The sequence below is a fragment of the Copadichromis virginalis genome, linkage group LG1, assembly GCF_057382275.1.
Source record: "Copadichromis virginalis isolate Kocher_CV1m ecotype Utaka linkage group LG1, C_Virginalis_male_GT1.1, whole genome shotgun sequence".
NCBI classification, from domain to species: Eukaryota; Metazoa; Chordata; class Actinopteri; order Cichliformes; family Cichlidae; genus Copadichromis; species Copadichromis virginalis.
Genome location: NC_140618.1, coordinates 28,373,527 through 28,658,739, shown reverse-complemented (window position 1 = coordinate 28,658,739; position 285,213 = coordinate 28,373,527). Strand labels below are relative to the sequence as shown.

Genomic DNA, 285,213 nt, shown 5'->3' with positions numbered 1-285,213 from the left:
GAGCACTTCTGTAATCTGGTGGAATGGGAGATTCTCGTCACTGATCTGCAGCAACTGCGTGAAACTGTCATGTCAAGATGGACGAACATTTCTGAGGAATGTTTCAGGCACTTTCTTGAAACTCTGTTGAATCTGTGAATTTGTTCTGAAGGAAGAACCTTCTACTAGCGAGATATTATTAATGAAATAGCTGCTGAGTGTACAGCCCTGTGTTCCTTCATGTCTCTGAGTGTCTGTTGTTTTCCCCTGTCTCTATTTACGCATGTTTGTTTTTTAGTTGTTGTTTTTTTCTTGTATTTTGTTGTTGAATTTGAAGGTTTGTTCTGTGTTTTTTTCATCTTTCCATCTGTTTGCTATTTATTCCTGCTGTCTACTATTTATGTTTTATTCTGGCACAGTCAGTGTGGTTCACCTACAATTTCATTGTACATGTACAATAACAATAAAGGGCTATTCTATTCTATTCTATCTTTCTCCAAGGCTTGCATTTGGGTTTTCTATATCACCAGAACCTCATGAAATAATTGGTCACTAAGGTTACACGGCTTGGTTATAGTCTATGATTTGTCCCACACAGTAGTAGTAGCCATTTCCAGGGCTGAATAATAAAGCCAACATGGATGTGCAAAAAAACCAGTTCATTCAGTGGCCAATTGAAGCTGCCTCCCATAGACTCTCAAGTTTAATAAAATAAAATGTGTTCCTTCAAAATAAAACAAAATAAAATAAAATAACAACAGCAGAGTCTGGTTCAGATCCTGCCTTTTTTTGCTGGAGGGGGGCTCATATCAGCATATTTGAACCATTTGAACCTGTGTTGTTTGGTGTTGTTGCCTTTTCACACCAATTCGCAGGGATTGATACCTGTCTCATGTCTATGGCTGCAGCCTGATAACTCATCTGGTCACTTAAGATACCAAAAACCAACAAGGCAGTGGACACAATTCTAAAATTAATGCTTCAAACTGTGGAGACCATAACACAAGTAGGTAGCATCACTTTTGTTTTGTTGGTACGGATCGGGCTATAAGTAACAGTTTCAGTCTCTGAAGAATGTGGTGGTTATCCATTCAACTATTTTCTTAACTGTTTATCCAGTTCGTGGTCACAGGGGTTTGGAAACTATCCTAGCTGTCACAGGACCAAAGGCAGTTTACACCCTGGACTGATCGCTAGTCCATCACTGGGCTAACATTGAGCCAAATTGTTTTCAGAGAATACACATTTTAGAAGACTCAATAATCGGAATAAGTCTGTGTAGTGAAAAGCCTTTTTTTTTCTGCCGTTTGTTGACTTACTTCAATAACAGTTCAACTCTGTCCACTCTGATTGTATTTCATAGCTCGGTGCCCTTTTCCCCTGTCTCAGTATGTCCCCTCTCCCTGCTGGTGCTTATATAAGAGGCTAATAAATAAAATAGAAATACAATACCCTACCCTCACTACAGGATCCTCAAACACTCACAAACACTCACACATGACACTGGCCCAGAGACCGCTGCAGGGGTCTTAACACTAACATTTCCCTTATGCACAAGCAGGTGTGTGTTATTCACACACACACACAAACACAACTGTAACAATCCCGTATCATCTGGGTTCTTTTTTTTTTTCTTCTGACCTTAACGATTTGGGTCAGCCTGTTCTGTCGAAGGATCGTGATTTAATCTGTAAACAACGGGTTACCTTCAACTGTGAGCTGCTGCGTATGCAGATTACACTTGAGCTTTTCCAAATGAAAAAAAAAACAGAGAAAACTTAAGAAAAGCAAGGTGACCCTTTGTGTTACAGATTCTCTTCAGTCAGAGTCACTTTTCTCCCTCATTAAACACAAAAAGTAGTGCACCATCGATAAATGCACCAGTATCCCGAGTAGCTCTCTCCCTACTGCTGTCTGGCATGGATAGATGTTAGTGTTCATACAAGCAAAGCATGGTTAACAACAGGTTTAGCTGCAAAGATCTGACCTGTGTGTTTCATACAGACAAGTACAGATGTAGTCATACACATGCTTATAGCATGGGCTGCTCACAGTGATTTAAACTATATACTAAGTTTTGTAACAGAACTTCATACCACTAATCACTTCATCATCTTTGGAACTATCTTTTAGGCAACATCTGGGCAGAACATCTGGGCCATAGCCCAAAACGGGAAACCACCAAACCAAGCTAAACATTTTTTATTGTAGCAACAAATACTGCAGATATAACTAAGTAAAACATCACACAAGTGCTGCTCACACATTTGCTCATCTATATTAACATCCTATGATGTGGTTGTGTATGAGAAAATGCATTTTGAGCAAAATTGAGACATTGAACACTTTTTGACATTTGAGCTACATTTTTTTGATGAGTAACTGTTTCATTTAAGTCCTAAATGTCAGCTTTTTTAAATGTAGGTAGTTTTATCAAGTAAACATGAGTTCAGCTATCATCTTTGGTTGTTTCATATGCGAGAAAGAGTTAGCATTGGATGTGTGATTATCAGCTGACATGTAGACACAAATGGGTCAAATTCATATAGAAAATACAGTATTGTGCAAAAAACAAACAAACCAAAGTTTTAAAAGGTACAATAAAAAACTAAGTACCCACTTATTGCTTCCATAGAAATATACCAGGTCAGTAGCATGTGAAATACATCTGAAAAATCACAGAACTTCTGGTACAATGTTTTTTGCGCACATGAGAACAAAGTGGAAAAATGTTTCACCACAATGCGCAGCACTATATTTGGCAAAAACAAACACAGCACAATCACCTCACACCAACTTTCAAGCACAGCGTTGGAGGGCTGATGATCTGGGTTTCTTTTGCAGTCACATGACCTGGCCACCTGCTGTCATTTAAACCACAATGAACTCCTCTGTGTACCAAAGTATTCTGGAGTTGAAGGTGAAGCCATCTGTCTGACAGCTAAAGCTTTGCTCATGCAACAGGACAATGGTCCCAAGAAAAACAGCAAATCTACACCAGAATGACTGAAAAATAAAAGAGTCAAGGTGCTACAGCAGCCTAGTCCAGACCTCGACCTACTTGAAATACTCTGGCAGGACTGTGCATAAGCGAATGCCTGAAAACCTCAATGAACTGAAGCAACGCAGTAAAGAGGAGTTGTCCAAAATTCCTCCTCAATGTGAAAGATGAACAAAGTAATGCAGTAGATGTTTACTCCAAGCCCATCAGCAGATCATACATTTAAGCGGATAAAATAGAAAAGACTTAAAGCTAATGAAAGAATGCATGGCTTGCCCACCAGGGAGAACGAGAGGAAAATTAAGAGAGAGAGAGCTTAGGTATGTTATGGAAGAGAGTGGAGGAAGGGAGAAAGGTGCTGAGGTCAGGTGTGGGCAGAGAGCTCGCCCAGTCTCCCTAGCCTGCAGTATTTCAGAGCCCGCTGCGACTCACTGCACAGTACATTCTGCCCCTGACCTTCAGTTATCTAACCACCCTGACAGCACCAAGCCAAGCCAAGCAAACTCTCTGTCTTTCTCTCTTCCCTCTTGACTCATCCGTTGTCTACCCTCTATCTTACCGCCATGATTTTGATAAGCTAAAGCATGCAGAGTGGGATGACAGATGCCTAATGTACCATCTCTACATTTGCACACACTAGTTGATTGGTTATCTTAGTCTAGTATAATCTGAATTGCCTAGAAACCAGTTTGATTTTACTTTTAAGTTTGGAAGAACAAAAGTTTTGATGAAACTTTTTTTCCTGCAGCTGAACCACCCACAGCTTTTCATAACTGTCATAGTAACAGATATTTAGGAGTCCCTGAAGAGATCTGAAATACTTACTTTGTCACACACTGCGTCATGCATTCGATAGCTTTAAATTAATGTCACAATAACGCGATGTCCTCAATCCTGTGACACAACGCTGTAGCTTTAAAGCATCAGAGAAAACGATGTCAGCAGCACGCAGCACCAAGGGTAATATTTAGATTCCACTTTGGACACTTTAATATAAATGTCTGCTTTGATTGGTTGGTGACTGATGGTCTGGTCTTTGTTATCTTTATCGTTACTGGACTGCTGTTATGAAATCACCCCACAGTGAACTTCAGAGAGAAGTAAGATGAGCAATGAGCTTGCTTCTGCTGAGTGAGACTTTTTGTCTGTCCAAAACAGCCTCCCCGATAGAGCGGGAATTATTAAATCAGGTTGCGATTCCAGGTATCACTCTTAGGACCTGACCTCTGTGTCAGCCGTCAGAACGCTCTAACCTCTCCGTTCCTCCGTGTCATTCCCTCATTTTTATCATCCAGGATTTTCAGGAACTTCTTAAAACACTCTCACCCTCGTAACCCGTATCAGACTCTCCCAGCCTTTGTTTGAGCGGGTAAATAAACTGGCAGGAAGAGCAGAGATCACATGTGTGCCAAATAGATGCATCCACTTGTCCATCCGCCCTTTTTTCCATGACTGCAAATCATTATCACCATGGATACTTCCACAAATAGAGCATCAGTTGAATAAGAGCACCCAGTGCATTACGGAGAAGCCAAACACACACACACACACACACACACACACACACACACACACAAAACAGCACATGTATGACTTTAGAAAATGCTGAGTTACAGTTATTTCCCAACCCTTATCCTTTTATCCAAAACAAAAAACCTTAAATGTTTATTTACATCAAGGTGGCTTGTTTGTAGTTCATATAAGGAGGGCACACTTTTGTCTGTTTTAATACCTGGACTACACATATTTATCATACCTTCCGTTAGGAGACAATGATCTATCCTGCTGGGTAGCCCCTTTTAAGGGCCCCTTTACATATTCAGTCTGACCTACTTTTATTCCCCTCAGCTGTGACACAGCGGATAAGAATATTATACAATTCCCCAACGGCTCGTATCAGAACAAATGACCAGACATCCTCCAGCTTCTGTCTCCTCAGGGGCACCAGACAGGGATGCCCACTCTCCCCTTCACTTTTTGCAATTTTTATCGAACCTCTAGCAGCAGCATTTAGACAGGCTACAACAATTAAGGGCATAAAATGTAAGAACATAGAACATAAAATCAGTCTCTATGCGGATGATGTGTTGCTTTTTCTGCAAAACACACAAACCAACCTCTCTGAGGTAATTACTTTAATAAACTGGTTTTCAAGAGTTTCAGATTATTCAATTAACTGGCCAAAATCTACAGTTCTCCCCATTAACTGCTCCTTCCATAATTCTTCCTCTGCCCCACTGCAATCCGGAAATATTAAATATTTAGGTATTAATGTCTCTCCTAAGCTTTCAGACTTAACTAAACTAAACCACATCCCACTTCTAAAGAAAGTAGAAGGCGATCTGACTAGATGGAAATCTTTACCCATATCACTCATGGGAAGGGTCGCCACTATAAAAATGATGATCTTGCCAAAAATAAATTACTTATTTTTGATGATCCCTAACAAACCATCACAAGATTGGTTCAGATCTCTGGATTCATATATTTCCAAATTCCTTTGGAAAGATAAACCCCCGCGTATTAGCTTAAAAACGCTACAAAGAACCAAGGATAGAGGAGGATTAGATCTGCCTAATTTTCACCAATACTTCTTAGCCAACAGGCTTCAGTTCATCTCAGAATGGTTAAAACATACCTTCTTAGTTGAGCCCTGGCTAGATGTTGAACAGGCACTATGCAAGGATCTAGAGATTTCAGACCTACCATTTATTAGCTCAAACATCAAAAGACATGAATGCTTTAAAAGTATCAACATCAGCTTTTCTCTAACAGCATGGTGGGAGTTTCTAAAAATAACGGAGTGTTCATTAATCCCATGCAAACGTACACCTATCTGGAATAACCCTGACATATTACAAAACAATAATATGATTAATTTCACAGAATGGAGTTGTAAAGGAATTAAATACTTAGAACATATATTAGAGGGAACAGAATTTATTCCATTTGACAGACTAGTTGAACAATATGGGATCAACAGGACAAGGTTTTTAGAATATCAACAAATTAAATCCATAGTAAAAAAGAAATTTAACCTCAGTCAAGTTGAATTACAAACACCACTAAGTGCGGCACATTTTCTTACTCTTAAATCCCCCAAATTATTATCTAAAATATACAGAACACTTTCTAAATTAGATGAATCAATATCCCTTCCTACTGCAAAGTGGGAAGCAGATTTATCAGTCAACCTAGACCAAAACTTCTGGTCTCAGATTTGCTTAAAAACTTTTAAATTAATTAAAAATCCCAGTCTGCAATTAATACAATACAAAATACTTCATAGAGTGCACTATACAGGTCATCGGATGTTCAAGATGGGCTTTACATCTTCCAACAACTGCTCACACTGTCAAGGCAATACACCAGACAATTACATCCACGCTCTTTGGTTCTGTCCACCAGTGCAAAAGTTTTGGCGCGAGATATGTGAAGACTTATCAAAGTGTCTGAAATGTAACATTCCAACTTCCCCCTTAGTGTGTCTACTGGGCAGCTTAGATAATGTCACTTCAGAAAAGAATATCGCCCATATGGTTTTCACTGCCCTATGCATAGCCAAGAAAACAGTCCTCATGAACTGGAAAAATAAAAATAATCTTAATTCTAACCAATATAGAAATTATCTATTAGATTACATTAGTCTTGATACAGCCTCTGCCACCACATCAGATCAATTGCTCTGGGCCCCTTTTATCAGCTCCATCACCTAGTGGGGGTGGGGGGTCATAGTTTGGTCCCGCCTTCACTGTTGTGATTGGTGAGGGGGTAGGGACAGGCTTAGGGCGTCGGGGGGTTCCCCGGAGGCATCTTCCTTGGGGGGCTCAACCCGGGGTAGCGGTCACGTCCGGTTGGGGGCTCTGTTGGCTCTCAGGTGACTGTTTCCTCGCGGCTGCGTGCAGCGGGGCTAGGGGAGGGTCTGTGCTGACGGACGTGGGTTACTGACCTGGCAACCTGGCTGCCCCTGGGTGGGTCCGGGATGGGCGTGAGGTTCTGGGGGCGCTCCGTCTCTGGGCTGGGGCCCGGGCCGGGCCTCGGGGGCTTGGGTCCTGGTTGGTGTGTTGCCGGGGTTGTGGGCGGGTGGGTGCATGGGGGCCCGGCCCTGGAGCAGGGTGCCGCCGGTGCGTCGAGCCGCCTGGGGGGCTCTTCAACTGGTGGGGGGGATGGTCACATCTTGCAGGAGCTTTCTTCTCTTCAGGAACTCTCTGCAGGAGGGGGAGATACAGGAGAGGTGGAGGAAGATCTCAGCCTGGGCGTTTACCGTCTTATGTAGTCTGGAAGATGTGTGGATGGTGGGGTGGGTGCAGTTTTCTCTGTGGTGGGGTTGGGTGGACTGTCCAGGGCTCTGTGGAGCCGGAGGGCGCTACTGCACTGGGCCCCGGTCTGATGGGCCTGGGCCCCCCTTCCCTGGCGGGTCGCGAAGGGTGGGAGTGCCTACTGGGGTCAGCGGGGGAGCTGGCCCCAGGGAGGGGTTACCTGCCCCTCCCTTCCTTCCCTCCCCATCTCCAGCTGCCTCCCTCTTCCCGCTCCTCCACAACCACCCACACATGCAGGGCCTTGGAGTGGGGGTATGTCACCAGGGTGCAGAGGAGGCTACCCCCCCCCTGTCCCCTTCTGGCTGCCTCTGCCTCAATTTTATCCCACAACTTAGACATTCACATTATTCACACTCTCATTACACATACATATAGGATCTTGGGGGTGGGCACAATCACGGAGTCCAAATTACCATCAGGGTGTATACCTCACCCCTGACGTCGTTGCCCACCTCTCAATTTTAAATACACTTAGACATTGAGGGCTAGCAGGAGGGACTATGCGCTTACCTGCTGTTCCTTGGCAGGTAGCTCCATGCCCTCCTGGGTTTTAATTGCACCTTAGAACACATATGCATCAACACTACAATGAGCGGGTGGAGGGAGGTTTGGAGTCTTCTCCCACCCCCATTCTCTGCGGCCTGCTGGAGCGGGAGGGCTAGTAGGAGGAGTTGGCCGTCCGACTGCGGTCTGGGGTGTGGGGCCTCCCTGCTGCTGCGGAGTCGGGGTGGTCTGCCTCTCCCCACCGCAGGGAAAAGGGTAACACCACCTGGGTCTGGGTGCAATTCCCCCCTCCAGGGGCAAGGGTACCTAGACCCGGTTTGTAGAGTACGCTTGGGGAGTGTGATTGTGTGTACAGCGTCTCTTTATGTCTGTCTCCACGTCGGTTGAGTGTGGAGTAAGTGCATATGAGAGCATGAGGGTGGGAATGGATGTTTGTGTCTGTGTGTGCCTGTATGTCTGTGTCTATATGTCAGGTTGGGTATCAGACGCCACCTCTCTGGGGACACCTCAGGCCCTCCAAGGTTTGGAGGCCTATCTCCACCCACCACCACTTCCCCTGCCGGTGGCGGACTCCCTCAGGTGTCGGTGTGTTGGTGGTTCTTTGTGTCTGGGGGTGGGCGTCCGGGTACACACCGGCTCACTCCTTGGCGGCCGCTTGTCGGGGCCTGGGGCCTGGGGCTCGCTCGGGCCCCTTTGGAGGTGGGGTGCCCCCGGCCTCTCGGCCTGGGGCTCGGTCACTCAGGCACAGCTGGGGGCCGGCGGAGCTCACGGGCGCGTCACTGCAACTCCCCCTGACTTCTGCTCCGCGGCTGCTGGGCGAGCCCTCATCTGGGACTCTCCTCAGCTCTTACTGGAACAGTGGCGCGGCTGCCCCTCTGTTGGTCTTCCATGGTCTCTTGTGTTCTGGGAGCCTCTGGATGTCTGGAGTTTTGATCTCCTCCATACCCGCTTCACACCCTGGAGGACGGGGCTGTGGCCCCCCCACACTCCCTAGCAGATCATTACATGGAGAAACCTTTGGAATGCAAGCATGCTGATCCACACAGGTATGCACACATGGGTATTCACAGACGCGGACTAAAGCTTTCTTGGCTGCTGCCTCAAAGCACACTGTGCGCTGTCTATCTTGCGTGCTGCACAATATCGTTTATTATTTAGTAAATATTGATATCTATGACTAGCTAGTTTATTGTGATGGTGCTTTGTTTTCTCTATTATTATGTTGCTCTTTATTGTTTGCTGTCTCCTCTGTTTGTTTTTTTTGTTTGTTTTTTTTTTTTTTTCTCCATACAGGTGACCCAGGAGTTCTTTTTTTTTTTCTCTCTCTTCCCCCCCCCCCCCCCCCCTTCTCACCGTCTCTTCTCCCCTTTGGTTTTCTTTCTTTTCTCTCCCCCTCTTTCTCTCATTCATTCCCCCTGTCCTATTTATTTAAAAAAAAATGAACTGAAGCTCTGCCATCACGTAATGTCGCATACTGCTGTTTCTGATGTCATTTAAAAAAAAAAAAAAAAAAAAAAAAAAAAAAAAAAAGGTGGCTTGTTTGTAGTTCATATAAGGAGGGCACACTTTTGTCTGTTTTAATACCTGGACTACACATATTTATCATACCTTCCGTTAGGAGACAATGATCTATCCTGCTGGGTAGCCCCTTTTAAGGGCCCCTTTACATATTCAGTCTGACCTACTTTTATTCCCCTCAGCTGTGACACAGCGGATAAGTGTGGACACAAGTACATAGCTGGGTCGCTGAAGTGGACAAACTGGGTTAAAATTGAGGTGGAAAAAAGAAAAGAACTTCAAAAGATAATTGGACCAATAACATCAGGATGGTGTTTGTTGGAGTAATGCACTGTCATTCTAGTAATACAGAATGAAATGAGACTGTTTCCCTTGTTTGAGTACTGCAGTCAATTTGAAAGCAAATGAATCTAATGGTCCTGGAGTCCTTCATTTTGCACTTTCACCTGTTAATCTTAATTGTTTCCATGAAGATAGCAACAGGTCTAAAGATCCTAATCAGTGTCGATGCCAGTTTGTTCCGTAACAGCAGGAGGCTGACCTGCAAATGGCTGCAGGGAGCGCAGCCTGTGGTAAAGCTTTAATCAGTTAAGAGGATTGATCTGTGAGGTTACATACCTTTGTGAAGGGATTTTCTCTTTCACCATCATATTAGTGCTCTCGGGTCATTACAACAGGACTCACACATACATACAAGTTCATGAAATCTACATTTTAGCATCATGTTAAAAAGATAGATTTTTGTAGAAGAAACATCTCAAATAGTTTCATGAAATCTGGACATGTGGATTTTTGCTGGTTTGCACAACAGCAACAAAACGGCACAATATCTTCATTAACATGTTAATAGAATTTTAAAAAGAAGCACTGATTATAGTGTATGCCATTTATGGGACATGAAAGGGGACTGGCTGAGTGACTAACAAATGCAAGCAAGCTCTGGTCTCTGTCTTACTTGAGGAATCCTCGAGGCAAGCCTGAAGCGGAAGAGCAGCACGTTTTGCAGAGGGCTCAGTTTCCACTATTACTTTTTGCTTAACTTGATGTTCACATTTATGTAACAAGCACTTGAAAGCAACACAGAAGCCTTGTTTTCTATTTATAACTGTTAGTGTCATTGTCAGTGTGAACCAGGACCAGGATGTGCTGGTCGTTGAACTGTGCAGAAAGCGTAACCTTTCACGTTCTTAAAAAAACCTTTTTCTTTGCCTTTTTCGTTCATGATTATTTAAACAACCACAAATGCTGCAGGTCGCCACCCGTGTGACCTCTTATGGACTCTTACAATGTGTTGCAAATGGGAAATTGTTAAAAATAGCTATACTGTATACTGTTTGTGGTTGCAATTCTTAGAAAAGATATGGCAGCCACACCTTTTATTTCATTGTCTACAATAGACAAACAATTTATTTAATTTTTTTCCTTCAGTCCTAAAATGATTTTTTTTCTTTGTCGTGTTTGCTCACTAAAAGTGCCAGTACTACCCAGCAACTCCTGTGTCAGCACTTCTTTCTCTTGGCTGGTTACCAGATTAATCAGACAGACCACATTCTTGCCAGCAATGACATGTCTCCTTGGCTAAAAACCCTGTCGTTCACCCCCCCCAGTCTGTGCCAGTCTGCCCAAGTCTGTCTGACAGGTTGGTAATTATACTTCACTTTATTGTCTTTCCATGTTCTCATGGTATGCTTCTGCCTAGAGAGAGGGCCTAACGCCGTGCTGTAGTAGACAAAGCTATCGAATCTGTGTGGCCACATTTTTTTGGGAGAGAGAGGATGGAGTTATCTGCAAGTACCCACGCCCAAGCCAAAGACAGAGAATTCAGACCAAAGACAGAGATGAATGTCCTTGTTACAGCTACTGTATGATTTCTGATGTGTTTCTGTTGGTCCAATAAAAGTGTCATGATCCTGGGTCCTTTTGACCCAGCGTTTTGTGTTTTCTCTTCGCGATTTTGGTTCTGTTCTCTAATTGGTGTTTACCCTGTTCCCCCCCGTGTGTTCCTGTTTTATTGTGAAGGTCTGCGTCTTATGTGAGTGTTTTCAGTTTGCCTCCCTGGTCTCGTCATGTTAATCACTCCCAGCTGTGTCTCCCACCTGTGTGTAATCTCCCTGTGTTCTCTGAGTGTATTTAAGTTGTATTTTCTGTCTTGGTAATCGCTGGTTCGTCTGTGTTGTTTCCCCTCGGTCTCCCCGCGTCTCCCCGTATGTATTTCTCCGGACCTCCCTGCATCCTCATTCTGGTTTGTCTTATTAGTTTACCCAGTTTAGGTTTCCGGTTTCATGTTTTGTCGCCACCGCTGTTTGTACTCACACCCCTGTAAATAAACACTCATCTGCACCAGAGCTGCCGCATTTTGGGTCCTATTTCATATTCCACACGGCTTGCCCCGGCAAACCGTGACAAAAAGATGATTCAAGCAGGGTGCCAATGCAAATATATGACTTACCACGTAAGAACAGCAATGACTGTAAAGTGGAATTCATGGTAGTGAATTTGTGTGCATTTCTGTGGGTATTTGGCTACACAAAATGAAGGATTATGGGGAAATGCATAGCCTGATGAATGTGAATTCTGAAAGTTGAATGCTGATTGGTTAAAAAATGAACTGGAACACTGACTAACACACAAAAAAGCATCAAAGACAAAAAAGCAGGAAATGAAATGCTGTCCTGCCTGTTCTGAAAGTGCTTTTTTAACTTCTTTAACAGGATATGAGTTTAATATAAGTTTGTGTGGGGATGTATAGTGTATAGTGCTTTCTCTGTAAAGGTCAGTGTGTAGGTATAATACACTTTGCATTAGACATGATGGTGAGGACTTAGATGTTGTTGGTAAAGTAGACTGCTTACAGCTTTTAGCTCTGTTTCCAGCTAAATCGACAAACTGGACATTCTGTAAGAACGAGGATGCTTGTCTACAAGCAAAGAGCAGCGCACAGACATGGTGTGCTCACATCAGTCTCTGTTGTCTTTCATCATTCGCTCCCTCAGGCCCTCATTAGTACTCCTGAGGATATGTTTGCTTAACACTCTGGTAAATGGTCTCGTTACACTGCGTAATCTGCTGGTGTTATTGTTAAATAACAGATGCAGCCAAAATCCCACTTGTACCTCATGTATGTTCAAGTATTGTGGACGTGTTGGGCTAAAGAAATGTGTTGTAATGGTCTTCCTATTCATTTAAAATATTTTCTTTGCTTTTGCTTTATGCAAACAGTTTCCTGCAAAATATGTTAATTAACATGACGTTTTGTTAGAGCAGACATGAAAAAGATGCTCAAAGATGGTGAAAAAAGGGCCAGTTCCTCATTTCTTTTCTGTGCATAGTAATGAAGTCTGTCTCTAGGTCACAGACTCTCACACTCTCCTCCCACACAAGCATTATAGCAAGGTAATAGTTGTTTGCAAGAGCAGAGAAGCAGAGCTGTGCTAAAGAAGTCTCAGGCCTTCACATAAACCTAAAGACAGGCTGTCATCGGCCTTTTGATGAAAGACTGAATCTCAACGCATCACCCGAAGCAATTTGCATGTGTACCTCAAAGTGTAGAAAGTGATGATCGTTCCCTTCTTGGATTTCTCGTCTGTGTCTGTTTCAGCTTTCTACACAAAACGCTGCTGCCACCTTACATCACATACTTTTGTTGCCTTCCTCTCCTCTGCACAGCCTACAGAATTCAGCTGCTCATGCATGATTAAGGCCAGTTATGCAATGAAACAAAGATGGATGGATTTCGTGCACTTGGTTGGGGTTTTTACCTTTCTGTGTGGAGTTTGCATGTTGTCCTTGTGCCTGAGTGGGTTTTCTTTAGATTAAACCCATCCATGTTAGCTAACTTGCAATTATCAATTACAATCTAAAATTGATCTAAAATTGCTTAGCAGTGGCCATGTGCTTCTCTGTGCTATAAAGAAATGTGCAGGACGTGCCCCACTATGCCCAATGTCAGAAGGGATATCCTCTGACCCCCAACTGGATTAAAAAAAACAACAAAAAAACCCAAAATCATTGTACTGATGGCAAAAAAAATAAAATATTGGATTTGGATTACTTAATAAAATCCTATCCTAGAACAAATGTGATGTTACCTCTGTCTGATAACTAAAGTTTACATAACAGTACTTCCCACCAGAAAATACAATGATGTTGCCCGGGTTGCCTTTTTCATTGCTATCATTACTATCATTTTTATACAACAATTGTTATTATTGTTATTTTACACAGATTATACCAACAAGATTTAAATGTTAACAAGGAGCATTTTGAGAGCACAAACCTGCTCACTGTCTGGGCAGTGTTTACTTTTAAGCCAATAGTATTGTAATTTTTATGTATTCATTTTGCTTTCTTTATTGTTTTTAAAGCAGTTTGCCATGTAGGAGTAAGTGATGAATAATTACTGATTTGTAGGTAACTGGATATAACTATCTTGGTCTTATTCTATAGTATTATCCTACAGCAGGTTTCTAACTAACCAGGTAGCTTGTATTATCCTGACAATACTTTCTTTAAAAATATAACACATAAACTCCTTGCTGGAGGTAATTAGTAGCTTTAATAGCTTTCTATTCGTTTACTAATTTATTTAACCCTTGGGGAGAACCAGACTAGCTGTGTTCCTCTGCATCTCTGCTTAGCTAAGCTATCAAACTGCTGGCATGAGCCTCACACTATAACCACAATGATTTGAGTGATACTGATCTTCTTATCTAACGCTAGAAAAAATATTTTTTTAAAAAGACTTGATGCCCTTGGAAAGGCAGGATTTCCTTATTTATTAATTTTTTTTCTATAAAACCACCTGAGCTTCTTTGCAGGTACGCAAAACCTCACAATTTAAATGTGGACAAATAGAGAGAAAGTATTTATAATGTGTCTGCATTGCCTGAGGGTCTGTGGATGGATTTACCACGGATGATGGAATCAGTCCTCACTTGCCACTTCAGCATTTGATTTGTCTGTGGCACTTGATTTATCCACAAAGTCACCCATTCATTAGCAGCTATATATAGAACACATCCAGGCATGCATGACTGCATACCGCACATTCACATAGCAAAAGCCTCTCTATTGATCTGTCCGTCATTACCGGGGCATTTACGTCAGTGGAGGTTCGCTCATTTCAACAGAAAGAGAAATGGTTCTGGTGAATAGAGGGGAGCACTGCAGGGTAGGCAGGGCACTCGCTGTCGTCTGGCATTATGTAACTACTGGACTATCCTATAGCCCATCTAACCCAAATCTACTGCAAACTCATATGAGCTTTTAAATGGATTTTTGGGTGAAGTCTGCACTGCCTGATGGCCTCATGTAATCCTCCCTGATAAGAATAAGGCAGACAAGGGTCCAACAGAAGAACCCTAATCCTTTTTAGTGTTTCCAGAATCACTAAAAACTGCTGTAATCAAACCTATACTGAAAAAGGACAATCTTGACAAGACACAAATGAACAACTACAGGCCGATCTCAAATCTCCCGTTTTTAAGTAAGATCATTGAAAAAGCAGTTTCTCAACAGCTCAGTTACTTCTTAAAACAGAATAATTGCTACGATGCCTTCCAGTCAGGTTTTAGACAGAACCACAGCACTGAAACCGCTCTGACCAAAGTGTTTAATGACATATGTCTGAATACAGACAGTGGAAAAATGTCAGTCCTAGTTTTACTGGATCTCAGTGCAGCATTTGATACAGTTGACCACAACATATTACTCAAACGACTGGAGAACTGGGCAGGTCTTTCAGGAACTGTACTAAACTGGTTCAAAACATACGTAGAAAACAGGAAATACTTTGTATCAATAGGTAACTTCACATCTGAGCAGACAAGTATCACATGTGGAGTTCCCCAAGGTTCCATCTTGGGACCCCTTCTGTTTAACATCTACATGCTCCCACTGGCACAGATTATAAACAACAACAAAATAAACTATCACAGCTATGCAGATGACACACAAATATATATCACAATGTCACCAGGAGACCGAGGCCCTGTACAGGCTCTTGGTAAATGCATTGAGGAAATCAATGACTGGTTGTGCCACAATTTTCTCCAGCTAAACAAAAACAAAACTGAGGTAATAGTCTTTGGCGCCAAAGAAAAACGATTACAGGTCACCAGAGAACTTCAATCTATACATCTAAAAACCACAAACCAGGCGAGAAATTTGGGTGTAGTGATGGATGCAGACCTAAACTTAGAAAAACACATTAAGACAATAACAAAGTCAGCTTACTATCACCTCAAGAATATATCAAGGATAAAAGATCTGATGTCTCAACAGGACCTGGAAAAACTAGTCCATGCATTCATCTTTAGTAGGCTTGATTACTGTAACAGCATCTTTACAGGTCTACCTAAAAAATCAGTCAGACAACTACAGCTCATTCAGAACTCTGCTGCTCGAGTCCTCACTAAGACCAAAAAAGTGGACCACATCAGTCCAGCTCTGAGGTCCTTACACTGGCTGCCTGTCCGTCAGAGGATAGACTTTAAAGTTCTGATGCTGGCCTATAAAGCTCTGAATGGTTTAGGACCAAAATACATCAATGACCTCCTGACCCAGTATGAACCATCCAGATCCCTCAGGTCATCTGGATCCGGTCTTTTATCAGTTCCCAGAGTCAGAACCAGACACGGAGAAGCTGCATTCAGCTTTTATGCTCCTTATATCTGGAACAAACTCCCAGAAAGCCTCAGATCAGCTGAAACACTCAGTTTATTTAAATCCAGGTTGAAGACTCACCTATTCTCAGCTGCATTTGAATAAAGCACCAAATCCACACTTTAAGCTTAAATTTCAAAACTTACATTTAACTACTGATTTTATCTACTGTTCTGATTTTATCTGTTTTGATTTTATATACTGTTTTGTTTGTTTGTTTGTTTGTTTGTTTGTTTGTTTGTTTGTTTGTTTGTTTGCTTGTTTTAATCAATTTTAAATCATGCTTTTTATTTGTTCTTGTTTCTAATGTCTCTGTAAAGCACTTTGAATCACCTTGTTGTTGAATTGTGCTATACAAATAAACTTGCCTTGCCTTGCCTTGCCTTTTTCACTTGTATTTCTTTAATTATGCAATATATTCCTCAGCAGTGCAGAGGAACAGAGATGAACTGAACTGCAATGACCTATCCACTGAAAAACCTTGCACCAAGCTTTCAGCCCACACTAGGGTGTACTGTGGAGCATGTAGTGCAGCTAAGAAAATATATACGCATGTAAAGCACACTCTCAAGGCTCTAAATTACCCAATGAGCACACACCTCAGTTGGTCCAAGAGCTGTGGCATTCCATGGTACAGGATTACATGTTATTGCAAAACAAACCCGAGTTCAGTGTCCTCTGATAGAGAGGGATGAAGTGCAATCGACCTGAAACAACAGCAAGGTGTTTTTCCACCTTCCGGTCACATCGTGCCATAGTAGAGCAAGTTAATAATTGATGATTTACACAGGCCAATCAATCAGATGTCACAGACGTGCCTGTTGTGGCTAACCCTTATCCTTTCAAGCCTGTGTTTACGGACAAGCTCATATTGACTTTCAAACCCCAGCATATCCTTGGAGGATTTGTCTCAGACAAGGACCCCTAAGCATTTTCTTGCAGCACTGGGCCTGTGATGTCATCCCAGCGATGCGATTGGCCAATCCCAGCAGAGGAATGTGAAACCCTTTTATCCAATAATTTGTATTCGAAGGTGGGATGATGCCAGTGACAGCCTAGCTAGGTGAGGCCAAGATTGGCCAGACGGGCTTCCCATTAACCCTGCCCCCCCCCAATGCTACATCGATCCGCAGATCCGCAGTGACAGACACACAGAGCCAAAGCAGGGGGGCTCAGAAAGCGGGGCGGTAAGAGCAGCTGCAGCGTTATTCACTGACAGCGAGGTGTGATTATATGCTAGTAATCTCAACGCTTTGGTTGGCTTCATAGCCCAGTATTGCTTCTCAACAACACACCAGCCACTCTGCCATGCCCCTGAATTTTGAGATATTATAAGAGAGGGTTTAGTTGATGGGAAAGCTGAAGTGAGATTCAGGCTCATCTGGGATCAGTCTTTAAAGAATGCTGGTGTGACAGAGGAAGCCAATTAATCCCATGCCCATCGCTGCTGTGACCCCGATGTGTGATAAGAAGCTTGATGCTGCGGCTGCCGAGGATTTGAGAGAGCTGCTAAAGTCAGACAATGGAAATGTGTGTGTGATGGAAAGTCAGAGAGGAAAGATGAGGATGATCTTATGTAATTATTCAAAATTAAGTCTTCTAACTGCACCATAACCCCTTTGGGCATAAATAAGCATAAACACATTTTAGATAAGACAAGACAAGACAAGACAAGACAAGACAAGATAGACGAGTTTAGAAAATCATCTGATTCAGCTTGTAAACGTGAAAAAATCACACTGAAGGAGATGAATGCAGAAGTTCGAGACAGGAGAGAGTTACTGATGGCACAGGATGTCCTTGGTCTTATTTTAAACCCAAATATTATGAGTAATAAGACCTTGTAGACAGTAAAAAGACAGTGACGGGACAAAGGTGTGTGGTTGTATCATTATCACACATCGAGATGTCTGATATTAAACGCAGCTTTTTCATTTGCAGGTGTGTCATACTTCATATGGTTATCATAGTCCAGCTCTCCCTCAGTCTTCTGTGGACAGCATGCTCTTATCTCGGCTTTATGATCTCCTTCAGGATTTGTTCTGGCACTGCTGTGGCGTAAAACATGGTCAGCATCTGACTTTGACCTTGTTTGCTAATCTTTACGCTTTTATTGCCATGAAAAGAAAAAAAAAAAAAAACTTTCCACTCAAGTGTCATCAAACATTTAGCAACTTACCTTGAAATGAACCTCGTCTCAGGTTTATGGTGTACTCAGAATCCCGGCTCATTTAGAGGAATTATTTTAATCTATTAATAATCAACATGCTCTTGCTCAATACAGCGGTTACTCTTTTATTTGCTTTTGATTACTATTATGCAATAATATCCTGCCATACGGCTTCAGATGTTTGGACAGTGGCTTTTAATAATCTGTCTCACCTGAACCTGTTGAATACATTCAAACACATAAGCAGTGAATGCTTTCTGCATTAGTGCTGTTAAGAAACTTCCAGATTCCAGGGCCTCTGATCCTCTTACATCACCGCCAAACACCCAGTTTTATCTCTGACCCCATAACAAACAAATCCAATCACATCAAGCACACAGAACACACAATACGCACAGTGTACCTGCCAGATCACTTAATCATTTCACTTCAGAGTATCCCAAGAATGTACTATTTGTCATTTCTCTGGCGGGCGAGGAGCAGACAAAACAGGTTATATCACATCAGAGAACGGACGGCTCATACCCCCAGCAATCCTGCGTGTGAGGATTCTCCACTCACAGATGGTGAGAGAAAAAGAAAAGGAAAGGCAGATGGTCTTTTCCTCTCCTCGCATTTCATCGCACTTTTTGCTTCCAAAAATACAGCACTGAAAAGATGCTGATAAAAAAAACAAAACGATTACACATTTATGATCTGCAGACACGCAGTTCTAGTTTCTGACTTATTTAAAATCTATCTTTTGTGGAAAGCAGAGATTTCATTCTGACACACTTTTTGGTCATGCGGTTGATACGATGAATGAAATTTGTGTTAATTTAAAAATCACTAGAGATATCATTCTGCAATCTTTTAATTTCAAAGCTGATTTGATACTGAAGACACGCTTCACATGGTGTGGTCTCATCTTAGAATTGAACCACGAAATAAAAAGAACAGCCTGATTCATGCTAGTGGTGGTGGCACTATTGTGTCTTGCGTAATCGTACTGTCACATCCCACTAACAATCTCCGGCTGGAGTAAATCGTTTGAACAGCTGGATGAGAACTCATCTGTCCTTGACATGAACTTAAGTGTCGTTAAATATGCTCCTTTAATCCAGACTGAAGACAGACCGACAGTTCACAAACACTTGGATTTTCTAGCGTCAGTGGATTATTATTTTTATTGTTCAGTTTTATATAAACATACTTTTTTTATTGTGCCCTCATGTGGTTTTAAGTTGAAGTTTTTTCCTTTTAAATTCAAAAAAGTGCATTTGTTGACTTGTTCTGTGTTGTTTTGTTTTTTTTACAGCACCCCAAAACTACCTGTATGCATGAAATGTGCTTTTTCAATACAGCTGGCTGCTTTACCTTTGAGCAGCAGTGCAGCAGTGAAGTTCAGTTTAATTTAAACACAACAAGCTTTGGAAATAAAGTGATACACGAAAGGAAAAAAAAAGGTTTTAAAACACAGAACTACCTGTTCTGTCAAGATATGCAAGTCATGCCATTGCATAAACACATTTGCCCCTTGCACTGGAGACACAATGACAAACACTTCACAGCCTCTTTCACAACACTGTGAAATACCAGACTATAGCTGCTGTACACGTCCTGTGGTCATATGGTCATTTACAAGGGTGCGGGAGTTGAAACTCCTTTGTGAGCCGTTCTGCACCTTAGTTTGAGCTCCGGTGAGGCAGACTGTTATATAACAGAGGACACTGTAGTGAAAAGCATCAGAGATTAGTGCTGGTCAGTCTACCGAGAGCAGGACTTATTGCTTCTGTAAGCTGCGCTATGTAACGGTTTTTCACTGCACTCAGGCAGGGTAATCAGTGATTAATTAATCAACGCTGTTTATCAAGTGAGCGCAGCATTGCTCGCGCAGGCAATGCTCATGGCAGCGCACAAGTTTGCAGCATAAGCACTACACTCCATTGATTAATTCCTCGCAAACAAGTGACGATTTAGAAAGCAAAATATAGGCAAACAACCCCTAACCCACAGCTTGACCTCATGCTCTCACATGCATATTTTGATAACATACAGCTGGTCCAGACTCTGCAACGGTCTGGTTTGGATATCAAACAAATGTGCATGCACGTATTTCCTTACAGTCCAAACATACCAGCCTGTCAAGACACCAGGACGTGCTGCACGACAAGTAGACAGGACAGAGGAAGGAGCACCGCCAAAAAGTAGCAGACCTGGGGAGATGCTGTGATTAGGCAGAGAACAGACACAGGTTTCAGGGAAGGCAAAACCAGATTTGTGGGGCAAGAGAAAAACTGGAAATGATTTTTCCTGTAGAATCAGCAGAGACTGATGTCTGGCATTTGTAAATTCACAAGTTCACGAACACCCTTACTGAAACAGACAATGAAAGAGAGCAATAAACCCAGAGGACATCCAAGGATGCACCACATGCCCACACATAAAAGGGTCTCTTTGTGCAGATGTATCTAGTCTGGTTGTCTGCAAACAATGACTTGATAGTCAAGGTTTGAAATGTGTGACCAAAAACTGTTTTCTCCCATTTAAGCAAATTGATTTTTTTTTTTAAGAAAAAAAAAGACAAATAACTCCTGAGTGTCTTGCCTAGAAGCAACAGTTTATTTCAGGACAGGCTACAGATAATTAACTCTTTTTCTTTTTACAAAATACAAGTGAGCAGGTCTGAAAATAACAGGGATTTTTTTTAAGAATGAGAAAAGAGTAAGAAAAGTGGCAGAGAGAGAGAGACAGAGAAAGGTGGATTCGGTGTGTCTGACACACTGCTCTGTCTAAGGCCAAGCCATACACAGTGCAGTCTCCTCCCCTCTCCGGCTTGGCCTATATTAACTTTCCATGGAGCTCCACCTCACAACCAGAGGCACATGGAGTAGGATAACACACCGCCAAGGCTCTGAGAATACATTCACACACATATAAACAGACGGTGGAGTGCACTGGGTCTTTCAAGCTTTCTGCCTTTCGGACTAGGAGTGACGGACATAAAACATACTCTTCTGAATGGACTATTGACTCAGGCACCATGTTGCTCCATTCGTCACTGGAGAATTTCAGCCATGGTAAGAGATCAGAAGATTTTTTCTTTCATAAAGGAATGAGCAAGCTTGAGAGTGACAAGAGCTGAGGACATTTTAGTTTTTGTGCAGACTTTGTATAAATGAAGAACAGGTTCAACATAATAAAACAGGGGATGCATGCAGGAGGATAGCAATGTCCAGAAATGGAGCTGAGATAAACTCAGATACTCTTTAAAGGTGAAAGTGTGTGTTTTAGTAAGAGACTCTTACCACTGTTGCAAGCAGGTTGACAGCATGTGCACACACTCATTTTCCATACATGAGACACTCTGTGCGCAGCAAACAACACTGATGGACTGCAATAGTGCTGTGTTTGTGTTGGGCCAATGATTAAAAGACTGGCAGAAACAGAAGTAAATTAAAAACATCTCAGTCTGACGTTTCGGTGTAAGACTTGGAGAAACAGTTCTCTTATATCTCATGATAAAAGAGAGGAAGCCCGGAGCACAGAGTGTAATGACCCTGCGGAGATATATCATTAATAACTGAAATGTAAGTAACAGAAGTCCGGATCTTCTGTCTCCAACGTGATCAAAACGTGAGGGCAGGGTCTCATGAAAGACACAATATGTGACTTTATCTTCTGACCTCCATTCTTGGCTCTATACAACAGAGAAAAGAGTACTCGTGGGGGTGAGGGACAACATATCGCACACAATCAGTGAGTTAAGTGCAAAAGGACTAGATGTCAGTAAAGAGAAGTTCTCTCTTTCTGATTTCTACCTGATCAGCTCAAAGGAAGTGACTTGGAGCAAAGACAGTGAAGCTGCTACCTGAACATTTGCATCACTTTTTACAAGCACACTCAATGCAATTTCTAAAGGCAGTTTCATTCATCTTTTCTAGAAAAGCCGCTTATAAATAATAGATTTACCAAACCAACAAATAATAAATAAATAAATACACCTCAGCTAGGTCTTTATGCTTTTAAAATATAGCTGATAAAAGTACGTAATTACATAGCTCTACGTCTTTGGGAGCATTAATGGACGGGGTAACATATAGCCCAATCGTAATCTGATGTTCAGAGCAGCGGTGAACTATATCATGTCTTTTCCCAACATTTCTCTCTCTCAGTCGCATCACGTTCCGGCAGCATGTAGTTTCTCTCTCCATCGCAGAGCCCACCCCGGCCCGTAAGAGCCAGCCGCATTGTCGGACACATGGGCACTCACATGGTCTGCATGCGGATGCTGATGTAGACTTCTGCGGCTATGATGCTCCTTCCTGCACACCCACCCGTTCCCTCTCCATCCCTCCATTCACAGCATCCACAGAGAGGGAGGACCGGGCGCTCCGCGGGACCATCCGTAGAATGAGGGAATCAAATCAGTGCCGTATTTGATTTCTTCACTTCTTTTCCTCGGGATGTGTAATCCTCGCGGAGATCTGATGTGACGTGATGTCGGGCCGCTAAAAGAGAAACACCCTGTCGGTGCCAAAGGGAGTAAATCCGCATGGCGCATGTGAGTGACCTGTCCGGGTTTTTTTTTTTTTTAAGTCACTGACAAGACCACTACTGCGCGTCACTAAAAATAAATAAATAAAATGAAACAAAAAGCTAGAAAACAGCTTCGTTTTGCAAAGAAAAGACAAATAATACCATTCGTACTATTGATGCTGCCTTGAGTAAAATTTAACAATGGTTGGAAAATAGAGGGATGACGCTTTCTCAACAGAAATTCTGAGAGGCAATAAATAGGCAATGATTTTCTATTTGGAGGACAACTCAAATTTTAAATGTAAAATACTAAAGAGCAAAGTGTAAGCAAATGATGCACTGAGGTGTTTCAACTAAAATGAACAGCTGTATCTGCTCTGCAGGTTATAATGCAGTATTTCCACCCCCCAGATTTCCAGATAGGAGATCAAATAGGCTGGGTAAAGAATGTTCTTCCTGGTCCATTATCTTGTGGCATCCTCATTTTACGTTGCATAATAGAGCAAGTGACAAAAAACAAAACAAAACAAAAAACTCTTTCTAGAGGTTTGTTACTTCTGGGGGTTGGTCTATTATAAAATGGCCTGCAGTTACGGCTGGTTGAACTTTGCATGCATCAAGAGGTGATAATGAGGTAAGTGATGGTGAGGTTGCCTGTGGTACAGTGCTGCTATCACTTGGACTATAAACACAAACACTGAGTTGGAATGAACTCCAACTTCAAATGTTTTGAATGATTCCTGCTGTATTCAAGTACTGCTCGAAGCATACAGCTCCACCTATAAATATAGATACAGATATATCTGACTGTCAAAGTTTTGGGCTGGAAACAATAGATTATTTTTTGTGTTTTTATTTTTATTTCTTTTTAACCAATTCAATCACCAGTTGCTGACATTTCAGCTGCTTACCAACTTAATTGTTCATTACACTGCTAAAATATCAATACATGTATTATGAGTAATATGACACAGTTGTGTTTCTGTGATAATAAAAATGATCAGAAACATGAGGTGATTAATTCATGATTTTTAGAAAGAATGCAAATGATCTAAGTTAAACTTCATTATTTATGAAGCAGTGCCAACTCACTGCATGTTCTTGTCTGAATAATGAACCCAGTGAACCCAGAGTGGGGTTAGGGTATTAGAACTAGAGATAATTACAGTACTCTATCAATGTAATAGTGGGTTGATAATAATTTTAAAAATAAATCAGGAATATTTATTTGTAAATAACTGCTAGTATGCAACTAAAAGCTGGGGAAAACAACAAATAAGTAAAAATAAATTGTTTGTTGAAGACTCGTAGTCGTAGTAGACATCTTTCCGACAGTCAGTGAAGGTGGCCTTGTGACGTCGCTGCTGCCTTTCTCTACCTAGCCTAAATGGCGATTGCAACAGATCCGCATAGCACCGGGAGCGGATCGCAGTCAAACCTCGTCTGGGTTTGATTAAAACTATAGCCCGCCTAATGCAACAAACAAGGACCGTGAGTAACATGTTATATATAGATTCTGATTATTATGTACATGTTATGTTGGATTCGCTGTTATTCGAGCCGTTTAATCGACGTCGGCTTTGTGCTGCTTAGCGCTAGGAAAGCTGTACCACGTAGTCAGAAGCCTCCGCCAACAACGATCCCTTTGTTCGCGCTGTCGGCACATTTCTCGCTGGCTTGATGTTTTTTTTAAGTATATAAAATGAGTGATGTAGTGAGATATGTTTTCCACATATAATTTAGCTCATGTTAACGTCAAAGGGTGGTCGTGGTTATGTTCTAAATTAGATCAACGGCGGTCTCTCGCTTGCTTGCCGTTACTCTGCCATTCTTCGCTTTTTTTTTTCTCCCCCGCGAGCTAGTCAACAGAGACCGGGCGAGGGCCAAAAGTAGGCGCTGTGAACACGGTTATTCGTCTTTAATGTGTAGTATTCGTGTACTCTCGTGGATACTGATCTTCGTGAAGCTTCTAAATGTTATCTCTTTAATTTTAACGATACCTAGAAAACCGGACTAGCAGGCGCGTCACTGGAGCGGGGGAGGGGTTAGCTTCTCGTAATGTCACCGCGTTCAAAAGCCGGCCGAGCGAGGCAGCTTGTTGCTTAATGGAAATCCCTAACACATGTCAGCCTTACAGAGTGAGACATCTTCATAGAAGACGGAAACAATGTGTCAAATGATGGGCTCAAACCCAGTTTGCTCTGGCACAATACATGTGTTCTCACACTTATTTTTTGTTTTGTTTTTCTTTGTCTTTCAGGTTATATCCAAGTAAAATGGAGGATAGTTTTGATTGCGACTGTGGCGAGCTAGAGCCACCTGATCATTGAGGCTGAGGAATTACTTTAGAGACTTAAAGGCCAGACTCATTTCAATTTTTATAGACGACGTGAATTGACAGGAAAACTACACAGACAGATCTATACATATATTTACAAAGGAAAAAAAGAAAGAAAGAAAGAAAAGAATTAGCAGTGCGTTTACTCACATGAAGCTGCTCAGGACCAGTCATACACTGAATGTATTTGCACTGTGAGGATGCAATTACGTGCTTTTATAGTTTAAGATCGTGCCAGTGCGCTTTAATTTGCCTCAAAGACCATTCCATTTGCCGTCTGCAAACACTAGTTTACTTAGAGCTGTTCATTTAAATATATCCACACATTCAGGATTGGAGGATGAATTCAACTTTAAAATTTTCTCTCCTTACTCAAAATGGAAGGAAACTTTGACTACACATTAAAACCTTGCATCTGACAGTGACAGCTAGAGGGGGTGACTTGGTAGTCGTCTGTACAGGGGTCAGCGGAACCTTTGAAGCAAGGGGGGGGGCGGGGATTCCTCTGTTAAGTGCGAAAATTGGGCTTGAAACGGGCCAGAGGATTAACATTAGAGATAGCAGAAGCTTGGTGTAGAAGCCCACAAAAACAAAAAGTCATGGCAGAGAAGTTTGAGTCATTGATGAACATCCACGGCTTTGACCTGGGTTCTCGCTACATGGACTTGAAGCCTCTGGGCTATGGAGGGAATGGCCTCGTGTTCTCAGCAGTTGACACTGACTGTGACAAGCGTGTAGCCGTGAAGAAAATTATCTTGACTGACCCCCAGAGCGTCAAGCACGCCCTCCGGGAAATCAAGATTATCAGACGCCTCGACCATGACAACATTGTCAAGGTATGTTGGGAGGTTCAAAGTTTAAAAAAAAAGAGAAAACGTTGCTATCTTTTTTTTATCTGGCTGTGACAGAAAATGAAAAGACTTCATGATCAACACATACCCTCCTTTTTATGGAACTAGGTGTTTGAGACGTTGGGCCCCAGCGGTCGCAGGCTAACAGAGGATGTGGTGTCTCTTACGGAGGTCAACTCGGTCTACATTGTGCAAGAGTACATGGAGACTGATTTGTGTCAGCTACTGGAGAGGGGCCTTCTCTCAGAGGATCACGCCCGGCTCTTCATGTACCAGCTCCTCAGGGGCCTTAAATACATCCACTCTGCCAATGTGCTGCACCGTGACCTCAAGCCTGCCAACCTGTTTGTCAACACGGAGGACCTGGTACTTAAAATCGGGGACTTTGGACTGGCACGCATTATGGACCCTCACTACTCTCACAAGGTAAGACCAATTGCAGAGTTTTGCTGGTCTGCTGTGGTTTATGATGGGTGGTTATAATGCAGCACAGGCTACAGCGCAAAGCAGAACAAATATAGCAGCGCTGGTGAACTCTTTGCCCATATACGAGTGCTCTGCTGCTCTGACACGAGATGTTTATTGCCCAGTAATGTGGTACTCCCCAGGGTGACGCAGTTTTTTGAGCAGGAAGTGAGCTAGAAAGGATGTGGTTCCTTGAGGTAAGGCCTCGCCTTCCCTTCTCATAAGTGAGGGTTGAAAACAAAGCCGTGGGAAACATTTTTTTCCATTATGTAAAAGTATAGACGATAAGAATTGGAGATTAGTTTGTGATAATGTGGCTTAATTAAGACGTGCTACAATAGGATCTCCAGCGGAGGGTGGGTGTGTGTGTGTGTGTGTGTGTGGGGGGGGTGTAATGTTTTCACAATGACACAAAACCGGAAGAGTTCAACGTTGCGCCTCCATCAGCTTTTAGAGAAAACTGACGAAGGCTTGAGGCTGCAAAAATTTGTTGTGGACATCCTGCTCTTAAAAAATAAAAATTGAGGATTTGTTACATCTGAAAGGAGGATGCTTTGCATGAGTTCTCTTTGCATGAGGTCATTGCTCCAATAAGCAAATTCTCATGCATGAGACTTTTAGAAGTGAAGACATTTGTGTCCCTTGCTGTTTTCTTTGTTCATGGCTTTTCACTGGTTTCTGAAAGATGCTTACTGTAAACACGTGCTTAGAAAGCCAAATGCTGGCACGCCATCTGTTGAATGCACACATTTTAATGCTTTCTATAAAACCACCTTTGTTCTGTGAAGCAATGTAATTGTAGCATTAAAGAAGCTGTTTCTGTCTTCAGTGTGAGAAGAGTATAGATCAGCCTGTGTAATTGCAGCCACGTGGGAGGCCTGTGTAGCTCTTGTGTGTTGCTGTCACCTTTATAAAGGGATGAGGAAATTCCAGTTGATGGCCATATGGTGGTGTAATGTGAGGAAATCTAGGTTGGGAAGCCTGTCCCTCCCTCTGTGTCTCTGCCCGGATCTTCTTGAGGCGCTAAGGTGGTCAGATGCTTGCATGTGTCTCGGATTAGTCACAGAAGGGAAATGGGGCTCAAGTGATGGGTGATCTCACTGGATGGTACTGTCTCATTCATATCCATTACTCATCCAGGCTCCTGCCACACAATGCATCCCTCGAAATAGACTTACGCACCCTTGTTTACCATAACTGGCTTAATTGCCAGTTAAATACGAAAACTGCGTTTTGGTCATGTAGTCACATTTTCAGCTCTGACTGTTTTCATATGAGTCATGTCTTTTGAGACAGTATGTCACTGCGCACTAGGAAGAGTAAGGTAATAGTTGCTGGGAAGGAATGAGAGCTTCACAGTTTAGTGTCTGTAGCAGGCCAGATGCTTTAGAGAAGTTTTTATTTTTTCCCTCCTTAAGCTGCTTGCCTGGGGTCAGAGCTCAAAGATGTACTGCAGCAGATTACTGCTGCTCAAAGATGGAAACGCTATAGTCAGATTGACTAACTGGTTTTCCATGAAGCTCTCCTTACTGTGTTTTTGTTTGTTTTGTTTTTGTTTTGGGGTTTTTCATTGTTTTTGTGATAATAGCTGTACCAAGGGGCAAAGTTAAGCTAGTATCTTTACCAACCACCTTTTTATGGCTCCTAGACTCATTTAAAGTGAGTGTCTAAGAACAAATGAGGCGTGTTTAAAAATGAACTTGGCACCCCCAGATAACACACCAGTGGCACAGCGTGAAGGTGTTAAAAAAACAGTTGGTTTTACTGTTGACCACATGCCACATTCACTGGGGGGCAAATGCTCTTTCACGACCACCCTCTACTTAGAGCATAGGGTCCGAGACGCAGTGCTGGAGTGCAATGTATTTGAATAACATCATTTCTAAAAAAAAAACAGCTCTATTTTTCAAGTGAACTTCAGTTTCTAGTTTAGCTTCGGTAATGTGATCTTGGATTCATGCATCAGTGGTGCATTCACCAGGCGTTTGTTTAATCCTTTCCTCCCACGCTTTTTCTTTCTTATAATGCCTTGGCTAAAAGACATCAACAGCTCATGGTTCCCTTTAGGCTTTTAATAATCCTGCATAGCTTTGTTTTAAGCACAACTACCTGTTTCTGTGGGGAAACAGTTTCTGTCTCTGTGAGCTTTGAGGTCTCGCCTAATAGTGGCTCATACTCAAGAATGACAAAAATTCACGTGTACTCATCCAACTTTTCCAACCCCAGTTCCCCTCCTTTTCCCAGCCAGCCCTTTGTCTCATTGTGGGAGCCTTGCTCAGAGCCTTATTTGAAGCTGATCTAAAGCCTGCGTTCGCTTTCAGTCTTGTCCCAAACTTTAGCTAGAGACTAAGCTGAACCAAAAGTCAGTCAAAGAAGCTTTTAACAGTTTTAAACAAGAATTGCTGAGGCTTTAACAATTTTTACTGTGTGTCTAAGTTAAGCAGTTTGAGTGTGTCAAAAATACATTCTCTAGAAGTGACATCCAGTCTAGTCTTCGCTATTCTTGTGATTTATCACTGAGAGATCGTTTGGCTTGGCAAACCATTTAAAGGTTTGTCTTTTTATGACGCCTAGAAAAAAGTGGCAAACTTGTCAGACATTCGCATAATTTTGTGCTGTGGAAACAGTTGTTTGCATGTTGCCTGTCAGACTATTGAATATTGAAAAAGTGTGATCTTGTGCTTGCCTGTGGTTTGGTATAATTTTCAGTAATTTGAGATGCTATAGAGGTGATAGCCGTGACGTTGTTAGGAATGTTATAAAAGACCTTCACAAGGTTTGTTTCTGCCACACATTCATCAAAGTGAACAATTCTAAGCCACAGCTGCAATAAAAAGCATACTTGACCCAGTTATTTAGCTACCACTGGGCCTGTCTGGTGCCAGACTTTACAAGATTCAGAATAAATGCAGCAAAGTTGACTTCAGGCTCAATGAGTTTTAGAGAGCTGGTTTTGATTATTCCACGCTGTACTTTCTTGATTTTAAACAGTAGTTTAATCTTGTTCTGCAGCAAGCAGATGTATCACAAATTATTCAGAGAAGCCAAAGATCCAGATGGAAATGTTTTTTTTTTTCTTATTTATTAGGCGCACATCCTCCTCATTTAGTACTTGACAGTTGAACTCGGAAGTGAATCTGTATTGGCAACAAAATTGATTACTTATTTTTTGGTCAACAGCTTTATCCTGGATTGGGAGGTGGGGGAGGATCTTTCTGATTCTCCAGAAGCCACCTTTACTGACATCTGGTTAAACCTGCTTGAGGTTGCTCTGACTAACCACAGCCTGTCACATGGAGAGGCCTAGTTGTGAATCATTAAATGTCAGCCTGAGCTGTTGTAGATCCAGTAGTGAAGTTATTCACCAGCTGCTGCTGGAGGTACTGACATTGTTAATGCTTTAAAGCTTTATGGTGAATGGTCCGCTTGAAAATCTGTAAAAGAATTGAGCTGGAAGGTTCACCTAATGCACTTTATGCACTTAGCTGGTAGGCAAACTTTAATCTGTTCCTTTTAGTTCAGAGTCCATTACGCATTGTCCTTACTCTCTGCAATGACTCTTTCAAGCTAACCTAATTTACATTCTCTGTTAAGCTGGTTGTGTGTGTTTCTCCCCCGTAAACACAATCTCACAGGTCGGCTTTACCAGCTGCTTCTCAGAATGGGTTCTGGTCCCAGTCACTAGGTATGACCTGTCTATGTGCCAGACTATCTCTTAATTCCCCCCACCTCTTTACAATCTTTATAGGTCCCATCAAAACAAGGGCTTGCAGGCACTTAAGGATAGGATGACATCAAGTATTTGTGGCTAAATTTGGGCAGAAATGGGAGCCTCCCACAGTGGTGAGCAGTCCATTTTGGTCCCACAAACTACCACTCCATGTGGGGGGGAAAAAAGAGCGCAGCAAGGGTGTTGTTTTACCACTCCCCCTCCCCCCATTGAGTGTGTAGACACACATACAGAGGTCAGCTTCCTTTATGCTTGGTGCCCTCCTGGCCTTGTGACTAGTCAGGCACTGTTTGAGTGCAGGTTAGTGGCAGTGGGGTATTATCCTGCTCAGACTGCTGACATGGCCTGCTCTCCCCTCTTTTCATTGGTCTCTTCTTTTTTGGGCGGGGGGTCTTTGTATGCTGTGTGGTGTACGTGACCAGCACAGAGTACGGCTGTTAAGGAGATGGCACAGGGCTCTGAATGTTTAGCACAGACTTGCAGGATAGTGTCACATCTCCTGTTACCTGTATTGTGTGGCAAACGTGGAGGTACATGAAACAAGGGTAATCATAGCTTTAGAGCTGGGCGATATGAGATTTTTTCATATCACGATATGTTTTTTTTTTTCATTTCAGGCGATAACGATATCTATCACGATATAAGCCAAATAACTATATTTGTAAGATTTAAATGTGCCGTTGCTCACAAGTAAAATGTGAAATAATCAGCAGCTTGTTTTTATTTAAATATTTATTTCCCATAATAAGTTCAACAGGGTAGATGTACTTAAGGAACATGAGACTTTTTCAGATAAATAAAGGCAAATATTGCAAACTACACAAAAGGCAGCCGCTAAAGCGTTTAAGTTTCAAAATAGAACAAACAAAACAGACTAAATTGTCAATTCCACTTAGAAACAAAATATTAATTCTAAAAATAAATCTTAGTTTGTTTTACAGAAGAACAGACAAAACTGACTAACTTTTGTCAATATCAAATAAACTGAGAACTAAAAGGAAATTCTCAATCTCTCCTTGTTGTATAGCTTAGCTTTTCAAACAGTTTTAACAGTTACTTTAGTCTGACAAAAGCCGAATGACGAATTAGCGCTTCCAGTCAGAGACTGAGGCTACGTCCACACGTACACGGGTATTTTTGAAAACGGAGATTTTTCGTTTTCGTTTTAAAAAATAATCCCGTCCACACATAAAGGCAGAAATGAAGGAAAACGCTGCTATGAACATGCCAAAGCAGCAGGTGGCGCTAGATTCCTAACCGTGCAGAAATGTTGGCCAATCAGAAGTCTAGAAGCCTCGGTGGGAAGAAGTAAACAAAGCTGGGGCATAGAAGCAGAACCGAGTCGTATGTGTGGACGGACAGTAACTGTGTGTATATGTAAGCATTTAAACACTGCAGAGAGTAGAATTAACAGTATTGTAGAAATTCATTTCACCGAAACAATAACGTGGCGCACAGTGTGACGCATGCACCAGTTTATTGTATTTCCAGACTTGCTTTCGGCACAATTTACAGTGCACGCTACTCTGTTTTTTGTCAGACTTGAAATAGCCGAAATACCGTCACACTACGGAACTTCTATGGCTCTTCCGTTTGACAATCCCCCCGGCATTGGAACCATCATCTGTTTTCTCTTCGGTCACGCTCGGTTGATTTTTCTAGTCGGCACACTCATTTCCTCCATTACGCGCTGGCTCCATTACCCGCTGGCTGCTTCCCAAACAAACACACGTGCGGCTTGGCACTTGTGCTGTACGTAACAAGTCACGCGACGTGACGCTGCGGCTGTGATTGGTTCGGCTCTGCGCTACTTAATTTGGATTGGCTGACCTTTTATTTATTTATTTATTTTTGAGGACAAGAGCGGCGAGGTCTATCGCGATAGCTTAATTTCTCTATCGAGTAAAAGTTATATCGCGATACATGTCGTTATCGTTCTATCGCCCAGCTCTACATAGCTTTTATTGTGAATCACTGCAGACTTATGAGCATCTTACCTCTGAATGAAAACAAACTGAAAGTAACTTGTCACTCATAAAAAAATAATAATAACAATAATAATAATGATAATGCTGCACTATTTCCAGTACTGTAATGTATTTTTTAGAGGGTTACAATTAATGTCTGGTTTCCCACCACGACAGGGCCATCTCTCTGAAGGTCTTGTCACAAAGTGGTACAGATCTCCTCGCCTGCTGCTCTCTCCTAACAACTACACCAAAGCCATCGACATGTGGGCTGCTGGCTGCATCTTTGCTGAGATGCTCACAGGGAAAACCCTGTTTGCAGGTAAATGTTGACTCAGTTTGTTATGTCAGACTCACTCCTCACACCTTGTGTAAAATCAGTCTTTAAGGTGGCTCAAGTGACAGAGTTAAATGTCAAGTATAGGTGTGATGACACACATGCTAATTTTGTTTGTTAAACACATGGTAAACCAGACAGTCTGGTTTGACTTTGCGTATTCAGCCGGTGCAGGGAGAGACTGTTCTTGTTAAAACAGCCTTGAGCTGACCACAAGGCAAATGAAATCTCAATTCCCATGATCTGAAGCAGATCATGGGAATCGAGGCTGCCTCACTCAAACAACCTCAGTCATGCAGAAGTTGAGTCATGGGTTCTCTTCTAAAAAACTCCATAATATTTCTGTTTGCTGTTTCAGGAGCTCACGAACTGGAACAGATGCAGCTGATCCTGGAGTCAATCCCTGTACTACGAGACGAAGACCGCCAGGAGCTCCATAGCGTAATTCCCGTCTTTATCCGCAATGACATGACCAAGCCTCACACACCATTGGCCAAACTGCTGCCTGATGTCAGTCCGCAGGGTAAGTACCACTTTAATTAATCAGAAGTACTTGGAGCCTTATGAAGTGCTTGTGAACCCAGGGTCATGGTCGTGTACTTCATAGATCACATCTCGTATTTCCAGCTTGATAATCTCATTGTCCTTCTCCTTTACAGCCCTTGATTTCCTGGAGAAGATCCTGACCTTTAACCCCATGGATCGTCTGACTGCGGAAGAGGCCCTGGCACACCCCTATATGGCTGACTACTCCTTCCCCCTGGATGAGCCTGTGTCTCTGCACCCCTTTCACATTGAGGATGAGGTAGATGATATCCTGCTCATGGACCAGAGCCACAGCCACACTTGTGACAGGTGTGCCTTCTCACTTATTTCCCTCTCACATATTCTCTTGGGATTAACTTCAGCGGAATTTGTTTTGCTGTGCTTGCTGCAAGTGAGCAGCTCTCACTGTTTGACTAGAGTTTATTTGCAAACTTAGTCTGTATATGACTGTTGCTAATGAAGTCTTTCTATTTCTTTATCCATTAGGTATCATGAGAGCCAGTTCTCAGAAGCTGACTGGCACTTGCACAGCACCCATGACCCAGACGAAGTTCAGGTTGACCCAAGGGCACTCTCCGATGTAACGGACGAAGAGGTCGTCCAGGTGAGTTATTTTTGACAAACGCTTCAAACCTACTATCAAAACTATTTTCACTGCTTTTTCAGAACCTTAAGGGTGATTAATTCTGGGCAAGGAAGCAAGTATTGGATTGATCTTAAAGCGGTATACATCAATAAAAGCCTTAAGGCCGGGTTCCCATTCATAGATTGAGCTTTATTGCTAACATAAATAAACATTATTTCAGAGGCGGCCTTCCTTGAATTTTACATGTATTTTTGTTTGGATAGGCTTAATCCATGTCTGAAAAAAGCTAGGTGCAAGAGAGCTCATTCCTTACTAATATAAATTGGATTTAAATCAGTACTGACTTAAATGATCAGATTCTGAAAGGTAGCTGTTGTCTTTTTCTAGGTGGATCCTCGTAAATATGCTGATGGAGATCGAGAGAAGTTCCTGGACGAGCCGTCCTTCGACTACTCAACCCCATTCCCACTAGAGAGATCTTGGCAGGATGACCACCACGAGAACAAATACTGTGACTTGCAGTGTAGCCACACCTGTAACTACAAGGCTGTGTCGCCCTCCTACCTGGACAACCTCATCTGGAGAGACAGTGAAGTCAACCACTACTACGAACCCAAGCTTATCATCGACCTCTCCAACTGGAAGGAGCAGCAGAGCAAGGAGAAGGCAGACCGCAAGTCCAAGAGCAAATGCGAGAAGAACGGGCTGGTAAAGGCTCAGATCGCATTAAAGGAGGCAGAGAAGAGCCCTGTAGAGAAGGACAAAGTGCAAGAGAAACACCAGACGGAAAAGCCTCAGAGCCAGCAGAACCAAGGCTTTGACTTTGACTCCTTCATTGCCAGCACCATCAAGCTGAGCCTGCAGCCGGAGCCCTGTCAGGAGGTGACCCTGCTCAACGATGTGGGGCTCCTGAATGAGGTGGGCCTCCTGAACGAGCTCAACTTTTCTGTCTCCCAGCTCGAGGCTCCTCGCTCAACCTCTATGTCCAAGTCCATAAGTCAGGAGAAGGAGGAGAAGTGCCTGGTAAATCTCGCCCAGCTAGGTGGCGGAGGGCTGGGAGTGGTCGGCGGGGACTGCGTCTGGCCTGCTCGCCCCTGGGAGAGCTCTGGGGACACGGTCGGAGAGAATGACATTTTGATAGACGAAGCGTGCTGGGACATTGGCAAAGAGGACCACCTCCAGAAGGAAAGCCCTTACACCAGCTACCTGGACCACCTGTTCAGCAGGAGGGAAGAAGCCGTCTCCGAGACTGCCAGCCCGCAGATTGGGTCCCCGGTGGTGAGAGAGCTAGACGAGAGCTTCCTTGACAGAAGCACGGAGATTGTGCTCAATATGCAGCTGGACTCTCTGGCCCTTCCTGGCTTTGACAGCACTGATGAACTGCCTCTAAAATCCATCCAGGCGTCCCTCACCCCCTGCGCTGTCAAATGCTCCCCACAAATTGCCCACAAAACGTACAGCAGCATCTTCAAACATCTTAATTAAGGAAATGTATATCTTCCTCACAGTGCAAAATCTAGGCAGTTTTGTTTTTATGTTGCTTTTTTTTTTTTAAATAATATGGTATACTGTACTTGAATCATTTCATACCTTTTTTTTGTTATTATTATGTTTGTTTGTTTGTTTTTTTAAAGAGTCGAAAAGGGTGATTTTATTTAAAGAGTTTTGATCATCACTCTGAGCCTTGATCACCAGGCCTTCATGGGTTAATGTCTACACCCTCATTGCTATACTGGCATGTCAGTCGCACATTTAAGTACTGTAGATGAAAGAGGAGCGGGAAAGAAGTATCTAGAGGAGGGAGGATGAGGTAGAGAGGATTTAAGAGATGAAGTTTGGCCGTTCTGGGTGTGACATAAAGAAGGAAGGTAGACGCTAACATTGCTGTGGGGTTTTAAAGTGCTCTCAAACAGCCTTTCCTGGGGTGGGGTGTCTTGTTCGTCATGTTTTTTTTGTTTTTCCTTCTTTTTAAAATATTCTTTGACCTTCTGACATTTTTTTTTTTTCCCTGAAGAAAGCTTCCTTGAAAACCCTTTCATACTGTAAATCTGACACATGATGCCAGCAGCAACCATTATCGTAGGCGTTAATGTAAATGTGTTATCTACCTCAAGGTAACAGCCGCGAGAGACACTCGAAGCCGCACTAGTGCTTTACACACATGACCATCCTCATACCATGAAATGAAGTGGTCGCGTAGATGAAATCTGTCTCACTTTAGCAATTAACATAGTGAGGTGTTTCAGTAATCATTTATTTATTTCTAGCAAAATGTGCGCTATTTATTTTATCAAAATGTGTTATTTCAATGTGATTATTGAAGATTTGAGGAGTTGGGCAGACTTCCATTTTCATTTTTGGCACTATACGGGCGTGCAAGTGTTCTTTTGTTTTAAGGTAGGATGCATATTCATGTGTTATGTTGAAGTCGAGGCTTTCCATTTTCCATCAATACTGTTCTAATGGATATCTTTTTTTTTTCTTTTTTTTAAAAAATGGGTGCGTTTTGTCTTTAGTGGAGAAAAAAATTATTTTATGGTTTAAAGAAGCGCCTAAAAGTCTTAATTTTTTTTTTATCCAAATGTAAAAAAAATAAAATAAAATTAAAGTTGCGTGCATGGAGGCAGGAGAAAGGTACAGTTAATGGTGAGTATAATGTACGTCAGTTTTAATTGTACTTTTTTGTTTTTTGTTTGTTAAATTTCTATGTACTTTTTCCAGGCAAGCATGATGAAATTAGGTTAAGGTGTAGCATGTAGAACACTTACGGACTTTTTTTGTAATCATTGGTTCCCCTGTTCTACAAAATATCTCAATAAAAATTATTGGCAGAGAGTTTAGCCTCCTCTTCCTTGTTCTTGATCGGGGATTGGCCCCGTCATAAACCTGGTCCTTGGAGAAGACGTGCCGCCAAATCTACGTGCCACTTTTAAAGTCCAAGTAAGCAGACTGGATTTCACTGGAAGTGCTGGGGACACGGGATTTGAATCACCAGCTAAATGTAGCTCTGGTTGAGACCACCATATTTCAAAGCTGCCAACTTGGTTTCCACCTGCTTCTCATATAAAATGCTACAGAGAAGCGAGCAGGATTACACGACAAGTACTTTTCCATTCTACAGTCCTGTTCTCTAACACCGACGCAGCATAACTACATTTCCAAACTTCCTGTTAGGGAACAACTTCACGAGATGAAATCGGACTGTGGAGAAATAATAGGTTTTTGTAGGGTGTGGTGACATTGTCAAAGTCACTCTGACAGTTCATTTTCACATCAATCGTGCAGGATCGTAGGGTTGTTTGGATTTTTGGGGGGTGGGTGTACTAAAATGTGCAAAGACAAGCTTGTCTGGCTCACATTAAAGGCAGTGATTCTAAGTGAGGTAGAGCCAGTTTTAATCAACCAGTGGGCTGATTGGGATGCTTTGGTTCATATTCTTGGATGGCATGATTTTGTCTTAAAGCCAAATCTTTCTAAACAAGTTAGTACTTGTGCTCGAGAATGGGCATTTCTCTTTTAGCATTGGAAAATGTTTTAGTCGCTAAACACGGTTGTCTACAGTTTGTAGTCATCCATTTTCTTAACTGCTTATGATGTCCAGGATCACAGTGGAGCTGAGGCCTATCCCAGCTACATGGCGCAAAAGGCAGGGTACTTCCAGTTTATCGAAGAGCTGAAAACGGAGACGATTCACATCTTAATTAAACTACCTGGAGAGATTCTGTGTAGGCACGGGGACTGGGAGAAACTCCGGACCCCGCCTGGAGATCCTCTTGCTGTGACAGCGCCTCCCAGTTTTTATTCATTTATTCTCTGGCAGTAGAAACGCTTTGTTCTCCAAAACATGGCAGCATTAATCCACTGTGTATGTCATCACATGCAGAACAGTTTATCTAGTTGTCAAAATCTGCCAATGCCACTCCGTGCCAAGTCATGAACATGAACATTGTAAAAAACATTTATAGAACTTGAGCGCAACAGTTGGATGAACATATCACAGGGAAACAGCCTGTCTGTGATAGGGGAAGAGGAGTGTGGTGGTGTAGCGAAGGACAGATAACCGACGCGAGGGATGCTGCGTAAACGGCGGTTCTTCCTCCGTTACACTGCAGAGGGACAGCACTGGGTGTGAGGCTGATTGAGTGACAGGCTGTCCCGTGATACCCGGCACTGTTACGTTACTGTAATACACTATTGCACACACATAATCCCTGTGGTTTGTTCTCAAAGTGTGTGTTTTTGATGTTCGTGGTCTATATAAGTTATGTGCAGTGCTTGTGTTGCTAGTTTACAGTACTGAGTCACCCTTAGAGGGTAAAAGAGCCCCTCCCAGGTCACAGTACACACCAATGCTCTTTCTCTTTATAAAACTTGAAATCCCCATTTGAACATTTTTAAATGTGATCCACAAAGTGAAGTGAAGCATATAAAGTCTGGTCACGCAGAAGCTGTTTTACCCAGTTAAGCACGTCTCTAACCCAGAGCTCACGAGCCTCTGGCTGACTCTTGGCTAGAATGCGTTTGTTTTGAGTGGCAAGGCTTCTCTTAATATGTTACTGTTTGCCCATTGAGGGCAAACTGCTTTAATACTGCCTTACAGTGTGCACAGTCCTCTGAGCAGGCAAGAGTCTTTATTTTAAAGTAATTTAAAGTAATATTAGAGAGTGAGGGGGGGGGGGGAATCGTGGTACAAAGGTTGGAACCCGTTGTCCCTCAGTAATCAGCTACAGCTGGGCTTGGATTTTTCACCGCAGCTACTTCGTGCTGCGAAAAAATTAGGCCAGCTCTGTCTTGTTTTTCTGCCTTCCTAGTAACGACACAAGACGCGGCCACTGTGATTAAACCCTGCTTGAATACTGAGATGAAAGCCAACACCTGATTTGCATCAAGTGCAAGAGTAAGAGGCGTGCCCAACAACCAAATGTAGGCCAAACACTCTGAAGAAAGCACTCTTTCCGCCACATCAGCACGTATTCCACATCTTCCCTCTGCAGTATTTTTTTTCTTTTTACTGCAGCTTCATATTTGCCTAGATTTATGTGTCGATCCTCTGTTGTCATTCCCCACCCGAGGTCTTCCTCATGCCCTGGGCCTGTCAGGTGCCACCAGGTTAAAAATAAAATCCAGCAGCACCAGGATAAGCAGCTCAACTCACCATCAATCAGCTGACAGTAGCTTACCACATCGCCTCCTAATTCAAGGTTATGAATGCTATTCTCTTTCCTGGGAAGCCAATTAAAACTCCTAGATGAGGAACTGCTTAAGCTTCCACAGAATTTCCTTCAACGGCGAGCCCTAAAATACCTCGTGTAAAAGCGGTGACCTGCTTGGCACTGGCTGCAGGTTTTGCACTCGGGCTGAACAAACGTGGGGACAAAGCTTCCGGCAGTTATCTGCCACAAATCGAGACTGCTCATTATGGCTGCACGGTGTCAGGATGTGTGTCCATATTCAGACCAGAGCTGTGCTGAGCACCGGTCACTAAAGTTAGAACACAAAGTGCCTTTATAAATATAGACGTCGCCACTTTGAAAGCTTCGACTCTGGCCAAAATTACAGCCTGTCCCGACCACTGATATCAATGTGTCGTTTCTAAGCTTTGACATCACAGTTACAGATTCTCCTCAAACTGGGAGACACTGTATAGTGGAGGGGAACGAATATTTGCAGTACTTCTGACTTGAATCATGCACTTTATATTAATACATTCCAGCTTGGCTGCTTCTCCAGTAATGGAAATTAAAGCAGTCATTGTGTGGCTGGGAGGGCAGGGGGGGAGACACGAACCCTTTTCTGGCCTCCTAAAGGAGAAACGTGCTGGAGAGACTGCTGGATGCACAGCAGCCAGTCTTTCAGTGTTGTTTAAAACTTGAAATCCAAACTGTAGAAAAAGTCACAGTACGCAAAATAAAAGTCGTTTTCATACTCGTCGTTTTAAGAAGAGAACGAAAACGCGCCGGCACTCACTTTAGGACTTGAAGCACTTTTGGGGCCGCTGTGATAAACAACAGCAGCTAACATCATAATAATGTGCCCTTAATCAGAGAAAAACAATCTAAAAACCTGTTGATATTCACAGAGTCCTCGTCACAAAATGTTCCCTGTGCCTGCAGAGTAGCAACAGCTGTTCCCAGTGAAGCCCATTTATTACACAGGGACGACCAATTTAGCTGAAGAGGGTCCATTATGAAACAATTTTCTTTTGTGTGCATGTGTGTGTGCATAAGCAACGGAAAGGACAAAAATATGACATTTTGTGGTGTTATACAATCAACATGTTCCATTTTACTAAGTTAGATTGTAGTAATAAAGTGATTTATTAGGACCAAAGTGCTTCTTGAAACTAGTCTGCCACTACTGAAATGCTTCCCAACACTTACTTGGGCAATTATGCTGAAGCTTGATCTAAATGAACTTTAATTTCAAGCATGTATTCTGAGTAGAAACAGCTTAAACAGGTTTGCAGACTTTGGCCCACAAATAAGGTTTTAAATATATCCGTGTTCTTTTTGGAGACCATCTTTGCTGTTGCACAGTTCTCCCATAAGATAAGATAAGATAAGATAAGATAACTCTTTATTGTCATTGCACAGTCATACATAGTACAGTAGTACAATGAAATTGGAAAAACTGTCCTACGTCGGCACTACATATAACACAACACGACACGATATGACACATCACAACGTAACAAACAACACAACACAGTATATTAACTTAGTATAAAAAAGAAGAATAAGTGTATGTGTATTGCACACTGTTATTATTGCACATTAATTATTATTGCACCTTGTTATAAATATAAATATTATTGTTATCGTTTTAAACATTGTTACCTCCCCCTAAAAAGTCCAGGGAGGTATCCAGTCAGGTCAGCTATTTACATTGATCAGGGCTATTGCCCTGTTGTAAAAGCTGTCCTTGAGTCTATTTGTTCGGGACCTCAGCAGCCTGAACCTCCTGCCAGACGGCAGCAGCTTAAACACCCGGTGTCCTGGGTGTGTGCAGTCCCGTAGGATGCTGCGTGCCCTCTTGAGACAGCGAGTGCTGTACAGGTCCTTCAGGGAGGGAAGAGGATGTCCAATGATTTTTTGGGCCATGTTGATGACCCTCTGGAGTGCCTTTCTGTGTGCTGTGGTGCAGCTGGAGAACCACACACCGATGCAATATGTCAGCACACTTTCAATGGAGCAGCGGTAGAAGACGGTCAGCAGCTCCTTCTTCAGGTCCATTTTTCTGAGGATTCTCAGAAAGTGGAGACGCTGTTGGGCCTTCTTTAAGACCGCAGAGGTGTTAGAGCTCCATTGGAGGTCTGTGTCTATGTGCACACCCAGAAACTTGAAACTGGAGACCCTTTCCACGCACTCCCCGTTGATGCTGACAGGCTGCAGCTCGGACTTCCTCCTTCTGAAGTCAACTACCAGTTCTTTTGTTTTGGTGGTATTGAGGTCCAGGTTGTTGTCTGCACACCAATCTGACAGCCTCTGAACTTCAGCTCTGTATGCAGTCTCATCTCCCCCTGAGATGAGCCCCACCACAGTGGTATCATCTGCAAACTTGATGACTGTGTTGTCTGGGTGGGAACTAACACAGTCATGTGTGTACAGAGTGTACAGTAGGGGACTCAGTACACAGCCTTGTGGAGAGCCGGTGTTGAGGCTGAGGGCTGAGGAAAGATGAGGCCCCACTCTAACTCTCTGTACACGGTCTGAGAGGAAGTCTCTGATCCAGCGGCAGGTGGTGGAAGGAAGTCCAATTTCCAGCAGTTTATCTATTAGTCTGTCCGGGAGTATCGTATTGAAAGCAGAGATCCCAGTGTTGGATTCTTTAGGTGCCATCATGCTCTCTCCCTCCCTCTCTTTGTTATAATATCTCTGACATGCATTCTGGGGAGAGTTTCCTCACTTCCCTCTCAGCGTGTCTGCAAGGAAAACAAAAAGAGTCCCTGAGAAGGAATCACCTGCTGTGTGCAGGACTAAAGGTTCAGGTCTCAGAAAGTCTACAGATTCTCACTGTGTCGACTGTTCGTTCATAATCAATTATTACGGCGATGCTTTAGATGAGGTACGCTGAGTCATAGATGCAACGTTTGTGTTATATGCACACCCTCTTCTGGCTGGTGCTACTTTAAGGTACCTATGAAATTTAGACCACTGTTATGGAGCAGTGTTAGCACAGCGCCCTTGGTATGTTTTTTCTTTCTTAGAATTGTGTAAAGAATAAACAATTCTGATTAATTACACAATCACTAATTATAAACTGTTTATGATATTTAATGGAATATTGCACTCCTGTGTTTCAATGGCACATTGTGTTATGCAAGTACATAATGTTAGATGGCTAGTTGATCATTAAACCATTGGGCTGAATGGTTTATGATTACAGTCTCCGAATAGCCGCAAAACTACCTCCTTCTGTTCACACTGCAGGTCTTAATGCTCAATTCCGATTTTTTGATCAAATCCGATTTTTTTGTTTGCTTGTTCACACTACAAATAAAATGTGACAGCAAACGCGCTCTAGCGTGAACCCTCAAAGCGGCCTGCATGCGCAAAAGAAGACGTCACACACAACGCGCTCTGTTTAGACCCAGACCAAACACTATTGTTTGACTGATGGCCTTAATATGAAACACTTGTTTCAGACTTTACGTTTTCCAATTTTGCTTTAAGTTATAAAGTTATGTTGTTATTTACATTTGGCCTAATAATGATCCTTATTGCTGTTTTAGAGGAGCGGTGCTTCAAAGGATAGTTGCAGATTTCTGTCAGAATCTGCAGATTATACAGTACAAATAAAATGTTCACGTTTCCACAACGCTGTCTTTCCAACAGTTTCACTAACATCTAGACTGGATGGCCAGGAAGCGTTCACGATGTCTTCTCGGGCGCTGATAATAGGCGTCTGTCTTGTGTCAGTGACGTAAAAGACGGATTTAATGCGACATGACCATTCACACAGCAGTCGCTTTCTAAAACATCAGATATGTATCAGATTCAGTACCACATACGAAAGTGACCCAGGTCGGATTTGAAAATATTGGAGTTTTTGCTGTTCACACTGTCATACCATGATCGGATATGAGTCGCATAGGGTCAAAAAAGTCAGATTTGATGCGCTTTCGCCTGCAGTGTGAACGTGGCCTTAGAGTGCTAAGAACTTTTCCTTTTATTTGTCAGCCTCAGACATGGCACTGGTTTTTGCAGCTCTGTCTCTGCTGACTCTCTGACTGCCGTTCTGTTGAAAACATAAATATTGTGCAGGCCTCCCTCGTGCTCTCACCCATGTACACATGACCCGTTGGGTTGTTCTGTGGTGTCCAGCTTTGGGGCGTTGTGGTCTGGGGACTCCATGGATTGGGTTTGTTCCAAAGCATCCCACTGATGCTTTGCATTGACATCTGAGATGTTTGGAAGCTGGGTCAACGCTGTCCAGCTGGGCAAGGCTGCTGCCATCAGGGAGCATGATTACCAAAACACTGCACACTCAGTCAAAGAGACAGGGCCCAAAGTTCCCCAGAAGAACATTGCACTGTAAGAGGATAATGACTGTTATTCAAGTCATCTGTCAATGGTTTTAATATTGTGACTCCATTAGGAATTCATTGTTATTTAAACAATTTCTAATCAATATATTGTTCCATTAGACAATAATAAATGTGCTTTTCTATCAAAAAAGGATCTTTTGAAGTGATCCCAAGCCTTTGACCAGTAATGGCAGATCTGTATTTATGTGGCTGAGCATGACTGAGAAAAAAAATGAAAGTGAAAGCGTGAGTCAGAGAAAGAGGGGGAGAGAGAGTCTTATCAGTCCTCATTTTCCACACAGTGGCCAGTTTTCCAAGCAGGGCTAAAGAAAAAAACCCCAAAAACCTGCACACATTCCTGCCATAATAATGAGTCCTTATTTTTTCCAAAACAATGTTGACCTTGTCCAGGAAGTGGACTTTTTTCCACTGCGGTGTCATTACAGACACACAGAGAGCTCAGTTTACAACAGAGGTACACAGCTGATGCGTATCTCGGCAGCAGACTGCCACGCACATTACACTGTATTGTCTGACTGAAGCTCAGCATAATGCATTTTCCACCACAGAAGGCACAAAAGAGTACTACTTAAACATGCATACACGCTTACGCGTCCGTGTGTGTGTGTCTGTGTGTGTGTGCATGTTATAAAACCTACCAGGGTACACCTGCACTTTACAGAAAAACGTAGCGATGCAGTGTTCTCTGCTGATTCATCCAGAAAAAAGAAAGACAGAAAAGAAAAAAATGAGGAAGCATCACAAATTATGTTTCACCTCCAGTGTTTACGTAATTTTGCTTCTGGTAAATATTTCCATCCGATCGTGACCTGAGTCGTTCTCACGCCAGTTTTCTTAAATTAGACCGAGGATCATCATCATCAGTTTTACTGCCTTCTTATTGACTGAGGCATAAACACATCTTCTTTCATAACAACGTCAAAGGACTGTGCCTAACTATTTCTGTAATTATTATTATAATTATTAATAAATCTTTAATTTAAACAGGTATTCTCAATGAAATCAAGATGTCTTTTTTTCCAAAGAGAGCTGTTTACAAAAAACTGAAAAAGTGAGACAAACACATGTTAAAATGACACAACAGCAATTAAGAAAAACACGGGCGAGAGTAGCCACAGATAAATACATGTAATCTTTTAGATTATCTTTAGACAGTTTGTTACCAACAGCTTGTTGCCAAAACCCCCTCAAAAAACAGATATTTTGCTCTCATTCTTCTATTTTAGTCCATGAGGAATGTCAAAGATAACACAGTCTGGCAGACATGAAATTTGCCGAAAACTTGGCAAGTGTTAGCATGGCATCCTAAAAAAAATCTGAGGAAGTACTGAGAACTATCTGCAGCAGAAGAACTGAAAATCATGTCCTTAATAAATAGAGAAAATGTGGGAAACACCAGATATCTCACCAGGATGTGAGAGATGCATCTGGCTCTTCAGCTGATCCGTCTACTGTTCACTGAAGCCTCGCCAGAAATCATCATGTCATTCTTAAAGAAGGGAAACAGGAAGAAAAGTTGGAGTTATGGCAAATTACACATGAACTGACTGAAAATGTGGTGGCAACAGGTCTTATTGGGGGATGTCTGGAGGTCAGGAGAGAGGTATGACAGAAAACTGATGGAATTATGATCACAGAAAAGTGCTGTCAGATGATCCCAGATCCACCATGCAGTAGAAAAATCACACAGTAAACACTATCAGTTGTGGACTGGCCTCCCCAGAGCCTGGACCTCGACATTACTGAAGCAGTGTGTGATCGTGTTGAGAGAAAGTAGAACAAAAGGCAGTTAAAATCCAAAAAAGATGGAGCCCTACCAATTATTGACTTTCAAGATTGTACAAACTCAAACTCAAAAACAAAGAATACATTTTCTCTTTTTCTAGTCTAATCTAAAATGAGTCAGGTGCAAGCAGGGATTTGATTCCTACAAATATTTAACTCATGTAACTAGAAATTAAAAGATCTCAAAATGAATCTACAGTATAAGTGATGTTGGACATGGGCATGTGTGAAAGAGAACTAGCCTGTCATTTTCAAATGAAGAGACAACTCTGGATCATATTTACTTGGTTTAAAATCTGTGTTCATGTATTTTGCAGACAACAGAAGAGTTTCCAGAAACACGATGTGCAGGGTAGCTGATTTTCTGACCTGTCTTCAATCACAAACAGAACAAAGGAGAAGCAGAATGGGGGCAGGAATAATGTCTTCAGAAGATAATTTAAGGATTTGAGTGGTATTACGATGCAAACTATTGCCTATCTTCAAACTCCTACATGAAATAAAATCATCACCTTTTGGGGGAGTATTTTCTACTCGGTGTGTGGGAGACTTGAAGTGGACACTTCAGACTGAAACACATTTTGTAAACAGTGGTTATTTGATTATGTTTCTTTGGGTCTAAATGAATTAGAAATTAGACAAAGCTCAAAGAGTGTGCTGAAGGAGAGACGATGCCCTTTGATATTAATGGATTAACATATTTTAAGCGTAAAGTGGATGTGATTTATGCAAGAGAGCTTCCCGAGCCCTCGAGGTAATTGTGCGATTCTTCCACCCCCGGTGACAGAAGGCAGGGTATTATCACGACACTCGGCATATACTTTAGATCCGCTGTGGAAAAACACCTTTAAAATTCATCTCATGAGTTAGAATTATGCAGTTTTCCTACAAAAAAAAAAAGAAATGTGCCACTTTCTCAGAAAGAATGACGTCATTATAATTTTACAGAGGCTACAGGTAAAAAAATCAGGCGAGCTTTAATCAGAAAGCAGGATTGCCGTGAAATGAACGCGGGCATTCGTGAGGCTCGTGTTTGCAATTTAGATAGAGATGCGACACCCTCTTCGTTTTCGTCCTCTCTGCCAAATTTATCTGCATTTCACAGCCAGATCGCTTGTGATATTATCTGTGATTAGGGTTTCGAGCAGATTATCTGTTCACATATGGCGAATGTTGGATCAGCTCTAACGAAGGCAAATACGTGTTTTGTCAAAACACAAAATGTTGGCTGAGTAATTTGGCTGGAAGTGAGCAGACTTAATTTCTTGAACTGATCTGGTGCTGTTGCGAGCAGCTCTGTGAAACAACAGCACCAGTGTCACTGAGGATGGTGAACTCAAATCCATGACACTGGAACTCACAGGTTCACACCGGTTCACGTCTGCACCTCTGGATCCAACCTCGCACCACCTACTGATAAGAAAAGCAGCAGTAGAGACAGTTTACACAAATGCACAGATGGGTGACAAATTAAAGGAAAAACCTGAACCATTAAATCACTATGGAAAAGGGATCTGGTGGCAAAAAAAAAAAGAGCAAATCATCTTCATCCTGTGATAAAACCCTTCTATCCTAATGGGAGCTGTTTCTTCTAGGATGGAAATGCCCCCATCTGTAGTGCAGAATCGTCAAAATAAATAATAAGGGAACATCATTTGTAAAAAGGTGTTCCATTCATCAAATACATTACTAGAAACTCAGTCACAGCATCGTGCCAAGGTGCAGTAAAGTTGTCCTAGTGGCACATTGGAGCACTTCCCAAGAAACTTCACATTGTTCTTTGTTTTGTTTTTCCTTTAATTCACCACTCATGTGGAACTTGTTATGTTTTAGATAATTCACCAGGGCAATCACTGCCACTTGTGATGCAGTTAATCTTTTTCTAGTTGCTCTTGAGGGACTTATATGTTAAATATTAAATCTTTGTTTGATCGGGGACATATTCAACAGAAATGCGCCTGCCTGCATGTCTGCCATCCTGGAGACAGATACACAAGGTCTCCCGCTTGATGGTTTGCTTTTTGGATAATATGAGCAGTCCATTTAATGTTTTACCAAAACTCAATCCTGAAAAACCTTTAAGCTTTTTCAATGACTTACCCAGAATTGGTAACTGTAGACTTTATGGCTGCTTACTATGTGGAGAACAAAAAACTATTTGGAGTAACATTTTTCTCTCCCACAAGGGAGGGAGTATACGATCAGTTGTGGTTTCTTTATCTGTTTGTTAGGAGTCTAGCAGCCACAGACTTCAAGATGTCATTTTAAAATTTTGTGGAATGGTAGACACCAGTAACACCTCAAGCTGACTTAATTTGGGTGAAAACTGGGTCAAGGTCACACCCTTTTGTGTGTGTGTGTGTGTGTGCTCCCTCAACAAATGTCACAGTTGAGGGAGCTATATTTGATTTCTTTGCCCGTAAGAAATGCCATCCATCTAATTTAGGGTCACAGAGCATGGAATCGATCCTGTCTGTCTTAGGACAAGAGGTGGATACGCACTGGACAGGTCACCGGTCTCTCACAGGGCTAACACAGAGAGATGACCATTCACACTCACGTTCACACCTATGGGCAATTTAGAATCACCAGTTAACCCACTAACTGCATGTCTTTGGACTGTGTGAGGAAACCGAAGCACCCGGAGAGAACCCAAACAGGCACAGGGAAAACATGAAAACTCCACACAGGAAGGCCCTAACTACATGGTGGATTTGAACCCAAGACCTTCTTGCTCTGAAGCAGCAGTGCTAACCCCCACACTTTTCCTCAATTCCTTCTAATCCAAAGTGGTGTCACCTTTACCCAACTTTCCCAATTCCTGCTGTTAGTGATGCAAGTTGTGACCCTTGAGCAAGGCACATGAACTTGAGCTGTTCTGCTTGTTGGGAAACAGATCAAGCTATTTGCAGCTTTCAGGTCTGTTTCTCCAGGCTGCTGTGTGGATAAGAAAAAAACTGAAATCATACGACTAGCTTTCACAGCCATTCACTTTAAATATGTATTTTTTTCCTATTGCTTGGAGCCACAAAATAACTAATAAAAAAGGCAACCAAACAGAGCTCGGCTACCATTTGTTCTTTTAAGAGCCCAGTAATTGAGTTTTAATCACAGGTAAATTAACACATATTTACACTCATAGTTTGTCTCAGGTTTAAAAAAAAGCATTTTGGTTGAACACCCCACCCATATGATCCATCAAAACCACAAAGCTTTACCGGTATCTGCTTCCATCACTGGCCCTTTCACTGTTTTGCAACAGTAATCCAGACCTAAGATCATACCTTTGCAACTCCAACCGCAAAACAAAGCAACAATTACCAGCACACAAAATGAATGGGCCAACTCAATACTTAAAATGGATTCAACTGCACCTTTACTGCAGAGATCTGGGTACAATCCTGGATGCTGATCCCTTTGCCTTTGTGCATACAGGTTGACAGTCTTTACTTTTAATATGCTACATGGCTTTGTTCAAAACAGATCCTCAACATTTTTACCTGAAGGAGGGACTCCTGCTCTTTTCTTGCACCTTCTGGGGTCTCTTCCAGACCCCTGCCCCATTATAGACGTTTTACCGGCAGTATAGGGGTTGTTTCAGGAGGTTATGATATAGGGTGGAGTTAGGGACGTGTTGGATGCCATCACCAGTACGCAATACCAGTGAGGACACTTCAGCGGAAGAGAAACTGCCACACCTGGTCAGGTGTTTTAAAAAAATTAATTATTAAAAACAGATTAGAGCAGGGGTGTCAAACACAATGCCCGTGGTCCAGAATCGGCCCATCAAAGACCCCAATCTGGCCCACAGGGCAGCTTTGGAAAATGTAACAGAGGGCATTGAATTTGGACTTTGAACTGTAGTTTCAAAGGTTTTACAACATTTCCTACTGATAAAGACCTCAATCACTGCCATTCAAACTACACCAAAGTAATTAAGTAATAGATAAACAATAACAATTACAGAAAAGTTCCTGTTTTGTTTTGAAAACACACAGTTTAACGTCCCTGGTAGGTTCCCATAAGCCGCACTGGTTCACTACAGAGCACCATCTAGTGGAGACTCTGAAGAACTGCATGTAGCTCAAACGATACCCGACAGATACACAGTAAACACATTCTCCGTGAGTTAGTTCTTCTTAGTGTTTTGCTAAATGACAAGTTAAATCCTGGAGTCACGCGCACCACAAGCCAGAAGCGCGTCACGAGCGCTGTGTTTACGTTGCCAGGACACAGTTGTCTGGCTACTGCGGATCCCAGGTGATTTACCTAAAAGCGGATTCTCCTGAGCGCTGGATTCACCTGAGGATCAGATGAACATGAACAGCACACACAGTTTTCCGGATAGCACACAGGATATTAAAAATACCGCCGTCTGAGGCTATCTCCTCCTTTTGCTCCCAAACAAATACATATTTTGAGATGGCTTTTTCTTAGCGCGCACAGGTTGAACGATGAAGGCCAAAGCTCTGTCAGTGAAGGAGTGCGCCTGGATGTCCGAGGACTGCCACCTGGTGGACATACCGCGTGAAGCTACCCAGAGGGACACCCTTTGCTTACCGAATATCTTCCAAAAGTCCAAAAAGGTGAAGCCTCTGACAAAGACTCGGCCCAGCCCCAATTGCCAGGTTTACTACACAGCCAGGGAGCTTCTGCTGGAGGTGCTGGACAGAGAAGCGATCCGGGAGCTGATCAGGAGAGCTGCCGGTGTGAAGGCAGGGCCAAATCGGCAGTCACACTGCCAGAGCAGGGAGCAGAGCACAGATGTGTCTGAGGAGGGGTATGCTGATGCAGTGACGTGGTTTTCTGTGGTCCTGCAGAGCGGCCTGTCTTTGGGGGAGAACTGCAACTTTGGGCATGATCTAAATGTGAAACTAGACGGATGGCAGGGCGTGCTAAAGAGAAACAGCATCCAGGCCGACCTGCTGTCTCTGACCAGACTGGAGGATGGAGAAAAGCTGGAAGTCCTCTCTGCTTTCTGTGGCCACATAACCCAGCGCTACCAGGCCCTCCATACGCCGGGGCCAAACCTGGCTGTAAAGAAATACAGACTGTCCTCTCAGCAGGAGCACTACTCTGTTTATCTCGCTCTCCTCTGTGACCCAAGCTCGGGGTTCATCTGTAACATGTATCTGTACTGTCCAGAGCAGCTCCAGAGGCAGAGTAAGAAATCTGTTGTCGAGCAGGTGGTCAGACACCTGCTGAGACCTTTCTGCAACCACAGGTGTGTGGTTCAGCTGGATAGCTCTGCCTGGATGGAGGAAAGGCTCACACACATCTTGTCTAGATTAGGGTTCACCATTCATTTTGTTCCCGCTGTTAAGAGGCCACCATCTTCACCACCTGAGGGCTCCATGATGTCTGAACTCATTGCCCACCTGCAGGGTTGGACAGGACCTGCCCTCGTTCCCCTGTCTGATCCAAAAGGAACAGGGGTGGATGTATTCCTCCCAGGCCTTTGGGTGACGCTGCATGTGATCTGCATCAACACATTTGTGCTCCACACTCTGCAGAGCCAGAGCTCAGGAAAGAAGGTCAACCTGACACAGTTCACCAGGACTCTGGCCTCTCAGCTGGCCATGAACAGCAGCACCGCCGTGCCCGTTCTGCCACGACTGAACAGCAGCTCATACCAAGAGAAAAATGTCTCAAATATTTGTAAGCAAAGGTTAGTCCCGCTTTTTGTCACAGATCTTCTGCAACGTCTTATGGCTGCTGCAATGTTTGATGAATGAAATAAGCCAAACAGAAAAAAACGAAATTCTGAAAACTTTATATTTAGCTTAGTATTTAATTTATAAGTGTGTGTTTTAGATCTTTGATCCCCACACTTATCACTGAGCCTTGAGCACCCATAACCCGATTCTGACTTTGTCTTCCTTCCTTGCTCATCACCCCACATAACCTGCCATAGAGCCTTACTGCTACTTGTAGCTGATTTTTAATTTCCTGTGTTATCTATCCCACCACTTGACACACCACATTCTAATGTGATAACCAGGGTTTTTAATATTGTGACCTTTTAATGTGAAGATTTGAACAAATAAATCCTGTCATTGATATATTTGATATTTTTGCTTGACTAAATTTTCCTGCAGGACAAACACCAACATCTGTGGTCAGGTGACGGTGAAAGGAAAACACAGGTGCAGCTCTGCAGTGAGGCTGCAGAACAACTGGAACAGACCAGGAGTGTGTGGGTTAGACAATTCTGGCAACTCTTGCTACTTAAATGCAGTGTTACAGTGCCTGTGCTCCACCGTGCCCCTCGTAGAGCACCTCCTGGATCAGGAAACACGCAGAGAACTGGAAAAGTAAGACTGCGCATGTCTAAGGATCTTGGAAAGAAAAGCGTCTGGACTTCTTTAAGTTGCTTGAAGACGTTTCACCTCTCATCCAAGAAGCTTCTTCAGTTCTAAGGTCAAATGGTGGAGAGTCTCAGATTTAAACCCAGTGGGAGTTTCCCCCGAAAGAGGGACAAAAGGACCCCCTGATGATCCTCTACCTAATCACATGAGCCAAGGTGTGAAAACGGGTGTGGGTCACAATCAGCCAGGGTTTCGGGTGAGCTCATTGTGAAATCTGGCCCCACCCTATCATGCAATTTCCTGAGGTCAGATGGCCCAGGATGTGAGTGGGCGTTAAGGCGTCTGGGAAGGGAACTCAAAACTGGATTATAGATGGCAGACGGTGTCGTAAACCACCGCCTCTGTTCAAAGACGGTCGCTCACAGTGGACATAAATGGCTTCTTTCACTCCTCCTTCAAACCATCTGTCCTCTCTGTCCAAAATGTGAACATTGGCATCCTCAAAAGAGTGACCTTTGTCCTTTAGATGCAGATGGACAGCTGAGTCTTGTCCTGTGGAGGTGGCTCTTCTGTGTTGTGCCATGCGCTTGTGAAGTGGCTGTTTGGTCTCTCCAATGTAGAGGTCTGGGCATTCCTCGCTGCACTGTACAGCATACACCACATTGTTAAGTTTGTGTTTTGGCGTTTTGTCTTTCGGATGAACCAGTTTTTGTCTGAGTGTGTTGCTGGGTCTGAAGTACACTGGGATGTCGTGCTTGGAGAAAACTCCTGAGTTTTTCTGATACACCGGCTACATAAGGGACATACATGTAAAGGAAGCACTCAAAACATGTGGTTATCCTATTTGGGCGTTTATAAAGTCAGCAAAGAGACACAGAAAAGAAGATCAGACACCAGCGAGGGAGGATAAGAAAGACAGACGCAACAACATTGTCATCCCCTATGTAGCCGGTGTATCAGAAAAACTCAGGAGTTTTCTCCAAGCACGACATCCCAGTGTACTTCAGACCCAGCAACACACTCAGACAAAAACTGGTTCACCCGAAAGACAAAACTCCAAAACACAAACTTAACAATGTGGTGTATGCTGTACAGTGCAGCGAGGAATGCTCAGACCTCTACATTGGAGAGACCAAACAGCCACTTCACAAGCGCATGGCACAACACAGAAGAGCCACCTCCACAGGACAAGACTCAGCAGTCCATCTGCATCTAAAGGACAAAGGTCACTCTTTTGAGGATGCCAATGTTCACATTTTGGACAGAGAGGACAGATGGTTTGAAAGAGGCGTGAAAGAAGCCATTTATGTCCACTGTGAGCGACCATCTTTGAACAGAGGCGGTGGTTTACGACACCAACTGTCTGCCATCTATAATCCAGTTTTGAGATCCCTTCCCAGACGCCTTAATGCCCACTCACATCCTGGGCCATCTGACCTCAGGAAATCGCATGATAGGGTGGGGCCAGATTTCACAATGAGCTCACCCGAAACCCTGGCTGATTGTGACCCACACCCGTTTTCACACCTTGGCTCATGTGATTAGGTAGAGGATCATCAGGGGGTCCTTTTGTCCCTCTTTGGGGGGAAACTCCCACTGGGTTTAAATCTGGGACTCTCCACCATTTGACCTTAGAACTGAAGAAGTTCTTGGATGAGAGGTGAAACGTCTTCAAGCAACTTAAAGAAGTCCAGACGCTTTTCTTTGCAAGCTCCTTTGACTACCATGACCTGGATGACTGAGAACCTTCACAGACTAAGACTGAGCATCTTCGTTTTATTCTCGGACTCACCTGAGGGTTGGCAGTCATGTTTTTTCCAGTAGTTTAACCTCTTTTCATGCAGGTCCAAGTGCCTTGTCGCTGAGGTGTTTGTCCGCCTGCTAGAGGAGATGTGGCTGGGGACGAACTCCAGCTGTGCCCCCGTAGAGGCCAGGTCGGTGCTGTGCTCCATCTTTCCCCAGTTCAACAACTACTCCCAGCAGGACGCCCAGGAACTGCTCCTCTTTCTCCTTAACACGCTACACGACGACCTGAAAAAGGTGCAGAGACACCTGCGCATCTGCACCATCACATAGCCTGTTCCTCTCTGTAATATAAACCTACGGAAACCATAACTGAGTGTGTTTTTGTGCGTATGTGATTGTTTACAAGGTTGCAAAGGACCAGATGCACTGTTCAATACGACAGCAAAGGCAAGAACACAATAGGTACTGCACCACTGAAAGCACCATTGTGTCACAGCTGTTTGAGGGCCAGCTGAGCTACATAACCCTCTGCATGCACTGCGATCAGCAGGCGTACAGCACACAAACGTTTACTGTGCTGTCACTTCCGATTCCTGCCGGCATCCTTAAGTGCTCCATTCAGGCAGGTTTTTTTAAACACCATTCAGACTGTTTGCATTTGATATACTGACGGTCTCATCCCTGCAGTTCTGTGCTTGTCTTTTATTCTCGTTTCATGTTGTGCAGGACTGTCTGTCGCTGTTCTTCGAGCAGACTGTCCTAACTGGGGGAGAGCAGCTGCTGTGTTCAGTGTGCAGGATGAGGAGAGAAACGGCGGTCATCACTAGTTTGGACAAACCTCCAGAGATCCTCATGTTACACCTAAAACGGTGAGAAGGAATGGATCGTCATCTCTTAAGATACTTTATTTACAGAGTATATGTTCAGTCGATAAAATCTTTAAATTTTATGAATGGATGTGTAACATTTAGCAGAGCATAATCTCACTTTAAGGTCCACTCAGGAGTGTAGCTGCTCTGAGATCTTTGATCTTTAGAAGGAGATGAACTTCAGCAGGGTGCTGTTTGAAAGCAATTAAAGGACTTAGTCGATGTTGCCTAGATTCAGTGTTGATCGTGAAAACGGCAGTGCACAAAACTTTCACATTCACGTCACATGATACAATTAATATCATCATGACCAAAATTGAGCAAAACCAAGAAGGCTTTATAGGCTTGAGGGGGAAAAAAACAGATGCTTAAATAAATCGGTTCTTCCCCATGTACAATTTTCTAGATCCGCCACTGCTCTGGAGACATTCATTTTTTTAGTGACCAATTTCAGTCTGTTTTTGGTCTATTTGAATTACAGCAACAAAGGTCATGACAGTAACAGAGAAGCAACAATATGCATTTGAATAATTCAAGGACTGAGTTTGTTAAATTATTAGACAATAAAGACTCAAAAAATTAATTAACTGATTTCCAATAATGGTCTTTTTGCTTGTAAGTACAAAAACACGAATAGCGCCATTTATCAGTATTGAGTAACCGACCTTTGCTACAAATAACATGTATTCATGCATGCATTAATTCAGCAGGCATCATGAATACTTAATACTCGTTATGCATTCTATTATGAAGTGTTTCTGCTTCCAAATACCCCGGAGATACAGGAAGGCTAAGATAAATCAATAACCCCCACTGTTTTTTAAGAGTCAGTGTTTCAAACTAAACTTATTTCCTCCGCCGCAGGTTTGGCTGTAAGGGGAAGAAGCAGGTGAAACTGAGGACTAATGTCGCGTTCCCCATGAAGCTCGACTTGACCCCATTTCTGTCGAGCTCAGTGCATAATGTCTCAGATTCTTCATACCATCTTTATGCTGTTGTGGTGAGTGAACATGAAGAAGATCGTAATATGAATTTGTGAGGTCATGTTTGTGTTTTGCCGAAAGATATTTGAGCGCACTGCAAACATCCACACTCGTAGATTCAAAGACTTGGGGATGCATGACTGCCGAGACCGCGAAGGCTCAGGGCTGTAAATGAAATGCATGACGCCACTTTGGCAGTCAGGGGTATGTCCAGAAGGGGGGCATGGGGTGGCAACAGCCCCTTCTGAAAGAAGGACAGTCATCTTTGGCAGGTTGGACTAGAGTACTGTTAATCTTACAGTCCCCAACACTGTTATATAAGAGCATGAATACTACCAGTAGGAATGTAACGGAGTACATTTACTCCAGTGATTTACTGAGACTTATTTGGACGTGTTGTTGCTTTCTTCTGTTACTCCACTATATTTTGGATGCAATTACTGTATTTATACTATTTATTTTGCAGCTTTTTAAATCTTTGGTTATTAATTTCCTGATAAATTACATTATTATATAATTAAAATAATCAACAGCTGCAATATTAAAGAGACCATTTTAAAATTCCTAGGAACACCCCTGGTGCCAGACTTTTTCTTAGGCAGGGGCGCAAAACTCATTTTTCATCCTGGGCCAATTTGATCTTATGTGGGCTGGAGCAGTGAACCAATCCCCCTTCTAACAGTGTAAAGTAGTTTAATAATTTAATGTGAGATAACTCAGTATGAGGAAAATGAAGTGCAGCTTCAATAAACTGTCCCAGTTTTAATACGTGATAAAGAAATGCTGCTGCAGTTAATGAAACAAACCCAACTTTTTTGGGCTTAAATAGTAAAACACAAATCTGTAACATTACAGAAAAACTTTTGGCATTGCCACAATGTGCTTTGCATCATTTTAAGATCACCCAGGCAACACAAAGGGTTTAATGTTTAGGACTTGGCACCTGTTATGTAATTAAAACTGTAATATTTACATGAAATGACAAACTGTGTGGAAAACCATGGAGTTTTCACCACATCTGTTTTTTTAATGTATTCATTTCATATTTTTTAACAGAACCACACAGGTCATCTGAACATGGGTCACTATACGGCTCTGTGCCACAACGCCTCAGCCCAGACCTGGCACTTGTTTGACGACTCGCTTGTCAGAGAGGTACAGGACACCCTGGTGCAATCTCCCAACGCCTACATGCTGCTCTACAGCCGCAAGCCTTTCCAGAAGCCAAAGATCCAAGGACTGTGAGCTTTGCAAATAGAAGACCAAAATCAGTTTCCCTCTTGAAAATGTTTCTTATCATCTGCATTTGGTTCAACATCTCTGCTGCTCTTTGTACTGTTAGCATCTCCATAACAATTAGAAATAAATTGTGAGTTCAGTGTTAATGTATAATGTTTAACTATCACACTATCTCCAAACCACAGGAAGACAGGGACATCAGGTTGATAAGGGCTTTATGACAGTACTTAATACATGCTGAAGATATCTTGGAACATTTGTTCACAAACACACACAGAAACTAATTTGAAGCAGTTTTAATAAATAGACATATGAGTTGTTTGAGATTAATATAATCGTTATATCTGAAACACTTTCAGAACATTGAGGAGGAGGGGGGGGGGGGGGGGGGGGGGAGTACAAGTGAAAAGAAAATAGCACATGATCTCATGCGAGGCAATAAAAACAGTCAGGAAGTTCAGAGTCTAATCCTACCCCTTAAGAGCTCTGGTCCATTCTAAAAAAATAATCAGCTTACTTTGTGCTTGCCCTTGTCAGTCGGCTGGTCAGTCAGGCAGAGTGCGTTGACCCTATCACACTCGTGTAAGTGGCTAAGGTCAATTTCTCACGTCTTCACATTCTCCAGCTCAATACTAAACATTAAAGTAATTCCTGAAAAAAAAAAAAAGAAATCTAACCAAGCCTCAAACAAATAAAGACCAAAAATCACTAGTATGAACCAAACAGGATGTCAATCTATCCTGATACATTTGCCTCTAAATAGTGTTTGAGTATAATCATGTAAAGAGTAAGTATGTTTAACTGACAATAACCTTTACAGAAGACTGTAGGGTTTCCTTTCATTAGCTGAACCGAGCAAGACAGAGAAGATATCAGCATCAGTTTAAAGCATTCTGAGTAGAGCGCTGAAATCGGCTGTTAAACAAATATGTTCTACATAAACAACTTAATGTGATTGCATAAGTGGATAAGTGCAAGAATGTGGCTAATATGAACAAGCAAAACTCCGTCCTTTACCTCAGGAAGAATGCTAAAAATCAGTCACAGTCTCTTCAACACCCCTCGTTAATAAACAAGAGAAGGCTCTACAGGTAAACCCCTAAAACATATGGTTTGCCTTTATGAATATGGAGATAATATAATGGCTGCTACTTTCACGAAAAAAATAATAATAATTTGGTCACTTAACAGATAAATATTTTGCCCTAAAGTATTTACATTTGTAATGTGCAACATCAGCGTAGGTAGGTATGTACATGCCACCTAACTGTTAATCCTGTGTATGCACAGTACAAGAAAGCTGAAAATCAGTTCTGCGATAGCGCTGTCCACACCGAGTGTGAAAGAAATGCGAGTGAAGAGCGTCTGGACCAGCGGTCAGCCCTACAGCACAACTATGGTAGAGAAGTCAGATTTAAAGGAGGATCCATTTAGTCTCTAGATGATCAGTAACGTGAACAGATGGCATATTTTAAACAGCTATGGCTCCTCTAGTAGCTGAAGCGTTGCACAGTGTGCCTGCACCGTTCTCCTTTCTGGGACAGACGAGATCTCATGGCCACTCGCTCGAGTAACTCCCCGACAAGTTAACTGCAGCTTTGTGCACCAGGTCCTCAGAGCTGTGATTCTAAAAAGAAAAAAGCATTGCTGCTCTGGTGTATTAGTGTGCCTCCTTTATGTCCCACAGCACCATCACAGGGTGGAGTAAAACAGGATATAGGCTGCAGAGGACTTGACGGAGGAGGTGGAAATGTCAGACACCTCATGGTCGTCGAACTTGTACCAGCGCTGTTTGGCGGCATTCTTACAGTAGGCTGTGTAATGGCCACCATCTAAACCCCCATAGTGGTTCTGGTAGTGGAAAAGCAGACGACAATCAACTGTTACTTAAGCATTACAGGCTGCTGTTTTCAATGTTTTAAACCAGGTTTTTTCTTTCCAATCTTGCCTGTATAAATATTTTACTATCCTGTCTTGCTGTTTAGGGACCAAACACATTTATGTACCAAAGCTACTGAGCCAGTACAGCTCTTGTGTTGCCTATTTGCCAAAAGACTGGCTGTAGTCCCCAAGCAGATCCAACTCATTGTTTTATCATTTAGACAATTGTTGATGTTACTTTGATAAACTGTACATCCACCTTGCTCCCTACATTTGTTATATTTGGGAAACCAAACAACTCATTTAAAAAAAAAAAAAAAAAAAAAAAAAAAAAAAAAAAAAAAAAGTGTTCTTAGAAAGCCCAGGTTTTCACAGATTGATCATACAAAACTAAATGGCCCATGCTAGATCTATCGATTTAACGTTTACTGAAGCCTGAGTGGGACCAAAGATATTGCACCATGTCAAAATAATTGTAAAAATTCACCAGTTTTGTTCAGTAAGCAGACCTTAAACTTTGCATGTAGCAGTTTGTAATCATTGCTCATCTGCTGATCTTACCACAGATGATACCATATACAACTTGAGATTTTGACTATGAAGATATCAGAATTGGTATATATAAATAATTTGGTCATTCAGCCAGACCTTTAACGAATCCTGTGTCTGTCAGTAGAAGCAGCTATACCGAGACCAAACTACATACAAACACTTCTTTCTCACCAAAATAGAGAAATGGTATCATGGTGGTACCTGCTGAATTTACTGCCCAGGTCACAGGACCCGTTGGCATTATGCCTCAACTTAATACAGTTCAGGAAATCATATTTATATAGATCGGCTCAGAGGGTTCCTGAGCAGACTGTTATTTCAGAATAAAATGTTTATGTTAAAATTTTGTTTAGTGCATAAATTTAAAAATATTGGCAAAGGCCAGTGATTTGACCTTGAGGTCAAGGTTACTGAGATTGAAAGTGATCAAAGATTTTTAGTAGACACCACAATGGTATCAGTTTGAAAACCCTAGGTGACTTACTTCTCAAGTTATTGCAGGTGCAAAGATGTTCAGAATATGTGACCTCTGACATTTAGTTTGAGGTCACTGAGATTAGAAGAGATTTTTTTGTACATGTTCCCATGTTATCAATTTGAAGCTACTGCTCACTACTCACAGCTACATTCTCGAGTTATTGCATTCACAAATTTAGGTGTCCATGAAGCCCGCCTGCCTGGCGGGGTGACAACAATACTTCATCAATCTTTTACACCAGAGCAGTAAAAACAGCAGCAGTCATTTCAGTTTCACTTACAGACACTCCGTAAAGGTTGTATCTCTTCAGGCTCTGTTTGGGTCCAATGACGTACTGGGCCAGGTCCAGACTATCTAAAGGGAAGTCTACAGATGTCTGCAGTTTCTGCTTCCATCTACCCTCATAGGAGAACCTGCAGGAAGAACCCCCACAACAGGAAATAATGTTAATGTCAAAAATAGCACTCCTGTAAAGCTTATAAAGTGAGGAGTGAAAATAGACAGATAAAAACTGTTTTACTGCTTTGATTACAGACCGTTTCAAGTGCACCAGGAGGATGGGTGGGACCTTCCAGATCTCCAGTTTCTTGGTGGAGTCTCTGTGGGCTTTGCAGTGTCTGCAGAACACCTTGTTGTTGTCAGTCAGCTTCTCTTCCTTGGAGAATAGCCTCAGACAGTCCTACCCGGAAGTAGAAAAATCACTAATTATTAACCATAGTTATGCATTTAATCAAGAGTAATATGATCTACACAACCACAATACATTTAATTGGCTAGTTTGTCCGAATGAATTCAGAGAAACAAATGCTGTCACGATGTGAATATGTTAGATAACAATATGTGTGCTTGACACGAGAGCAAAAACATGCTTTGATATGCCCTGACCTGTAGGGAGCACTTGCTGGTGGAGGCCAGAGGCAGCGACAGGTACATGAAGGTCTCAAATGTCCGTGACTTGCGATGGCAAGTCAGACATTGCACAGTGGACTTGAACTGCCCCTGGAACAGTGCTACGATGATGGACTCGTTCAGAAGCTTGTGTTTGCTCCAGGCCAGGTCAGCACCCGTTTGATCATCCAGATGGTCATTTTCTTCTTCCTTGTACCGCTTCCTGTTGTCCGCCTGACCAGAAGTGAAAGAAAATAATTTAAAATGACACAAGCCCAAATTAACAGCTAGAGACACCTGCCTTTGTGATTCAATTAAAAATCAATGAATAATGGCAGATGTTCACTATACCACCTATCGATATCATGTTGCAGGGAGAAGTGAAAACTCACTAAAAACTACATGAAGAATTTTCAAGCCATAATCTCTGTATTCATCTCTCGAGTATTGTTCAGCTTATTAGCATGCAGTTCAGCCAGTTCACTCTCAGTATGACAGGCAGGAAGATATGGCAGGTTAACACTTGCTAATTAATACCTTATTAATTAGTATGATTTACAAAAAAAAAAAAAAAAAAAAATCAATTATCCCAGAGAGACAGAGTGGACTGGGACTGGGCCAGCATGATGGCACACAGGTCAGAAGATCACACAAAAGGGACATGATGAGATGGCGTGCGTGATGACAAATGCACATCACCAGCTGCTACAATCGAATCGGCATCCTATGCTCAAAAAGAAAATGGGTTGATGTACTTCTGCAACTTAACCCCAGGTGGAGACAATTGTCACTGTATCACTCAGCTGATACTCTAACAGTATAAATAAAAGACCTTCAATAGGAAAAATAACTCAGAAAAAAAACCCCTACTACCTTTGTGGTTATAGTAAGTTTAAAAATATAAAATACTGGTGACTCCTCAGCCTCCTAGTAGACACACCTAGGGTATCAATTTCAAAAAGTCATTGCAGTCACAAGATTTTCAGAAATACAGTTATCAGAAGTACTCTAACCTTGAGGTCAAGGTCATTGAGATTCAAATGTATCCAAGATTATTAGTACATACACATACAGCATCATTTTTAAGGTCTTACATCACCTCGTTCTCGATCTATTGCTTCACAAATGTAGGTGACCACAATATCAGCCTCTTACAGCTGAGTTGTAAAAAAAACATACAATCACACAATTGCTTTGTCGTCATCCCCCCCCCTGATCTAAATGCACATGAAGCCAGTAAAAACAAAATAAACGAAAGGAAAGACATCTGTTGATACAGGCAATGAGCATGTCTTGGGTCAACATGCACAGAGGTTCTGACAGAGCATCAGACCAGACAGATGCAGACACGTCACACGCACACTGCTGCAGGAGAACCAAAGACACACAGCTATTTACTTACTCTCTAATTTGCCATCAAAATGAAACCCAGTGAAAAAAACAGAAAGAAGGAAAATGATAAAAAAGACTAGGACTTCATTGTTAACAGGCAAGTGTGCAACAACATACAGGGATACTAAAAGGAAACCTGAGAAAGCTGTGGTTCAACAGAATAAAGGATGCACTGTTAATTTAGTCAATATTTAAATAAGAGTGAGAATATTTAGATGTTAATGGTTCTCTTTTCATGTAACCATTGTAAGACTTTGTTTATGCCTCACTGGTGGCTGTGGAATACCCCTTATTAAGTTTTCACACTACCTTGTTGAGGTCCTCATGAAGCCCATCCATGAGGAACAGCAGCAGCTCCTGGGAGTCTTGCTGGTCATAACCAGCAAACTGCTCATTGATCTTGCCTATGGTGATCTTGAAGTCACGTGGACTGATGCACTTGTACAGACCAGCCCACAAGGCCTTCATGATTACACCAAACTCCTCGGCCACCTCCCCTTTGTGGCCAAGAATATTGTGCCTGAAAGAGAACAGAGGCTCCGGTGTTATACATTCCCCCGCATACAGACCTCATTATGACCAGCAATTCCACTTATCTCGGATCTAACCTGTTTATATCCTCTAGGTAGCAATTGTTGTTGAAGTATTCAGCCAAGGCAGGAGTGTTGCAAAGAGACTGTAAGATTGAGTTCATATAACATGTGTTGCCCAGGTTACGAAGGCCAGTCAGTGATGCGCCGAAACCCCCAAATGTGGGATTGAGGTTGCGAATTTTGGCTGCTGAAGGACGCGCAATCTCCACTTTAGAATAGACTTTGGCAGGTGCAGGTCTGAAAGAGAAAAGAGTAAAATAAGAGAGCCAGACTAGTTACTACAGATGAATCATCAAAGGAAGTACCACAGTGTAATATATACAAAGAATACAGGTCATACATACCATTGTTGCTTTAACAGCACAAAAAGCATAATATTTAATTGTAAAACAGGTTCAAACTAAACATGAACAGTCACTGAAATTACTACCTTATCACACATTTTCTGCTCATTTAACTAAACAGCCTGAGGAAATACTATCAAAAGCTACTCTTCTATCCACACAAACACAATCTGAATCACCTTTATGACACTCCAACACATCATCTTCATACCAGAAGAAGTATTTTGCAGGCTTCTATTGTCCTTTATAATATGCAGCTATTATCTGTTCACTTAAAACATATTTATAGGTGCACAGCGTGTCTTACTTGGTTTCTCTGTTGATTGTGGGTATGACAGCAGTAGCGGTCGGGGCAGTGGCCTTTTTCTGTGCCTCCTCTCTCAGGTCCTGACTGATGTCAGGGGAAGAGTAGGAGCGTTTCAGTTTAGACTGCTCCTGCTCTTGTTCACGGTTTGTGTCTGGCTCAGCTGGTCGTGGTGTTTTCTGTTTGACTGTTGGTGGTGTCGATGGTGGGGTCTGGGGAACAGTGACTTCAGGAGGGTACAGGTGGACACGATTGGTTGGCGAATGGTAGTATCGGTAGGTCCCCGTCACTGTGTCAAGGAACTAGCCAAGAAAATTAAGCGGAAGAAAAGAAAAGCATTTGGTAAAATTTAACCATAAACCTTTAAACTTTTTTTCCTTTGAACTTTCACCCTCAGTTATTTCAAATGAATCACTTATTTCAGGTTTGGTTATCTGGTACCTTCATCCAACCATCAGGAAGACCCGGTACACTCCTACCCATCTCTTCACTCCTTGCTCGGGTCAGAGGCTCCCTCTGTGAAGACACACACACACAAACACACTTTATTTAATAAGATCATACAAAAAAATTATTGTAAAGGCTTTCACAGTCACAGCAGGGCTGTGAGAGTCACAGTCTCTCACAGCCCTGCGGAAATCTAACAAACGCATTAAGTTTGACAGACAACACTAACCCCAAGTGTCCAGGACTTCAAATTTAATAAAGGACAAACTACAATTGTTTAGCAGTGGCTTCACTTCTCTATCAAACTGTTCCTCCATTTTGACAGTGACAGGTTAAACTGAAGGAAGTGATCAGCCTAAACAGGACTAGTTAGTAAAAATGGGGGGGTTAGAATCTAAAGTTTCAACCTACACATGCCACCTTTATATGAGGAGCATTACACTATTTGAAGTTTTATCTTTACAAATAATTGTTATTTGGGCTCTAATTGTTATACTTTAGCTCTAGGAGCCAAACTAGGTTCTAATCCTTTAACTCATTAAAACAGTTTAGTGGATTGTGTGTTTAAAAAAAAAAAAAAGTACATTGTTTAGGATGTGCAATTATGACGAAGAATTTTTAACATCTTCTTTTAACCAATGATTTAAGACACTAGGACCTTGTGGGATGACCTTAAACTTTCATTTGTTTGTGACAGTAATTATCTCTGACAGAGAAGAGGACTCACCTTAATCTCACTAACAATATGGTTGGGAGCCGGGGAATCCAGAGACATACTCTTAGAGGGTGTGTCAGAGTTCTGCTCTTTTCCTCTCCTGTCTTTTTCATCCCATGCTTTGTTTATTTTATTTTCCTCATCTTCTGCTTTTTGCCTTTCCAGTTTCTTCTTCTCCTGATGTCTTCTCTCCTCCTCTTCCTTCTTTCTCTTCTCACTTTCTTCCTTTTCTAGCCTTTCTTTCGACTCCTGTTTCTCCTCCTCTAAACGACGCTGCTGCATGCGTTTCTCCTGCTCCTGCTTTGCTTTCTCCATCAATGCCACTGCTTCGGAGTGTATCTGACTTTGTTCTTCTTTAGAAAGAGAAGCATTAGGAGCAAAGGGTGGTTTAACTGAACGGTCTGGGACAACTGGGCCATTCTGGGTAGAATCCTTTGCTGACCCGTTTTGGCTGGGCTTAGGTTCAGGTTTCTTGGTACGGTCAAACTGGGACAGGAGAAGAGTCATGTTTAGACACATTTGGAGTCCTTTAATGCTTTGCATTCTCTAAAGGTTTAACAGTTATCAGGGCAAACAATACCTGAGGGAATGCTTTGGGTGTTGCAGGTGACTGGCTGGATGTGCTTGCAGCAGGGGCCTTCTTACCCAAGTCCTGACCTGAATTTGTGGAGCCGGTGACAGAGAAATCAACACTGTCGGGCAACTTATCAGCGACTATGGAAGTTTTAGATGTTGGAGGTTCTGCTGGTGTGATCCCATTCACCAGCACAGGAGCTGATGGTTCCTGAGGCTCAAGTGAAACTTCAGGCTCGGGTGGAGGTGGGGTTGGAGGTTTTGGTTCCTCAAGGGATGGGTAGCTAAAGTTCACTGTTGAAAACATCAAAGAAAATGTCTACATGTAAGACAAGAGTCCAGTCACAATTAGTAAGTAAGTGAGTAATACAAAATTATATAAAGTATATTGTGGTTTTTATTTTCTATCTCATAAAATGAGAAAACATTAAAGGGCCATTTTTTTAATAAACTGTACTACTCATACTCACACTGAGGAAGGGTGTTGGTAATGGTCTGTCGAGGTGGTCTAATTTTAGCATTGGTCGTATACATGGGGTAAAACAACAGCCAGTTCTCATAGCCACCCTCCAGCACCAGCGGCTCACTACGCAGGATGGTGATGCTGTCCCACTGTGCAGTTATCAAACACAACATTGTAATTTTACATGAAAACACAGGTATTGATATTTACAAGCTACTGCATAAAGTCAACCACCCGCCAGACACAGTTACCTTAAAAAGAGCATCTTTGAGGCTCTGCAAGGTGGTCCCCAGTTTAAGGTCAGTGACAGAACTGAACCAATCCAAGAGGATGACATAATCTACAAATCCCCGCCGTTTCCAGTGCTCTTTGGACTCTTCTGGCAGCTTTGCCTCAATCTGATTCACAGTGATTCTGAAAAGTCAAAACATTTCATTATCCACAGGTTGACCAAACCCCCCCCCCAAAAAAACACAGACACAAAAACAAACTGAAGGTAGAAAGATCAGTCCATTCATATTATTATTTGATAATGAATCACACATGGTGTGTTAGAACAAACTTCAATCAAGTTTGAAGCTTCGCTTCTCACCCTGGGCTAATGGCCTCCTCAGGCACGCTGATGCAGGTTTGAGCCGGGACCTGAATGTGAGACTCCTCAAAATCTCGATGGCTGCGTGCATCCATAACAATTATTGCGATAGTCTGGTCCTTCATCATGTTGAAAAGTTTCTCAGCCGTGATCCCACCAGCAGGCAGCGCAGCTGTCAGACAAAATTCATAACTCAGCACTAATAAATCAACTAAATTCAAAGATAAAAACAAAGTGACTGCTTTGAGGTTTTCCACTTTACCTTTTGAGGTTGCATTCTTCAGTTCATTCTGTTCAGCTTTCACCTGCGACACACATCCACAAAGACTCATCTCATTAGCATGTTGACATAAACTGGATTTTTCCCCTTATACTAAAGGTACAAAAAAAGAATCATTACGATTTCAATACAGGCATTCAAATATTAATTAAGCTACGGGTGTTTGCATTATTATTATTATTAAAATCCACTGTAATGCCCAGTAGGGCAAAGAAAACATTCGAAGTCTTTATATCTCACTTTATTTTTCAAAGGCACAGAAATGCTGTGTGCAGTAAATATCTCAATACCTGTAACCACCTGCAAAATTCAACTCTTATACTGTGCTTTAGTTTAGATCCTTTTGGGAGGGTTATTGATCGATGCAGTTTTTATGTAAGCGTAAATTTGGTAAACTATCGGAAAGTTACATATAAGACAGTAAAATACTCTTTTTGATTTGCAACATATTTCTAAAAAAAGTTGGGATAGTGGCAGATTCACCACTTTCTTGCATCACATTTCATGTTTAAAAAACTAATAAGAACTGAGGAGATCAGCTACTGTGGGAAAGTGCTTTCCAGTCACTATCTGAGTTCAGCTTCATACAGTTCAGAGTCTTCTTTGGCCTGTTTTGTTGTCCAAGTGTTTTCAATGGGGGACAGGTCTTGAATGCAGGCAGACCAGTTTGACAAACTCTATTATCTGAGTATTCCTTTTGTGATGTGTGCAGAATGTCCAGAAGGTGACACATCTATGTCATCTGGATGGAAGAATAATCCATTGCAAAGCCTATATATCTTACGTAAATGGGGCCCTCAAAAATAATTCCAAAACCAGCAATATACTTTGCAAAGAGTATACACACTGGCAGCAGTGTGTATACTCATTTCAAACCTTCACCTTTTTGCTGTCCTTCCTGTTTGTGAATGACGTTTTTGGAGAGCCCCGATCGCCATCTTTTTCTGTCATTTCCTCCCTCCTCTTCTTCTCCTCTTGTCTCTCCTTTTCCTCTAGTTTTTTTCTCACCTCTACCTCTTCGTACCTGTTCAAAATAGGTAGGAAATAAAGATCAGTTAAGTGAAACAAAATCAATATCCTATTTTACAGTGTCTGAATTAAGAAAGTGAGCATAATCATGACAGCTGAAACCTCTAACCTGAGTTTAAGACTTTCAGACAGCTTTTCAGCTTCTTCAATGGCTTTCTTAAAGCTGTTTGTCCCAAGCATAGTCACGTAATACTCCTGTGCACATCAGAGAACACTTCAAGTAAATAATCTGCCTTCATGTGAAAAAAACATTAGGTTAGCAATACAAAAAGAATGAACAAACTTATAAATATTAGGTATACCGGTTGCTGCTTGAACTCTGGTCTCTTCTTGATGATGTCATATACTGTCAAATACTTCATGTACAGTACATAAGCTTTCTCCTCATCTCTGTCCAGACGGCACTCCTCTGCCGCCTTGAATATTTTGCAGGCACTCTGGACATAACTACAAACACGAAAAAAGTATATGTAAGTTAAAGATTTTCATCTCCACATGACTGCAATGTGCTTCAGTCACAGAAGCCAGAAAATTGAGATCAGTGACAAATGTCTTTTTATTAGGTAATAATTTCTGCCCAAAAAAAATATAGTAACATTACTTTCTAGTGCTTGTCTTGTCTGGCTTAATTTCAGCTTTTTTATTGAGGTCCCCCAGAGAGGTGGACAAATACAGCTCTTTGACCCCGGTGGAAACTGCAGGCATCTTGGCGAATGTGTTGAGTCAGAGGTCACTGGCAGGCAAAAGGGTCAGTGGTGTAGACAAGCTCCGAACATCTCTAGATAAATGTTTGTGAAAGAGAAAAACACAAACACACGCCGTTTATACTAGAACAGCTGTTCTAGTTTCATAGAACAGTTCAATCTGCAAAAGAACATTTAAGCCACGGTTAGCAAAAACGTCTCAAAAAGTTTTCCCGTGCCGTCGGCGGTTGTGTAGTATTTAGAAATGTCTAGAATTAGGACAGGCTAAGCCGAAACGATGACACTTCGCAGATAAATCACTTATTGGCTATGACACGGCGCTTGGCTGTAGTCAACAGACCCAGGGCATGTCAACACTGACGACAACAACATAGTTTTCTCGCTAATGTTAGCCGTTAACCACTACTCGGCTGGATGCTTTTACGAAGCAGCTAAAGGTCAACTAAACTGACAGCATTCGGTTTAAACCTTAAACCTACTACTTGGCTGATAAAAAACCTATCTAGCCCCTTAAATGTGCACCTGGCGTTGTTACCTTCCTCGTTAGCCTGCTAGCTACGTCAGTTAGCAAGCTGCGCTTGGAGCGCACGTAGTTAAAGCGTTAAGGTTAGCTTATGAGAACTATTTCCCTACAACAGAGACAGTCGAGTACATAACACCCCCCATATCACTGAGGTCTATATTACTGTCTGACAGTTTGACAATATACATTTAGTTTTAAAAAATACCTCTTTATGATCCGTTGCTTACATTTTAGCCACTTTTTGACAGCTGATTCTGATTTCTTGTTCCGCTTCCTCCTTTTTTCCCCAACCCGTTCTCTTCTTCTTCTTCTTCTTCTTCTTCTTCTTCTTCTTCAGCTAATTCTTAGACGTTGGCATCCTTACTATCACACTACCGCCACCTTCTGGAGTCATTTTTTTCTTTCCTGATACCCGTTTCCCACATCTTTGCTGCCAAACCACATATTTTGTGATGACTCCTGTATTTTATCTGTATTGCTCTGTGACTTTTAAGTGCACGTACTTACATTGTTCACTACTATAGTTTATAGCACTACTCTTCAACTGCTGTAGATATATTCATAGCACTCTGTAGATCTGTTTACCACAAATTGGTACATATGTACATATGTAGCATATCTGTATATTAGTTCATATTACATCTGTATATCTGCCCGTCTGTATAGCAATATAGAATATCTGTATTCTATACACCTCATCTGTATGTCTGTACATATGTATACATCAGTACATCTATACATTTGTCCGCAGTACATCTGTATATTTGCTCTCTGTATAGTTATATAAACATCTGTATACTTCATTTATTTGTACATAATCTGTACATAACTATTCCCACCTTTCATGCTACCCTTATCTGTATATAATCTGCTCTTAATGCACTCAATGCACCTTGCACTTCTGATTAGACGCAAACTATATTTTGTTACCCTGTATTTATACATGTTTAATGACAATAAAGTTGAATCCTATCCTGTCCTACTGCCATAACTCTGTATAGTTAAAACAGTTTTATTCTGCCCAGTGATTAATATGTTTTTGGTTCTTTTGTTTATATATAGAGCCGTGTGAAAAAGTGCACTTCAGACCCAGCCACGCCGTCAGACAAAAACTGGTTTGTCCCAATGACAAAACTCCCAAACAGAAACGAAACCACGTAGTATTTGTTTGCAGTGCAGCAGGAGTACTCAGACCTCTACATTCTAGAAACTACAGCTACTCCACCTCAGCAGGATGAGACTCAGCTCACTCTTTTGAGGATGCCAGTGTTCACATTTTGGACAGACAGGACAGATGGTTTGAAAGAGGAGTGAAAGAGGCCGTCTATGTCTACTGTGCACCACCATCTTTGACTACAGGGGGTGGTTAATGATACCAACTGTATGTAACCTACTGTGCAGATTTGAGAACCCTTCCCAGGCACCTTAACACCCACTCAAGCCTTGTGTCAGTTAATCTCAATGAGTCACATGATGGTTTCACCCAAAACCTCTGCTGATAATGATCCACACCCCTTTTCACACTTTGGTTTGTTCGATGAGGCACGTGATCACTAGTGGGTCAACAGCCCTCTTAAGGGACAACTCCCACTAAGGTTTAAATACCTGGGACTCCCCACCATTTGGTTTTAGAACTGAAAAAGCTTCTCAGTTGAAAGGCGAAAGGGCTCGAAGAGACTTAATAAAGTCCAGTCTCTTTTCTTTTTAAGATCCATTACCTGGATGACTGAGAAGCTACACTGACATATTCTGAGGAGTACCATCCCAGTAAATTCACTCAAGGTCAGATCATGCAATGCACAGACAAACCAAGGGCTACATGTCAGGTTCCATTGGCTTGTTAAATGTTGAAAGCTGCTTCTCTCTAAAAAAGGACACAGCAGTAAGGATTAGGTTCACAAAGTTGCATCAGGACAAACCTTTGGACAGACAAAAACAAAGTTGAGATGTTTGCCCATAATGTACAACACCACAAGCACCTCATACCAACTGTCAGTGTAGCGGTAGAAAGGTGATTATTTGGACTTACTTTCAGCCACAGGACATGGGCATGTTGCATTCACTAATCAATCATGAACTCCATATACAAAGTGTTGTGGAGTTAATAATGAGATTATGATGAGTTAACAATCTTTCTAAACAGCTCAAGCTTGGCTGAAACTGGTTCACAGATTAGAAGAATTGTTGGTGTTACAGGGGCTCAGTCAAAGTCCAGACCTCAACTTGATTGAAATACTCTGGAGGAACTTTAAGAGCCCGAAAATAAATATTTGTCCGCAAACATAAATGACCTGAAGCAATGCTGTAAAGAAAAATGGGTCAAAATTCCTGAGAGACCAATAAAGTCATACAGAAAATAGATATTCCTGCTAAAGGGGGCTCTGCAAGCTGCTGAATCATGAGGTCTAATGAGTTTTCACAAGGCTGCATAGAGACTCTACCTGCTCTTCAAATGGACAGCTGAGAGGAAAATGATGAGCTGTTGAAGTCAACACAAAGAAAGCTTGTTTCTAAGTTGGCTCTGACCTTCAGCTTCTTTTCTTTCTTCTACTGTGATGGGGTTCCCATACAAAGGAATATATTCACATCTATATACAGTATGTAATTCCCTTTTACATCAAGGACATTGTATATCATGTATTGTACTGTACTGTAGTAATGGTCAGTTTTGAAACTGAAAATGAATCTTTCTTTTTGAAAGCAGAGCGTACTTGTATTTTCTTAGGACTGCCCTATTAACAGTAGCTTACAGCCATGCCAGACTGGTCTGCAGTTAAACCAGTCTGATCTGTTGTACACACAATGGTTCAAATGGAACGGATAAGTGCTGCTTTTGTCACATTCATACCATGATTTAATAAATCACCTGTTAAGTTGTGAGTTTTACATTAAAGTGATTTTAAAAAAGTGAAACAAAACAATAAAAAAGCAAAGCTGTTATTAGATAAGTGACTTTCTGCATTACATTTTTTATTTGGTTCATTATTTTCTACCTCCAACATTCCTCCTATGCAAGGGGAACATGTTTAAACTGACACTTAGTTGCTTTTCCAATTTTTTTTTTAACCTTCAGTCACAGCCAGTCTCATCATTAGTCGTTAGTTTTTCCTCTCTGCTCTTCATGCTGTTGTTTTGCTTTTTTTGGTTTGCATTATCAAGCTCAAAGTTTTCTTTGTGACGGGCTTATGTTGCACAGCTATTTTCAGCTTATTTGAATAAAAGCAGCAGAATCAGACCAAATAAGAAGCACTCTCACTTTGATGTCACAAGGCAGCGATCAGGCTTCATTGCACAATAATGCTTAAACCCGCTTTCATCAGGCTCAGCCTCTCAAATTTAAAAGCACACAAGGAGCACAATAGTCACAGTGTACTATGCTCCATATCACATAACACTTATTTCTGTGTATAGTAACACACCCACTCCTGCCATTAGTCATTGCATGCTACCAGTTTTCCTACATAAAATCAAAACTCTTTGTTCTTGATCAAATTTAAATAACCAGTTTGGCTAGTTTAGAAGAATCGTTAACCTATGTGACAGTTTGGAGACCAGATGTCAGATGTAAATATATCTACATAAACTCTTTAACCATTTTAACAGTAATAAACGATACTTACAAAATTGTTAATAAATGGCTTATAAACTGTCCATGAACATTTCTTCGCAACTGAGGTTAAGAAACACTGTAATTCATCTAGTAACACCATATGGATCGTTTTTAAAAATGTATGTTTTAATAAACAGTTACTTAAAGATTGGGCAGATAGTGTTGCAGTGACGTAGATCACAAGGCAGCCAGTCCAGAGACCATGTTTCATGTCCTGTGTCACTCTCAGATTGGTTGAGCTCATGAAAAGATTATGATTTTGGTTAAACTAGACCCATTCTCAAAATTAACCCTGCAGACTGGAAAAGGTACGTACCTACAGTGTTGGGGAGTAACGGAATACATGTACCGCCGTTACGTATTTAAAATACAAAATATGAGTAACTGTATTCCGTTAGTTACCGTTTAAAAGGGTGGTATTTAGAATACAGTTACTTTGTTGAAATAAAGGGATTACGCGGCGGTCTTTTCCTGTTTCATATGTAAGGCTATGCCCTCTCTATTTTTTGTAATTCCACACAGGTGGAAACCCAAACAAAACAGCATTAAGAGGCTCTAATGCCTGTGTCTCAATCTCGAGTCTCATAATGACGTGAAGAAATATTTTTTAAAATGATTTAATATGAAGGCAATAGCAGAGTGTTACAGGCATAGCCCTAAAGAATGTAGCCTCATGGGCAGTGTAGTCCGTGCTGCAGGGAGAATGGACTGCCATACCCGTTATGTATCTATGAGCAAGGGAGGGAGAAAAAAGGTGAGTGGAAAAGTACGACTTGTCACTGAGCAGAAACGGGAGCTGGAAGCATGTAAATATAATAATAACCACTGCAGCCAAAAAAGAGTGTCTGACGAGCCCAGGTGTAAGTAAGCTGTTAAGACTCGAGTATACACTGTGTTCCTGTTTTCCTCCGAAACAATAAGTTCCGCTGGAGCAGCCTTTCAACGCCTCTCTCTGTCTCTCGCCAGCAAAGTTGACCAAGACAACAAAGTAAAGCTAGTTTTCGGCTACGAGCCCGACAGGGAAACCGACGTGTTAGCCAGAGGTCCCTTTACTACGGTTTGGAGCTGCGGACCTATTTTATATACGCGCGGAATAGTTTTCTATATGAGATCGCTGCAAAAAGTGCAGCCTCACCTAATGTCCACCCTACTGTTACTCATTTTATATTAAGATTTAAAAATCTAGTTGCTATTGAGTAGCCTTCAGTAATAGTAATGAATCACACAGGAACAGGACATTCATTAGTTGTAAAAAAGCATGATAATATATTAAGTAATCCAAAGTATTCAGAATACGTTACTCTCATTGAGTAACGTAACGGAATACGTTACAAAATACATTTTGGGGCATGTATTCTGTAATCTGTAGTGGAATACATTTCAAAAGTAACCTTCCCAACACTGCGTACCTACTAGTACCTACTTAAATGTGACCCCAAAGGCTCCGTGTTGTGCACAAGGAGCCATGATTTCATGTTGTTTACACCCAGTTCTGACTCCACCATCTGAATGTGGCAGGAGAAATCTACTCATCAGACCCGGCAACACTTTTCACATTTTCTGCTGTCTAGTTTTGGTGATCCAGTACAAACTGTAGCCTCAATGTCCTGTGCTTAGCTGACAGGAGTGGGTATCAGTGTGGTCTTCTGCTGCTGTAGCACATCTGCTTCAAGTTTTTGATGTGAAGAAACTTTTCCCAGAGAAGTGCTCCTCACTGGATATTTTCCTCTTTCAGACCATTTCTCTGTCAACCCTCACACAGTCATTTAAATCACTTTTCTTTCCCATTAGATGCTGTCATGCTAATGTCAAATGGAGTTGTTGCTGTGTGACTGGCTCATTAGATACTTGTATTCACAAGCAGACAGTTGCATGTAAGAATTAGGAAGATCCACCTCACCTTTGCCACTAAAAGTGTGTCACAGTACCTGCAGCAAAGAACAGCCTGTGTGTATCTCTGGAACCACGCTGGGAATGTGGAGAAGTTCAGTGATGAAGCCTTTTCTTGCTCTCAAACCAGGCACATTTGATTAGAAGCTTCCATGCGAAGTTGCTTGTTCGCAGCTTTAATGAAGGAAATGATAGAATAAACACTGATGCAAGTGCATTTATGGATTTCTTTAACTTTGTGTGGTTCTTTTCATCTTATGTGACAAAACTAATGACATTTTAAATGAAAGAATTATACTATTATTAGAGAGCAGTAAATGGTTAATGGTAAAGTTTAATCAAGTACAAGCGTGCACAGTGTGTTACAAAAAATAACTACAAATGAATTAAAATAAATGAAAGAGTAAAAAAATAAATCTTCCGTTGTTGCTTGCCAGTTATTCATTTTTGATTCATGAATTCATTGATTGATTAGATATGTTTACATATGTCTTAGATAAACATGTTATTAATTTCAGTGTGCTTGCTCTCTCTCGGTGACTTACCAATAATGCGTGCTTTGTAGGTTTGAATTGTGGCTCGATTGTCATCCAGCGACTGGTTTCCCCAGAGCACCACATGAGAGCTATCACATGCTGAGCACAATGCATAGTAAACAGTGCAGTGTGCGAACAGTCCAGGTGCTGCTCAGGCTTTTGTCAGGGTTTAAAAGGCTGCAATAAGCTAATGACATAAATGGTTTTCCCTCATCATCCCAGTACCTTTTACTGTGTTTACATTTATTGTTTGTTTATTTTTTTTTTACTTTTATTACTTTGTGAAGAGTCATCATACATTGAAAATATCGCTCATCATGATCCATCATCATTCATAACCTGTTGGAGTAAGAAGAGGGGAGGAAATGAGACTGGAGGTTAATTGTATCGAATTGTGTTTCCCTAAAGATTAAGGGTCAGAGAGATGTCACCAAATATATAATTTACACACACGCACACAAAAAAAACAAAACAGAAACCTTGTGAGGGGGCCTGAACACTAGTTTGAAAATATAAGGGTCTCTGTATAATCTGATTTGACACATAAATTATTTTTCTGCATTACAGAGGGATTCAGGTGTAATGGTGAAAAAGAATTCTTCATAACTTTTATATAACCTATTACACTATTGATTATATTGTTCTAATCCTGTATCATTTCACGTGGATATGAAAAAAAATAAAATCTCCGGCTGCAAGAGGAAAGTAAATATTTAGTGCAAATGTGAAGCCAGTGATGGAAAAAATACATGAAAGACATTTGCCTTGTGGTTCAAATGCGTCACCAATTTGGGGCGTGTTCTTCACAACAGGATCTATATAGTGGTGTAATCTCTGCTCCCAAATACACAAAGCCTCACTGCAGTCACCTGTTACACACGACAAAGTAACTCGAAGAGGTCTCATCTCCGAAAATGCAAGCTGAGGAATACAATCGCAGAGGTAATCATGGACTCATTTTGGATGATGTTGATATTTAACTTCAAATGCCAACAAGCACATAATAAAGAAAATGAATATGAATAACTTGCAGTGATCTCTTATTGATCAGGTAAGGAGATGGTGGACTACATCACAAAGTACCTGGGCTCCATCAGGGAGAGGAGGGTCATTCCTGATGTGAAACCTGGCTACATGAGGCAGCTTCTTCCTGAGGCTGCACCTACGGAGCCGGAGGACTGGGAGAATATCTTCAATGACATTGAGAAGGTCATCATGCCAGGGGTAAGTGTCGCAGCAAAACCCAATTTAAATTCACCTTGCTTGTTCAGTTCACCGAAATGATCATGAAATACATTTATGGCAAGCGAGTGTTTTCCTATCTCTCTGCCCAGGTGGTTCACTGGCAGAGCCCTCACATGCACGCCTACTATCCCAGTCTGACTTCATGGCCCTCTATGCTCGGGGATATGCTGGCAGATGCAATCAACTGTGTTGGGTTCACTTGGGTACGCAATGACCAAAAAGACAATCAATCACATGCTACCATCTGCTTCAGTGATGTCTTATTTGCTTGTTTTTTCAGGCCTCAAGCCCAGCATGCACAGAGCTGGAAATGAATGTGATGGACTGGCTGTGTAAAGCACTAGAGCTCCCCTCTTTCTTTCTTCACTACCATCCTGACAGCAGAGGTGGAGGCATCCTGCAGGTGTGCAACATCCTAATCTGTTTGCTCTAGAGCCACGAAGTTTACAGTCTTTCGGGGCCTCATTGTGTTTCTGACCTACTTGGCTCTCTCGTCAGAGTACAGTCAGTGAGAGCACACTGGTTGCTCTGCTGGCAGCCAGGAAAGATAAAATCCTGCAGCTGCGGGCCGAGCTTGACCAGGACGTGGACGACTCCGTCATAAACTCAAGACTAGTGGCCTACGCTTCGGATCAGGTAAGCTGCACAGGAGCTTCCTATCAGCCTGATAAACTGAACCGTAAAACTGATCAGATGTTGCTTTTATAGGCTCATTCATCAGTTGAAAAGGCAGGACTGATCTCACTGGTGAAGATCAGGTTTCTGCCGACCGATGACGAGTTGTCTCTGAGAGGAGACACTTTGAAACAAGCCATACAAGAAGACAGGGCAAGAGGACTTGTCCCCTTCCTGGTATGTGTGTTTGAAACCTCAATGGGACATTTCTGCAGAGAATTTAAGAATCCCCATATTGTTTTGAATCTAGTAGCTTACCTAATATGTGCCACAATACCCATCACATTTTTAAAAGCATATACTAACGCTGCAGTATATAAAAATCAGAATCGGCAGACTGTAGCATCAGCCAATCAGTGCCTTTGTTTGATTTTTCTGCTGCATGGCAAACACAGATGCATGCAGAAACTGTTTTACAATCTATTTTTTTGATGGTGCATTTAAAGAAAATCAAATGTCTGGAAGTTGAAGTTCAGCTTCATTTCTTTTAAAACTGAAAAGTTGTCCGAATAATTTCTTTTTAAACTTGGAAAAAAATATGAAAATAAGTAGCAAAACGTTGTACATCATTAATCGGGACACTTGTATATCATCTCATATCATGAGGAAACTGTGATTTTTAGCTTCAAAAGTACACAACAAACCCGTGTTGCATGTTGGATCTCATCTGACCCATTCTGTCATTTTCAGCTGTGTTCAACTCTGGGAACTACTGGAGCGTGTGCCTTCGATAAGCTATCGGAACTGGGACCAGTCTGTGTGTCTTTTAATTTTACTTCCAAATCATACTGCAGAGTCAGACTTATTTTTTTTCTTTGCATACATAAGATGAAGTTAGAAGTGAAATTGAAATCTTTTTGCAGGTGAGGAAGAGGGACTCTGGCTCCATGTTGATGCCGCGTATGCTGGCTCTGCCTACTTTTGTCCGGAGCTCCGCTGGTCAATGAAGGGCATTGAATTTGCACACTCTTTTGTTTTCAACCCTTCTAAGTGGATGATGGTCCATTTTGACTGCACAGCATTCTGGTGAGTAGAGACATTTAAGCCATACCTCAACTCTGTCTCTATAATATCTGCAAAATTACATCTGACAAAGTGCAAATTTAAACAGAAGAATGCTTTTAAGCTGGTGATTTAATTAACTGTTGATCTCAGGGTAAAGGATAAATACAAGCTCCAGCAGACCTTCAGTGTTGATCCTGTTTACCTCAGACATGAAAACTCACTGGCAGCCACCGACTTTATGGTTCGTCATCATTACTTATTCACCAGTTCAAAATGTTACAGTCTCATCTGAACACTACTTTTTTTCTTTGGTTCAGCACTGGCAAATACCTCTCAGTCGACGCTTCCGTGCTCTGAAGCTCTGGTTTGTTCTGCGCTCCTTTGGATTGAAAAACCTCCAGGCTCATATCAGACATGTAAGTGGCATTCTTCTAAAATAGATATCAATATTAGACTTCCATTATAGAAAGTGTATTTAATGTGAAGTTTTGTTTGTTTGCTTTGGGGGGTTTTTAGGGGATTGAGATGGCAAAACTCTTGGAGTCTCATATTAGGAGCAACACAGATTTTGAGGTTCCTGCTAAGAGGCACCTCGGCCTGGTGGTCTTCTGCCTGAAAGTATGCAACTTGTCCTTGTACCTGAATTGTGCAGTAAACTATAAATATGTTGACCTTATAGTTTTCACCAGAAAATCATTACTGACATGTGCTAAGAAGTCCCGATTACGCCTTGTTCAATGGTGGTTTGTTATATACCTGAATGTGGTCAGCTAGTTCCCAGATGAAATGGCAAAAATAGTAGGAAAAGGGTAAACACAGATGTCTTAGTAAGGGTTTTGTGGCTTTACACAAAGACTTATAAACATTTTATTGTATCTTCTTTTTGTTGGGAGGGAACACTTTGACCCAGGAGCTGCTGAGGAGACTGACCCGGTCAGGCACCATGTACCTCATTCCTGCGGATATTTATACCAAACGCATCATCCGGTTTACGGTGACCTCACAGTACACTACTGCCGATGACATCCTCAGGGACTGGGGCATTATCTGTAAAACAGCTTCCACTCTCCTGGCTGAGACACAGGCTTTGAATTATGCAGACCAGTCACAATCAGGGGAAGATGATGTAATAGGTGATGAAGAATACCAAGACCCGGTCTTAGACACCGGGTCTGATGAGAAAGAGGATGCTGTTGCCAGGCTGGAAAAAGCTCAAGTGGAGTTGTGGATTGACAAAGCTTGGAATCGGTCTAGAAGACCAATGCGATCTCTTAGCTGCAGCAGTGAGCCCCTGCCTTACACTTATATCAGGTCCCTGTGTGGCTATGATTTTGAAACAAGGCCTATAGTCGAAGATGCTGCTGGTGGCCTTCCTGTGCCTTCAACAACAGGATCTGGTGCAACAATAAATATTGAGGAGATGCCTTCAAATGATCTGGGAAAACAGGTCCTGAAAAAGCTGACAAAGTTCTACAGCGTTCCCAGCTTCTGTAACCAGTGGGTGCAGTGTGGTCGGCACCAGCTCTGCTGCCCTCTGAAGGTTTCTCCAGCAGCTCAAAAGCACTTACCCTCCACCTGCAGAAGAGTGAACTGTATGTCTTCCTCTGCCGTTACAAACACAGCCCCCCCTCCTACGCCACTGGAAACTTCCACTGCTCCTAAACTCCTCTGACGAGTCCAAAACCAGCACAAAGTGTACCTCACATCCACACAATAATTCACCTATTGATTGATAAGCAGTTTGCTTCAGCACACAGTCAACCAACACAGTCACCAAATAACAGTGTCGGCGATATGGGATTTACTCATATAAAAATCATTAAAAACAAGAAAGTATTTCAGACTAAACAGTTGAAATATAAAAAAATGAAATGCATGCCATTATATGTTTGTATATCCACAATGTAAAGATTAATGTAAACACTAATGTTTTTGAGACTGACAATAAAAAAATCAGCGCTGAACTCGTTTAAAGCCTGAGTCTTCCTTCTGCAATGCAGTTGAATAACTCCTGAGTCATGGGTATGTAGCCCTTATTGTCTTCCAGGTAAAACAGAGGATCCTTGATGAGAGCAGGGTTAAAACCTTCCTCTGCCAGCTTCACCTTCATCTGCTTAAAGGTGCTCGTCACTACCAATGCATCCTGCCAGAGAAAAATGAAATGGTTACGGGATTATTGCTAAGATGTATGCAGATATATCTTAATGTGATCATTCATTGAACTTTATTTACCTGTATGCGAACGAAGCGTGGTCTTGCGTAGCTGGGCAAGTAGTTTTTGACATGCTGATATAAAGCTTTGCCATCAAAGTCCATATTTTCTTTCAGTTTTAGCGCTGCCATTCCAATTCTTCCCTCGTGTCCTATTCAGTGAAGGTCAAAGTAAAAAGAAGAAAAAATACCCTCAGAATCCAGACATTAATCCAAACATTCAGCGTTTTTCCTCAGTATGTCAGAAATATGCGATTAATCTCAGAATTCCAAGAAAAAACTTCTGAATTCTGAGTTTTTTTCTTAGAATTCTGGAAAAAAAAGATGTTTGTAATATTTATGAGACATACATCACAATAATCTTGCTTTTAGTGTCATTATTACCTGGCACCTTCACACCATAGACATTAGCCTCTTCAACAAAGTCAACTGCGAGCAGGTGGTCAGCCACCTCCGTGGTTGCCACATTTTCTCCTTTCCACCTGTAACAGATATAATACAGAGTATTTGCAGAACTCAGCTGCAGTGTATCTTTTTTCAGCAGGGACACACAAAAGTAACAAACTTCCCTAAAACACTGAGATAATAGTTCATCAAAGATGTTTAGGTTTAACTATAAAGAATAAAATACTGAAAGCAATTAGATTAGACTCACCACAGTGTCCGTAATTCTGAAATTATATATGATATATCCTAAACTTGAGGGTTTTACTGTTTTTTCCATAGCTTAAATTCTATTTCAAGTGAAGAAGTAAACTTTCTGGCCTTATTTTACAACTATAACCCCAGATTGTAAGCAATCTGTTAAACATTCATCCAGCTGTTCCAGACAGAAGGACAACTGCTGCCTAAGCGCAAACCTGTATTGATCCCGTATGTGTTAGTAGTATTGGATCAGTTGAGATGCATTTTTTCTAAACACTGAGTCTCTGTGGCTTTTAAACCCCAAAACACGCTGCACCAAAAATTGGTCCACCCCACGGATCGGTTTCCCCAACACAAACAGAGTAATATAGTGTATGCTGTAAAGTGCCAGGAGGATTGCCAGGATTTATACATTTGCAGGGCAGTGGACACTCTTTCAATGATGACGATGTACACATCCTGGACGGGGAGGAACGCTGGTTTGAGTGCAGTCACTTGGATGAGTGACATAACGTTTCTCCCACTGAAAACGCTACATCCAGATTAACAGAATCAACTTTTTGGGGGTCACACTAAGTTGTGCTTTTAAGACAAAAAACACTCTCTGGTACTCCTTGTCCTGACCTTTCACCCAGATTGTCAAATTCATTTATTATGTTTCACAGACCTGAAAGTGTCTCCAATGCGGTCTTGAAAGAAGAGAAATCCCTCGTCGTCAATCTTTAGAAGGTCGCCACTGTTAAAGTACATGTCGCCCTTCTCGAACACATCTCTTAGCTTCTTCTTGTCTGTCTGCTGCTTGTCCTTGGCATAGCCACTGAAGGGTGTTCTTTTTCCAATCTTTGCCACAAGCAGACCAGTTTCTCCTGCGAGTAAAAGTAACAGTATACGTTTAAATAGCAGCTTAAAAGGCAAGGCGGCACCTTAAGAGACAGGCTCACCTCTTGGGACTTCAACACAAAATCCTCTGGAGTCTCTGACTGGCTCCTCTTTTTCTGTGTCAAACCTTATGAGGGCATATTTGCATGCCATCTGAAACAGTTTACAGATACATTGAAGAGAATAAGCAGTTAGTCATATAAATCATGCCACATCTCCATATACAGAGGTCAAGTTAACCTCTGAAAAAAGGCTCACTGGCCTCACAGAGACTCACAGCCAATTGTCCACCAGTGGCACTAGTTTCAGCCATTATGCAAATGTACTCTTTATAAGGTTGTTGCATTCAGCTGAGACTGAAGTTACTTGAGTGAAAAAAAGGTTTCTCTAAAAAAGCTATGACTTAAGCCATGGTTCTTCTAAGCATGGCTTAGGTTTGCAAAATTCATCTGAACAAACCACAAGACCTTTGGGAAAATGAACTGTACACAGTGGCATATTTTGTGAAAAGCAAGCACAGCATAAAAACTGTGAAGCAGGATGGTGAAGAGGAGATGGTCTGGACTAGTTTTGCAGCCAAAGGACCTGATCATCTTGCAGTCATTAAGTTGACCATGAACTCCTCCGTATACCAAAGTATTCTAGAGTCAAATGTGAGACCATCTGTCTGACAACTGAAGCAACTTGAAGTGACATTATAAAGAAAGGTGGACTAATGTTATCGTTTTATAATTATGTAACTTTAGAATTGAAAAAGGGTGTGCTTTTCTTTTTCACATCTATCCATCTTCACAACCTTGCGCCTCCATATTTATCCGATCTTTCCATACATACTCATCCCCTCGTACACCCCGCTCTTCTTCAGCTTCCCTTCGGTCTCTTCCACCTGCTCGCCTGACTACCATGGGACTCAGAGTCTTTAGTTATTCTGCCCCGAGACTTTGGAATGCACTTCCACCAGATCTCTGGACTACAAACTCTCTCATTAATTAGAAATCACGTCTCAAAACCCATCTATTCAGAATTGCATACCCTTGATTCCGTCTCGGTCTATTTTTACCTTGCTTACTTTTCATACTTTCATGCTGGCTTTTTTCCCCTCATTTACCTTATGTTTAAAGTTTATTTTGCAATATTTGTTGTATTGTTGCTACTTTTTTGTGACCTTGAGGGTCTTAAAGGTGCCTATAAATATAATGTATTATTATTATTATTATTACATCTTACTTTGTAGAGAAAATGTTCTCTGCCAACAGCTCCAACTTTCCCACCATAGTTGATAAAGCCAACATTCCCTTCAGTTGCTCCGTAGCATTCACGGATACAAATGTTCCCAAATCGCTCCAGGAACTCAACCCAGGTGTCTTCCCTTATTCCGTTCCCTACGGCCAGTCGGACCTTATGATCCTTGTCATTGTCTCTCTAAAAGAAGGCCAAAGGAGAGGTGAGAACATAAACAATGACCATAAGAAACAATGCTCCTGACTGAAGCAGGTTGGTAGAAATCATTAAAACAGTTTGAGCTTCTAATGCATATCCCAATATTGTCATCACTATGACCTTAAATTTGTGTTTACCTTTGGTGTGTTGCAGAGGTAGCGCATAACCTCGCCTATGTACTGGATGACAGTCACATTGTACTTTCTACAGTCATTCCAAAAGTTGGAGGCAGAGAACTTGCTTCTCAAAACAACAGTGGTGCCTAAAAATGGAAAGATACAGAGTTCAGCAAATATGCCGCTTCATGCTAAGAGTTCAGTGTTGTAAACTCTGCAAGGCGAACTTTAGGACTTCAAAGTACAAACAATGGAAGCGGGTGTAGTTTGAGGTCATGTATATGTTGGTTTAACCTGCAATAAATTCAGTGGAAATCTTGATTTGTGGTTTTATTTTTAGGTAATGTTTCATGTATTACCTCTTTCTATAGTTCCACAAAGTCCCATAAGAAAAGCAGCACTGTGATACAGAGGGAGATTTATGTAGATGACATCATCTGAGCGCACACCAGCAAAGGTCAGGAGAAAACTTCCCCTCCAAACCCTCTTGTGTTTAAGCACAGCTGCTTTTGGAAGCCCTGTAAAAACAGATGTAGCACAGTTAGTCCTCATTCTCAGGTGTCCCACCAATTTAATACTGTGAACTGTGAAAACTCCTAAAATATAACACTGTGCAGACATGGGTCAATATTCTGCTTAGATAAATAGATTTTTTATTTGTAATATTTTTCATTATAGGATTATTTCATTAATTTCTTTTTATTTAGTTTGGGTTTTTGTTTTTGTACACTAACTGGTACCTTACACCAGCGGTCCCCAACCCTTTTTGCGCCACGTACGGACCGGTTTATGCCCGACAATATTTTCACGGACCGGCCTTTAAGTTGTCGCGGATAAATACAACAAAATAAAACTAGTACCGGTACCGAAAAAAAAAAGATTTATTCATAAAACACGTGAAAAGACCCAGGAAAACCGAGTTAACGATAAAAACGATAACAAAGTAACGCTGAAAACCGATAAAAACCCTGAAAACCATACATTTCACACCTGAGCCTCAGTGTTGTGCCAAAAAGTGATTTCCAATGTTTCTGTGTATTTTTTATGTGTAATATCTTTACGTATGTTCGTAAATAGACTTCGGTGAACAGGGTTTACAAAGGGGTTATATAGAGAATTAAAAAATTATCCGTTTTTCACGTATCTTTACAACTCTGTGTTACTTTATAACCAATCTGGCCCTTTATCCCCACTTAAATATTTTTACAGAACTATTGTAATATTTGCTACCATTTCTGCTGTGCTCTTGGCCAACTTACTCTTACAAAAGACATTTTTAATGTTAATGAGATTTTTTAACTGCATAAATAAAGGTTATATAAAAGTCATTGCCAAAAACTGATTGCGGCTTCTACCTTGTTACACGAATGTTGTTTGTGGCTCAAGATGACTTTATGTCATCCATAAGGGATGCATTTGACATATGTTTCACATATTATAGCCCAACAAGTTACTTATAGCAGTTTAAATACGAGCAATCAGTTTTTGGCAAATACCGGAAATCAGTGTTTGGCAGACAATCACTTTTTGACACAACACCGGTACCAAATGACTCACGGACCGGTAACGGTCCGAGGCCGGGGGTTGGGGACCGCTGCCTTACACCCGATACAAATAAAATATATTTTACCTTTTTGGATATACACGAATTTCACTTCTTATCTACACCGTATACCTATGTACAAGGAGTTTGGTTGTATCCTTACACGTTGGCTAAAATAATGCAAACATATTATTTACTCTTATAAATGAAGTAAGCTAACTAAAACAAGGAAAGTCAGACAGTTTCTTTCATGTGAGCGTCGCTTTGAGTTTAATTTCCAGCTGTCTCTCTTTTCTTTTTAAAATCCCAGACATCCCTCTTAACGGATCCATCCTACATCCCGCTCTGACGTCAATTAGGAGCGCGTGCACCTGGACCAAACCAAATGAGGAAATAATGAGGGGGTTTTTATGGTGATAGGTTAATAATTTTCATGAAAAAAGCTAAATGACTATTGTGCTGTTTTCATGGGATCCTGTCAGTCATTAGAATCGTCATCACTTTTCTCCCCACTGCTCCTTCAATTACTCAACCTCTGCACGAGGCCAGATAAGCCCTCGAGGTTACCTGTGGTTCCTGATGTGTAGATGTACACCGCAGGACTCTTGATGTTAATGCTGGCCCTGAGCTGACGGGACAGGGGCTCGTCTGACTCCATCTGAATTTTGTCAGAGAGGCTTTCGATGCCGTCCACATGACAGTGCTCACGGAGGATAAACACAAGGATACCCTGCTGCTTCAAAGTGGGCAGCACCTCCTCTATTGCTCCTTGAAGGTCTGAGAGCCAGGGAGGTAAAAAGAAAAGAGGTGCTGATCAGTCATTACAGGGTTACATAAATGTGTGTTTAATAAACAGTCGATCTATTTGATGGTGAAATTAATAAGATATACCCATGCAACTTTAGTGCAGTCCAAACCTCCCAGATTAAAAAAAAATAGTCAGAGATACAAAAAGATCTTTTTAAATGAATTAGACAATATGATCACGTGATATTAAAAAACGAAAGATATGCGCACGTTTAAAGTTAATTTCATTAAAACAAACCCCAACAGCTTACTGCAGTATTTACGCAGCTTACCAGCGCCAGCGATCAGGACTTTGGCTTCACAGCAGGAGAAACAGTGCAGCAGGGATTTGGATCTTATGTTGACGTTGAGGAAGGACGCTGTGCATCCCAGCTTGGACAGTGCGAGCCACATCCATACAAACCACGGCTCGTTGCCCAAGAAGAGGGCTACCGTGTCCCCCTGCTTGAGGTGGGCATGCGTTAACAGAGCCCTGGCCACTTTGTTGCTTTCTCTGTCGGCTTGGCTGTACGTGTAGGAGCTTTCCTCGTAAACTATGAACTTCTTATGCGGATGCTCCGCCACTTTGTCCAGAAAACGATCTAAAATACTGTAAAACTTTTTCTCAATTCTGCTCAAGCGTATACCGACATAAATGGAAATAAATGTGCAATATAAATCTTTCAAAAAATAAGGATTCCGAAAGTAAATTAGTATGGGTAAAACCGCCAACGCGGTGCACAAAATATATGCTGTGGCGGACCACCAGGTGGCTCCACTCACACACAAGTTGAAAGGAAGTGTGGGGGTGGAGATTTTGGCGCTGACTATATGTGAAGTTCTGTCAGTTAATAAAGTTGTTGGAGTGAGACACTGAGACCTCTCCTGTCGTTGTTACATACCTCCACATTGGTGACCCCTGTAGTGAACATGCTAAGGCTCGACGACGAAGCCAGCTCTGGCCTGGAAGCATCGGCGGCCGCCGGACCTTCACCTCCGCCGATGGCTGCGTTTGCTGTGGCGCTTAAATTGCCGGATTTTTGGCTTCACGATCCTCCTTCATGGTTCATGCACGTAGAAGCTCAGTTTGCTCTTCGTGGAGTTTCAGCCGACGACACTAAATACCACCATGTGGTGGCCTCACTTGACCCGCTGTCAACCCGCCGTGTGATGACTCTCCTCCGGGATCCCCCAGCCCAGGGCAAGTACGCCGCCCTCAAGGGGCTGCTGCTGCGGCGTTACTCCCTCTCTGATGCTGAGCGGGCCGAGAAACTCCTTTCCATCGCGGGCCTGGGCGACGGCACCGCCCTCGAGCTCATGGAGAGCATGCTGTCCTTGCTGGGCGCGGAGGACGGAGGATTTCTCTTCACCCACCTCTTTCTTCGACAGCTGCCGGCTCCAGTGCGCGCTGGCCTTGCCAACTCCCCGCTATTGGCCACGAAGGATTACCGCTCCCTTGCGGAAGAGGCGGATCGCATCCTCCTGGCTACCAGGACTTTCGGCGTCCAGACGGTTATTCAGGACCCACCAGCGTTTTCCCCCTCCCCCTCACCGATGCTCCACGGGCCCTCCGACTCGTCCACTGTGGCCGGAATCGCTGCACGGCGGCACCGTGGAAAGGGGCTTTGTTTTTATCACCAGCGTTTTGGAGCGAAGGCACGGCGCTGCCTCCCGCCTTGCAGTTTCCAGACCCAGGGAAACGGGCATGTCAGCGCTCTGTAGCAGCCGCGACCGCTGGCAACAAGGAAAGGCTGCTTTTCTTAGAGGACTCACGCTCGGGGAGGCGTTTCCTGGTGGACTCCGGCTCACAGAAGAGCCTTCTTCCCCCGGCTGGCTCGGACAGGCTAGCTGAGGGTTGCGGGCCATTGCTAACAGCGGCTAATGGCTCTCCCATCAAAACCTTCGGTGAAAGGTTGGTGACTGTTTGCTTTCACGACCGTGACTTTCAGTGGAACTTTGTTGTTGCTGCTAGCTCTGTGCCTATAATAGGCGCTGATTTTCTTTGTGCTCACGGACTACTGGTTGATGTGGCTAACAGACGTTTAATTGATGCTGTGTCCTTTTCCTCATTACCCTGTTTGACTCGGGGTGCTCAGCCCGTGGTGCATGCTAACTCAGTAGATTCGGGTGACGTTTTTCAGTGTTTGCTTTCTGAGTTTCCCTCACTCACTGTCCCCACTTTCTCGAGCACGGTGACGAAGCATGGGGTGGAGCATTACATAACTACAGTAGGGCCCCCGGTGTTCGCGCGCGCGCGCCGCCTCGACCCCGCCAAACTGGCTGTCGCTAGGGAAGAATTTGCCACCATGGAGCGTCTGGGCATCGTGCAGCGTTCGAACAGTGCCTGGGCTTCTCCGTTACACATGGTGCCTAAATCTGATGGTCGGTGGCGACCTTGTGGGGATTTCCGCCGTCTTAATAATGTCACGGAGAACGATCGTTATCCCATTCCCCACATCCAAGATTTTTCCGCCCATCTTGCGGGGACCTCGGTTTTTTCTAAGATCGATTTGGTACGGGGATATCACCAGGTTCCCGTGCGCGCGGAGGATGTCCCCAAAACCGCCGTAATTACACCTTTCGGCCTTTTCGAGTTTCTGCGCATGCCGTTTGGCCTGAAAGGTGCCGCCCAAACCTTCCAGCGGTTGATGGACTCGGTCTTGCGCGGGCTGCCCTTTGTTTTTGTATATCTTGATGATATACTGGTGGCCAGCAGCTCGAAGGAGCAGCACATGTTCCATCTGCGTCAGGTTTTTCAGCGTTTGGCGGAGCATGGACTGATTATTAATCCGTCTAAATGCCAGTTTGGGTTGCCCGTTCTCGATTTCCTTGGGCACCGTGTTTCCGCCGAGGGCGCGGTTCCGTTGCCTGACAAAGTCCGAGCTGTTTCGGAATTTCCGCGTCCCACGACTGTTAAGGCACTGCAGGAATTTTTGGGGATGGTGAATTTTTACAACCGTTTTCTCCCCAGAGCGGCACATCTGCTGAAGCCCCTTTATGGGGCGTTAAAGGGTAAAAAAGCTAATGACCCCGTTGACTGGTTTCCGGACAGCATCCAAGCGTTTTCTGATGCTAAGTCAGCGTTAGCTAATGCTGCCCTTCTGGCCCACCCATCCCCCTCAGCGCCGATTGCGTTGACCACTGATGCGTCGGACATAGCGGTGGGTGCGGTGCTGGAACAGCGAATCTCGGGTGTCTGGCAACCGCTCGCCTTTTTCAGCCGTACGCTACGTGACAGCGAACGCAATTACAGCGTTTTTGACAGGGAGCTACTGGCGCTCCACCTGGCGTCTCGTCATTTCCGGTTTTTTCTCGAGGGTCGTCACTTTACCGCATACGTGGACCACAAACCCTTGACGTTTGCCATGTCCAAGGTTTCCGATCCATGGAGTGCACGCCAGCAGCGCCAGTTGGCAGCCATTTCTGAGTTTACCACGGACATTCGGCACGTGGCTGGTAAATCCAATCATGTGGCTGACTGTTTGTCCCGTGCGCTGGTTTCTCCCGTCTTTCTCGGCATAGACTACTCCGCCATGGCTGCCGATCAGAGCGGTGACCCTGACATCCTCGCGCTTAAATCCACCCAGACGGGCCTCATACTGGAGGACAGACCCGTGCAGGACGGTGGTCCCCTCCTCGTCTGTGACGTTTCCACCGGCCGCCCTCGCCCTGTGGTTCCCGCTTCCTGGCGTCGTCAAGTTTTTGACTCGGTACATGCTCTCTCTCATCCAGGGGTCCGGGCCTCTGTTAAACTGGTCAGCTCTAAATTTGTTTGGCCAGGCCTTCGCAAATCTGTTAAGGAATGGGCGTCGGCGTGCATTCCCTGCCAGCGCGCGAAGGTTCATAAACACACCAAGGCGCCCCTGGAGCCGTTCTTCATACCCGGCAAACGTTTCGATCATGTGCATGTCGATCTGGTGGGTCCCTTGCCCCAGTCACAAGGTTTTACGCACCTTTTGACTGTTGTTGACCGGACCACCAGGTGGCCGGAGGCGGTCCCCCTGGCGTCCACTACCGCAGCAGTGGTGGCCAAGGCGTTTTTGTCGACCTGGGTCTCGCGTTTCGGCCCACCCGCGGACATTACGTCAGACAGAGGCCCCCAGTTCATTTCCGAGCTTTGGTCGGCCATGGCTGATGGACTGGGGGCTAAAGTCCACCGCACAACCGCATACAACCCGCAGGCTAATGGGATGTGTGAACGGTTCCACCGGTCGCTGAAGGCTGCCTTTCGCGCCTCCTTAAAGGATGGCAATTGGGTTGACCGCCTCCCGTGGGTTTTGCTTGGGCTGCGCTCTGCGGTTAAGGAGGATCTCGGTGCTCTCTCTCACCCCGCTTTTGCACTCGCTTCGGGTTCCTGGTCCGGTGCACCATTGCGTGCCTGACACCTTTGTTCCAAAGACTTTAGAGACTGCTAAGTTTGTTTTTGTCAGGCACGATGCCCACAGGACACCGCTGCGGCCGCTGTATGACGGCCCGTTCAGGGTTATTGAACCGGGCCAGAAACATTTTGTTTTGGATTTTGGGGGTCGAAGGGAGACTGTGTGTGTTGACAGACTTAAACCAGCACATGTTCTTCCGGACAGTGATGTAGTGCCGGCCCAGGCCCCTCGCCGTGGCCGACCTCCTGCGCTGGGGTTGACAGTCTCTGGTTTTCCCCCCAGGACTACCCCCGGACCACCAACGTTTGAGCCTCCTCCTGCCTTTCCTGCTCGCCTTCACCAGCCTCGTTCACAGGATGGACCTTCCTCTGCCTGTTCTCTCCCTCCCAGGTTCAGTCGTGCGGGTCGTTTGCTTAGACCCAGGGTCCTGGACTGAATGGAGACCTGACTGTGTGTTCAAGGGGGGGTATGTGTGGCGGACCACCAGGTGGCTCCACTCACACACAAGTTGAAAGGAAGTGTGGGGGTGGAGATTTTGGCGCTGACTATATGTGAAGTTCTGTCAGTTAATAAAGTTGTTGGAGTGAGACACTGAGACCTCTCCTGTCGTTGTTACATACCTCCACAATGCAAGCATTTCTTTAATCAAGAGGAATATGTCAGACCTGCTGCTGGATCCAAACGATCGACTTTCAGGAGCCTCCAGCACCTGTTGGATCATTTCCGTTTACTCCTCCTTAACTTTCTCTCCCCTTTTCCTCTTTTCTTTACTGGTGAGGAGTCATGGGAATTTGATGAAGTAGTAATCATTTAAAAACCGATTATATTTTTTAAACATAGGCCTATATATCGCCTGATTTTTTTTCTTTAATGTTATTCACCTGGTTACTCCTAACAACAAGTTCACGTTAGGGCATTCAGGGGCCATTCTGAGGTATTGATAGCTTATGTCTCATATGACCCATAGTTACTTCAAACCAAGACTGGATTTTGTTACTACACTACACACGGCACACACTCGTAGACATTTATTTTTATTTTATTTACACTTTCTATTCACACTTTAAAGAAATATTTGCCACATGTCATAGAAAAACTTTGTTTGCAGAAAACAGGTTCCTTTCTTGGTCTATTTTTTTATATATATATTAAACCATCTTCCACCATCACTGGACCTGTTGAAGAGAAAAACAAATTATTAATTTATAGAGGGTTTATCTTTTTCATTGGATAGTACTGAGACAGATACTAAAAACAAACATGAGACTTATAATTCAGTGTTGTTTCTGAATTTTAATTACTAAAGAAGATCCACTTAAAAAATGTATATCATCATTTTCAGAAATATCTTAAAGGTGTTACCATATTCTTTAACTAATTCCGTTTGACAGATTAGATATAAAGTATGGGATCTAAAAGAATAGATTTCCAGAATATCAAAAAATAAAATCTATAGTAAAAAAGAAATTGAAACCTAATCAAGTCGAATTACAAACACCACCAAGTGTGGTACAATTCCTTAATCTCAAACCCCCCAAATTACTGTCTAAAATACATAAGACACTCTCTAAAATAGATGAGCCAATATCCCTCCCTATTGCAAAATGGGAAGCGGATCTATCAGTCATCTGGTCTCAAATATGCTTGCAAACCTTTAAATTGATTAGAAATCCCAATCTAAAATTAATGCAATATATTGCATTAATTTATGCATTAATTTTAATGCATGCATTAATTTTAAATGCAATCAATGTAGTGTTTTGTATACAAAACTAGAGATGGCACGATACCACTTTTTTATGTCCGATACCGATACCGATATCATAAATTTGGATATCTGCCGATACCGATATGAATCCGATATAGTGTTTTTTAATCAACAAAACTGTTTTTTAAAATATCTTGCTGCATTTTGCAAGTCTGCAAGTTCATACTCAAGTTTAAAACAACAACTACACTAAAGCTATTCTGTTATACCTGTATACAAAAAAAATATTTCATAGTTCAGCAATACTGATCAATCTAATAAACTTAGACCTACACCATCCTCCCTATTCTGGTATTTTACAGAGTACTTAGCGTAAATATTAAGCAACCTAACTAATAGGGTTCCAACTCCCAGCAACAACAAAAATAAATAAATAAAAAATAGGGAACCACCCCTCACGCTCCACCTCATGATGCTTAATCAACGTAATCAACCTTAATTTGATGCAGTGTGAAAAAAAATGCACAGAAATCAATTATTTTTCAAGAAATATTAAATAGATTCAACATCTTTCTTCAACAAAATTGCAGACTGCACAGATGGTACCTTCCCAAAGGAAAATGTACTATAGCTTACTAGGGTATATATATATGACTTAATAGTCACTATATACAGTAATTGACTTCTATTCATTTTACATCAAATTAAAACTTTGGGTGTCAGATAATTATTTATTAAAAGCTAGACATTTTAAATGAGAATAAGAAAGAAAAGTATGTCTTTGTGCCCCCTTTTCCCAGTTAATGCCCTATCGGCCCCCCTGGCTAAACTTTGCTAGATCCGCCCCTGCACAGTTACCAGCGTCAGCTAGGTAGAAAAAAATCCTGGTGTAGAAAGTAATATTAAATAAATTGTAACAACAGCTTATCAAGCTTAAACGTGCTGCTGTTGTTCAGCCGCTGGTTTGCTCTTTCTGGCGCAAAGTGGACCAAAAACAAACAAGAGAGACTCACGACAGAAAAGCCGATCAGCTGATCATTAGCAGTTTCACGATTGAAGTAGCAGCCGGAGAGCGAGAGGCAGTCGCTCGTTAAGCTTAACGCAGGAAAGCTTTACAAACATTCAGAGATGGACTTACACGCTTGCTTTACTTCTCTCGGGGATAACTTTGTCGGAGATGAAATGCCAGGTTGCTAGCGAAGCTCCAAATGCTATCCAGACCACCGACAGGTCCCGCATGCCACAGCTGCTCTATCACGTGATGCATACTGCTCCGACTGCTAACGTTCTGAGGTGAGTTACGGCGTGTTGCAAGTTTTGTGAGGTGCTTTCGTGATATTTAATGGATCGGATTACATTTTTTATTTTTCTCCGATATCCGATCCAGTAATTTAGGTCAGTATCGGACCGATACCGATACGTAATATCGGATCGGTCCATCTCTATACAAAACACTACATTGATTGCACAGTAAATGTCAATGGATGTTCAGGATGGGTTTTACGTCTTCTAACAACTGCTCACACTGTCAAGGCAATGCACCTGACAATTACATCCATGATCTTTGGTTCTGTCCACCAGTTCAGAGGTTTTGGTGCTCGATATGTGAAAACTTATCAAAGTGTCTCACTGACGGAATGATTTAACCAGAATTATTTAGTTATCTGACATCTAATGTATAATATACAGTTACATTCAGTTCTATGCAATATGCACAACAATTACCTTAAAGTATTAGGATATCGTTGCTGTTGAGCAATGCAGCATCAACAGCGATCAACTCGAAGGAAAATGACAACAGAGGCAAAATATCCGGAAGTTCTTTGGAAATTTTATTACACACTAACACACATTACATCCTCTCTTCACGGCTGCGTTTTAGGGGTGTCGAACTCATGGCCTCGAGGGCCGGTTACAACCAGATTAACTCATACAAGGATTTTTACCTCACCCCTCTTCATAACCTTCTGGCTGATCAATGTAGATTTCATAATCGATGGAAGCGTGTAAACATGCTGTCTTCACATCCATTTGATGGAGTAACAGTCCTGCGCTGCTTTCTGTAACAGAACTCTTATGCTTGTTAAGTTAGCTGCTGGTGAGAATGTCTCTCCATAATCTATCCCCATCTTCTGGCTGTAGCCCTTGGCTATGAATCTCGCTTTGTATTAGTCATTTCCTTCAATGTCACTCTTAACGGAATAAACCAACTTTCCCCGCACTGTTTTCTTCCTCTTTGGTGAAGTGGTTTGGGTGAAAGTGTCGTTTCCCTTAATGATTGGATTTCTTCATCCATAGTTTTAATCCAGTTCTTTGAGTTAGATGATTCTAAATGTGTGTGGGACAGCACACACTGCCCTGTTATCAGTAGTCTATGGTAGTGTATGGTTGCTACCACTGTTGTCAGTTACAAAGTCATTTAGATGACTGTTGTGATATTTTGATACCACGGTTAGCATTTACAGGATATTGTTTTATACAGGAAAACTGTTACTCAATAAGGCCCATCTACTAGTTGTTTTTCTCTTTCTCTGTGACCCAAGAATTAATGTGTAAGACTCACAAGCTGGTACCCCAAGGTCGAAAACACCACAGAGATGAGACCACTTCCTTACTCCCATCCTCCCTTTTTCTTTATCTCCTGGAAAAGGCTCGTTAAAGGCTAGGTGGTTTGTTTCAGAATTCACTAATGAAAGAACTCTGTATTTTATGTCTAGGAGTGTATTTTGCTGGGATGATCATAAATTATAGCTGAACTGATAAACTACACAAGGGATACTTTGCTCAGAAGGCAGGAAGACATTTCCTTATTTAGTCTGTACCGGTTTGAACTGGGAAAGCTGACACACGAACCTTTTTTTCTCTATATAAACTGCTGTATACCAAATAAACCTTTGAGTTGATTCTGGGAAAGCAATCTGAACAGTCTCTGTATCACTTTGTTCTCCTAACTGCTCCCGATATCGTAACTAACCCAGCTGAACGGCATACCTGAGTGTTACTTTGAATAATTAGGAGTCTTATAAGGAAAGGACAAAACTCTGCTTATCGCTCACGCCACGGAGGAAACCCGGGACGGCAATTTCCTTCAATGACTAAGTTTTCTTCTCTCCCTTTTTGATAAATCCATAACTGTTCGCTTATTACAGCATCTGTTCTGTGTTACAGCTGCTGTTTGGATAGGAATAGTTCCACAGGCATTTTGGTAGTGACTCTCAATTAACATGCACTTGCCCATTTCAAAAAGAGTACACTACCCCCTCGCGGCTGTACCATTTTGATGGGGTAAGTACAGCGCTGATGTCTCATGCTTAATGCCATTTTTCCTTAGCAGGGTTTGGAAATCTCTGCAGGTGAACTCTGTACCATTGTCCGATCTGATGCATTTTACATTGCCATATGGGGCAACATCTGCTAGAAATTTCTCTGTTTCTTGCAGTGTATCAGTTTTTTGTCTTCAGGAAATATACAAACACTGAGTTTGAATAATCATCAGTGAATGACTGCACATATTTGTACCCATCAATAGATTTAGTGGCCATCAGACCTGCTAAATCTGTGTGTACCATTTGTGAAGGAGCTTTTGCTCTTGTATTGGGATTTCTGTTCCGGGTTTGTGATTTCCCTGGATACACACTTCACATTCCTGATCAGGTCTGTCAGTTTTTCATGTAATTTGCATACCGTTAACACTCTGAAATCTTAGTATATCTTCATAGTTGCAATGACCTAATATCTCATGCCATCCCTGTTCGTCATGACAAGCATTACATTTATCATTACTCTCAACTTCAGTTTGCAAATATATGTATAATTTGCCATACAACTGAATGTTTGAATGTTTCGTCCTTGTGGGTCAACATGTCCTGCCCTTGTTTAAAGTTGACTGTTGCTAATATAGTGGCTGACTTTACTAAGAAAATGTCTTGGGGGTATGATGGAATAAACAGCGCATCTTTCAGCATTGCTTTGCATCACTGGCCTGTATCGTCAATCAGTAACATCTCTGCGTCCCCCTCTCTGTTGGGCGATGCCTCTGTACAGGGTACCATCTTCCAGCTCCTGTGCGTCTCTGGTTTGAGCTCTTGAACTTGGCTATGTCGTTAATGATGTGTGAGGTATCCCAGGTGCCCACCAGCAGACCTTTTGCCTTAATGCTGTATGCTGACTGCTGCTGCTGGACTTCGATGTCTGCACCCTTGATCCTGAAGGCATAATCCGACGCTTCTGCTTTGGATCCATTGCCGCTCTCATCTGCAACCTTCCTCAAGCCATCTTATTTGTATTTATGTCTAGATGTGATATCATTGTGTGTATTGCTCTTGCAATTACATTTTTTGCAGGTGGTAGCCTTTAAGTCATTGTTATTCATCCTTCTGTTAGTGAGGAAACTTTTCCTTCCGGGTCCTGCTGGTGCCATTGAGAAGAGCAAGCAGCATCTGCTAAGTGTACTTTTGGACCACTGAGTATTTGGACTACTTTGAAGTACTCACAGACACATTTCATATACAGCTCTATATTTATACACAATGTTGTTGTTTTTTTGCCAGCTTCTACATTGTTATTTGAATGACTATTTAAAGATATTCTCTTAACTTTTGCTGAAGACATTACAGTTTTGCCTTTGTGCTTTGAGAGATGAGTCAATAACTTAAAGGAGGGGTTCTCGTTTTTGGGGGGGGACCAGGGAATCTTACACTGGGTAAAATTTTTCCGAGGAGCCCCTTGTAAACTTCATGCTGATAAAACTCTGGGTGCTTTGTAATGAGATGCAACTTTAGCTTTGCTGGCTTCATTACTTCATTTGCTAGCACTTAAGGGCACACAGCACATTTTGGTTTTCCTTCATCATTCTCTCTCTTTTTTTTTTAACACTTTCTCTTTATTGATTTTCATCTTATTTTACATACAGAACTAAAGAGGGCAAGGGAAACCAACACATTCACATATGTTCACATATTCCAAAATACACAACGCCTTGTTTTACTTACACAAATTACATATTACACAGGTGCATGTTCCATTCAAACAAATTCGCAGCTGTCTCTCTGCATTACAGAGGTATCAGTTTGTCTGTAACCAACACTTAGTAATTGCCTTTTTGCATGCAACCATAATTATTTTCAGTAAGTATGAGTCTCTGTTATTTATATCCTCAGGGATATTCCCAAGGTACATGGTACTAAAGGAGAAGTCCAGTGTTACTTCTAGCACATCCATCACCATTTGTTTAGTCTCCTCCCAAAAGGTCTTCAGTTTAGGGCATGACCAGAAGACATGGAAGCAACCTGCAGCGACCTCCCCGCACTCCCTCCAGCATGAAGCGCCTGAACCACTTATTTTGGATTTCCACTTTGGTGTGATGAAGAATCTAATTAAATTCTTCCATCCAAAATCTCGCCATGTTAAAGAATTTGTGGTAGATAACACATTCTTCCACATCCGCAACCAATCTTCCTCTGAGATAGTTATACCTGCTTCTTTTTCCCATCGATGACTGACATATCTTGTTGAGGTCTTTTTCATAACTGTAAAACTTCTGTACATTTTGCCTATAGTACCTCTTATAATGTTCTCACCATAAGCATCCATAAATATTTGGATCACACCACTAGCATCTGCGTCAAGCATTCTAATTTCCTTCTGGAAGAAGCTCCGAACCTGTAGGTAACGATAAAAATCTTCCCTGCCGATCTCGTAAATCTGACACGTCCTCAAAATTTATCAGCTCCCCATGCTTCACTATCTGACAGATCGCAGTGATTCCATGCCTGGACCACTCCCTGAATTTATGGTCTAACAATGCTGGAAGGAAGCGTGGGAGATACGCTGGCCATCCCAGCAACCCTATTTCCCTATTAAGACCAAAAATTTTAATCACATCTGCCCATTTTTTCAGGGAAAAACTTACACATAAATTTTGCATCTGATATGCCTGTGGTAAACTCTCAAGAGACCCCAGAACAGACTGTATTGGGAAATCCATCAAAGAAAGCTCAATGTCCTTCCATTTTGCCTCAAACTTAGAGTTACACCAGCACACTAGAGGTCTGATCTGGGCAGCCAGATAGTAATCCTCAAAGCACAGTAGAGCCATGCCCCCCCCCCCCCGCGCTCACCAGGCAGCTGCATTGTTGCATATTTCACTCTCGACCTTTCATTTCCCCATACAAATCTTGAGCAATGCATATCCCACTCCCTAAATTGTTATCTTTATTGCTCTAAATCTGCTGCCCAGATCGAGGAGGAGCAGACCCCACCTCTCCAGATCTTCATATATCTTCTTGTTCACCTGGTTATAATTAACTTCATATAACAATGCAAGGTCTTTTGTCAGCAGGATCCCCAAATACTCCATTTGAGATTGATGCCATCCGAATCTATATCTTGCTACCAATTGTCTTGAGGGGTTAAAGAAGAATGTCAAGCTTTGAGTTTTTTGAATGTTTAGTCTATAACCAGACAGTCTGCCATATTCTTCCAGTATTTCCATAAGCAGAGAAATTCCCTCTTCCGGGTTTCCTAGCGCTACCAGCACGTCGTCTGCATACAAGAAAATTTTATTTTCCACATTCCCCGTTGTAACCCCCTCCAATCGAGTCTCTTCCCTGATGCATTGAGCCAACGGTTCAATGAAAAGGTTAAAGAGCAGCGGGCTCAACGGGCAGCCTTGCCTACAGCCACGTTGTAGTGTTATCCGATTTGAGAGGCTTCCATTAACTTTGATCCTTGCTGTTGGAGACATATAAATCATTCTTATACATTGAATAAACCTGTCACATAGCCCAAATCTCTTCAACACATGAAACACAAATTCCCACCCGACCGTATACGGTCGGTGGCAACACAAATTCGGGTGGGAATTTGTGTTGGCAACACTTTGCTAGATCCGCCCCTGCACAGTTACCAGCTGTCAGCTACTTAGAAAAGGATCCTGGTGTTATTTGTCTCTCAGAAACAGTTCATAACTTCCCTTCAACTCATTCATGTCGCCTAAAGGGTAAACCTATTTCTCCATCACCTGTTCAGCTCTGATGATTCAGTAAGGACATCTCCTGGTTTCATCCTCATGTTTCCCTCTCACCAGATAACCAAACCGACATCATGACCAGCAGCTTTTACAGCTGTGGCTCCAGCAAACATCAGCTGATACTAGAAATTAATATTAAATAAATTCTAACAACAGCTGATCAAGCTTAAACGTGCTGCTGTTGTTTAGCACGACATCCGCTGGTTTCCTGTTTCTGGCGCAAAGTGGGCGATAAACAAACAAGAGAGACGATCAGCTGATCATTGATCAGTTTCATGATTGAAGTAGCAATAGAAGAGGCAGCTGTAAAGACAGAATAACTCCAGCTTTGTGTCTTTTTCCATCCTAGCTGAAGTACGGGACAAACTGCGTCTCTTCTCAGCTCAATACGAAACGCGTAATATTTTCTCTGAATGAGGGACCATTCCATTTTTTAAGGAGCTGTTGGCAACTCTACTAACTAACCTTATGAATAAAATAAAGTTCACTATCAGTAACATCATAGCAACCGAACAGCTGTATAGAAACTCCTCATGCTAGCTCAGGCAGTATGAGGTATTGTAACTGACTGTAAAAAGTCAGCACAACGAAAATAAACTGCACCTAAACTTGGTTTATATCAGACCCAGATAGACTGCAGGTCATAACTTCACCTGACACTTGGACCGGCAGCCACCTCGTGTCTCTCCTCCTGCCTCACCTTCCCTCATCCACCTGTTGCCTCTGTGGAAGCTCTCCCATAGCCACCACCAAACAACTGAGTTATTTTTACACATCGGCCAGCATCTGGCCAATCCACCACCTCTCATTGTTCATGCCATTACAAAAAAAATAATAATAATAAGTCATCAGCCCACCGTGCAAATGTCCGATGGCTAGTCCAGCTATGTTAACTTGTTAATCTTTCGCCGAAAAAATGTTTTCTGCGGTGCTGTCTTTCGTGCTTGGCTCTCCTACCTTTGCTAACATGATGCTCATAGTGCAGAATCCGGTGCTGCATTCACTTACCCTCGGATATCTGAGCTTCACTGTGAAACCATAATCATACATTTGATATTTCATTAAATTTTATTGTTTTAGCTTCGGGGTGGCACCTGGGGTGGCCAGTCTGGTTGGGGGGGTGGCCTGTGCACCCCCAGGCCACCCCGCTGGACACGCCACTGCCGGGGTGAGCTCTCTCTATCCCTAGGTTCTTCTCGCTGCCCAAGTCCACGCCGTCCCCCAACTCCTTTATCATCATGCTTTCCACATACCTTAGCATGGAGGTGCCTTCTATGTTCTCAGGGATGCCGTATGTTATTACAGCGTGAGCGCCCCTCCAAATCCGTAACCTTCTCTTGGAGCTGCCTCTGGTTATCCAGCAGCTGAACAATGGCATCCCTCACTCCAATGTCCCATTTCTCCTTCCCTACCATGTTTCTTTCCATTTTTTCCAGACGTTTCCCCACCTCCTCGATCCTGCTTGTGGCGGCGGTAACCTCATTTGTCTTACTCTCAAGTCGCGTTTCTAAGCTTCGGCCTGGGGCTCGTCCCTTCTTATTTTTATCTCCGCTCATTATTCTTGAGAGGAAAATCGCTTTTAATGGATTATATTCTTGAATTGCGGATTATTTTAGCTATCGATGCAGGAGCTCCTGTTTATGCTGCTACTCTCGCCACCATGACACCGGAAGTCCCCTCACTCCTCCTTCATCATTCTCAATAAACACAAACTCCAGGTAACTGTCATACCAGAATCAGAATCAAAATTGTGTTTATTGGCCAAGTATATGTGCAGACACATACAAGGAATTTGGTTCCGGTAGATGATGACTCTCAAGCACAGCAATTTAAATCACACACACACACACACACACACACACACACACACACACACACACACACACGTGTCTATATATACATTATACATGCATACACATTGTGAAATGCACTACACACAGGTGTACACACACACACACACACACACACACACAGGTCTTTATCACATTTATTTATAGTTTTCCCTGGTTTATGACTGAACACAGTCTGACAGCTGTCGGTCCCAGCTGATTTCCCTCTCCCTCCGCTCCTCTCCATCTCACTATAAAAAGGGAAGGAAACCACCATCAGTCCAAATCGCCATCAGCTGTTCTCACCAGCATCTCCAGCACCGCCCCGTTGAGCTCACTGCACCACTCCTCCCCTGCAGCCGCGCCCGGGACCACACCTCCGCCACACACATACATACACAAAGCTGTGTAAATCTAAACTTATATACATAAAATACAGAAATGAAATGAGGTGGAATGAATACTACAACTGTTTAGAAGGGAGATGGCGAGGGGAAAGAAACTGTTCCTGTGTCGGGTGGTCCTGGTCTGCAGGCTTCTGTACCGTCTGCCAGAGGGCAGCAGATCAAAAAGTCTGTGTCCAGGGTGTGAGGGGTCTGTGATTATTTTCCCTGCCCGCTTCCTGGTTCTTCTCTAAGCTTTATTTTCATTTTTAAATTGGAAAACGAACAAAAACAAACAGACACACAAAGCAAAAAACAAACAAAAAAACAAAACAAAAAAAACCCCCAAAAACAAACAAACAAACAAACAAACAAACAGAAAACTCACAACTATGGGACAGAGCAAGTATCATCAAATAACCACAGCATGGCAGGCCATTGTGACCACAGAAGCACTCCCAGGTGCACACTCTTGAATCTATGCCTTTCAAGGATAACCTCAAACATCTGAAAACCAAACACAGAAAATACAGGCATAATAATAATAATAATAATAATAATAATAATAATAATAATAATATTGATCATTACAGAAATTTAAAACAAACACAAACAAACAAAAAACAAAGAATTCAAAAAAAAAAAAAAGTGAGCAAAACAGAAAACACATCATGTGAACCCCTCCCACCATCCCCCCACCCTTTTACCCCTGTATGGCTCTCAACCTCATCACATTCGTGTATCCAGACAGCCCATATTTACACCTATCTATAGAAACTCTCATGCACAGGAATCAACATCCCACAAGATAAAACTGCAGCATTCAGGAAATCGAGTCAGGAGGGCCTAACCGGGGATCAACTCAAGGCAGACCCAGGGGGATTTGCGTCATCTCTATGATCTGTTAGGTCCAAAGACGGTAGTACTGACAGGAAGGGGCCCCAAATTTTTTCGAAGGTTCCATATTTCCCTTTTACACTATGCAATATCTTCTCAGGTGTGCAGTAGGACGCTAGCTCATTAATCCAGTGTCTCAGTGTTGGAGCGTTTTCAGATTTCCAATGTAGCAAAATACATTTTTTCACTGCAGTACTCGCAAGTAAAATAAAATATTTCTTATGATAATTCACATTTATAGAACCTGTGTCACCTAGAATCCATAGTTTTGGGTCCAGTTCAATTTGGATCCCCATTACTCTTGAGATTATTTCAATGGCCCGTCTCCAGAACTCTTCTATCACTGGGCAATTCCACAGCATGTGCAGGAGATCACCATCTGTCACCTTACATCTCAAACATTTGGGGGAATAATTAGTATCAATTTTATGTAACCTATAAGGGGTGTAATATATCCTATGAAATATATTAAATTGCATTTGCCTGTGATTTGTAGAAATTAACATGGTCTGTGCCTGTTCCAATAAATGGTGCCATTCTACCTCTTCATAGACATAGCCCAGGTCTGTCTCCCATTTTCTTTTTATAGACGCTTTATTATGGTCAGGTAACTTTTCATTGATAATAGTATATATAGAAGATGCTATTCCTTTTATTGACTTCCATGGTTTGGTGCAAAGATGCGTTTCAAGAGGAGTTTCTTTAGGTATCTCGGGGAATAATCCTTTGGATTTCTCTTTGACCCAATCTCTTATTTGTAGGAATTTGAAGAAACTTTGTCCTGGGAGTTTGAATTTTTCCTTTAGTTGTTGAAAGTCAATAAATGTATCATTATTGTATAAGTCGGCAACAGTTCGAATATTTCTGTCCTTCCATCCCCGCAATATTGGGTCAGCAATATGATGAGAGAGATCAGGGTTGCCCCATAAGGGTGTCCTTCTAAGAAATGAGATATTTATTTTCAGAAGTGAGTGGGATTCCTGCCAGGCACAGAAGGTGTTTAATATTATCAAATTGTTTGTGAGCTTGGATAGACATTTTTTTGTACCTAAAAATGGAACATCTTTTAATGGTATGGGGTTCACCTCATGTTGTTCTATTGGAACCCATCGAACCTCACTCCTCTCTGCATGTAGCCAGATCCAAATTGATCGGTACTGGGAGGCAAGATAATAGTTCCTAAAGTTTGGTAAATTAAGTCCTCCCCTTGAATATGGGGCCTGTAGTGAGGAGAGTTTGACTCTTGGATTTTTCTTTTGCCATATGAAAGAAGTTATGAGTTTATTAAGCTCTTTGAAGAAACTTTTAGGAACATTTGTAGGGAGACATTGAAATAAGTAGATAAACTTAGGCAAAGTGTTCATTTTAATAACATTAATTCTCCCTATAAGAGATAATGGAAAATCCATCCATCTCTGAATATTAAGTTTGGTTTGCTCCAACAGTTTGATATAATTTAGTTTGAATATTTGATCCTCGGATTTACCAATTTGTATACCCAAATACGTAAATCCATTATTACACCACTGTAATGGGTCAGTAAGAGCTCTAATACGGCTATCTTGTATATTTAATAACATAATCTCACTTTTGGTATAGTTTAACTTGTATCCTGAGGCTGCACTGTATTCTTTAAGACACTTCATTAAAGAGGGAATTGATTTAAGAGGGTCCGTTATATACAGTAGGAGGTCATCTGCGTATAGAGAAAGTTTACGTTCACTTGTGCCAAATTTGATTCCAGATATTAGTACGGATGGCAACTGCTAGTGGTTCGATCGCAATCGCGAAGAGCAAGGGGGAGCTTGGACAACCTTGTCTGCAACCTCTAGTTTAAGAGAAAGTGCCTGAGAGCACATTATTTGTTATGATATTGGCTCTGGGGGCATTAAAAAGTGTCCTAACATAGCGGGTGAACTTTTCTCCGAAGCCCATGGCTTCCATTGCCTGAAATAGAAAGTTTGGCTCAATCCTGTCAAATGCTTTATTAGCGTCCATGGAGATTATTAGCAGTGGGTCTTGGTTTTTTTGAGCAGTGTTCAGTATATGGAGCAAACGTCGCACATTATCTGCTCCATGTCTGTTTTTAATGAAGCCTGTTTGGTCGGTATTTATTATCTTAGGCATAATGTCCTCCAATCTGAGTGCAATTATTTTAGATAATATTTTAAAATCTGCATTTAAGAGGCTGAGGGGTCTGTAAGAGTCACATCTCTGTTTGTCCTTGCCCGGTTTTGGCAGTAATGTGATTGTTGCAATTTCCAATGATTCTGGTAATTTATTTTTTTCTAAAGCTTCTTTAATCATATTTGTAAGTGGTGTCAATAATTTATTAGAAAAAGCCTAATAATCAACTGGGAATCCATCTGGTCCAGGGGTCTTATTATTTTGTAAACACTTGAGGGCTCGAAGAACCTCCATCTCAGATATATCTGCATCAAGCAGTTCTTTGTCCTCATTATGTAATTTAGGAAGGGTTATTCCATCTATAAATCTTTTTGCAGCAGTACTGTCGATCCCTTGCTCCTTATACAGATCTTCATAGAACCGTTTAAACTCGGCATTTATGAGTGCTGATTCATCAAGAAGTTTATCATCTTCCGTTAATATTGTCCGTATAAATTTATCAGATGTTTCTTTCTTAATTTGCCAGGCCAGTAGTTTACTTGTTTTGTTTCCAAATTCGTAGTAGTGATATCTAGTTCTGGCCATGGCTGCTTCTGCTCTGCTGGTGCATAAATTATCATATTGCAACCTTGTTTTTGTTAATATATTGAGGTATTCTTCCTTTTTGGTAGCAATATATTCCTGCTCCAAGTTTTTAATGTCAATCTCCAATTTAGTTATCTTCTCTCTAACCTTTTTAACCTTATTGGCACCGTATGACATAACCATACCTCTCATATAGGCTTTGAGAGCTTCCCAAATATTGGCATGTGAAGAGGAGTTTGAATTGGCATCTAGGAAAATTTCAATATTAGTGTTCATATATGAAATAAAATCAGAGTCTCCTAGCATATAATTTTTAAACCTCCACCTGTGGGTTGCACTTTGCGACATATTGGTAGCCCAGGAAAGTTTAATGGGATTATGGTCTGAAAAAGTAGTTGCTAAGTAGGAGCAATCTATCACTGTTGCCGTCATATTTTGTGGTACAAGAAACATATCAATTCTAGAGTGTGTATTATGTACTGGTGAAAAAAAGGAGAAGTCCCTCTGGCCTGGATGAAGGTTTCGCCTCACATCAATTATGCCTATATCCTTCATACCTTGGTTCAGTGCTGTTGCTGCCTTGGATAGTGAAGCTGTTTTGGGTGAGGACCGATCCAAAGAGGGATTTAGGACCAAATTAAAGTCTCCACCCACAATATACTGGCCCTCAATTGTAGCCACTTTCATTATTAAGTTGTTAAAGAATAAAGGGTCGTCGTAGTTGGGCCCATATATATTTATCAAAGTTATCTTATTTCTATTTATTTCACAAGCTACAAGTAAGAATCTGCCATTTTTGTCCTTTTCAACTGAATTTAGTTGAAAGTTCAGGTGTTTATTAATAAGCAGGGTGACTCCTCTTGCTTTGGAAGTATATGACGAGTAAAAAACATTGCCTACCCAATCTCTTCGTAATTTTAAATGTTCAGCGTCTGTGAGGTGACTCTCCTGGATAAAAGCGACATCTACACGCTGCCTCTTTAAGTATGTCAGCATTTTTTCCCTCTTAATAGGTGAATTAATCCCTCTAATATTCCAAGATATACAAGTTAGATGACCCTTAATTTAAGTTTTTTTTTTAATATGAATGTCTTGGACAGGTACGTGTCATGGTATTCAACCCTGGGGATTTCTGAACACATTCCTGCTTTTCTGAGTTTCGATGTGGTGAAGCTCTGTCCATGGGTATAATAGTAAGATACAGCCTAGACCAGGGAGCTATCTGAACAGTTGCGTAAGTATGAGTAAAATCTTTGGTAAGAGACCATACATAACCCCAAAACGTTAAAATAAAAACCTGCCTCATAAAACCCCTATAACAAAACCACATTAGGTAGGTAATTCAGCTAAACAATAGTGGTGGCCCAGGCAGCTGTTAAGGTTGAAACTTTAGCCACTCTTGGTGAGATATTTACAGCAAAGTACTAAATTTTTACAGTCGGATACAGAACATAACTGTGTAAGGGACAAATAAACTGGTTGATCAAGATGTAATCACACTCATCCAGTAGGGGGTTGATATCATGATCATAAATGCACACAAAATCTGTACTTTTATGAATTCGTACACATTATTTTAACTGAGAAACGAGCAAATATTTATATTAGTTATCAAATACTGGATTACTATAAATCATATCTCCAATTCGTCTGAAAAGTGGAGGATGGAGAGTTTCTATGTCAATGCTTGATGTTATAGTCTTTTTTCCCTTCATTTCGCCCCCACCCCCAAAGTTAACAGTGGAGGGCTTCTCATCTGAGAGTACAAGAGCGAATTGCTTTGTTGAAATCAAATTAGATCACTTTAGTCTACTCACTCGGAAGATCTTTCAGATAACGTTGTGCTTCAGCAGGAGTGGGGAAAATTTTGATAGATCCCTGGTGCCTGATGCGAAGTTGCGCTGGGTACATCAGAGCATATTCAATCTCCTTCTCTCGCAGCCTCTGTTTCACGTCACGGAACTCGTCTCTTCTGCGTTGCAGGTCTACGCTGTAATCCGGGAAAAAAGATATTTTCTTATTCTCATACGTCATCTCTCCCCTACTTCTAGCCAGTCGGAGGACTTTCTCTTTGCCTCTGAAGTTCAGAAACTTAGCAATGAGGGGCCGTGGTCTGTCAGACTTCTTCCTGACGTGGTGTACTCTTTCAAGGGTAATGTGTGAGGTGAAGTTATCATTCCCCAGGATTTATGGTATAAATTTCTCCAAAAATCCCACAGCGTCGCAGCCTTCTGCTTGCTCAGGGATGTTCAGTATCCTCAGGTTGGACCTTCTACTGCGGTTCTCCAAGTCGTCAATTTTGTCTTTGAGTTGCATTGTCAATTTCTCCATTTTATCGACACGGTTGTGTGCATCTTTAATGTCGTCTTCGTTTGCGCTCACTCGCGCCTCCATCTCCTCAACCTGCTCGGAAAGCGCATTAAGAGAGGATTCAATTTTCGTCAGGGTTGCTTGTATATCGGCCGTTTTTTTGTCAATATGTTTCGTGAGGTCCTCTTTAGTTTCCTTGATAGCATTGAGTAATTTGCTAATTGGCAATTCCTCCTCCCCATCCGCCATATTTCTTGTTGCCAATGTGTGCAGGTGTCCTGAAGTTTTAGCCGTTTTCTTTCGTTTTGAGTGTCGCAAATTATAACTTGCCATACAGAAGTTTCCTTAGTAACTTTGCCTCTTGCTATGGTCCGGAATTGTATGAGGGCAAGTCAGGATAAAGATAGATTCCTGGGCCTACCGCAGGGAGCTCACGAATACACGTCTACTCTCGTCCGCTGTCAGCCATCTCCCTCCGCCCCGTTTCCTGGTTCTTGAGAGGTACAGATCCTGGATGGAGGGCAGGGGGGCGCCGATGATTCTTTCTGCTGCCCGTACAGTCCGCTGCAGTCTGCTCTTGTCCTGTTTAGTGGCTGCACCATACCAGACTGTGATGGAGGAGCACAGGACAGACTCGGGTAGCTGGTGACACACTGAGCTGAGAGAGTTTTGAAGAGAGAAGTTCAGGCACGATGGTGTTAAAAGCCGAACTAAAGTCCACAAACAGGACCCTGGCATAAGTTCCCGGGGGGTCGAGGTGTTACAGGATGTAATGCAGCCCCATGTTCACTGCCGACCTGTTTGCCCAGTAGGCAAACTGCAGAGAGTCCAACTGGTGGCCTGTAATATCCTTCAGATGGACTAACACCAGTCGTTCGAAGGATTTCATGACCACAGACGTCAAGGCGACAGGTCTGTAGTCATTCAGTCTTGTGATGGTGGGTTTCTTGGGAACAGGGATGATGGTGGAGCGTTTGAAGCAGGAGGGAATTTCACACAGCTCCAGGGATCTGTTGAAGATGCGAGTAAAGATGGGAGCCAGCTGTTCACCACAGGTTATGAGGCAGGAGGGTGAGGTGTCTGGTCCGGGGGCTTTCCTGGGCTTCTGTTTCTGAAATAGTCGGCTCACATCCTCAGTGTGTATTCTGAGAAGGGAGAAGGTGAGAGGTGTGATGGAGGTCGTTGAGTCTGGATTGGAGAGGGTGGTGGTGGTCGTTGAGTCTGGAATGGGGAGGGTGAAGGGGGGAGAGGTGGAAGGTGTGTTGGTGGTCAATGTCTGAAGCAATGTCTCTGGGGAGGGGAGGGTGAGGCGTGGGAGTCTGTCCATCTTAAACCTGCAGTAGAAAGTGTTTAACTCGTTGGCCAGGTCTTTGTTTACTTCAACAGTGGGTGGGGGGTGTCTGTAACTGGTGATTTCCTGCAGGCCCCTCCACACTGACGAAGGGTTGTTGGCTGAGAGCCGTTCTTCCAGCTTCTGGGAGTAGATCCTTTTAGCTGCTTTGATCTCTTTGGTCAGTGTGATCCTGGCTTGCTTGTACAGGGCCCTGTCACCACTTCTGTAGGCGTCCTCCTTGGCCTTATGAAGATGTTGGAGTTTAGGAGTGAACCACGGTTTATTGTTGTTGTATGTGCAAAAGATCTTAGTTGGCACACACATGTCTTCACAAAAACTGATGTATGTCATATGTTCTAATGTTAGCCGATTTGGCTTTTGCATTTCTTGATGAAGTGGACCGACTTAAATATTTGTCCATAGCTCAACCCTTGATGACGCACATGTATTTACATGCCACTAGTTTGAGAGCCACTGACCTAAAGGACACATCCAGATGTCAAAGGATTAAGAAGATTGTAATAAAACACAAGTTGAAGAGTTGTGAATGATACATATCTATATATCTTCTCTTCATTTCAATTCTTATTATGAGTTAAAGAGGACAGATGTTCTGATTTTACTCGTATACGTCACATAATGACTCAGTGCAAAGTTTTTGTTATTGTTAGAGTGAGTTAAGTTACCTTTAAATCCCAAATGGACCTGAGAAAGGTGATGATGGTGACATTCTAAAGACACTTCTGGAACGTGGTCGGAATGTCTGTCAAAAAACTGCACAAACGCTAATGTCAAGGAAGAACACTGATCAGGTAATTTATACTGGTATTTATTTAAACTACTTAGCACCGTTACAATAAGCTAAAATTGTCTTTACTCCAGTTTTTGCTGCCGCTGCTAATAAGGAATGAGGGATTTCTGTGTATGTTGATTTACTCACTTATGTGGTTGTAAATCCAGCGTGGCAGAGCAGAGAATGAGGCCTCTTTGTCTCCTGCCTTCTCATTGGCTGACCTCCACTCCCGGTCCCTCCGCCCCCAATCCCCTATAACCCCGACCACCCTTCAGTTACAAGTTTTGCAACACATTCCTCGCAAACAGTGTTGCAAAAGTATCAGTCTATCAGTCAACACATTTGTGAATATTTTTTTCTGTAACTACATTTAAAACACATGTGCAGTGTGTAGAGAAGAATATGTACAGGTGGAAATTTCAAAGTACACGTTCACATTTTTTCTACAAATTGTTCCTTTTTATTCTACAACTTCTCATATTTTGCAACAATACTTTCATACATTCCCAGCTTCTGTAACCAGTGGGTGCAGTGTGGTCGGCACCAGCTCTGCTGCCCTCTGAAGGTTTCTCCAGCAGCTCAAAAGCACTTACCCTCCACCTGCAGAAGAGTGAACTGTATGTCTTCCTCTGCCGTAACAAACACAGCCCCCCCTCCTACGCCACTGGAAACTTCCACTGCTCCTAAACTCCTCTGACGAGCCCAAAACCAGCACAAAGTGTACCTCACATCCACACAATAATTCACCTATTGATTGATAAGCAGTTTACTTCAGCACACAGTCAACCAACACAGTCACCAAATAACAGTGTCGGCGATATGGGATTTACTCATATAAAAATCATTTTAAAAAAAAGAAAGTATTTCAGACTAAACAGTTGAAATATAAAAAAATGAAATGCATGCCATTATATGTTTGTATATCCACAATGTAAATGTTGTTTGTCATAAATCAACACTAATGTTTTTGAGACTGACAATAAAAAAATCAGCGCTGAACTCGTTTAAAGCCTGAGTCTTCCTTCTGCAATGCAGTTGAATAACTCCTGAGTCATGGGTATGTAGCCCTTATTGTCTTCCAGGTAAAACAGAGGATCCTTGATGAGAGCAGGGTTAAAACCTTCCTCTGCCAGCTTCACCTTCATCTGCTTAAAGGTGCTCGTCACTACCAATGCATCCTGCCAGAGAAAAATGAAATGGTTACGGGATTATTGCTAAGATGTATGCAGATATATCTTAATGTGATCATTCATTGAACTTTATTTACCTGTATGCGAACGAAGCGTGGTCTTGCGTAGCTGGGCAAGTAGTTTTTGACATGCTGATATAAAGCTTTGCCATCAAAGTCCATATTTTCTTTCAGTTTCAGCGCTGCCATTCCAATTCTTCCCTCGTGTCCTATTCAGTGAAGGTCAAAGTAAAAAGAAGAAAAAATACCCTCAGAATCCAGACATTAATCCAAACATTCAGAGTTTTTCCTCAGTATGTCAGAAATATGCGATTAATCTCAGAATTCCAAGAAAAAACTTCTGAATTCTGAGTTTTTTTCTTAGAATTCTGGAAAAAAAAGATGTTTGTAATATTTATGAGACATACATCACAATAATCTTGCTTTTAGTGTCATTATTACCTGGCACCTTCACACCATAGACATTAGCCTCTTCAACAAAGTCAACTGCGAGCAGGTGGTCAGCCACCTCCGTGGTTGCCACATTTTCTCCTTTCCACCTGTAACAGATATAATACCACAATGTCTGTAATTCTGAAATGATATATCTCAAAATGAGGGTTTTACTGCTTTACTTATTTTTTTAAATCTAGCTTCACAGACAGTGTTACATCTATGTCAGTTTTTTATTGCAGAATAAAGTGTTTCATGTCTACTTTAAGGCAAAAACACTCTCTGGTACTCCTTGTCCTGACCTTTCACCCAGATTGTCAAATTCATTTATTATGTTTCACAGACCTGAAAGTGTCTCCAATGCGGTCTTGAAAGAAGAGAAATCCCTCGTCGTCAATCTTTAGAAGGTCGCCACTGTTAAAGTACATGTCGCCCTTCTCGAACACATCTCTTAGCTTCTTCTTGCCTGTCTGCTGCTTGTCCTTGGCATAGCCACTGAAGGGTGTTCTTTTTCCAATCTTTGCCACAAGCAGACCAGTTTCTCCTGCGAGTAAAAGTAACAGCATACGTTTAAGTAGTAGCTTAAAAGTCAAGACGGCACTTTAGGAAACAGGCTCACCTCTTGGGACTTCAATACAAAATCCTCTAGAGTCTCTGACTGGCTCCTCTTTTTCTGTGTCAAACCTTATGAGGGCATATTTGCATGCCATCTGAAACAGTTTACAGATACATTGAAGAGAAAAAGGAGTTAGTCATATAATTTGCATATACTATATAGGCTGTATACACCAGCAAACATTTGAAAAAAACAAAAACAAGAAAAGTCATGTGAAAAAGAAATTTCACCCACTCTTCACTTCAAAGATTTTATGCATCAAGACAAAATAAAATATATTAATCTGGTTTGGAATAGGTTTTACAATCAAGTAAATACAACATCAGACGAGTAACAACACACAAGATGTTACATTGTCATTATCTTTTTAACAAAGATTCAGCCAAAATGCGGAAGCAGTGTGTGGAAAAAGGAAGCAGACATTTCTGCAGTTTGCTGGTCTGGAGCACTTAAGTGTTGTGTTAACAGGATGCCATTAGGAAAGACATCAGCAGTGATCTTATAGAAGCAATTTTGGTTGCACATCAGTCTGGGAAGGGTTACAAGGCAACTTCCCAAAAATCGGAAATCCATCATTCTGCAGTAAGAAGATTATTCACAAGTGGCAAAAGATCAAAACAGTTTTCAGTCTTCCCAGGAGTAGACGTTTAAGTAAAATCACCTCAAGCTCAGACTTAATGTTTAGAGCAACTACAGAAAAAAAAAAGTTGGAATGGCCAAGTCAAAATCCAGACCTGAACTTCACTGAAATGATGTGATTGGACCCTAATAGATCAATGCATAAATGAATGCTCCCAAACCTCAACAGCCTAGAATGACGTTGTAAAAAAGAGTGGACTAATTATCTTTAGAATTGAAAGAGGGTGTGCTTTCTTTTTCACATGGTTATATCTCCCAATCTACATCTTACTTTGTAGAGAAAATGTTCTCTGCCCATAGCTCCAATTTTCCCACCATAGTTAATAAAGCCAACATTCCCTTCAGTTGCTCCGTAGCATTCACGGATACAAATGTTCCCAAATCGCTCCAGGAACTCAACCCAGGTGTCTTCCCTTATTCCGTTCCCTACGGCCAGTCGGACCTTATGATCCTTGTCATTGTCTCTCTAAAAGAAGGCCAAAGGAGAGGTGAGAACATAAACAATGACCATAAGAAACAATGCTCCTGACTGAAGCAGGTTGGTAGAAATCATTAAAACAGTTTGAGCTTCTAATGCATATCCCAATATCGTCATTAGTAAATTATGACCTTAAACTCGTCAAAGGAGCTTGCAAAGAAAAGCGTCTGGACTTCTTTAAGTTACTTGAAGACGTTTCACCTCTCATCCGAGAAGCTTCTTCAGTTCTTCTCGGATGAGAGGTGAAACGTCTTCAAGTAACTTAAAGAAGTCCAGACGCTTTTCTTTGCAAGCTCCTTTGACTACGATGACCTGGATGACTGAGAACCTTCACAGACACCTTAAACTTGTGTTTACCTTCGGTGTGTTGCAGAGGTAGCGCATGACCTCGCCTATGTACTGGATGACAGTCACATTGTACTTTCTACAGTCATTCCAAAAGTTGGAGGCAGAGAACTTGCTTCTCAAAACAACAGTGGTGCCTAAAAATGGAAAGATACAGAGTTCAGCAAATATGCCGCTTCATGCTAAGAGTTCAGTGTTGTAAACTCTGCAAGGCGAACTTTAGGACTTCAAAGTACAAACTATAGAAGCGGGTGTAGTTTGAGGTCATGTATATGTTGGTTTAACCTGCAATAAATTCAGGTGAAATCTTGATTTGTGGTTTTATTTTTTGGTAATATTTTATGTGTTACCTTTTTCTATAGCTCCACAAAGTCCCATAAGAAAGCCAGCAGTGTGGTACAGAGGCAGATATATGTAGACAATATCGTCTGAGCGCACACCAGCAAAGGTCAGGGCAAAAGCTGGCATCCATACCCTCTCATGGTTAATCACAGCTGCTTTTGGAAGCCCTATAAGAGCAGATGTAGTACAGTTTTATTGTCATCCTTTTACTCAACCTCTGCATGATAATTGTATGAACATAGATTAGAAGTCAAGGCCAGATAAGCCCTCGAGGTTACCTGTGGTTCCTGATGTGTAGATGTACACCGCAGGACTCTTGATGTTAATGCTGGCCCTGAGCTGACGGGACAGGGGCTCGTCTGACTCCATCTGAATTTTGTCAGAGAAGCTTTCGATGCCGTCCACATGACAGTGCTCACGGAGGATAAACACAAGGATACCCTGCTGCTTCAAAGTGGGCAGCACCTCCTCTATTGCTCCTTGAAGGTCTGAGAGCCAGGGAGGTAAAAAGAAAAGAGGTGCTGATCAGTCATTACAGGGTTACATAAATGTGTGTTTAATAAACAGTCGATCTATTTGATGGTGAAATTAATAAGATATACCCATGCAACTTTAGTGCAGTCCAAACCTCCCAGATTAAAAAAAATAGTCAGAGATACAAAAAGATCTTTTTAAATGAATTAGACAATATGATCACGTGATATTAAAAAACGAAAGATATGCGCACGTTTAAAGTTAATTTCATTAAAACAAACCCCAACAGCTTACTGCAGTATTTACGCAGCTTACCAGCGCCAGCGATCAGGACTTTGGCTTCACAGCAGGAGAAACAGTGCAGCAGGGATTTGGATCTTATGTTGACGTTGAGGAAGGACGCTGTGCATCCCAGCTTGGACAGTGCGAGCCACATCCATACAAACCACGGCTCGTTGCCCAAGAAGAGGGCTACCGTGTCCCCCTGCTTGAGGTGGGCATGCGTTAACAGAGCCCTGGCCACTTTGTTGCTTTCTCTGTCGGCTTGGCTGTACGTGTAGGAGCTTTCCTCGTAAACTATGAACTTCTTATGCGGATGCTCCGCCACTTTGTCCAGAAAACGATCTAAAATACTGTAAAACTTTTTCTTGATTCTACTCATGCGTATACCGACATAAATGGAAATAAATGTGTATGTTAAATCTTTCAAAAAATAAGGATTCCGGAAGTAAATCAGTAAGGGCAAGACTGCCAACGCGGTGCACAAAATATATGCAAGCATTTTTGTTTTTTAAAAAAGACGAATATGTCAGACCTGCTGCTGGATTCATACATCACCTTTCAACGGACTCCAGCCCTTGGATCATTTCCGTTTACGCCTCCTGAACTTTGAACGAGTTTGAGAGTTCGAGGGGTTAAAATGGGACGACACCCCCCTTTGCCTGCTGTGATTTGTGAGTCTCTTTCTTAACGTTTTTCCTTTTTCTTTCTTTTTTTCTTCTTCTTTTTTTGGCTGGGGAGGAATCACATGAACTCGATGTAGCAGTAAAGTATTTAAAAAAACTGAGGAATAGAATTTTTAAATACATATTTTTCTTAATTATATAGATAGATAGATAGATAGATAGATAGATAGATAGATAGATAGACAGATATATCAACTGACCTCGGCACACCTGCACCAGGGTAAACCTCCGCCTACCGTAGTCCTGCTTTACATGTGAAAATAGAGCAACAGGACCGCTGAGTCTTTGACTTTATTTATTTTCTGCTGTGTTTTACTTGCATCTATTTGAAAGAGTGAGTGTAAACACAAAAAATATTTTATTTTATGTGCTGGAATGTGCAGAAAATAGGTTTAAATGTTAAACTAATTTATTCAAGTCAGAGAATGTTGCATATAATTAAATTTTTGCTTGATGCATAAAGTTAAAAGATTAAAACTAATAAAACAAGTTAAAAAAAGAGACTTTTCCATTTGATTACATTTTGTATGAGGGATTATGTAGAAAAAGTAGAATTGGGCTGAAAGATCTATCGCTTTATCACCTCTTCAGGTTGTAAATCGTGTTTTTAAAAAGTAACTAAGTAATTAATTACTTTTGAAAATAAGTAATCAGTAAAGTAATGGGATTACTTTTTTGGTGAAGTAATCAGTAATTAGTTACTGATTACTTTTTTCAAGTAACTTGACCAACACTGGTAGCAAGCGAGCTAAGCACAGGGATGCATGTACCGTTTGCACAGTGTGGTGAACGAGGGAAAAAAGGTGGTCAAAGTATTAGAGCAATCCATCTTTAAAACATCTAAATGGGGCAAATTATAATTTTCTTTCAATTTTAAAATAAAAAAGATGCTGTTGATGTCATCCAGGGAAGGACGGACGTTGTTTTGCTGTGCTGTATTTTAATGTGAAGTGTACATATTTATTTTTTATATTGCATGCATTGGTTATATTTTTGTGCAGTGTTTTATTTAGTTTGCATGTTTTAGTTGCCGGCAAATTGTCCTGGAGAGACTCCGCCTTTTCCCCCGTTTTTACTAATTGGACACACCTGAGAGAAAAGAAAAGGTAATTTACAGAGTGCTCAAGGACACATAAGAGGTTTGGAGCCGGTGTTCAACGCAAATGGAACACGGAGAATGCGAGACAGACAGAGGAAAGACACAGACGATCAGAGGGGAGAGCGAGAGACGATCAGAGAGTAGAGATGATCAGATGGAGCAGACGACCAGCGACTGGGAAGAGAGATTACCAGCGACTGGAAAGGGGAAACGATCAGAGGGAAAAAAGGCAGATGACCAGCGACTAGGGACGCGTAGCGGCAGTCTGGTGGCTATAACGACAAGAGCCAGCTCGTGCACTGCGGGAGAACAGAAGCAGTGAGACCGCGGTGCCGATTGCAGTTTGAGGAAGCGGCGGGCGGAGTTGAGAGCTCTGCCCACCCGGGTAAGTCTTTGACTTATCCTTTTTATAAAGTAAACTGCCAAAGGAATGGTGACTACCGCCCCCTCCCTTTCTTCAGTGCACCAGGACGTGGAATGCGGGGAGGAAGGCGAGGACTCCGCTGGGTTTCCCTCTTTTAATACTACGCTGGACCTCTTAGTTTTCTGTGACTTTTAGGCCGTGGTGGATTCCACTGGACTTTTAATGTTGTGTGTTATTGATTTTTATTGTGTCTTCCCTTGGCCAAGGTTGTTTTAATTCATTTTATATTTTTAACTATTTAAATATAATAAATTGTATTTTTAATTCTACAGTTTTTGTATCGTGTGCTTTTCCCTCGGCGGCTCCACTGCTCTGCCCGCTTTGAGGAAGGTTTCCTTCCTTTTAAAAAACACAAACCATCTTGGAAGCATAATCAGCCTTTCCGCTCCGTTACATTATCATTTCAAATAATAATTTTATAGGATGATATCAAGCATTTTAAGTAGACATAGTGTTCTTCACAAACTAGCTGGTGTTATCTGTTAATAAGCCAATAAAACGCATTATCAAAATAACCCTATGACTTTCAAACTGGGGCAGCACGGTGGCACGGTGGTTAGCACTGTTGCCGCACAGCAAGAAGGTCCTGAGTTCAATTCCACCATCAGGCCGGGGTCTTTCTGTGTGGAGTTTGCATGTTCTCCCCGTGTTTGCGTGGGTTCTCTCCGGGTACTCCGGCTTCCTCCCACCGTCCAAAGACATCCAGCTTGTGGGGATAGGTTAATTGATTAATCCAAATTGTCACTAGGTGTGAATGTGAGTGTGAATGGTTGTCTGTCCCTGGCGACCTGTCCAGGGTGTACCCTGCCTTTCGCCCTATGACAGCTGGGATAGGCTCCAGCGCCCCCCGCGACCCTGAAAAGGATAAGCGGAAGCGGATGGATGGATGGATGGACTTTCAAACTGTTAGAATTCACTTTTTACTTAACATGTTTTATTTCATAGTAGTGAAGTCCAGTGATATCTGATCAGGTCACAGTCTTACAAATTGCTCTCCGATGCATCCATCGGAGTATGAGTGTGTGAATGCTACTTAGAAAGCGCTTAGAACAATGTGCTTGTGTGACTGGGTGTGAATGCACAAGTTGTGTAAAGCGCTTTGAGTGCTCAGAGTAGAAAAGCGACCAGTCCAGTCCATCTGCCCACCCCTATCTACCATTAGGCTGTGGTTGTGATTCCCATCATACAGTCCACTATGATGGTAGATTTGCTCCATCTGTGCCTTTTGTATTTCTTCAGTATTCTCACTGTTTTTGATTTCACTACAGCACACAGACACACACCATGTTCACTCACCTGAAGGGTTTACCAGTTCAGCCTCATGGCTCTTCCAGGTCCCAGCCGGTATTGTGCCTAAACACCTCAGCCTTACAATTATCTGCAGAACTCAGTACCAACTGAAAGTTCAATGGCCTGGTCATTCTTCACCTAGTCTGCACACCAGCATATTCCCTCTCCGGATGTAAGATGAGTCCATCTCCGTGAACAAACTAACACTGTTGCCTTTTCCGAGATTCTCAGTTCCTCTCAGCACTTTCTAAATAAACACTTGCATCTCACACACTGTTGCCTGAGTGTGCTTTCTGGGTTTAGAAAACGAGTAAACATGATATTGTCAGGGAACTCCCGAGTTCCTGAAAACATTGGTTCTATTCTAATGGCGCTCCACCAAATGCAAACTTCCACCCATGATTCAAATGGAATACCAAGTTGATGCATAAACAATAGGGATTTTTGAAACCTGGGCCAGGTATAGAACGTGTAAAGTGTAAACATCGGAAAACATGCTTATGTGCACTGTTATTTAACAATATCTGTTAATTACTGGTCAATCTAATGGCTTTACAGGGAATGCTACTGTCGTAACTCAAAGGTGTCAGGAAGGCTCCTTGTCTGAACCATGTTACTTTTAGTGTGTGTGGCAGATGTTGGATAACACCTTTGTCAGTATGAAGCCTGTAAAACTCGATGACTCTGGCTCGGATCAAAGTAATCAGATTGTCAGATTATAAATGTGACCTTGAGCTTCAGCACAGTGTCCATGAGAACCCATTAGGTGATTAATGTGAGCAAGTTTGGTTAAATTCTGACCACTAGTTGTGATATTTGTGATTCTTGTGAACTACAAATGGACAGACAGATGCCTCACCACAGCTCGTTTTGCTGGATGAGCTGAAAGTGTAACACCCCTTTCAACACTTTCAAGCTCGGGACTATCTGATCTCCATGAGTTGCACTCCAGTGCTTCCAAAAGTAACATGAACAGTGGAATAATTATGGTCTTGTTTTTCTGCAATTTTCACACTTGGCAAAGACAGGTAGGTCAAGTGGGTTTTGTCCAGTGGCTGCCAAATAATGAGCTGAAAACATTAACAGAGGATTTACATCAAAGATTCCTGTGCGGCTCTCCAGCCACCTTCCTTTAACACAACCAACTGATCATAAAAACATAAAAGCAGATAAGGCAGAAAAAACATTACACAACAGTTACACAGTAATAAAGCATTGGCTGCTTTTTCACCCATCCTGTCCTTGAAAATGGTACTTCTCCATTTTCAGAAAAAATGTGCAGAAATGCATGTATGTGTATAGACAACCTCCCTCCTTCCCTCCCCCACATTTAGTCTGGTGCTGATTTTCATGATTTGGTAAACCCAAGCCACATTTTGTGGCTGAACGTGAGGATAACCCAGGATCTGTGGTTCCCACACAGTCAGGAAAGGGAGTAAATTCTAGATGTTGAAGTTAATTTACTGACTGCTGATTTGCTACTCTGTTTCAACCACACTGAGGAGTGAAGCTCAGGCAGTGTTTGTCTCCACCTAGTGACTGTTCCACGTCACATGTCACATCTGAAATTTTTGTAGTGAGCAAAATCAGAGCAAGCACAAGCACGAAAACTGCTTCTGGCTTAACTTTAATTCTGAAGAAAGCAACGCACATTTACAGTTACTGACACATTATTATAAAATGCATTAATATCATTCCCCTTAATATATAATTTTGTAAGTATTAAATGATCATGAGGTACTCATCACTTGAAGAAAAGCAAATAATTCTTGTGAAGTACATAAAAAATAAGTATGAAATAAAGTATGTAAACTACACCGTCTATCCATAGTGTTTCTTCACCACAATTGTCGTACCATAACACATGAACACAACACTGAAAAAAAAGTACATGCATAAACAGAAGTCAGCGTGCGAGTAAATACACATTTATAGTGTGACAAACCCCGCCCCTTGTACACAGAGTCCCACGTGCTGCCTTAAAAAATGTGATTTAACCAACTAGAGCATTATTGAGAAGTGTGTGTTTCTTCCCTGAGCTGGAAGTTAATTCATTAAAAATACCAATTACCCAAAAAGCTTGCACATCTGGTGAAAACTGAGAGCCCGCTCATAGTTTCGTGCTTCCTGATATGATGGCATGATAGATCTGAGCTGTCAGTGGTACGTAGCTCTTGGCATTATCATCAAGGATGTAAAGAGGGTCCTGGATACGTCCTGGATCAAATCCCATCTCCACTAATTTTACCTTCATCTGTTTGAAAGTCCCAGTTACTTCCACAGTGCTCTACACAGAAAGAAATCATCAATATTGGATCAATGATTACTCTGTTTCTTTTCAAAAATTAAAATATGCCTGGTGTTTCATCCTAAACTGAAACAGAAAATTAAATTACCTGCATCCTTATAAAGCGAGGACGTGCATATGAGGGCAGGCAGCTGACCACATGGTTGTATATTTTACGTCCGTCAAACTGGACTTCTTTCTTCAGAGTGACAGCTGCCATCCCTATCCGCCCCTCATGGCCTACATAGCAAAACAAAGGTGGTGATGATATTCTTATAGAAATCATGGTGAGCTGAAAAAATACAGAGAAAGTAACAATCACCTGGCACTTGGACTCCGTAAACGTTGGCTTCTTTGAGACAATCACAGATCGTCAAGATGTCAGACACCTCGGTCGTGGCAACATTCTCACCTTTCCACCTGTGGGCTCACACAAGTTGCAACTTCATGTCTATTGCAGGGCTCTTTATACCAGAGGCGAAACTAAAATGTGCAAGTTCATCCATGTAGAAAAAAAAGTCCTGACAAGTATTGTGAACAAACCTTCTCAACAAGTAAATGTCCTATAAAACAATTACTGTACCAATTGTAAATCTGCTGTCAACACAAAACTGCTGTATTACTGTTAACGGTCGGGTTGTGTAATTAAAATAAACACAAAAAAAAGAAATCTAGTTTGAAAAGAGTGCTGTGTAAGAATCATGGGTTGTGTTTTCACAGCAAAAGGCTGATTATAAAACACGTAACCAGGATAATAAATTGTTTCGTTTCAACTTTTTTCCTTTTTAAATAAACATCATTTGCAGCATTCATATTCATATATACTGTGGGGGGAAATAATTAATCGATGCCATGCTGAATTTGTAAGTTTGCTCTATTACAAAAAAAACATCAGTCTCTAATCTTTAATGTTAGTTTGAGCTTCATGTAGAGAGACAAAATGTAAACAAAAAAGCAACAAAAAAAAAAGAACACATTACATAATAGTTAGAAATTGATTTGAACATCATTGAGTGAACACACTGATTCTATCAATTCCACATACGCCTGATCTCAACTCGTTCTATGTGTGTGAGCACACTAGTCCAGAGAATCTAATTCTTCCATTTAAACCTGTCCACCACCATGAGCAAAACCAAAGAACTGTTAAATGACATCTTGGACAAGGACATCATTCAGACCTGCACAGAGCTGGTATGGGCTACAAGACCATTAGCAAGACGCTTGGTGAGAAGGTGACAACTGCTGCTGCAATTATTCAGAAATGGAAGAAACATGAAATGATCATCTGTCGTCCTTGATTTGCAGCACCATGCAAGATTATGCCTTGTGGGATGAGGACGGTCCTGAGAAAGGTGGAGGATTAGTCCAAAACTGCACAGGAGGAGCTTCTTAATGATCTGAAGACATCTGGGAACACAGTCACACACTGCACCATAATAGACTGACATCCTACAGTGCCCGCTCAAGAAGGCACATGTACAGGACCATTTTAAGTTTTCCAGTAAACAATGACTAAATGACTAGGAGAAGGCTTGGGTGAATGTTCTGTGAGCCGATAAAACCAATATTGAACTCTTTGGCATGAACTTGACCAGTTATGTTTGACGGAAGAGAAACACTGAATCTGAGCCAAAGAACACCATCCCCACAGTCAAGCAGGGAAGGTGGATACATTATGCTTTAGGACAGTTTTGCTGCTAACTTCACCACACTGAAGGGCAAATGTACAGGGCCATGTGCCACAAAATCTAGATCTCATCATCCATGAAACATCTCACTGTAGGTTGGCAACTAGGGTTACTCCACCAAATACTAAAGCCCAATTTAGACTTTTGCAGGAAAAGTACATCGTAATTTATGACGTAATCAGAAACCCTACAAGCTGAAGACTGCAGGTGCACGCCAGGTTACATGGAAGGTTATGGCATTATGACGTAGACTACGTGCTGAAGCATAACTCAGGCATAAGGCATGCTTTGCTTGGGGATGAAATACTTATTCACTTAATGACATGAAAATCAATTTTTACCTTTTTTTTTTTTCCCTAAATAGTTGCCTGGTATTCTGGTTTCTCCATTAAAATGAAAATACCATGAAAAAATTGAGACTCTTCTATTTCTCTTTTTTTTTCTTCTTTTAAACGAGCCAACTTAACAAATTTAGCAAAGAATCAAATAATTATTTCACTCACTGTGTCTAATAAAGCCCGTTAGAATTAAGCATTTTATGCTTTTAGCAGTGGAAAGTCAGCCACCTCTTCAGGTTTCATCCATTTGTTGAAGTCTCATTTGTAATTAAATAATAAGGCTAATGCTTCAGCATGAACCTGAAAATTAGTTCTGTAAACAAAAATAATTTTCCAAATGAAATCATGGTGGGTTCAGTACCTGAATGTGTCACCTACTCGATCCTGGAAGTAAATAAAGTTATCTTTGTCGATCCTCATCAGGTCTCCCGTGTTGAAATAAAGATCGCCCTTCTTGAGAACATTGTGAAGTCTCTTCCGCTCAGTTTGTTCTTCATTCTGCGCGTAGCCAGAAAATGGGGCCAAGTTTGTAATCTTTGACACCAGCAGTCCTGGTTCACCTTTAAAAAAGAAAAGTGAAGAAGATGCACGTAACTTGCAGAGAGTTTGTGTCTGCTGGGACAGAGTCCAGGTTCCATTGCGGATGAATTAATGGATGGATGTGCCATTCGAAAGAAGAACTGCAGTTATTCTTTACCTTTGCGCGACTCAATGCAGAGGCCGTTAGCATCTCGTACTGGCTCATCTCGCTCTGTGTCATACTTAACAAGGGTATAAGGGAACAGCTTCTACAGGACGAACATGATAATATGTGTTCAATACAATATTAAACCAACATAAAAAGTACTATCTACGCACATAATATCTCTTTTTGCAATAAAGAAAATACTTTCAATAGTTCATAAAATCAAGATAATTTATAACACGTGCTAATCTGTCAGGTTTGCTTGCACACTTTTCAAAGATTAATTATTTTAATAGACAATCTGTTAAATATTTAGTAAATCTGAAAACGTTCCATACATATAACATTAAAGAATGATTGCTGTTGGGATTTTTTTTTACCTGATGAAAAAAGTGGACTCGTCCAATAGCTCCAATTTTCCCCACGTAGTTCAAAAATCCCACATTTCCTTCAGTGGAGGCGTAAAACTCTCGAATCTGAATGTTCCCAAAGCGGTTAAGAAACTCTTTCCATATCTCTGCCCTGATGCCGTTGCCAATGGCCAGTCTTACTTTGTGGTCCTTGTCATTGTCTTTCTGTAGTTTGAAATAAGAAATAAAGAATGTGAGTCTTTTTGCAAGCACAGTAGAAATACATAGTGTCCAATTCAAGAAAACATCCAAAATACAAGAAGCTATCCATGAGCTTAGTTAATTTGTTTTTAAAGTTGCCATTTCGGATAATAATAATGGATTGGATTTCTATAGCGCTTTTCAAGGCACCCAAAGCGCTTTACAATGCCACTATTCATTCACTCTCACATTCACACATTGGTGGAGGCAGCTACGGTTGTAGCCACAGCTGCCCTGGGGCAGACTGACAGAAGCGAGGCTGCCATATCGCGCCATCAGCCCCTCTGGCCAACACCAGTAGGCTGTAGGTGAAGTGTCTTGCCCAAGGACACAACGACCAGGACAGAGAGCCCCCTGAGCCACGGTCGCCCCCCACGGGTAAGATAACAACTAGCCGAGAAATGTGGTTATCCATGGGCACTCAGCAAATCGCCATCTTTGATGATCTTTCGCCCTTAATACAAAAAGATAAATACACCATGTATGTATCAACCACAGAGCAGCACTAGTACCAGCTCACTCTAAAACAAAAGAAACTAATCAAAAACATTTTTAAGGGCTTTTAGAATAGAAATGAAGACTGCACACTTTATGAGCACACTGATGTCTTGTATTAAAAAGACATCAGACATCTAATAAGCCCTTTAATTCCTAATCTCTAAGTATGTGAGAATCCGACTCACAACAAAAAAATTTCAGTTGGATTCAACAGTACTCGGCACTTTAAGTACTGTACATGTAATTTCTAAGAAATATCATTTGCTGAAATAAAATTGACCCTTAAATTAGATACAAGAAGATTCGGTATGCAAAGTTACTTGATATGGCCGTCTTAAGTAAAGGCCAGCATCTATTCCTAGAGGTGACCAGATAAAGACAAACCACCTCATCGGGCTCGTGCAGGGTCACGCAGTAAAATGAGACTGTGCCTCATGTGATGCAACTGGATACTCTGAATGGCATACACGACTGTTTACAGTAGATCTAAATAAATACAAATACATATTGAAAATATCAGAAACACATGCAGTTAGTGGTGATATTTTAAACAACAGCTTGATTCTTGTTCTGCAGTTCAGAACCCCGCAGATACTGGCGCAGAAACCTGGAACCCGATAGTTGAGATTTAACGATTTCTATTTTGGTAAGCCAGCTGTGCTGAGCTTTGGGAATGTACAGATTTGGAAAGTTATCTCTGACTGGATAGGCCTCAGCAGCAACTTGCTGCAACTAGTTCCCAGTATTCTGCCTCTGCAGCTGTCTTGAAGAGCAAGTTTTACAGTATCTGAGAGAGACGAGGCGTGGTGCCCGTAAGCATCCCAGCCAGCGACTCCTGCGAGTTTATTTGAGCTGCAGACGCTAGAATGATTGCAAATGTGACTTTCAGCAGCAGATATTGAAGTTATTGCATCAAATATAAATGTTAAAAGCAGGTACAGTCCAGATAAATGCTGTCCAAGATAATATTACTTTAAAGGCCTTATCTATTCACGTTTCAACACCCCTGAGTACGAAGAAGTCCACCTTAAATCCCTCATAAGGTTTCAGTTAAGAAGCCGAGTTCTGCCACTTTCAGCGATCACATTATCAAAACAGTGCTGCGGAGGCTTTTCTACAACACGGGAGAAACTGGAATACAGTACTATGCAAAAGTCTCGAGCTACCCCTCATTTTTGTATAGTTTGTTTGGACGTTGGCTGCTTTTTCTACTTATTTTCAGGCCAGTCCTCATACCTGACCATTTTCTCTTTTTTTCCTTTTGTTTGTTTTTCTTTTGGTTTTTTTGTTGACATAGGAATCATTCAAGCATAAAAGGACACCTAGCACGAGGGATGAAGCAGTATCATCTCTACACAGAGTAGACAAAACAACCTAACTAATAACTTCTAACTTTAGGTACTTTGTTACTCGCAGTCTGTCAAAAAAACAAACAAAAACAAAACACAGTTTGTTCCCATTTATTTAGTTGAACCAAAACGGGATTCCCAAAGAGCTATTAGCTAAAATCTTGGCATATCTGAGGATGGTGTGCAGTGTGTTCTTAAAAAAAAAATCTGAGGGAACTGGACAAATGAAGGTCAACAGAACTATCTGAAAATGATGCCCATGAGAAACAAGAAAGAAAATCCACCAAAAAACCTAACATGGGACCTACCTGTCAAAAGTTTGGACACGCCTTCTCATTTAATGTTTTTTCTTTATTTTTACTACTTTCTACATTGTAGCTACTTAATGAGGACATCAAATATATGAAGGAAGATATATGGAATTATATAGCAAAGAAATAATTGATACATAACTCTAAATATGTCTTATATTTTAGATTCCCTCTGCTTTGATGACAGCAGTGCAAACCCTTTGGCCTCCTCTCAATAAGCTTCATGATGTAGTCACCTGAAATGGTTTTCACTTCACAGGTGATTTGTGGAATTTCTTGCCTTCTTAATGGACCATCAGTTGTGTTCTGCAGAAGTCAGGTTAGTACACAGCTGACAGCCCCATTTGACAACTGTTAGAATTCATATTATGGCAAGAACCAATCAGCAAAGTAAAGAGATACGACTGTCCATCAATACTTTGTAGAATTGAAGGTCAGTCAGTTTGGAAAATTGCTAAAACTCTGAATGTGCCCCCAAGTGCAGTCGCAAAAGCCATCAAGCACTATGATGAAACTGGCTCACATGAGGACCGCCCCAGGAAATGAAGACCAAGAGTCACCTCTGCTGCTGAAGATAAAATCATTAGAGTCACCAGACTCAGAAATTGCAAGTTAACAGCACCTCATCTCTACATCAACTGTTCAGAGGAGACTGTGCGAATCAGGCCTTTATGGTCAAATAGCTGCTAAGAAACCATTACTAAGGAAAAGAAACAAGCAGAAGAGATTTGTTTGGGCCAAGAAACACAAGTAATGGACATTAGACCAGTGGAAATCTGTGCTTTGGTCTGATGAGTCCAAATTTGAGATCTTTGGTTCCACCTGCCGTGTCTTTGTGCAACACAGAAAAGGTGAACGGATGGTGTCTACATGTATGGTTTCCACCGTGGAGCATGGACGAGGAGGTGTGATGGTGTGGGGGTGCTTTGCTGGTGACACTGAAGTTGAAGGCACACTGAACCAGCATGGCTACCACAGCATCCTGCAGCAACATGCCATCTCATCTGGTTTGTGTTTAGTTGGACCATCGTTTATTTTCAACAGAACAATGACCCCAAACACACCTTCAGGCTCTGTAAGGGCTATTTGACCAAGAAGGAGAGTGATGGAGTGCTGCACCAGATGGTCTGGCCTCCAGTCACGGAGATGGTTTGGAATGAGACAACATGGACCGCAGAGTGAAATGCAAAAGGGCCAACAAGAGCGTCTCTGGGAACTCCTTGACTTTTCATTTCAGGTGACTACCTCATGAAGCTCATCGAGAGAATGACAAAAGTGTGCAAAGCAGTAATCAAAGCAAAGGGTGGCTATTTTGAAGAATCTAAAATATAAAACATGTTCTGAGTTATTTCACTTTTTTTTGTTTACTACATAATTCCAGATGTTTTCATTGATCGTTTTGATGCCTTCAGTGACAATCTACAATGTAAATAGTCATGAAAATAAAGAAAAAACATTACATGAAAAGGTGTGTCCAAACTTTTGACTGGTAGTGTACATCTGACCTTTCAGTTGATCCATCTACTGTTTAATGAAGCCTGACCGGGGCAGGGATAGCTCAGGGCAGGGATAGCTCAGTAGGTAGAGTGGTAGCCCCATGATCGGAAGGTCGGGGGTTCGACTCCACTGAACGGCTACCCTGAGGTACCCCTGAGCAAGGTACCGTCCCTACACACTGCTCCCCGGGCGCTGCACTGGCGGCTGCCCACTGCTTCACTGGGTGAATGGGTTAAATGCAGAGGAACTATTTCCCTATGGGGACTAACACGCACACTTTACACTTTAGACCAGAAAGGTCTCAGAGTAAAGGTGCCTGTCAAGAAGCCATTCTTAAGGAAGGTCAAAAGGGGGAAAATTACAAAAGAATTAGACTGAAAATCAGTGGTGACAAGTCTTAATGGAGTGATGAATCCAAATTTTATATTTTTGGTTCAAATCTGTGTGGAGAGGTACACCTATTCATCCATCCATCCATCTTCATCCGCTTTATCCGGGGCCGGGTCGCGGTGGCAGCAGCCTAAGCAAAGAGGCCCAGACCTCCCGCTCCCCAGCCACCTCCTCCAGCTTATCCGGGGGAACACCAAGGCGTTCCCAGACCAGCCGAAAGATATAATCTCTCCAGCGTGTCCTGGGTCTGCCCCGGGGCCTCCTCCCGGTGGGACATGCCTGGAAAACCTCACCCAGGAGGCGCCCAGGGGGCATCCTTGTCAGATGCCCGAACCACCTCAGCTGGCTCCTTTCGATGTGGAGCAGCAGCTGCTCTACTCTGAGCCCCTCCCGGATGGCCGAACTTCTCACCCTATCTCTAAGGGAGAGGCCAGCCACCCTTCGGAGGAAGCTCATTTCTGCCGCTTGTATCCGCGATCTCGTTCTTTCGGTCACTACCCACAGCTCGTGGCCATAGGTGAGGGTAGGGACGTAGATCGACCGGTAAATCGAGAGCTTCGCTTTTACACTCAGCTCCCTCTTCACCACGACGGACCGGAGCAGCGTCTGCATTACTGCAGTTGCAGCCCCAATCCGTCTGTCGATCTCCGGCTCCCTTCTCCCATCACTCGCGAACAAGACCCCGAGATACTCCTCCACTTGGGGCAGGAACTCATCCCCGACCCGGAGTGGGCACTCCACCCTTTTCCAGCTGAGAACCATGGCCTCAGATTTGGAGGTGCTGATCCTCATTCCCGCTGCTTCACACTCGGCTGCGAACCCTTCCAGTGCGAGCTGGAGGCCCTCACCCGATGAAGCCAACAGAAAATCATCACCGCAAAAATCAGAAATACACCTATTCAGCAGCACCTAATCATTTTGGTGGCTTGAGACTTTTGCACAGGAAGAAAACAAAAACGATCACAAGGACTCTGTCTGTGTCCTAGTTACACAATACTGTAAGTCTTCAAAATGCTTTGACTGCAAACGCACGGTTACATTCTAACTGTTACAAGTGGGCGCCTATGAGAATCATTTTACCTTTGGTGCACAACAGAGGTAACGCATCACCTCTCCAATGTACTGGATAACAGTCACGTTGTGTTTCCTGCAGTCATCCCAGAACTGAGAGGCAGAAAACTTCCTCTTCAGAATTATAGTTGATCCTTCAAGACAGAAATTTACATTATTACACTTGAATAAATAAATGCATGCATATGCAAATTCATCTAGAAATGAGAGGCAATTAAGTCATTATGGAAATAGTGACTCCATCTAATCCAATAGGATTAAATTCAGTGCCGCATAACTGCGTGTGCTAAATAACAAAACAGTGACTGCCCGGGGCAGTGCTGAATCTTTACTAATAAGTGTGCAACGTGGCTGCTTAGTCAAACATATAAGAGCTTTGTGAACTTTAGCCTATTTAGGAAAAAAAGCTGTTTCATAGGATCTGTTCAGATTACAGGTTCACAGTGACAAAAGACTCTTTCACTGGATTCTACCAGGGTAACAAGAAAGAGAGATGGCGCAGGGAGATCACTTCTATTTCAGTAGAAATTAGTTCACTTGTACTTTTATATATTTTTTTTTTTTTGCTGTGTACTCTCAGCTCACGTGAGGAGCTTTCATGGATCTGCATGATCTTCAGGGAGCGCAGTCAGTGTCTACTTGTGGTTCAAGAGAAATCAACTGCTTGTGATGATGCATTTGTTTTAGCTAATCCATTTGGGATTTGGGTGGTTTATTTAGCTTTACAGCACAAGTAAGAGAATGTTCTTAATCACTTAATCCATGGATTAAAACTATAAAATCATCAGACATGGAGACAAAGATTCTACTGTGTGTCAGTACTTTATGGCAGCAATGTGAACCTGAATCTGACGAAAAACTGTCCATTACATTTATGCACTAAGTTTGTGTGAAGGCCTACTCTAATTATAGATGAATCCAATCATTTTTGTACAATAAAACCAGGTTTTGCTTCATTTTTCTTGATTTTAACATACAAAATGCCTTACCTGCAACCAGTTTTCTTGCAAACCAATCTGGATTGTTGGACTTGTTTGCATTAAAAACTACTGGCTTACATCTGGAGCCCAAATGCAGTCCACTTCATGGACTCACGGTCGTACAGGGGTGCAGCCCTTAGTGCAGATTCAATTTCTCTTGCTGTGCTCCAGTTTGAATTTGAATGCACAACAGCTTTTTTACTATATCTTTCTTCCCCTGACAGCATAGGAATTTCCTGAGGTCAATAATAGAAGTGACGTTGACCTCTGTACATAGCAGATGTCTCTGTTGTTTGACAAACTCTGAAATGTATGTAACTAAACAGCGCTTGTTATCTCAGTAGAGGATGAACCCAGCTCTCACAAAGTCTTATTTTTAACTTTAACTCACAGCTACTGCTCAGTCACCTCACCTGTCTCAATCGTGCCAATGAACCCAACAACAAATCCAGCTGTGTGATACAGAGGAAGGTTGAGATAGAAGACATCACTAGATACCACCCCGTTTGATGACAACACAGCCAGAGCTGTTAAGATGCGGTTCTGGTTGACCACAGCTGCCTTAGGAAGACCTACAGAAACACAACAAGCCGCAAAATTCTGAAACTGAACGACACTTTTAATGGGATCAACAGGACAAAGTCCTGCCACGTACCTGTGGTTCCAGAAGTGTAAATATAAACTGCAGGACTTTTGAATGTGATGTGTGACCTGAAGGATCGAGGGATGGGGTCATCCGATGCCTTCTCGACTTCATCAGAGAAGCTCTGGATTCCAGGCGTGTCACTGTTTTTGGACATCAGGAGGACAGTGACACCCTGCTCTATCAGGGAGGGCAGCACGTCTTCCACGGCCTCCTTTAGTTCTGGAAAGGCACATAAAGCACATTCATAAGGCAAAGCAGGACAAGCAAAGCAGTGTCGTGCAATAATGCAAACTTTGGTATCGATCTGATTCCAAGCAAACACAGGGCCAGTAATCCTGATACCAATACTGATATCAACTTTTAATTTAGCAAATTTTGAACAAATTTCAATGGTTCTAATTTTCACAATAATAAGTTAACACAACAAAACAGACCTTTCAGCTTTCCACGTGTTTTGAAACTGGGGTTTTTTTTAGCCCTGGACTGTAAACATGCCTGTCTCTAAAGCATTTCAAGTCAGCTTCTGTTTAAAAGTGCTGTAGGTTACAAATAAAATAGCCAGGTTTTCCAGCACATTTGATGTATATTTTTCTTCATTTCACATAATTCAGGGCTGAAGTGGATAGAAACAAAGCATCAATCCTATTGCACTAGTATCGATCAGAGACCAATATCAGCGTTGGTATCAGTAGGGGAGACCGGGGATAGTTGTAACGTGGGTCAGTTGTAACACTTTTAATTTCTCCAATCAGGGCTAAGTTTCAAATCATGTGATTCACTCGGTACATGCGCAATTCAGTTCTTCCATCACTGGTGAAAAATCAGCACCCTTCGACAAACACAGACAATTTTAGAAGAAAAAAACTAATTTGTATGCCAAAAAGTAAGTTTTTTGACTTTATTTCATTTTCTAATAGCACTAACTGCTTTGCAGTTAAACTCATCAAACTTAAATTATGTTATTTGTATGTCTTTGGGGATATATTCTGTGCATGTCTTTAGTGCTAATGTTTTAGGTGTTAGCTGTAATGCGAACTAGATCGTGGCTATAGGAGTCTGGGTCAGTTGTAACAGCAACAGCCTGGGTTAGTTGTAACAACCACGCAAATGTTACAACTTACCCCACTATTACTTTAACTCATATTTTTTTGTTTTCTTTGAATTACAGTATGCCTAGGTCATGGAAAAGACAGACTGACCGAGGGGTGCCACTCAGTATTTTGGAGAGAGCATCAAATTATGTTAGAAATCAGGGAAAGTCCACCAGATCTGTGGCAAAATTGTATGGCATTTGCCATGTCACTTTGCACCGATTTTGTAAAGAGAGGAAGAAGCTGGAAGAGCAGGGATCAATGGAACTCCCACCTGTAGGATACCATAGTGGAAAGAAGGTCTTCACTGATAAACAAGAGAAGGAATTAACAGAATACCTGATGAGAGCTGCAGATGCATTTTATGGACTATGTCCACGTGAGGTAAGCAGATAGGAAGCAATAAAGGATAAGACAAGGGAAAGTTAGAAATTTGTAATGGTAGCAATTTAAAATATAGTATATCAGAAATACTAACATATTTCGTGATTAAAATTACAGGTAAAAGAACTGGCATATCAGCTTGCAGTGAAACATGGATGCAAATATCCAAAGTCATGGGACAAATTCTCAAGGGCTGGACCAGACTGGTTCTCAGCCTACATGAAATGAAACCCAACTTTGTCCATTAGAAGTGCTGAGGCTACAAGTCTGGCACGGGCCACCAGTTTTAATCAACACAATGTAGCAATGTTTTTCCAAAAATTTGATGAAGTGCTAAAGAGACACACCTTAACAGCAAATGACATATGGAATATTGATGAGACTGGCATAACAACTGTGCAAACCCCGGACAGAGTGATTGCAAAACGTGGCACTAAACAAGTTGGTGCAATGACATCGGCAGAGAGAGGTTCACTGGTCACCCTTGCATGTGCAGTTAATGCCATTGGCAACACAATTCCTCCAATGTTTGTGTTCCCACGCATACGTTATACAGACCACTTTGTCAGAGATGGGCCAGTAGGAAGTATTGGCAGTGGAAATAAGTCAGGATGGATGCAAGAAACAGAGTTCCTCATCTTTTTAAAGCACTTTGCAAACCACACCAAGGTCAGCAATGAAAAAAAAAGTGATTCTTCTCATGGATAACCACAGTTCACACCTGTCAATTGCAGCCATTGACTTCTGCAAGAGCAATGGAATTGTGATGCTCACATTTCCCCCTCACTGCAGTCACAAACTCCAACCACTTGACAGGAGTGTTTATGGCCCACTGAAAAAGATGGTGAACAGTGCAAGTGATTCCTGGATGAGAATGAATCCAGGAAAGACCATGACAATATATGAAATACCAGGTCTTATCAGGACAGCACTTCCAGCAGCAGCTACACCAAAGAATATACAGGCTGGATTCCAGTGCTGTGGAATTTGGCCATACAATCCAAACATATTTGAAGACAGTGACTTTGCTCCATCACAGGTCACAGATCGTCCTTCTCCAGCAGTCCATATGGACATTTCTCCAGCTGACCAACAATCTGCTCCTATTGCTGCTCATCTCACCAGTCCTACAGCTGACGACATGACCACTCCTCCAGATGCTCACATCTCCAGTCTCCCAACTGACCTCCAAGCTGCTCCCTCATCAGGCTGTGATGAAAACCCACAGACCTCCTTGGGCTTTAACCCAGAAGATGTGCGACCCTTACCAAAAGCTGGACCTAGAAAAACCCCTTCAACGGGAAGAAAAAGGAAACAAACAGCAATACTCACTGATACACCAGTTAAGATGGCCCTTGAGGCAGAACAGAGAAGCAGGAAAATAAGTTTTCCAAAGAAGAGGCTGTGCCAGAAAAAAGGCAAATCCACTCCCACAAACCTAAAACAATCCAAGCTTTCCACATCACGAAAGAAAAATCAGAAAATGAAAAACACTGAACAGGACAACACAGATTCCTCAGATGCTGATGAGAATTTCTGTATTGTGTGCATGGAAAACTTCAATAACTCAAAGCCAGAAGAAGCTTGGGTTAAGTGCCTGACCTGTGCACTGTGGGCGCATGAGGCCTGCACTCCAGGACAGCCATACATCTGTCACCACTGTGATTCTGATGGTGATTAAAAACTTGACAGAAACACATACAGTTCATTTGATGAAGCTGGTGCACAGCTACATTTTTTCAGGTTAATTATTATGTTCAAATGTGGCAAGAGTTGTCGGTTATAATCCCCACCGAACCAATGAAGACTCAATGAAGGCCAACCAAAAGTATTGAAAAATTCAGTTGGTGAAAAGTTTTTGTTACAGTATGTTCAAAATCTATATTTCTGCACTCTGTCACACACTCCTACACACACTCACAAACACACAAATAGCTACATAAATGTTTATAAGTGCATTCAGGTGTTGAATAAAATAGATTACATCTTAAGATTTTGTCAGTACCCTTATTTCATTGTGTTACATCTCACCCCGGGGTATGTTACAACTAACCCAGACTATGGGGTTAATTGTAACATTTCACTCTTTGTGTTTGAGAGCATACCATGCAATGGGTAATTGTGCTGCAGAGAAAATAGCTGCACTATTTAATAGCAGAGACATGTAAATACTTTGCATTAAATTTTGAATCCACTACCTTAAAAGAGCTCCAAGCTACAGACAGAAATGTCAAAAATGTTACAACTATCCCCGGTCTCCCCTACTATTAATATATGAATTGATCTCACCTCTACTGCAAAGCCTTGTTGGAGGCAAGGAAAACCAAACCAACTCCACAAGTTCAAAGTTACAGCTAGGTTTAATCAAAATCTGTACTGAATACCTAATTATGTGGATCAAAAGATAAAAGGTTGGTTTACACTATTTGAGCTTCTGAAAAAGCAGAAATAAAAAAAACAACAACAACAAAAACAGCTTTGAAGCAAGCACATGGAGGCATACCTGCGGCTGCTATCAACACTTTAGCCTTGCAGCAATTAAAGCAGTGCAACAAAGACTTGGTGCGGATGTTATGATTGAGGAGAGCTACAGGGGAGCCCAGTTTAGCCAAAGCCAGCCAGGTAAACAAGAAGGTGGGTTCGTTCCCCATAAAAAGCGCGACGGTGTCGCCACCTTTATACCCAGCGTGAGACTGTAGCGCGTTTGCAATTTTGTTACTCCTCTTATCCGTGCAAGCGTATGTGTAGCTTTCATTTTCAAACACTATGAACGTGTTGTCAGGATGCGCCTCGGTCTGCTCCAAAAAACGGTCCAAAACAAAGAAGAGAGGTCTCCTTCTGCGCCTCGCTACAAACTTTACCAAAATACGCACTAGATCCCCGAAATACACGATGTCCATCCAGACATAGGGGGAAAAGGTTTTGAGTACAAACGGTATGATGAGCAGACTTGCTAAAATGATTGAAATATAGATTTCCATCGTGACCTCTCTCTCTCTTTTTAAAGCTTGGACAGAAAAATGTGAAGCCCTGCTGCAAAATGGGGAGTGTTGCAGATGAGGGTTTTGCTGAGTGGGGCGGAGCGTTTGTTTCAAAGAATGCGAAGATTCATATGAAAAACAAGTACTTGGAATCATGTCAGTGAGAGCGGCAGCAGCAGCTACTGTAAGAGACGCCAATGAAACGCGCGAAGTAGGACGTGCTCTCTAGATTGTAGCTGACAGACAACTGACAGCAACTTTTGGAGAATAACAAAGTCTTATGGGCGTTTCTAACGAGGCATGTGAGGGGTGAAGTGGGTACGTGCTACACAACATAACATCTTGTTTGAGCGGATGGTGTTCACTGGGTAGATGTCAAGTTTAAGGTTTGTATCCTGACTGAAGCTTCATCATTAGTCAAGGAGTCAAATAAAGTTATACCACTTGTTTATATAGCCTTCAGTTTGGTGGTTAAACTCGAGTTATCAATGAAGGCTTAAGCGCCATCCATGGAGTCACATGATGAATGTACGCCCACCAGCAAATATCTAATCAGCCAATCACGTGGCTGCAATTCAGTGCATTTAGGCATATAGACAGCTGAAGTTCAAGCTCAGAATCAGCATAGTGAAGAAAAGTAATGTGTCATGATTGTTGGTGTCAAATAGGCTGATCTGAGTATTTCAGAAGTTGCCGATTTACTGAGATTTCCCCATGCAACTCTCTATAGGGTTTACACCAATAGTTCAAAAAGATGAACTACATAATGAGTTCTCTGGCCCAAAATACCTTACCCTTGTCAAAGGTCAGACAAAACTTTCCAGACTGCTTCATGCTGATCGTAAGGCAACAGGAAATCAAACAAACTCTTATTACAACCAAAGTACGCAGAATAATACATCTGAATGCACAACACATTGAATCTTGAAGCAGATGGGTTACAGCAGCAGAAGTCAGCAGAGACTGGAGTGATGTTCCCTGGTCCGATGAGTGCTGCTGCAGTCAATCTGTAGGATCAGAATTTAGATTAAATGAAATAAAAGCATGGATCTTGCCTGTATCAACAGTTCAGGCTGGTGGTGTTATGGTATGGGATATGTATCATGGATGTGTAGCTGACAAATCTGCAGCAACTATGTCACGCTATCATGTCAACATGGATGAGGATATCTCAGGAATGTTTCCAGCACCTTCGTTTATGTCACGAAGAATTAAGTTAGTTCTGAAGGCAAAAAAGGGGGTTCAGCCTTTTACTATCAAAATGGACCTAATAAAGTGGCCAGTGAGTATATGAGTGACACAATCCTTGTTCTGCTCACAGAATATTGGGTCATTCCATCTCAAATCAACACAGGACTTCTCCTTCGCCATCTCTGATTCATGGCAATGTTTGAACATTTATATGTCATGAAAAACCAGCTTTTATGCTGGATTGAGCATAAAAGCTGCACCAAAACACAAAGTATCTGTTTCTCCCCGTATATGGTCTAAACCAAAAACTCAAAATTCTGAAATTTCCAGGTGGTACTCCTAACTGAAAAAAAAAATTGTAATTTTTGTAAATACATGCATTAATTTCCCAACAATCCTCCATACTTCAGAAACAATACAAGTATAAATTACTCCTGTATTTGGTTGAACTTCCAGTCCAGGTGACTACGTCCTTTTTTATTACAGCCTGTGACAGGAACACTCATTTACTGCTCATTGCTAAAAGAAAAACGTTTGGGGAACGACTAGTCTAGTCTTTTATAGTTGCTGTATTATTATAAAATTAGGTATATTGCTTATCTGAATCTTTATCTTATGTGACCTGATATTTGATACTTTGTTAATCTTTGCCTCTGGTCCTGTGGCCAACATGCTGCATGCTAATGGTTGCATATTCATACAAAAATACTCACACACATGCACATAAAGTTTAAACACTCAGCTCTCTGTCGGTCTGTGTTGTAACTGTTGTGGATTTTTCTTTATTTAGTCTGAACATTTTTGCAAACTGTTGTAAAATTCCTGCAGGTGGCGCTCTTTTCTTTTTTGGCATTCAAATTTCATTCATTGTCATCAGTCTGCTGCTGCTGAAGCTTTCACTTTCCAGCATCTTGTTTAAGATAGAAAAATATAAAAGAGAACTGGGTAGGGAATAACTCTACTTTCCCCCTAACTTCATAAACATCATAAACATTGAAATCACAACTGAATATTAAATAATGTTCACACTCTTATGCTGCTGGTTACTCTTATTTGGCTCTATTGTGCAGATTTGTGAACATGTAAAAGATGAGTAAAGATTTTAAGGGAAATGTTTTCATGCCAAAGAAGATGTTAAAAAATATTTTTAATAACTTATATGACATTTATTTATTTCATTGGCATCTTTAATGATAAAAAGTACCCTAAGCCCTAATAACTAATGGAATTTTTGCCTTTTGAAACTTGTTTTCCAAAGTTTTCATGGGCTCATCATCATCATCATCAATCATGGGAGATGAAAAAATGGCAACACATTAGAAACTGTTTACAGTTTGCCTAAATGTCAACCTCAACCCTCGACCTCAGAGGATTACAGTTTGTTTAAATAGGGTATTCAAAATATGTTCCCCAAGATGACTTTCTTGAAGAAGAACTTTGGTAAAACTCAATCCAGTCATTGTTTAGTTAGGCTGGCTACAGTCTGCAGTCGTCTTTTTATCACAATCATATCAATTTATCTGCACAGAGAAAATGTGGATTGATATTAAGGATTGCTACATTTTTTTAAGGAGTCTGGTAAAGAAACATTTCTGTATACTTTTGGCAACTAAACCAAAGTCCTGTTCTGAAGTTTGTCGAGGTGGGGTGTTTACTGGAGGAGTTCAAAGATACAGACAGTATGTACAATAGCAATCAATGATGGGATTATGTGTACATGAAGGTACCAAGGTCAGACAGACATCTGACAACCACAAAGGGGTAATGAGGTCAGGGAAAAAGAAAAAGAAATACTTGATTGGTATGTATTACGCTAGTGTGCGGGCTGGTCTGTCCAAAGGTACAAAAGCCTTCTAAAGATAACCGGCATGCTTTAAAAAGACCATACTGAGGTTCCTGAGTTTGTACGTGCTAGACTACCTCTCCTTTACCATAAGGCAGACTTCAGGGACTCGCTGTACTTTGTACACCAGCTGTGTATTTATCTGCTTCGTTCAGTGCTTTCCCTCACCTTTTTGATAATGAATGCATGAATGGAGCCTGACATGCCAATGCATTTCTAATACCTTGTCACAAAATTGTCTGTGACTTTTTTAGACTGGTAGATGATGCTGTCTCAAAGGGATAGAGGGGATTGGGGTGGGTATCTGAAGGCATCATCTTAGCATATCCTTTGGGCATCAGCCAGAGATTTTCATTTTTTTTTAGAGAGCGAGGTAATATCCGGGGTCACTGAGTTCTCCAGGTTGTGAAACTCGTGTGAGCACAGTCCAGGGAAGCATGTGGTGACCCAGCCAACCTCTTTGATTATGCCATCTCCTGTTTTCACACTTTTAGGAGCTTTGTGAATGACTGATTGATACTGATCTCAACAGGCATCTTGCAATTTTATTGCTTTTATAGACAGGAGTGTACGTGCGTTTGCGTCACGATCCTGGGTCTTTTGACCCAGCGTTTTGAGTTTTAGTTTATGTTTAAGCCCTTCAGGTTTTCTAAGTTCATTTTTTATCACGCCTAGGTTGTTCTAGTTCTTTGTTATTAGATTCCCCTTGTGTCTTCCACCCCTGTTAAGTCTCCCTTGCCCTTCGTGTGTTTCATGTCTCTGTCTTACGTTGTCAAGTTCAGGTTGTCATGTCTGCGTCTTATGTTTCCTGTTTTATTTTGAAGAGGTCTTGTGTTCCTTTGTTCATCGTGTCTAATGTTACTCTTCCACTGGGACGTCGTTATGTTCATGTGTGTCAGCTGTTTACCCCATGTGTTCCCACTTCTCTCATTAGCCTCCTGTGTGTATTTAGTCTGTGCGTTCTCATTCAGTCTTTGTCGGATCGTCTGTGTTGTTCTCATGCCAAGTCCTGCGTTCAGGTTTTCATATATATGCGCTCATTATCATTGCCATGTTTAGAGTTTTGTTTTTCTGTTTGCCAGGGTTTTTCATAGTTCGTGCTTCCTTTCTAGTTTACCCAGTTTAGGTTATTGCTTAGTTTGCATTGTTTTTGCCCTTTTATTTTGTACTGTTCTGTCTGCCTTAATAAACAGCTCATCATCAGTTAAGTTTGAGTTTTAGAATGTCTGCACCTGGGTCCACTATTCACACTCCACGCAGTTAGAGTCCGAACCGCAAAAGAAGCGCGTGTTCTCGGAAAAGTTGCAGGGGGTAAGCTGGCTTCAAACAAATGATGTGGTGCAGAATATGCCTTGAAAATCCCACTCTAGCGGACAAAAACAGTGCCTTTTATATGTACGCAAACGCGCGTTGCAACTTCTTATCTGGTGCGCGTCTTTTATTTGGACAGCGAATGCGCACCTGCGGCCCACTTATGTGCACCCCTGTTTATAGAGCATGCGCGACAAACTTAATCCTCTTAGCCGCTAAGAGTAGGACTGCTCTCAAGAGCTGGCAACAACGTACTAGTTTCACTTTGTTTAATTTAAAACACTTTTCACTATTCGTGCCTTTATTTTGTAATTGGAACAATAAGCGGGGTTAAAAGATCTTTAAAAGGAGAATCATTTTAACCCTCGTTTAATAGCTGAATAAAATCTTAAATCAGTGGTGGGCTGCTTGCTTTATTTGTTTTTTGAGGCATTGTGTGCCGAAGCAAAGAAGATGCACCCCACTGCACTGCAGTACCAAAAATCGTTTTCATTTCTTTTTTAAAATCATAATAATGCTCACACATGAGAATCTATATTTTTACAGATAACAAGTTTGCATCATGCACAAACCCGCTACAAGCCTGTAGTCAAAATAGCGCTTTTCAGATGTTCGCGGAAACTTTTAACGGCGCTGGTCCACCTGATAAGAATGTGCTGGCGTAAGGGATTGTGTTTCAGAAACGCGTTTTTCCTCAAGTCACGTTGCCCCACAACACAAAAGCGACCAATGGCCTAAGAGGCACGTAGTCCCACAGCTATAAAGTTGGCTTTGAGCTCAGGAGTCTTCATTCATGAGCATACTGAGAAGTGGATCCTGCGCTGCCGTTTGATTCCACTGACACACTCACTATTACGTTGGACAATGCTGCGAGTAAGATGCCTGAGAGGAGGTAGCAGGGGGGCCGAGGCTGCCCATCTGATCGGAGCAATGGTTGGTATTACGGTGGTTTAATGTCTTCTGTGTCTTTCTCTCGCGCTCGCTCACTCTCTCTTTTCTCTTAAGCAGCGTTTTTGTTATAAAGCACAAGTCAGTCAAAGCGAATAAACTGTGAAAATATGATTAAATTTGGCATTTCTCTTCACATCTGCCGCTGCACTTCATTGCTTTGTTAATTTGTTATTTGTCTAATTAACACTAGAAGCGCCGAAGCAGTCATAATGACCCCGTTTGGAGGAGACTGTGTTGCAGAAATGAAGCTGAGGGGATTTTTTTTTTTTTTTTAAATCCAGTGCATAAATCGTAATTGCACCGATTATTTCCAAGAAATCTTCCTCCAGTGACTGGCGTGATTTTCTTAACTGCTGACAAAGCTTTTTTTCTGGTTGCCTGAGTGACAGTGAACAGCTGTTTGGCACAGATGCGCTCTCAAACTCAGTGACACTGAAGCTGTTCCCGAGCCAGCGGAGGCCACACTGTAGAGGCTATCGGTGGAGATAAGGCTTCTTAATAAAACGTGTACTTTGGCACCAAACCAATCAACCTCACGGAAGCTTTTTCGCTTTGAAACCCAAGGAGCCTGAATGTGTTATCGGTTAACACACAGATCAGCCGCTTTCTACGCGAGCTGGGGGCATTGAAATAAAAATAAAAATAAACACACCACTAAATAGGAACTTCATGTAGACCGATCTGTTACTGCACATAGTGTAAATATGTACTGAACTGATCCAAAAGGAAAACAAGATCTATTAAATCCAAAGATTTTATGCAAAAGTACATGAAATTTTTGTTCAGCAAAATATATATACAAAAAAAAATCTTAATGTGTTTTCACTTCCATCAGCTTGGCCGGGCGTTGAACGGATGGGTGCAGAAGACCCTGCAAAGCACTTCAAGTGCAGCAGCTGCACAGCCACAGCATGTAGTTGAAGAGGAACATGTTACTGAGCCGGTTCCTCAGGAATGCCCAGTCTGCAGCTACAATGAATGGGACCCTCTGGAGGAGGTGATTGTGGGGCGAGCTGAAAATGCCCACGTGCCTCCCTTCACTGTGGAAGTGAAAGTAAGCAATGCTGTCAGAAGATGCTTTGACTCAAAGCATCCTTGTCATTTCTCTCAGCTGTCAGATTGACTCCATGTTGTTATGCTACAAACCTCTCATCAGGCTAACACATATGAGAAGTACTGGCCCTTCTACCAGAAGTATGGGGGCTGGTCTTTTCCTGCGGACCACTTGAAAAAAGCAGTTGCTGAGATCGAAGAAATGTGCAATATTCTGCGTCACGAGGGCGTCGTTGTGAAGAGGCCAGAACCCGTCGACTGGTCTGTGGAATACAAAACACCAGACTTCACCTCATCAGGTAAAAAGACAGAAATATGTGTGTGACAAATATGTGTGACATAAAGGTGTTAATGCATCACACTGCAGTTTATAAATGAGTCATTGTAAAGTAATTCTCTGCTGTTGACCCTCTTGTAGGAATGTATGCGGCCATGCCCAGAGACATCCTTTTAGTGGTGGGAAACGAGATCATCGAGGCTCCTATGGCGTGGAGGGCTCGTTTCTTTGAGTACCGAGCCTACAGACCTTTAATCAAGGAGTACTTCAGAAAAGGTGCAAAGTGGACCACTGCTCCTAAACCAACCATGGCCGACGATCTGTATGATCAGGTGAGGCCTTAGTTTGGGAGCTATAACATAGCCAGGTGGTCATTTCTCAAGGCAAGGACTTAAGTCAAAGTTGCATTAACACCTAAACAGCTTGTCTATGTTCTTTATAGCAAACCAAACCTCTTTGCATCAACTTTTTTATTGCTTTGTACATGATAGTGTGACAGCAGGCTATTCCTATATCTCAAAACGGGTGTAAATCCTTTTTATGTGTGCCTTTCAGGATTATCCCATCCGCACAGTGGAAGACAGGCACAAATTAGCTGCTCAGGGGAAGTTTGTGACCACGGAGCACGAGCCCTGCTTCGATGCTGCTGACTTTATTCGAGCTGGGACGGACCTCTTTGTTCAGAGGAGCCAGGTATGAAGGATATTTTGCTTATTTTATGACATCCTATGGGTGATATCTTCTGCTGAAATGGTAGTAAAATGCACAATAAACCCCCACACACGCATATATAGATCTCTCTTTTATCCATTGCACTTACAGAAAAAAAGAATGTTTCTCTGAATATGAATGTGAAGCTTGGATAAGCTCCTGAAACTTCTCCTTTCACACTGCTTTTTATTCAGGTTACAAACTACATGGGAATTGAGTGGATGCGCCGTCATCTGGCACCAACCTACAAGGTCCACATAATCTCCTTCAAAGACCCTAACCCCATGCACATTGATGCCACGTTTAACATCATCGGGCCAGGACTCGTGCTGTCAAACCCTGATCGCCCATGTCGCCAGGTACTGAAGTGCTGTGCTGCCCTCTTCTGGGTACACTTGTACACACCACCACCACAGGGTGGCCCAAACTTACCAGTGCTCTTTGTCTTTTCCCTCAGGTAGACATGTTCAAGAAGGCTGGCTGGACAGTTGTAAAACCACCAATACCTTTGATTCCCGATGGTGGGTACTCAAAGTAAAAATTATTTTCTTTCACTCACAAAAAAAAGATGATATTTAGATTTTTTTTTTTTTTACTGAAAAAAACCCCACTCTCTTGCTGAGCAGACCACCCACTGTGGATGTCCTCCAAATGGCTGTCCATGAATGTCCTGATGCTGGATGAGAAGCGTGTCATGGTTGACGCCAATGAAACCAGCATTCAGAAAATGTTTGAGAACCTCGGTGAGCCTCTATAAGCACCCCCACCTTCACCACCTTATTTATTTTTAGTAAACTCAATTTCAGCAAAAAATAAGAAAAAATGCTCCATAACTGTGTGTGTGTGTTTAAATGCAGGTATCAAGACCATAAAGGTGAACATTCGCCATGCCAACTCCTTGGGTGGTGGCTTCCACTGCTGGACAACTGATGTCCGCCGCCGTGGTACCCTGCAGTCCTACTTTCACTAGCCTTGCCAGAAACAGGCAGTTTTATTGAGCTTTGAATATAAAGCCTCAGTCCGGAATCACTGCAATAATCCATTTTTTATTATCAGTCAGTTTTAACCCATCAGTCAACAAAGGCTGAAACTTTCCTAAACAAAAAGGCGATCTTTAAACCTATCTTTTTCTAAATGTGTATTCAGGTGTCGCCTGCTGAAACTCAAAGTTTTAATTCTTTAAACTGGCAAAAACAAATGATGGATAATAATAACGAAGACAGGTGGCACCGAAGCCTTTACCGGATTGTGTCTTTATATAGTAAACGAATATTTATGGATTGTTTTGATTTGACATTGCTGCACATCACAGTGCCTTTGCAGACAGCTTTGTTTGGAGACAATTAGAATATACTGGATAATCTCAATAGCAAAAAAATGAACATCACTTGAATCAGTGATCTCAATAATAACTGCATTTCTGGCCTGGCTGTTGTGAAGTTGAAGTTTTTATGGCTTTTACATCAAACGCCAAAGCTTTGAGGACAAGGTACAATTTGGTATGTGAATGTCATCAGACTAGGGCACAGGAGGAGGGAAGCCTCCTCATGAAACCTCAAAACCACAATCCTACCTTTTTCAAAAAGAAGAAACCAAAACATTTTTTTATTTAAATAAATGTACACAACTTTTACGTAGGTCATTAAACAATATTAACTTCAGTTTATTGAAAGAGGGGAAAAATGTTCTGTTTATATTTTCCATATTCTTTATTGGATTTTCCCAACAATTCCCAAATGCATGAAAGTATGTGATCCATATCAGATTTTGTATACCTTTTTCCTCTGCTGTTTTCTCCTATTGCAAATCTGGGCCAGCTATATGCTAGTAGTCATTCTCACTAAAACTGCTTGGCTGCTTTTTGTGTCTTCAGGATGGAAGATGTTTTCTTGTGAAGATTTCTGTTTTTTTATTCCTTTGCCGCTGACAGGGTGGGATGTAAGGCATTAGCCTGTCTTGATATTTATTGTGAAACAATAAATTAAAGGGACATTGTGGCTCAGCAGAGGAATGCTAGTGGTGTTTTGTAATGTGCAATGTTAATAAATTAAAGCAAGTTGTGTGACACAGCTGTGATTCTGTATTTGTGTATCCATCCATCCATCCATCCATCCATCCATCCATCATGAGGGTACAGTCTGTCACAGGGCTAACACAGAGAGCTGGACAACCATTTGCTCTCACATAAGATAAAAAAAAGATATTTTATTAGTCCCACACGTGGGAAATTTGTTTTGTCACAGCAGGAAGTGGACAGTGCAAAAGTTAAATAGCAAAAATTAGAATACAATAAGAATAAAATACTGTACAGAATAGAATAGAATAAAAATAAAATAAAATACTATATACAGTAGAATAAAATAGAATAAAATATACAATAGGATAAAAATAGAATACAAATTCTATTTACACCTGAGTAAAAATACAACTTCACACCTGCAGTTTAGATAATAACAAATTAAGATAACTTGAGCATATTTTTTGGACTGTGGGAGAAAAATCCCACGCAGGCACAGGGAGAGCATGCAAACTCCATTTTAATTATACATTATATTTTATTTGATATACCGGTACCTCCGATTATAAACTGGAGAGTATTGCAGTATTGCATATCTTAATCAACCGTCCACTGCACCAGTGTCAAGAGCCCATGCTGTAAAAGCTGACTGGTATTTTGGTAATACAAGTTAAAGATGCCTCACTGCAAATAAAAGTTCTGCAAAAAATCTTTTTACATAAGTGAATTTATAGGACTATTCTCAGCATGGAGTACTCCTTGTACCGTACTATGGGTCCCTTTTACATGTTCACCACGGATTAATGTGTTAGCGGCTTTAATGCCATCAGGGTCCTGAACGATGTTACAAAACACACAAGCAGTTTAAAAAGTGCTCTTGTGTTTTGAGTTGAAACTTTAACCGGTTAGATTCTCAAACATAGTTGGAGCATAAAGTGACTTAAAACTGAAAACTCCAAAAACAAACTTTTAACTGTACTGTAGTTACATGCAGTACTGTAGTTACATGCAGTACTGGAGCACATGCGTACTTTGTTACTGCTGATATCACACATTAGCTTGAGCAAAGAGGGCCACTAAGGGTAACACAAACCCGTGAACCTGGGACCCCTTCATCTGTTTGATAAATGGCACCGCAGTTTCCAGTGCATGTGGCACCACATTTACTGTAACACCTTTAAGTCTGTAAACATTAACCAGGCTGATTTGTCAGTGAGTGGAACATTGCATCATATATTATTATGTAAACCTGACTACTGCCAATAGAAACTACTGTAAAGGAAAAAAACATGATAATATCTGCTTTAGTCATTTATTCATTTACCTTAATTTAAAAGGCAGAATCTTGGAATATAACCATGAGCATGTTAGATTAACATTGTAGTTTGTGGACATTGGCACTGTCTTCTGTTAACTGCAGTTTTGTCTTTTAATATTGCATAAACTTTGTAATTAACTCATTCCTTTCTTTTATTCTTTTTTCGCTCGGGTTCAAATAAAAAGCCGGTGTTTTAAAATGTGTTCACCTCTCCGCGCTCTTCTTATGGGACTGAACAATGCTGTTACTGTGTAAGAAGTTTTAGATCTTAGCTAAATGGATACCACTGCATGCAAAGTAGAACAAGTCATGAATTAAATATGTAATGGCCAATTTCAGCAAATGAAATTGTTTTCCTCAGCATGCAAGATATTTAAGGCATTACTTTTACACTGAGAAGATGACATAGTGACAAAGAACATCAGGTGCTTGGCTCTAACAGCCTGCGGCAGCAGGATCACATTTCCAGGTCGTCAACTGCTGTTCGTGATTAAAACACCCTCACTTTCAATCTAAGTACATTTATTACTCTCGAACTTTAAGACTGTTCAGTCTTTGTTTCAGCACGGCATGTGCAGCCTTTACCATGTCTGTGCTCTTCCCACCTCGTGCAAGATGGCAGGACCACCTCAATCTGAAGTCATTTGATGCTGACCCTGAACACCATTAAAGATCTTCAAGTAATCTCCTTTGATGTTTGGCAGTTGCTGTAATTGTGCTGTTAGGAGGCTAAATCCTCAATTTCCTCAATCTAGTTAACATTTTTAGGAACCGCTGCGTTTGACAACAAAGACAAGACAAAAAACAGTTTGTTTACCATCCACAGACATATCCTGACCATGTCCAGCTTTCTGACTTTACTAATTTGTCAATCATGTTGGATTCGTAACTGATTCACCTTTGTCTCAATGTGGTTTGGATCAAACTATCAGGCTGGACCTGGTGCCTGTGGTGAGACACACGAATATTTTATAACAGGAGAGGTTTACTTCGAGCCAAGTCACTTCTCTATGCAGCTGCTCAACTGTGTGTCTTTTTTTCTGATCCTATGTAGACCCGTGCAGATGGGCTGCTTGTTTGTACAGCTGCCTAATTGAGCAACAGTGCAGCTGCCACTGCCACTGTCTCCAAACAGGAGAATTGATTGGGATGTTGTAATGATCAGGCTTCACTGTAAGCAGGAGCACAACACTCACCTCCTCAGTTCCTCTTATCTGAGGACGAGTTTAGGCTCAGAAACAACCGGCTGCTCAGTTTATACTCGTCAAATACATAAAGCAGTGAAAATGTAAGATATCTCAGGAGCATGGGGGGGAGGGGGGGTATCCACAGTGGTGTAAATAGTACAAAATATCAGGAATATATGACATATTCTAATGGTCTCTGGTCCATCAGGATAGATATAAGTATTAACACTATTACATCTGAACAGCGACTTTAAAGTAAAATGTGAGAAAAAAGTAGTCTTAAATAACACAGGGAGGCAGCAAATCTCATGTCACTTGAGTGGTGGTTTAAGCGTCTTGTCTCTGCCGATAGCAGGTTTAACAGGTTAAAGTACTTTTTTGCATTTGCATCACCATAAATACTATGCATATCTCTTACTTATAATGGATGGCAACACTGCAGAGGTCAGGCTGAGTAAAAAGTAACTTTTTCAGGTGGCCGTGCACGCTCAGGAAAACACGCACACACATCGATTACATGCTTCTAAGGTGTCTGCAGACTGGAGAAAGTCTAAAAAGGTCAAAACTCCAGCAACACGTAGTAGTGGTGTATTGGACAACCTTATTGTGAAAGCATTTAATCAGGCTCACATGACACGTTACCCGATGTAGACAAGAGGAAAGATGAAAACCAAAACAACAGCATTGCAAGGAAACCCACTTCTGTGGCAGCCAGCACAGCTTTTTTTTTTTTCTTCAATGTGTTTTCAGCTCTGAGGGGCCCTTATTTGTCTAATGCACAAACCGAGAAGGTTGTAAAGCTTGCTAAGAAGGTTGCATACTCTCCTGTTTTCACCTTTTTAGTTAACTTTACCTTCTTTTAACTTTTTCTCATCATCCGATGGCCCCGACACAACCAAACACTAATGCGTGGATGAACATGTTAATATAGAGAATTATACCCAATTTCACGTGTGAATGACAAATGTGACCATGAGAAGCTGAAGCACTTTAGGAGCAGCCCTTGGTTGCACAGTCTAAATATAGGCTCAAGGTTGCACATGAAAAGAAGTCAAAACAATGTCTTAAAGCGCTCGCACCAGTGAACCGGCTGTAAGTACATAAGCATGTTGTTCAGTGAGCCTGATTATGTTTCGTCAGGCCGTGTCCATTTTTGGGGGACGTAAATGAAGTCCCCCATAATGTAAATCATTAAGCCATGGTTCAGGATGCCAGCTGTGATCGCTCTGCGTTTTCTTTTATATAGGAAGTTGGTTTGCTTGATATGCTGGAGAATTTATAAAATGGACTATAAAGAACAGGATTCATTCAGAAAACTGTCCTTAACCTGGAGAAGAAAAGATTTTTTGCTTTAAAGGTGTGCTTTAACAACTTCTTTCACTTTCACCACAAAGATTCTGCGAGTACAACACGTGAAGACAATAAATGATAAAGCAGTTTTCTCAGCATCTGAACATCCTGAGACGCAGCCGCCGAGCTGTCTCAGAATCACCTGAGGCATGATGCAGCTGAGCATTATTCCTCTGCCTTTTTAATATTATTGCCTGATAATATTCATGCTTTGTTTGGAAACTTGCATGGGTCAAAACGTAACCAGTTTCATTTAAATGCTTATTTTACAGGAGCTGCCAGTAGAGAGCAACAGAGCGCACTTTCCAATCTCTAGACAACCAAAAGATCCCTAAAAATGTTTCACTTGTGGTAAAAAGTTGGCCAACTGAAATACGTTATCTAAATATTTGGGCTACACTCCCAAAGTGACATAATAACTGGTCTGGAGAGATTCTCACTTCCTATTCTGATTTGATGTCCTAAAAACTAAAATAGTTTGTTAAGAAAACATGAACATTATCCTGGAAAATTAATCATTTTGGCGCCTCCTAGTGGAAGAATCGTGGAATAAATCTTTAGAGTCAAACGCACAGCCTTTCAGCAGATATCAGGCACTTACACAAAGTAATGTCGAGCATGAAATCAGTTGCAGTAAACCCATATGGCCCAAGTGGAGCAATTCTCAGTTCTTATTTAACATCTTTTACACACTTTACAAAGCCTCCAAAAAGTAACCTCTGCAAGGCTACACTTCCCATTTGAAATGATAAATGTTATGTCATAATAATCAAATCACTGACATGACTGGGCAGAAATTCATTTTCATTCATCGGTATTCTAGACCAACTTTAAACTTATCTCGAAAGATAAACATAAATGTCAGACTATGTTTTTAACATATTTTTTTTTAGCCTGTTTTCTTTTGCTTACAGGAGCCGCCTCTAATGTTATGGTGTGTTGTCGCTTTAGTGTCGTCACTGTGAGATAAATCATTGCTTGAGGGGCGTGTAAGTATGTAATGCCGTTATGAAAACTAATGAAATGAATTATGAAATAAAATTTCACAACAATTTTGCTAGCTGGTCTATTATTCAGAAACCGGTGATTGATTTAAGTGATTATTAACTCTGTGTTATTGTTGTTGTTTTAATTTACTTAATGCACCTTAGTGTCTCAATCCTTGAATATAACATGGATATATCAGTTTTAAAAAGCTGCAAAATATCAATAAGGTTAGAGTAACAGAGGTTTCCTTGGTGTTACTGCCTGACTCGCTGGCCACTTCATTAGGTACACTTGTTCAAGTGCTTGTTAATGAAAATATGTAATCAGCCAATCTCTTGGCAGCAAATCAGTTCCCCCAGGCATGCAGACATGGTCATGATAACATGCTTAAGTACAAACTGAGAATCAAAATGAGGAAGAGAGGTTATTTAAGTGACTGAATGTGGCATGGTAGAGAAACTGTTGATCTGCTGGGATTTTCCCACAAGGCCATCTACACATCTACATGGTCTTAAAAAGAGAAAAAAAAATGCCTTGTTGATCCCAGAGGTCAGAGGAGAATGGCCAGACTGTTTTGTACAGACAGGAACAAGAAAATAAGCAATCGTTTCAGTCGAGGTACGCAGAAGAGCATCTCTGAACATGCAGCACCTCAAACCTTGAAGCAGATGGGCTACAGCAGCAGAAGACCACATCGGCCTCTTCTGTCAGATGAAAACAGTAAACTGAAGCTACGAACTGGACAACTGAAGATTGGAAAAATGTTGCCTGGTCTGATGGCATTGTGGTGGTGGTGTAATGGTGTCGGGGATTGCTGCTTGCCACACCTTGGCCCTGTTAGTAACATATAGCGCCATTTTTACTGTATAGCCAGTATTATACACCACCATGTTCTGATGGCTGCTTCCAGCAGGATAACACACCATGTCGCCAAGCTCAAATCATCTCGTTTCTTAAATATGACAAGGAGTTCTCTGCGCTCAAACGGCCTCCACAGTCACCAGATCTCAATCAGCAGCAACCGTGAGATGCTATCATGCTAATGTGGACTAATATTTCTGAGGAATGTTTTCAGCACTTTGTTAAATCTGTAGCATGAAGAATGAAAGCACCTCTGACGTGAAGAATGAAAGCACCTCTGACCCCAAAAGGGAGCTGTGGTATTAGCAAGGTGTGCCTAATAAAGTGGCCAGTGAGTGTGCTACCACGCTGAATGGAATCACATGATGTCTAAGATGAGTTAACTCGACAGATATAAAATGCAAAAAGGAATTTTGCTCCTTGAGCAACGCACAGTCGCTGACAACCTCAGGACTTTAGCATGTAGACAAAACACGCAGTTTAACAGTGAAGCAAACGTAAAGAAATGACAGCCTCACTGTCCTACGATGTCCCGGCTAAAGCATGTGGCAGCACAAAGTACAATGGTGATAACTGAGAGCCAAACATGCATAAATAAGAGAAGTGTAAATAAGGTAAAGTAAACATGTCATCTCTTCATGAATAATGCAGCCACTGTTACTGACAGCTTATAAAGAACTGAGCATGATCTGTCACCGGATTCATTTATGTGCTCTCATCTGTCAAATCTCTGACGTAGATTTATATAACACTTACATTCTTCACATTGCTTTTTTTTCTCCTTTTTTTATTGAGGCTGTAAACCATTTGAGGCTGGGTTTTGTTTGTGGGCCATGCCTTAAGGAAACTGAGCAAACTCTTATAATATGCTGCACAAAAAAAAAGCTCCAAAAAGCAATTGATGGTTTTAATATTGAATCTGTGATAGAGTGCAATACAGCCATGTTCTAGCATTATAGCATTTTGTGGCTCTGGGACAGCTTTTAGCCTGTTGAAGCTCACTGTCATCAAAGGCAACACAGACACAGACTGAACTATGTTAAAGGGGAACGCTGCCAATTTTACACATAGAACGCAATTTACTTGTCATGGGGAGGACTATTATGAGTATGTGTCAGGGCCTTTCCTAAGGCTAAGAAAACACGTGTGAAGCCAAGTTTATCTGAGAGTATTTTTTAATAAAGTCTGCAGTCGGCACACTCAAAGGCACCCAGTTTAAATGATGGGTGTGTATAGGGAAATGTTTCTACTGAAAGGATGCTATTGGTGGTTTATAGGAAATGTCTTCTTCTTATGATGTACTGCGAGCCCACCAACTTAGCACAACTGCTAATACTTTTATTGTCTGCATCTTGCTCATTTTCAGCTGAACAGTGTCAGTTCATTGGACTCTGGCTACTGCCCTCCTTCTTATTCTTCACGTGCAACAAATCTCCACTGAAACATTTGTTATTTAGAGCAGCACATCTCGTCTAAATTTAGCTATCCACTTATAAACACTGCACATAAGTAAACAATGATTTTTCTTTCTTTTTTGCAGGCCCTCCGTCTGAAGCAAGAGGTTGTCAGTGGTGATTAAATGCAAAGAAACTAAATATAAAAATGTTTCAGCTTTTGAGGACAGACTAACACACTAACTGACAGCTCTTCCTCCTCATTCTTCTTCCTCTTTTAGTTATCATTTTCATGCAGATGGCAGAAACGTTCCTTTAATACTGCTGTAGTAGTTACTAGAAATGGTGAGTATTTGTTCAATCACAGAAGAACGTATATTTGCACTTTCTTAAAAGATGTCTTCACTCTTTTACTGACGAACTTCAGCAAGAGTTTGATGTAAAAGCCGGCAATGAGATATATTCATTCAATCATCCAATCACCTGAAAAGTGATTTTTGAAAGTGCCACTTTTTATTGTACATGTTCCATATTTATCCATCTGTCCATGTACCCATTTAAAGTTCTGATGCTGGTCGATAAAGCTCTGAATGGTTTAGGACCAAAATACATCAATGACCTCCTTACCCAGTATGAACCTTCCAGATCCCTCAGGTCATCTGGATCCGGTCTTTTATCAGTTCCCAGAGTCAGAACCAGACACGGAGAAGCTGCATTCAGCTTTTATGCTCCTTATATCTGGAACAAACTCCCAGAAAGCCTCAGATCAGCTGAAACACTCAGTTTATTTAAATCCAGGTTGAAGACTCACCTGTTCTCAGCTGCATTTGAATAAAGCACCAAATCCACACTTTTAAGCTTAAATTTCAAAACTTACATTTAACTACTGATTTTATCTACTGTTCTGATTTTATCTGTTTTGATTTTATATACTGTTTTGTTTGTTTGTTTGTTTGTTAATTAGTTAGTTAGTTTATTTGCTTGTTTTAATCAATTTTAAATCATGCTTTTTATTTGTTCTTGTTTCTAATGTCTCTGTAAAGCACTTTGAATCACCTTGTTGTTGAATTGTGCTATACAAATAAACTTGCCTTGCCTTGCCTTGCCTTAAGAGTATTTTCGGACATATTTGTGCTGCTAGCAGTAGGTTGCCTCCAGTTCAAAAAGAAACTAAAGTACAACAAAAGATAAATAAATAAATCTAAACATACCACAGACTGGAAGCGCTGAAAGTCGTCACCAGAAGCACAAAGACGATCAGATAGTTCAAAGGGCAAGAAGCGGGACTATGAATACACAAAGGGGTTGATTAGATAAAAGACACATGTAACAAGCAAAGCTGAAGGGAAAAACACAAAGGCAGGAAGTAAAACAATATGGATGAAAGATGAGGGAATTTCAAAATAAAAGAGAAAGGCTAAACCTTGAAACTGAGACAAAATTAGTTTAAACATATGCTATGATAAAACTGAGTCAGAACACGTAAATAATAATAAAAAGGGTGTAAAGAACTCTGTACTCTGGATTAACAGTAAGGCTGTGCGGATTCTATAAGAAGCCCCTAGCTGCTCATCTCTCTGATGAAGAGCACCCAGCATGCACTGAGGTCTGTTTTTGGCCAGCTGTACGTTCAGAGCTGTTCAAAAGCTGAAGTCAAAGCTTATGACACAAGGCAGACTGTTTACTGTTTTATATCATACCCTTATTCAGTAGCTGAATAATGATGAAAAACATTAAACATCATGGGTTTATGCTATTATTAGCAGAGGTGGGACCAAGTCATTGTTTTGCAAGTCTCAAGTAAGTCTCAAGTCTTTATCCTCAAGTCTCAAGTCAAGTCTCAAGTAATGTCAGGCAAGTCAGAGTCGAGTCTCAAGTCACTGGTGTAAAAGTCCGAGTCAAGTCACAAGTCTGAAACTTTGAATTTCAAGTCCTTTCGAGTCTTTAAAGAAAAAAATGAAAAAATAATGTTGCAGTTATATGCTAAATGTAAATATTAGACCATGTAATTTTAAAATCTGTGTTTTTCTCAACACATGACAAAATAGTGAACTTAGAAAATATACACAAATTGTGAAATTGCACCTCTTTAGAATGCAGCTCAATTAAACCTAGCTCCAAGAATAATTTTCACCGACAGTTCTGAGATAAGCTGCATGTTATTCTTGGATGCGGTTGTAGGACCAGCTTTAAAATCGCATGACAAAAATATCATACACATTAAAAAAAACTGTATCACCAACGTAGCCTGGACAACATTTGCTAGTTGGATGAAGTCAGCTATCTCATCTTAGCATATTTATATGCATATTTATAATCATACGGTTCTTGGAGTGAGTGCATACACTCGTGAAGTTTAGTAACTTCAGGTCACTGCAACAAGCCCAGGTACAGTTTACCGACGGATGGGTGCAGGACCTTGAAATGCACCGTGTAGAACGAAAGACCATCGTACGTATCATAAGTTTACCAGTCTCACAAATTGTCGTCATAAATACACATTCGTTATCCGTTTATTAATAGGACCTTTGAGCTCAACGGTAATTAATTAGTAGTGGAAATAATTTCTGGTAGCATCACAGAAATGTAGCAGTGACAATAATACTGTATGCTGTAATCGTACTGGGCAATTAGTGATACAAAAAACCTGTTTTATCCTGTGAATAAAAGTATATGTTTTTATCAGTGTACCATAATAACAGAAGCGAAACACAATATTGTGTCAGGATAATTTACTATTTATGCACAATAAACAAAGGAGCATAGCGCGACAATTTCTGTTCAGCGCCAGACTTGCTTGTAACCTATATCACCAATTATGTTATGAAAATGACGCATTAACTACAACAGCAGACTGACCTTCGTGTAAATGCTTGGAGCAGACTAACCTGTGAGCTGGAGTGTTCTGGGACGTTATATTTGATCTTTGAATGGCTGCAATCCAGGCCATCCGTCGCGTCTTTGTTACTTCGGAAACATGGCTCGAACAATTTCTCTTCAACGACGTAATCCGATAACAACCGATCTCTTTACCCGTCGGCTTCCCGTGGCTGTCATGCGACCGGCTATTGCAGTTAATAATACAACGGCTTCTTGACATTTTTGTGTTTCTTTTTATCGCTGTATAACTGATTTTAATTGAAAGCCTGCGTGCGCTAGTACCGCTTGCCACGAGTTCCCAGAATCCTTTGCGGTTCTACCCGTGAATGACGTCACATTTTCAATCTCTATATAATATGCATGTTAAATTTTATATTTGGGGTAAAATATCAAGTCTTTTCAAGTAAACCGGTTCAAGTCCAATTCAAGTCCCAAGTCATTGGTGTAAAAGTCCAAGTCAAGTCACAAGTCTTAGAACATTTTTTCAAGTCAAGTCTAAAGTCATAAAATTAATGACTCGAGTCCAAGTCATGTGACTCGAGTCAACACCTCTGATTATTAGGATTTGCAGGGGCAACATAGGAAAGGGGCTTGTCTGCTAATTAAAAGGTCGATAGTTTGATCCCCGTCTTCTTTAGCCTATGTTTCACAGTATCCTTGGGTAAGATACTGTATCACGAGTTGCCCCCAGTGCATCTGATATCCCTGTCTTAGTGTTAGTTACCAACATTGTAACTGACCAGTGACATTGTCTTAGCATTTGGTTAGCATCAGCCAAGAGGTTAGCTAAATGGTAAATGGCCTGTATTTATATAGCGCCTTACTAGTCCCTAAGGACCCCAAAGCGCTTTACATATCCAGTCATCCACCCATTCACACACACATTCACACACTGGTGATGGCAAGCTACATTGTAGCCACAGCCACCCTGGGGCGCACTGACAATGCTCTCAAAAAATGATCACTAGCAAACCAGATTATATATATATATATATATATATATATATATATATATATATATATATATATATATATATATTTTTTTTTTTTTTTTTTTTTTATATTTTTGTTGAGTGTATATATATATATATATATATATATATATATATATATATATATATATATATATATATACACTCAACAAAAATATAAACGCAACACCTTTGTTACTGCTCCCATTCCCCATGGGATGGACGTAGAGACCTAAAATTCATTCCAGATACACAATATAACCATCCCTCCCAAACAGTGGTCACAAATCAGTCCAAATGTGTGGTAGTGGGCACATCTGCTATATTGAGATAATCCATCCCACCTCACAGGTGTGCCACATCAGGATGCTGATCTGACATCATGAGTAGTGCACAGGTGTACCTCAGACTGCCCACAACAAAAGGCCACCCTGGAATGTGCAGTTTTTTGCGCTATTGGGGGTCTGGGGACCCAGAACCGGTCAGTATCTGGTGTGACCACCATTTGCCTCATGCAGTGCAACACATTGTCGCATGGAGTCTATCAGATTGTCAATTGTGGCCTGTGGAATGTTGGTCCACTCCACTTCAATGGCTGTGCGAGGTAGTTGGATATTCGTGGGAACTGGTACACGCTGTCGTATACGCCGGTCAAGCACATCCCGAACATGCTCAATGGGTGACATGTCCGGTGAGTATGCTGGCCATGCAAGAACTGGGACATTCTCAGCTGCCATCTGCCCTGAACAATGTGAACCATGATTCATCCGTGAAGCGCACACCTCTCCAACGTGCCAGACGCCATCGAATGTGAGCATTTGCCCACACAAGTCTGTTACGGCGACGAGCTAGAGTCAGGTCAAGACCCCGATGAGGACGACGGGCATGCAGTTGAGCGTCCCTGAGACGGTTTCTGACAGTTTGTGCAGAAATTGTTTGGTTGTGCAAACCAATTGTTCCAGCAGCTGTCTGGGTGGCTGGTCTCAGACGATCTTGGAGGTGAACCTGCTGGATGTGGAGGTCCTGGGCTGGTGTGGTTACACGAGGTCTGCGGTTGTGAGGCCGGTTGGATGTGCTGCCACATTCTCTGAAACGCCTGTGGAGACGGCTTATGGTTGAGAAATGAACATTCAATGCACGGGCGACAGATCTGGTTGACATTCCTGCTGTCAGCATGCCAATTGCACGCTCCCTCATTGCTTGTGGCATCTGTGGCATTTTGCTGTGAGACAAAACTGCACATTTCAGGGTGGCCTTTTGTTGTGGGCAGTCTGAGGTACACCTGTGCACTACTCATGATGTCAGATCAGCATCCTGATGTGGCACACCTGTGAGGTGGGATGGATTATCTCAATATGGCAGATGTGCCCACTACCACACATTTGGACTGATTTGTGACCACTGTTTGGGAGGGATGGTTATATTGTGTATCTGGAATGAATTTTAGGTCTCTACGTCCATCCCATGGGGAATGGGAGCAGTAACAAAGGTGTTGCGTTTATATTTTTGTTGAGTGTATATATATATATATATATATATATATATATATATATATATATATATATATATATATATATATATATATATATATATATATATATATATATATATATATATATATATTTTTTTTTTTTTTTTTTTTTTTTTAATAAAGAAAACACGTAAATACTCCCCCTCCCACACACACACACCCCACACACACTGCAAAGTTATGACATCACAACAACATGATTGGTCAGTAAAGTTGCGATGTTGATCCTGGACCAACATTATTACGATGATGTAGGAACAAAGCCAACACGAGGGCATCAGATACACCATGTCGGCAACATAATTAGGCATCGAAAAAAGCACTTTGGTGAATGAAATGCTAAAATTGAGTAGAAAAAGTCCTACACAAGTACCAGACCATATTATGGTCATGATATTCTTGTGTCGGGTGCCTTTAAGTACTTGAGTATTTTAAAGTTATCTAATAGAAATATTAAAGAAGGAATACACACAAAGCCTAAGAGACAGAAGAGGGAATGATTTGAAAGCCATTAGAAATCTGACTCTTCAGACCAACGGGCACAGTCACTACAATATATGACCTGTTGCAAATACACATTTCCATGCAGAGCATTGCAATTTTGCTGCTTTTCTGAATTCAAAGGAACTAGGCCACGCTCAGTGGGAGGTCGTGGGGTCACTGGCCTTTCGCGCTAACCTGAGGTATTGTTCTCTTTGAGGTTTCAGGATGAAGCAGACATTTGTTGCATTTTTTTTGTTTTTGTTTTTTAGTCCCTAAATATGCTTTGTGGAGTGCTGCGGAGTTAGTGAAGCTTGCCAAAGAGGTGAGCGAATGAGTTTCACAAAATAAAACAGCTCATCAGGAACAAACATTGCCAAAAGTGTAAAATGTGAGAATAAAAGAATAAATATAAAACCATATTTGGATTTTTTTTTTTAAGCAACGCAATAAATTCTTTAAAGTTGTGATAGTTGGTCTTACTTTTTAAAAAATTATTATAAACTATGTGGCACAATGTGTATCATATTAACCAAAAATGTAAAAAAATCGCCCCATGGTCGCTTAACATTTCATTATCAGCAACAACGTCAGTGTGATAATCTCTCATTACAGAGCCTTTTAATGGATTTAGATATACATTAGTGTGTTTTGTGTGTGTTTTCAGACATATTTGCATAGACTTCAACTTCATTATGTGCATTCAAGCGTTTTCCTGTGTATTAAAAATTGTAAATGTGTTTTCCCAGATTCAGCAGGGCGACATACTCATCCACAGCCACAGTATCTGCGGTTTGCATGTGCTACGTGCTTTGAATAAAGAAATGAAATAAATAAATAAATAAATAAAGGTAAGGCTACCTGCAGCCAGCTCAGCGTTGGTTGGCCAGGGCTCTTTTTTCCTCTTTTCAAAGTTCCCACAGAAAGCAGAGGACCGCCCAGCGGCGCCGAGCGCGCCTCTGATTGGCTGCGCGCAGCTCATTTGCATTAACGTCAGTAAAGGCTGTAGGTCAATCCTTGCGGGTGCTTTTATTGGATGTGCCGCTGTCAAGCAGTGCTGAAGAATTGGAAGGGCAAACGCCAGAAAAGGCAGAGAAAAGACAAACATTAAATCAGCATTATGTAGCTCGATCTTGCCTTACTTCCGCTCTCGACAACCTCAAATAATCCTGCCGTGCCCGATTTCGGATCTGAAACTTGTGGACACGGAGCGGTCCTTTTTTTTTTTTTTTTTTGGGGGGGGAAGATTTTTTCTCTCTCTCTCCCTCTCTGTGTCTCTCTCTCAGAGCGATCGCATTCTCCAGAGGTGGTACCTCACAACATTACTCTCTGACAGCCTTTACATCCTTTTTTCTTCTCTCCCTCCTCCTCCAGAATGACAGAAAATCGCGGAGCCTGCTAACACTCTTTACTGCACCCGGGTTTGGAGCTCTTATATCAGTCGGATCATCCTCAGCCGGCCAGCGGATGCCTGAATGGAGATTGCGAGCCATTCACCAAGATTTCTCCGCGTCCTAAAATTGGTGATTTGGGGCTTATAAATGGAGTGTTGTGTCGGGCAGTATGCTTCACGAAGCTTGTTTGACACCGGAGCCACTGGCCAGAATAACGCTCTGCAGTGTGAATATTTCAGCCTGTTGATGATGAACCGCTCAGGACTGGAGCAAAGTGTCGTGAGAACCGGTTTATGGGCCCGTGTCTTGAGCTGAAGTGGGCAACCGGATTGTTGAAGAGAAGGAGAGGAGAGGACAGGGGGGGGGGAGAGAGAGAGAAGGCATCGTTTTTGATGGCTCCGAGGTGGTGGAGGACGACTACACATGAAACCTTGGCCGCAAAAAATGGATAAAACTATTGCATGAAAGCTGGCCGGGGAGGGGGGAACTGCATGGTGTGTCTTAGGCCTACTTGATAACACTGAAGTTGAAGGGGGGAGGGGGGGGGGAGAGAAAAATGAGAAAATGATGATGTGGTACGAGGAAGGCGAGAAGAGGAGCCGGAGTGAGGGATAATAATAATAAAAAATAAAACAAATCGTCCATGGGGATCTCAGCAGCGGAAGAATAACGGAATCCAAGTTTTCGAGGACAAGACAGCTGCTTTGATTGAAGCTCTCCAATTAACTTCATGTGAAAAACAGAGGGAGGAAATCAGCTTCCTGGTCGGGGGTGGGGGTTAGAAAAATATATTATTCATGCCTTGTGTTAGAGCAATTGCAGAACCGGCTTTGCTGTGGCCTAGATGATATTTACATATATATTTATATATATGTAGCCTATATTTAAACAACAAAGAAAAAGTATGAACCTTAGGAGGAAGAGTGGACTTTAAGATTACAAAAAGAGGGCGAATGACACTCTTGTAGCCTCAAAGTAAAGCACTTGCGCAAAAAGGAAAAAAAAAAAAGGCTGAAGTGGGTTGAAGCATGGGCTGTGCTTCAAGTATTCATATCTCTGATAGGGTGGTCTACCACAGTGGAAAAGAGTCCGAGGATTCCCACTCACCCCAGCAGACTAATACCACTCAGCATCAAGGAAATCCTGCCTCTGGACTACCCCTAAAACCCCCTAGCTGCAAGGTGAGGGACTCTACATTCATTTACATTTACACAGACACAGATCCACTATGTATGCATGTGTGTATCTATGTGTGTGAGAGAGTCAGTTGCTTGTGTATATGCATGTCTAAAGCTGTTCAACAAAAAACCTCTGCTCTATAAACTACAGTCTATTTACTTAAAAAAGGTTATTGAATAGAAATATTAAAGAAGGAATACACACAAATCCATGGAGACGGGAGAGGGGATGACTCCAAAGCCATTAGAAATCTGACTCTTCAGACCAACAGGCACAGTCACTACAATATATGACCTGTTGCAAATACACATTTCCATGCAGGGCATTGCAATTTTGCTGCTTTTCTGAATTCAGAGGAAATAGGCCACGCTCAGTGGAAGGTCATAGGGTCGAAAGCCCTTCGCGCTACCCTGAGGTGTTGTTCTCTTTGAGGTTTCAGGATGACGCAAATATTTGTTGCACTCTTTTTGTGTGTGTGTGTGTGTGTGTGTGTGTGTGTGTGTGAGTCCTTAAATATCTACTCTGTGAAGTGCTGGACTTGACAGATCTAAAAAATCTACGCACAAGGCAGCAACATGTTGTCAAACGTGCTTCTTTCAGCTGTTTTCAGCTGACTTAGCTCTGGCCTCTGTTTCACCTTTCCACCAGTTATGCTTTTCAGTAGGATGTCCTCTCTTGCGAAATCTTATTGCTGTCTAAACTTCATGCACAAAAACCTACACAAACCGCTATCAGTACCCACTTTGACCGTGCAGAGGGATCTTTGCGCTACAAGTGGGGAAAGTGGGTAATGAGAAGGATGGCGGTAGGATTACACCAGAAAGTCTCTCATTGAAAGTGCTTCATCACTGGCAAAAAAAAGTAACAGTCCCATTTGTGTATTGGACCAATAATAATTACACTAAATATAACAAAACAGGCCGTGCCTGCTTCCACTCAGGGACTAAATAGGTGTTTCTAATCAGGATGATTGTTTTTGGCCTTTTTGTTGTGTAAGAGATTACACATGCACATAACAATTTCTGTTATTCAGATTAAGACGTGCGTTTTGGGGTCAGATAGGTGTAACTATCTGCAGCAAACTGAAACATAAAGATCCATTTTTTTTTATGTTTTTGTGCTGGTTAAAAGCGTAATCTCGTCAGCATAAAAACTTGAGCAATATAGCGTTGGGAGCTGTCATCGTGTCTCTGAAGAGTCCATTGGTGGCACATTTATGATGCAGTCAAAGCTGGTCTGTACTGTATTGTTTTGGTGTAGATCTGCAGGCGTCTGTAAGCACAAAGCGTTGGTTTAAAGAAGAAGAAGGTGGGATGTTGTGAATTTAGTAGTGCAGCAGTGTATCTGTGTGTTTATGGGAAAGTGTGCGCTTGTCTGACAGGCCGCGGGCTATCTGAGGGCCTCTGTCAAGCTGAATTTTGTGGCCAAATGTCACCCCAGGATGCAGTGAGAAGTCTGTGTGACAGATGCCCCCACGTCAAAACGCCCACTGTGACTCTGATTGAATTAGTTCCCTGATTGAGTTAGACTAATGGTATACAAATCTTCTTGTGCTGGAAATGTTAATTCCTGCTCTGTAAGGTGTCATTGCCGAGATCCGCCGCGCATTTTCTGAGAGAGCGGCCGGATTTATTTTTACCACAATGGACAGAAAAAGTATTTTTATGGTTGCTTTTCATTAAGAACCACACATGCGTTAGCTCGCCATGATGCATTCAAGCCTCGGGAATCCACACCACTTCTGATTGTTGTAGCTTTTTTCTTTTTTTTTTAAAGGGGGGGGAGTCTCTTAAAAAAAAAAAGACCAATAACAGACACCTGCAGCACTTTGATTTAATAAAGCAGTTTTTCAGGCAATATCATTGAAAAGCACTCATTTCTTGCATTTCATTCAGAAAATATTTGGAAGAATAGACCTAATGAGCAAGAAAGCATTTACACTGTAAAATAGATCCCTGAGATGATGAATGTTTCATATCATTTCATGTGACACAGCCCTATTTTATTTATTTTTTTATAAGTACATTGAATTGACATATAAATCACTACAATTTAATGTCAAATACTTCTTCTGTTTTATTATTATATGTTCTGGGCTTCGGCTTTGAATCACTGTGATTCTGAACAGAACACACGCATTCGTGCCCTGAAGGATAATAATATTCTTTCAAATAAACACACAACTGGCAGTAAGTACAGCAGTGTACACGTTTAGCTCATTGCAAAACTGTGTTAGGCAAATGTGAAATCTGCGCTGTACCTCTGCTTACTTTGTTTTATATCTACATATGAGTGAGGGAGGCAGGATCAGAACATGTGCAGGCATCTACAGCGTGAGAAGGACTCAATAGAAGTTTGGGAGTGTGATGTGAGTTATTGTCAAGGGTACGTTACCATCTGGGCTGCTCTAGTGATGATAAGGCTCAAGTACAAGGTCCTGTGATAGTAGGCTGTGTGTGTGTGTGTGTGTGTGTGTGTGTGTGTGTGTGTGTGTGTGTGTGTGTGTGTGTGTGTGTGTGTGTTGGCCTAAACAGAGAGAAAGAGAGGCCTTAGCCAAACACAACATCATTTATCTGGCCTTGATTTTTCCAGTCTGATTGCCCCCCACACAAGGAAATCAAGTAGCCCCCACTCCCAGATCAGCAAATGTAAAATCAGCTTCACGGTTACCTCTTAGTATGAATGAAAAAGGGCAGTAAAGGGTGCTAAGCTTACAAGTGTGTGGAAAGCAATGCCATCTTGCTTACTGCCTGATTCCAGCCTCTGCGTGCATTAGCATAAGTGGTATCACTCAGGCTATACCTCAGACTCCCCCCTCGTCATTTAACCCTCCCATCCCCGCGGGCGACCGGGCACATGAGGTTTTCTTTCCTGTCGGCTGAGAAACATTTAACTGCTGCTTATCTGAAACACCAACCTGATCCACCGCCGACCTGAGCACACTGTCTGCATTTGTCAGTATTCGCTCCTGTCGTTTCCGTGCGAGCTCTCTATGGCCAAGTTTGTGTGTGTTTAGTCCAAGTTGAGAGTCATTGGGTAATTTATTCCAGAGGAGGGCAAAGGCTTCGCATGGTGATGAATTAATCCACTGTGCTTTTTCTGCTGCCTGAGAGGAAAGAGACTGATATGGGCTCCTTCTCTCTGTCTTTCATTTTGGCTATCAGACATGGACCTTTTTTTTTCTTCTTTTTTTTTTAAATTATATACATTTTACTTCTTAGGTGATACTCTTCAAATTCTCTCTGACTGCCTTCATTGCCACAATCGCACACGACTGAATGCACAATAGTTGCTGGTCTCCCTCTGAGCAGCCTCAGAAGCATCTATGTTCAGTTGACTTCAGCATTCACGCTGTTTTCTTTGTCTTTACAGCTGCTGTATGGATCAAATGATGGATTGTGTTTATCCGTGTCTATCAAAGATGTCATGCGTATATGTACAGTGGTCTTTTATAGCCCAGAGCATGGCACTCCCCCCTGGCGTGCTGCCACAGCTGGCCGTTTGAATCCCACTGGGGCAAAGTTCCTGTGCTATAAAGCATTATTTAAACAAACAAAAACAAAACAAACTCGGTGATCAGTTAGATTTAGAGGTGCTGGTAAATGGGTTTGGTTACATCTGGACAGAGTTGGATGAGCAGTTTCTCCCTGTTTCCAGTCCCTGTGTCAAGATAAGCCAACCAGCCTGTGACCGTAGTTTCACATTTAACTGACCGATATGAAACTGAGCTCTTGGCAGGCGAGGACGCATACGTATTTCCCCCACATGTCAAGCTAACGTTTCTTTTTCTGCAGTAATTTTTCTTTTAAACTTTGGCATGAAAAAGGAAAATTGCAAGCTTCTTTAATAAGTTTATTTTATCTTTTATTCAAACAAAATGTCAGCTGCAGTGTCCCTGTGTTTCCCTTCCTGTCTGGAGTGCCTGCAAGGGCAGTAAGGGGGCAGCAAGGGGGGGATTTTTTTTTTTGGGTTTTTTTGCTATGTCATTTATCTCCACTAGCACATGAGCAGAAGGAGCTCAGAGGAGGCAAGATGGGGCACATGGCACAACCACACTCCTCTGGTTGATATATAGGGCGCTCTAGTGCTTATCAACCATGTTTGCATAGCGTTAGATATCCAAGAGTTCAGGGCCAAATGTACTACAGTATTCATACATTTTAATTCCCACAACCACTCTGTTCTTGAACATTAAGCAGCTCACAACACTTCATATAGTGTCACCCTGAGTGTTAAATTAAATTAAGATAAAATGATAAATCTCTTTGTCACCTTAGGTGTAGCTACAGTGGGTCTCTTCATCTCACAGGACTTCCTTACTTGTGGGGTGTATACCGGGTTACGTGTACTTGTGAAACAGACCCTCCCATTGTTTTTCTTGTTTTGTTGTTTTTTTTTAAACTGGTCTTAACAAGCAAGGCCACATTCAAAGCTTGTTCTGCTCCCCCTCCAGGTTTAGAATTTAGTATCATAAGGTCGGCATGTGACAGTTTCATGAGATTACTGAAATGGTATTCTTCCAAAACGAGGCGCTACAAGTGTTTATGTTGCTGCAGCGCTCTCTGTTCGCTCTTCCAGGAGCTCGCAGGAATGTAGCTGTGAGTGGGCCCTGGTCCGCTGGTGGCCTTTCATGCTCTTCCTTGAATGCGCCTCTCCCAGCTTCTGGGCTTTCTAAGGTCTGAGCATCTGCTCTGGCTATGCAGTCATGCCACTTGTTCTCCAAGCATCCAGACTTTTAGGCCTGGCTGGGCTGGAAACAGATTATTTTAGGATTGCTTTGGTCTGTTGACTGTTTAGGTGTCAACTATCACTGATGTCATTTGTCCTGATCGGTCGATCATATTTATTCATGGGGATGGAGCAGAATGAGGCGTCATCATTTCTTTTTCACTTCACACTTAACTTTCCAATATTCGTAGTGCAGCAGAATCACAGTTATTTGACAATAATTGCGCGGTCAGACAAGGGTGTGGGGAAACAAATTGATGCAGTATATTTTGCGTGGCAATATCACATTGATACACGTAAATCAAATATACCGTAGATATTTATTAAGGAAATTAAAATACTCTGGGAATACTATGAACAACAGGGCTTATCTTATGTGTCATCATCCTGAGATGTTGTTAGCCGAGCAAATTTTGATCAAATCGGCTCTGTCGAAAAACTATCCAACACTGGAAACACTTAGCTTGACAAAACTACTTCCTAACTCAGAGAAAGTTAACGGCTCCATCACACGAGTAGAAATGGGACAGCAGCCTGTTTGCATCTACAAAAAAAAAAAATCGGTGACTGTCTGTTTATTGCGTTGAATTTTTTTTTTCACATTCCGCAACCATGGTTGTCCGCAGATTGAGGGTGTTGTGCACTCATGACTGCTTTTGAGTCCAAGGCTATTGCTCATCTGGCCTGGTATGAGGCAACCTTTCTGCAAAACAGTTGCAATCTGACTTGGACTGACTGCAGTCACTCTCAGAGAGATTGTTGAAGGTGTGCAAATAATTGTTGTTTAATTTTTAAATGCAGGCAGGTTTCCAACATCCTTCCATCAGAATCAGTTTTTATCAGTGAGCACAACTCGAAAGGACTTCCGGTAGCTGGTTGTCTTCTGGATATATTTTTATTGAACAGGAAGGCTGCTGAGCACAAATATGATAGTTCAATTTGAATTTCTGCTAAATTTCTCTTTGTAAATTTTTGTCTATGTAGATGGGCAATAAATGGAAGATTTCTGACCATTTACACTGCAAATCACCAATTTGACCCCATTCAGTTGCAGACTGATATCCGACTGCTAGCAGACTGACTTTGTCATGTGGCAGAAGTTCCATCAGGATTTAGCGACAATGTTAATATGCCTGGCAATTTAATTTTGCAGCAAAGACAAAAAAAAAAGCAGAAGTGAGATAATGTTATCTTATTGGATAAAACTGATAATGACCAACTATAGTATACGTTATTGTAAAATGTTAAAAATCACAATAATGTGATATTCTCAGTGAAGTACACTCCCGCCTGTACATAAAATAGCAGTATACTGAATGCACAAAGTATCTATGCTCGTCCTCACTGAGGCATGGCAGGGCAGGTGAAATAGTTTCTGCATGTTGTGGCAAACGTGAGCCTAATGATTGGAGTGCTGCATTTTAACTTGTGACACATTTTCAAACAGAAAACCATTTACAAGGATTTAAAGGACAGGTTTGACACTTTAGAAACCTCTAGCGGCGCCCTTAAAGGTTACAAATTAACACATTATACGCTGTTTGCTTATTTGATTCAAAACCAAAGGGTCAAACCTGTGAGCTGTGGTTCTGTGGACTGTGTGATGGAGTATTTCTTGGCTTTGATCATTGACACAACTTTACCATTTATTTGAAATGCAACATGTTAACTGTTGAGCTTTAGAGGGGCGGCCAGAAGACGGGCTACTTCTGGCTAGAGCCTGTCTTTATGTTATGTTAGACTAAATAGCTGTTTGTGAGAGGACTGATTACAGCCATCAACAGCTAGTCCATAAAGATTCCTTAAAAAGTCACAGTATTAGAAATGCTCTTCTGTATATTTAAGGTTCTGCGCCATCTCTCTTCTTTAACCTTATCTTGCCTAGTTTATTTGTTGGCTTGGTAGTATTATCACCATTTTCTGCTTAGACCACCTTTTTTTGTTTTTTTTCTTCATGTGAATGAATGTTTAGGATACTACACTACTGTCACATGTGACCCTCTATATTACACATTAATCTCTTGAAGTCCCACTCCCACACCTATGAGCGATTATGAAAAGCACATAGTGTAAAAACACAGCATCATTGTTCTTCCAAAGGAAAAGTTCACCCCAGTGTCATCAGTCTTGGACAGCGTCCGTGTCCACAGGAGTGAATCTGCTCTGGAATGGAGCCTTTCGTAGTGATTGTGTCCTGATGTAACCACACACAGCACATCATCTTAACAAAGCTAACAGCCATGTTAATAGCAACTGGTTACTGGAGTACTTTGGACATTTTCACGCTTCATCACACCGCTGTCTTCGCTGCCAGAATATACTGAAGAAACTGAAGGAATGTTGCCTGTTGGAAGGTTTCCTTCTGGGGAAGGATATACAAAGCACCAAAAATTATTAGATTTAGTGTTGAATTGTAAACCTGATGGGTATTTTATTGCAAAAACCTGGCAATTGATATAAAAATAATTTTACAATCAAAGTGCTCCAGAGGCACTGATTTCTTTCTGCTGCCTTTTTTCACTAAATAATTGCTGAGCTGACTAGCTTTAAGGCAAAAAGGCCTTCAGCTCATTGTAAACACACAAGACACTCATTCACCTGCTGTGCACCCCATTAAAGTAGCGCTGCTCTCCTCCTCCTTTGTTTAAAGGGACATTAACTCTGATGCAGAGCTCTCTGGAGTCTATTCTGTCTTTTGCTCTTGAGATGCACTGTACCCTCAGTTGAAATAGCCCTAACAGTGTCGGTGGGGCGGAGTGTAGATGGTGCACATTGTTTTTGCAGTGTCCATTGCGTGCTTGTAACAACACATGTAGGCTGGTGCAGAAATTCAGTCAGAACGCCCGACTAACTTTTTGATTTTTATAGGCAAGTTCAAATCATCTCTTTTGACTAACTGATCCCGTCAAAGTCTTACTTGATTGTAACAGAGCTGTAGTAATCCAAACCGTTCGACCGTGACATGCAAATAAAATTTGTAGCTAAGTTTCAAAAACATGGAGTGAGCCAGTCACTATTGGTTAGCTCCACCGTAACACCCCCACCCCAGAGAAATTCAAGTTTAAGTTGTGGAAACTTTGATATGTCAAAACTGCCTTTTCTTCCTAAAGGTCAAGATGAATATACCCAAATATTAAAGTAATTTTTCCATTCTGATTCTCCTATCGAGTTGATCTAATTTTGCATGTCAGAGAAGGACACTTTGGCACAACCTTTGCTAGAACACTTGACAGTGGTTTTATGCTTCATATTATTTTGCTTTGAGGTGATAAGGTTGATTCAAGATAGACTGTATTACTCCAGGCGCATACCAGTTCGGTTTCATAAAAACAGCATTTGAAAACATTCACTGAAACTACCTCTAAGACTGCCTGTTGGACACTTTAGGAGAGTAGAAAATGATTCAGTGGAAACTATGAAAGGACACACCCTAATAAAGTCATTGATGACAGTGGAGCATGTTTGCATGGTTCTAATAGGAGTGACACAAGTGAAACATTCCTGCGTGATGTTCACAAGAACCCGTGCCATTTATCATACCTGTTGCACCTGCCTAATGACATTCCTCCACAGACTGCCTGTATTACTGTGTGCATTGCAACAAGAACAGCTGCTTATAGTTGTGAAATATTGTTCTAGATATTTCTGCTTCAACAAAGTCAGGAAGGTTGAAGAGCTGCAAGGCTGCCTTTCTACCTTAAGTAGCAACAATCTGTGTACAAGAAACCAATTTCTGCTTAACGTGTAGGGAAGAATAATCAGTCACATAAAGTTAAGAGAGATTTTGTGTTACCTTTTTGACTGGTTACCTAACAATATTGCGTCACATCACTCATTACCTACTATCAGGCATCTTGGGTGCGTAGGAAAATGGCAAGCCCTAGAAATACCTGCTAATCGCTAGAAAGAATTTTCTCTGTACACATGTGTTGTCTTAAACAGTTTCTGTTTAATGATACGATGCATTTGCAAATAAATTTATTTATTTATTTACCAGCAATATTGGATGAGGTGAAATGGGTTTTGTGCAGAATGCACTTTCAAGATGGAAAAGGGTGTATTAGATGTACTAAATCCTCTCTAAATGTAAATGACATCATGACATGCTGGAGATTAAATTGCAATCTCCAGTTCTCCATTTAAATCAGTATTGAGCGTATGTAAGTATAAACATTTTAAAATCTTTCCTTTTATAATGGCCTCCTAAAGAAAGCAGTTGAAACGCCAGCGTTAGTACGCAAGAAGAAAAAACCTGCTCAGGTTTCAGTGATACAAGCAGCTGAAAGGTGCAGTGAAATATCTGACATCCACCAGAACTGATTAGGTCTGAATTTTGAGAATTAACCAGTTGAAAGTGTTTCCAGGGATGTGGTCATAAAACCATCAGTGGAACTTTGTACTAAACATTTGGGGGGGTCAATATCTCTGTCTAAATAAATAAATAAATCTGGGTAAATTCCCAGATTATTAAACATGCAACTATTTTGCTGGTAATACCTGAAATGAGTAAAGAAAATCAACAGCCTATTTATGCAAGATAATTCATAATTTTATTGGGGGGGTTATATTGGTGGGGTCTGATTATTGAGGGGGTCATAACCCCTCTAACCCCCCTGGAAATTACGCCCCTGCGTGAAACCCAAATAATTTAGACTTTTATTAGGAGTAAAGCTTCTTTTAATGGTCCTTACAGTGGTAATTAAAATATGCACAAAGGGAAACGTGATTTCTAAAATAATTCAATAACAATATTAGTTTTCTTCAGACGGGAAGTTGCTGTCGGTCTAGTTAAACTTTTTTCCCCATTTCTGTATTTGCATATTTTCTAAGGGTACACTGGGCCGCATGTCTTTGTGTTTCTTACAAACTCCCTTTAATGTTTCTGTTGGCGTGCAGTCATCCTTATTCAGCGTTTCGTGTCTCTGTGTGTATGTTTGTCTGTGATTCCAGTATAGTTTGTGTGCCAAGCCCCAGCCCGTGTCGCTCACTAATCCCTCATGCAACAGTGACATCAGTGGTCCTGTTTTAGCAGGCGAAGAAGACGGAGGGGGGTCTGGTGATTATCTAATGCTCTCCCAGCTATCTGAGGAGCCCAGGAGAACCACTTCTGATATTTTTACTAACATATAAGCTGTTTTGGAGGGCTAGAGTCAGGCAGAGTTACAGACGGAGCAGGAGTGCATTTTTTTTTCAAATTCTAATCCGCTCTTTAGGCCATGGGGCCGGTGTGGTAATTAAGATTGCACTGTTGGGTATGGATCTGGCACAAAAGTTACTGCACACTAATGATTCCCGATTCTTATTTGTGGTGCCTGTTGTTTGGACTTGTTGTCATGTATTTGGCTGGACTCAGAAGGAGGGGGGGCTGACTGCTATGGAAAGGTTCCCGATAAGATTACAGCACGCTGTAGTGTCGCTGGACCGGGCAGCGTCCAACTTAGACTGTCCTTCTGCTTCACTGGCCTTTGGCTTTACCTGGACTGAGAGGGAGGAATAAAAATAACACACACCTGATCAATAGTCACACATGGTTCACAGTAAAGATAACACACTGATGACAGGTGCTGTAAGTAGAGGATTTACAGTTGATAAATGATAGTGGGGGTGAAAGGAAGAACGTGTAATAAAATTGAGGGGTTATTTAGGAAGAGTAGATGTGAACATAAGGGAAGGTAAAACAGGCCTGCGGTGTAGTTGTACTAGTGTTGAAGTAGGCCACTGGAAGAAGGGGAGGTTTTGGTTGCCCCAGAGCCCTGGATAGCTTAGGATTGACCAGGTCTTACAGGGATTTCATGGTAATCTGGATAAGGACAGAAATACCTTGAAGGTGAACGCAGGAGAAAGTGCTCAGCTTCTTGTGGGTCTGTCTTTAATTAATTGTCACGCACTGGTGGTAGATATACAAAAACACAATATTTAACATGTTTGGAAAACATTAACAGGAGTTGTGCAGTTTGAAAGAAGCAGTTATTTATGAGGCAGGGAAGGTGTAATCAAATATGCCATTGTGTGAGATATGGTGTTTTACAACCTGAAATATTTCAAGTACTGAAGTTTTGTTTTGTTTTTTAAAAAAAGTATTATTATTTTTAAATATCTCCTATATAAATAAATGACCACGTTCACTCTTTGATCTTATACACTTTCTCCTCTTTAGTTTGTCGATGCTGCCTTTAAAGATCAGAACTTTTTAAAGTTGGATTGTGCTTGTGGTTCTGTAGGATCCTAAAAAAAACAGATGGTGTGTGGTTATAGTGTGAGCACACTTTGAACTTACGTGTATTCGGGTGATTTGAAATGATGGAACATGATTGGAAAATGGACCTATTTAGAAAAGTCCAGCCACAGGAGATGCATAAAAGTCGACCTGTGTCGATGTGATCTGTCTTTGCTGGCATGCAGTAGTATAGTAAACATCCATGAGAAGTGTTTCTCTCCAAGTTTCATGAATGCGACTCTTTTCTGCTCCTCATACAACCCTCATCACTTGGCCTGACGGAATGAGCTGCTGCTCAGCCAAGCCTCAGTTACTCTCCTTGGCGCTGTGTTGCACAGATCACATACAAACTCTGATGGATACAGCGAATGCATGCATGCAGGCAGTCCTGGGCACGTCGTGAAATGAGGGAATGCAGCATTCACTTTGACTTTGCAAAGACACTGTAAATGACAGACATCGCACTAGACCAGCAGTTCACACAACCCCGGTGGGTTCTGGGAAATCTGAAGCATTGCTTGCTAACACCAGTTAGAAACAGGGACAGGTCACCAAGGATGCAGTAACCTATCCGTTTTCTGCAAACTCTGTATTTTTAAACCACAGACGTCACTCAAAGGCGTTTGGGACTGAATTCCAGGACAAGTTCAGTCTCTTGTGTGTTTCTCAGTGTCTTCCCTTTGTGTGCGTGTCTGTGTGCACATTCCCGTATGCTTGAGTTTCCGCACTATCTGGTGAGGTAGGAGAGATTTCACTGCAGACAGAATAAAGGTCAGGGTGTATTCTGAAAGCACCCGCTCGAAAAACAATGAATGTGTGTGCGTGTGTGATTAGAAGTTTCAGTTTTTTTGGACAGCACGTGTAAGCAGTAATTCACAACACTGCAGGAAAAGCATTTCAGGTGTCAGGTTTTTAAAACTTGACGTCAAGCAGCATTTTCAGAATTTATTTAGACCACAGTCTTTAAATTCATGCCATCATGAATTCCCTCCACAGAGCAAATACTTACCTTTACTTACTGTAAATGTACCAAAGAAATTATCTAGCTGCTGCTAGCTTCCTTAGCTAACACTACAGATCAGGAAGAAAAGCTATTCTCACTCTCTCCTGTCAAATTATTCAACTGAGTAATTTCACCACTTTTTAATAAGATGGTAGCAACGGGGGAAATACTGAAGTGGACAAGGGTACAAAATTTCGAGTATTTGAAGGGGTGTGAAAAAATCTGTTTTGTATTGTGATTGCTGCATAACAGAAGTGATGCTCTGACAGATATGATGCTAGATGGCAAATTATTGACATAAAATATGGGAAGAGTGGCCCTAATATGTAGGAGGTGTGCACGAGGAATGTCATAACACCAGAAATGTAGTCGTTTGTATCAATATCATTAGAACTACATGACTGTCCCTCCCAATACTAAGGGATTTATCTCACGTACTTAAACATAAAATACTTTATTATAAATTCCATTATTACTTTACTCCTTTATTATTAAATAGTATTACGATGGACAGGATTAGATCATTTTAAACTGGGGGGGTCATTTCAAACATGTAAATCTAAAAAATAATAACATTTATGGGAAAGTAATAGCCCAGTAGTTCGCAGCCGAGTGTGAAGCAGCGGGAATGAGGATCAGCACCTCCAAATCTGAGGCCATGGTTCTCAGCCGGAAAAGGGTGGAGTGCCCACTCCGGGTCGGGGATGAGTTCCTGCCCCAAGTGGAGGAGTTCAAGTATCTCGGGGTCTTGTTCGCGAGTGATGGGAGAAGGGAGCCGGAGATCGACAGACGGATTGGGGCTGCAGCTGCAGTAATGCGGACGCTGCACCGGTCCGTCGTGGTGAAGAGGGAGCTGAGTGTAAAAGCGAAGCTCTCAATTTACCGGTCGATCTACGTCCCTACCCTCACCTATGGCCTCGAGCTGTGGGTAGTGACCGAAAGAACGAGATCGCGGATACAAGCGGCAGAAATGAGCTTCCTCCGAAGGGTGGCTGGCCTCTCCCTTAGAGATAGGGTGAGAAGTTCGGCCATCCGGGAGGGGCTCAGAGTAGAGCAGCTGCTGCTCCACATCGAAAGGAGCCAGCTGAGGTGGTTCGGGCATCTGACAAGGATGCCCCCTGGGCGCCTCCTGGGTGAGGTGTTCCAGGCATGTCCCACCGGGAGGAGGCCCCGGGGCAGACCCAGGACACGCTGGAGAGATTATATCTCTCGGCTGGCCTGGGAACGCCTTGGTATTCCCCCGGATAAGCTGGAGGAGGTGGCTGGGGAGAGGGAGGTCTGGGCCTCTTTGCTTAGGCTGCTGCCCCCGCGACCCGGCCCCGGACAAAGCGGATGAAAATGGATGGATGGATGGATGGATGGATGGGAAAGTAATTTTAAGTAAATGAAAAAATTACTAGAATGGTGGTCGCAGACCGCTTATTTAAAATCTTAACCATTATATTTTGTTGACAGGACGCAGACTAAATTGTGAGGATGCTTGCTGGGTAACCTATTGATGCTCCTTTGAGATATAAGGTTAGCTACATGATGTGAGTTTAAGCACTTGTATAACATTAACAGCTGCTAGCATCTGAACTTACAGAAAATAGTTGATTTCACAACAGCAGTGTCAGCTGTCTCAAACAAAATGGTAACATTTAGGAAGGATAATACTGTGATGTCAAACTGAAACTCCTTCACCCCTTTGAACAGGTCTGGATGCCGGTCTTTCAGGTGTGTCGCTGAATTAGAAACATTCCTCCCTTGGTCTGAAAAGCATAATAGCATTTTTTTTAAATATCGCTTTTTTGGAAATCGCTAATCAGTCAATTCATCTCCCTTCTCATCAATGAGTCAGGGTGGCATCTTCCACATGTATGCTCCATTACATTTAAATCATGAGTTGGATTCAGAGATGGAAGCCACGTCATTCTCGAGCTGACGCAGTTCCAGTAGTAAAAACAGAATATCAAGAAATACAAGATCTATTTTACTCCTAGCTAGGTAGAGCCATTCATCGGTCACTAGCAGTCCAATGCAATGGTCATTTCTGTGTATGGCTTATTTAATGAGTCACACATGCACAAAAGCACAGGTTCCAGGTTTTACAGTTTTATGGGCACTGTGACACCCTTGTGACACAGTGTGACCTTTCAAAGTTGGAAATCAAAGCTTCTGCTTCAAATGGAAGGCAGCAGTTGTTTTTCCTTTGCTTGTGGTTATTTAGCATGTAAGGATAGATTAGACCACTTGTAGGCTTAAGCTGCACCCTTAATATCCAGAAGAGTTGCAACCTTGGCTCATATGCTTCCTGTTATACTATACGCTGTTATCATAATTGTCGACTCTGACAGTGATGTGGTGACCAGAGCTGTGGATTACTGTCGATTAGACTTGTAGTCAAGACCGCCTAAACCAAGACAATACCAAGACCAGAGGGTATCGAGAACAAGACCAAGACCAAAGTCGAGACGAGACCGAGACAAAAAAAGTCTTTAAACTGCAGCCAGATGCTGCTTCGTTTGCGGATGTCAGGCATATTTATGTGTTTTTGCGATGCACTCGCACAGCCCTCCTCACCGCTGTCTACTACTACTCTACTACTCACTTACTGAGAGGACAGACGCACGCTCCACTTGACTGTTGCGTCTCTTACCCTCTCTGTTTTTCACATAATGATATTATCCTATATCCTCGCATGTGATTGGCCACAATGTGGAGGGATTGGAGCATAGCTGAGCCACTATGTGAGAGCTGAGCAGCGAAAGGAAATTAAGTGAGGAGCCGGCTCTCGCTCAATGGGAGTCGACTCTTCTGATTCACTACAAAGCACTCTCTAAGCACGGCTCTTAGAGCTGATGCTTTTGCGCAGGACACATTATGGAACGTTACTTTGTGTGTCATACTGCTGGCTCCAAATCTCCTGACCACTATGTCGATCTGAGACAGCAAGACCGAGACAGCGAGACCAAGACAAGACCAAGACCACGTAAAAGTGGTCTCGAGACATCCAACTCTACTGTTGATATTTGGTGACTTGTAGCAATCACGATTCAATAACCGTTGGTGAGGAAAGGCAGTATTCTCTGAGAGAGAATCATTTGAGGGTTTCTCTGGGGTCCTGACCCAAGACATCGGCAGCTTCATTTGGGTTCTGTGGATCAGGCCTATCCCTTGAGTACTTAAAGATCCTGAGAGTTTGGAGGCTGGGGAAAAGTTGTAGTTGCTAAGTTGTCTTTAGCTCGTCTGGCCAAAAAAGACAGTGAAGTCATACCTGCCCACAATTCACAAGAACAGCTAATCTCCCTGTTGTATTGATCATCTAATGGGTCATCACCCAAATTCTGCAAAATTGTGGTTTTGCAGTCTGTGAATTGTGATAGATTGTGAGGCAAATAAGCTGCTACGTCACTGAAGCTCTGGTTTAATGTGGTGCAGATCACTGAGCAGCCACTGGGAAGGCCACTGAGATGGAGGGTGCGCTTGGCCTGCAGTAACATTTAGGTTGATGTCAAAGTAACATCCATATCAACCCAAGGATCCAAGATTTCCCAGCAGAACTTTGCATTTTAATGAGAATATCAATGTAATTTACTTGGTCCACCAGTGATTTTAACATCATGTCGTGTTTTTAATTTACATATCTACTCTAAGGGTACAATTCTATTGTTAGCTTAACCACAAGCTTCTGTAATTTGTCTTTTTCTCATTTTTTATAATCTTGAATGTAATGGTACTCACACAGTGGTATTCAAACAGTGACCTCATTTCCAGAGCCTTAAATGATATCTAGTTTTTAAGATTTATGGGGTCCTTAGGAACTTTTTTGTAAAGCTCTTTGTGAGTTGCACATAATTTCACAAAGATATCTTCACTATTTTGGATAGTTGGAGACCATCTCTTATCACTTAATATGAGATTTTGATTATTTTAGGAAAATAAGATGGTGTAATTAAGATTTTTAAACAGTTTGCAGTTGAAAGAACTACATTAATCTGTTTATGATAACCTATTAAAGTAATGAATTTTTTTTTTTTTAAATGGAAAGATGTTTAATAGTTACCCGTTTGTCCAAATAGCATGGTTTGACTTGCATTACATCTCACTGTGATGTAAATGTGAACCCTTTTTTTTTTCTCTGTTTTTCTTTATTTTCCTGCAAACAGATTTATTCTTAAAATTCACCAAGAGCCAATTAATGAATACTAATTATTAGTTGGAGGATGACCTTAAATTGGTTTCCATTCAAAGGTAGGAATAGTGAGAACTATCATCAGTTTCGTAGCCAGGCTAGAGAAGAATTAAAAAAAGAGAGATAAAAAAATTAATCGGTTAATGTAAAATTTATATTCATTCACTGTGGCAGCTTATTCTGCCCTGTCATGAACACATAACTGAACAATTTGCATAGTAAATGCAAGATGCTTGCATTGTTAATCTCAACATTGCATGTGAGTCACACCGTCATATATCTAAAGAATGGAAAGAAAATTAGTTGAATGTGATTATTCATTTCATGTAGAGTGTGTGTGTGTGTGTGTGTGTGTGTGTGTGTACTTTGCTGGACATAGTTTTTGTTTCAGGCAATTGGTCTTTCCTCCGTGTGTGTTCTGCCAGACTGAGAAAGAGACAGAGAGAAAGCATGGATGTTCTGGGACAAACCGATCCACAGTGGCCTAGTTTCCCTCACTCATGCCAGCGACTCAACTAAAGTCTTCTGCCTGGCTGACTGTGGGGTTGGTCACTGTGGATAAAACATGTGGACAGAGCCAGAATACACATTGGCGTAGTTATTTTTCAGAAAGGATGGACTGTAATTACATTAGCACATTAATTGCATTTGTGATTTTATTATTTGTCCTTTTTTATCTTATTCAGTGGTTGTTTTATTACTTTTTGAGCATAATAAGGCAATGAAGGACCTGATGGATGAATTGAAAAATTCATTTGTCTTTTATTTGAGATGTAATGTCGGATTAAGCTAGACTGATTTCCAAAATGCTTTTAACACACGATTTTATCCTAGAGTGCAAAGGGATGGATCCATGTGCCATAAATAAGGCAACAAAAGAATTCACACTGTGGACAGTTTTTATCTGTTAACCTCTGCATGTACAAAAAGTATTTGCCGCCTCCTTAATTTCTATGAAATATGTCACACTCAACTGTTTCAGATCATACAACAATTTTTTTTAGACAATGATAACCTGAGTAAATATAAATATAAATATAAAATGCATTTATAAATTTTGATTTCATTTATTATGGGGGGGTTTACCAAATTCCCCTGGGTTTACGTGAAAAGTAATCGTGCCCATGAATCATGAATTAACTGATTAACCTCTAAGAGCTCATCGACTCAAAACAACATCTAAAGAACTTCAAAAGCATACCAGCAAACCCACCTCTGCATGTCTCAATAAAAGCAAGTTCTGCAAAGAAGAGTGGGACAAAATTCCTCCAACGTGATGTGAAAGACTCACTGCCAGTTATCGCAAACGCTTGACTGCAGTTCTTTCTGCCAAGGGCAGAACCACCAGTTATCAGGTTTTGGGGGGTAGTTACTTTTTCACACAGGGCCAGGTAGGTTTGGATAAATTTGAAAACATTACTTAAAAATGCGTTTTGCATTTACTTGGGTTACATTTGTCTAATATTAAAATTTGTTTGCTCTGAAATTTTTAAGTGTGACAAATGTGCAAAACACCAAAAAATTGGGACGGGAGCAATTTTTTCTTTTTTTGTTTTCACTGCACTGTAGATGAAGACACTATGTTTTCAGAAAAATTAAAGAAAGAGTGGAAGTTATAATATCATACCAGTACTGAAGGCTTTTGACGAATTTTGAAGATTATATATCATAATTTTCTTTTTTTTTTTTTTTCTCCACCACGGTGTGTTTCCCAGTTTTCTGAAGTACTATAGGTGCAGCTTGTTGTGGAAGTTTATTGTTTATGGCTGTGGTTGTGTATTCGGGTTTGTTGGTTGTGAGAAAAGCATTGATGAGTCATCTGACACTTTTCTGATCTGTCGTTTGTAGTTTGTTCACAAGGCGCCAATTTGGCTACGAACACTCACGCAGTACTCCCCGAGCTGCAGTGAAACTGTAAAAAAAAGTGCAACACAAGACCGTTTGTCTTCAAAGTAAAGGTTTTTACTTTACAATGTTTTGGGTGCAGCAGAACTTTTACTTTGAAAGCATTTCTCTAATTTTGTACGCTCATAAACAATCAAAAGGAGGTTTTTGGTCCAGTACCCTTTTTGCAACTGATTTCAGCTATCAAGCACTCATCAAACAGCTGGAGATTACACGTTTGCGGTTGCTGACCGGTATTTAGACCTGTGTGACTGATAGGCCTCAGATGTCTTATCAGTGGGAACTATATGGATGGATACTGTTAAAGTACACGAATAAGTAAAGCTATTAATTTGCCTAACATGTCAGTCTCAAGAAAGTCTTTGAAATAGTCACAAAATAAGTGAATTTGTGTTCATGGAGACCAATTACACTGAGCCACACACTGAAGGCATTAGGTGAATTTCTCATAAAATTTTATATGACAGCTTGTGAAATAGTGATGAAACTGTATCTATTCATTACTGAAAAATAATACGAATTGTACCACTTTTATTTTGACAGCGTAACAAAGTGTGGAGCAGGAGACAGGATGTGGTGATAAATCACTCATTATTTATTTAAGAGACCCTAGTTACCTTAGATTGGTCGACCACCATTCTTAATAAAGGATATGCTGCTGGAATGAGATAAACTAATGTGTTTTACGCCCTTTTCCTTAAGACCAGGCTGGTTGTTATTACATATTTTGTGCATTGGTACTTTACTTAAAGAAATTTCGATTTAGTTCAGCTGAATTTGTTAAAGGTTTTAAATATCGGCTTGGTAGTCGATTCATCTCAGCTGGATATGGTCACAAGTTTGAAACTTCTCTGTTACTCTTGGTTTCGGGGCAGATCTATAGGCAGTGGCCACACATGAAAGTGAATTATTCTCTTTGAGGTAACACACCCAGCATGGGCAGCTAGCAATACTATCTGAGTGGCTCAGCATGTGGTGAGGTTGATGTGTCAGGCGGTGCCATTTAGCCCATCACTTAGCTGAGTGTGTGTCAGGGTTGGTGTGTCCGACTGTGTGTCTGTCTGGTACATAGTGTGCATCCACACCTGTGGCTGGGACTGCTGCCCTTAATCAGTCCTAATCAAGTACATTGATTCATCTCCATTTGATTCACACTTTTAGACAGGAACATGCACGTACACATACACAAACACACGCATGACACCCCACCACTGGTTGTGAGGCCCAACACTTCTAAGGAAGAAATCTGATCTCATCCTATGTTACTGTGCCATCAGCTAGGCATATCATATTCTACTTAACCACATGTAGAGAAGTTTTTAAAAGGAATAAACTCCTGAACTGATGAAGTGGTTTGAGGGAGCGGTGAAACGAAGAGAGAGTGTTAGCTGCACGTTAACTGGAGAGGGCTTGTCAAAGCGAAGGATCTGGAGAATATGGAGTAGCCGTTTTTCTAAGAAGTACGAGCAGGGCAGGCATCCCAAGATTCCCTGCATCCTGGTCCCAGCTCTGGGGTGGAGGAAGCTGTTTACTCTTTCTACAGTATCTCTCACTGCTGACGTCGGCGCACCGAACAATGTCATCCAATTTCCTGTTTTTCACTTTAGTGGAAAGCCACTCTCCCAGTGTGTATGGTCTAGTCTGTGTGAGTGTGTGTGTGTGTGTGTCTGAGACAGAAGAGCTGGTGGTCTGGAGGAGAGGAGGAGGAGATCTATAGGGCCGGATACACTGGAAGCAGGATATAGGGTCAGAAGCAGCCCCACTACGTAAATACATTAGGTGTATCAAAAGAAAGTGGCAGCAGGACTTGCCTTGTGCAATAGCTAGATTCTTGTAATATTTCAAGATCACAATCATGAGAGGGTCCATGCCAGGCTTCATGCTATGCTCTGGTAGGCACTCGGTGAGATAAGTTGGTGAGCTATTAGGAACTACTGGCCAATAGGGTTAGCCATGTGTTACATATTATGAGACAGATGGTTTATCTAATCATGTGATGGATATTCTGTTTTATACCCATCATGACCACCTACAGGTTCTTTTTTTAGCTCTGGTAAAACAACAGCTTCCTGTGGTTTCACTTTGTAGTCCATTAAATGCTATTAAATCAGGAAATGTGTAGGTTTTCACATTAAAAGAATCAGTAAATATGTGTGACTGTGAAAATTGTTTGCTCATTGGCTAACAACTTATAGCATGGATGATCCTCATTTTTAGTGCGACCAAGATTGTCAAAATAAGTATGATTTTATTTATTTTACCTTTTACCAAGAACCTGAGCCCATAAACTCATCAGGAAATGTTTGGCACAAGTTGAGACAGAAAGCCAGTTTTCCGTAGATTTCTTTAAGCAACCACAGCTACAGCCATCTGGTGGTCTTCAGATAAAATATAAGTTTAAGGCACTTATGCGTTTCTCTTTATGCTATGGCATAATTTTTCAGACCCTACTTTTATATACCTATGACTTCAAAGCTTCAAAACAGGATTTCGGTGCCAGTGGGTGAAATCATGGTAGCTGAGTAGCTGTCTATGGTTGACAGCTGAACGGTTATTAAAACAACTCACAGTAGGTGCTTGTGTATACACTGATCTGAAGTCAGTTTGAAAGGATTTGGGTATAAATGGTCACAGTGGTGGGGTGGTTTTTGAAAATGTGTTTTATTCATTGTATATTTTCTTGCAATGTAGGTTTACCCATAGATTAAAACAAAGAAAAAATCAGGGGTACTGCAGACTGTCTTAAATACTTCTCTAGATGACTGCAGATGCCTAGTAGCTGTCATGTTTGGTCATATTGGCCCAAACGAACAAAAAGGTGTGATATCACACGATATAACTTTCTTTGAAGTGGCCAGCCTGCAAAATGGCCTCTCAGTGAATGAAAAAACAGACGCAGTTCTGTGAATTTTAGTGAAAAATTTTTTTAGGAACTTGTCAAAGTGGGTTAGAGGGCCTGAAGATTCCAAGTTCACCATGTGCCAACTGGTGTGTTGTAATTTGATTTTGCTCATGCTCGTATATCGACATAATGTGACCCGGGCTGAGTGTATCAGATTTTGGCCATGATGTTACTGATCTACATTAATTCAGCATCTGTACTGAGCTGCTTTAGTCACTGTGTGCTGCTGACTCAGTGTTTGGTACCACTGCGTGTCTGGCTGAAAAATTACTCCAATAACTTTACAGATTGCCATACATACTGAAAATATTGAGGGATAAGATTTGATCATGGTGCTTAAAACTAAAATAACGGCTTATTTATGTGTTTATTTAGTTGTGGTTTATACTTCAATAAAGCACAAATCGTGACAGCTTTCAAGGATAGGTAAAGAATAGGTAAACCCATTACCTATTCTTTAATATAACATCCCTTATTTAATGCTTACCCAGTGTAAATCCTAAATAGAATTTTCTCAGATTACTGCAAAATAATTACTTATTGGTAATTAAAATAACCCGCCAGCTTTTTAAAAAATATTCTCTAACATTTGATTATAATGAAAACTTTTTTATATTAATAAACAATATTTATGTGAAAGAAACACTTGAACCATTCACTTAGGTTTTGTTTTTTTTGTCTAATAACTGTGTCTCTGAATCAGTCAGCAGGAATTTGTATTAAGATTTGTAGAGAGATGACATGATAATATCATCATGAAGGCCCCGTGTACACATGCATGCATGCGCGCACACACATGCAGGCACAGACTCTGACACAAACACAGATTTCCCGGTGTGACTGGTATAACGCGGCAGCATATAGGGCGGGACATTGCTTACCTGGGTGCGCACACTGTGTCTGTACTGCCAGGCTGCCTGGCCTATATGCTCACTCACTTCCCCTGTTTTGTTTGCTCCTGGTTGAGGGCCAACATGATGTCTGCGGGATGCAAATGCTTGTCTGAATGATTCATTGCAGTGTGTGCGTTTGTGTACTGTACAGGAGAAGTATGTTGCCTGAAGAGGCTGGCAGACTGGTTCAGGTGTGTGTGTGTGTGTGTGTGTGTGTGTGTGTGTGAGAGAGAGAGAGAGAGAGAGAGAGAGAGAGACTAGGGCTGGCTTTGTGAGTTACACAATCTCAGCTGCAGTTGTATTTGTTGTATCATTGTCAGTTGAAGACAAGTCTCTCCGGGATGGTGAGACTCTGGTGTGTTACTGCTTGTGCTACGCCTCAGCTAGCTGGATACTTTATAGCCAAATGCTACACACTAAATGAGTTGTATATAGTACTGTATGATTTATTGAAAGATAGCATATGAGGCAGAAATTTAGTTTGTACAATTCTTATGAGATTGAAAGTCAGCCTGAACTCTCTTAGGGAGCTTTCTTGTCATTTCTCTAAGTAGTTGTCAGGAATAGTTCTCCACACTTTCTGAAGGACATTCAAAGCTCTTCTTTGGATGTTGGCTGCCTTTTGTTCTCTTGTCTGTCAAGATGATCCCACACTGCTTCAATAATGTTGAGGTCCGCGCCCTGGGGAGGCCAATCCATGACTGACAGTGTTAAATTGTATTTTTCTATCCAGGTATACTTTTACTGTATTGGCAGTGTTTTAGGGATCAGTGTCATGCTGAAAAGTTAAAATGTTGCCAATCAAAAGCTTTCCATATACTATTGGGTGTTGGATCAAAATCTGAATTATGAATGAAGAACATTCAATCAGTTTTGACAAAATCTCCAACACCACTGACTGAAATGTGGCCTCAAACTATATTTACAGTGTACACTCATGTACTGTTATTCCTCTCTCCTGACATGCTGATGTCAATTTGAACCAAAAATTTCTAATGTGGATTCATCACTCCATAAGAACTGTTGGCACTTATTTTCAGTTCTTGTGTAATTTGGCATACCTGAGACTTTTCAGACTCCATGTTTCCCTTCCTTGAGAATTACTTCTTGACAGCCATCCCTCCACTGAGACCATTTCTGATGAGACTTGTCCAGTTTCCCAGTTTCCTCTTTTACAGCTATAATACACACCATGTTTTCAGCTAATCACTCACTTGTTGTTGAAAAATTGTATTTTATGGCTGTCAAATTTTTGACAGATTCAACTAAAGGAATGGGAACAAATTATGTATATTATTTCTAACCTAGGTTGCCTGTTATGTGTAGACCCAGCACTGCTTTATTGCTTGAGTTAGATGCCTTTTTAATGATTGAATAATTCATAGACCAGTGCTAAACTGCTTCAAAAACAAAAAAAACCATTCCCCTGAAAATGGTCAGGTACAAAGACTGGACTGGAAATAAGTGAAAAAGCTGCTAGTGTCCAAAGAAAAACTTTGAAAGACCTTCAGAAAGTCTGGAGAACTGTTGCTCGAGACCACTTTTAAAAAATTACAAGAAAATCTGGCTTCTTAAAAACAAAATGTAAAGAAATGAGGGGTAATTTTTGCGCTGTACTGTGTACTTTACATGCATCTCGGTGTCATTTACCCAGCTGCAATCAAAACAAGAGAGAGAGTTCTGGTTCATTCTCATGGCAAAATGAAATGATTGAAGCAGAAGATGTTATTTGCTCTGGCATGAGGGCAAAGAAATCTAGCAACAAAATAAACTAGATGTTGTTGAGCTAAACCCTTCTAGAAGAGCATGGGTTTATGATGTTTCTATATGACTGTGCAAAAATGTAGCTGGACACTTCTTTATGTGTGCGCATACCACATCAGGCTATTTTGCTACCAGATCCTAGTTCATGTGAAAGATCAGATGATCACAGAGCATCACAGAGCTTGTAGCCTTTCTGGTCCCATACTTCTTGTTTGTGGTCAGCTACAACAAACAGCCTAGTGTCATGATGATGTCAGTTTGGCTACAACCCAGGGCTAATCAGCTTCCCCCCCTCTTTGTTGTTTCATGGAGCTTTCAGAAGGCTTACAATTTAGCAAGAAGTGATTTACTGCAGCCCAGCACACTCTGAAATTCCTCTCTGTATTCCTCCTCACATGTGTAGATTGTTTACGGAGAAGAGGAATTCTAGAGGGATGGCGGTCCGCAAGGGGCTTGGTTGCTATGGTTACTAACCCCTGAGCTGGGTTCCATTTAGCAGGAAGGAAGCTAAATTATTTGCAGACAGAAATGAGAAAGCTCATGTAAGGAAAGTGTAATGAGTGAAAAACCTGTCAGTGTGATATTTGTCCTTTAAAAAAAAGTTCTTTCAAGTCTCCTGTTTAGGAGAAATTGGATGACTAAATTTCAAACATTTGTTTTAATTGAGTTGGTGATGAGAGAAGTATGCAGGTATGTAATACCAATTATATAGAAACACAATACAAGGTTATGCAATTTAAAATTTTGGAGTGCAAAAAGGTTTTGCACTCCAAATTTTGCAAATCTTTTTTTTTTCTTTTAAAAAGTATCTTGATTATTAATTAAGAAAAATCAAAATTGGTTAAAAGATATAGTGTGAATGTTAAAGAGGGTTAGAGGTAGTGTTATATTTCTAGTTGAACAGAAGTAAAATGTAGCGTCAACTGAAAATATTACTTGAGAAAGTACTTGTTTATATTTCACTGCTGTCTTTAATGAGATGTCAGATAAGTACATTTCAACATGTTGCCATATCTGTTATATTTAATAGCTCATACTTTAATACCTTTTAGAAATTTTGTTAGATTTCCTTATAAAAATTTTAAACTGATGAGAATGTGTTTCAGAAAAATGAGTTACTGTTGTTTTGTTTTTTAAACAGGCTAAGCTCCTGATCTGTTGTTTTCATATGAAACAGTATCAGTGAATGATTTATTTATTTTTTATTCATGAGCCAAAATATAAGTGAAATCACCATTTAGGATCACTTGCAGTGTATTTCTTTGTCTGTGAATCAATAAACAATAATATTTACATATAATATGTGATACATTCCTTTGGCATTACAGCAATTTTTTTTTTCTTGGTTAAATATGCATGGTCAGCTTGTAACAATGAATATAGTTATTTATGTCAGTGCTTTCCTGCAATATTAAGGCCAGAAGAAAAGATAAAGGTGTGACATTTTGCTTAACTTTCTTATTTCTGGGAAATTACTGGGATCTATGGAACCATTTTAAACTGAATGAGTGAAATGCTTTTTTTCTGATATTCTTCTAATGCCTGTATTCTTTTTGTTATCTTTCAGACCACATTAACAGAGGTGCAATTCGGACCAATGAAGTTATTTAAAGACCCACTTCAGGTATCGTAAAACAATAACTAACATGACTGACGCTCCTGTGCTTGAGTGTTTGAAGGCCTTCCGCGAACAACACAAGTGCTCCAGGAAAATATTCATGTCCATTCATTAAGAAGCTTTTAGCTAAGTTGTAAAGCAAAACTTGGTGTGACTGTGAATATTTGGTGGAGTTGTTTTTTGCATTTTAGTATTTAAAAACTTTTGCTTGGAGTTTGGTGGAAATTCTTAAAGACCCCACAGCATGTCCCATGCAAAGATTCGAAAAGAGGAGAGATGGGCATTAAAACTGTTAATGGGCCTATTGTGTGCAGTACACCCCTGGGTTGTCAAGGCAACAAGGCCAAACATTTGTGACGAAGAGCATACCATAATGAACAATGCACATTATGGAACAGCTGCACAGAGGGTCCATGGACCGGTTTCATCGCTGCCGACATTCTCAGATGTTCAGTGGGTCATTATACAGTTCGTGTGCGTTCCCTCGCCATATGTCGCTGCTGTTGTATAAAACCTCAGAAACGTCAAGCTTTCAGCCATTTACGCAGTGTGGTGTGGTCTTTTTGTTTGTTTTTGTTTCTTCAGGGGTTTTGACATTTATTTTATTGTTTTTATTAGATTTGTTTAAGCAGAAATAAGAATTTACTGTCGTTCTACCCAGTAGAACATACACGGATTATGAAAAGAGGATAAAGTGAAGTGGCTGCAGAAATGCCTTAAAACTGCGTTTTTGCTAGTAGCTAGCAGGGGGCAACTCATCTGGTCCCAAAAAGTAATTGTCCAGTTGTATAGAAGGTTTTACAGTCGCATGATGTATATCTGTCCGCCATCTTGGACGTATGACAGTGTAGGATCTCCAGCCACATGGGCCTAGAGACTGATCGTGACCCCCTGATGGCGGAAAGCTAGGGAATAATTTATGTTTGCCTGTTGGCGAAGAACCACCTATGATTGCTTTGGTTGCTAGCATGTTGCAATAGTTTGCATGGAAGACACTGATTTGTCTGCAAACACTTGCCAACTACTCTTCAGGCAGTAGTGAAACTGAAAAGTGTGACACAAACCTTGAAACATGTTTGCTGCAGTGCTGAGGCACTGTTTTTAATGTGAAGGCAAACATTTCCCATTTCGGGTTTCTATTTTTTGCTACTGCTCTGCTAGTGGTTAGCAAGTGTTTGCAAATAAGTCTGCATTTCTTATGCAAACTACAGGTGATCACAGAAATCTGCTAACAGCCAAAGCAATAAGATTGAGGTTTTTGGTGCTGCACCTAAGGTGCAACTAAGTTTACCTAGCAACATTTAAGGAAACCCCTGTAACTGTTGGTTGCAATGACGCCATGCAGGAAATCTCTATAAGAAAGCGCTCAAATGTATTGATGAAATAATGAAATGATATTCTCAGTTGCTAGTAAATCATGGCTCTGCATACAAAAGAATACAAGGTTAAGCTATGTATGCTTTAGGGTGTGGCTACAAGATCAGAGTGAACCTGCATTGTCCCCAGGCTTCTTAGTCAGAGTCACCCTGTGCTTGTCACACCCTCTTTTAAAAGGCCAAAATGGAGATGACTAAAGGACTCATGTCGAAGCCTCAGACATACCGCATGAATGAAAATAGACTAGTTGCACAGCTGGGGCATAGCATGTAACATGGTGCATTTTTACAAAAATAAAATTGCAACAAATTCTCATAACAGTGATGGTTTGAAGGTGCTGGATATATTAGAAGTCGTGCATTGTAATGACACATATAAGTGCACAGACTGCTTCATTGTCTGATGCGCTCCACAGTGACCACAGTAGGAAAGCGAGGTAGAGAGATATCCCCTTCCTGTTTTTGTCACTCACAGCTGATCCTGTCATTCCCTCCTCCTCTCTGCTCCTCCTCTTTTCTCGCGGTCCACAGGATCTGGCCGGGCCCTCTGTTTTCAACAATGATGTTTTCTAGACTGAGTGATCAGACTCTGCCAAACCGCTCACTACCCCCTTCAAACTATTTTTTCCCCTCTGGATGTCATTGTCTGTCTGCTACTTTCTCTTTCTGGTACATCTGACTCTTTGGAGCATGAGCAGGGTATCCTGATTTTCAGAAAAAAATTTTCTTTAAATGTCCTTTAAGATTATAGATTTTATTTTTCCCTATCAGCTGTAACTGGTTTTGTTATTATAAGCAAGGCATATCTGTCTAGGCCCAGGAAGAATCCCCTAAGCAGACCTTATCGTGGCCTATATTGCCCCGTTCTTCCAGCTCTGCAGGAATGTTGACTTTTCTACCAACATCCCAATGTGGAATTCTGATCTAATTCCCTGTGCGTACCGAACATAGCTCTAGGATTCAGAGGTGATGTATTTATGACCCGGACACTTAATGCCGCTTGTAGGAAAAATGCTCACATGAGAAATATGGCTTGGATTGGCAACACCTCTCTCAGACATAAGGACTCAGTGCTTCGAGCCTGAGGCTATGTTTTGCTACTTAAATAATGCCATGCCAATTGTCAGCATGAATGAGAAAGACAACTGTCCAAACAGCCAATCCTCTATCCCCTCATTGTGTGGAGGACAGAGCTTCTACTTTTCTCAGCAAAATCAGGTCTTTGTATCCTAACTCAACCTTACAGGTGTGATGCAAACTTAAAACTGCAGAACAAGCTTTCTTTTCTTTACGTTCACACTGCTCCCTGCCAACAGTTGGAGATGACGTCTGTTTGAGAGGGTGACTCATGAATCTACTCTTAGTGCGGCACTGCTCTTGGAGGCAGGCCTAATGCTCTGGTCCAGTATTTGCGCATGTAATGGGGTTATTTGAAAGTACGGTGGCAGAGAGAGAGAGAGCCTATTCTCAGGTTTGACGATAGCAGCAGCAGCTCGTTGGGCCACAGCCTTGGCAGACTGGTGGAGGGGCCCACAGCCAGTGAAGGCCACCGGGATTAATTGTGCTATAGCTCATGGCAGCAGACAAGAAAATCTCATGCATCTGAGTACAAGCTGATCAATCAGGGCCTACCCACTGGAGACCTGAGGTCACACTGCAGGCTGATTGTGGTCATTTGCATGTGTCATTCAAATGTGACAGTGATGTTTTGACAATTCGGATCCCAAATCCCTGTAGCCATTTTTATTTTTTTATTTTTTTGCTACAGAACTGATGATATAGGGCCAGGGTACATCATTTGTGATTAATCTAATTTCCTTAATGGAATCACAACTTCATGACGATTTGCACAGGACTTCTCCAGGGTTGTGCAATAAATCTTTTCAGATTCCTTTTAATAATGCAGCTACTCTGTAGTTGTCACACATCCAACCAGTAGAGCATAATTTCATAGACTCACTTTGTTAAAAAAAAAAAAAAAAAAAAAAAAGAGACTGATTATATGAATCAACAGAATCATTATCACAATTCTTTGTGTTTGAGTGCCACAGTAGATTTAGTCCATAGACTTTATATAATGGTATTGTCCTAATTACTCCCTTACTATTTGGATAATATCAATTACTAGTAAAAAAAAACAAAACCCAAAAAACCCCAATAATATTTGAATCCATCATGGCGTCACTCAATGGTTTTTGAAGTTCTGTTCCAAAACCTTGAGGGTGGCACTATGGCTGGCACCACCTTACTTTTAGAACCAGGACTGACAGCCACTTCTCGGTCCTTAATGTTTCGTAAATATAAGCCACGATGAATTTTACACAGCAGAGATGTTTAATAAGTGTCCGGCACTTTAATGTAGACTTATCATTTACCCACCGAAGGTTGCCACTTGCGTGCTTTTGTCTTTGTTGTCCATGCTAGCAAACAGAGTGTAAAATCTGTTTGCATACATCATTTCTTACTTAGGAGACTCTTTTAATGTGTTCGTTTTTACCCCTCCTCATTTATTATTACACTGGAATATTAACTGTGGTACTATTAGATGTCTTTTATATTACCATATGTGCTTACCCGTGTCTCTTTTGCAGGTACTTTTAGTTTTTGCCAAAGAGGATAGTCAGAGTAATGGCTTCTGCTGGGCATGCGAGAAGGCCAACTTCAGGTGCAGCATGGCGCGAACGCCGGAGTCGGCTCTTGAATGCTTCTTGGAGAAGCATCATGACCTCGTCATCATTGACCACAGACATTCCAGACACTTTGACGCTGAAGCACTATGCCGGTAAGCAAGCTCTCCCATCATCTGTTTCTTTGAGTGATGCGGTGTAGTGATCTGCAGCTTTGTTTTGTCCAGTATACCCGCACAGCTCTTTGCAGATGGTCAAGTATCTATTCCTCTTGCCATTTCTTTTTTTTATTTTTTAAAGCTAGATGTCATTTAGCATTATTGGTGATATGAACATTGATACTTTTAAGCTGAGCTATCAGTGATTGACCAGTCAGGAGTTGAGTTTGCATTCAAATATCACTACCTCGTAAACTGTGACCATTTGTTCGGGCCATTACTTACTGAGCCACTGACTTATTGCTATTTTAGCTGTTTATACCCAGTTTCCACTAGCTTCACATCATTTACACCTCTTTTTTTTTAATCAACTTTTTCCATTACTTTTTTGCAGACTGTTTAGACATGCTTTGTAAATTGTTTTTATGCACTCTAGATCGTAGGACCGAGATAAAGTTGTGCATATAAATTTACTTAATCACGCTGTGATTTTTGTTTTAACCAGCACAGCTGAAGTGAATTTGTTAGTGGCTGTCCTCTAAGGGCTGTGACTGAACAATTATGGAACTACTTTTCATGTGTTACAGTGCATTTGGTACAGCACTGGTGATTATGACTCTATGTGGGGGTAAATGGCCAGCTCACTTTGGGTTCCCCGGCTACCACTGCGTGCTACCTAGTGGAGTCATGTCACTGAGAAATGAGCAGTGACTGCCTATACCACTCTCTATCTTTAGCCTCTGCTCAAACCAAAAACACATTGACAAACATTCATTTGCCCTGCCCAGCGTGTATGTTAACCCTATTCATTTTGGCCGATCCATATGTTCGGTGTACACGGGAACTAAAGGGCCTTTATGACCACTGGCTGGGGAAAACCACAGGCGGATGAGTGGCCCTGTACACTGCATTCTTTCAGAGGCCTCTGCCCGCTCATAGAGCTCCACCAGTGGGCTCTGCCTGCCTGCGAGAATCGGAGCGTGAAAAACTGAAAAATACATTGATTTGATGCCATGGGCTTTTCCACCAGCCTGCTTACCAGCTAAAAGGCTCCCTCTGTTTACATTCAGGTCAATTAGAGCAGTAAACTCTTCAGAAAACACTGTGATAGTCGCCGTTGTGAAAAGGTATGTAATCTCTTTCTTCCTTTTCGTCACTGTTTGAAATGATTGAAAATGCTTGGCTTGGAGCAGGTCCGTGTAACCCTCTGATGTTCTTTAAACAACTGTTTGTCTTGTCGATGTTTCGGTGCTTACACGTGCTCTCCTTTTAAGGCCAGACAGAGAGGAAGCCTCTGTGATGCCACTGATCAATGCTGGCTTTAATAGGGTGAGTGACTCTGTCTTTAAATGTGTGTCTTCTACCAAATGCGTGCGTATTGATGTACTGATGCGTTTTAATCTATCGGTATATAAGGCCGGAGTCCAGATTTGGACTGTGCATGAATTGCAAGTGGGATTTCTTTTTTTGCCTTTTACCTGTGTTGCTCTGACTCTCAGAGATATGTGGAAAATGCCAATATGATGGCCTGCTACAATGAGCTGCTACAGTTGGAGCATGGAGAGGTGCGGGCACAGTTCAAATTGAGGTGAGTCACGCCATATCGGTGTGATGTCCTGTGCTGTAGTTAAATACACAGTGCCCTTATTTAAATGCTCATGCACTGAGAGCAAGGCATCGGAAAGAACATGCTGACTTTCAATCCCAGTTTTAACTCCTGCTACATTTTTCTTGAAAGTTAGTAAATGTTAAGCTACTTTTGCATTTCTTAACAATAATTCTGGTGCTGTTGTGTCTCTACACAAGGGCTGGCAATGCTATTTTCACAGCTCTAGAACAAAGCCAAGAGGCCATAGAGATCACTTCTGAAGATCAAGTTATTCAGGTGGGCTTTTGATAAACTTTTGCTTCTAGCTCAATTTTTGTCTCTCTCTCTCTTTTCCTGAACTTCCCTTCCGGTTTCTTCCTTTCACAATCTCTCCTGTTTAAGATCCTGTTTTCATTCCTGTCATCTGAATGACCCATAATACTATAGCCTGTGTTCTCATATTTACATATACAGTAGTATGTGTAGTATGTGCGAAGGTCTCGAGCTACCCCTCATTTGTTTATATTTTAATTCCAAGAATCCAGACTTTCTTGTATTTTTTTAAGTGCTCTTGAGCAGTAATTCTCCAGGGTTTTTGAAAGTTGTGGATACACATACTGGACAACTCAACATCTAAAAAATTGAAATTATGTCTATAGGAACTTTGTTACTTGCAGCCTGTTGCAAAAAATAGATAATTTGTTCCAGTTTCTTTAAATTAATCTATGAAAAATGCTAAAGATTACATCATTTGACAGACATATTATTTTTGCACTAACAGGGTGATTCCCAAAGACCTATAAACCAAAGATTTGGCTTACCTTGGCATGGTGTGCAGTGTTTCCTTAGAAAAGTTGAGGAAACTCAATAAGTAGAGGAGAAAGAAAGAAGAAGGCCTAAAAGAAAAGGCTACAGCAGATGGACAGTATCTAAAGGTCATGTCCTTTAGAAAAGGCAAAGACGAAATCTATTTTTCAAGGGGGTAATAATAAGTCATAAATAAACCTATTATAATTATGATTATAAAAGGCCATTCTTAAAGGAGGGAAATGGGAGGGAAAAAAATTAACCAAGAACTGGACTGAAAATCAGTGTTTATAGAGTGATCAATCAAATTTTGACATCTTTGATTCATTTTAATTAATGATTTAATCACTGAGCACAGCCTTGATTTTATGTTTTTAACTGAAACTTGGTTGGACCAAAGTAACAGTGGAGCTGTTCTCATCGAGACGACCCCTCCTAACTACAGTTTTATCAGTGAGGTCAGGGCGAGCAGGAGAGGAGGAGGGGTTGCTGTCTTATTTAATGAATCATTTCAATGTAAGCAGCTATCTCCTGGAAGTTTTCAGTCTTTTGAATATGTGGCTTTACAGCTGAAGGCCCCATCCAAAGTTGTGTTTCTTAATGTTTACAGGCCTCCCAAATACTGCACAGACTTTTTTAATGACCTTAGTGAACTGCTGTCTGTGATCTGTGTTGATTTTGACTGTGTAATTATTGCTGGGGATTTTAACATTCATGTGGACAACCCTCAGGACAAAGGGACTAAAGACCTGAGTAACACTCTGGGCAACTTTGGGCTGACTCAGCATGTAACAGAGGCCACACATAATAGAGGACACACTCTTGACCTACTGATCTCCAAAGGCCTGAGCATTTCAAAGGTTACTGTGTCTGATGTGGGCCTGTCTGATCATTACTGTGTTTTCTTTGAAAGTAAAATCTCAGCCCACACAAATATATCAACAACAGTGATCACAAAACGGTGTATAACTGAACACAGTAGTGCAATTTTTAACCAGGTCTTCCCATTAACACCTGACCTGCCCAGAGGGTCAGTCAATGAGCTCGTCAATAGCTTCAATGCTAACATGTTAAATGTAATGGACACTATTGCTCCCATTAAGGTGAAGGTTATCTCTGGAAGGAAAAAGTCTCCATGGAGAAACTCCACACTGGTGAAAAATGAAAAAAGAGAGTGTAGGAAAGCTGAGCGCAGATGGAGAAAAACAAACCTCCAGGTTCATTATGACATTTATAAAGAGAAACTTCACAATTATAATTTACAACTGAGGAATGCAAGGAGGTCCTACTTCTCTGACATCATCACTAAAAACAGCCATAATGCTCGGGTCTTATTTTCTACAGTTGACAGGCTAACAAACCCTCCTGTGTCAGTGGCAGCTGAACTTCATTTGACCATGGCCTGCAATGACTTTGCCAAATTCTTCACTGAAAAAATCCAAAAAATTAGACAAGCAATTGGTACATCAACAGCAGATCCAGGATATGTACCGTGTCCACCAAAAAACTGTTTAAACACCATGAAACAGTTTCAACCTATTAACAGCAAAGACCTGGAGGACATCTTAGGTCAACTGAACTCCTCCTCCTGCTGTTTAGATGTCCTGCCAACAAGTTTTTTCAAAAAGGTCTCAAAGACTTTAGAGTCAGACCTGTTACAGATCGTCAACTTTTCTTTATTATCAGGTGTGTTTCCAGAATCACTAAAAACTGCTGTAATCAAACCTATACTGAAAAAGGACAATCTTGACAAGACACAAATGAACAACTACAGGCCGATCTCAAATCTCCCGTTTTTAAGCAAGATCATTGAAAAAGCAGTTTCTCAACAGCTCAGTTACTTCTTAAAACAGAATAATTGCTACGATGCCTTCCAGTCAGGTTTTAGACAGAACCACAGCACTGAAACCGCTCTGACCAAAGTGTTTAATGACATATGTCTGAATACAGACAGTGGAAAAATGTCAGTCTTAGTTTTACTGGATCTCAGTGCAGCATTTGATACAGTTGACCACAACATATTACTCAAACGACTGGAGAACTGGACAGGTCTTTCAGGAACTGTACTAAACTGGTTCAAAACATACGTAGAAAACAGGAAATACTTTGTATCAATAGGTAACTTCACATCTGAGCAGACAAGTATCACATGTGGAGTTCCCCAAGGTTCCATCTTGGGACCCCTTCTGTTTAACATCTACATGCTCCCACTGGCACAGATTATAAACAACAACAAAATAAACTATCACAGCTATGCAGATGACACACAAATATATATCACAATGTCACCAGGAGACCGAGGCCCTGTACAGGCTCTTGGTAAATGCATTGAGGAAATCAATGACTGGTTGTGCCACAATTTTCTCCAGCTAAACAAAAACAAAACTGAGGTAATAGTCTTTGGCGCCAAAGAAAAACGATTACAGGTCACCAGAGAACTTCAATCTATACATCTAAAAACCACAAACCAGGCGAGAAATTTGGGTGTAGTGATGGATGCAGACCTAAACTTAGAAAAACACATTAAGACAATAACAAAGTCAGCTTACTATCACCTCAAGAATATATCAAGGATAAAAGATCTGATGTCTCAACAGGACCTGGAAAAACTAGTCCATGCATTCATCTTTAGTAGGCTTGATTACTGTAACAGCATCTTTACAGGTCTACCTAAAAAATCAGTCAGACAACTACAGCTCATTCAGAACTCTGCTGCTCGAGTCCTCACTAAGACCAAAAAAGTGGACCACATCAGTCCAGCTCTGAGGTCCTTACACTGGCTGCCTGTCCGTCAGAGGATAGACTTTAAAGTTCTGATGCTGGCCTATAAAGCTCTGAATGGTTTAGGACCAAAATACATCAATGACCTCCTGACCCAGTATGAACCATCCAGATCCCTCAGGTCATCTGGATCCGGTCTTTTATCAGTTCCCAGAGTCAGAACCAGACACGGAGAAGCTGCATTCAGCTTTTATGCTCCTTATATCTGGAACAAACTCCCAGAAAGCCTCAGATCAGCTGAAACACTCAGTTTATTTAAATCCAGGTTGAAGACTCACCTGTTCTCAGCTGCATTTGAATAAAGCACCAAATCCACACTTTAAGCTTAAATTTCAAAACTTACATTTAACTACTGATTTTATCTACTGTTCTGATTTTATCTGTTTTGATTTTATATACTGTTGTTTGTTGTTTGTTTGTTAATTAGTTAGTTAGTTTATTTGCTTGTTTTAATCAATTTTAAATCATGCTTTTTATTTGTTCTTGTTTCTAATGTCTCTGTAAAGCACTTTGAATCACCTTGTTGTTGAATTGTGCTATACAAATAAACTTGCCTTGCCTTGCCTTGCCTTAAGAGTTCAGATTGTGTTGAAGGATAAAAGGTGGTCATACCAAATATTGACTTTCAGCCTCATTAGAACTGTATAAACTCTGTTTTTCCCTTTATATATTGTGTTTCCATGTATGTTTGCACAGGTTTCAATAAATTGCTCCACCTGTTTCACTTTTTTCCTGGCAAAATATAAAGAAATTGGGGTTGCTCAAGACTTTTGTATCTTGTATCAGTAGAGGTAGTGGTCTTAACTCATGGTCCATCTTTTAAACAGCAGACAACAGTCTCTTGTTGCCTCTCCTTGACAGTATGTGAATCCTGCCTACGAGTCCATTATGGGCTACCAACAAGGCGAGCTAATAGGGAAGGAAATAATAGAAGTGCCTAAAAGTGAGAAGAATAAGCCTGATCTCCTTGAAACGATAAACTCCTGCATACGCAAAGGAAAGGTAAAGTGCATTTATCAAATCGTTTTATTGTTCGCATCTCACATTTCAGGTCATACACATTTTTTTTAAATGTAGTTTACTTCATCACAGACTTAATTTCATCAGGCAATATGTGAGGAGCTTTATTTCTGATTGGTTATACATATACAGTTTTGGCATGTCATGTGTGTGCTGTAAGTCTGCACCACCGGTCATCCAGTACCTCCGTTTCATGTGCATAAGAGCAGCGGTTGATGCCTGTGCTGTAATCTCACTACACAGAGAGCGAAGGTCAGTCGCAAACAGGCTAACAGCAGGAAGGGTCTTTTCAAGCTACTAAGGTAGTCTGTGTGGGGGGGTGACATGAAACAAGAGCACTGGACTCCAGGAGCGTGCCCCTTCCCCATTAAAGCAAGTGGCTGCCATCTGACATACACTGACCCACCTCCCCCCCTAATCTGCAGCGCAAACACCAACCGAGCTCCACACCTATTTATCGGATGTTTTCAAGTCTTATATTTTCAGTTTTTGTGATAAATGGTTAAATAATTGGTCACATGACTTATTTTTATGTTTTCCAGGAATGGCAGGGGATCTACTATGCCAAAAAGAAGAATGGAGACAGCATTCAGCAAAATGTGAAGATCACACCTGTAATTGGGCAGGGAGGGTGAGTGGATGTTTTGGAAATCTTGCTCCTGTAGTCTGATTTAATGTAAATGACCTGTTCAGCAACAGAATGATTACACTGTAATGATTATTGAGTTTAGGTTTCTCTTTTGTGTTAATATGCTTTTGTCTTTCACAGAAAAATCAGACACTATGTGTCTATCAACAGGCCTTTAAATGATAATAATAAGGTGAGATGTGTTTCTAGTTGTTAATGAAGAATGATGTGAGCTTTTTGCTTTTCATCATGTTGCTTTTCCACTCTGTCCATGCAGACTGATAAATCCAGTGAACGTGTGCAGGCAGAGTCTCAGACAGGTGAGGTCCATTAAATGCTGACCATATCCTCTGTTCAGTTAAAATTTGTGCCAGAAGTCACACAAGGTTCGAAGATTTGATGGCCAAGCTGCTGGTCATTAGAAAGATCAACATACAGTGCTTTTTTTTTTTTTTTATAAGAATACATGCATTTGGGAGTTTTGTGAAGTCTTACTTTGGAAATATTTTAGCAAATATATTGCACCATGCCAGCAAAAATTATTGCTTTCTATAATCACAACCCAAACTTTAAACCTTAGATTAACAGAGTGTGCAGTCCTGCTTTATCTAGCTGAGAAATATCTCACGAGGAATGATTGTTTACCTTGAAAAGGTCATTCATATTTTCACTTTCTCTCAACTGGACTATTGTTCCTCGTTGTATTGTGGACTGAAGTGTAAGGCCAATTCACAGCTGCAACCGATATCAAAATGCAGCAGCTTGACTTCTGACAGGCAAACAAAACGGGGATCATATCGTTCCTGTGCTGGCGTCACCAGCTCACTGCGAAAAATTGATTTTGAAAATCTTCCTTCTTGTCTGGGAAGCCTTACAGCTACAAGTAAAAGTTGGTGAACTCTTTCAGATTACTGGAAAGTGCAAGTGACATTTAGCATACAGACAAACGGGGGGAAAGTTCCTACTGTTGATAAATTCAAATAAAATTCAATGATAATTAATGAAATAAACAAACAAGAGGGTGTTATCCAAAAGCACTTTCTGTGTAGCTAAAACATGATGAGATCTTTTCCCCTGATAGACTACTGTTGATCTAAAACAGTTTACAACCCCATCAACAAGCTACACCATTTTCTTCATTGCCTTAAAAACACACACTTCTTTTTTCTGTTGTTATTTCAATTATATTTGCATGTTTGAAATAAAATTATATCTTTTTTTAAAATGGATAAAAGTACAGATTTCTACATACTGAGAAATTTCTTCCTCTAACCAAAGATCAGTCATATTCCTGCCACATCTCAATTTTGTCTGCCTGCATTTGCTAATGAAAGGTGTTTTCTTCTCCCCAGACATACAATCCAGTAAGCACAAAGACCGGAGGAAAGGCTCTCTGGATGTAAGATCCACAACATCTCGAGGGAGCGATGGTGAGCGTGAAAGGAGACAGATGATGGAAACTCTGGGCGTTTCGTGTCAGCTTATGAAACATTCCCTATTGTCTGTTTACATCAATTGTTGATTGGATACACACACAAACACACTAATTAGAAAGTGGTTGGGGAAAACTGCTGCCTACCTAACTTGTGCTTGAACTACACAACTTTCACAGTTTGCTGAAAATCAATGTGATTTTTTTTTTTTTCTCTCTTCTTCTTCCAGGGAGCTCACAGCGAAGGCACTCGTCAATGGCTCGTATCCACTCCATGACTATAGAGGCTCCCATCACTAAGGTGGGTACATTTCCTTCCTTGTCCCTGTCAGCCTCCATCATATGATTAGCACTTTGTTTTGATGTTTTGGATCTCATGACTGAACTCTTGGATTATAAAAATTGCCTTGACTGCCATGAGCACTTTTCGAAGAGCTACCAGCACTGAGTGTAGAGGTCACACACACTATGTTAAGAGTAGACAAGCTGATAAAATACCAGATTTTATGCACAAGACACTAAAACATGTTGGACGGGAATGACCTGCTGTTTTACTGGTTTATGCCGTTTGCAGGCTGGATAGTCGGAACAGAAAAAGTCCCCAGGGATGGGTCATATGACACACTGCTGTTCCTCTGCTGTATCATTTGACTGTGTAGTCAGTCCCTGTAGGCGTCATCCTCACCAGAATAAAGCGCTGATAGAACTGCGGGTACTGTGTGTGTTTATATGTGTGTATAAGCGAATTAACTGGAACTTCTGTTCTTGCACATGTTTGCTGACCTCGCCCATAGGTGCCCATTGCTAAAGCCGCCTCAACCTTCTGAGTAGAAATGAAAATATCTCTGCTTTTGAACTCCTATTTAAATACTAATTTACTTAAAGAAACATTTTGATATTGTACTGTTATTAGTTACTGAGCAGGAGCAGGTCATACAGACATATGAAAAAGAAAGTACAACCTTGACAGAGGGTGTACTATGTATCAGGAGATAAAGAATTATCTGTTCCTCAGCAGGTTTTGAAATTTGGTAAACACAACCCCAGATGGAAAACAAAACGTGACATATTAGATGGTAGCAGTATTTATTTAACAAAAACTAAGCCAAAATGCAGAAGGTTGCATGTGAAAAACAAAACAAAAGAAAACCTACATGCATGCTTACTTCTTACACAGGAAGATTGAAGTCCCAGTTTTGGCGGTTTACTGGTCTGGAGCATTCAGGTGTGCCAAAGATGAAAGACATCCGCAGTGATTGTAGAGAAGCAATTGTTGCTGCTGTGACGCTACATTGTGTATTATAGCTAGAGGAGTGCGCTGGTAATCTGCGAAACTGATGTTTGTTTGGTTTTTATTGTTTTTATTTTTTACAGAGGATCCATTTACTTTTCACAAATAAACAAAATTTGTACATTTCCAATGAGTCATCTAGCTGTATTTGTGACCCTTTTTTCTTTCCAATTTACACGTGTGTATGCCTGAAACTACAAGGGACAGAGCCTTTTTAGTCTGGCCCCAGAGGCTTTCAAATGGCCCAAATAAAGTGATGCTAGTTTAATGTGCATTGTTTGAAACACACTTTTATTGGAGAATTTATGATTATTTTGAAAGAATTTCTTTATTTTATTTGTACTTGGTTCAACGTACATGTCATTAATAATCATCATGTTTACATGGGGACTTTTTACCTCTCCTGTATATACTACATCATAATAATAATAATAATGACGATGATAATACTTACAATATTTCATTACACAGGTAATCAACATCATTAATGCAGCACAGGAAAGCAGTCCTATGCCTGTTGCTGAGGCCTTGGATCGGGTACTGGAGATTCTAAGGACCACTGAGCTCTACTCTCCACAGCTGGGAACCAAGGATGAAGATCCCCACACAAATGACCTTGTAGGCGGGCTGATGACGGTAAGTCGCAGATCCTTTAAGAAGTTTGAAACAACCCGTTTCCTCCATCTGCCAATGAATCAGTTCCTATATGACGACTCTTGAATAGCCAGGATGCCTGCACTATGAATGCCCACGATGTGGTAACGTAAAAGCAAGCATTTTGGGAACGTCCTTGAATGTGGCCCTCGTATTTTTGCAAATATATCAATTCGTATTTTGGGAGACTGTAAGAGAGCGGGAGGCAAAAAGCGACTCACAGACAGCAATGGTGAAGAACAGAAGTAGAAAGAGTGCCAAGTTGGCAGTCTTGGCAACAACTCCAGAGGAAGTGTTAGATTGTCCTTTGTGCTCCTGTAGGCTGGAGAGGAAAGCCCACCCCACCCTTTCTTTCTCCCCCCGCTCCCTCCCTCTCTCTCTCTCTCTCTCGCTGCACACATGAACCTTTTCCTCTCGACTCCACAGGCCTGGAAACATCCTGTTCTTTGGATCCGATGAATAAGCATGGCTTTACTTATATATGTCCACTGCGGAAACACAAAAGCATAGAGGTGTTGGTCCTTCGCCAGAAAGATTTATTCTGCATAGGTGATAAAGCTAATGGAATCCGAAAACCATGAGGTGTCTGTGATTAGAAGATTATTTATACACAATCGTACTGGTTTATGAGGTGCCTAGCTGAATTTCTGCTTTGCTGAAATGATAGGTGTCCAGTTTGTTACGGTGAACGGGATGCTGGCTCTGAACTTAAACCGCCCAGTGAACATTAAGAGAGGAGCTGTCATTTTTCTGGGTGAAGAAGTCTTAAAATAGCCAGCATGTAGCAGAGGCAACGCCACCATGAGACAATGCGGGGGTCAAAGATGAGCCAGTCTCCTCTTCCTTTTTCACTTGTGAAGTAAACATTTCACTGTGTGACACACACCCATGGGCTCACCAACACCCAGTAGATATATCTAGCATGGGAATGACTGGATGATAGAAGTCAGTAATTTTCATTGCTGGCGAGTTGGAGAAAGAACTTGAAAGTTGATGTTCATAATGTTATAGATGAATTCTTTTGTGTTGTTTTTTTTTAATTATTATTTTCCATCAATGTGTCGATCGTGCCTTTGTCGGCCATGCTGACTTTGGCTGACTTGGGAAATTTGAAATATAGTTGAGCAGAGACAGACCAACTGCTACAAAGTGATGGGCAACAGGTGAACGGCTTTATATGTAGATAGGGCTCAAGGTGCTATGGCGACTCAGGCTTTGCTTTGAGTTGCATGGCTGTCCTGTTAACGAGCAGGGAAAGCCAGCTGATCCGCATTGTGTCCAAAATGTCATGGCGGTCCATTCAAGAGCTATTTATAATATTTGTAAATTACCTTTCAAATTCTTAACACACAATGTATTCATCACAGCTGGTACAAATCACAGTCCTAGCAGAGCCGGATCATTACGCTTCTCACCACGTGTTTGATTATTTGGGTGATGAAGTGTTACCCCACTGATAAGCTCCATTTGCTATCACAGCATGCATCAATGCCCAGAGGAAGACAAATGTCATGATGAAATCATTCGATGCAGATTATCTGACCTGCGAACATAACTTATCACAGTGTTATTTCTGACTCGGTCAGTTCAGAAATATGTTTCTCTTTTGACTGCGTATTGGTGTCATTAATAAGCTCAATTTGGCCATGTCATCCCTCTTTGTGCGAGTGGGGAAAGTGGTGCGAACTGTCGGCTTAACATGGCCTTTAAAACATTGTGTCACCGCAGCACAGATGGAAGAACACTCATAAAGGCAGGAACAACAGGTCTATTTCTACATTTGTCATTTTTTCTTCTTTCTTTTTTGCACTTCCTTAAAGAGCTGTTGAGACCAATCCAAAATCCAACCACCTGCTTCTTATTTAAATCACATTAAATGCAGGTGATAGCTGACGTTCATCTTTTGAACATGGGTTACTGGGACTGCTGTTTTGGTTTAATGATTTACTGGCTCTTTAACTACCAAATTAAAATGACTCATAGGTTGTGTGTAGATAATATTACATTTTTAATTTTTTTTTTTTTATTTATATTTACTATTGGCATGGAGATTCCTCCTGACTTGTGGCTCATTCATGTCATTCATGCTGTTTTGTGAGTCGCTTAAAAACATCTGTGATGGCTGAATCCAGATGTTCAGGCTGATCTGGCACAGATTTCTTTAGTGTGTGTGTGTGTGTGTGTGTGTGTGTGTGTGTGTGTGTGTGTGTGTGTGTGTGTGTGTGTGTTCGTTCCAAATGGCTTAATTTTCAAAGATAACTTTTATATAACATCTAATGCAAGCGTAAACTCAGAGCATCCTAAGAGTTTCACTCTCCAGATAATTTTGACAGTACGCCGCAGCATTTATTATAGAGGTGATGCTGGTGCTCCTGACAATGAGCTGAAGTCTTCAAGTTGCGCTCTGAAGAAAGCTAAAGGATGGATTTATTCATTCTGTGCATGCATTTTTTCAACTCTTTCTCTCCACCTGCAATCCCTAAAGCTCTTTGTTTCTGGTTTTCAGGATGGTTTACGCAGGTTGTCAGGAAATGAATACATCTTTTCCACCAAACGTGAGTTTACAAAATGCATAATGCAATTGTGACACAGAGTACAGATTTTTCATTACATTTTCTTTCCAGCTTGGGTGTATATTATATATTTTTGTACATTTTGTGTATTTTGTATCTTATATTGTTCAACTGCCTGAATCTCTAAAAAAAAACAAAAAAAAAAAACAACAACATCCAGTTCCCTTCTTCCCTTTCCTCTTCATTTGAATTCCTCCTTTGTCATGTCTTCCTTTTCCTCACAGAGCCCCACCATCTCCCCAGTCACCTGACAACTCCTCTGTCGTTAAACGACATCCCCCCTCGAATCGCCCAGACCATGGAGAATGAGGACTCTTGGGACTTTGACATTTTCAACTTGGAGGCGGCGACCCTGAAACGGTGAGGCTGAACCTGTTTAATGCTGCAGGATTGATTTGTGTGTTTTTTTGGGGGGGGGAAATAAAAAGAAGACTCGCGATGACAGCTTGTGTTAAAGTTTCATGTTCAATCATCCCACAGGCCTCTGACCTACTTGGGCCTGAAGATCTTCTCCCGCTTTGGGGTCTGTGAGTTCCTAAACTGCCCTGAAGCCACTTTGCGCTCCTGGCTACAAGTCATTGAAGCGAACTACCACTCGAGTAACTCCTACCACAACTCTACCCATGCAGCTGATGTCCTGCATGCAACGGCCTATTTTCTCTGCAAAGAGAGGGTCAAGGTAAATTAATAATGTTAGTTTTAAAAAGTATATTACAAATTAAGCTCATATTTCCTAATTACTTGTATCATTTAGAATTAAAAACAATGTTCACTTGTGGTTTATTTGAATGATCTTCGGTCAGAACCAGATGCTATAGATGGATAAAATAGTTTTTTAAAGCTTCAGCAGCCTGCCCTACTTTTGTTTGCAAGAGTTCACCATTTCTGATTTTTGGACCCAGACCTCTACAAGTAACTAAATGCTGGAAGGTAACACAGTCAGACAGAAGTCTCAGCACGGTCTTGGGTGTCACTTGTCTTGTCTGAGTCTACTTTATCCTAAAAAGTCTTGGTTTTGTCCATGTGTGTCAGTAGCTCAGTAACTGTTGGGTGATGTGCAGTGGCTAAAGCTGCTTACCAAACAGTCTATTTCTGAACTCAGTGCAGTGATCTTTCATTGGCTTAGCCCATAAACTGTGAAGTTATATCACCATGGTTAATAAATCCCTTGAAATCTGCAGGGTTAGCAGGTTTAAAATCTGTTATGTACTGTTGTATAGCATACTCTTTAAATGTGTTAAATATACCTCAAATCAAAAGTAGAACAAAGCTTAAAAAAAAAACAACAACCCAAAAACCAAGTGCTTTAAAGACTAAATGATTTTTGTTTTCTGGCTAGCATTAGACATGAAATGTGTATTGATAAAAGAATAGTGCAAAAGTCTTGAGCCACTCCTCGTTTCTTTCTGTTATGCTTCCAAGGAGTCAGACTTTCTTGTGTTATTATTTTTATCATTATTATTTTATTTATATTTTTACAGCAGCCATATTTTACTCCATTTAACACTGACCTTTGAATCAGCTCAGCATAAAAATGCATCTAGCTTAAGCAATGAACCAGCATTGTGTCCACACGTAACAGACAAGTCAGCAAGCAGTCTGTCACAAAAACAATATTTTTTCCCACTTTTTCAGTCGAATCTATGAAAAATATCAAAGATAACTCAGTTTGATGGACATATAGCTTTTCCTCACCAACACGATGATTCCCAAAGAACTGTTTGCTGAAATGTTCTTAAAAAATGTGAGGAAATTGGACAAATGGGAGGCAAAAGAAGAAATGACAGCCCTAAAAACACTATATAGATGAACAGTTTTTGAAAGTCATGTCTTTAGGAAAGAGGAACCAATCCAGCAAACGATCTGAGAGATAAATCTGAATCCTCAGTTGATTCATTTCCTGCTCACTGAAGTCTCATCAGAAATGGTCTCAGTGGAAGGGTGGCTGTCAAGAAAGCTTTTCCTAAGGAAGGGAAACGGGAAGAAAATTACACCAGAACTGAAATGAAAATCAGTGACCACAGGTCTTAATAAATGATGAATCCAAATTGGAAAATTTTGGTTCAAATTGTTGTTGTGTGTACGGAGGAGGTCAGGAGAGAGGTACAACAATGAGTGTGAGCAGCCATCTATAAAACACGGTGGAGGTTCTCTGATGGTTTGGGGCTGAATCTCAACAAATGTTGTTGGGAATATAAAACTGATGGAATTATAAAATCTGAAAATGCTTTCAGATCTTCTATGCAAAACCAGCTGGAAACATTGGCTTCATCTTTAGCACACTGCCAGTGCAGTAAAAGCAAACCTGGATAGAAGAACGCACAGTGGAACAATATCAGTCATGGATTGGACTCCCCAGACCCCAGATTTCAACATTGTTAAAGCAGTGTGGGATCATCTTGACAGAGAACTGAACAAAGATGGAAATGTTTGTTATATAAATGTTATAATAGTAGAAGGTTATACTGTGCCAACTGTTAGTATAACTTATCATTCACCTGATAACGGTTAGGCTATTCAAATGCCAACCTTTAACTTCATTGGCTTCTACCAACAGCAAAGTCTGGATCCCATTGATGAGGTGGCCGCCCTGATTGCTGCTACCGTGCACGATGTGGACCACCCAGGCCGTACCAACAGCTTCCTTTGCAATGCAGGAAGCGAGCTGGCCATCCTCTATAATGACACAGCTGTACTAGAGAGTCACCATGCCGCACTGGCCTTCCAGATCACCACGAGAGATGATAAGTGCAACATCTTCAAAAACATAGAAAGGTAGGAGATTTATGATGTGGCCGTCTGTGCGCTTGCTTTTACTGCCAGCAGCTCTGTAAAACACCACAAGTTCCCCAAACATAAATGTATTAGGTGTCCAGACTTTAAGCTTTTTCCCTAATAACTGAGTTAAGAGGAGGAATTTTTAGGATGTAGCTACATTTGAAGCCTCAAGGCCTAAATTAGTTATCGTTTAGACAGCTTGATGTCTAGTATAATCTGCTGTCACTGTGTGCTCAAAGGACTAATATTTGCCACACAGCCTTTGCTTGCACAGAGTTGGAAAACTGATTACTAAATTTCTATTTTGGGATTAATTATTTATTTCAGTTTAAGTGAATTTGCTGACTTTTGATCAGATAAACCATGATTCCAGGTATTTTATTTTACTTTTTTTTTTTTTTTGCACGCTCTACAAAATCTTTAGATTTTGCAACATGCAAGGTCAGGCTCATTATATTTAACATATGGAAGCACTTTGAGACACGCACATGATCTGAAGTATCATAGGACTTAAGTCTCCTTATGCACTGATGAAAGTGATACTGTGTGTTTGTGTGTGCTGACAGCAGCAGGGTAGTAATGTGATTTGAGTCCCAAAACAGAATAGCTCACATTTGCTGGTCCCCTCCAAGGGGGAAGGTGAACAAAGCATTCATTCATGGCCACTGTCACTGTAGTGAAGGGGAAAACTGTTCACACGGGTTTCCAGGCTATTTACCACACTGTCATCTCACTCTCTGTTTTCACTTCTCCCCGTCTTTCTCTCCCTTACCCACGTGATTTCTGCCAACACTTTCTCTCAAGGAATGAATATCGAACATTACGACAGGCCATCATTGACATGGTGCTCGCAACTGAGATGACCAAACACTTTGAGCATGTCAACAAGTTTGTCAACAGCATCAACAAACCACTGGCTGCTCTGGAGGAGAATGGGGTGAGAATGAAACTGGAACACTCTTAAATGATTTTTAATATAGATTTCATACCTGTGAGGAAATATAATTTCCCTTTTTTCCCCTTTCCCCCCTAAATAAACCAGATAATGATACACCAACAGTAAGCGAGCCACAGTGTCTTAAGGGCTTAGGGAGATGATGATACTGGTGTTTGCTGTGGTACAGATGTCTTTGTGGGGGGAGAGTTTTGCAACTTGCTACCATCTTTCTCATCCCTGTGTGGAATGCTCAACACAGACATTTAAAAGCTGTATTGCTTTTTTAAGTGTAGGATTTTTAGAGGGCTTGTGCGTTTGTGTCTGATGTAAAATGTGATGAAGGTCAGGTTTGGTTAATAAAAGAGTGCCTTGAGGGAAAAACATAATATCGTTTGACTGTAAGACAAAACACAAAGATCGGGAATAAAATAACTCTGCTAGGGGAAACGGATCTTCTTCAGCAGGTTGGTTTAACATTACTCTCAGTGAATTCAGTCTTGTAACATAAAGTACAACCCATATGTTGTGACTTCATGAAGATTGCTGTGCTCATTTACATGGAAGTGTAACGCATAATTAAACGTCTAGAAGACTAAACCCTATCAGCTGCCAGGGCTGCTCTTTGTAAAGACATATCAGGTTATTCGTGAAGTAGTACACTTGTAAGGTGCTGTTGATTTTAACTAAAAACTTGAATTTGAGTTTATTTTGTGGTAAATGTTTGCTTTTTCTTTTCTTCTTTCCTTATATACAGGGAAACAACGATGAGGAATCTGTCAAAAGCGTCTTGACATCCCCCGAGAATCGCATCCTTGTCAAGCGGATGCTGATTAAATGTGCAGACATATCCAATCCATGTAGGCCTCAGGAGCTCTGTATAGAATGGGCTGGACGAATCTCAGAGGAGTATTTTGCACAGGTGATTAGAAGGGGCAAAAAATAACATGGTGTTGAATGCGTGTGGAAATGGATCCAGCAGGAAGCAGCTGTAATGTGTTTACTGGGATTGATGACTCCTTGCGCTCTTATCTCTGATGCAGACTGACGAGGAGAAGAGACAAGGTCTACCGGTGGTCATGCCTGTGTTTGACAGAAACACTTGTAGCATCCCAAAGTCCCAGATTTCCTTCATAGACTACTTCATTACAGACATGTTTGATGCATGGGACGGTAAGTCTGCACAGCATGACATAAAAAGTACTTTTATATCTATATTTGTGTCAATTCCTATGCATGCACAGGACCAATATTCGTAGGAGGTTCAGTTATTCGCTGTAATGTGATTAGGTGGCATTTGTCTTTCACTGCCATAATAAAATTCTCAGTGTTATTAGATCACAGCAAGCATACTCGGTGTTTGGTGCCATCAAACATGGCCTTTTGTTGCCTTGTAAAGAAATTAATCCAAAGGCTCATACTGTAGGCAGATACACTATAGATGTTATCATCCTGGTAAGCTTGCTAGTGTTGTCTAGCTTGGATGGATTGGCACGCCCGTAGACTGTTAGGGAGCATCGCATGCACATAGATGTCTTCTAATTAGTGCTAACTCACAAATAAAATGGTCCTACATTTTCACACAGCCATGTTATTATCAGATAATCATTAAAAAAATGCTGCAAAAGGCACCGAAACCACAAACACAGTTGAGAGGACTAGTTCAGTGACTTCACTTGGTGACACAGCTTGCATTGGCTGCTGTAGCAGTAGCCGTGCTCTATATCTGCTTGTATACCAAGAGGTTATTCACTTGGGGTGGGCTGTGATGCTTCAGTTGTTTAGAACCACTCTCAAGTGGCAATTAGGTTGCTCTAAAGTCCAATCGTGCTCTTTTCTCCGTGTAAAAGCCGACAGCTGACACACCATTGGGGGCAGAGGAGGTTACTAATTCTCCATAATGTGCCCCAAACATACAGGGGACAAAAGAATGGAGTTTATTCCTCACTTTCTGTAATGGTAAATTATTACTTATAAAGTGCTTTTCTACAAGCCTCATTCACCCTGTCATAAAAGCACTTTTTTTCCCCTCCACCTAAGTGCATTCATGCATACACTCACACTCCAGTGCATGCATCAGGGGCAACTTTGAGTTCAGTATCTTGCCCGAGGATGCTTTGACGTTCAGAGAAAAGTAAATGGTAAATGGCCTGTATTTGTATAGCGCTTTTCTAGTCCCTAAGGACCCCAAAAAGTAGCCGGGGAATCGATCCACCGACCTTCCGACTGGTTTACGACTCGCGCTATCTAATTAAAGTTAGTGCCGACATACAACGCTAACTGATTTATCCCCCTGTAATTAGTTAGCATGCATGTGAGTGGAGGGATGACAGCTGAAGAGCCAAAATGGTGGATTACGTCAGTATTATGGTTTCATTCTCTTTTCTGGTTTTTTTTTCCTGTGTGCCCGTGCACACACACACGTCTGTATTGCAAGTATTGGTTATTTGTGCAGAAATGACATGAAACTATAGCGAGGCAGATTCAGTTTATTATGACTCTCATAATAATAATAATATTAATTTGATCCATCACTTTTATTGGGTATTCGGCCATTGGTAGAACCAAAGTGGCCGTCGGAGGAACAGCAGTTTTTGTCACGTTCCGCTGTCTTCATTTTTCAGCACCAGATGCTGCTGCTTGTTTTTATACTGTGACAGTGAGATAGAGATGTTTATTAAATATAAATGTGTCGTACTATCTTTGAAACAAAATGTAATCTTTAAGCCTCATCTTGATCTTGCTTTTTCTTCTCCCCAGCTTTTGCAGACCTCCCCAATCTTATGCAGCACTTGGACAACAACTTCAAGTATTGGAAAGGCCTGGATGAGAGGAAGCTGCACAGCCTGCGACCACCTCCCGAGTAGGTGCTGCAGTGTTTGTGCCCTGGGACTCTGTAATCTGAGGCAGACCTCCTCTCTCTCTCTTGGCTGGGGGGGGTCTCTCTCCCTGCCAGCCCAGCCAGCCAAGGGGCTTCCTCGCCTTCACTCTCCTGCTTCCGTAGCACACCGAGCGTCCACATGTCCGTCCATACAGAGAACCACAGAAGGACTTCCTTCCTGACAGGCAGTTGCAGCTGTAATGCTGCGGGCTTTACGAGCCTGTCGTACGCGAACTGTGACAAACAGACACGGACACGCAGCATCCTTACGAACTTCTTGTGCCTCTCAGGCAATCACAGTGTAGCTGGTCAAGTGACATGACTGAAAGAGGGTCGTTAGCGGTCTTCTGGCGAAGCACCCGTCCCTCCCCGATCGCCACGTGGGCACTCCTGTCTGCCTGTGAAGTTGTTGTTTGAGTAAAAACTGCTTGTTTACTGAAAAGACTCGATGGAAGCGTGGTCTGGATGAAAAAATGTATCTTTTCAAACCAGGCTGTGAAATCACTTTTGACCTCCATTCCTGTGCTCGCAGCAAGGCAGGACTGCTCTTTCAACCCCCTGGAGGTCACACCATGAAAGAACACTCCACTGCTTTCCTTTGTTTTGTTTGTTTGTTTGTTTTTGTTTTTGTTTTGGGGCAATATTCACACGTGTCCGAGAGAAACCCAACCAAGTTGACACATAGCTGTCTTAGTAGACATGTGAGAGGAGATGCTTTCTTTATGGGTTGGGGGCGGTGGACCTTTCTCTTAGGCCACCGCTGAGAGACAAAAACCTCAACATCACAATCGTAGGTATCTAACTGCAGATGATTTGGTGTGTACATTTTTCTTAAGATGTTCCATATTTTCTATATAAAAATTCCTAAATGAATTAGTTGACGAGAACAAAATGAATTTATGAAGAGCGAGAAAAGCCAAAGCTAATGAAGACAAATACTACTATAACTCTCGAAAATTCACAATTATTATTCATATGAAGCATTACCATATTAAACTTTTTTTTTAAATTTTTTTTATCAAAAGTACAGTACCAGTTTGAATGAACACTTTTGTATTGCACTGTAAACAATATTAGAAATGTCTACGTCTCAGTGATTTGTCCAGGGATGGGATGTTGCATTGGAGAATAAGCTGTTATTGTTGATCATCGGGAGTTTGCGTGTGTGTGTGTGTGTGTGTGTGTGTGGGTGGGTGTGTGCGCGCATGCGCGTGTGGGTGGGTGGGTGTGTGCGCGCATGCGCGTGTGGGTGTGTTTTGGTTGTTGCTGCGAGTGCGTGGGTGTATTCATTGCTGCAACAATCCCTTGCTCTTGGTTTAATGCTGTAAACCGCTCGACATTTGACAACAGCAGAAATATGTGAAAACATTTTGGACTTGAAAAATTTTGTCTCCCAGAAATTTTTGTATCTGGTTTATCCTACTGAAAAGACTGCCTTATTTTATACAATATTTATACAGTACATCCCACTGTGCAACTGCAACAGACATCTGGAGTTTTTATTATGACATAGTCAGAAGGTTATGTTCAAGGAAATCTCAATATTTTTATAGACAATGAATTTTACACTGGATTTGCAGCAAAAGAGATCAACCATTATAGCTATCTGAATACTTTTGAATGGGATGGTCACGCAGAGCATGTATACAGAGAACTAAATGGTTAAGAAGGATGTGGATCGCAGAGTTGTCTATCACTGTCTTTAAGCAGTCTCCTGGAGGCCACCTTGTATTGATTTTCTTTTTTCTTCTTCTTCTTCTTTGTTTTTGGATCAAACATCATTCTATTTTGGCCACTTGTCCAACATCCTTCTGCACAGACCCAGGGAACAGCTTTTTGTTCAAGGTTGGATTCAGATTAGGATACTAATATATGTTAAAGATTGTCGCTTATTAAGAATATTTCCTCTTTAAACAGTATATTAAATGCCATAACAGCTAAGCAAATGGTGGTTAACAAGATGCGCTGACCACGATTATCGTTGTTTCTCTCAAATGACAGAAATGTACACGCAATCAGGGGATTTGTTTGTTCCTTCTGATACACATTGGTCTGAAGGCACGGAAAAAAAAATTAGAAACTATTCAATGAAAAATAAAATAATGTCAATTATATATTTAATGTCTATGATTCAATGCCTTTTTTCTTTTTGACTTGCTCATTTATTTCATGCCTGCAGTAAGACTCTGTGTCTGCCTCTTCAGGTTACTTCCATTAGTTTATTCTTTTCTTTTGACTTAATTTAAATAAAAGGTTTTCAACATTTTGTGAAGCATCTCAAACTACATGGCAGCCGGATAACACCCCGTGTGACACACTTCAATATAGTATAAAATGGTGAAAAAACAAACACAGTAACATGTGACTGAGGCTACTTTTTTCTGTAGCACTTTCTTTTTAATCTACAAACCTCGAGGAAAAATAAGACACGTGTAAGATTCTTATTTTCATTTTCTTTTTGATCCTCCCACATATGGTTAAAACGGGACTTTTTAACTCTGGTTCAAAGTACATACTCCTTAATTATTTTTTTTAAGCTGCTTCATTGAGGTATTGGAGAAAGAACACGGTCTTGCTGGTTGGTAGGAAATGGAAAATAAACAACAGTCTTCAGTGTTTACATCACTTAGCCGACCCATATATCCACCACAACCTCCTCCCTTCAAGGTTTTGCCTTTTTACAGACAATGTAGTTCAACTTTCAACTTCTTTCCCAGCACATGGGAGTCAATAAGTCACACTGCTGCTGCTAGAGATCCTTGTCAGCTAAATATAAACACGGGTCATTTAAAGTTCATCCTCTTCCTCTTTAACAGTGTTACAAACTGTTAATTTCTATAGAAACTGCTCATAACACACACTTAATCCATGCTGTTTGTGTGAACAGGTGAATATGTGTGGGATGGGGTTGTTTTTTTTTTTTTTGTTTTTTTTGGCTACATTGAACATAGTCTCCAAGTCCTTAAAGGAAATGCATGAAGGCTGCCAGTTCTTACTGTCTGTGCCTAAAGTACAGTTATACTAGCTGTCTGTTTAACAAAACTGACCCATATATAGCCTGTCTGACGGATGTATTGCCTGGTTACTATATACAGGCACTAAACATTGAGCTGCAGGTACAAGCATACACACAACAATGACAGGACGGTTTGTGCATGGTAATATTGGCAGCAGAAATATGGCACTAAATTTTCATAATGTCTCTCTTGTAGACACAATAAGGTACGCAACGCGAGCAAATGCGGAACTGTACAAAAAGACAGACATGTTGTATTTGATGCTTTCGGCCTGAGATTGCATGCAAAATGGGAAAATAAGCGCTTTGTGTTCGCGCTGTCCTTGGTTTAAGATGCTGGGGGGAGAAAAAAAATAAACTTTTTAATGTGTTTTTCTTTTACTTTATTTTAAATCAACAGGCTAGCATAACGCTACGTTAACCAGGTGAGCCTTGATTTGTTATGAAGCGTACTGAAAGTGAGAGAGACTCTTCCAGAACACGAGGACAGCTCCGCTTCCGCCAAGTCAGACTTTGCGACAAGTCGTCAGAAGAAATCGCCGGAGCAGGAGAGAAAGAAGACCGATGGCTAAGGCCGTGTAGCTTTTGTACTGTATCCGAAAACTAGTATCAATTTACTATCTATTTAGTGGAGTTGTGCTATGTCTTCAGGAATGACGGGGCAAACACCGTGAGTGTCTGTTTAGTTTGTTAGAACTGAGTAGTCGTTACACAAGCTAACGCCACACTGCAGAGTTCACCGAACAGTAAGCTAGTGTTTGTTAGCTTAATCTGCTAACTGCCAGCACTACCATGGCCTGTTAGTAAAAGTTAGATTGCAGGGTGTTATTTGACGCTAAAAAAAATTCAACAACATACATGGGTTACTCTGAGCTTATGTGTTCAGTGTACACCAAAATGATATTTTATTGGAAAAACTCGTGAAACCGTATCGTAACTTGATAGCTAGCTAGCTTAGCTCTCGGCGTCTGATAGCTTAGCAATGACTAACGCCGTCTTATTTGCTAATATGTTAGCTAACAGCTTCTACCGTTACCAGAATCCACAGATTTTACACACGAAAGATTGTTAAAACATTGAAATGCACCGGTATGACAGATGTCTAGTAACGCGGAATACGATTGGCTAAAATAAACAGCTATTCACCACGTTTACTGTTTAGCATCATCAGCGAAGTGTTAGGCAATTTGTCTTGTGATACCACAATGTATTAGTGTACGGTATCTAAACAGATCGTTATAGCACAGACAAAATGTTGTGCCGATACTTTAAATTCCAATGACTGGTTTGGACAGTGGTAATATGGGTGCTCATGTAGTATTTCTCAGGCTGTCCTTAGGTTAAAATACCTAGTCCCCTTTTATTTGACGTCACGGAGTTGTTTTTTGTTTATATTTATTTTAGGCAAATAATAATAATAACTTTATTTGCGTAACACGTGTCAAAACAAAGTATTTCCCAAGACATCATGGAAAACATTTAGGAAGAAATAAAGATGAAAAAGCGTTAGGTATAGGAATACTGTCAATAAATAATTTGATAAACTTGGATTGTTATAGTATTATAGTTATAGTATGTTATATGTTATAGTATATCTTTTTTTCAGGTGCCTAACCAGCCGTTGGGATAAGCCAGCCCAGCCTAAACAGAGTGTAGACATACAGCAGCAGAAGAGCAGTGAAAATGCAGCCCACCCTATCTCATTGTCAGGAGTCGTTTCTGGACCAAACAGCACAGTTTCCCAGGCACCAGAAACGGGAGGAAAATCTCCTCAGGGAGGAGTTGAAATGGCTGCAGCAATGGCTGCTAAAATAAATGCTATGTTGATGGCAAAAGGAAAGCTGTTGACTCCTCCACCATTACTTGCAAAGGTGTGCAGTTAGAGAGCTGCTTTGAATAACTGTATCATGTATGTTTTTGTCGTTATTAATGGAGTTTAAGTTTTCTGTGTTATTTCATATATTTTAGACTCCTCCAAGTGTGCCTGTGCCAGCTGTTACAGAAGAGATGGTGGTCACTGAAGTCGACATAAATGATGTACCACTCAACTGCAGGGACCTTCTTACTAAAGGCAAAACACAGGAGGAGGTTGGTGGAAAGTGACCATAGCAGTGTTCCATTTAACACTTTTGTCACACTTTAAGAACTTTTAAAACAAGTTGTCTCTTAAAATATCTTTTTTTTTTTTTTCTTTTTTAAAATCTTCTTTTACCTTTTTCAGATTCGACAGTTTAGTGGAGCCATCGTTTCAACAAAAGGTCATTTCATGACAGAAACTGAAAAGGGAATAGCAGCAGGGTATGTGTTTCAAGTCTTAATACTTTGTTTCTGCAAAAGTAGACCCCCCCCCCCTTCCCACCCATTTGCATATTGTGTCTTAAGAAAATCTACATTAATTATTTACTAGAATAGTGAAGTTCATCTAATAAAAGTAAACAGACAAACCTGAATTAATGAGTTTTGCAGTGATAAAGAGTGTAAAATGTTGTCCATGACCGATTTTCTTTCCTTTAGACAAAGACCTTTGTATTTGCACGTTCAGGGAAAGACCCAAGAACAAGTCAACAGTAAGTAGCACATTTTATTGGCTTAATATGCTGAGGCTGACATCATCTAATGTAATTCACAAATGTCACAGCATGTAACAATTGATGTGGCAGATGCTCAAATATTGGTCACTTTTCTTTGCAACAGAGGCTGTAATCAGGATAAAGGAGATCATCTCTGAGGATGTGATGAGGACCTCAGCAGCCTCGGGGGGACAGCAGGTGCCTGTAATTCCACCGCTCACTCTCTACCCTCAGCCGCCTCGACCTGTCGTTCCTTCTACTGTGCCACGGATGCCCAATACCACTTCAGTGCCAGCCCAGGGTCATCGACCAGCAGCTCCTCATTTAGGGGTAGGCAGATGATTAAAAAATAAAGTCAAATTTGTGTGAACTCATCAAACCCTAAATATCAACAACTTGATCTTTAATTTTGTTATTTATGTCTCCTTAAGTATTGGACAAAGACAGATAAGCTGTACATTGTAACCAAAGGTTCAAGACTAACAGTGCTTAGTGAGAAAGATTCTGTAGTCAGGCAGTAAACTGAGGGACACACAGTAGTAGGATTGTTTATTTGGGTGTATAACAATGCTACATTACTCAAAACCTAAGATAAAGTTAGGGTTATGAAATATAAAATTAATTATGCAGACTAGGTTATTGGGAGTGGAGGTAAAGAAAGTGAAGCAAGTGGAGACTATGTTGCTTTCACTGATACCTGCCTCCAAAATTAAGGAGCAGAGAGAACGTCCCTGGTCTACAGTGAAAAGCCTTGGATTACTGCATCTGCTTACAAAGCACTTCTGCCTAATGTCAAGCATGATTTCACTAAACAGCCATAAGGTACATGGTATTGGTAAGGTAACCATGTCTTTATTTCTCTTCAGAGTTTTGTGCACACAAAGATTTTTGTGGGTCTGGACCAAGCGTTGCCTTCATTCAATGTGAAAGAAAAGGTTGAGGGTCCAGCAGGTTCGTACCTGAGTCACATCCAGACAGAGACGGGAGCTCGAGTCTTCCTCAGAGGAAAAGGTTCTGGCTACATAGAACAAGCATCGAAACGAGAGTCCTTTGAACCTCTTTATGTCTACATCAGGTATGTTCATTCTAATTGGAAGAGTCGTTAAATGACATATACACACATTCAGTATGTGCTGTGTGGTTTCAGTGTTAGAGCCCTGCTTGCAGATGAATGGTCGTTTGCTGCATGGCTTTTGCTAGTTTTACTAACCTGATGAACGCTGCGCATCTGCAGCATGTGCTAAATGGTTCAGGTGTAGGCCAGAGTTGTGTCTCTTCAGACCATTGATGTGGGAGAGATCCAGAGGCACAGAATTCATCCAAGGAGATTTCTGCTTTTTGAAAAGACAAAACTTTCTGTAGAAACTGGAAAAACAGTTTTAATGACGTAAATCCTGTAAATTACCTTTCCTATTGCTATTCCAACAGTCTAGCAGCTTATTTTTGTTTTTTCTTTGCCAGTGAGTTGAGCTAGCACGTATTAAGCACAAGTTTTAAAGGTTATGGCACAGTGTTGGCTTCACAGTTGGTCTATGTAATGATAATATGTGGCTTTAGTCCTTTACTAAGTCTGTTACATCCTGTTTAACAATGGACCTTTGTTACAGCCACCCAAATGCAGCTGGATTGGAATCGGCAAAGAAACTCACAGAGAGTCTCCTGGAAACCGTAAGTACACACTGTTATCACTGTATTTGTGTCAGAGGGGATTTGTATTGCATGAAAGTCTTACAGGAGGTGTAAGAAAGTGAAGCTACTAAAGCGTATAGTTTTCACTGATACCCACCTCCAAAAGTGAAAGTGGTAGTGTGAACCACCTGATCTCCAGAGATAGGTTTTGAGTGCTCTGCACCTACCCACAAAACTTTCTGATTATAGAGCTGCAGTTTTGTCTGGTTCATTACATCATTTTAATGTTTCTTTCATTCTTTAGGTGAGAGCTGAGCATGCACGTATGGTGTCGATATACACAGCCACGGGCTCGACACAGTGTGAGTATTCTTCTTAAGTCTTGTAACTAAACAGGCAAATTCCAACAGGGTGACCAAATGTAAGGTACTGACTAACTTCGTTCTCCTTGTGGTAATTAATCCTCCCGTGACGTCTTTAGTGGCTCAGCAATTGCTTGAAATAGTAGGTCACAGTTGTCAAAACACCCTGTTATTGATCCATGTGATATGTGCTATTAACTCAGGGTTCTATACTTTCATTTCAGCATACGCAGTACATGGATTTCCACCTAATAGCAATTACTCTAGCCAGGGGTCCTGGTATAACTACCCAGCAAATGGGTATGCTGGCGGCTATTCAGCGTATCCAGGAGCCACTGGTTATTGGAGTAAGGCAAATGGTCCCCCAAGTCATTCTAACTTGTCGACAAACCCTCCATCTTCTCAGGCAATGGTTCAGTATCCGGTGTGTCCTAGGAAACCGCATCCCTATCTTGTTCAGGTAATTATAAAAGTCTAAAGCTGCCACTACTTAAAGTTCCCATTTATTAGTCAGCTGATTTAGAGTGCTACATTTTTAATTGCTTGTTGGAAGAGCCATCAAAAACTGTGACATCATATAGCTAAAACCACTGAATAGATTAATCAGTTTCCAGTTTCAGTGCAAGTTTACACTAGAAGTGCAATAAGACATGAAAGTCATCGAGGTCTTTAGGAGGAGTTTTAGTTCTCTTAAAGTCCTGTGGCAGCATCAATGTGTATGTGTTGGTTTTGCCCTACCCAAGGATCCAAGCAGCAGTGAGACAGTGGAGCCTGAAGGATCTTTAAATACCCCCCCTGACTCAGGAAGTCCCAAGCATCAATTCCAGGAGGGGGCTAAGGATGAAAAGGTTAGCTGAAAAGTAACATCTGTACATATCACTAATAGATAATTCTGCCCATTTTAACATGACCATTACTCACCGATAAACCTGTCTGAATTGCAGCTGATTAGTCCATCTGGTTTTAAACAGAGAAGCTTCAGGCATCACTGCTAAACAACCAACATTGGACAGAATTACACATAATTATAGCTCATGAAATTATTGTATGAAAATATTAGTTTCAGTTTGTTCAGCATAAATACTGACCGTCTCTTTTGCTTTCTGTTTTCCCAGTTAGTTGTTTACCAAATTACACAAGTGTTTAAGCTGAAAGTTATTGTCTGTAATACAAATGGCCATCAAACGGAGCTAAGCAGTGTTTTTTGATCACAGACATTAGTTTCATCTGTATCACTGTGTTAATTTAAAAAAAAAAAAAAAGATTAATACGGGGAGGGGATCTGTGACTTCTGCCATTGCTATTTGTGTTTTCGGATTTTCAATGGTGTCAGAAATATAGGCAATCACTATTGTGCTAATAAAACACCAGCAGTTCCACTCTACATGTGCATGATCATTTAGAGCCCATGCTGGAAAAAGTGTGTGTTAAAATTAGGGGTGCAACAATACTCGGATCGATATTGAACTGTTCGATACAGTGCTTTCGGTTCGGTACGCATATGTATCGAACAATACAAAATTTTTCATTTATTTTATCAACTTTACTTCTGACGATGCTGTCTGTGTTGAGCGCTCAGTGGATCTGCACTCGACAGTGCAGCCTAGGCAGAGTAGTCGAACGCAGATTCACTGAGCGCAGGGCAAGCTAGTGAGACAGAAGTTAAGCTGTCGTTGCAACATGGCAAATTGAACCTCCCCCACCCTCATTCAGATCTGGCGTTTGGAACTATTTTGGTTTTCATGTGACGTATGACCCTGAAGGTCAGCACGTCATGGACAAAAGTAAAACAGTATGTTGGATGTGCCACGCAATGCTTAATTACATGGTGGGAACTAGTGTGTTAGCGCAGTTAGCTCGTTAACGTGTTGGCCGTCCAGCCCCATGCACGGGGCGATCCACGGTAGCTCGTTAACGGAGATTTGCGGTGTTGTGGAGTTAACGTCATTTCAACAAGATTAACGCTGACAGCACTAGTGGGGAACGCAACGAATATGACTGCACATTTACTCCGACATCATCCTAGTGCAAAGACAAGTGGAAGCAGACAAAAACAACAAGCACGCATGCTACAAACTTTACCCTAGACAGCTGTTAGCACATGATTCTCCTTATGGGGACCTGATATGTTTAATATGCTGCTGAGAGTATAGCCCAGAAGAAGTGTATAGTATAGCTTTTATTTTGGAAAGAGCCATTTCTCTGTAATAAACTCTTTTCCAAAGATGAGTGATTTCTCGATCAGATAAAAAAAATTTTTTATTACTTTGTTGTTTCAGCAACATTAAATTTAAAAACTGTACTTTTGAGTTAAAATATATATTTATAATTTTAATAAATGACAAATTAAAAAGGCATGAACATTTTTTTTTTGTATTGAAAAAATATCGAACCGTGACACCAAAGTATCGAACCGAACCGTGAATTTTGTGTATCGTTGCACCCCTAGTTAAAGTATGTCCTATTATAGGCCAAACTCGAAACTTCCGTTTTTATCAAAAATTTTAGAGAAAGCAGTCTGTCTTCAAATACAGGCTTACTTAGTTGCAAATAATATTACTGACAAATACCAGTCTGACTTTAAGCCACACCATAGCACTGAAATGGCCCTTCTAAGAGTCTATAATGATCTTCTTGTATTTGCTGACTCTAGTCGCCCTGCCGTTTTAGTTTTATTGGATCTGTCTTCACCCTTTCACATGGTTGATCATAATATACTCTTGAGGAGGCTAGAGCATGTTGTAGGCATCAAGGGTTCTGCCCTTAACTGGTTTAATTCTTACCTCACAGATAGATCCTTCTCTGTTGTGATGGGAGGATACTCTTCCTCTGTTGCCCCTCTCTGTTGTGGTGTGCCCCAGGGGTCTGTATTGGGCCCTCTATTATTCTCTTTGTGTATGCTACCCTTGGGCTCCATATTTGAAAAATACAATATTTCTTATCACTTTTACACTGATGACATTCAAATCTATCGTCAACTGACTGATGATTTGTCAGCATCATTGAACTCCCTGTACGATTGCCTGAGAGAGGTTAAAGATTGGCTGTCAGATAATTCTCTCATTTTAAATGAGAAAAAAACTGAAGTTACGGTGTTCGACAGCCATATTCCTTGAGACCAGCTTGTTGCCCTGCTGGGGCCCCTAGCTAACTGTCTCTCTGATTCTATGCGTAACCTGGGTGTCTATTTGGATAGCTCCTTTAAGCTTGATAAGCAAGTATCATCTGTAGTTAAATCTGTTTTTGGTTTTTTTTTGTTTTGTTTTTTTTCCAACTGCGCCAGATTTCTAAAGCTAAGCATTATATACCACACAGGGACCTGGAAAAACTTATCCACGCTTTTGTGACCTCCAGGTTAGATTACTGTAATTCTCTCTACTGTTCTCTCTTCAAAGGCTGCGACTCGTTCAGAATGCTGCGGCTCGCCTTCTTACTGGAACTAGAAAATTTGACCCTATTACTCCGGGTCTTGTTGATCTACACTGCTTACCAATCAAATATCGCATTGAGCTTAAAATCTTGCTACTCACTTTTAAAATCCTGAATAACATTGCGCCCGGCTACCTCACTGACCTCCTCAATCTGTACACTCCTTGTCGTGCATTAAGATCATCAGGTCAATTACTCCTGGCCCAACCTAAGTTTAGACTGAAGACCATAGGCGATCATGCCTTTGCTTCAGCTGAACAAAACCTTTGGAATAGCCTCCCTGCTTCTATTCGAGCCATGGACTCTATCCAATCCTTTAAATCAAGATTAAAAGCATATCTATTTGACTTGGCTTTCCTGACCAGTTAATACCCTTTTAAATCTTTTAAATTTTACACTTTTAAATCTTTTAAGTTTTATTAAATTTATTATTTTATTATTAATTTTACTGCTGTTTTTGTCTTCTTAGCAGATTTTGTATTTATCTAACTCTTCTGGTCTGTTAGTGCCTCTATGCTGTCTGTGCTTGTGCCCGATTTGTACCCTGTTATTGACTTATGCTGACTCTCCATATTACTGTGAAGCACTTTGGTGTGCCTTCGGGTTTTTAAATGTGCTATATAAATAAAATTGTATTGTACTAACAACATGTTCCAATTAGGAAGATAACCTTAGATTACTGTTCAGTAAAGATGTGAAAAGTACAACAGGTTTGTTTTGGGGGTTTTTTGTTTTTGTTTGATTGCATTTGGCCACAACTTTGGCTTGGATGAAAATCTGATCATGTTTTATCAGTGCTCAGTTCAAAAACAAACTTTATTGAAGCTGTAGTGCCTATTATCTCCCATCAAAAGCACTTTGGGTTGTAATTTATAAGCAGATTTCTCTCTAGTTGCTCCCTACTATAGATCTGCCTTTAAATTCAGATATTTTAAAATAGAATATTAAAGATTTTAATGCCTTAGTCCATGCAAGAGGTCTGTGTTATACAGCGGGGGAAATATTAATTTGATCCCCTGCTTGAATTTGTTAGCTGGCTCACTTAGAAACTGCATAAAAGTTCTGAAATGATTTACATGTAGATGAGTGAAATGAATATTTGATCTCAAAGTATAGTTTGACAGTAGTAAGATGTGTCTTTGTAGTTTGTCACCATGTTTGCACTGTTGTTTGGTCTTGCTCATGATGGTGGACAGGTTTAAATTGAAGTAACTGGACAGGTTTGCTTGATACACATAATGAGTTGAATGAGATCAGGAGTAATTATTTGTCATCTCTGTGCCACACAGCCTATCTGTGGGATCCGGGTTTTATGGGATAGTCTATTGAATAGTTTTTTTTTTTTTCCTGGTTTCTCTCCATTACATTGGAACTACCATAAAAATTAGCAACTGTTAATTTCTTTGTAAGTGAGCAAACTTGCTGGATCTTGTTGCAGCCTTAGCTGAGTATCAAAATAACTTGAAGCAAATGGGAAGCTCTGAGTGTCTTCCAAGGTTTTCACATGCTAAAATAATTTTCTTTTGAGACAAGCTTTTTCTTTTGAAAGTTTGTAAAAAGGCTTGAATGTTCTGTCTTTTTAGCCCTACGCCATCTCTCCAGAGGGTCCAACTCATCAGGAGTCCACCCTTCCTGCACCCAGTGTTGGCGAGGAGAAAGAAGTAGAAAGGTCTGCTCATAGATCATTGTTTTTCCCTTGTTCTTCATGAGTCTTGTGTAGCGTAGATATTCATATTTTTCTCTGTTCAGGTTTCTGATGCCTCCCCCGCCACCTCCCTGCGTGGCTCCCGCCGCTGTTGCACGCAAAAGGCCAAGAGATGCCGTGACGGATGATCCAGCGAGTCTGCCCAGCAGCACCGCGTCATTGGGTATGCTGTTCTTTATTTCCTAATACTCTGAGAGCCTGAGTACTCAGATATTTCTTCTGTGGTGTTGTCTGTTACATGAAATGGCATCTCCCCCCCGTGGAGCAATGGGGGAGGAGTGGAGACCTGTGTGAAACCTTCCGCTGGTGAAACTCACTAACATGCTCTTCTTGTATATGTTTTTTGTCTTTCCCTTGTTTTCTCTCTCAACATGTGTCCCTGGACCTGCCTGTTATGGATGTGTGATCTGCTGCCGTTTCATTTGATATCTTCCCTCCCCCTGGCTGTGGATCAAACGAACTCAAAAACCACCGCTAATATGGGGCTCCTCAATGGGTTTCCTTTTTGTTTTCTTCTCCTGCTTTGTCTACTCCCCTTCTCTTTTCTCTTTTTCTCTTGCTCATATCTCCCACCTTTCTTCTACTTCTCTCTCTCTCTCTCCATTTTTCTTTTTTTCCTTTATTGTGCTCTTGCAGGTGTTCAAGACGAGGTGTGCGAGAAGAAGCCTAAAGTGTTCAGTGATACATCAGGGTTAGTGCCCTATGGAGGGGATTCCTCCGATGAAGAGGAGGAGAGGAGCCGTAGCAGTAAGACAGATAACTCATAACCTCTGCCCCGTCCCATCCCCACTGTCCAGGACATTCATAGACCACATTCAGTAGATCAGCAAGTTTCACAAACTCAAACCGCATCAAAGGAAAAGTCCACCCTTGTATCATACACTGTTCTGGCATGTTACACCACATTTACTACAAAGACAAATATATTTGCTGACAACTGCCTTCGCACAAAGCAGGGGAGAGTCCTTTTTATTCTTCCGTTTTTCAGAACAGATGCATTTTTAATTTTAAGCTCTGTCAGGATCTTGGAGACAGTTCTTTGAAAGTTTGTGTACCCCTTTTACTATTGACATACCTTTTAGATCAGGTAGCCAACCTTCAAAGCCCATCGGTCTTCATACAGCATTCGTAACATGCTTTTAAAAAAAGGACACATGTGGAAATAGAAGGTTTTTTTGGGGGGGGAGTAAAGTAAGGGGGGGGCGTATTCAAACTTTCTGCTGCAGAAAATGTATGTAGAAAATGTAAATATAGAAGTCTAGATGCGAACTATTTCAGCGTCAGTGTGGATTTATGTTAAAATGTCACACCTCTTTGGGCTACATTTGTGGGTTTTTTATTTTCATTTTATTTTTTTATGAAATAGTGATCTGATTGCAAATTCAAACACATCATCATTAGCCACTTTATACAGTGTGTGGAAGTATTCTGGGTGGACTTTCCTTCTACATATGTGAATATAGTTGTATTATAATTTCAATTGGGTTTTTTTCCCCCTTTCATTTTTTTTCTCAAATGCATTTTTTTTTTTTTTTTTTTGGTGGGAGCGCAAAGAAAAGACAGCTCCTTATTTCCCCCTTTGGACTTAAACACTCAAGTCTGCTGCAGTCACAGGTGGTTTAAATATTGTACAATTTAGTGAAACCTTTTCTTATCTTGGAAAATGGTGTATGCCTGTTCCCATGGAATACTATAATAAAAACATTTGAAAGCAGTGTGTTGTCTTTAGTGAGAAAGTTCAGTTTTTAATGGAGATTGGCGTTACAAACATTGGTTTTGTTCGATGTCACCGAGCTCTTTGGTAAGTATTAAAGTCGATAATTGTTTTGTCCTTGTTGCCTGGGTTTTTATTTCTTCTTGATACTTCTGATGTCAGATGAATGTGTATTCAGGAGCTTCTATGCTGTTGTGTACAGTAAGCGCTCCCGGGTTGTCCAGGCTAAAGCAGGGGTGGACGTAATTTTGGAAGTGACAGTGGAAGGTGTGCAGATGTTGTTCCAGATTTACGTTAAAGAAAGACAGAGTCCCTCTGTCGTAGTCGAGTGCCACTCCAATCCGTACGGGGTTCACAGTGATCCTCAAGTCAGGACTCCAGCCGTTGTGCAGAAACTCGTATTTATGCCTAACAAAGGGAGAAGCATTATTATTGAGTGTGTCAAAAAGCAATTTTATTCATACTGTTGATGATTTTCCCGCTCTGTCAGCCATTAGGAAAGCAGATGCTGAATAATGAGCCAACAGCAGGATTTCAAATGGCTGCAGCTTAAAGAAAATGAAAAATGTGCTTGTTAAATTGTGCGTAGGCAGAATCAACAAGAAGATGTCCACAATGGGAGCCATATTCAGGGCTCGTGTGATATGCTGCTGCGAATGACTCGCTAAATGTGATAATTCATCTGTCCTGCTTTGTTCCAAGAAGAGTTGCCATAGAAACTATTATAAAGTAACAGATATTCAGCTGTGGGCTTTTCTCCCTTCAATGGGCTTAGTTTCACACAGAACGGATGCATTTTTTTTTTTTTTTTTTTTTTTTTTGCTTAGGAAAGGGAAAATTTCTGAATGCTAAAAATAAAGTCTTGGCCCAGTTTCTGAGAACTGCAATAGTAGGCCCTCAGAGGATCCGCATGTTAATTCTGCTATCAGATTGGTGGAAAAGTCTGCATCTATTAGGTCTGTGGAGTCCTGTGAAAATGTCTGCTTCTTTTCAGGGAACAAGTATATTTAAGAAAAATGACTGAGCAGAAAACCAAAGCTACTACAGCACTTGTCTTGAAAACACGCAGACGCTGTTCAAACTGAGATGATTAAGATGAAATATATGGGGACTTTGTTACAGCAATCGGATACAAGTATTTTGCGGTTCAGCAGTTGTGCTTTTGTATATTTGCTAAACCGTTGTTCACAGGCATAGTTTACCTATAGGATCCCTGGTGTGCAGTTATTTTGGAGGAGTACTAATGTGTAAAGAGTACTGACAGGACATCACAGGGTGTTCAGCAGTGAAGCTGATGAAAGAACCCTGGCTGGTACTGACTGCTACCTGGATGGACTCAGGATGTGTCTCATACACCACGAGGTACTGTTGGCCCCAAGATACGAGTTCCTCTCTGTGTCCTCATAGGCAACTCCGATCCGGAACTCTGTCCCATCATCCACCTCAACTTCCCAGTAATGCCTTCCTCGCACTGGAATCAGATCCCCAAGGACAGCTACACATCTGTAAAGACACTGACATTTAAACATCTGCAAGTGTATAGAGTCATCTTTATAAGTCAAGGTTCCCATTATTCGCACCTGGTAAAGGTGTTGTCATCTAAGGCCATGGCACTTATGGGAAGTTCTTCATCTCCATAAAAGATTGTGAAGCCATCTTCAGAGATGGACAGGCAAGGATGGGCAGTGTCCTCCAGGAGATAGAAAAATGTACCTGCACAGGTAAATGGGTGTTTGATTGCAAAGACTGCCTGAATCCATGTATGTAGTAAGAAGGTATATTTATTTAAGCTACGGCTTAAACACAGGACATCAGATTGATTTATTCTAATCGTGCAACCTCTGTTTAAACAAGGCTAACAATAAATAAACTTATATGCTCTTTCTAAGCGAAAGGAGTCTCAAACATGATGGGGATGATCAACAAGTAGATGCTTAAAGTTACAAACAGACATAACTGTTCTGCTTTAAACGATAAGGTCCATACCGCCTATGAGTGAGCCAAAAACATAATGAAAACGCTGATCCCAATTGTTTCTCACCTGTCGTGGTGATAGAAATTGGTTCACTCCTGTCACTGGGCCCTCCGATGTTGACCGCTCTCACAGAGATGAGGTAACGTTGTCCTGGCTGCAGCTGGATCAGACACTGACAGGTGGGCACTGCTACAATAGACCTGGGGTTGTAATTGAGACATGAGGGTCACGCGTCTTCCTTTAAATATATAGTAAATGCAGAACACTGATCACTTTGTGAACTGTATTTTATTGTGTATGGTTACCAAAACATAAATCACTGAAAGATCACCTTGAAATTCTGGTGGTTAAACAGAAACTTATATTTGTATATACTCATAATTGAACATTTTCTTTAAGTCTAGCTTGAAAAAAAAAATCATAATAAAAAGAGAGTTTACTGCACAGATAAATGTTTAAAGTGTTCTCCAGAGCGACTGGATAAGAAATGAAAATGACCCCAAATGTGGGCACAGCATTCTAGCTGAGGCCAACAGCACTGCAAGGGCTGAAGCTAAGAATAGATTTTCTAGGACAGAGTGCATCTTGATTCAGCAGCTCTATATCCATGGGACCTCAAAAAAACAAAACTTCCCAGGCAAGCACTAACACCAGCTTGTTTATTTTGAAGCAAAAGCCTTATCAAAGGAAAAAGCCAGTGGAGCCTAATATCACGGAGTACTGCGTCTTTGAAGCTCTGCGTTTCCAGCCAAGCGCTTCTATTTTTACCGAGCTATTTTAACTTTAACTCTAGGCGTGGCCTTTTCAAAGTGACAGATTTCAAGGAGAGGGCACGGTTAAATTTTGAGCTTGCCAAATCGGTCTCGTTAATAACACCTCTTACTCGGTAATGCTGCTCTCTGTGCCGTCTGCACCCATCTCCCTGAGCTCCACCGTGTAGGAGTCTACGGGGTTGGTGTTTCCTGACTCCCAGCGGATCAGAGCAGCCTCTGGACAGCTACTGCACTCCCTCTGCTTAATCACTGGAGGTGATGGCACTAGGGGAGAGAGGATTTAGACTTTTATTCCCACCAACACACCACTTTGGAGTGATTGCAAAGCTGAGGAAAGTGGCAGAACTATTATTATTTTAAACTGCCACAAGTTTAAGAACTCCTCACGTAGTTGGAGAGTGACATTTGTTACCCGTCATGTATAAGGCCTTCTCGCTGGCTGGGCTGATGCCTGTGGTATTGGTAGCCGTCACCCAGAGCTCGTACTGAGCATTGGGCAGCAAATCTGCAACAGTGCAGTGCGTCTCCTTCAACGTTACCTTGCTCACTTAAATAAAAAACAAAAAGATGAGCACACCTTTAGATCGCAATATTTTCAGGGAGATCAGTAGATACAAGTTGAGCAGCAGATGGTGACATTATCATGCAGTGCACATCTGCAGGGAGCGTCTCTGGTTTATACCCTGCGGTGTGAAGGTGCTGTCTGCTGGTGTATCCTCCAGCACCGGCCTGTAGTAAAGCTCGTAGTACTCCACTGTGTCATCAGAGAACAAGCTCCAGCACACGCGCAGGGATGTCTGAGTGGCAGAGTTGGGCATCTGGGGATTGATTACTGGGGCAGATGGAGCTGTGGGTTGTTTGATAGAGATTCACTGTAAATTCAGCACAGTTATCAAGAAGTCTTTTTAAAGTACAAAAATCTAAATGTTAAGACAGCTCTGTTCTGGTTGAAGCTCAACACTGACACCTCTGTGTGATTCCTATTATTAGGATTCTCATTTTCAGTGACGCAAGACACGGCGTGTTGCTAGATTTGTATTTTTCAAGTGACAGAGAAGGAGGCGGAAAGTGAACCAGAGGAGGCGATTTGTAGATTCAGACCTGGAACAACGTTGATCGAGTCCATCATGGTTTTGACATCCGACAGGTCAGCGAGCGGTGTGTTGAATTCAAGACATGTAGACAGCGTGAGGTCAACCTCGTCTTTGGCAAACTCCTCGATTCTAGTGTGGTACAGAACAAAAAAAAGCCCTGATTTTAAAAAACGTGCAGTGCGTTATCAGGCTAATGTTCAAAATTTGACCATAAAATAAATACTTTACGTGCTTTTCATCAAGCATGCAAGCATGTTTTGTACAGTGGATGGAGTTTGTTCAGCAGAGTTGTGTCTGTGGGTTGTGCCCATGAATGAATATGAATGATTGAAGTCTGAAGAAACAAGACATATTGTCAGTTTAACAGCATTTGTCGCAAGTCAGCCAACACAACCATATTGAGATGCCGTCCCACAGCAGCATGTGACCAAGCTGGTGACCAGCATGAGGAGGAGGTGCCAGGCTGTTGTGGCTGTGTGTGGATCTTCCACGTGCTACTCAGGGCCCTGTTTGTTAAATGAATTAATTGTTTCTTCAGACTTTAATCATCCAGTCCAATAAACTACACCAAACAAGAGTCAGTAGCAGAATAAGCTGACTGGTATTGGAAGAGGAAATTTGGCAAGTGTTTCACGGGCGCGACCCACATACTCAACTCTGCTGCTCAGCCCACAAATGCATTTTCCCTAATAAATGTGGCTACATTTAAGGGGAAATAAACAGGCTTTCCAACGTATAGGTCTATTGGCAGGAAGCAACCTTACAAAAATAAATAAATAAATAAAATAATTGACCAAATACAAATTTCTTTACTTTTTGTGCTAGGTTCAAGGTTCTTTTTTTGTTTTTATTTGCTAAGTTCAGTAAGTGGACCTTCAACTGGGATTTTAAAATATATCAAGTTAAATAAAACTAAAGTCTGAAACTAAAGGGAAGACAAATCTCACATGTTATTGATGCTCGATCTCTTAATATCACACCTGCAGTGTCACACTGTGCAGACTCACTGTGCAGCCTCATGCTTACCTTTTAATTGTGGGCATAACTGTCTGTCAATAAAATCCAAAGAAGTAATTTCAATAGCAAAATAAATAAATGAATAAATGCTAATCAATGCTTCATATCCACAATTGCATTAGCTGGCCATGTTTTATTTATTTATTTATTTTTGGGGCCATCTGCAAATATGATCCAGTGGAGTCATTTATCACCTTCAAAAGAAGCCTCTTGTCCTGGCTGCGGTAGACCTCCTGCGCTGTCTCGATGAGCTCCTTGGAGGCATCGAGTGCCTGACCACAGGCCAGCAGCTGACCGTACAGGGCTTCCAGCTTACTCTTCTTCTCCTCCTCCAACCTTGCCGCGCTCTCATCCTGTCGCTGAGACAGTGTCTGCAGCACGTCATTGTAGTGCTGCTCCAAGTGCTGCTCTTGACGGCCAAAATTCTCCTGTACGTGCAATAATATGAGAGAGTTAGAGTGTAACACATTTGTTTTACAGGAAAGAACAAATTAAAAAAACAACAATTTGATGTAATAAAATGGGCTTGTGATGACTTTATTACTGTCTATGAGTAAAAAAAAAAGGAAAAAAGCATCTCTGCATATTCATATGATAATAAAACAGTAAAGTTATGTCAAAACAAAGGAGATCAGACTAGACGTTTGAGTAGTACCTCCACTGTAAGGAAGATCTCTTCCAGATGACCAGCAAAGCTCTCCATCTCTGCAACCTTCTCTTGCAGCTGATCGCGAATCAAGATGATCTCCCCCTGAAAGCAGTCATAACGCAAGCTTGAGCTCTTTTCACATTTAATTCAAACCTGCAACACAGACTACAATGAGGGGTAACAGTTAAGAGTTTATGTTGCTGTTTACTATGAGTGTATCTTAATCAGATGTTTCCCCTCACTCAGCTATTTATTTTACTCTTCTGTATTGTGTTGGCATTCTCTCAGAGAAGTGATTAAATGCAATGAGACGACTGTGGCTGAACATAGGTAGTTAGTTTGTGTCCTCACCTCAGTTTCTCCCTCCTTAAAAGCATCCTCCTCACCATCACTTCCATCTTCTGCTGCAGTGGGAGATGGAGGTGAGCCTACATTGTAGGTCTCCATAGCATTAGACTCTCTGCTTAACTCCTGGAGCTCGGCTTCCTCTGCAATTACACCCAGCCTGCCTCCTCTGATCTCATACAAGTCCATGATGACAAGGACTCAGGCGAGGACTGAGGCTTAAGTATCTGTTAGTGTCCTGAAACTGCATCGGAGGAGAATTTAACAAAGCAGAACTGCTATAGTGAGCAAGCAGCTGATAACAAATTTACCTGAAAATTTAAGGGAGCCGTTTGGTTCTTAGACAGCCTTTTCAGGCCAGCAGCAGTATCCGGCAGGACAGCAGTGACAGAAATAGATGGGACTGTGTTTGCTCACATTTCACAGGCATGCCAAACATCTACACAGGAAGTTCGTTATTAATGAAATAGATTCATTAAACGTGGTCGAAAGTCTGCAGAGGTCTGAGATATGCTGACATTGTAAAGGAACAACAACTAAAAGTTAAATGCTTTAATTTTTAGGATTTGGAAATCCCCGAACATGTGATTTAAAGGTCAAAGTTAAAGGCAGTACCAGAGGCTTATGGTGCATTCAAGGTTCCTCGTAAACTTTAGTTTAAGACATATCAAACGCATTGGATTAGACATTTCTGTAATGGGACCCGCCTGCTCTTAGTGACCCAGTCTAGGTTTTTCGTGGTTACCATTCTTTGTCAAAACAGCGTATTCTTTAAAAGGTAGATATCTGTGTTAGTAAAACCGTTAGCTCATATTGACCGATAACTTCCGGGGCTGGTGAAGGCAACTGACGTCACACAAATGGCGGACGTTGTAAACAGAGCCAGCAGCTTCTCGGCCAGGGTGAAATATCTCTTTTTAAGATGAACAGCATAGAGTGTGAGCGGCTAGACAGTCTGGAGGGGTGGGTGGCCGTTAAAAGCAACATATTTGAGGAAGATGAGGCCTTTAAACTGGGCTTCATCGTACAGTGGAACGTTATCGAGTGTAAGTTCGCCGTCACCTGCCATAACCGGACGTTACAGCGGCAGAAGCGCAAATCCGAGCCTGCCGCCGACGACCCTCAGATGAGCTGGGCAGGACTCTTCTCCGTCAGCGATCTGAAGCACGTCCACCAGCAGTTCACCTGCGTGGCCGACGTCCTGGGAGGCTGCTTCCCGGATTTGACGGAGTTTGAAGAGGGCAACATTTGGGACTTGCTCTTCCTGAATAGGAGATCAGGTCCAGACAATGACGAGGAGAAGGACTATGACACCCCGTGTAGGAAACTCGAGAAGTATTTCAGCACCGCTATTGACCTCTGCGGACGGAAGATCGTTCTCGACACCTTGTTCGCACAGGATGACCGAGATGTCGAGGAGTACTTTGAGAATTTACAGGAGTTCAAAAAGAAAAGCTTGCAGGAGGAGATGTCAAGGGCCAAGGGTCACCTGAGACAGGTGAGGCGTAGAGGTGGGCGGATCGATCTAATATCGATACCAACGCGATAGGACTGAGACTGTTTTTGTTCCCTAAGTGCAGTATGCCCACTGGATTTTGTTAAATAAATGTGCACATTTACATTCCAGGTCTCCAGAAAATCAGTTTCCAAACACCTTGTGTTAATTAATTAATTAATGTGGAAAGTAAAAATCACAGTGATTTAGTGGTCATTAAAATGTGTTCAGAATGTGTAAATTAATGATGAATCAATCAGTAATCATGGTACACTGTTCTCCCCTTTGTAATCTACATTTTATAGGGCAAAAGTATTGGCATCGGTATCAGCAACACTGGCCCTGTATCTGTTTGGTGCCCCATCTATGATAGAAGTCTTACAACACCTTAGAAACATGAGTCCCTGAAGTCTGAAGTCTGAGAAAGACTGCATGCTCTCTAATCCCAAGAAGTTTAAAGGTCTAGTCTGCCATATTAGCACCTCTAAGTGGTGGTGTGAGCCTAAATCAGGTCTACCATGACACAGCAAACCACAGCTGCTGTTCCAGCCAAGGCTCTAGATGTTGCAACACCACCAGCACTGGTCTTTGTTTGCTGCTTCAACCTGCAATCTGACCCTTTAGCTCTGTTTAGTTTGTTTCACATGCAAATGGAAGTAAAAGCAGTCAAATGACAGCCAATAGACCAATGAAGCATTTGAAGAGCATAATACGTCAGCTTGACATCAAAACAGAAATCTAGTTCCATTCGAGATCCACTGGAGATCGCTGGAATGCATGCCTCCAAGCTTATCATGTCCTTTTATCAAAATAATGTGGTCTGAGTTATGGTAGCTGAGTTTTTACATGCCCACACTGTACCTGTTTCCACAGACATCATGATGTAGCTCGCGGAGCTGAAAATGTGCTTGTTGTGCTGGTTTGTTTCCTTACACAGATGTAAGGTTCTGATCAAGAATTGGTCACAGAAACAACGAGCAAGTGGACCTGTAAGAAAAACTGTTGATGGCACCGCTACGAGTAGAATAAATGTATCAGAATCTGTACTCGGTGCCGGTATTATGTCTACATAAACCACTGTTACGGTTCTGCTGTAAATGATACCTTTATGACATCTTATCCAGCTTTTGCTTATGCTGTCTCAGATGCAGGTTTGTGGTGCTGCGTTGATTGTTTTTAATGGCTAAAGCAAACATTGTTCCCATTGTATGCTGGAAGATGTCAGGGCATAGATAACACTTGATTTTCCAACTATTTACATATTTTGAATCCAAGCGATTTAACATTTTCTTAACCAAGATCTCACTCTCCAAAAAAAAAAAGTCTCAGTTCCAAATATTTCATCACTCTCACATAAAATGTTTTTTAATACCTGAATTTGTTTGACTTCAGCGGTCAACACCGCAGAACTAGGTCCAAGAATCCCCGTGGTGTTCAACCACTAACCTCATCTTGAAGTGTCTTCACAAGTCTACCTTCAGCCCACCCAAGTTGTATTCTGAAAGGCCTAGTTATCGACTCTTGTGTTAGCTGGCACGGATTGGATTGGTTCATTCTGAGTATGAAAAACTAAGCTGTGTGCTCAGGGTAAACCCAGATCATGGTGTTTAAGTTTTTTTTGTCTCCACAGCTGCTACAAAGTCACAGCGGTGCTGACAGGATGGTCATGCTGCTCAGCATCTACGAGGAAGAAGACGAGGCCTACCAGGACCTGGCGACTGTCGCCACGACTTTCTTCCAGTACCTGCTTCAGCCTTTCAGGGACATGAGAGAGCTGGCCTGCCTTTACAAGATGGACATCCTTGTAAATACACACGTTGTCAGAATGTTTTACACGATTATATGCAGGGGATGTACTTAGTGTTAATATCAGAAATTTAAGATTTTGATGAAAATAAAAAAAGGGAGGATTTTACAATACTGTGCAAAAGTCTTGAGCCACCCCCTCATTTCTTTATATTTTGCTAGGAAAATGTGAAATATTGCAGTGATTTATCAAAACATATAAACATAGCTAAAATATACAGTATGTGAGGCAAAAACAGAGATTGACTTTTAAGCTTGTTAGAATTGTACAAAGTTTCTTCAACACAGCCTGAACAATCTCGTAATTTCTTTAAGTAGTCTTCAGGAATAATTCTCCAGGCTTCTTTAAGGACATTCAAAACTTTTCTTTGGATGTTTGCTGCCTTTTGTTCTGTTGTCTGTCAAGCTGATCCCGCACTGCTTCAGTAAAGTTGAGGTCCAGGCTCTGGGGAGGCCAGTCTGTGACTGATGGTGTTTTATTATGTGTTTCTCTATCCAGGTATACTTTTACTGCACTCACAGTTTGTTTGGGATCATTGTTATGATGAGAAATGAAGGCGTTGCCAATTAGGTGCTTTCTTGATAACATGGACCAAAATGTGATGGTACTTTTCTGTGTTCATAATTCCAGCAGTTTTGACAACGCCCCTGAATGAAACGTAGCCCCAAACCACGATGGAGCCTCCACTGTGTTTTATAGATGGCTGTAAACACTCACTGACAGTGATTTGAACCAAAAATGTCAAATTTGGGTTCATCACTCCATAAGATCTGTTGTCAGTGATTTGTCAGTCTAGTTCTTATGTAGTTTGGCACACCTCAGCCTTTTCTCCCTGTTTCCCTTCCTTAAGAATCGCTTCTTTACTTCGTTGACCAGTAGATGGATCAACTAAAACATCACAAGGATCTCTCAGATCCTGTGTCAGGACTTTGCTGGATGTATTCCTGTTTCTTAAAGACGTGACTTCCACATGCTGTTTACCTGCTGTAGACAGATTTTAGACCTGCCACTTCTTCTTTTGTCCTCCACTTACCCAGTCTTTTTAAGGACACACTGTACATGATGCTGAGCTGCTGCTAAGTCTTCAGCTAATAGCACAGTGAATAAAATGTTTTTCTACTAAGTTGTCTCTTCTGTGTAAACACTGGTCCATGCTTCAGTAATTCATGCGGCATTGTTAGGTGTCTTCTCTAAGTCTGACTCCTTGGAAGCACATAAAGAAATGAGAGTTGTGTCAAGACTTTTGCACAGCACTGACCGATACGTCCTTTAGTGATCACATAAAGGTCTCTTTCACTCTTAACTGGTTCATTCGTTATTGCTGAGCCACACACAGCACTCATGAATAGACTGACCTGTTGCATCACTATGTCCAGTGTGGTTCTCAAACTCTGTGATGTAGGTTAAAGAACATTATTTTTTAAAGGGAATTTTTAGCCTTTATTTTGATAGGACAGTAAAGAGTATCAGGAAATTGGGGAGAAAGCAAGGGGAATGACATGTAAAAAGTGAGCGTGGTGTAGGGAAAATATTTATGTCCACTTAGAGGGAAAAGAGAGGTCAGAATTTGTTTTTACACTCATCCAAATATGAATAAAGCTCCCATGAATGCACAGTTAATACATACTTCTTACGGACAGGTAAGCCCTTGAGTAAAGACCGTTTTGCTTGCTGTGGTTGTCTGCAGAAGTCTTTGGAGTTTGAGGAACTGGGTCCTAAGAGAATTGCAGCTCTGGAAAAGGAGGCGGAGGAGTGGAGAAAAAAAGCAGAGGATGCAGTCGCCTCGATTCAGGACATCACTGTCACCTACTTTGCACAGACTTCAAAGGCTCTGGCTGGTATAAGTTGCTGTGTTTATATCTGCGTGGATGTTTCGGTTAATTATGAAATGTGTAAATGATCAAAACCTCCAAAAAGATTGTTTTCAGAGGAAATGGTTTTAAAAGAAAAGCCTCCATGATTACGCTATGGGATTCATTTCACACTTGTAAGGAAAAAATTATAACCGTTATATATATATGACAGCTCCTTGTGCACATTTCCAGGTATGGTGAAACAGATGGAGGAGGATAAGTGTCGTTTTGGACCCGCTGCCTGGGCGTCAGCGGCTCCCAGGCTGGAAAAACTCCGTTTCCTATTGGCCAAAGAAACCCTGCAGCACATGAGAGCCACCGAGATGTGCCTCAGCCGCAAGAAAGACAGCATCAAGGAGAGGGTGCGTGTCCATTTTATCTTTCGTTCTTTCTTTTTTTCCATTAGTATCAGCTGCTTTTCCAGTGGTTCTGTAATGACTCAGCACATTCGGTAACATCTTACTAGAGTGTGGTGCAGTTGTAAGACTTTCATTATCATTCATGTCTTTATTTCCGTGCCAAGGCCAACGCTGCTTTTGTAGTGGTTGTAAGTCAGTAGAGATGTGACACGGTGCCTACTCGCTCTCATGTATCATTCACTCGGTACTCCAGTCTGATGTGAGTCTGTGGCTGCTCTGTTCCTTTTGATCTATTTATAAAGCTTCTCTGAAAACATAGAGAATCCCCTCAATACACCCCCATCCCGATCACAAAAAACCCCCTCCACGCATGAATAAGTGAGTGTGTCTGGGTGCATATATGCATACTCAAAATATGCCAGCTACACACAAATGTGTGACTGCACCAGGAGGATGTTTCTCATGTCAGGATCACGGCATTTTTCGGGATGGTATGGCACCCGATCACTTGCTGCTTCACGGGGGTCATGCTGTGCGTTTGAGCTCTTGAAAAGAGCAAGGAGAACAACCGCAACACCTTTACCTTCACACGGCTGCATTCCCATCCCATTAAGCTTTTTAAATAATAAAAAAAAAAAGTCAGGTTTGAGGACGCTGGCGTCATCCGTCACTGTGAAATCAACCCGAGCCTTTACATCTGCAGCTGTGTGCGAGTGTTCATAACGAGATCAGCGAGCTACACCTACGCAAACTCTTGCGCTGGTGGCAACACAGCTCGGTGACTCTTTAGAGCGTGCCAGTATGCCTGCGGGTATCCCAGATGTTTGCGTGAGTGTACCGCTTCAGTCTCTGTGGCAGCTGTGTCATATTCCAGCAGTGTGTGTATTTGTGTTCGACATAATTAAGAGCATTTTAAGGCTGTATTTTGAATGCTTTGAATGCAAAAGCTCATGCATGGCACATGCTGCAGGTAGCTGCTGGTTTCAGCTCATTTCATCACAGCATGAAAGCTTGCAGAGATTAAACTGTCTTCAGACAGGCAGTTCATCACAAATGCTTAATTTTTTATGTCAGATTTATCTTGTGTGTGTGTGTGTGTGTGTGTGTGTGTGTGTGTGTGTGTGTGTGTGTGTGTGTGTGTTTGCCAGTAGCGTGGCTGAAAGCAAAGCCTATTTTGATCATAATGTTCAAGGACAGGCTGTCAAAAAGTAGCACTTGCCTCACAAAGTATTCACTGTATATATACAAACGACTGTTTTTTGTTTTTTTTTCTCCCCACAAACGACCGCTATGATCCTTTCAGCGGGGCTGATGTAACATTTTTCTGTCGTTGCCTTGCAGCTGGAGAACCTCTCCGTGAGAGCCCAAGGCCAGAGGGCCGATTTAAGGTCTGCGTTTGAGGACGGCCAGAAGCAGGACACTGTGGACCAGCTGGAACTGCAGTTCTACGAAACCCAGCTAGAACTCTACGACGCCAAGTTTGAAATCCTGAAAAATGAAGAGCAGCTCCTGGTGGCTCAGATAGACACCCTGAGACGACAGATTAAAGGTATCCTCACATTTACATAGCTGTGCTGTACAGCAGATTTATTTTGGGTATATATACACGTGTTTTGCAAAAGTCTTGAGCCTCCACGGTGACAGAGTTTCTTGTTTTTGAAGCAGTCTTGAGCAACCAGGCTTTCTGAAGGTCTTCCTTCTAGGACCTGGCGTCCACATATGTGGACATCACATTTTGAGTTGTCTAGACCAAAATACTGAATTTTGCTCTACAAGGGCCTGATATCCACTTACGAGGGCATTATACTGCCACTGTACTATCGAAATTTTAAACAAATATATTCATATTAGGATAGAATTTTTCCAATATTCTAAACGCATCTTACGATATATCCCAACACTACAATTCCCACAGCGCTGATTCAGCACCCTTCAGACTCTGTGTCAGTTATGATTAAAATGACACATTACACAATGCCCCCCTCCCCGCTGCATTATAATGTGTTGGATTGTCAGGCAGTGTGTTGTGGAAAAGAGGTGCCTTCTGGGAAATGCTGTATTTTGTTCGTGTAAATGTTTCTCTAATTGTTCCTCGCGGGAGGGGGCATGTTTGCTTCCAAGGTGTTTGCGTGTGCATCTTGCTGTCTGTGTCTGTGGTGACTTTGGCTGTGGGCATATTTACCTTTACAGCTCTCAGGTGTAGTTTCCTAGCTAAGAAACAGCAGCGCACCCTCTGTCATTTGTTATTCGTGAACATAAAGTTGGAGGACTGAGGAAGATATGATGTTCTGTAAATAAGGAGAAAGCTACTGCAATGCAAATACTGCAATTAGTGCAGTTGCCAAGGAGACCCAGAACGTTTCATAAGCAGCTGAGGAGATGCTTTTATAATTTAGCAGTAATTTTACCAATGTTAAGCCGCTTACTCTTAATCAGATGTAAGTTTGCTACCTAAACAGGAAGTAAACAGATTTCTTAACTTCACGTAAGCTGCATAACTACAGTTGGCACAAAAGTAACCTTGGCACTACCTGTGACAACTACCTGTGCTGCTCGTGAGCAGTGGGCATGACACTGGTTATTTAGGTTGTCTGATGGGATGCGACAGCTGACGTACAGCTGGAGAGGATGCCATATAAACAGAAGACATGTAGGAGTGACTGGGCTGCGTTTGTGTTTCAGAGCTGAAGGAGGAGGTGGTGTACTACGATGTGTGCGAGGATCCGGAGGAGTTGCAGAGCATGGTCCACACAGGTATTCATCAACCAGACCCTCCAGCTGTCAGTCAGCTCAAAAGACGCCTACAGACCCTGGAAACCAAGAGGGGCAACATCTGTGCCCGCCGAGCTTACCTGCGTAACAAAAAGGTGTGTGCGAGTGCTGCTGACATGAAATCATTTCATATTCTGTGGTCCTTTCAAGCGTTTTGGGGGTTTTTTGTCCAAGGAAAAATGTATCGATCCTTCAAAGGCACATCTCCGCCTGCCTCGTGTGCCAAATGCTGGGTTTTTAAAATGTTTTTACTACATTGGTTTATTTTTAGCTGACATAGTAATTGAAGCACTTGGCATGTTTTCCTCTTTTGTTGGCTGCTTGCTTATTTGATTTTAAAAAAAGTATTACTCAGAGCAAAAAAAATGGCAAAGGCAGCCTGGTTAAAGACTCTCGATAGTTAATTCCAGTAATTCACAGGGAGGGAATGCAGTTAAAAAAATAGGGGCATTGGAAAATTACAAATAACGGCCTCCAAATAAAATCCGGATGTGTTGCAGTTGCATTTTCTCAAAGTTTTTTAACCGTTTGCTCAGACAGTCGCTAATTTCTGACAGACTAAAATGTATTTTCGAGCGATTAAGTGATATGTTTTGTCTCTCTTTAGGATCAGTGCACAGATGCACATGAGCAGAAGCACCTGGTGGAAAAACAGAGCTCCATAGTCTTCAACCAGCATCACCAGGTCCACCTCGTAAGTCAGCCAGGTTGTCGGAGCCGCAAATGAAAGCCGCTGTTTCTCTCCTGTGCCTCTCAGTGTCTCCCTCTGTTGTCTGCAGAAACGAGAGAAGAAGAAGGAGGAGGAGCAGAGGAGGAAAGAGTGGGTGGACAAGGAGCGGGAGAAAACTCTGAGCCGATTACGATCCTTCAGAGAGGTCAGGCGCTCTCACTCGTTCTGCTCTGCCTTCGCCTGCAGCTCTCTCCGAGTTAATAAAACCCGGGGGGACGCTGCATCGTACCCTCTTAATGTAATAGTTCACCTCAAAAATAAAAGCTCAGTTATTAGCCACTCGACCCCTCGCGTCGGAGGAAGTCCTGATAACGGCGCGCTGTGGCTGTGGACGGGCTTGTTAGTAATGAGCTGTCTTACACCAGAGCTTCAAACTGTGCGTGGACGACTGCTCTTTGTTGGCTTCTAACTTCAGTGACCCAGTGATATTTTCAGTGTGACAGTCAGACTCTGTTTTAACTTTAAATATAAATATAACTAATGACATTTCCATCAGCTTCTCCTTTACAGTGTGCTGACTGCTAAAAAAGACTTAGACGCTACCTTAAACTAGCATGTTAGCGATGCCATTGTCAACACCTAATCAAGAATGGCATTAGTATTCAGCTGAAGCAACCTCAGTGCTGCTAGAATAGCTACGAGCCCAGGAAGAGAGCCCTGCATCAGTAATAATGACTGGGTAATGATGATGACTACATCATTTGGCGGCACAGTGGTGCAGTGGCTGGCATTGCGTCGCCTCACAGCGAGAAAAAGGCCGAGCGGGCGATTAAGGATTCAAACCTCCTGGGGTTATCCGTCTTCCTCCAGCAGTCCAAAGACATGCATGTTAGATTAACTGATGATTCTAAATCGGTAGATGCAGCGCTCATGTGCACAGGATGAATATGTATGAAAAAGAAGATGGGGGCTTGTAGTTTAAAGCACTTTGAGTGGTCAGAAACTACTAGAAATCATTCCATTGATTCATGTGACTGAATGAATGGTCCTGCTTTAAAACAAAACATTGGCCTGCATTTGTATAGCGCTTTTCTAGTCCATAGGACCCCAAAGCGCTTTACACTACATTCAGTCATTCACCCATTCACACACACATTCACACACTGGTGATGGCAAGCTACATTGTAGCCTGGGGCGCACTGACAGAGGCGAGGCTGCCGGACACAGGCGCCACCAGGCCCTCTGACCACCACCAGTAAGCAAACATGTGGTTAGTATCTTGCCCAAGGATATTTGGCATGCAGCCAGGAGGCAGCCTGGGATCGAACCACCGACCTTCTGATTAGTGGCTGACCTGCTCTGCCACCTGAGCTACAGCCACCCCACATTAACGCTCTCTTGGTATTTTTTTAATGCCTCCATAGTGTAGTGGTTAACAAATGTGCATGGTTAGCAAAAGGTTGCTGGCTCAATTCCAGGTGGAGACTCACATCCCATTTGTGGTTGTGTCAGGGCGTCATGGCAACCAGATGTAACAATGATGTTGGATCTCGGTGGTCAAAGGTCACTACGAAACAAGTTTTTGGCCCCAGGAAATTCTCTCTCTGCAACACACGCAGAAAGTCCAACACTGTGATGTCGTTCCACCTGCACACAAATACACCCACAAGATTTCAGACGGCTGATTCTTGTGTTTAAAATCACTCCCTTGTGTCCTCTTGTTCATGAGCGTCTACATGCTCTGCTCACTGTTGACAGTACATCTGTATATTCCATAGTGAGCAGGAAAATCAAACCAATTATTATGTATTTCAGTCGAAATTGGTCCTTTTTAAGCCAGAACTGAGAAGCCTTTGTGGTGAGACTATTTTGTTTAAACCAGGGGTGTCATCATAAGGCCCGAGGGCCAGAATCGTCCTGCCAAAGACTGTAATGTGGCCCATTGGACAGCTTTGGAAAATATGAAGGAGAACTAACTAATAAACTAATAAAGACCTCCACCATAGCCATTTATACAGACTCTAAGGCAAATAAGAAATAGATGAATGTATCTGCTAAGAAAATCTGTAAAAAAAAAAAGACATTCAATTAACAAAAAATGTTCTGTTTTCTAATCACAGGACAGTTTGCACTAACAGATGTTTTCATTGAATTTTACACATTTATTTCTCATATTTTTATCCCATTATATATCATTTAAGCCTATGGAGTCATGCTGCCAGTTTTCTTTCATTTATTTACAGTAGTATTTCTTAATTATGTAGAAAAACTGACGCACCCCCGAAATTACACTTAGTTTTCTTATACATGAGAAATGAAATGTGTAGTTTAACCTTACATTGACAGAAAGTGGAGGTCCAGCCTACTTAGGATCAAAGTATGTGGCCAACATTATAAAACGAGTTTGACATCCCTGATTTAAACGATCAGCTTTTACGTCCGTGCTTAACTGTGCGGGGCTTTGATGCACATCTGCCGCCACTTTTTTAAATCTCATGTAGATGCCTGTTTAAAACAAAACATTAATGCATGAGCTTCAGCTGATGGTTTTTTTTTTTTCTTCTTTTTTTTTTTTTCCCAGAAGCGACCGGGCCAGTACATCCTGAAAGCGCCCCAGTCCAGGCCTTCGCCGTCTTCTCCAGAAAGCCTGTGCCCCTCGCAGCCGATGTCCATCATCAGCCTCAGCCCTGCTCCCTCTTCTCAAGGACCCCCTCCCTCCATCCGACCCGCACCAAGGCGCAAGAAACCAGCCAAAAAGCAGCAGCTGAAAGACATGCCTGTCCAAATCTACGCTGCGCCACCTCCTCCAACGGCCATCCCCCCTCCCCCAACAGCCCCACCCCCTCCTCCTCCTCCGCCACCACCACCACCACCACCACCACCGCCACTGTCACTGCTGCCTCCCCCCCGAGTGTCGCCCTCATCAGAGGATGCCCCGATGCCTCTGAGTGAAAAAGAGGGCCCTCCATTTCCAGCCAAGAACACGCTCAAACAAAATATAGGTGAGGGTGAAATACGTGCAGTATCATTCAGATCTTCATGTCCAACAAAACCAACGAAGAATAAAAGAATGGAGCAGGATACGTGATTTTTGTTTGGCTGCTGGGAAGGTTGTGTGTGTGTCTGCACATAGTGTTCTGTCCTAAATTCCTAACTTCTCTCACAGGGCCAGAGGAGGCATTTTACCTGCAGTAGTGGTCCTGGTTATATACGCTGTCTGCTCCAAGGAGACTCTAACGTCCAGCAGAGCTTCTTTTTCATAAGATCATGTGAAACGGAGCACACTCAACAAAACTGTTTCAATAATGTTTCTTACAGCGAGCTAAGAACCAGCTCATCAGCAGTGTAGCTTCTTCCCCTACACTTTAACAGTGTTTCTCCTTTAACTTTGGTATTTTTGTAGGAACCATGGACGAAGTGTTGGCTTCGCTACAGCGTGGACAGATTAAGCTTCGAAAGGTCCCCGCGGCCAGCACGCCGAGCCCCACTGGGGACGCAAGGAGCAGTCTGATGTCTGCCATCCGACAGGGAGTCACCCTGAAGAAGGTGAGATGTTGATACGTTGATCGGCTAGCTTACTGCAGAACGATTGCATCACCGCATGTGTCACTTGGTAAAAATGTGATGACAGTTGGTTATTCACCTGTGGGGAAAAAAAGCCAGTGTGGCTCAGTTTGTGTCAACCCCCCCCCCCCCAAAAAAAACCCCCTTCCAAATATCAAATATCAGTCTTTACTAAAGAATTAATCTGCATGTGAAAATGCTACCTAACAAATGCACAATTTATTTGTGTTTGTGTAATATGCGATCATCGGTGTTTAGGTAAATGTGACACGAGTTTCATTTTCACTAAGGACCACCGGTATTTTTGCTATGAGCCGTTTGCTGTGGACGTGGATCACATAAATTAAACCTTGTTTGTTCTCAGTGTACAATATTTCTTTTTACTGACCGACTATTAATGGTGAAGAACACATTCGTGAGGTAGTTAAGCTATAGGAGCTGTCACAAAAAGCCGTTCACGTCCTAATTTTTGATAGGAGACATGCTGTATGGGAACTTTGAGTGCACTCTTGTGCACAACAAACAGCTCCCCCGTGTGGATTCTTTTTTAGCGCAGCAAAGGAGTGAATTATTGAACAGTGCTAGTAAATTTAAAATTGGGTATTTTGCTTCTAATTTTAAACAAATGGTCGATGAAGCTGTTCACAGGTTGTGCGTGTAAATTCCTTTTTTATTTTATGAGAATGCAGACGTCTCCTTTATAAGCCCAGAAAGTTGATTTTGTGGATGATGTTAGCCAAGTGACCTCTTCAGCGCTTCACCCACTGCAAACCCTACAATACAGATCAACAGAATCAGCTTTCACAAGTATACATGCAACATACTTTAGGCTCTTCCCTTATTTCCCGAGGAGCCACCACAGCGGATGGAGCCACATATTTGATTTGGCACAGATTTTAGACCACACGCCCTTCCTGATGCAATCCTTCCATTTATCCAGGCTTGGGTCCAGCACAGGCAGTACACTCGCTTGTGACCCCCTGAGGCTGGATCTGTGTCTCCTTCTGGTCTCGACCCAGGGATCTTTCACATATTAGACAAATGTGCTAAACTGCTGCACCGTGGAGCCACAGTTATGCATACGTAAAAACCTATGCTATAACAGACTAGAATACATTTAGCTGTTCTAGTTCCAGGGTCGGGTGTTATCCCAACGGGGTCATTGCTATGTAGCTCTCTACTATAATGTTATTAGCTACTTTTTTGGTACTGATTACAGATTTCACAGCAGGCGCTAACTTAAAATGTGAACTGTATTTCTTTGCCGTTGCGTAGGTGGTTCCTGCACGAGCAGAAGTCCCGAGCGGCGGAGACAACGAGCTGGAGCGCAGCATCAAGGCCGCCATGATGAGGATGAAGAAGGTGGCGGCTGATTCGGATGAGGACGACAGAGGGGACGAAGAGGGACGCAGTGCAGACTGGGATAGCTGAGAATGCGTGCGCACTCACGCCGATGAAGCTGCCGTCTTATGTTAGCTCCTCTCAGTCTTCCTCACAGTTATGAGCTTCAGCTCATTGTTGCCAATTTTCCATCGGAAAACAAGAAGAAGAAAAAAAAGCTGCTTGTTTGACAAGAACAGGATTACGCCTCCTCAGACTTAAACGTTGCAGTTTGTTGAAGTTGTTGCACATTTAATCCCTTTTGTGTGTGTGTGTATGTGTGGGTGCTTTTGTTTTGTAGCCCTGAAACGCTGTAATACATCCAACACTGCAACTAACTAGCGAGCGGCAGAATCAGGACTTACTCTCCTCTAAAACACTTTCCAATTTTCAGAAATCCCAGTGAGAGCGAATGAGCCGCTTTGTTTTTAACGCTCCTCTAATTATTGAATTTCTCCCAAATCTGTGCCCGAAGGCCTTTTGTGACAGTGTCACACAGCAGGGGGGGAGTGGGGTGGGAGCTTGTGCTGCGGGCGGTGAAGACAACACTACGCAAATTGTCGTTTCGCTCGCACCACTCGGTCTGATCTCATCATTTTGAATGTAATTAAATTTGAACAATTGTTTATTTAACCTAACCCCAGTAAGGCTACAGCCACGTGAAGGCAGCGCTGTTAATCATTCAAAGCCTGCGTGTCTGAAGTCTTTGTCGCTGTTTGCGTTGCAGGCCGTTTCACGCTGCCCGCAATTTTCCCCTTCTCATGTCAGAATTTTGGGACCGCTTTAGGATTAATCAAAGGGCACTTTCGAAGTGAAATACACAAAGACAAATTGAGAATATTAGGCTTTAATTTAAGCAATGGATTAAAAAAAAAAACATTGCAAATCGCTGTGTGATCTAAAGAAAAGGAAAACGGGGGAAAGGTTCCTGTTGTTTAAGGCAAATTGACCTTTCAACCTGTGACAGCACATTGCTTTGTTTTGGGGGGTTTTCCCTCCTCAATCTTTACAAGTGTTCCTTACCTGAACCTGTCAAACAGTTAAACTGTGTGATAGCAGCATTAAATGCTTTACAGGATGAATTCAATTTTAGTTTTATGAGTTAATGATGTTCGAGGCCGACACCTGCATTGCTGTGTTTTAATAATAAACTAAGAGGCATCAGGTCGTCATCAAACGTTGGCGTTCCTTTTTCCCTCCACTTTCATTCAAATACATTCATCTGAGCTCTTTGCCACTTGCTTTGCTCACGCTGGTCCCCGATCTCCAAAGTCTTACCTGTGCCCAGGCCCTCATTCTTTAAACAAAGTCACATCAGACCTGCACCGGTGAACCCCTGGCGAGTGGGCTTTGGTGGATGAAGCCCACAGTGATGAGTCACGAAGTAATGTCCATCCTGGCAGCGCTCGCTCTCACACATCGGTCTCCTGCAGTGACAGCTCAGACATCCCCAGTCAGCTGCGATTGAGTTTATTCAGCTCTGCGTACTTAAGAGAAGCCACCGTTTTTGCGGGGCTGCTGTCAGTCTGTGTGCAATCTGTTTGCAACATCCACGCGATTCAGGTGGAGACGGGTCACGCACCTCGGGGTGGGAGGGAAGGCGCACACGGGGGTATTTAGACGAACACCTCCATCCAGTATAAACAGAAATTTCAGCAGCCTGTTACTATGGCAACAAGAAGTGTCAGCGGTAGTGGCCTGCAGTGCCATATCGCTCTCTTGCTCGCTCTCTCGCTCACATGTACAGAGCAGCATAGTCTCTTGATGTTTCACCAACTCGCCCACTTGTCACCAGTCACACAATGAGAGCTGAGAGTCAGACAGCGATGACAGCAGAGAGAACGAGAGGCCGTTTTTGCTCTACCAGAATCGATTGGGAGCGAGGCTGAAAGTTGAGGAGCAGAAGTACAATTTTTTTTTTCAAATTGGTATTTAAGCCCTAATTGTGTGTAATGAGATCCAGAGTTGAAACTTTAAAGCAGTGCTGACATTTAGCAGATCATTATCAGTATGCGTGTCAGATATATGGTCAAAATGGCGACCTGCTGGTGGCGCCAAACAAAAAGACTTAAGGGTGACTTAGGTGAGAAGGGTTCATCCTAAGGTGGGCATGAATATCTACCCAGATTTCCTGCTTTCATGGCGGTCCATTGTGTAGTTTGTTACTCTGGCTGACAGTGTTCAGGTGTTCAGTAAGGCTGCAAACAGTCTGGGAACCTATCTGCTGACCTCAAGGACATTCATGTGTATTCATGTGACATTAATTAAAAAATAAATTGTTCATAAAATTAGTAAAATAGTAAAAAATGTTCACCACACCATTTTTTTGTTTAACTTAATATACATTTGCTGACCACTTTGTTGGGTACACCTGTTCAACTTCTCATTATTACAAATACTGTATCTAATTGGCCAGTCGCATGGTAGCAGCTCAAAGCCTTTAGACATCCAGACATGACCAGGTCGGCCTGGTGAAGTTCACCCTGAGCCTCAGAATGAAGAAGAAAGTGACTTTGAAAGTAGCACTCTTGTACGGCCATCTCTCGGGTTTACAGAGGATGGTGTTAAAAAAAGACAAAGTGCTGAAATCATGAGCGACAGTTCTCTTGGCAAAAATGCCTCAGCAGCTGAAGACCACACCAGGCGCAACAACTACCAGCTGAGAACAGAAATGGAGGCTACAGTTCACACAGGGTCACTAAAACTTGACGACAGGAAATTAGAAAAATGTTGCTTGTTCCGATGAGTCTCGATTTCTGCAGCAAAATTCTCATGGAGTCCGAATTTAACAAACGTGGAAAAAGAGATTCACCTTGCCTCCTATCAGTGGGTCATGGTAGTGGTGTAAATCCCTCAGTACCAGATGAATATTGTGTACCCATCTTCTGATGGCTACTTCTAGCAAGATAATGTGCCATATCAATAAGCGCAAATCATCTCAAACTGTTTTTTGGAACAAAATGAGTTTACTGTGCCCGAATGGCCTCCACAGTCACCAGATTTTGCTCCAGCAGAGCACCGTTGGGATGTTGTGGAACATCATGGATGTGCAGCCGGCAAATCTGTGTGATGGTGTCAACTCAATATGCAGCAAAATATCTGAGGAATGTTTCCAGTACCTTGTTGAATCGGTTCCATGAAGAATGAAGTCAGTTTTGAAGGTCCAACCTGGTAACGTGTCTGTTACGGTGTTTCCACAGCTGTCTGAACTTTACTAAACTCTGAACCAAAAACAATTCTAAAAATGAGGAGTCTCCATATCGGAGTCTCTCATTTAAATAATGTCATTGTTGGTTGTTATTCAGTTGTAGCAGTTTTCTCTTTTTTGAATCACTCAAATGTCTTTGGATTCTGCACTGTTGGCTGCACAAAAGACGTCTTTTCAAAACGTCTCAGATTTGACTTTTTTTTCCTTTTACATTTCATATAATAAACAAAGTGATTCATCAAAAAAGTCCGAGTAATTTGCAGTGAAAATCATAGCTGCATTCCTACAGCAGTTAATTTCCAATTGACTGAATTAATTGGTCAATTATCCCATCATTTTAACACTAAATTGGTGCTTAAACTGCGTATTGATTAATTTCCCCCTTGTAAACCAGCTGATCTCTGAAACAAATTAGACTCTAAATGGGAGTCCAGTTTCCAAGGGTCTGATTGTTTTTTTTTTCTTGTTTTTTGTTTTTTTAAATCAACCAAGTAAAACTGGTACATCCCTCAGTCCATCATTCACACAGTTATTTACACAAGAAAAATAAAAGTCAGTAGGATTAAGTTACCAAGGCAACCTGTCCTCTGATCCACTACTGCAGTTATTTTCTCTGAGCTCGGAGGACGTTTTAAGGTGTTTTCCATCAGTCCTCAAACCAGCTTTTATCTTTATGTGCTTTATTTGTTCTAATCTCAGAAATTGATACATCATTGACTGATTGAATCCCACCTCATCTGCTTTGCTTATGCGTGGATTACAGCTATATTTAGTGGTATGTAAATCGTGCGGTGGCGGAGCTTCTGTGCTCGACGGGACTCAGCTCTGGCACTGTAGGTTCATTCCACCTCCTCTGTGCTTCTCGTCCAGGAAAAATGCCTAAAGACTTATAAAATGTCAGGCAGCGTGTTTGTAAGCTTTTCTTTTTTCTTTTTTTTTTAAGTTTCCTACACAGAACCCACAGCACTAATATGCAGCTAAGTAGGTATTAGGGAAACTTCCCATCTTCTCTCTGTGGAGCCCTTTCCAAAAATGTATCCCCCTACAGAAAAGACACTAACTCAGCAGTGTAATTAAACTAAATTTTACCAATTGTCAGTTCTATTGTACAATATTGAACAGGAATCACAAAAGTGCACAAGAGGCATCGGTTCAAAAGGAAGGATCATACATCGTGTTATCCAGATTCAGGTGAGTTACAAACAGGAGGGCAAAACAGAAAGAGAAAAAAGCGAGAAAAAAAAATCCCTTCATTCGATATCTCAACTTTAAGACAAGATTGAAACTGATGAAAAATAAAAACTTAGTACCGGTATTACAGAGTAAATATGTCACTACAACATGTGCCTTTGATTTCAAATGGAGCAAGTTTCAAGATGGACTTCCTAGAAGCAGCTGTGGCACCATCCTGAAAACCTCCTGACTTCTTTAATATGTTATCGTACACCTGTGGAGACATTAGGTTAAGGTTGATTTACTTCTTACGTTCTAGAAATGGTCGTTGTAGAGAGGCACCAAAAAGAAATAAATGCATAAAACATCCCTCTCCCCTTGCAAAAAAACAAAACAAAACAAAATTTTGACAAGTTTTTAGTGAAAAGCCCCATGCCATCTAAAGTGAAGTACACTTTCACATCATCCACCCATCGAGCAGCACCGAGTCCCCTCACCCAAAAATAACCACCACCATAACAAAAACCGAGTGTGTAGGAAGCACATCGAGAGCCTTGGAGACATCTTTGTTCTGCAAATGAGCAATACTACTGCGCGCACACACAAAGTCCTTTAAACACTACACTCATGGCTATACGGGGTTCCCAAAATTATTCTGGCTGTTCTGGAAGGAAAGCTCCCGGGAAAAGTTTTTTCCTTCTTTAATCTAATCAAAAAAGTGTTTACATAAAAGAGAGTTGATAAAGTCAGTTGAGGGCTCTTATTTTTAATTTATTTATTTATTTTTAAACATGGCTTTCATCATTTACGTTTCTCATCTCATTAACATCCTCGGGGTGTGCATGCTTGTCTCCTTTTTCATCTCAGTTTATTAGCAAGAATTTTAATGCATCTTCAGGTTTCCTCAACAAGAAAAAAGAAAAGTTGTTATTATGGTGATGGTCATCGATTGGCCAGTTCTCCTCACCAGGTAGGTTTAAGCTCACCTGGAGGCACTTTGTGTCACGGCCATTTGTCACATATGTGCATATAATCTAATAAGTACAAACTGTCTTCCAACACACCTGAGATAGAAGAGAGGCAACAGCGAGGACAGCCTGTACAAAGATTTCATCTTTAATTCTCGAGCGGGACACAAAGATTAACACCAATTATTACTTGAGTGATGCTGAGCAGCATTGTCTCTGTTGTTCATTTTAGCCCTTTAAGTCCCCTCCTCTAAGCTCAGACTTCCTTGTGCAGAAGTGCTGCCTTCAGGAAAAAAAACAAAACAGAAGAAAGACAGATGGACAGAATCTAAGAACCCACCACCGGCTTTTTAAACCTGTTTTTCCCCCACAGAAACGGTTAAGTAAGCTCAAAGTGTGACTCTTGATTTAGTTTTGCAATGCCAGCACACGAAATCGAGCCATTTGGTGGAGTGCACTGGCCTTCCTCCCTCCTTTTAGTCTGCCAGTCTCTCTCTCCCTCTCTCAAAAACATCTTTCTCACAAGGTAGTGTTTATTAGAAGCCAAAGCTGAATTGTGTCTGTGTGGACGTCACCTTGGGGGAATAGGTGCCACACAGTTTCTGCCCTGTAGTGAATCCTTCGTACCTGACCTCCGACCCTTTTAGCTCAGTGCTACTTTTCCTCAGTTATCAGCACCCAGCTTAGACAGCCCCTGCCTGAACTCTTGCAGCTCATCTAGCTTTCCATCTAGAACATCCATCAACTTCTTCAGCTCGATCTTCATGTTTCCTTGCTTTTGTCGGCTGTCGTCTATGTCCAGCTGAAGACCCTCTATTCTCCCCTCCAGCTCCTTGTTTCTTGTCTCTGCAGCCTGTGGAAAGATGTCGGGAAAACATTAACGTTAACATTTGATGTATCAGCACAGCTGGTTTGTTGTGTGTGTTTGAGCTGAAATGAGCAAGAGCTTTTTCACTTGCAGTAACAAACAAAAGCCTTCCCATGTTGCATGTGCAGCTACACAAAGAGAGAGATCCACTTGCTGTAGGTTGGGACGGGAAAACATTTATGTGAAAGAAACGTGTTTGCATATGTGAATGGGACATGAAAGTGAATCTTTCAGACTAACAGGCAACACGAGTGACATGTTAATAATGCTGAAGATAGCAATGAAGGGAGGGATTTAAAATAGGAGTGCTAAAAGGGTGTTGCGCCTGCATGACTATGTTCCAGCTGACTCCTGAAACCTGATCTCCATGAGGGCTGTCATCTTTAAATAGAGGGCAGCCGTAACCACAAACACAGGGGTAGAATAGGTAGACTTTTTTTTTTTTTTTTTTTAAAAAGCATCAACTCTGCACCAGCAAAGATAATTTTTTACAGCATTTCTGTCTAAATTGAGTCAAATTCAGCTTTAGGCTCCATAGTTGGACAAAAGGTATTGGAGAAACCCCATCGTCTATGCCTCTTCTCAGTTTGGATAACTGGTTAGATAAACTCCGGCTTGAGCCATTTTTGCTGTCTTTCACCCAGCTGGCTGCTGCAGAGACAAACCATGCCGTCGAGCGTTGTAAAGCACAAGAACTTCAGGCATGCCACTGTTGGTTTTATTCATCACTCCATGCCCAGATTGAAATGGCAGCACATGCACTGACAGCTTGGACGATAAAAATCCCGATCTGAGTCAGTCAGCACAGGGCGACATGAGCGTCAGTATCAATGCAGCTCATGTCAGACTTGGCACTAACAGGACACACGGTGATCCAAAGAGCCTGGCTCTTCTAGTTCTACAGAAAGTCTGATATTATTCAGCGAGGAGTCAGCTTTGAAGAACAGGTGCCCTTTGTTACAAAGAAGACGTGAGGCTTCTCACAGGCACAACCCACACACCTACAGAAATGTTATAAGAGCTGATCATTAAAGCTTTGAGCAGAGCTCTCAAACTACTTCAGCTGTTTTTATAGCAAAAACAGATCAAATCTGCACCAGCAGGAAACTAATAAGCTGTGACAGAGACATATCTCTGTTCCACTGAAGAGGGAGAAAAAAAAAAAGAAAAAAAAGAACCCTTTTCAAAGAGGCAATAATCCTCTCTGCGTTGTACTGGGGACGGACCTTTATTATTAGATACAGTAACGACGACAATGTGCGTTAGTGAGACACGTGATAGGAATGTTGTGTCACCAGCCCTCAGGCAGAATGATGAATAGCAACTCTTATTGTCTACCTTCATCTGAAAGCGCTGCTTACGCCTCAGAGCCCGAGTGTTAGCTCGCTGTGATAGCCATTGTGTCCTCACGTGTGTGTTAGGTCTAGACAACTCTCAGCCTGGTCTCTGTACTCTGCAGTAAATCACACCTGAGGGGGGGTAAAAACTAGGGCTTGTGCCGGGTGCTTTTGAACGTACCTGCAGTTTCGAAGTGATGCTCTCACACTCCGACATGAGCTGAGGGATTATCTCTGCCTGCTTCCTCAAGTTCTCCAGCTCCTGGGAATAATGTTAATAATAAAAAAAATGTAAAATCCAGCGATTCCGATGTCAGTCAGGGTCTTAGGAACAATCTAAGTTATTTAGCTGAAGGACCTTTGAAATTTAAAATAAATCATTCTTAATTGCTTTTTTGTATAAAAGTATGTAGATAGACTGACAAGAACAGCACCCAGATAAAACGGGACATTTAAGCCAGTAATTAACTGCTTGCCAAGAAAAGAAGAAAAAAAAAGTGTGATGCCCAGCATAAACCCTGGAACATAATTACAGTCATGATTTTATGTCAGTGTTAATTAAGGTGCACCATCCTTTGTAAATAAGCCAACCAGGAAAAATGAAAAAAGGTCAAAGTGGTACAAAGAAGGCAAAAAGGACATCAAGATCAAGAGATAGCCTTGTGATCATGCCTCCGTCTCCTTCTCAGGTAAACATCTCAGTTACTGCTCTGAAAACCTCCTCCCTGCTTTAAGCAAAACACTATGCGGCTTCATGGCATCTGTTACCGCTTCGAGCACATTTTCGCCAAGTAATAATTGCTTGAGTCTTTGTAGTTACCTGCAGCGGCTTTGTTCTGTTAGTTCACTGCTGGCCAGCACAGGGGTCACAGCAGTCAACTCTTAATAATTCATAGGCACACTTTTAAGTTTGAGGCGATGAGGATGTGGATTTCTAGACAGTGAGGGGGTGAGTCACTGTGCAGGTGAGCCTCTGTGGGCCGCCTGCGGCAGCAATGTTGTGCACACAAGGAGACTTTCTCTGCAGACCCCATGGTCGGTGTTCACAGCGTTATGGAGGATACACAAGAAAGGCAAAGCCGAGCTCCCAAAGGATGCCATTCTTTGCTCATCATCTTTCAAATTCAGCTCCAGCTCTTTGAACTACTTCCCTTCCTCTTGTTGTGTAAAATATATACCGCCTTCGAAGGAATGATTTATACGTTCTATTAATACTCTGGCCGCCATGTGGTAAACTAGAATATCCCAGACACTCTTTACCTCAGGCGATCTGAATGGGACACAGTAAAGCTGTTATTGCCACTGAATTGAAAGAGAGGGCATTGCACTATATGAGACAGATGCACAGATGACCCCAAACCAGAAGTATATAAAAATGCATACATATCCTACTTATGGTTTTCACACGTTACTGATTGCGTCTCCCTTTCTTGGCATCGACAGGGAGACGCAGTCGCTGATGAAAAGGGCAGCAAGACTCTTAGATTGGCAGAAGTCAGTTCTAATTTGTCTGCGGTCAGAAAACGGCATCTAACCAGCAATAAGCAAAGGTTAAAATGCCGCGTGGTCGCACAGAGTTCATCCTCATTAGAAAGAACAGCGCCATTAGGCCGTGCTGAGCTGACAGTCGGCTAGTTTGGATTATGGATGATTAATGTAGGAGACACAAGGTGGTTTCTTTCAGGTTTGACTAGAGTGGATTAATTTTTAATTTTTTTAACAGTAAAAAAAAAAAAACCCAAAACAGTTTGATCAATCAAATTGAGACAACGGGGCAATATAAAGAGCTGTCTGGGATTAAAATTGGAAAAAAATAAAAAATAAAAAAAAAATAAATCCACACAAAACCCAAAGCAGAATCTAACATTTCCTATTGAGGCCTAATCACTTCCTCGGGGAAATAAAAAGGCACTAGAACTAGTTTGTAAAACAAACTCTCCATTGCAGCTCTGCAGACCGACCATTGTGATGCACGTCTCACCTGCTCCTTGTCCTGTAGCTCAGCCTCCAGCTCCTTTACCCTCACGGTCAGCTGGGCGTTTTTCTGTCTCTCTTGATTGGCTTCATTGCATTGGGCTTCTAGTTCAGCAATCTAAAATACAGAGGGGGGGGGGGGAGTTAAAAGAAAAATTAGGCATTTTTCTTAAGCTAATCAGATTTTTTTTTAACATATTCCTCCTTGTTAAGCGGAAGCCTGGATTTGTTGTAGAGTATAATGGCAATTTCAAAACTGATACCAACAATTAAAAAAAGGAAGGGTTAGAGAATAACACTGGTACCACACCAGCCCAGCTGCAGAAACAGCCCACGTTGATTATGAAACTAAAATGATTCTATTTTTAGCAGACTGAGACTGCAGGCAACACAGAAGCTAATGAAATGTACAGTACCTACAGTGTTTTGCTCTGTACAGATTTTGACCAAACCCGTGGCAGAGAACTCTGTGTGTGCAGTTTGTGATAGAGTTTTCTTCTTTTAAAGCAGCGGAAACGGTTTATCAAACCTGTCACTTTTTCCTCAATCAATGGGCTAGTCTACATTATTCAACTTCCCCGTAGGAGTGCATGAGTGTATTACCTTGTTCCTGAGCGTGTCACTCTCCTCCTTGCAGGCACTAAGCTGTTTCTTCCAGCTCTCTACATTAGCTGAAGACTCCTGCAGTGCATCCACCAGCCTGGCATTATTTTCTCTTAAAGTCTGAAGCTCTGTTTCCCACTTCTTGGCGTTGGTGTTGCTGTCAGACAGGAGCGACAGAAAGAGATCCAGCAGGAGAGTTATTAATGGAAGTAAAATTTTATTTCAACCACTCCGTTTTGAAAAGCTTGTGAGTGCCAACACGGAACATATTTCTACAAACTCCTTCCAGACACATCTACTTAATTAGTATTGCTGCACATTACGCTGTTGAGAGATGTTTAGACCACAATAAAAAAAAGAAACAAAAATTTAAGCTAGAAGTAGATAAAATTCCCCCAAAATCCAACAAACTGGCACCAGCATGTGATTTGTTATCTTTCATATCACAGTGAGTGTATTCCTATCTTATCGATAAGGATGGGGAGATATGTGATGTATATTTAGTATGCATCACTGTCCCCACTTCCTTATGCATGGCTGGGTTGAAGTGTTTTGCTCTATCATCAAATGTGGACAGACTGGCATCGCAGCATTCTGCAGTCCTCTGCTGTTTCACTGCTGTGACACTCTCCAACAAAAACAAAATCCAACAGTTCTGTGAATGCATGGGAAAATGCACACAGAGAGACAATTTTACATCCAGAAGCTAGAGATATTTAGATGCCCTTATATGAAGTGAAGCGCTTCCTTCAGCAACTGTTTCATATCAGTGTTGTATTAAATTCTCAATTATGACTTTTTGATTTTGTAAGTTTGTTTATTAGGATAATTCCTGAAAAGAGCTCTGCAATCAAAATTTGGACTTTATTAGTTTACCAAAGGAATTTTAATAAGTGAACTGGTCAAGATAACCTCAGATTCTTTAGATATACAAAGGGAGCACTGTAGAGTGACATTTATGCAGTGTGGTTGTTGTTCTCAGCTGGTGCTTTGAGAAAAAAAAAAAACATTAAAAAGAAACAAAACAAGTCAGAAAATAATAATCCATGCATTTACTTTAGTTTTTTATAATTATTTTATAGTTTCATCTTAACGATTTAACACAAGTACAAACATTTGTTACAAAGCAAACATACAGTGGGGCAAAAAAGTATTTAGTCAGCCACCGATTGTGCAAGTTCCCCCACCTAAAATGATGACAGAGGTCAGTAATTTGCACCAGAGGTACACTTCAACTGTGAGAGACAGAATGTGAAAAAAAAAAATCCATGAATCCACATGGTAGGATTTGTAAAGAATTTATTCGTAAATCAGGGTGGAAAATAAGTATTTGGTCAATAACAAAAATACAACTCAATACTTTGTAACATAACCTTTGTTGGCAATAACAGAGGTCAAACGTCTACTATAGGTCTTTACCAGGTTGGCACACACAGTAGCTGGTATTTTGGCCCATTCCTCCATGCAGATCTTCTCGAGAGCAGTGATGTTTTGGGGCTGTCGCCGAGCAACACGGACTTTCAACTCCCGCCACAGATTTTCTATGGGGTTGAGGTCTGGAGACTGGCTAGGCCACTCCAGGACTTTCAAATGCTTCTTACGGAGCCACTCCTTTGTTGCCCGGGCGGTGTGTTTTGGATCATTGTCATGTTGGAAGACCCAGCCTCGTTTCATCTTCAAAGTTCTCACTGATGGAAGGAGGTTTTGACTCAAAATCTCACGATACATGGCCTCATTCATTCTGTCCTTAACACGGATCAGTCGTCCTGTCCCCTTGGCAGAAAAACAGCCCCATAGCATGATGTTTCCACCCCCATGCTTCACAGTAGGTATGGTGTTCTTGTGATGCAACTCAGTATTCTTCTTCCTCCAAACACGACGAGTTGAGTTTATACCAAAAAGTTCTACTTTGGTTTCATCTGACCACATGACATTCTCCCAATCCTCTGCTGTATCATCCATGTGCTCTCTGGCAAACTTCAGACGGGCCTGGACATGCACTGGCTTCAGCAGCGGAACACGTCTGGCACGGCGGGATTTGATTCCTTGCCGTTGTAGTGTGTTACTGATGGTGACCTTTGTTACTTTGGTCCCAGCTCTCTGCAGGTCATTCACCAGGTCCCCCCGTGTGGTTCTGGGATCTTTGCTCACCGTTCTCATGATCATTTTGACCCCACGGGATGAGATCTTGCGTGGAGCCCCAGATCGAGGGAGATTATCAGTGGTCTTGTATGTCTTCCATTTTCTGATGATTGCTCCCACAGTTGATTTTTTCACACCAAGCTGCTTGCCTATTGTAGATTCACTCTTCCCAGTCTGGTGCAGGTCTACAATACTTTTCCTGGTGTCCTTCGAAAGCTCTTTGGTCTTGGCCATGGCGGAGTTTGGAGTCTGACTGTTTGAGGCTGTGGACAGGTGTCTTTTATACAGATGATGAGTTCAAACAGGTGCCATTCATACAGGTAACGAGTGGGGGACAGAAAAGCTTCTTACAGAAGACGTTACAGGTCTGTGAGAGCCAGAGTTTTTCCTTGTTTGAGGTGACCAAATACTTATTTTCCACCCTAATTTACGAATAAATTCTTTACAAATCCTACCATGTGAATTCATGGATTTTTTTTTCACATTCTGTCTCTCACAGTTGAAGTGTACCTCTGGTGCAAATTACTGACCTCTGTCATCATTTTAAGTGGGGGAACTTGCACAATCGGTGGCTGACTAAATACTTTTTTGCCCCACTGTATATGCCAAGAACGGCACCGCTATAGTTCAGCTGGTTAGGCAGGTTAAGCAGGAAAGGCTGCAGTGGCCTTTGTGTAATTAGTACCAACTTGCAGTGACTTTTTCAACTTTGTCAGTTTCTTTCTAGGGAAATTAATGAGAACTACAAGATCTGTAAAAATGAATTGTTATCCACACCACTCATGCAAATGTTAATGTAGTTCTTACTTTTTTTAGGGGTCTGTTGCTGCCAGTAAAAATTTGCAATCCCCTCCAGTCCACCCGCACATCTGGATCAAATAAATCCAATATGATATGGGATTTCATTTTATTATTATTTTTTCCCCCAATTTCCTCACTGTGGTTTTAATTGACTCTGATGGCCCGGGGCCCAGGGTCATTTTAATCTCATCTGGAATCACATCTGGCATTTCATGCAATTACCAATTTGTACACTCTACATCTGGATTATAAAGCCCAAATAACCAAACGGTGGACTGGAGGAGCATCACTCTTTGGATTATATGCTTTCTGAGCCCTTTTGGAGTCATTACTGCTTTAAGTAACAGCAATAAAATAAAGAGAGAGAACATACGAGCACAGTTTAATATGCATGAGTGTGATCAAGAGCTGATATGATCTGGATTGGGTTTACACACTTGCATGCTTGTAATATAGTAGTTTATATGTATAATATAATAAATATTGAGCAAGCTGTTCGATTGGACGAGTGTCATGCCATAATTATGCAGTACCTGTCTCACTGAAGTGTGTCCAATCTGCTTATTTTACATTCAAACAGCCAGATTTCAAACACCTGTGTGGTTTCTGTTTGATGCCACAGGAAAAGTTTATACAGCACTTGCATCAGCAGCAGCAGCTGCAGGCCAAGCAGTGTGTGAATTTTTATTACTTTTTATTTATTTGGTTGTGATGAAACAGTTGCAGAGAAGTAAAATCAGTTATAAAGTATGTGTTTTAGTTGGTTTGCATCATCACACAGTATGAAAGTTCTTGTTTGAACCAGCTGTTTCCAATTCGATTTTTCTATTTTTATTCTTTTTTTAAAAACTGAAAAAAGAAAATTGTTGGAAAATGTGTTTTCATTTGGTGAATACAAATTTAAATATAAGCACTTTGATGCAGCCCGGGATGTGAATCTTGAGACTGATATTTAGTAGATTTGAAACAGGATTTAATCACATATGATTTCACATTAAGTTGATGAAATAAAAATCTTACCTCTGCTCTACTGCACTCTTGAGACGTTCATTCTCACTCTGTAGGAGAGCAGCCTCCGGACCGACGTGAGAGATTTTCTCATCATCTGTCCCATTAATGCTGGATGCCTGGTTGGTTGAGGGTGTATCACGACCAGATTCCGACTGAGAAATTGAGGGAAACTTTTGTTTCAAAGCAGGTTTTAAGGAGGCCTGTGGTTAACATGCAGCCACCTAAAAGGGTCTCATGGGTTAAAAGACAGAACTCTATCTCAGAAATCCTGCTCTCTGAAAAAGGGCCCTAGGCTTCTTTTGGCAAAACACCCTGAAGACGTCAGCTATGACAGCCAAGGGTTGAGGGTAAATGCTTGCCAGTATCTATCATGTCATATGGGCCAGAAGCTTTGTGTGCTTCAGGGCTGATCCTTAGCACCTGGAGCCAGAGCGAGTAGAAAGCAGGCATGTTAGTTGTGGGTGACTGTGGCATGAACCACTAACTATCATTATCATTTATGTAGATCTGAGCAAATTTACTGTCACTGTTTATAGCTTCCTTATCCTCTAAGTTACTATTGTGCCTGCAAGGTAGTAAGGACGATCTTTGACCTCTTATTCATGACGGCTCACACTACTCCACGATTCCGTTGTAATATTTAAACACGAGATCCATTAATATTTGAACATATTTACATACATAATTATGCCAGAAGCCATTTCTAAACACAGAAAGTGTATCATTTGGTGTTTGTGAAATCATTTCTCATTTTCTCTGTGGCCCTGTAAGCTTTCTGGAAGCCAACACACTGACTGTAGATGAAACGGGTGGAAAGCCAAGGAGATGAAATGAATCAGACTTTCATACGGCACAGAGATATTATTTACCTGGGAGTGATTACTCAATGTCTCCACCTTCTCTTGAGATTTGTCCCTTGCTAGCTTAGCCTGTTCTTTTACCTCCTGGAACTTCTCAGCAAACTGAAAGTACAAGAAGATATGTCAGGAAGCTGTGGTTATTAGTGGCAAGGCGAGGTTCATTTTTAAACATTATCTAAGGATGGTGAGGATCCGCGATACCCTTAAATATATATCTGATCGTTCCAGTTCTCTACCAATTTTAACTGATAACAAAGCTGCACTTTTCCACACTTTGATTTTACCACAGATTCTACTACTATTACTACTACTATTAATAATAATAATAATAATAATAATAATAATAATAATAATAATACATCAACAACTACAATAACATTAATAATAAAGAAAAGCTAACCATTAAAAAAAACCCCAAAAAAAACCAAAACACAGATTCAGTTTAAGCCCTTCAACCTCCAAAGCATGATCCCCTCTTGAAAACAGTTAAGAGCCCCTGATCATAATGTCAGAGAGGCTGACCGTTAGAATAAGGGCTCAGCAGGTTAACTATACAACATTTTAAATTGATTCTGTGATTCTGGATTTTACTTTGAACCAGCAAAGAGAATCAACGAAAGGGGAAATGAGCCATCCATCAGCTTTATGAAGGATCTGCTACAAAAACCTCTCACCTTTGTGAGCTGCTGCTCTGAAGCGAAGCCCAATCCAAACACTGTGTTGGCCCTGCTGTCGGCCCACTGGCCAAACTTCTGTGATGTCTTGGTGAACGTCATGTTGGGTGTGATTGTGCTGTTGATGATGACCTGTTGGGAAATAACACATAGATTTTCTAAGCCTATAAGAGACCATACTGTTATCAATACAGAGTACAGTTAGAGTCATGTGTAATCCTCCCAGCATAGTTCTCAGGTCTTTCTGACACTCCTCATAAAAATAACTGATGTTGGATTTCAGCAGTACAGAGGTTGGAAAATTATGCGTCTCATTCAGCCAAGACATATTACAGAAGCTGTTCCAGCAGCTGCATTCACATAATAAATAGGCCCACCAATTTAATAAAGGACAATCCTCTATTGTAGCTCCATTCACACCAGACTACACCTGTAATATGCTGATGGCTGTATGCCAGTGCCCACACACGGCATATTGGATCATTTTAAAAGAAATAATAAATCCTATAAAAAGCAGATTTATAAGCATGTCTCTGAAATATATAGCAGTTATGTGTTCACAGCTTAAAGAGTACTAATCTTTGATTATTGTTAAACCAGAGGGCATACAAGGTTTCCACATTTATAATTTAGGATGCTGAATAGCAAACACTTTGTCAACCCAGAGTTTTAAAGTTTCGACATTGTTGCGTGAATCAAACGTACCATTTTTAATACACTCCAATAACCTGTGTGGGACATTCATGTGTTCCCTTAATGTTTAAAGGGTCACAACAGAAGATGGATTTGCACCTTTGATTCGGCAAAGATTTCACACAGGATGACCTTCCTGATGCAACACTACCATTTATCCAGGATTAATTATCCTAAAGCTTATTAACATCAGGTTTGGTTAAGGATTTATCATACACCAGCAATCAGGTTGAGCTATTTGCAAAAGTCTTTATTGCATATTCAGCTCCACGCAAAAGACCTCCACTACTTTGTGATACTGATTTAAATAAAATAGTTGCAGACCGCTGCCTCTCTCAACTCACTCGTTTCATTCCCCAGTTACAAATAAAGTTTTGTTCACTAAATAATTTACATGCAAATGTAAAAAGCACACACAAATGGAAAAACACTGACTGCTGACCCGCTAACCTCTAAGCAGTTGAAGTACAGTCTCTATATTTGCCATGGTATCTGTAGCACTCTCGTGTGATGCGACGAGCTAATAATCACTCTCGATGTTAGTCCGCTGTAAAACTTTTAATGCGTACTCCAGCACATGACAAAACACACAGACCGCCCCGGAAGAACAAAACTCCCCCCACCATACTATTCTGGTTGGACTAGTCCCCCACAGTTATGGCAGGTCCGCACAAACAAATATTGCTTGGTGATCATTTAACCAATGATCTACAGTATCCATTCACCTGTTGTAGCCATGCCACAACTCAGATGCCAGAAAACATCTGCTGCAGTCTAAAATTGTAACGGGTGCATGTGTCAGTGAAGAAAGCAACACGTGTCTAAACACCATGTCAGCCTGACTTCACCGATTTGTATATCGCATCACAGTTCATATTAGGGCTGGGCCATATTATACCGTTCACGGTAATACCGGTATAATGTTAGGCAACGATAGGAAAATGAAATATCGCGATAGAATGGGAGTAAAACGCGCATGCGCAGTGCCTTTGTTTTCATACGCACATGGCCGATTGTTGAGTGAAACAGATGAACCAGAATTGGTTTGTAAAAATGGTGCAACTTCAGTGATGTGGAACTGGTTTGGTGTTTGTCCGTCAGATACACGACAAAGCACATTTTTTTGCAGAACATGCAAGCGGCCGTTGTTATTGTCATATTTGTCGGACTAAGATGCTCTTAAATCTGGGAGTAATCTGGGTCCTAAACTCCGTATACTTCAGGTCAAACAACACTGCAGCATCACTTAGAGTTAAAAACTGTCTAAATTCTTTCATCTTTAATAAAACGATCAGCATTGCTGCTTTACCAGGTGTAACTATAAAGTTTAACTTCCAGGCATCCATGAAAACAAAAGTTATTACATTTAACGGAGTTAGAAGTTAGCAGGAAGCTAGCGGAAGTTAGCTCGCTAGTTTCGCTAGTTACCTAAGCATGATATAGCACGTTCTGACAGAGAGATTTCTGAAAAAAATCAAACGTGCAGCTCTGCTATCACTTCCAACATAAATGAAGACAGGAAACTAAACAGCATTGACGTTTGTAGGGTTACTGAAGTTGGGCTAGCTGGTATATAATGATGTGCTACGTGATCGCTAGCGACACAGCTATGTTAGCATAACATAAACAGTGAAGCTGGAGGACGAACACTAACACTTTTCCACTTATAAAAGTTAACGTGAAGGTTCTTCATGGTTAGAGACAAATGCAATCGCATGGCAGGATGCTGTAAACGGACCAAACTTCAGTCAGGAGAACAACTGAGATAATCCATCCACAATACGAGGTTAGTCATTAATATACTGCAACAACATGGGAATAGAGCAGCTGCCAGAGAATTCAACATTAATGAATCAATGGTACAGAAGTGGAGGAAGCAAGAAGAATGAGTTTAATAAAGTTTGATTTATCTGACTGCTTTGTTTCGCTTAATGTGCCTTATAATCCCGTGCACCTTATGGTCCGAAAAATGCGTACTGCACACTGCAGTTTAATGTTGCAAAGCACCTCTTTTTAACTTCAGTGGATATTATACATGGTTATGCTCAGGATATGTCAGCCCATTTCTACTGGAAATGCCTTTTGGTTAAACTTTCAGCAAGGAATTTGCATTTGCACTGTTACATTTTTATAAAGCTTTAATGTACATAAAAACCAGCTTCTTGTTTAAGTGAAAATAAATGGAAGGTTGTCTTTTTGCGCTAGTAATGTTGTGGAGTTGTATTTTGTCTCGCATCAATTATATCGTCGGTTATATCGTTATCGCAAATTTTCAAATATATATCGTGATAAATATTTTTGGCCATATCGCCCTGCTCTAGTTCATATAGACAACTCTGATCCTCTGTGATGCTAGATGTGCATGTAAACACAAGCAGCTTTGATTTATTGCTGCATGCACACAAACCCAGTCTCACTACAGAGATATAACAGAACTTAAAACCAGCACACGCAAATTATCCCAACGATTAAGAAACAATAGAAGACAGTCTAATGGCAGAGCAGCCCTTGTTTCATAGCAACATGGCTCTGAATACAGGATCTGAGGATTTAAACTGCTGACAGACTCGTGTCCCATTCTACGCCCCCACTGTCTCCCTCTCCATCTTTTTAGTGGCTGAGGTGTTAAAACTCTTTATACCACATCATTACTGGACACAGCGAGCCAAAAAGCAGAGGAGCCTGAGCGAGCGGAATAAGGATCATTAGTACGCAATTAATGTTTGTCCTCTATTTAGATCAATGCTAATGGCGCCTAGGGAGAAAGATCACAACAGGTGAACAAAAAAAAAGAAAAAGAAAAAAAGACGACCATCAGGCAACACAGCTAAAGATTACAACTGCAATCTTTGATGCAGGCATCATTCCCACATCAAGGGTTTATAAGGAGACTGGCAATTTACCAAGGCACTGCTAATCTGATCTTAAAAATCATCACTCTTTCAGAGGCTTCTTCAAAACAAAGGTGACCCAATTTCCCCTGAAGTGGAACCTGGGTAAAGCCTGAACAACACTCCTACGTCTCATCTCTAGCAGTGAAGTGAATATTTAACAGGGCTCATAACTCTGGCTCAAAGAGAAGTGTTAAGATAAGATGAAACTTTAATGATCATTGTGGAAAAAGTGGAGTGCTGCTGCGGAATAAAGCGAAAAAAGGAAGGAGTTAGGTAAACACGCAGTAAATGTCTGCAACCAGCGGCGTATAAAATGTGAATTTCCTTTGGAATAATAATCCTTTCTTTTTTATCTCGTGTGTGATGAATGCTTTCAGATAATTCTCAAAATAATTAGGAGAAATTCTGTTTGTTTTGTTTTTTTAAGAGGTAGAAAAATTTTTTTCACTAAATTTAATTTTATTAAACAAAAACATAATGCAAGATAACTCTTGCTATAAGATTTGAAACACAGCATGATGACGTTTATACCACTGAAGCTACACACTACAGGTACAAAGACCTGAACGCAGTCAGTGCTTCTCAAACATTTTACTCCCCGCTAAGTTTTCTTAAAAAATTCATTACCATAAAATTATTTCATAATTAAACGTACAATCGGCATGTGGACTCTTAAATTGCGAGTAATCGGCAGTTCTCTGGCTGAAAATGTAGACTGCTTTGAGGTGAAGACAATATCAATAACCACTTGTTCTAATCAAGGTAAGCAAAAAAACATCTGTGAAAGTACAACAAATCGACCCTTGAAGCAGATGGGCTACAGACTACACCGGATACCACTACTGTCAGCCAAGAACAGGAAACTGAGGCTATAATTTGCTTGGCCTCAGCAAAGTTGGACAATAGATCGATAAATGTCACCTAACCTGATGAGTCTTGACTTCCGCTTCAACGTTCAGATGGTAGGGTGAGAATTTGGTGTAAACATGAAAGCCATCCAGTCTTGGTTCAGGTTGCTGGTGGTTGTGTAATTGTGTGGTGACATATCAACAGATCTTAAACCCACAGAACTTTTGGGATGTCCTGGAACAGGAGATTATCATCACCTGCAGCCTAGGAATCTGCAGCAATTGCATGATGAGGCATTTCTGAAGGCAAGAGGGATTTATTTCTCCCAGTTTTTTTTTTGTTGTTTTTTTTTTAAAACCAAAACAACAAAGCAATGTCAAACTATTCCATTATTTTCTGCCATCTTGAATACATCTCATTGCTGTTTTATACTATATATTAATAAAGAAAAACACTGAGACTAATTAAACTACATACCTGTAACTTTATACCTACTGAACTAAAAGTATCTGCAGAGAAAGGCTCAGTCATTGCATTTACAGTATCATCTGTAATGTAACATGGGATACAAAGTTACCCCCACGAGACCTGTGACTGTATGTTTGGCACGCATATGTAAACGACCCAGTGAGCAAGCCAATGAGAGAGTGGGAGGGTGTGACGGAGGAAAGGGAGGGGGTGCAGAGTGACGCTGGCAGCTGTGTGGATGGTGAGCCGGGCTGTGGATCAAGTGGCACAGGAGGCACAGAGTGAAGCTCGGCAAGCTAATGGCCTGAGGGTCAGCTGGAAACTCAGACAGCCAGGAGGTTATAAGGGAAAGCTTCCTCGGCCGATTAGGTGTCTGCAGAGTGCACAGAATCTGCAGAGTCAGTGATTAGGAAAGGAGATGTAGAACATGAGAGATCAGTTATCAAGCACCAAATACCAGATGACTTTTTCATGGTTGGAAAGGAAAAAAAAAAAAAAAAAAAAAAAAAAAAAAAAACAACAACACCAGCTGAAGTTATCTACTGATAATTAGGACGAACAGGAAGGAATCTTTTTTTCTTAAAAGGACATACAAAAAAATAAAAATCTGAATTATGGTGACAAATGCGCAGTGAGGATAGTCATTATGATGCTGTGGTATATCTGAAACACAGCCAATGATAGGTGAGACAAAGTCTGCCATGTCCTGTCATTAAACCAGAAAGCAAAGTGGAAAAATTGCGATTGCTCATCAGGTAGAGGTGTGATGCAGATGAAAAAATGTTCAGTATTTCTGTATGTCTGCCAACTGCTTTAATGTCCTGATGCATTTCATCTCACCATATATTAAGAACTGCAAAAAAACAAAACACTGTTCCTCGGTGGTGATGACGCAAGTTTGGTTACCTAACACCACTTTTAACTCAACTTAGCAGAATGTATTTTTTTTTTACAGTTTTTGTGTGAATTATATTTGTTTTGTACATCTGCTGATGTTTATGACGCAGAAAGTTGAATTAATAAGTCTGCTAGTTCAACATCCCGAATGTAGCTTTTGATCTCTGAGAAAGCCAAGACCTTCACAAGGTCTTTGCAGACCTATAAATCCAGGTGTTGCCTGAATAGAGGGTGTATTTGTACCTTGAGTCACAATAAATACAACACTTCTGTGTATTTATGCTTCAAGTCTTGACAGTTGTCTGATGAAGTGCAGCTTTTTAACTGGCAAAAGTTCAAATGCGTGCTTTTAGATTTATTTTTTTATGTTTCCTGTCCTCGTTTGTTTCCCCTGTTGAAAGAGTCACTGATCTGCAGCTTTGTTTACAATACAGAATTTGCTGATGCTGGGACTTCACACTATAAAAGGTTGGTGCAACTGTGTCATAATCCTTATGGATAATTGTGCTGGGACTGATAACAGCCCAGTGCATTCTCTCTGATGACAGCTGGGCATACAGCACAATATCCAATCGACTAGCTTGACGTACCAGACACTGAAAGGTGGAGTGTGCATATCCCCTAGATCCCCAGGTTTATCGGGGAGGGTGTTAGTTTTTTGTTTTCTTGTTCTTGGATGGAAACAAACATTTATGGCTCACAACTTCAAAAAAAAAAGGAAAATTAAACAAAAAACAAAAAAAAACTTAGTGTACTCTTTATGAGCAGATTGATGATAACAGGAAAACTTGACTTTTTGATAGTTTGATACAAACTATGCTGTTTAGGCAAGACCAAAACAACTTTAAAAAGAATGAATAAACCTGATCATCTTGTTTATGTTCCAGCACAATTAACCCTTATTTTTCCACTTTCACAAACAACATGTCACTGGTAGCACTGTAGAATACTTAGCACTTAATAAAATAATTATTTCAGAACCTTCAGGTTTTGGAAATTTTTTTACTCCTTTCTTCCTTGGTATGGGCAAAGCAGCTGAATGCCAACATTTCCCAGCACATTAATGAGCTCTGGCTAGGTAGCAGAATATATATTTGTTTGACAGTTTTGTATTTAACAGTCAAAAGTGACGATTGACAGGAACAGCGAAGAGAAAGGAGGGTATGCCATGCAATGAAGATTGCCCTGGCTTAACAGACATTGTAATAAGCAGACAAAGTGAATGAATACAATGAAATTACTAAATTACACAAGCATTTGATGAATAAAAAGCTCATTTGAATTCTTATTACTGGCGGAGACATGTCTTTTAGCCTACAAGCCAAACTCATAAGCTCATGAGCTTTAACGTTAGTGCTAGAAACTGGCTGTGCCAAAAAAAAAAGAAGAAAAAAAAAAAAAGAAGAAGATACTTAATGAAGTGTCAGAAAGATAAATCTAAAAAGAACTGAGTGTTTTAGGCATTACCTCACAAAGTTATCATACTGGGAATTATTTATAAAGTACAGCTAGATGTGTCCTCACTGTGTTGTCACAGCACTTGGTACATCGTTGCATGAGAAGCACGATGCAGGCTGAGCGACAGTCAAAAGTGCTGATGGGCTCCTCTACTTGCCATATCATCATCAGCCAGTTGCCCAGACATCATAGGTGGATGAATACAAGCTGATGGTCTGTCATAGTTAGTGCGTGCAACAGCACAGAATTCTTCTAGACAGACCTGTCTCCCTTGTAGCAACTGTGCAAACTAGAAACTATATTTAACATCTATTTGACATGACTCAACGTTTCTTCGCTTTTGGTTACTTTGCTCATATCGACATCACTTTGACTCATTTAAATTAAATGGATAGGAGGATAAAATTAAAATCAGCAGGAGTCTGCTCCTTTTAAATTGCGATAACATTTGAGAAATTCCTTTTCCCTGTACCTCGCGTACAGCGGTTCCCTGCAGAGATTTTATGACACATAATGTTCTGTTAAGGTTACAGAGGAGGGAGGAGGAGGAGGACAACAACAAAGATGACAGGAGAGGGAGAGAAGAGAGAGAGCACTCATGGCCTTGAGGAAATAGAGGACAAAAATTGATACTTTTAGACATGAATAAATAATAGTCCCATTATCTTTCTCACAAATAAAACAGACATGAAGTAGTAGATATAGTTTATCTTTAGTAATCTATTGTCAGCTGTTGTCATCCCTGCAGATCCATAAGTGCTGGCTGATGACATAACACATTAAAGTCTTGCCTCTGTAGCTGTAGGAAGAAAGCTTTCAATGCTTTGAAGCTAGCAGAGCTTGACTCAACAATGCTTTGCTGGAGAAGAGAACCGATGCTTCTTTTACTTAAAATTGTGCTGTGAGGCTTAAACTGCCCAGAAAAGTGAGTTACAATTCTAAGAATGAACACAAGCTCTTTACAGTAGAGCCAGATGGTCAAAAACATACAAAAAGAAAAAACAAAAACAACAAAAAAACATGCTTTGCACTAAGAAGACAGCAGGACATGCTTGCTGTGCAAAAAACTCAACACCGATATGCTGACTTCCTGTGAGAAAGCCACTCATCGCCTGCTGATAATCTTAACTCCTCAATCCTTTCACCGAAGCAGAGAATTGAAACTATCAACCAATCCAAACATCTGTCAACACACCCACCCTAAAGTGGCTCTGCAGGTAAACTATGTGATTTAAGACTCTGAAATGTGGTTGCCTAACAGTGTCAACAGAGGAATATCGCTGTCCTGAGGCTCCTCTAGCTTTCTACACAGACAGAAAACTGATCGCCATGGAAACGCATAATGTACTTTTTCAGCAAGCAGAGGAAGACTGTGTGAATATGGGATGTAGACAAATTCAAGTGGTGTCCATCATCACTTGTATTATTTAATCTTAGCACTATGCTCACAACTACAAAAAAAAAATCACTATAACACAAGCAAAAGTTGACACTTTCCCCCTGCAGTGTGGCCAGTCTTTAAAAACTCTACCACCCTCAGAGTATGACGACTGTTGGCTTTTTGTTGATGACATGAAATTACAGATAATTGAGTTTAATTGTGACTCCACAGGTCGGCAGCTCTTTGATACTCTTGTTAATCTATTAGAGGGGAAGATTGCTAATATTTCAACTTACATGGCAGTTATTCAAGTTAATGTTATGATTAACATATTTGTTTTGCAAAGCTCCATGTCTGGAAACAGTTTAACTAGGCAGAAGATCCTAGGTAAGCACAGAAATCATCAATGTGTGTCCCATATTCATATTTTTATGTGCTGTGTGTGCTTTTAAATACATTAAATCCATGGAAACAGCTGGCAAATAAAAATGCAGAGCTCACACTTTTTTTTCCTCCCTTAATTGGACAGTCAACACGAACATTTTTATTTTATGAACTGTAACACTGCATTAATTTTAAAAAATATTTTATTAGATGTATGTTTATACAGTTAATGGAAAGTACAACTGTTTAATGGGCAATTCTGAATTTTAAGGTCTCCAATTAACATTGCTATAACAAGTATACACAGTTTAAACTGTAGCAGTACCAAATGCAGCGACAGTATAGAAAGTCTGTTTCAATGTAGTCTATTTATTACATTTAAACTACAGCCAACCTTTACATGACCTCATTTCCACAGGCTCAAAAGTAATTGGACAAACTAAAATAACTTTGAAAAGTCTTTAACATGGTGATGAAAATCCTGTGCAGTCAATGATTACCTGAAGTCTAGAACCCATGCTCGTCACCACATGCTGTGTATGCGCTCTGCCAGGTCTCGACTCTCACTTGTTTGTGGGTGTCTCTGCCTTCAGTTTTGTCTTCAGTAACTCCAAAGTGTGCTCTGATGGTCTGAGATCAGGTGACCAACGTGCACATTGAAAAATATCAAATTTCTTTCCCTTGAGAAACTCTTGGGTTGCTTTCACTGTATGCTTTGGGCCATTATCCTTGTGTACTGTGAAGTACTGTGAAGCACCGTGGGATCAGTTTTGATCTGAGCAGAGAGTACAGCCATGTACACTACAGAGTTCATCCTGCTACTTCTATCAGCAGTCAGATAATTACTAAATACTGCTGAACCAGTTCCACTGGCAGCCATACATGCCCATACTATAACAGTGTGTTTGACAGAATAAGTGTTGTGCGTCAGATCATGTTTCTCTCCTTACCTCATAGATTTCCCTTCCTATCATTCGGGTACGGGTTAAACGCGTCTTCATCTGTCTAAAGATTTTTATTTCAGAATTACGCCAACACGTTTGGAGATCTTCCAGCGAGGTCTAATCTGGTTTCTTTCAGTTGCATCAACAACTCTCACATAGACAGTTCCAGTGAACTGAATGCAAGTTCAATACTTGAATCAACTCCAGAATGCTTAATTTGTCATGGAATAAATGGTGAACAAGCCTGACAAGACATGAAACAACTTGTCAGTCAACTGTTACTTTTGAAACTCTGAAAATGGGGGACTGTGCATAAAATGACTCTAATTACTGAACAGCTAATGCAATGGTTTTGTCAAACCCCTTTTTTAAGCTAAAAGTCTGTACTTCAATCACATCTTGATCATTTGATCATTAAAATCCACCGTGGTGATGCACAGAGACAAACCTAGAAAAACTGTGTCACTGTCTGACACTTATGGACCTAACTGCAGGTGTCAGCCAGTCCGGTTAGACAGTTATTTCAGCTTAGCACTACATGAGTAGACTAAACTTTGACGCTTTCCCCATAAAGATGAAGTTTGACCTCAAGCCTCCTGTTACTAGGGCTGCTCCCAGTAAGTAGGCTTTCAAGGTGTAAAGAGTTAATCATACAACAATTCTAACTGCTAAATATTGTGACCTCAAATAGAGCTGATGTCATCTTTTTCTTTGTCATTGTGCAATAAATTTAATATCAAATTATTCAGACAAACGCAGAGGAGTTGCAGGAAACCTTAAACATTGCCATGTTGGACTAACGCTAATCAGTGAGAGCAGCAAATGCAATACTGACATGCTTGGCAGCACCTTTTGTTCAATACTATTAAGTGTTTCTCTCGTTCCATGTCTCCCGAGGGCAGTTATTGATATTGATATTTTTACACAAAGATACAGAATATGCACACACATACCTTGGTTCCATCGACACTGATAATGCGGTAGCTGTTACGCGTGCTGTCATAAAAATAGGAGACAGTGACAGCCTGCTTGCTGGCAGGAACCCAGTTCTTCTTGGTAGTTGGGTCGATTTGGAAGACATGGGCCCTGGTGGTGTAGATCGGCTGCTCCCTGAAGAGCAGAAGACAGAGCAGAGGGACGATATTAGAGGGCGATTGAGATAAGACACAACATGGAACTACAGCTCAAGATAACATCCACTGATAAACGAGCCAAATCTCTCTCACACACAACACACACAAACAGAGCTATAGGGTGAATAAAAGCTTTATCACATAAAGTCTGCAGAGACCGTGTGCTTTGTGTTCAGAAATGCAGAGTCCTGAGAGTCTTAGTGTGGACAGGCAGGTGATAATGTAACACAAACCCTTAATTCTCATGGCAACCCAAAGCCATTAGCACATTAACACCCCCCTTCCCTCTCATAGGTGTCAGTAACACACTAGATGTTTGGACTGTGCACTTTTATGTGTTTAGAGAAAGATTTTTCTAGTGCACCACAGTCAGATAATTGACTTTTCTCACACCAGCTGCCTACTACTGGATGCAATGTTAATCTAACCAAGTGATCACATTGTCAAAACAGTTTTTACACTAAACATGCACAGTGCTAATGGCAACATGTCACTCTGATAATGCACATAATGCTTGCCCATTTTCTTAGTATGTTATTACCATGTCACATTTGCAATTACCCACATCCAAAAGCAGTTTTTGTTTTGTTGAACAGTTTATATATTGCACAGCACAAGGCACTGAATTAAACATCAGTTGGATTAATTCCTAATTATGATTTTGCATACATTTGCCATCATCATGAGTCATCTTTTATAATCAAAGAAAACTGCTTTGTATTACTTCGCTTAGCTTGAATGGTAGCACGTTATCCATAAAACACCGATATTAAACCTGTAAACTAATGGGGATTCTTAGGATTTATCGGCAAACGACTGTACTGGGAAACATCGGTAAAATGGATTCCACTCATTACGGGAATTATAAGTAGATAAAAGCTCTGCTGAGCCCGTCTCTGACTCATTTCAGTGTCCACTTTTAGAAAGTATTCACAAGCTGATTCAAGTTAAGCTTTTGTCCAGCCCAGTTTTACTGCCACGTCTCTGTCATTATACTCAAGCAGTTCTCTCTCCATTTTTAATCTCTTACAGCCTCATTATAGTTTAATCATTTTTAAGTGAAAAGGTGAAACCACACTCGACTTAAAAAAAAATAAAATAATAAAATGTATAAAACCCAAGTCAGCAATAAATGTGATGGAGAAAAGTTCAAAATCATGTCATCTATCCGTGGGAGTGAAGTAATCTGCCTCTCAGCCATGAGCTGCACACCGCCCTTGTGATTCAGAAGAGCATCAGCATGAGGAGCAGGATCAAGGCGGCTGTTAAACTTGAATGACCGCAGACTAAATACAAATGCTCCTCCTCTCAATGACATCCACAGACACACCTTTATGATTCCGATGACAGTCCTGCTGTTACCTGGAAACATAGCCTGACTCAGTAAGACAAGAAGTGGATTTTCAGCTTTCACAGCTTTTAACAGAGGAGAAAAAGAAGAGAAAAAAACCCTAACCTTTTGCAAATAATTTGAACCCCACGCTGAAATAAAAACAGTACAAAGAAAACACATGAAATAAAACCAAAATTGATGGCCTGTATTTGTATAGCGCTTTACTTAGTCCCTAAGGACCCCAAAGCGCTTTACACTACATTCAGTCATTCACCCATTCACACACTGGTGATGGTAAGCTACATTGTAGCCACAGTTACCCTGGGGCGCGCTGACAGAGGCGAGGCAACCGGACACTGGCGCCACCGGGCCCTCTGACCACCACCAGTAGGCAACGGGTGAAGTGTCTTGCCCAAGGACACAAGGGCCGAGACTGTCCGAGCCGGGGCTCGAACCGGCAACCTTCCGATTACAAGACAAACTGCCAACTCTTGAGCCAGAAACTGTCATTTAAATGTTCATCTATTACTTAATATTTTGGTGTAGTATGAATGACCCAGAGGTTTTTAAATCAGTACGGTAAGATGTAAAAATGTAAAAACTTTAAAACTAGTTAAAAGTCCAAAATGTATGCCCCTTTTCACATTTTCCAAAGTCTTTGGCGGGCCAATTCTGGGCCCCAGACCGTATGTTTGACACTCCCCGATTTAAAGAATGCAGACACTGAGTGATCTTCAGGTGACACTGTATTAAAATAGACATGACTCTGTAAATCAATTAAATTTCAAGCCATTGTGATCGCTGGGTTCAGTAAAAAGAACACATCGGTATCTACTACACTATTACACAGTTTCAAAGCTTGTGGTTAAAAATAAATAAATATTAAAAAAAAAAAAAAAAAAAAAAAACTCCATTTGAAAGCAGACCATCCATTTTTAGTGTTTCAAGGCAACTATGCAGAAACCTAAGACTGAAAGAGCACTGCCGCTAGAAGCAAAAAAGTAATAAAAAACAGTCTGCCTTCTCTTTAATGATAGTGCTTTAAAAGGACTGGACTCAGGAGGGTTAAAATTTCCACTGGAGGTTCTCATTTCAAAAGGCGAGTGCAGGTGGTTGAAATACTCCTCTATAACGTTCCAAAAGTGAGGAATAATTAAGTGGAGTGGCTGAGATGAGAGGGATCATAGGACACCTCAAGAACTTAATAATGGATACAAGCTGAAGAATGTGGGGAGACAGATTCAAAGTACTTGTTGGAAATCAAAATGTGAATTAAAAAATACTTTCAGAGACAAAATATAGATTAGAAAGATGCCACTGCTTGGTACAAATAACTTGACTGTTGTCAATGCTTTGTTATTCTGATTGCAGTATATTTTAGTAGCTTGTTCTGAGCACATACTGATCATTTTGTTATCCTTTCTTTAATTCCAAGGGCCCTCCAACCACCTCCAACTGGCACCAAAAGTGCTTCTGTCCCACAAGGCACAGTCAAATGCATTGTGAAAACTGTGCCTTCACAGAGGAGTGAAATGCAATGAACCGTGCAAACATGCATAACACACTCATGAACAATCCTTCCTCAAAGGTATCCAAAACATTGCAAATGGTTATAGAAACAGAAAGTGACATAAGTAATTGTGTCAAGAAGGGGGATAAAGCCTCTGGGGAAAAAATAAAAACAAATCTACAGCTGATCATCAGTTGTATGAAATGGGTGTTCTTGTGACTGTCGCTTTAGGAAAATAAAGAAAATGTTGGATTGCAGCCCCCCCTCAGTGCTGACATCGGGGAGTAAGTGGGCTTTCACATGCTGTTCAGCCATCTGAAGAGCACTTCAGTGGAAGCATATTGATGCCTTGAGTAGTGAGCTACAGTACAAGCACAGCACAGTGCAGTTCGTTCCCACGTTCCTGGAAAACAGGGAGAACAAAATGTTTGCTGGTATTACATGTATTTTGCTGCGGTCCATAGTGTGTCGGACCCACACATTTACACAAGCCCATACTGTAGATTCTAGTCTTTTGTTTTGGATTTCACCTTCAATTCTCCATCTAAAGCTAAGACCTGGCTAAAATGCACTAAACGCTGAACTCTAATCAGAATCAGAATCAGAATACTTTATTGATCCCTGGGGGAAATTATTTTTTGTTACAGTGCTCCATTTTAAACCAACATTAAGACAAGACAGACAATACGCTAACTAAGAATAGTACAATATATACACATATATATACATACATACATAAGTCACTTATAAATAAATAGTTGGAAAAGAAACATGTGTAGTTGTAGCAGCAAACAGTGTGTAATGACTGCAACGATAGTAAAACAGCCCTTTTGAGTCAGAAATTTGGATGCTGTGATGTATGAACAGCCCTCAAGGATGATCTGTATGTTACGCCATATCTTAAGCCAACATCAAACTCCAGGGCAGAAAAATTAAGTTGTCATTTCCTCAAATGGGCACTTCAGGATATCTCTAAAAGCCACTCCACCCCCACAGAATCCCAGGTTAAAATACTCAACTTTACAGCCGAAACGTGTCTCTTCAGGCTGTCTGTTTTTCTGTCTCTATAGTAAATCCACCTGTTTGTGACCACTGCACAGAGTGAATTTATTTTTAAAAACACATCAGTTTAAATTGTGTTGAGGCTTCGTGGGACTGGCAGCATTGAGTCACATGCGGATTTCTCTTAATCAGTGTCAGGTAGTAAAAGACAAAAAGGAGTCAGCTGTTAGTTTTTCTGGTTAGTAGATTTAATATAGTGTTTTTGCTAGCTTAAATTAGCATCTCCTCTTAATATCAAAATGAGTAGAGTTGAATCCTGATAACTAGTCTAGCTAGCCAGCACAAGCATTAGCTCACCCAAACACAGTCATGGCCAGTTTGAAGAAAAATGATCAAAATACCACCATTTCCATCTTATAAGCATCTATAAGAGTCATTCTGTCCTCTGATAATTAGTGATGATTTAATGATAATTTTATTCTCTGTAAAATCCCAAATGTGCTTCTAAAACATTGTTTACATATCACTTATCTGCCTCCACAAAATCTTATCACTTGGACTTGGACTTTTATGGCACTTTTCTACTCTGAGCACTCAAAGCACTTTTTATTACAAGCTGTATTCACCCAATCACACATTCATTCAAACAAGACTAGACTTTGTCTAGCATTCACAATCTTATGGACGCATCGGGGAAAACTTAAATTCAATATCTTGCCCAAACCAAACTGGAGCAGTTGGGATTGAACCACCACAGCAACAGAACCACACAATTTTTTCTACTGCATTATATTTTCTTTGTTATAACCCTTTTTACTGTTTCATTACATTCATTTTCTTGGGCTGGTATCTTCCTTCCTTAAACATATGTAATGGTTCTGAGCTAGATACACTGGTACAGCTGCTGTAATGTGATGCCAACAAATCAATTTTGAACATTTTAAGCACGGGGATGTGCTTAGGAAAATTAATCAAAATCATCTGAGTTTTTTTTTTTTTTTTTTTTTTTTAAAAATCTGAACAAACAATTTTTCATGCTGAGAAGCGTACACATGTTTGATTAACAGGGTACAGATGGTCCCATTGTTGTTGCAAAGCTTCACTGCAACGGGCAAAGTGACATGTCTCATGGACAGAAATACTTTAATGCACTGTTATGAATTGCCGGTGAAAATAATGTCAGACAGACAAGCTGGCAGGCAGCACATATTCATGAGCTAATAAAGCTTTTACTTCCATTGGGATTATGGTTCTCACAGAAATGAAAGCCTAATAAATTCACTGTCCCCTTTAAGCCTAATCTCGGTCTTCATCTGCTTTGGGAACAACAAAACCCATTATACAGATCACTGTTGTCGCTTTACATAGCCACACGCGCTGACCTTTGCAGTGCCAGTGTCTCGAGCCAGCTCAGACTGGCAAGGGAAGGAGGAGTGAAAGGCCGCTGCTGAACACATGGATGCACTCACACAACTGTTTAATGGATTTGTCTGATCTGCTTTTCTCAGATAAAAAGCATTAGGTTGATTGATTTTACTAGATATAAAAAAATAAATGAGGAAAAAAAGAAAAGAAAAAAAGACGACAACATTTGGGACTATGACCACTGGATACTTTGTCCCGCTGCCTGTCAGGCGTTCTCTGTCCCCATCTGGTGCTTTGAATAATTTACAGGTGTGTGTGTGTGTGTTTCTATGTGGGGGTGCAGGTCTGAGTTAGACTGCACTGTCTATGCTTACATACACCTACATACGCACCTCAGGACTGTACACACTGATAACGCAGCAATCGTGTTTGTTGTGTACCAGCAATAAGATTTAAAGTGAGCTGACAGACAGATCCGTCTACTCAGAGTACCCCACCTATAAATACATGCATTTTTAACCCTTTCACACATAGTGGTCACTAGAGTAGACAGCTATTCAAAGGCTGTTTTCTTGTATCAGCCTTTCACAGAGTCAGTGTTGATGGTATACTTGCACATAAACCACTACATTGGACACTGATGTGTCACTCCATACCCTGCCACCCACTCCAAAAGGTGATGTTGTCCACGTAAGTGGACAAGTAAAAAAAACACTCTTTGAAAAGTACATTTTTAAAAAAATGAAGCTCAAAAAACTATTTTTTCATGCCTAAGGTGAATAAAAATCCTGATTGAGATTGTCATAATTCATGCATGAAAGGGTTAAAAACAATCTTGCCTTGAGAGTAATAACTCACAAAAACTTATAACTTAGGTAGGTAGCGATTAGTCTAACACCATACAGCAGCTAAGAAGGATTATCATGCAGCTTAAAAAAGACATTTTAAGATGATACAGGATGGCATGGTGTTCTGAGAGGAAGTGTGAATAAACAGCAGACAGCTTCTATCTTTGAACAGGAGCCTGGGATGGCGATTTTCATGCAAGCGCTTGCAGTCACTTTGCACTTGTGTGCTGCTACATCTGTGCAGATCAGGCATGTTTTTCTTTCAGTAACAAAGACAAACAGCTTTGTCCAGATTCCTGAGTATAGGAATCCACTCCGGGCTTACCGCACCCACAGACAAACTTTGCTCATCGAGCTCTCGGTCTGATAGAGGATTTAGAAATCTGAGGTTAAACGCTAAAGCATTTAACGTCACTCAAACAGGCTTTGAAACTGGTTTAACAGAAATCTGCTGCGTCAGCAGCTTCAGCTATGCGAACTGCATTCTTTACATCCCTACAGAAAGTTAATGTGTCTCACTAAACACAAGGAAGCTCGTATCACTGCAGTAAACCTGTGTGACAGTTTAACCTCACAAGGTGGTAATGTTTGAAAATTAAATGTGGAGCCAAGGGTGGTTATGTAAAAACATATTTGGGTAATTTTTCACATCTTAAAAAAAGAAAGGTTGATCACTTGTGACAGTAAGGCCCGATTCTTTAGAAAGTTCAGTGTCATTTTTTCTAGCCTGCAGTACCGTTACAAAGGTGTCAGATCGCTCACTAAATAGGTTAGAGAGATGGCATCGCCACACGCTATCTGGGTTTGCACCATGTCTCGGGCATTAAATGTGCAAGATAGAGCTGGGCGATATGAGATTTTTTCATATCACGATATGTTTTTTTCATTTCAGGCGATAACGATATCTATCACGATATAAGCCAAATAACTATATTTGTAAGATTTAAATGTGCCGTTGCTCACAAGTAAAATGTGAAATAATCAGCAGCTTGTTTTTATTTAAATATTTATTTCCCATAATAAGTTCAACAGGGTAGATGTACTTAAGGAACATGAGACTTTTTCAGATAAATAAAGGCAAATATTGCAAACTACACAAAAGGCAGCCACTAAAGCGTTTAAGTTTCAAAATAGAACAAACAAAACTGACTAAATTGTCAATTCCACTTAGAAACAAAATATTAATTCTAAAAATAAATCTTAGTTTGTTTTACAGAAGAACAGACAAAACTGACTAACTTTTGTCAATATCAAATAAACTGAGAACTAAAAGGAAATTCTCAATCTCTCCTTGTTGTATAGCTTAGCTTTTCAAACAGTGTTAACAGTTACTTTAGTCTGACAAAAGCCGAATGACGAATTAGCGCTTCCAGTCAGAGACTGAGGCTACGTCCACACGTACACGGGTATTTTTGAAAACGGAGATTTTCCATTTTCGTTTTAAAAAATAATCCCGTCCACACATAAAGGCAGAAATGAAGGAAAACGCTGCTATGAACATGCCAAAGCAGCAGGTGGCGCTAGATTCCTAACCGTGCCTAAATGTTGGCCAATCAGAAGTCTAGAAGCCTCGGTGGGAAAAAGTAAACAAAGCTGGGGCATAGAAGCAGAACCGAGTCGTATGTGTGGACGGACAGTAACTGTGTGTATATGTAAGCATTTAAACACTGCAGAGAGTAGAATTAACAGTATTGTAGAAATTCATTTCACCGAAACAATAACGTGGCGCAGTGTGACGCATGCACCAGTTTATTGTATTTCCAGACTTGCTTTCGGCACAATTTACAGTGCACGCTACTCTGTTTTTGTCAGACTTGAAATAGCCGAAATACCGTCACACTATGGAACTTCTATGGCTCTTCCGTTTGACAATCTCTCCGGCATTGGAACCACCATCTGTTTTCTCTTCGGTCACGCTCGGTTGATTTTTCTAGTCGGCACACTCATTTCCTCCATTACGTGCTGGCTCCATTACCCGCTGGCTGCTTCCCAAACAAACACACTGCGGCTTGGCACTTGTGCTGTACGTAACAAGTCACGCGACGTGACGCTGCGGCTGTGATTGGTTCGGCTCTGCGCTACTTAATTTGGATTGGCTGACCTTTTTTTTTTTTTTTTTTTTTTGAGGACAAGAGCGGCGAGGTCTATCGCGATAGCTTAATTTCTCTATCAGTAAAAGTTATATCGCGATACATATCGTTATCGTTCTATCGCCCAGCTCTAGTGCAAGAGATGAATAAAGTAGTCACTTTTACATGGGTGCAATTCCAGAGGCATAACAATATGTTTGAGAATAGTAACCTATAATATAAGATAACCTCTTTAGTCTCTTTGCCAGTGAGACTTCATATTTCATTCCTTTTGAATCCTCTAGAGACTGGACCACATTATGCTCAGCTGCCTGATGTGAACACAAACTGTGCAACCATCTCACTAATAAAAAGAAACATCCAACATTAGGAAGTCAAACTATTTTTTTGGTCTTTTACTCCATTATTATTTTATTTTTTTATTCCTTTAGAGACAATTTCACCACAGTGAAAGTTTTCTTGATGAAACGGGCACTAAAGCAGGACAATCAGCAGGCTACCCCAGTTACTTAAGCTCATTATATCACTCATAGAGTAAGTATAAAGTGCTGTCCTTGTCCCTATGTGGTCTGAAAAAATATATATATATATATGCAGATTTCGCTGCCTGCTCGAAGAACTTTAGTGACAAATGGGGCATTATTCACTTGTCAAATATCCACGGTAAAGTTGCAGAAACACTCACTGGGAGCAGTTATCCTTCCTCACTTTCTCTGCTGGTCCTGTCAGTAGCACTCCACATTACAAGAGGCTTTAGAGTGTAGCACAGTAACAAAAGGACATCTTTTCCCATATGAAAAAAAAAAAAACTGTGTCACAAGGTGTACTGTTCAAATGTGGCAACATGAATATGGAAAATTAGAAATGAGTGTATTAATTTGCTAAGCATAAAACACTAGAAATCATCAACTTGGATTCTCATTATCCTTTTTTTGCATGTTAGGTGAGCACCGCTGAGGCATGGTGTTATATTTTATCTGCGGGTCCTGATGGAGAGCGGCGCCGCCTTATTAGCGAGAACGGCGTGTTGTCTGTGTGAATGAGCAAAGTAAGCAGCGGAGGAAATTCTCTCTGGGTTCATTACTACTAAACCACCTGGGCTTTCCCTGCAACAAACACTTTGCTCAACTAATGATGTCAACAGGTCAAAGGAGGCCACTGTATATATATATACTGTATGCAATAACAGACTTCAAGGTCTAGTTAGCAGAGAACTACAGCTCTATATTATGCTTTCATTTTCTTTCTCCTGACATTTACAAAACAGGAGCATGATGTCTCAGCTTAAAACCACTCGCATTAAGTCACTGTTAAAGGTTATTTTATGGCATCTCTTCTGCACTACACTATCCAGTGCAGGAAGAAACAACCGTTAGGAGGGAAGAGCAAAATAAGCCCAAATTCAACACTACTGCTCATAAACTGACTAATTACAAGCATTTCTATTTTACTAAAAAAAAAATTCCCGTATTACCAGAATTTCCAATCTCTATAAAGCTATAGTAAAAATTTGATATACATGAGAGATACTATTTAACTCCCGTGCCTATTGTAACTCAGTACTGCAATACGGTATCCACAATTAGGCATACAACGTTTGATGCGTCGCGAGGCAATTATCCAAACATACATCAAGACATTTGTGCAACTGAAGAGTAGTAAATGCTGCTGTTATGCTACTTGGTTTGTTTACTAGCATTAAAATCAGTTAATTACGGTAGCTCTCTTGCTTTAATACACAGTCCACCTTTGTCAGGGAAATTAGTTCAGTCCACCTACATATTCAATAGAAGTATCTATAATTGGCTCCATGCTATCGACGATTGATGATCTCAAGATAAAACACTTGTTAATATTTTGTCCCACTCCTTCCACAGATCATGATCAGGCTCTGAGGGCCGAAACATTATAACTTTAGTAATCGGGCTGTTTCTCATTTTGGCAAATTGGAAAAACAGCTGGAAAAATAGTAAAATAATCTTTACATATTGCTTTAATGCAGGATATTTTAATTTTGTAGAAAACATTCTGTCTTAGGCATGACTGTGGTAAACTTTGTTTTATTCATTTTACCAATGACCTTCATAATCAATGCCAGGTCTGGCATCACTGAGTGTCCCATGCAACACAGGCAGCAGGCCAGAATCAAACAAGCCACCACAGCAGGTCTCCCTCCACCACACTGAGGCGGCAGGACACAGAGCCCAACGTAATGTGAGCGCTCCAAGGAAAAGGAAGTGAGGAAGTCTCCACAGAAGAACAGCATGGCAGCAGATGGCCTCCTAGGCTTCAACCATCTGGTGATGAGACGTCCAATCCACCATCAGCCTGTCCCCTTTCATTTACACATGATTCTTTAACAGTAAGACCTGCTCCTATTCCCCAACTGCACCTCTACAGCCATCCCCTCCAGCCTTCGGACACAGATGGAGAACATAGCCTCAGATTAAGCTTACAGTCCACTCTCCTGTCAGGGCAGCCAAAGGACCCACTGTCACGTCACATGTCACAGAGCCTAATCAATGAGTGTTAAACCTTTATATGCCATTCTCTGGCCAGCCAGGAGATTATCATCTATCCCTGTGTTAGGCCTGCTCCCAGCATGGCTTACTTTAAATAGCAATATGCTGATTGCATTGCTGTCTGTGTGGCTGCCTATTCAGTAGGGGCTTTCAGGCAATCTAGGCTTTATGTTGGAATAATTCCAGAGATGCAGCCCTTAAGCTGCAAAACTGTACTTAGAAACAGAATTCTCATCGCTTTCTTTCCCAGTGCTACCGTCTGAATTTCCTCCCCCTCTCCAATTCACCAGTCTTTAATTACATAGGCTTGATTTATTCTTTTTTAGGACATGCCGCACATGACGTACACATACAAATGCACACATACAATGCTACAATTTGGACCAATATGTAACAGTATATACTCAATAAATCGTGTGGAAATGGCATGAACAACAAAAAGTGTCTCAGGGTCAAGAGGGTACTGATAGATCATTTGCTCAAAGAAATATGGTAATAAAGGGACACGTAAAGATAGAAATCGAGGGCGTTAATGTGTGTGTTGTCTGACTTATAGTTAATCTATAACTTCATTTAGGAGACAGGAGCTTCAGGGACAAAGACACACACACACACACACACACGACAAATGATCTACAGCTCCCTCCACCAAACACAGACTCATTCTTATCTGTTGATTTGCTGCTTCGTGCAAAACACATTGCATCATTAGCAGGTGTGCTCAGGTAGTAATATATACACTGCAGAATTAGCAACACATCTGCTAATTATTGGAAGGCGAACAAAAGAATTCCCCTCCCCTTTCTTTAATTTAGTCCAGTTACTTCAAGGTTTAAGATGTGATAGGCATTGTTTTTTGGGTCTTGTTTTACACAAACACACAAGAAAACTGCAGATTCATCAGTAATCTCCATCATTCAGTTGCAGCGTAATGAGCAACAATCATTAAGTTATTTCTTAAGGAGAAAGTTTCCAGTTTCAGTTCTCACATTTGATTCGCTATTACTATTATTATTAAATATTTTGTTTGCCTTCTATGAGAGTAAATTTCATTAGTTGTGATTTGGACTCCTGGTCAGACAATCTAACACAGTCACAACATGCTGATTCAATCACTGCTGTAATAGCTGCTGATTCAAATGCATCAAAGCAACAATACTGAATCAAGTGTAGGAGATTGGATTTATCAGCCTTCCATAGTTTTGATTTTTCACTGCTGCTCAGGTATTGCAAAAAGGAATTTTAAGATTTTTATTTTTTTTTTTAATACAAGCAACATTTGATTACCCCGAAACTAATTGGAATGACAAAGGCAGCCAATGTAGTTTCAAGGAAGTCCTGTGGGATAAAATTTCATAGAAGCCATTTGTGCCCTCCTTAAAAAGGTATTTAGCTGACAAGTGACACCACTGCTTAGCACTGAGTGAACATAGAAAAGAAAAAGGGAACTTTTGTGCCTGTGAGTAGGTGGGAACTCCTGCTTTGGCCTGGCTGCCATGCTTGTCACAGATCCACTGCATGGGTCAGTTTCATGACACAACACAGCTGAGTCCTTTGAAACCGGCTGGGTGAGTACACCAAACTGGCGAAAGGAAGTCAGGACTGTTGAACTGGTTTCTTACGCATTAAAATACTGAGGAAAAGCAATCACTTTGGTATGGGGTGGTACTCATTACATAATTGAGCATTTATGCAGCTAGTGATTCACGCCTCACATCATAGTTTCCATAAATCCAAGTTTTGTGTGTTACAAGTGGAAGAATTCCTAAAATAAATAAATGAATAAATAAGTGATCTAGAATGAGGTTTAAGTCTGAAAAGTTTTCCCTTTTTTGTGTGAAATTAAAACAATCCAGCTGCTTGGAAAGCATAGACAGGGATATATGTAGATGTGCAGAAAGAGGGAGAGATGGTGATTGCATAACTGTGGCAGTGAGCCACAGAATCAACATTCATACCACAGTATAGAGGCAAAATACTGTACGGTACCATGTAAAACTACTGTGGGAGTACACGCCACTACTTCCAGTACTGTGGACAACACACATACGTACAAATACACACTTCCACAAGTACCACCATCTCTCCTCATTAGTGGGCAGTGTTGACTCTGACACCTCCATATCATAACCCTCTCCAAACCATATTCCTATCCTGAAGAAAAGGAAGGAGCACTCAAGAATGATCCTTTTGAAATTCTGCTCATAAATAAAACATAAATCCATAATTATAAATATGGCATCAACCCCCCACCGCACACACACATATACACACATCTGAATAGTCTCACTGACAGTCCAACAAGAGTCACCTCATTAATTTCCCCACATTGCAACACAATCTGGCAATAAAACAGAGGTGATCTTCTCACAACCTGGCGCTTGAAATCAGCGATATTTAGAATTAAATGTATTTGAGGGCTGACAGGTGAAACGGGCAGCTCTGGGGGCATATTTGCCGTCTTTTCGCCGCACAAACACATTTTTAGTCAGCGCAGGTGTCATGAGAGGCGCTCTGAAGGGCAGCGCTTTCTGGATTACTCACCCCATTGCCGCGGACTTGAGGAACAACTCCTTATTTTTTTCTTTAATCTGAAGGTTATGTATTGGCTGGGTTGAGAGGAAAAATAATGTTTCAAAAGCGCAGTCCGTAGATGATTAGCGGTCCAAAGAGTTCATAACCCCGTGTGCCAGCTCCGAACAAGTCCTCTTGCCGCTGAGAGACAGCTGAGATATGGGGGGGAGAGAGAGAGCAGTTCTTCGCAAACTCGACTCACCGGGCTGTCAAGCTCAGTCTCACAGAAGCCCGTTCAATTCAGGAAGTTTTTTCCTCCTCTCCTCCTTTGTTTTTCCTGTTCACATGGGCGGGTGTGAATCCCACCTTGGCGTGGCTTCTCCCTCGCCGCCTTCAAACAATCGGCGCTGGTGAGTTAAGTTAATGTTTGCATTTCGCTGCTCTACGCTGAGCTTCTTCCTCCACAACGGGCTGTTTCATATCAACGGCAGCAGCAGCGACACGGGGCGGCTTCCACCTGCTTTCTCCTTTCAGCCACCCACTGTTTCCTAAACCTGTCATATCTGTGGTGGCGTCTGCGGTTTTAGATGGACTTTCAGGCCAGACTGGAGTTTTTTAGTCATAAACAAAAAAAAAATAAAATAATTTTCAGTTAAACCCGACGGTTTTTTAAATAAAAAATAAAAATCTGATGCACTTACATGTTTCCATTCACTGTGCTGGCTTCCACCAGTTTGCCCTTTCTCCCAAATTAAGCGGAATAACTGTTAAAGCAAACTTCGCTACGCCACTTATTAGCATGTAATTGTGTCAATTAATAGGTCTTGAATCTTTTCATAATGGTTGTTGGACTTTTTTCTTCTATCCCCTAACTGCCAGGTAACGTTCATTAATCTCTGGCAGGTGCGCGCGCTCCCAGAACCGTTAAAATTTGTAGAGGTTTGTTCCGGGGGGGAAGGATTTCAGCGACGTACGACATTGAAATTTCAGAAGTGGAAAGTGTCGCTAAAGCTAACGACGTACTTGTCACATTAAGGTATTTTTTCAAAGCCAGAGATGTAACTGTTTTTAATCTAGTTTTATTTTTCGTTGTTTATATGTTGGATAACTACTATTACTGTCCAGAATAGTTATCTTATTGGGAACACGCGGTTTAGCAAGACCAACAGGGAATACAAACACGACGCCGCGATAGCAGCTTTTCTGTGATATTAAGTATTTCAATAATTTGTGTGCTCACAGAATGACCGAAACTGCGGAAACCCAGCAGAACTACGAGGAGATGTTCGCACACAGGTTCTCCTCGGAGGATCAGGAGTACCAGGAGTACTTAAACCGTCCTGCAGACCGCCCTCCCATCGTGGAGGACTGGAGGAGTCGTGGGGGAGGAAACCAGAGAGGCAGAGATAACCGGTAGGGCTGCTTATTGATTTCATTTTGTCATTGCGAAACTGCTAACGATTGAGAGAAGCGATAATGATAGAAACACCGCTGTAATGTAGGTGATAAGCGTTAGAAAATATTAAGGAGAATTCCCCTAACCGTCGTGTAGCTGGGATAAGGAATGAGAGATTCTGTTTAGATGCTCTGAACCAGTAAAGAAGAATGCAAAAGACTTCTCATTAAGTAAGGCAGTTTTCCACTGAAAAATGACAGCAAGATAGTCAGAGGGGTGAAACTGTCCTTAAAGATCAGTATTCCACTATACCATTGATCTGGACAGTGTACTATGAAGTACGTTCGAGATACCGCTGATATATTTTGAAAGGCATGGCACTGGCAGCATCTACCCAGTCGCAAGCCCCCCCAACCAACCAACCAACCAACCAACCACACAGGACTCCAATGATCTGTGTGACTGTGAACCAACACAGACTCATTTATTCTGCCCTTCACCCAGGACCAGTTTGCAACTTGGAGCAAATTACTTGAGACAGCACACAAACTCCTCCCCTGTTATAAGGTGGTGATTTGTGGAGTGGTGAAAAAGAACTTCCTCCATCCTGAGAGAGAGGATGAAAGCTCGATCATTCAGGTGGTGCACAGAATAAAGCCGCTACTTTCACACATATCAAAAGGAGCCAGTTGTGGTGATTCAACCATCTGACTAGTTTCCCTCCTAGGTGAGGTGTTTAGAGCATGTCCTACAGAGGAGTTTCCAGGGCCAACCCAGGACAAGTAATTTCTTTAGTCATTTCAAGACTTTGTCTCTCAGCTGGCTTGGGAACACCTTAGTGTCGCAGCACAAGGGCTAGAGGAGGTGACTTAAAAAAAGGGAGGTCTGGGCATATCTGTTTAAACTCCTCCAGGAGCCACAAAAGAATGCTGATGAAAATGAGGGCTCTGTAAATTATAAATCTGCTGTAACGAATACATCTGATGGATTACAATTGTTATGCAATGAAATTAATGTAGTGTCTGTAAGATGGTTTTAGTTTCGTTTGTAATTCAGATGCAAGCTTTGTCTGTGAGCAAATTTGATGTAAGGTTCATAAATGTGTTGTGTGACCCCATTAATAATTGTGTACTGAAATTCTCCAATATTTGTAGAAAATGGCACACACACAAAAATCAAGGAATAAGGCTAGATCTCAAAATCTGTGTTTTATGCTCTTAAGAAAACTTGGCCCCAATACAGTCTGCCCACAGAGGTCAGAGGGATCTTCCAGGAATGTTGACGCTATTTTCCAGAGAACCGATTAATCCATAGGTGGTAATTTTGGACCTGTTAATATCTAATCTGGAGCATAGCCTGCAGGTTAGGTTGGTAGAATAAGTTGCCATGGCGATGTACCCCAGTAAGAAGTGAACTGCCTTCATAAAACTGAAATCCCAGCATTAACACGGAAGTTTCTGGAGGAGTTTCCTGGTATTTTTACCTTCTTGTAAAAATGAGAAATCTATTTTTAAATTGTGATGAGAGATTAGAGAAACCCAGTAAGCACGACTCACAATACCATAGTAGTTTATGAGGACAACTTAAGCTAATGTCTATCAATCACTGCCTGCTGTTTGTTAATTTTATGTCATCATCAAGGTACCATGACCGTGGTCACAGAGGACGTGGATGGGGAGGAGACCGCGGTTGGAGACGAGATGATCGTGGACAGCAACATTGGCACGACAGAAACCGAGACAGAGAGCGAGACCGAGACAGAGACCGGCACTGGGGTCATGGAAGTGGGTCTTATTCAGGGCGGCCAAGCTCCAACCAGGGATACGTCTCCCATCAGAGACCACATCATGATCGCTACTGATCTCTTTTGTAATCTCTCAGGTGTTACAAGTGTTTAAAGTATTTGTAGTCTTTCAGCTCACATTGTAGTACTATATGCAGGAGTGTGCAACTAATATTTCTTTCAGTGATTCAAGATGAGCAATGTATAAACAAAAAAAGTCTTTTGTGTTTATCATTTTATTTTTGATGCACTGATTTTTACTCTCCAAATTAAAATTCCTGGCAGGTAAATGGGACTGTGTGAATCTGCTGGACTTCCACTTAGCGCGCCCCCCCCCCCCCTCTCCCCCCCCCCCCCCCCCCCCCTCGTCATACCTAACCACAGTAATGTTTTCCCATGTTATTTCACACTGCTCAGCCCTGTTGTCATATTTGGATGTCTTAACAGGAGATAGATTTGCAGTATTCTGCAGTGGAGCTCACACTGACACTGAAAATGACTGTTTCTCTCGGGTTTGTGGGCTGCCGTATAATTTCATTAGCACATTATTGCTCTGAAATTTCACAGGAGCATTGTTTTGTTTATTTTCTGCTACTGTTTTATATGCTTTGGTATAAAATTGTGTGGTACAGTGTTGTAACAAACACTAAACCAGAATTTGCAGCGAAAACGTGTAAGCAACACAGCTTCAGTTTTCTGTGTCAGAATGTTATGCAAGGACATGTAGACTTAAGAACTAATCTGCTGTCAATAAACTAAATTTAAAAAACAAGAGATTTCTGGAGGGGGGGGTTGAGTTATGTAGTTTGATATTTTTATTTTTTTTTAATAAAGAGTCTTGTTCCCAGCAGAAACAGTTGCTAATAATTTATTGGAGATAATTTATAGGGATGTGTCTAAAAGTTCAAAAATTGATAAGATCAGATATTGGCCTTTGGTCTGTTTGCATTAAACATATTTCATTTTTCTACCGTATGCTATTTTGTTATTTTCTTTCTTTCATTTAGTCGCACTAAGCTGATTCAGGTTGTAACACCAAAGAATCACTGACCTTGTGTTACATACCATATAAATAGTAGTTTTTCATAGAGTGTGTGTGTGTGTGTGTGTGTGTGTGTATACACGCACACACCCGTTCAGCTATCTTAGTGAGGACCATCTTGTTCTTTTTTCCTGAGGTAGTTGTGTTGTAGCTTGGACTTATGTTTTGGGTCATTATCTTGCTGTGGGATGAACCCATAACCAACTAGGTGCATACCACAGGGCATTGCATGGTGCTGCAAAATGATATGGTAGCAGTTTTGGTTCAGGGTGCCTCTCACTTCGTACAAGTGACTGACCCTGGATCCAGCAAAACAGCCCCAGGCCATCACACGTCATTCTCCATGTTTGACAGTTGATGCAACACACATCCTTTCTCCTACCCGACAGCATACAAAGATCCTGCATGATGACCCAAAGATTTCACATTTTGATTCATCAGTCCTTAATACCATCTTCCAGTCTTCAATAGTCCAACGGACAATCAAATCTTTTTATCAGTTCTGAA

The 285,213-nt window shown here is 41.3% G+C and overlaps 14 protein-coding genes and 2 long non-coding RNA genes across 27 annotated transcripts; 9 read left to right on the top strand and 7 right to left on the bottom strand.

Moving 5' to 3' along the window:
- Positions 1 to 20,995: 20,995 nt before the first annotated feature.
- mapk6 (mitogen-activated protein kinase 6) lies at positions 20,996 to 36,327 on the top strand. 3 transcript variants are annotated; one of them, XM_085458115.1, is made up of 9 exons: positions 20,996 to 21,213; positions 22,500 to 22,697; positions 24,933 to 25,846; positions 25,970 to 26,287; positions 32,201 to 32,345; positions 32,719 to 32,883; positions 33,020 to 33,215; positions 33,393 to 33,510; positions 33,880 to 36,327. In XM_085458115.1, exons 3-9 carry the CDS (start codon positions 25,610 to 25,612, stop codon positions 34,975 to 34,977), a joined length of 2,277 nt encoding a protein of 758 aa, XP_085314241.1. In that variant the 5' UTR covers positions 20,996 to 21,213; positions 22,500 to 22,697; positions 24,933 to 25,609; the 3' UTR covers positions 34,978 to 36,327. The 3 variants fall into 3 exon arrangements, with proteins under 3 accessions (XP_085314241.1, XP_085314240.1, XP_085314239.1); XM_085458114.1 differs by lacking the exon at positions 22,500 to 22,697; XM_085458113.1 differs by lacking the exons at positions 20,996 to 21,213; positions 22,500 to 22,697 and adding an exon at positions 23,724 to 24,163.
- Positions 36,328 to 40,797: 4,470 nt separating this feature from the next.
- LOC146718957 (uncharacterized) lies at positions 40,798 to 49,021 on the bottom strand. 3 transcript variants are annotated; one of them, XR_014920667.1, is made up of 5 exons: positions 48,325 to 49,021; positions 44,448 to 44,528; positions 43,678 to 43,727; positions 42,775 to 43,023; positions 40,798 to 41,413 (listed from the first exon to the last, which is right to left on the bottom strand). It is a non-coding gene; the product is annotated as an uncharacterized LOC146718957 (long non-coding RNA). The 3 variants fall into 3 exon arrangements; XR_014920666.1 differs by lacking the exon at positions 48,325 to 49,021 and adding an exon at positions 46,186 to 46,341 and having other exon boundaries at positions 44,448 to 45,393; XR_014920665.1 differs by lacking the exon at positions 48,325 to 49,021 and having other exon boundaries at positions 44,448 to 45,721.
- A 3-nt stretch (positions 49,022 to 49,024) lies between these two features.
- LOC146718956 (uncharacterized) lies at positions 49,025 to 56,359 on the top strand. Of its 3 annotated transcripts, none has more exons than XM_085458093.1 (7): positions 49,025 to 50,492; positions 50,923 to 51,024; positions 52,977 to 53,172; positions 53,285 to 53,500; positions 53,605 to 53,747; positions 54,612 to 54,747; positions 55,787 to 56,359. In XM_085458093.1, exons 1-7 carry the CDS (start codon positions 49,279 to 49,281, stop codon positions 55,973 to 55,975), a joined length of 2,196 nt encoding a protein of 731 aa, XP_085314219.1. In that variant the 5' UTR covers positions 49,025 to 49,278; the 3' UTR covers positions 55,976 to 56,359. The 3 variants fall into 3 exon arrangements, with proteins under 3 accessions (XP_085314219.1, XP_085314212.1, XP_085314225.1); XM_085458086.1 differs by having other exon boundaries at positions 50,923 to 51,138; XM_085458099.1 differs by lacking the exon at positions 54,612 to 54,747 and having other exon boundaries at positions 50,923 to 51,138; positions 55,787 to 55,881.
- usp8 (ubiquitin specific peptidase 8) lies at positions 56,168 to 68,030 on the bottom strand. 2 transcript variants are annotated; one of them, XM_085458071.1, is made up of 19 exons: positions 67,933 to 68,030; positions 67,102 to 67,278; positions 66,803 to 66,947; positions 66,610 to 66,695; positions 66,354 to 66,495; positions 65,454 to 65,496; positions 65,192 to 65,363; positions 64,851 to 65,013; positions 64,607 to 64,748; positions 64,144 to 64,430; positions 63,576 to 64,049; positions 62,843 to 62,917; positions 62,405 to 62,703; positions 61,769 to 61,990; positions 61,470 to 61,680; positions 59,766 to 60,002; positions 59,417 to 59,559; positions 59,161 to 59,293; positions 56,168 to 57,820 (listed from the first exon to the last, which is right to left on the bottom strand). In XM_085458071.1, exons 2-19 carry the CDS (start codon positions 67,203 to 67,205, stop codon positions 57,662 to 57,664), a joined length of 3,237 nt encoding a protein of 1,078 aa, XP_085314197.1. In that variant the 5' UTR covers positions 67,206 to 67,278; positions 67,933 to 68,030; the 3' UTR covers positions 56,168 to 57,661. The 2 variants fall into 2 exon arrangements, with proteins under 2 accessions (XP_085314197.1, XP_085314202.1); XM_085458076.1 differs by having other exon boundaries at positions 67,955 to 68,030.
- Positions 68,031 to 74,627: 6,597 nt separating this feature from the next.
- hdc (histidine decarboxylase) lies at positions 74,628 to 78,758 on the top strand. The gene is given in 13 exon segments (XM_085458062.1): positions 74,628 to 74,705; positions 74,815 to 74,987; positions 75,098 to 75,211; positions 75,289 to 75,411; positions 75,507 to 75,644; positions 75,717 to 75,860; positions 76,374 to 76,440; positions 76,547 to 76,709; positions 76,839 to 76,929; positions 77,006 to 77,104; positions 77,205 to 77,305; positions 77,577 to 78,298; positions 78,301 to 78,758. Coding segments are annotated over 13 exon segments (2,013 nt in total). The 5' UTR covers positions 74,628 to 74,677; the 3' UTR covers positions 78,351 to 78,758.
- On the bottom strand, positions 78,401 to 84,793 carry LOC146718953 (long-chain fatty acid transport protein 2-like). The gene is made up of 10 exons (XM_085458053.1): positions 84,602 to 84,793; positions 84,090 to 84,299; positions 82,339 to 82,497; positions 82,001 to 82,125; positions 81,651 to 81,845; positions 80,486 to 80,576; positions 80,212 to 80,410; positions 79,284 to 79,381; positions 78,921 to 79,051; positions 78,401 to 78,831 (listed from the first exon to the last, which is right to left on the bottom strand). The coding sequence occupies exons 1-10, from the start codon at positions 84,720 to 84,722 to the stop codon at positions 78,658 to 78,660; spliced, it is 1,503 nt and encodes a 500-aa protein (XP_085314179.1). The 5' UTR covers positions 84,723 to 84,793; the 3' UTR covers positions 78,401 to 78,657.
- Positions 84,794 to 108,008: 23,215 nt separating this feature from the next.
- On the bottom strand, positions 108,009 to 113,084 carry LOC146718952 (long-chain fatty acid transport protein 2-like). 2 transcript variants are annotated; one of them, XM_085458039.1, is made up of 11 exons: positions 113,035 to 113,084; positions 112,513 to 112,681; positions 112,002 to 112,211; positions 111,732 to 111,890; positions 111,394 to 111,518; positions 110,830 to 111,024; positions 109,923 to 110,013; positions 109,649 to 109,847; positions 109,313 to 109,410; positions 108,950 to 109,080; positions 108,011 to 108,860 (listed from the first exon to the last, which is right to left on the bottom strand). In XM_085458039.1, exons 2-11 carry the CDS (start codon positions 112,631 to 112,633, stop codon positions 108,687 to 108,689), a joined length of 1,503 nt encoding a protein of 500 aa, XP_085314165.1. In that variant the 5' UTR covers positions 112,634 to 112,681; positions 113,035 to 113,084; the 3' UTR covers positions 108,011 to 108,686. The 2 variants fall into 2 exon arrangements, with proteins under 2 accessions (XP_085314159.1, XP_085314165.1); XM_085458033.1 differs by lacking the exon at positions 113,035 to 113,084 and having other exon boundaries at positions 108,009 to 108,860; positions 112,513 to 112,978.
- Positions 113,085 to 113,093: 9 nt separating this feature from the next.
- On the top strand, positions 113,094 to 114,954 carry LOC146718951 (uncharacterized). The gene is made up of 2 exons (XR_014920649.1): positions 113,094 to 113,150; positions 114,190 to 114,954. It is a non-coding gene; the product is annotated as an uncharacterized LOC146718951 (long non-coding RNA).
- Positions 114,955 to 117,586: 2,632 nt separating this feature from the next.
- On the bottom strand, positions 117,587 to 132,922 carry LOC146718950 (long-chain fatty acid transport protein 2). Its single transcript, XM_085458025.1, has 10 exons — positions 132,308 to 132,922; positions 128,339 to 128,548; positions 128,097 to 128,255; positions 126,713 to 126,837; positions 121,357 to 121,551; positions 120,989 to 121,079; positions 120,653 to 120,851; positions 118,585 to 118,682; positions 118,372 to 118,502; positions 117,587 to 118,262 (listed from the first exon to the last, which is right to left on the bottom strand). Exons 1-10 carry the CDS (start codon positions 132,783 to 132,785, stop codon positions 118,086 to 118,088), a joined length of 1,863 nt encoding a protein of 620 aa, XP_085314151.1. The 5' UTR covers positions 132,786 to 132,922; the 3' UTR covers positions 117,587 to 118,085.
- Positions 132,923 to 137,905: 4,983 nt separating this feature from the next.
- Positions 137,906 to 142,191, top strand: gatm (glycine amidinotransferase (L-arginine:glycine amidinotransferase)). Its single transcript, XM_085458019.1, has 9 exons — positions 137,906 to 138,063; positions 138,917 to 139,135; positions 139,238 to 139,433; positions 139,553 to 139,743; positions 139,967 to 140,104; positions 140,317 to 140,481; positions 140,580 to 140,643; positions 140,749 to 140,865; positions 140,980 to 142,191. Exons 1-9 carry the CDS (start codon positions 137,995 to 137,997, stop codon positions 141,090 to 141,092), a joined length of 1,272 nt encoding a protein of 423 aa, XP_085314145.1. The 5' UTR covers positions 137,906 to 137,994; the 3' UTR covers positions 141,093 to 142,191.
- A 13,921-nt stretch (positions 142,192 to 156,112) lies between these two features.
- Positions 156,113 to 207,617, top strand: pde8a (phosphodiesterase 8A). Its single transcript, XM_085458012.1, has 22 exons — positions 156,113 to 157,673; positions 182,825 to 182,881; positions 186,843 to 187,033; positions 188,107 to 188,163; positions 188,311 to 188,365; positions 188,536 to 188,624; positions 188,843 to 188,921; positions 193,074 to 193,214; positions 193,775 to 193,863; positions 194,002 to 194,053; positions 194,138 to 194,180; positions 195,213 to 195,290; positions 195,523 to 195,593; positions 197,055 to 197,219; positions 199,744 to 199,792; positions 200,035 to 200,170; positions 200,291 to 200,489; positions 202,368 to 202,585; positions 203,393 to 203,525; positions 204,280 to 204,444; positions 204,566 to 204,695; positions 206,283 to 207,617. The coding sequence occupies exons 1-22, from the start codon at positions 157,521 to 157,523 to the stop codon at positions 206,387 to 206,389; spliced, it is 2,457 nt and encodes an 818-aa protein (XP_085314138.1). The 5' UTR covers positions 156,113 to 157,520; the 3' UTR covers positions 206,390 to 207,617.
- Positions 207,618 to 209,877: 2,260 nt separating this feature from the next.
- On the top strand, positions 209,878 to 220,327 carry LOC146718947 (KH homology domain-containing protein 4-like). The gene is made up of 14 exons (XM_085458007.1): positions 209,878 to 210,089; positions 211,026 to 211,290; positions 211,388 to 211,507; positions 211,641 to 211,717; positions 211,934 to 211,986; positions 212,114 to 212,319; positions 212,856 to 213,064; positions 213,597 to 213,657; positions 213,923 to 213,980; positions 214,205 to 214,440; positions 214,724 to 214,828; positions 218,993 to 219,078; positions 219,159 to 219,277; positions 219,751 to 220,327. The coding sequence occupies exons 1-14, from the start codon at positions 210,061 to 210,063 to the stop codon at positions 219,879 to 219,881; spliced, it is 1,755 nt and encodes a 584-aa protein (XP_085314133.1). The 5' UTR covers positions 209,878 to 210,060; the 3' UTR covers positions 219,882 to 220,327.
- A 153-nt stretch (positions 220,328 to 220,480) lies between these two features.
- Positions 220,481 to 228,066, bottom strand: fsd2 (fibronectin type III and SPRY domain containing 2). The gene is made up of 14 exons (XM_085457973.1): positions 227,744 to 228,066; positions 226,993 to 227,120; positions 226,688 to 226,925; positions 226,343 to 226,438; positions 225,882 to 226,115; positions 225,697 to 225,719; positions 224,678 to 224,799; positions 224,259 to 224,423; positions 223,989 to 224,123; positions 223,687 to 223,840; positions 222,870 to 223,003; positions 222,409 to 222,541; positions 222,155 to 222,331; positions 220,481 to 221,236 (listed from the first exon to the last, which is right to left on the bottom strand). The coding sequence occupies exons 3-14, from the start codon at positions 226,868 to 226,870 to the stop codon at positions 220,987 to 220,989; spliced, it is 1,806 nt and encodes a 601-aa protein (XP_085314099.1). The 5' UTR covers positions 226,871 to 226,925; positions 226,993 to 227,120; positions 227,744 to 228,066; the 3' UTR covers positions 220,481 to 220,986.
- Positions 227,459 to 241,758, top strand: whamm (WASP homolog associated with actin, golgi membranes and microtubules). 2 transcript variants are annotated; one of them, XM_085457958.1, is made up of 11 exons: positions 227,464 to 228,179; positions 229,807 to 229,980; positions 231,671 to 231,821; positions 232,029 to 232,198; positions 233,537 to 233,744; positions 234,878 to 235,062; positions 235,575 to 235,661; positions 235,747 to 235,842; positions 238,219 to 238,639; positions 239,041 to 239,183; positions 240,477 to 241,758. In XM_085457958.1, the coding sequence occupies exons 1-11, from the start codon at positions 227,604 to 227,606 to the stop codon at positions 240,630 to 240,632; spliced, it is 2,367 nt and encodes a 788-aa protein (XP_085314084.1). In that variant the 5' UTR covers positions 227,464 to 227,603; the 3' UTR covers positions 240,633 to 241,758. The 2 variants fall into 2 exon arrangements, with proteins under 2 accessions (XP_085314090.1, XP_085314084.1); XM_085457964.1 differs by lacking the exons at positions 239,041 to 239,183; positions 240,477 to 241,758 and adding an exon at positions 238,804 to 239,039 and having other exon boundaries at positions 227,459 to 228,179.
- A 4,561-nt stretch (positions 241,759 to 246,319) lies between these two features.
- Positions 246,320 to 281,368, bottom strand: homer2 (homer scaffold protein 2). 2 transcript variants are annotated; one of them, XM_085457983.1, is made up of 9 exons: positions 281,187 to 281,368; positions 267,122 to 267,278; positions 256,201 to 256,332; positions 255,536 to 255,628; positions 254,676 to 254,818; positions 250,713 to 250,869; positions 250,117 to 250,227; positions 248,317 to 248,397; positions 246,320 to 246,783 (listed from the first exon to the last, which is right to left on the bottom strand). In XM_085457983.1, coding segments are annotated over exons 1-9 (1,065 nt in total). In that variant the 5' UTR covers positions 281,189 to 281,368; the 3' UTR covers positions 246,320 to 246,594. The 2 variants fall into 2 exon arrangements, with proteins under 2 accessions (XP_085314109.1, XP_085314105.1); XM_085457979.1 differs by lacking the exon at positions 281,187 to 281,368 and adding an exon at positions 280,516 to 280,575.
- On the top strand, positions 280,831 to 284,639 carry LOC146718943 (RNA guanine-N7 methyltransferase-activating subunit-like protein). 2 transcript variants are annotated; one of them, XM_085457999.1, is made up of 3 exons: positions 280,831 to 280,895; positions 281,728 to 281,898; positions 283,523 to 284,639. In XM_085457999.1, the coding sequence occupies exons 2-3, from the start codon at positions 281,729 to 281,731 to the stop codon at positions 283,740 to 283,742; spliced, it is 390 nt and encodes a 129-aa protein (XP_085314125.1). In that variant the 5' UTR covers positions 280,831 to 280,895; position 281,728; the 3' UTR covers positions 283,743 to 284,639. The 2 variants fall into 2 exon arrangements, with proteins under 2 accessions (XP_085314125.1, XP_085314118.1); XM_085457992.1 differs by lacking the exon at positions 280,831 to 280,895 and adding an exon at positions 281,431 to 281,521.
- Positions 284,640 to 285,213: the final 574 nt, after the last annotated feature.

What these genes read in the sequence shown, in the direction of transcription:
- LOC146718950 (XM_085458025.1), bottom strand. Translation starts at nt 132,785, where the DNA reads ATGGAAATCTATATTTCAATCATTTTAGCAAGTCTGCTCATCATACCG. An exon ending in CATTGGCACGATTGAGACAG is followed by an intron (nt 126,838 to 128,096) that starts GTGAGGTGACTG and finishes TCTGTCTTGAAG; the next exon opens with GATCAACTATAATTCTGAAG. An exon ending in CTGCATTGAGTCGCGCAAAG is followed by an intron (nt 120,852 to 120,988) that starts GTAAAGAATAAC and finishes TCTTTTTTAAAG; the next exon opens with GTGAACCAGGACTGCTGGTG.
- usp8 (XM_085458071.1), bottom strand. Translation starts at nt 67,205, where the DNA reads ATGCCTGCAGTTTCCACCGGGGTCAAAGAGCTGTATTTGTCCACCTCT. An exon ending in GAGGAGGCCATTAGCCCAGG is followed by an intron (nt 65,014 to 65,191) that starts GTGAGAAGCGAA and finishes TTGACTTTTCAG; the next exon opens with AATCACTGTGAATCAGATTG. An exon ending in CCAGCAAGTGCTCCCTACAG is followed by an intron (nt 59,560 to 59,765) that starts GTCAGGGCATAT and finishes ACTTCCGGGTAG; the next exon opens with GACTGTCTGAGGCTATTCTC.
- homer2 (XM_085457979.1), bottom strand. An exon ending in CATTGAGTAATCACTCCCAG is followed by an intron (nt 254,819 to 255,535) that starts GTAAATAATATC and finishes TCAATTTCTCAG; the next exon opens with TCGGAATCTGGTCGTGATAC. An exon ending in AGCTACAGGACAAGGAGCAG is followed by an intron (nt 248,398 to 250,116) that starts GTGAGACGTGCA and finishes CATTATTCCCAG; the next exon opens with GAGCTGGAGAACTTGAGGAA.
- LOC146718943 (XM_085457999.1), top strand. Translation starts at nt 281,729, where the DNA reads ATGACCGAAACTGCGGAAACCCAGCAGAACTACGAGGAGATGTTCGCA. An exon ending in CAGAGAGGCAGAGATAACCG is followed by an intron (nt 281,899 to 283,522) that starts GTAGGGCTGCTT and finishes GTCATCATCAAG; the next exon opens with GTACCATGACCGTGGTCACA.
- LOC146718953 (XM_085458053.1), bottom strand. Translation starts at nt 84,722, where the DNA reads ATGTGGCTCGCACTGTCCAAGCTGGGATGCACAGCGTCCTTCCTCAAC. An exon ending in GAGAACATTTTCTCTACAAA is followed by an intron (nt 80,577 to 81,650) that starts GTAAGATGTAAT and finishes AAACTGTTTCAG; the next exon opens with ATGGCATGCAAATATGCCCT. An exon ending in CTATGGTGTGAAGGTGCCAG is followed by an intron (nt 79,052 to 79,283) that starts GTAATAATGACA and finishes TTCACTGAATAG; the next exon opens with GACACGAGGGAAGAATTGGA.
- LOC146718952 (XM_085458033.1), bottom strand. Translation starts at nt 112,978, where the DNA reads ATGCTTGCATATATTTTGTGCACCGCGTTGGCAGTCTTGCCCTTACTG. An exon ending in TTGTGGAGCTATAGAAAAAG is followed by an intron (nt 111,519 to 111,731) that starts GTAACACATAAA and finishes TTCCATTTTTAG; the next exon opens with GCACCACTGTTGTTTTGAGA. An exon ending in CACGCTTCGTTCGCATACAG is followed by an intron (nt 108,861 to 108,949) that starts GTAAATAAAGTT and finishes TTTCTCTGGCAG; the next exon opens with GATGCATTGGTAGTGACGAG.
- fsd2 (XM_085457973.1), bottom strand. Translation starts at nt 226,870, where the DNA reads ATGGACTTGTATGAGATCAGAGGAGGCAGGCTGGGTGTAATTGCAGAG. An exon ending in AGATCTTCCTTACAGTGGAG is followed by an intron (nt 226,116 to 226,342) that starts GTACTACTCAAA and finishes TTGCACGTACAG; the next exon opens with GAGAATTTTGGCCGTCAAGA. An exon ending in AATTTCTATCACCACGACAG is followed by an intron (nt 222,542 to 222,869) that starts GTGAGAAACAAT and finishes TTACCTGTGCAG; the next exon opens with GTACATTTTTCTATCTCCTG.
- LOC146718956 (XM_085458086.1), top strand. Translation starts at nt 49,279, where the DNA reads ATGAAGGCCAAAGCTCTGTCAGTGAAGGAGTGCGCCTGGATGTCCGAG. An exon ending in TCAAATATTTGTAAGCAAAG is followed by an intron (nt 50,493 to 50,922) that starts GTTAGTCCCGCT and finishes ATTTTCCTGCAG; the next exon opens with GACAAACACCAACATCTGTG. An exon ending in ACCATCTTTATGCTGTTGTG is followed by an intron (nt 54,748 to 55,786) that starts GTGAGTGAACAT and finishes ATTTTTTAACAG; the next exon opens with AACCACACAGGTCATCTGAA.
- gatm (XM_085458019.1), top strand. Translation starts at nt 137,995, where the DNA reads ATGCTGCGAGTAAGATGCCTGAGAGGAGGTAGCAGGGGGGCCGAGGCT. An exon ending in CCCATCTGATCGGAGCAATG is followed by an intron (nt 138,064 to 138,916) that starts GTTGGTATTACG and finishes CACTTCCATCAG; the next exon opens with CTTGGCCGGGCGTTGAACGG. An exon ending in ACCAGACTTCACCTCATCAG is followed by an intron (nt 139,434 to 139,552) that starts GTAAAAAGACAG and finishes ACCCTCTTGTAG; the next exon opens with GAATGTATGCGGCCATGCCC.
- whamm (XM_085457958.1), top strand. Translation starts at nt 227,604, where the DNA reads ATGAACAGCATAGAGTGTGAGCGGCTAGACAGTCTGGAGGGGTGGGTG. An exon ending in TTTACAAGATGGACATCCTT is followed by an intron (nt 229,981 to 231,670) that starts GTAAATACACAC and finishes GGTTGTCTGCAG; the next exon opens with AAGTCTTTGGAGTTTGAGGA. An exon ending in AAGACAGCATCAAGGAGAGG is followed by an intron (nt 232,199 to 233,536) that starts GTGCGTGTCCAT and finishes GTTGCCTTGCAG; the next exon opens with CTGGAGAACCTCTCCGTGAG.
- LOC146718947 (XM_085458007.1), top strand. Translation starts at nt 210,061, where the DNA reads ATGTCTTCAGGAATGACGGGGCAAACACC. An exon ending in CGCATCCCTATCTTGTTCAG is followed by an intron (nt 214,441 to 214,723) that starts GTAATTATAAAA and finishes GCCCTACCCAAG; the next exon opens with GATCCAAGCAGCAGTGAGAC. An exon ending in AGGGGGCTAAGGATGAAAAG is followed by an intron (nt 214,829 to 218,992) that starts GTTAGCTGAAAA and finishes CTGTCTTTTTAG; the next exon opens with CCCTACGCCATCTCTCCAGA.
- pde8a (XM_085458012.1), top strand. Translation starts at nt 157,521, where the DNA reads ATGGGCTGTGCTTCAAGTATTCATATCTCTGATAGGGTGGTCTACCAC. An exon ending in TCTGCAAAGAGAGGGTCAAG is followed by an intron (nt 200,490 to 202,367) that starts GTAAATTAATAA and finishes TTCTACCAACAG; the next exon opens with CAAAGTCTGGATCCCATTGA. An exon ending in CAGAGGAGTATTTTGCACAG is followed by an intron (nt 204,445 to 204,565) that starts GTGATTAGAAGG and finishes TCTCTGATGCAG; the next exon opens with ACTGACGAGGAGAAGAGACA.
- mapk6 (XM_085458114.1), top strand. Translation starts at nt 25,610, where the DNA reads ATGGCAGAGAAGTTTGAGTCATTGATGAACATCCACGGCTTTGACCTG. An exon ending in AGGGAAAACCCTGTTTGCAG is followed by an intron (nt 32,346 to 32,718) that starts GTAAATGTTGAC and finishes TTGCTGTTTCAG; the next exon opens with GAGCTCACGAACTGGAACAG. An exon ending in CACAGCCACACTTGTGACAG is followed by an intron (nt 33,216 to 33,392) that starts GTGTGCCTTCTC and finishes TTTATCCATTAG; the next exon opens with GTATCATGAGAGCCAGTTCT.